The following is a 288,358-nucleotide window of genomic DNA, read 5'->3' on the forward strand; positions in this document are numbered from 1 at the left end:
GGCTCCTGCCAGGTATTAGGTGTACTAAATATAAAATTCACAATTTAATTGGACAGCAACAACAATGACAGCCACCATCATCATCATCATCATCATTACCCCATGGTGATGGTGATGATCATCACAACTACCGCCACCACCATCATCATCATCATTACCATCATCATCATCATCATTACCATCATCATCATCATTACCACCACCATCATCATATCACCATCATCATTAACACCAACATCATCACCATCGTCATCATCACCACCATCATTATCAGCATCATCAGCATCATCAGCATCATCAGCATCATCATTACCACCACCATCATCATCATCACCATCATCATCATCTGGCTGGATGTGATGAAAGTTTAGAACAAAATAGTTAGCAGCATAATCAATTCCTCCCCTCGCTCCCCTCAGTTAAACATCATTTTATATTGAAGAAACCATGTGATATCTTCTGTACAGATTGGCATGAACTACAAGAATCCTAAGTTCCCAATATGGGTGGTATGTAGTGAGAGCCATTTTAGTGTGATGTTCTCTACCAACAGAACATTGTCAGAAGAGTGGTGAGTTAATGAAATTGCAATAAAATGGTATTACTGTGTAGGACATGTTGAAAGAGCAAAGAGTACAGAATGGGATAAATGAAGGATTTGAAATAGGATGGATAAATAGTATGGGATGAAAAAATGTACTGGCATGAATGAGTGCAAAAGGATAAATGGGTAAATGAAAGAAATGGAATAAAAGTAATGAAAGGGATAAAATAGATAAATGCAATAGAATGGTTAAATGGGATAAAATAGATATATGCAACAGAATGGTTAAATGGAATAAAATAAATATATGCAACAGAATGGTTAAATGGAATAAAATAGATAAATGCAATAGAATGGTTAAATGGGATAAAATAGATATATGCAACAGAATGGTTAAATGGGATAAAATAGATAAATGCAACAGAATGGTTAAATGGGATAAAATAGATAAATGCAACAGAATGGTTAAATGGGATAAAATAGATAAATGCAACAGAATGGTTAAATGGGATAAAATAGATAAATGCAACAGAATGGTTAAATGGAATAAAATAGATAAATGCAACAGAATGGATAAATGGGATAAAATAGATAAATGCAACAGAATGGTTAAATGGAATAAAATAGATAAATGCAACAGAATGGTTAAATGGGATAAAATAGATAAATGCAACAGAATGGTTAAATGGGATAAAATAGATAAATGCAACAGAATGGTTAAATGGGATAAAATAGATAAATGCAACAGAATGGTTAAATGGGATAAAAATAAGAATGGGGCAGAATGAATAAATGGGATAAAATTATAAAAGGGGCAGGATGGATAAATGGGACAGAAGGGATGAATGAAACAGATTGAATAAAATGATAAATTTTGACATGAGTAGTTTGATTGTACTGTACATGAAAGATTCATACCTTAATGTTTTGTGTTTATCTCTAGGGACCAGAAGACAAGGTTTGATTTATATTATTACGATGGTTTATCAAGACAGGATGAAGAAATAAGACTAACTGTGGGTAGGTCAATATTATAGTCTAAGAGTATCTGTAATTATAATATATCTCTTTATTATGAAAGACTGGGGAAGGGGGCGACTTCGGGTAAGAGTATGGGGATCATACTCGTCATATGTTAATGGTGCCTTAAATTGGTATATCTTAGGGTACTGCACAAGAAAATCTATGTATATTTAACAACTCTGTATTGATATTACTCATAAAACAAGCATACATGACCATGTCAACAGTATTTTAAAATTAATTAAGGTGGCTGCCTACTTTTGAACGTTCGAATTGAGCCCACGATGAGCGCGCGCTCAAAAACTGCTGAAAAATCTACAAGATTTTATTGAAGAACCATACGCGTTTTGAGCTTCAACAGGGCAAAACCCTCAAATTTTGCACGGGACACGGATATTTTTTGATAGCTCATCCGAAAAAACTCCTAAAAATCTAGGTTATATCAACATTTTAGGAAAAGTTTAAATCAGGAACACGTGAAAAAATAGATTTTTGTAGGGATTTTTGTTCGACTTTATGAGATTTTTCAAGAGCACCGATACTACAAAATATGACAAATCAATGTATCTCTCTGTCTTTTTGTTGAAAATATCCATGTATTATTGTAGAAGGATTGACTAGCCTTCGTTCGTGCAATCATATAGTCTGCAAATAACTATTATCTTATGAATCTTAATTTTTTTCTAATCACTTCCGGTGGCGCAAGTTTTACTCCAAAAGCTCTTGCGTAGGCTCCCATTAAATGCTGATTATCTCGAAAACGAGCTCGGGACACCCTATTTTTCTTTCCAGATTTGGAATCAGCATTAAATTTCAATTCGGAAAATTGAAGTTTTAAAAAAAGCTTAAATCAATTTCTAAAAGTAGGCAGTCACCTTAAATTATTTATTTGTATTTGATCATTAATTAACAAAATTTGTCTAATTTCATTCTTTTACAGATACAAGCCAGGAATGTCCAGACTACCAGGATGGAGAACTAGTGCCTCCTTTGGAACATGTCATAAGAACAAGGTATGTACTCTACTATCCTGTATCCATGCCTTATACCACTCTTGATATCATCAGGAAAACATGCTTGTATCCAGTGTTAAAAATAATGGCTAGCAGTCACCAGTCATGATGACCAGCCAATTTTGATTTGCCTCACTCAGTCATATCTTGTTTCTGGCTTAACGTTGCTGATTAAAATGACCAGCACGGATTTGACTGTACAAGTACGATTCTGTTCAGACATTGTCCAATAACTGGCCATTATTCTTAACCCAGCTGTGTGTCAGTTGTATTCTTATATCATTTATTGACATGTGTCTTTTGTAGATGGAAGAAGGCAGTGATAAACTGGAATGGTACTGAGCCTATTCTATAAGAAGACTTGATTAGCTGTCCAAGAAGAAGCAAACTGACCATCTGTTGTAGGAGACATCATTGCATACTATCTTCAGTCAATGTGCTCTAGCATTTCTATCCCAGAGTGTTCTTAAGCACAGATGTGGCCATTATCTCCCTGGACGTGTTTCTTTGCTCAGGCGTAGCACTGATTAGCAATGCAAGCATAAAGCAAACACCAACACGATTAGATTCAAAATGTTTTCTATTTATTTTGACTTCTGCCTAGACAAGGACAAGGGGGGGATCAGGTGACTAGACACATAACTTCTGGAGTTGAAAATAATAAGAAAAAATAGGTTAAGACCTAAAAGGGACACTATGTGATGCCTTCTTTAAGTAACACACAGTAACCCCCTTGAATATGTTCCAATTGGTTTCTTCAACAGTGAAAATGAGCTTACTGTATTCTTATTTTTGTGTATGTAATACATAATATAGTACATTGCTAGTGAAAACTTGTGAAGTAGCCTTTAGAGATCTGGGTTTAATATACCCTTTTAAAATATGATTTCTGGTATTTAATATCACTAATACAGACATGATTGCCATTTTAGTTTGTTCATGACTTTGCAAGCCCCTTACTAGAAAACATTGTAAATTATTGAATCTTTATATGAAACTAAATGACTTTTCATAACATTAGTCATGACTTTGCAAGCCCCTTAAAAATATTAGCTAAAGAAAACAAAATTTAAAAGCTTTTTATTTAGAGCTTTACCAGTTCCCCAAGATTTCATATATAAAGTATCCTCATACATTGTATTTATTTTAAGAAGAAAAAAATATGAAAAATCTTAAAATATAGAAAGTCAAGGAAAATTTGAGTCAACGTGATTATGGTAACTTCTTTAAATACTGTTTGCCAGACAATATAGGAACACAAAAAATGAAAGTGAAAACTGTTAAAGTGCAGATTGGTTGGATGGCAATGCTGTTATTCTCTCCTGTAGTCCTTTCCAGGCTCTCTCTACCTGTTTTTGCGTGTACTCTGGTTCCCACAATGAACTCAATGCCACATGTGCATGACTAACTCTATCCTCATTGCTCATTTGTGCCCTAACTCTGTTGATAGCCTGTTGTTCATTCATCTTATCCCTTGATAACATGCGGTTTATTGCCTCACCCTCTGGCACAAAAGTGACCCATATTTCATCTACAACACTATCCCAACCAGCTTCTAACAAAACAGCAGCTTCTACTACACAAACTTGTGCCCCTTGGCTTGCAAAGATGCTTATCTTTTCTTCTACTAAATTCATAATCTCAGGCCAAACAATCTTATTCAGTTCACTCAGTTTATCTTTATCTGCAAAAACGATAGTGCCAAGAGCTTTTCTGTTAATTGTGCCATCATTCGCTAAGACCTCTTCTCCAAAAGATTCTACAATCTGGCCATAGGCTTTCTTTCCTGGGGCATAAGCAAGGTGGCCCAAAAGGTCACAATTAATCACTGCTGCTCCAAGTTTTTCAAGTCTTTTACTTATAGCTGATTTTCCACTGGCTATTCCCCCAGTAAGCCCTATAATATATGGCCTCTCTGAGCTTCTTTTCCTTGGAATACTCTTGACTGGCCTTAGTAGTTTACCAAGAAGTTTATGCCGCTCAATAGTAGAACTCATCTTTTCTGCGTCATCACTTTTACCAGGGGTAAACATGGCTGTTTCCTCTGTTACAATGTCAATGACATGTGCTTCTAAATCTTGAAGGCTGCTCTTTCGCCTTGCTTCATTTACAAATGCTATCCCTTTTTCTGTTTCTTTGCTTACAATGAGGCATTTCAGGTTAGGGTCTGTGCCTGCTGGCCCAATAGGGTCTGTCAGAGGAACAATGTTATGCTGCAGACCTGTGAAAAGAAAAACATTTATTAAAAAATCTCTTAGAACAGTGACATTGCTAGTCAAGGGGGAAACATCAGGGCTTGAAATAGAAATGTTTTTTAGCCTGCCATAGTAAAGGAGCATGGTAAAAGGAGGTCATTTCGGCAAATTTTGCATGCCATTTTATTATTCATTTGGCAGTGCATCCTTATTTTTGCCTGGCAAACCTGAAATTTGGCCATTGGCAGGCCGCTATTTTGCTAATCCTGTGAATATGGCAGGAAACTAAAAAAATGAAACGCATATGTGTGTTGGTAGGAAAATGGTACACTGCCCTCCTCAGCCCCTACGCTGTATGACAGACTCTACCACATCTCCGTAATTTGGCAAAATTTTTATTGTGTAGTACCAAAGAAAACAGTCTATGATAAGACAGCCTACAATGTAATCTCTCTATCGAGGGATCTGAACAGTACAAATGAGAACTGGGATTATTTGCTTATAGTAACCAAAAATTATATGGGATTTGAAGTACTGCGAATGGGAATTATGATTTTTGAAATATAGGTTATAAGCATATTTCTCAAAAATCCATCACTGGAACTAATATTCTGACAAGAATAAGCCTGAAGTGAGATGACGTTTTACCTCCGACTCTATACCATAATAGTTTTTAAAATTTTTTCATATTAAAATTTTTGATTCCTTAGAGAATACAGGAACAATAGTCATACTTAAAGAACCAAAGCAATGTGAAAAGGATTATGATCTAGAGACTGGGGTAAAACATCATCTTGCTTCAGGCTTATTAGGCTATGAAATTGGATATAGATCCTCTTTAGGGAACCCTGACATCTGTGTCAACAAATAGATCTATTTAGATTGGGAGTAATGTTTTCCCATTTCATACATTACCACATGTCATTCCCTAGAGTATCATTTCTTTGTTTAACAGTTGTGCATGAGAAGACACATGAATATGAATACAACTCAAACAAAGTATCTTATTCTCTAGAGAATGACATGTGGCCTGAAATGGGAAACATTGTTACCAAGGTAAAGAGGTGGATTCAAATTAAAAAGAAGCTTTATTGATACCTGGTCTGATATCTTCAATCAGTTCTTCAACGATCCTTTTTCTCTCTTCAAACGACTGAATAAGCTCCTTTAATACCTTTCTCTCAAGTAAAGGTCCATCGCTGAGCCCCACAGTGATCTTTCTCTCGCACAACAGACAAGCTACGCCAAGAAGTAACCTGTGGCCGTCGTGAATGCGATCAAATGTCCCTCCCAAAGCAACCTCATCATAGACCTTCAAGGAAGGAATACTAGCCAAATCGATTGAAGATTCTGAAGACAGCAAAGACAGGTCTTTATTCAAGTGCACAATCCTGGACTGGACTTCTGAGAGACCCCAAAAACGCTCATTAATCCAAGTCTTGATGTTATCCAACGTGTTATCTTCCTCACTGGACTCAGGAAAATCAACAACAAGAGTAATATCAGGCTGCTTGGACAATACTCTAGGTTTGGGCTGCCCCAGCTCTGGGAGAAGAACTTTGATGTCCACATTACCAAGACTACGGTGACTCCTTCCATAAACTTGAAGTAGAAGAGAGTAAGTAGTCGAGAGACAAGCCGCTTTGGAATTGAATAAATCAACGTATAATACATCCCTGATATCTTTAGACGCTACCTTGATAATCTGTGGTATAGAAGCCTTGATACATGAAGGATTGATTACTAAAAGTCCACATCGAAACATTTTTGAGGGCGTATTCAACCTTGGTTGATTCTGGGTTCTTAATAACACAAAATAACCAGGCGTTACTTTTTGAGGTAAAATCGTACGAGAAGGAATGAGCACCAGCCTGTCTGCTGACAATAATACTGCGGGCTCGTGGCCTTGATTATAGACTGTTAGATATTCAAGGGTAGGTCCACTTATCAAAATATTAAGAGGGCGTCTCTGTAACAGCGTGCCACTCGATCTGGGCTCGAAAAATAGATTTCTTTTATATTGCTATCATCGAAAGTACTATCTATCCTCACTACAAAATTGCAGTTAGAATTGTTCTAAATTCTTTTTTCCACCCGCTATGCGAATTTTTGTCCATCGACCCCAAATCAGTGAAAGACGCCGATTTTCGAGGTCGGCCGAGGGCTACTTTCAAAGTCTGTTTTCTCGGGTTTCTCTGCACATAAAAGCTATTTTTTTCTATCCAGAACTTTAGTCTAGTGTAACTTCTGCATAAAAACAGTAATAGTTTTTTTTGGAATGCGCGAATTCTGAAAAATAATCCTAACTGATCGAGACTACTGAAAGCGTGACGTGGAAAGCTAAGATTATGAGACCTCGAATATTGCAAATTTCTCATTTGTGGCACCTAACCCAGCCCTAAAATATCATTCAACCTTGAGATAAGAAGCTATTTTATAGATGTGTGCAATAAAATTTGCGGCACATTGCGTTTCTACGAAATAAGCTAAGTTTCAAATTGTTCTATTTTCAGTTATTTCCTTGCGTGACACGACAGGCCGTTGGGTCTGTGACGGCTACTTCTTTGCTCGTTATCCTCAATACCATTACCTAAAATATAATATGACGAATTAAACCTTAACTTTACAATATTTGTTCCATTATAAAAGATTTCAATGATCTACGGCTTCATTTAATAGTGTTTCTATAACCTGTTTTGAAGTTTCACCGCACAGTAATTTTTGTAATTTGAATATCTCGAGCTCCTCGGGAGGTCAATCGTTATTTGTTTATTTAATTATAGTAAAGAAATCCTCGCTTAGTAATATCTCGAAACATCCTAAAAAGATCCAAAAATGAGAAGTGTTCTTGTTGGTAGAGCTAAACATTTTCTTGTTTTTTTATAAGTTGTAGGTAATATATCATTGATATCTTTGTCACTAGTCATTTAACTTTCTCAACGTTTATTTCCTTTATGAATTATCCATCATTTCCTATTGTGAAAAGGTATTTCGTCCTTCCGATATTTTCGAACTCCATATACTATCATTTTTTCGAAAAAATACTTTGCAGTCTTGACTGTTCTTCGGCTGAGACGACGATTTTTGCAACAGGTGTAAACAAACGTATGAATTCATTTATAACTACAGAACGAGTGATTGTGAAAATTATGATCATATAGGGGCGGCGGTTCGGAAGTGGAGGTTGGGGGTACTGGCTCCTCCAATACTTTTTAAGATATAGATCTACTCTGTAGATATGCTTCAAATAAACCATTATTGTTATTATCATTATTACCATTATTCAATCAATCAATCAATGTATTGCTTATTTCTCTTAGAAAAACATTCAGCTCTCACTCTACCCAAGTAAGTTCAACTACTTTGAAGCCAAGCTATTATGGTTGCGTCTAAAGCATTCTTTCAAAATCTGTGATGGTTGATATTCCTGAAATCTTTTGTTCTTGTTGATGCTTTTATTGGACGGCCTTTTCTCTTGTTGTTGTTTTGCTGTATCATCATTATCATTATCATTATCATTATCATTATCATTATCATTATCATTATCGTTATCGTTATCATTATCATTATCATTATCATTATCATTATCATCATCATTATCATCAAAAGAATATTTGCGCCTGGTGAGCAAAATACAGGGAAACTATCATTATCATTATCATTATCATTATCATTATCATTATCATTATCATTATCATTATCGTTATCGTTATCATTATCATTATCATTATCATTATCATTATCATCATCATTATCATCAAAAGAATATTTGCGCCTGGTGAGCAAAATACAGGGAAACTATGAAAACGTGGTCACGTTTGCCGTTTGCGGGGAGAAAAAAAAGTCAATCTAAAACTCTCTAATGTTTAGCTTCCGCCATTGAAGGCTGAGATCTTGTTTCTTTGATATAGTAGTCGCATAGATCGTACGTGTCATAATGCACTAGTCAATTGAAACCCCGGCTAGCGGGGCACTGAACGGGGACGTGACGCGTTTTTGATGTACTTTTAAGAGCATGATTGCACCCGGGGTTCGGGGATTTAACGAATGGTTTTCTCAGCGGGGAATCGAGCGGGGATTTTAACGCTCGTTTGAATATGTCAGCCTGGAAACAAGAGGTCGGCCATCTTGAAAAATACCGAAGAAGGCGTTGTGATTCCAAGCACAGGCAGCCCGTAGCCTAGTACAGGACAGTATGTTCTACACAAAACACATGCTCAAAAAAACTTATAGCAGTTTCTACCTATACACTTTTACACTGAACTCCACTGATAAGAACCTTTCTTAAAATTGTAGCCTTATAGGTTCTTATTATCCTTTTTTCGCAGGGGTCGGGGGGAGGGGGTTTCAATTGACTAGTGAATAATGGGGTGTTGCAGGCCAATGCTATCCTCAATTTCTTGTAACAGATTTATACGTTCTGACTCTCGTATTACATCCTGAATGTCTTCCTCGTCTACCAAAGATCGTACATTTTCCTGAGGACTGGTCACGGTAATATCTCGTGCTGTGGATTTTTTTCGCGAAGTGGAAAGACGTGAAAAGAATCGTGCAATCTGGGTCTTCGATAGCCCGATTCTTCTCTTTCGAAGCGCCTTTCATTGTTCTCATTTCTCGCGCACCGCATTTCCGCGGCAACTTGTTCAGGGTCTGCTTTTCTACCAGTCCTCTCACCCAGGTCAAACTTTGCTGTCAAATACGACGGCACATTTTTCTGTAGAGCAGCTCCGGCTCTTGGTTTTAGAGCCCAGCCCATGCTAAGTGTTGAAGGTGTCTCTTGAAGAAGTGATATACTGTATAAGAAGCTTCGTCTGGTTCTCGGCGGAGCCCATCGTAAGTAGGTTTATTTCTCTCTGATAATTTCGCTCTTAGATATATATTCGTATTTGTAATTATGGTTATTTGTATTATATTAAAGATGTATATTTAATAAAAAAATTATGCATTCGTTATTTTGTTTTGTTTTATTTTATTTTATTTTATTTTATTTTATTTTATTTTATTTTTTTGCAAGAGTCTTCAATTTAGACGTCCTAGTCTAACTCACTAGTATTCAGTACAAAGACATAGATTCAGTATTCCAAGTACTACTAATATAAGTATAGAGTTGAGCAATGAAACAGTAAAAATAACGATGCTAACGCGGGCAAGTACATCCTTCACTTACAATAATATGAATAATATGTTACCTTCAACTAAAAAAACTAGAAATATTCAGCTCTACAAACAAGAACACTTCTCATTTTTGGATCTCTTTAGGATGTTTCGAGATATTACTAAGCGAGGATTTCTTTACTATAATTAAATAAACAAATAACGATTGACCTCCCGAGGAGCTCGAGATATTCAAATTACAAAAATTACTGTGCGGTGAAACTTCAAAACAGGTTATAGAAACACTATTAAATGAAGCCGTAGATCATTGAAATCTTTTATAATGGAACAAATATTGTAAAGTTAAGGTTTAATTCGTCATATTATATTTTAGGTAATGGTATTGAGGATAACGAGCAAAGAAGTAGCCGTCACAGACCCAACGGCCTGTCGTGTCACGCAAGGAAATAACTGAAAATAGAACAATTTGAAACTTAGCTTATTTCGTAGAAACGCAATGTGCCGCAAATTTTATTGCACACATCTATAAAATAGCTTCTTATCTCAAGGTTGAATGATATTTTAGGGCTGGGTTAGGTGCCACAAATGAGAAATTTGCAATATTCGAGGTCTCATAATCTTAGCTTTCCACGTCACGCTTTCAGTAGTCTCGATCAGTTAGGATTATTTTTCAGAATTCGCGCATTCCAAAAAAAACTATTACTGTTTTTATGCAGAAGTTACACTAGACTAAAGTTCTGGATAGAAAAAAATAGCTTTTATGTGCAGAGAAACCCGAGAAAACAGACTTTGAAAGTAGCCCTCGGCCGACCTCGAAAATCGGCGTCTTTCACTGATTTGGGGTCGATGGACAAAAATTCGCATAGCGGGTGGAAAAAAGAATTTAGAACAATTCTAACTGCAATTTTGTAGTGAGGATAGATAGTACTTTCGATGATAGCAATATAAAAGAAATCTATTTTTCGAGCCCAGATCGAGTGGCACGCTGTTACAGAGACGCCCTCTTAAAACTTAGTTTGTTGAGACACTTAAATCAAGGAGGGGAAATATTTGCACTTTTACCACAGGAATCCCATAATTTAGAAAATCAAACTTTTTGAAAAAGAAAGACAATGGATATGTTTTTTTCCCTCTCAAAATAACGCGATAGCTAGTGAGCTAAAAGCACATAGGTATTGTGGCTTTTAAAGTCCATTATAAAAAAATAAAAAAAATGCTCTAAATCTCGCGTTCTGATTGGTGGGGAGAGCGTGCTTTATGAGAACTCACAGCATACACGCGCACTTTCAGTTTCGTCATTCATGCAATTTGTACTTATAAAAGAATTAAAACAAATTGCTTGCTACGCGTCTTGCTTCTCCTAACACTTTCCTCGTGTTCTGTCAACCCCCGCGTGCTTTACAACTACACACAGCACGCGCGTGTGTTTTCTATTTCTTCAAGAAATGTTCAGCTCTAAGCAAGGGAGCACGACAAAAATAAATTTGTATATTGGTCTTCCTGTTGTATGAATGCGCATGCGGTTTCTTAAAATTATAGTTCGATTTCTTTTGCGCATTCTAATTTTTTAGTGCACAATATTCATGTTGGAATTTGAATAGAGGTTTTGCACCATCACGTGTCGGCAGCCATGTTTAGATGGCAGAAACAATCAGTCGTTTTACATGAAAAAGATTTCAATTCCCAAGAACAAAAGTAATTTTATTGTTCTACCATCTAACCACAGGCAGTCCAAACTGGATTATGGCGCCGTCCAGTGATGGTGCAAAACCTCCGATTGTTGGTATGGTTGAAGTTGTGCATTATTTACTTTACCGTCGGGATTCGTGAGAGTTAGACACTGATAGAGGGTAACTCTGAGTAAATGAGTCCGTTGTCTAGGAACATAGCGGTAATGGATCTAAAACGCTTGGGCGTAATGTTTTCCCATTTCAGACCACGTGTCATTCTCTTGAGAATGAGATACTTTGTTTGAGTAGTATCCATATTCATGTGTCTTTTCATGTGCAATCGTTAAACAAAGAACTGTTACTCTAGGGAGTGACACGTGGTCTGAAATGGAAAAACAGTGGATTAGGTCTATTAGACCTTTTGCATATAAGACACGTGTCCGTTGTACCAAGACGTCCCACTTATCAAGCACCGTGATAAGATAATGAGGGTTCTAAAAGCATCATTATCACCCTATGAATACATGCCATTGTTGATGAGCAATCTTACTATGCAAATTAACGGTTCCTTTAATTGGGTGAGGTGGGAGGGAATATTCTTCTTTTGTTTTGTTTTAATGGACGAATGAATGGAGGAAGAATAGTGATGAGTTGGCGACTGATTGATTGGATTCGTTTTTATTCCTTGTCACAACGAAAGTTTCAATAATGTTAATTCATTAGAAATCTTCGTCTTCTATTTTGTATAGTAAGGCGTTGAATTCGCACTCGAGCAGCAGCATTACGACGTTGTAAGTTCAGTATCGGTATTCTCATCCTTATCACGATTTCTTCAAATGTTTCTATAGTTTCCCCGGTTAGATACCAAAATTCAGTATTCGTGGCGAGTTTATAAGGACACTGTAATAATCTCTAATACCGTTCATTTCGGAACAAAAGACACCCAAACAATCCAGGACGTCAAGTGGATATTCATCACGGCCAAACCCTGAACGACTAGCATTGCTATGAAACACTGAAGCCATGCTAAAAATTTCAAAGGAAAAAACTGGGTATTGTTTATAATTCAGAATTTGGTATAATGTCAGAACAATCACTGGAATTTGACCAAAGAAAAAAAGGAAACGGTGGTGACTGTGGCCACTCAAACTTTCCAGTACAAGAAGGACACCAAAAAGTCGAAGATTGATAGCGTCCTGGGCATGCTTCCAGGCATGATGGACAGCGTCAAATCAGCCGCTGACGCCCATAAGTAAGCTGTCGCCAAGTGGCAAAATCTTTCAGATTCTGATTAAGGTATCAGTAGACCTTACTAGTTTCTATTTCCTCTCGGTAAAATTTTGGAATTTTATTCCATTTGGTAGCTTAAACTCCTGGTCATCTACATACTTAGGCAGGTTTCACGACTAGTCTTTTCATTTGAAACCACTGGTCTATTGATGAAGGTCTACTGATACCTTTATACATGTTTCATTTGTTTTTTCGTTTTTCTATTTTTAAGATTTCTTTTCGAACGATATTTTATAAATACAGTTAACTATACAAAGACACAATCGAGTGTAATTTAAATGAAATTGTATCATAAAGGAAGCTGAAATCGTGCTGGTATTGCGTAAGAAAAATTAAATGCAACAGAAATCCTGATATTTTGTTATTTATTTTGTTAATTAACTCGCGCTATTCACTAGTTTTCCTTCAGTGTTATAAAACGTTGCACTTAATTGCAATTTTGTCACGAGCAAAGTGTTTCACGAAAATCATTGGAAGAACTCTAACTATAGTCTGCTCAATGTTTGCAAACAAAAGCCCCATTTTGGCAGGGGGCAAATATAATACCACGAGGTTTTTTATAGCATTGGCGACCATTAGCATTTTATTCATCACAAAATGGAAAATGAAGAGACGAATTAACAATACTTAAGTTAAAGATTTACAAATACACGAAACTTTCCTTATCACAGGCACCCGATATTTTTTGTTTTGCTTTGCCCCTGGACGCCCCATAATGCATTGCGATTCAAGGTGATCGCCTTATCACAAAAATGCGGGTTGTAAATGGTATTTTGGTATCATTTCACATTCATCTTGCAAATTCATATCTCAATAACGTCTCTCGCGATTATATTATATTTGCCCCCTGCCAAAATGGGGCTTTTGTTTGCAAACATTGAGTAGACTATAGTTAGAGTTCTTCCAATGATTTTCGTGAAACACTTTGCTCGTGACAAAATTGCAATTAAGTGCAACGTTTTATAACACTGAAGGAAAACTAGTGAATAGCGCGAGTTAATTAACAAAATAAATAACAAAATATCAGGATTTCTGTTGCATTTAATTTTTCTTACGCAATACCAGCACGATTTCAGCTTCCTTTATGATACAATTTCATTTAAATTACACTCGATTGTGTCTTTGTATAGTTAACTGTATTTATAAAATATCGTTCGAAAAGAAATCTTAAAAATAGAAAAACGAAAAAACAAATGAAACATGTATAAAGGTATCAGTAGACCTTCATCAATAGACCAGTGGTTTCAAATGAAAAGACTAGTCGTGAAACCTGCCTAAGTATGTAGATGACCAGGAGTTTAAGCTACCAAATGGAATAAAATTCCAAAATTTTACCGAGAGGAAATAGAAACTAGTAAGGTCTACTGATACCTTAATCAGAATCTGAAAGATTTTGCCACTTGGCGACAGCTTACTTATGGGCGTCAGCGGCTGATTTGACGCTGTCCATCATGCCTGGAAGCATGCCCAGGACGCTATCAATCTTCGACTTTTTGGTGTCCTTCTTTTTCTTTTTTTTTTTTTGGGATAGCTTCTACAGGACAAAAATGACTACAGGTTATAAAACACATGTTTTTCAGCTTAAATAGTAACATTCTTTGACTTCGTAAGGCTGAAATGAGTCGCTGATAAACTAGAAGCAGAAAAATAATTAAAAAAAAAACAAAACAAAACAAAACAAAAAAAAAAAAAAAAAAAGAGAAAGAAAGGAAGGAAAGGATGAAAGGAAAGTAAAAGCACAATGCGAATTTCATATTATATGTATGGCATATAAAATAGCATTTTAAAAACAACTCAGCATACATTCAAAACCCACCTTGATCACCGACATCCAAGTCGTCCATTAACACTGCATCGATTTCTTTTCGTTTCTCTCTTTTGTTGGTTTCTTTAAGCCATTTTGATGCATCTATATCCTTTGAGTTTGTTTGTTTTGCTGGTTCATAGATATAGGACTTATCGGTGTCCCCTTCGTCATTATCTTCAGCACTTGAATTGTACACTTCCTCTAAATCCACACCTTTTGAAATGTTAGAGGTGGAAGGGGCAGAACTGGTAGCGGAACCGCACGAGTCTCGAGTTTCAGAAGTACTCTTCTTATCCTCCTTGTCGCTATATATTGTCAAAACGAAAAAAAAATAGCATGTACTTTGAAATATAATTTCGGTGAAAATGATCGTCTGGGTTTTCTGCAAAATGATATACTTACAACTTTTTAATTTTCCTTGAAATTCGTTTCAAAGCTGCTTCTCTTGACGGACCGCCTTTCGTGCCCACATTTGAATAGTAAAGCTTTGCAGCTTCTGGTAAGTGGAAGGCCATCATCTCCACGTATCTTAGAACTCTGCCTGGAAGCCGCCCAACATTCCCCACGGCTTGTTTGATAATTAGGAGCTCTTTATCTTCTATGGGGACTTTTGCTTTAGACGACAAGCGCTTCTTGTTGTTCTGAGTTGGTTGTTCGGTGCCTTTCTCTTTGTTTCCATCAGGTATAATAACTGGATGCCCAGTCATTGCTGCTTCAAGGAAGATATTTCTTTTGGGATCCATCGTGAAACAGTTTAACTCGTCTTTCTGTACGTGCTGGACAGCTGGATGCGAAGTATACGAGATTTTGCAATGCTTTTGGTGTTTTATTTATACTAAAAAGGTGTTACTCGGAATAACAGTTGATATGCAATATTCACCTCAACACAAATTTTTAAGCCAAAAATGTACAATGATCACACGTTACACAATGGTTTGGTTACGTTTATCAACAAGGTGATAGTAATATCCATGGTTGTGATGGATCAAAATTAATGCGCGTGATCATAGCAAGTTTTCATTATTTTTTGGATAGGCATTTATTCATGATTATTGAGATCACGATGTCCGCCTTGCATTTTGAGTCATTCAGTGTGAAAACCATTCATATTTAAATTTGTTCGGGTGCAAACAGCTTTTTGCGTTCTTGTACTGGAAAGTTTGAGTGATCACAGTCACCATTATTATTTATTTATCAAAGATATGCCACCACCGTTTCCTTTTTTCTTTGGTCAAATTCCAGTGATTGTTCTGACATTATGCCAAATTCTGAATTACAAATACTACCCAGTTTTTCCCTTTGAAATTTTTAGTCGTTCAGATTTTGGATGAATATCCACTTGACGTCCTGGATTGTTTGGGTGCGTCTTTGGTCCCGAAATGAACGGTGGTAGAGATTATTACAGTGTCCTTATAAACTCGCCAATAAAATTTTGGTATCTAACCGGAGAAACTATAGAAACATTTGAAGAAATCGTGATAAGAATGAGAATACCGATACTGAACTTGCAACGGCGTAATGCTGCTGCTCGAGTGCGAATTCAACGCCTAACTATACGAAACAGGATACTTCTTACTATGGTATGGCTAAGACGATACCCGCAGCTACAAACCCTCGCAAATATGTTTAGAGTAGACATTTGCTACGTAAGCAGAAACGTCAAAGATATTGCTCCATTAATGCTGGATGTGTTTGTCAACGAAATTAAGTGGCCAACTATAAATGAATGGCAAAGCTGGCAAAACCACTGGGAAAAGTTCCCAAGTTGTGTTGGAATAATTGAAGGCACTATACACGAGATATGGAGACCATCACGGCGACAATATCTGTTCTATCGTGGCGACAAGAAAAGACATTTTATGGCTAGTCATCTCATTGTTGCACCAGATGGCATGATAGTTCACTGTTCGGCAGCGTAAGTATGAATATTGTGCGTTGAGGCTATGATTAGTAAGCGAATAAAAAAAATTAATTTTTCACAACTGAATAATATGGCAGATATCGTAAATAAATCCCTAACACATTTCCGGGACCATTTAATTTTGTAATTATTTGTCTAACACAGATATCCTGGTCATTTGAACGACACCAATTGCTTTAATATGATGCCAAGTATTGGTCCACGGTGCGACCTTCCTTTGCCTGCTGGATGCCACATTCTGGCAGACCTTGGCTATCCACCCCATCCGGTTATAGTGAGGCCCAAAAAGAGGAATCAAGTTAGAGGAAATCCAAGACTGCAAAGAATAAACAGAGAACTCCGGAGGTGCAGAGTTAAAGTAGAACATGCCATTGGGTTTTTTAAAACCTATCGATGTATTTCGGGTCGTTGGAGACACAGGCGAGCATTTCTTTCCATCGTAATTCACCTGTGTGCGTGTTTGAGCAATAGAAGACGAAGATTTCTAATGAATTAACATTATTGAAACTTACGTTGACAAGGAATAAAAACAAATTAATCCAATCAATCAGTCGCCAACTCATCACTATTCTTCCTCCATTCATTCGTCCATTGAAAACAAAACGAAAGAAGAATATAATATTCCCTCCCACCTCACCCAAATAAAAGAACCGTTAATTGGTATAGTAAGACTGCTCATCAACAATGGCATGTATTCATAGGGTGATAATGATGCTTTTAGAACCCTCATTATCTTATCACGGTGCTTGATAAGTGGGACGTCTTGGTACAACGGACACGTGTCTTATATGCAAAAGGTCTATTCGGAACTCAGTCCATAAAGTATGTCCTCAAGGGTTCGTAGTTGTCATTATTTCTCAATTGACACGGTTTTCTTTGTTATTCATTAGTTACCTAATCTAAATTAACGAGGACAATCAACTCCCTTGAGTTTTCTGATATAATCCTTTTATGTTTGTTATGTAATACCTATTACCAATATTCTAGAATTGACGAAATTACGTACAACACTAAATATACGATATAGATTCGAAAGCCTCTTTTCAAAAAAAATTAACTCTAAATATTCCAATTTTAATTCGATTCTTTAAAGTATTTTTAAGTAATACAAGAGCTGAGTCTTATACTGACTGGCAGGCTATTCAACATTTTGGGAGCTCAAATAGAGAACTCCCTATAACATATGTTTTTTAGTGAAACATATGTTGACCATAGGTCACCCATACCTGAACAGAGCTGAATAGACCTTTCCCGAATTCGCTTGACTGATCACGAAACAATGGTTTCAAGTCGAGCTTGAACTTGATGAATAAAAGAATCAAGTTCAGTCTCGACTTCAAACCATTGTTTCGTGGTCAGTCAAGCGAATTCGGGATAGGTCTATTCAGTCGTACCATTCTGGGCCGAAGAGATTTTCACACCAATAGCGAAAAAGAAAAAATTATAAAGCCTTCTTCAACATAGAACTTAATCCTATCTTGAATTAATGAGAACAATTAACTCCCTTGAGATTACGTGACTTTCACTGATACATTATATGTATATATGTATTCACATAATTCGATGATTCAATATCAGTCATCCCTTAGCTTGCACTGACTGGGTTAACGATACGACCTCGAACTTCTTCTGGTAAGTTTATGTTATTTGTAAGAATAATTTTATTAAATCGTCTTTGGCTTTTGATGTTTTTCTGGGACATCGACTAGTTTCGGTTCGTAAAATTAGTTCTGGTTTGACTGAAAACATTCACTTTGAAATTAATATATTACGTAGGATCTTTGCTAATAACTTTCTCGATTCAACCTTTCACCCTTCGTTCGGGGTAGAGTTCAGCAATTATTCACTATTACAATCTATTTGCCATTACTTTTACTTATAAGCTAAATTAATAGAATTTTATGAAAATAATGGCGAGGATGTCTGAAATTCGAGGCATCATTTCTTCAAAGAATGTTCATCTAAACTGTGATGCACTCTATTCAATCACTAAACCAGTTTGTTTATCTCAGTAAAATCGGCACAGATTTGCCACTAAGAGACCTAATTTTGCCACCAAAGCTTGACTCAAAAAGTCGGCCAAATTCGGACTCAAATCTTGCTGAAAACTAGCTTGGCTTAATTATCGTGGTCTCAGCACAGTTATTCTGTCAAGGGAAGCAGTTCGTTCTTTGGGGATTGACGTAAACGTTTAAAGAACAGTTGTAGCACTCCCCCTTCTACTTCGTAAGAAAATCATGGCCTCCTTTGATAAAGTCAAGCTAGACCTATTGGGGTAATATTGGAGTAACTATTGAGGTTTGGGGCATACAAACCCAACCTCTTCCCCAATATATTTAAAAAGACACTTTCTCTAAAATGAGCCCGAGCGTTTTTCCCTCTCTGCTGTTTGAAATAAAGAACGCTATGAATGATTCTTCTCAACAAATAATTTATAAAGACGTAGTTACGTTGTTAGTAGTTGTTTGATAGAGAGGAATGATTCCCCTCTATTAACTATGTACGTATTATACGTACAAACATGTAAACCATTTGCATTCCTTAATAGACTACTGTATTGCAAAGTTGAAAGACGGTAACCTTCGAAAATCCCCAAATGAAATTCTGTATTACGAAACATAGACAGCAGAAAGAGAAAATACACCTAATTTTATTCGAATACCCGAGTGAGTTTTTAGGTCACACACTATATAAATCACAGAAATTTTCAAATGCGTTCGCATATGAGTTTTTGGTCTGCTTTATTTATTGAATACTCTAGTCCTGGAGATGCAATAGGCTTCGTTCATAATATATGGCAGGGGGAGGGGGCAGGGGGGGGGGGGGGGGGGGGGGGAGGTGAAATTGAGGGGGGATCGGGAAAATTTTGGTAGGAAAAAGGGGGGGATGGGCAAATTTTTATCAGAAAAATGGGGGGGGGGATGCACAATTTTTGGAAGAAGCTACAAGCCTTGCATTGCCTAGGGGGATTGTATTTTTTTGCATGACTAAAGGGGGGGGGGGGGGTATTAAGAATTATTCTGGACATTTCAAATTTTCACCTGCCCCCCTCTGCCATACATCATGAACGCAGCCTTTTAAAAACGGTGGGGGAAAACAATGCGAAAAGAACTTAATCCCACGAGGACAATAACTCGAGATTACTGAACAAAATTTATTCCATCTTTAAAAAAATAATTTCATATCACTTTCTTTATTCATAGAGGAGATTTTGCTGGCATCATTTTTGCTACCGACTTCGACTCTGGTGTAATAATGATGCATGGAAGAGTTACACTTGCTACATGTTCTCTCAACCAATGGGCTTTAGACTTCGAAGGAAATGTTAGAAGGATACTTGAAAGTATTCAAATATCTAAAGATCAAGGTGCTTCCTACAGACTAGGCCCAGAGCTTGAAATCTGTGGTTATGGCTGTGCAGATCACTTCTACGAGAGCGATACACTGATGCATTCGCTTCAAGGTCTTGCCCAGCTACTTAAGTCTCCCTTGACTCGAGGTATCATTTGTGATGTTGGGATGCCTTTAATGCATAAGAACGTACGTTATAATTGTAGAGTAATATTCCTCGATGGACAGATATTACTCATAAGGCCTAAAACTACGTTATGTAATGATGGGAATTACAGAGAAGGTAGATGGTTTACTCCATGGACAAAGGTATAAATATTATTCATTATTAATTGTTATCGATTAAAAAATCTTTGATTAGTTTGCACACTCTTAATGTGTTTTTCTAATGTAGCAAGAACAAGGAAATTCTAGCTATTAAGAAATACTTTTACCATTTTTTTATAGCTGCCGTATATGAGGATTCAGTTCTTCCCTGGCAGCACCCTTTTTGCAACTTTTTTTATATTATAATTTGTTTGCAAATAAAGTTATTATAAACAATTCCAACCTTCCAAATAAACTTATTCTTGCTTGCTTGTTTTTTTCTGATGAAATTAGGGTTTTTAGCATTAACGATGAATTCAAAAATTAAAATTAAGGATAGAACATTTTTCTTTAGGAATTTCCTTTTGGCTGATGATCGGAAAGAAAATATTAGCCAATAAAAATCAAGAAAATTTGCAAAATTGAGGGTGTCACTTTCCCTAGCTCTTGAAATTATTGATTTCCAGGCCATTAAACGAAAACTAAACTAAATGAAATAACGTTGCTAATGAGAGGTTGATAACATTAACGAAACGAAGTTGAGATTATTATTCCCGATATTCACTGGGCATGAGGTGAATAATTGTTTTAGTATAAATACATAGGTGATTCTTTCAAAAAAAGAGAAGAAAGAAGATAAAAGACACATTTTTCCTGGCAACAGCAACAAAGCGGCTGGCCGCCATTTTGGATTATCACTGGAGGTGATTATCGTGTGATAGTGTGAGTTTCTCGACCAATCAGCGCGCGAGATTTTCAATAATCACCTGTGTATTTATACTAAATATTTTTATTGCAATGGTGGACAGGTTTTTATTTTTCGCTGCTCATTTAGTCACAGGCGACACGAGTGAAAAACGTCTGCGCATGCTCTGAATCCGTATGCAAATTAGTTAAAACATAAGTAAATTTGACTTTCAAACATGACTGATAAATTGGACTTTTTCACAAAATGCCAAAACTTAGTGTCCATCCTTGAAACTTAAGACTAATTCTTTCATATTGTGTTTGTTAATACAGTATCTTGATCTGAAAAAAGTATACTCTCGAACATTTTTGTATACTTGGAGAAAACAAACATTTATTTTCTCACTCAAACTCTTCAAAATTCTTAGAAAACGTGCTGAAGGACACGCATGCGCAAACGTTTTCCCCTGGTGTCGTCACAGGCTTCATGACACCTCAGTTTTGCAGTGACGTCTTTTCTACGTCACTATTTCACATCATCTGGTTATATTTTGTAGAAACAAATTCGTGATGTTCCCCACTATTTTAGTGTTTAATTAAAGTTTCCTAATTTTTTTTATAGGTTAGAACAACTGAAGAGTTCAAAGTACCCAAAATAATCTCAGATATAACAGGACAGACTACTGTCCCCTTTGGCGATGGGGTGATCTCCACACCAGACACATGCATTGGGAGCGAGGTGTGCGAGGAGTTGTAAACATGTTGCCATGTCAATGGATGGAGTGGAGATTATAACCAATGGTAGTGGTAGTTACCATGAATTACGGAAGCTGAACAAGAGAGTGAAACTAGCGACAACTGCGACTCTTAAGGTAGAATAATGTATGAATCAGTGATCTTTAGTTTTTGTCCCAAAACTGATAATTCACCTTTTCGGCGCTAGCTTTGATTGTGTTACCAAAAAGTTTGGACATTGTTCTCGGATTTCCATACGAATTCACTAACTTCAAAGAGAAAATTTAGGTAGATTCCTTTAGTTAGCTATCTTAACAGCAGTAAGAAAAGCTTCAATCAAGCTAGAAAAATGATCATTTATTCGTATTTAGAGAACTAACTAAACATTAACCAAGTAAATAGTTCATTTAGAGTCAGTACATTTGTACGGAAATTCGAGAACAATGCCCGAACTTTTTGGTGACCATAACACAATCTAAAACAATTTATACCCCTTGACGGCTAGCGCCGAAAAGGTGAATTCTTAATTGATTTTCAAAAACCACGTTTATTTAGGTTTCAGAAAATGTATTCTTTTATGAATCATATTGGAAAGGCAATAAGAAATTCGCCTTGCGTGTTAAGTGACCTAAAAAAACTTATCTCTACAGTTTACCATCACAATTACAGCAGTGGCGCAACTCAACGAAATCACTACCTAATTCCAATTCAATCTGCAAATTATCCACACTGGTCGTACCATGACTTAGATCGACCAAGAGGTAGTCTGCGTTCAGCCGGTATAATTTCCTCGCAGACAGTTATTTCGAGGACATTATACCGCCTGAACACAGGCTACCCAGAGGGGACGATCTGTAAGTATTTGGCCCTTGTCCTCTAATAATTCTTTTAAGGACTAAAAACTTACTAATCAGTAGTATACCTCGTATTTTTCTCCATTCAGGGAGGTGGAATCTACATGTATTCTAATTTGCGTGGCTGTGATGCCGAGAGAGTATACTATGATGGTTGTCCGATGATAATAATCAATGGTGAAGTTGTTGCACAAGGAAAACAGTTCTCATTACAAGAAGTTGAAGTTGTGACAGCGACATTAGATTTAGAAGACGTGCGCACCTATCGTTCCTCTTCACTTACGTATAGCAGTGCGGCTGAATCATTGACGCCAAGCTTTCCACGCATCAAGACAGAATTCTGTGTAACCAAGGATGACAATCTTGCTATCCCAACCTCTCAACCAATCCAATTCCATTACCACACTATTGAAGAAGAAATCAGCCTTGGTCCTGCCTGTTGGTTATGGGACTATCTGAGGAGAAGTGGAAAAGCTGGCTTTTTCTTGCCTTTAAGTGGAGGTACTAATGCCTTTGAAATATTTTTTTAGTGGAAAGACGAAGATATTCGATAATACTCTGAGCAACAGATAATTTGAAATTGGAGTATTGTAATGCTTTGACATTTGCAGCTTTTATTGTTGATAAATACTTAATACATGTTATTAATAATCATGAATAATGTAATAAAGTTATCTGTATGGTTTTTGCAGGTATTGATAGTTCATCCACGTCTTGTATTGTTGCATCAATGTATCATTTGGTTTGTGAAGCCATAAAAAATGGTGACAAGAAAACGTTGGAGGAAGCAAGGAGGATTGTGCATGATAGGTGAGTAACCAGTTCTGCGCTAAAACTGTGAATTAATGAATACCGTAACTGATTTTTTTAAATGGGCCATGGATTAAACGAATGAATAGATTAATGAATAATAAAGGATTTAAATAATGAAATCGTGAATCAATGATTTATCAAAGAAGCGAATAAATGAAACAAAAATGTTTATAGAATGGATTGAGGCCCCGTCCACACGTATCCGGAAATTTCTTGATCCGCCCTGATGCACGCTAATGCCTAGTCCCTTTGATGGATAGTTCCTCTTATTGAGCATGCGCAAAATCGTGTTTACGTCAGCGTATTCGAAAACGTGCGGATACGACCGTCCTCACGTATCCGTATTCGGAGCGTATTCGAAAATTTCCGGATACGGATACAAAAATTTCCGGACACGTGTGGACCCAACCTGAGTGAACGATATTTTTGAATGAATGAACGAATGAGTGCATTGAAGTATGCATAAATGAGCAGTATGTTGAGTAAGTCATATTTTGCGCTATTTTCTTTCAGCAATTACACCCCGACAGATCCTAAAGAGTTTGCCAACAGAATATTCGTAACCTGTTACATGGGAACAGAGAATTCCTCAGCAGATACAAAGAACAGAGCAAGTAATCTGGCCAAGGATGTTGGCAGCTACCATTTAGGTATGGTATTCACTTGTTGTGAAACAGAAAAACCTTAATATCGAAACCTGAAACAACCTCTGGGCTATTCTAACTCAGGGCACGGCTAACTCACAGATCGAAACCTTGAAACAACCTCTGGGCTGATCTAAGTCAGGGCACGGCTAGTATAACAACACAGATCGAACCTTGGAAGAACTTCTGGGCTGAGCTAATTCAGGGCACGGCTAACTCACAGATCAAACCCTAAAACAACCTCTGGGTTGAGATAACTCAGGGCACGGCTAACTCACGGATCAAATTGGAATTAGCCATTTTGGGTTTTGCGGAGGGCGTAAAATCCTCAAGCCAAAGGGGATACAAAAACCCCTACACATATGTGATGGTGTTTCACTCACCCAGCTTCAAGGAAGGAACTCAATAAACTCTCTTAACATGTGATGCCGAGTCCAGAAATCTAACCTGAGACTTCAAAAGTTTAAGACGCGTGCACTACCACTACACCACCCTTGATGTTTCACGACACGTATTTAATAATACATATTTATATGGCGCAAATTCAAAATAGCGTTTTCAGATGCGCGTATTTATGCTTTCTCTGATTTTTTCTCATTCATTTTCAGACATCAACATAAATGCTATAGTTACTGCCGTCCTTGCTGTCTTCACCCTTATCACCTCGAAAATCCCAAAATTCAAAGTCCACGGAGGTACAGACAGAGAGAACCTGGCACTACAGAACGTCCAGGCCAGGTTGCGTATGGTCTTAGCGTATCTGTTTGCGCAGCTTATCATGTGGTCACGTGAGTTGGAAGGTAGTCTACTGGTTATAGGGTCGACAAATGTGAATGAGAGGTAAGCTTACTTGGAAGATAGAGTAAATTAAATATGCGGGCGTTCGTAAAGTGTCACGCAGCATCATCATCCTGGTATGACGACAAACATCCAACCAATCACATTGCAGAAGACCGCTGGTTATCTGAATGCTTTGTCACGCCACCGTTATGGTCACGCACGTCATGGCCATCCGTAGAATATGTACGTACCACGGCACGAGTGAAAAACGTCTGCGCATGCTCTGAATCCGTATGCAAATTAGTCAAAACATAAGTAAATTTGACTTTCAAACATGCCTGATAAATTGGACTTCACAAAATGTCAAAACTTAGTGTCCATGCTTGAAACTTAAGGCTAATTCTATCAAATTGTGTTTGTTAATACAGTATCTTGGTCTGACAAAAGTATACTCTCGAACTTTTTTGTATACTTGGAGAAAACAAACATTTATTTTCTCACTCAAACTCTTCAAAATTCTTAGAAAACGTGCTGAAGGGCACGCATGCGTAAGCGTTTTTCTCTGGTGTCCGTACCACGTAATGAAAAAACCATAAACTCCTACTACTTACCGGACACTAAATTTGCAATTTGTAATTATTATTCAGTTAAATTAATTATTTATTATTGTTATCATTTTATATTTATATCTTACACCACTTATTGGTATGATGTAGAACAAAAGAGAGAGTAAGAAGAGAAGAGGAAAAAGAAAGAGTTAAAAAAAGGATGTATGTGTGAGACAGAATAAAACCAAAAAGCAAACTAACCGACAACTACTTTTTTCCACTGCTAGCTTAACAGGTTACTTGACAAAGTACGACTGTTCCAGTGCCGACATCAATCCTATTGGAGGAATAACCAAGAACGACTTACGATTTTTCATAATCTACTGCGTGAAGAAGTTTAATTTTACCTCCTTGATAAATATCCTGAATGCTTCACCAACAGCTGAACTAGTACCTCTGGTAAACGGACGGACAAAACAAAATGATGAGGTAGGTACTAAAGCAGCTATTCAAAAGAAAAGTGTAGTTGCTAGCTGGTATCACTCCTCGTCAAACTATCCCCCAAATATTGAAAATTGTCGCTCGTGTGGACATCAACTCTGTATATATATTTGGTTAGCTTACCTCGTTAGTAAGTCAATATAGTCTTCTTTTTGATGATTCTTTCGCCATTTAAATCTTCAAATTGTGGAAAAAGATGAATCAAAACTTGCAGATATTTTGGCGATTTTTAAAAACACCTGATAGTGTCAACCATCTTGGATTAGCTTTGAAACTGGCATAACAAAGGTAACCCAAAATGTTGAAATACACAGGGATCCCGCGAGAACGACATAATCAGTTTGCTCCAAGAGACCAGTCTTGAAAGCTCTCAAATATTCAAAATCTATGTTCAGGAATCATAATTGGCTGGCATGCGCATTCTTGTTTTTGTGATTGGTCTAAAGCCATTTGAGCCGGTGTGTCACAAATTAGTACTCATGAAAAAAACCCTTTATGTTTGAAGGAGGATCTGGGCATGTCACATGAAGAACTCGCGGTCTTCATTAGGTACCGCAGCTTCATGCGTTGTGGACCTTACAGCATGTTCTGTAAGCTTGTACACATCTGGAAAGACAAGTACAGCCCCGAACACGTCGCTGACAAAGTGAAGCTGTTCTTTCGTTACTATTCCATCAACCGCCACAAGATGACAACGTTAACGCCTTGTTACCACGCAGAAGCTTACTCCCCGGATGACAATCGTTTTGACCATCGCCCTTTCCTCTACAATATCCAATGGTCCTGGCAATTCAGCGCCATTGATGAGCACTTGAAGAAACTACAACAAGTCGCACTTGCCGCCCAACGACCTCAACAACAGTATAACCATTGCAACAACGGGTACCTTCCAGAAATAGATTATTCTTCTTCCACAAAAATGAAGGCTGGTAAACCTGATTGTGAAATTAATAATAACTCACAAGATATGTTCGTGCAATAATTTCCGTTATGGAAACAGAGAGCACGTCATATATCCGTGAAATAATAACTAGCTATTTAGCACTCGGTATTTAGTGACGATCAACTGATTTAGCTATCAATCGAATTTGCTCACGCCATGCCGAACGAATACGCGTAGAGGTCACAAGGCAGTCCTATTGATGTATACCAAACGATAGAAAAACAGTTTTTGCAATGATAAGTATAGAGTTCAATTCCCGGAGGATAGAAAATACATTGTTTTTGGAACACCAATATGGCCACTGTGACTTTACGTGAAAACGCTTTATTTCCTTTTGTTCCCAATGTTTTGCCCCAGTAATATCCACTACTTTGTACAAAATAGTATCAAAATAGCTGGTTTTGTTTCACGAATATATACGGCGTGCAGTCTATTAAATGTACTTAAGAAAAACAGGTAGGAAGCTAGGAAAACTTGTGGATCAATACGTTATACTGAATACACTCGTTTCGCATTCGATGCATGCCTCTGTACCTTTTTAGTGAAGACCACAGACTCTAACCACTGACTTAGCCTCTTTTATGAGTCGGCTACTCACCATTTTCACATTCGATCCCCATAAAAAACATTTCGGTTTGGGGTAACCAGGGAGAAACACTGCACATATTATCCTAAAAAATGATCAGATAATGTCAACCTATGCTTTGAAATTTAAAGATGTTCTTAACGTAGGAAAATAACTCGATGGACAGATAATGAATATTTTACAGATAAGAATGTTTAATTTTATGACACTCTTTTGGACCGGTTACCCCCAGCAAGCAAAGTATTACGAAACTCTGGCGTTGTCCACCCTTGCTGTATGGCCCTCTGATGGTTTCTTAAAGGATTGATTGTGGGATAGGGATGGGATTTTAAAGGGTTTGGAAATGTGTGCACTGTACCTTGAAGGGGACACTGTGTCCTATTGTACAGCACTGGTCTGCCGCGGGCATCGAGACAATAGCCCATTCCGAGATATCATGCTTCGCTTGTCACACACAAAGGTTTCAGTAAGAGGCTACGTGTTAAATGAAATTAATATTCGATTTCCCTGTCTCGAATCGCTATGAAAACAGAGGTAAAAACGTGAAATAGTTATTAGACTTGTTGGTAGATGTTATTTGCATTATTTTCTTTTGTGTGTGTGTATTTGGCTGTTACACTTTAACGGGTAGTTTTTGCTTCGTACGTTTAGCTAGTATAATTTAAGTTTAGAATTATTACTTATGTCATTGCTGGTTATCAATCATTCCAAAGAGAATTACAGTCAAACTTAGAATACTCTGAACACCTAAAATATGTCTCAGGAATGTTAAACATCGTATATTCTGACCAATCACATGCGACAGTTAATTAGAAATGAATTCATTGTCGCGATTGGTCAGAACAACCAGTATTATTGATTATATATTTTGTGTGTTGCTCATAATTGATATATTTATATATTTTCCATATATTTTCATATATTCATATATTTCATTTATGTCTTTTCATTTAATTTAAAGGGCCCTTCTGTAAACGACGTAAGAATATCGGTATACTAGAAAAAGTTTTTTGTTTCATCACTACTTTCGTCACATGTTCCAAAAAAAAAAAAAAAAAAAAAAAACTTATAACAAAAAGATCTTCACAAATGGCGTCTTGGTATGCGATCTTTTAGATCTTGGTTGACACGAACTCGATCTTTAAAAAAAATTATGGGCCAACTTTGTGGAATATAAACGTAGAATGTAAACGTTTTTTCATTGTATATCGAATGTGCTAATAAAGATTTCTTCTGTTCTTTAGAGGTTTATATACCTTGTTTGAAGCAAAAGTGCTGCATTATTGTTCAATACATGACACTCACATCACGAAGGATCATTGGTTTCTTCTGTATGTCCCGCAAACATTGTCTTTGTTAGCTTCATTTTATTGCACTAGCGAAGGGAGGGTAATGGCACGGGGGGCACGTGTACACTAAAAGTTTGCTTTCAGTACCAGAATGTAATCATGATGCGGGATTCCTTCGGGAAAATGGCAAATCCTTTCCAATCCCCTTTAATCGAGACCTTGTTCTATTGTGTAATTTGATATCTTTTCTAATTTGTTTCTCACTATTGAATTACTCAAAGCCAAAGACCAATGAAGCAAAGATCACTATTAACAAGAAATAATGACGTAAGACGTTGCTATGACAACATCAAAACCCTTTTTATGCAATAAAAGTTTGTTTATTTAAAAAAAAATAACTCAGTAAACAAACGTTGAATTTTAAAAATCTGCTAAACTTAAAATTTTCTTATATACAATAAATCATCATTCAGTAAATCAGATTACCTTTACGATATTTACTCTGGAACAGGGTATGGTTGTCAGCGATTTTACTCTGGAGCAGGGTCAGGGTTCAGAGGGCTCAATCGGCACATCCCTACCCTAAATGGGCAAGAGTACCCCCCCCCCCTCCCCCCGGGAGAGTTAATAAATCAGTTGAAATGTTTATTTATTCTAGTGCATTTCTCATGTATATATATTTATTTTTTCCCATTAATATATTAATAATACTATTGTAAAAAGCATTTAGATTATATGATTATGCGCTTTTATAAAAATTAATATTAATATTTAATATTAAATAGACCATTTCACGGATCCCGTTACTCAACCTCAGCCTCGTCAGCGTGTAATATATTCTTTAGAAATTACCTACAACCTGTGAAATTTTTAAGTGTTTCACTTGTTCGTTGATGTGTAAATTCCTTTCATTACTGCGGACTGTAGTCAAATTTTAAAGAATAATTACACGCTGACGAGGCTGAGTAACGGGAACCGTGAAATGGATGGCCACGTCCCAAATAACACAAATTAACCAGGCGTTACTGTTCCCGTTGAAATTGTCCGAGGAGGAATAGTACTAATCTTTCAGCTGACAATAATCCGTGCGGGCTCGTAAGTTTTTTCCGGGTATTTTGAGCGGCCAAGTACTGTAAGAAACAGCTTTTCTATCTTCAAAAGCTGATTATATCATCAAATTCTTTATATCTAGAGGACATTTCTTGGTATTTATTAGAAGTGACCACTTCGTTGTATTTTAGAAAGCGATTTTGTTTTTGATGTTTTGATTTCATGATGCGTGGAAGAGTTACCCTTGCTACATGTTCTCTCAACCAATGGGCCTTAGACTTCGAAGGAAATGTTAGAAGGATACTTGAAAGTATTCAAATATCTAAAGATCGAGGTGCTTCCTACAGACTAGGCCCAGAGCTTGAAATCTGTGGTTATGGCTGTGCAGATCACTTCTACGAGAGCGATACACTGATGCATTCTCTTCAAGGTCTTGCCTACCTACTAAAGTCTCCCTTGACTCGAGGGATCATTTGTGATGTTGGGATACCTTTACTGCATAAGAATGTACGATATAATTGTAGAGTTATATTCCTCGATGGACAGATATTACTCATAAGGCCTAAAATGACGCTGTGTAATGATGGGAATTACAGAGAAGGTAGATGGTTTACTCCATGGACAAAGGTATAAATATTATTCATTATTAATTGCTTGTGATTAATCTTTAATTAATTCCAGGGCTGTCAACCCCCGAGATATTCAAATCTGGAGAATTGATAGGGAAGGGAAAGACGTCACAGCGCGTCAAAAAGCGCGCGAAAAGATGTCATTCGCTTTGTAACATTTGATTGGTTTATTTCTGACCAATCAGATTATTGCTTATATTACAATGGCCTGCTTGCAACAACAGTTTGTGAGGAATGTCTTGATTTTGTTAGCGATGTAAAATAACACAAACAACACAAAATAATTGGAATTTTATGGTTGTGAAAGTAGAGCCTCACAAGAAATGGTCAGCTTCAGCGATTAACCGGGAGATTTGAGACTCTAATCTGGAGACTGGGAGATACGGTCCAAAATCTGGAGACTCCCGGTTTATCCGGGAGAGTTGACAGCCCTATAATTCACACAATTGAAATGGCCTTGTTGCAAAAGCACAAAGAATTTCCTGGTAGTAAAACTGAAAACGTTTTCCATTTTTAAAATAAAAATAAATGAGGTTTTTTAGCATTCATGGTGGATTTAAGAATTCACAAATTAACAAATAAACAACTTCTTTTGGAAACAAATGTTGTGGTTTACTTCATCCTATATCTTAGCATATTTAAGGTTTTTTTCTTATTTTGCTATAGCAAAGAGTGATTGAAGAGTTCAAAGTACCCAAAATAATCTCAGAAATAACAGGACAGACTACTGTCCCCTTTGGCGATGGGGTAATCTCAACACCAGACACATGCATTGGAAGTGAGGTGTGCGAGGAGTTGTTCAGTGTTCATAGTAACCATGTTGCCATGGCAATGGAGTGGAGATTATAACCAATGGTAGTGGCAGTTACCATGAATTACGGAAGCTGAACAAGAGAGTGAAACTTGCAACAAGTGCGACATTTAAGGTATGGTAAGGTCGTACATTGTTAAATAAAGAGGAGGTCACATGGCAACTTGAGGCCTTGATATCAAGAATTTTAACCTTGGGGGGTGGGGGGAGGGCAAAAAGTACTTTTAAAAGAGGTCGCCCATTAGAAAACCATGTTTTAGGATCTGGGTGTCCAGCAAAGATCTTGGTCAGCAGTGTTTCCACGATTGAAATTACAGCCTGAATTTAGATTCAGATTCATTTTATTTGCACTCTTTTTTTAAGCAGTTAATTTTCAGTTCCTGGATTGAAAAATTAATGACTGAAAATAATTAGGAAGCTTTTTCTTTTATTCAAAAAGCTGCCTTGCCTTGTCCAGCTTCCCTGTTTGTGTTCTTAGGTGTCCATTTAACTTTCCACCGACATGCCAAGGGCCATGCCAGGTACCTATCATTCACCAGAACCCCATTCAAATAATCAAGGTTATTACCGTAAGGTACACCACCCTTGGTATATATATATCATATGCAAGACCTCGTATTACATGTAAATCTCCTTCTGCAAACCAAACCCACAGAATTCCAATTCAATTTATGTCCTGACTGTAATCAGCCCAAAGGTAAACAGTTTCAGGGTCTGATAAAATGCAGTTTGGCTTGGTTTAGGCTGAAAGTGGCTACATCTTATTCTCTACTTTCACATCCCCATAATCCTTTGTGTCTTTGGGGGGTAACCAGAGGGTAAAAACCCACTTATTTTGCTGAAGGCTGATTAGACAATGTTGACAATACCTTGTTTGGTATCCAAAAATAAAATTAAGAAGTAAAAAACGGAAAAAGATAGAAGCTTGAAGATGTTTTTAAGGTAAATTTTAAACATTTTTTCATAAGCCAATACATTTTCTGTAAAACCAAAACTCTTGATGATCTGTACGTGCAAAAATAACTTGGAATAAACTGATAATCAGTATTGTACAGATAAAAGCAGGTTTTGTATAAAATCAATTAAGAAACTTTTCAATTTGGGACAGTTTTTTGATCGGTTACCCCACCAAGACGCAAGGCATTATGAGGATGTGAAAGTAGAGAATAGTCAATTTTTTGCAGAAACTGGAGATAAGCATTTTAGATCTAGTGTTCCTACAGTAGTTCTGTAAACCATGGACTCTAAATTACTAAAGTATAGTTATCATATCACTTTCTAGAGTGGTGGTATCTACATGTATTCTAATTTGCGTGGCTGTGATGCCGAGAGAGTATACTATGATGGTTGTTCCATGATAGTAATCAATGGTGAAGTTGTTGCACAAGGAACACAGTTCTCATTACAAGAAGTTGAAGTTGTGACAGCAACATTAGATTTAGAAGATGTGCGCACTTATCGTTCCTCTTCTCCTACGTATGGCAAAGCAGCGGAATCATTGACGCCAAGCTTTCCACGCATCAAGACAGAATTCTGTGTAACTAAGGATGACAATCTTGCTATCCCAACCTCTCAACCAATCCAATTCCATTACCACACTGCTGAAGAAGAGATCAGCCTTGGTCCTGCCTGTTGGTTATGGGACTATCTGAGGAGAAGTGGACAAGCTGGCTTTTTCTTGCCTTTAAGTGGAGGTACTAATGCCTTTTATGTATTTGTTAATGTTAAAGTAGTGCATTGGGCTACCTGTGGGTCACAGTAGTTACAGGTAGACCAAGATCAAGAATAAACCCAGGCAACCAAGAATAGAAAACTAGAGTATTAATATGTTCATTATTCTTGGTTTTCATCTACGTCATCATTGCATTAAAATAAAGGTTTCATAATCTCGTAAAGCGGTCAAAACTACATATAATGGTCAACCTTCGAGGCTGTAAAGCATGTCATACCATGTGCTTGCTGTATGTCGGTATCGTATGTTTCCCACTCATGGAATAACCAATGGGAAACCACTTCAGTGTTACACTATGTCATACCACAGCTTGTATTGATAAACTATCTTTAATATATATTATTAATAATCATGATAATGTAATAAAGTTATCTGTATGGTTTTTGCAGGTATTGATAGTTCATCCACGTCTTGTATTGTTGCATCGATGTGTCATTTGGTTTGTGAAGCCATAAAAAATGGCGACAAGAAAACGTTGGAAGAAGCACAGAGGATTGTTCGTGATAGGTGAGTAAGAGGTACCGTGCTGGATGGATGGATGGATGGATGGATGAATGAGTGGAGGGAGAATGGAAGGATAGGAGAGAGGGATGGATGGATAGGAAACTGAATAAAATGAACATAGGAATGAACATAACAAGTGAGTTGATTGGCAATGAAGTAAATGAATAAATTAATTGATTTATACACCCATCAATGATTGACCTAATGAAGAACTGAAAAGTGAGTTAATGAGTGAATGATTGAATAAATGAATGGGCAAGAAAGAGAAGAGATAAATGAAATACAAAATAATAGGATCAAATGAATGAATTTTTGAATGTATAAATGAATTGATAAATGAATGAATGAATAAATGAATAAATGATAGTTGAATGAACCTTTGAATAAATGAATGAATATACAGCTATTTCAAAAAACATTGAAGGAGCACACAGCAAATGGCGATCAGTGATTGGTGATTGCACGACCGAAAGGCGCAGTGGGCATGCATCTTAACACAAATAATAAAAGCATTTTAAAAGGTTTTGTCGACTCTGTGAACACTAAATATCTTAAAAACAACAACTGTGTTATTGAGGAGAATAAGAAGCAGAAACACAAGTCATTCAAACTATTCTTGCATCTTGAAATGATCTATCAGTTATTGCCTATCACTTTATTACCTATCGCTGTGCACCCATTCAACCTTTTTTGAAATAACTATTTGGGAAAACAAGCAGTATGTAGTGAGTCATATTTTCCACCGTATTTCCTTTCAGCAATTACACCCCGACAGATCCTAAAGAGTTTGCCAACAGAATATTCGTAACCTGTTACATGGGAACAGAGAATTCCTCAGCAGAGACAAAGAAGAGAGCATGTAACCTAGCCCAGGAGATTGGCAGCTATCACTTGGGTATGTAGGACGACCTGTAGCATTCTTGGGAACAAGGTCCAAGCAACTTTGTAATAATTTGTTTTTGATAAATTTACTCATATTTTTATATTTTTCAATTTTTTTTAAGAATAACATTCCACTACTCCCATTATTCTTTCTTATTAATTTTTAGACATCAACATAGATTCTGTAGTAACTGCCGTTCTTGCTGTCTTCACTCTTATTACCTCGAAAATCCCAAAATTTAAGGTCAACGGAGGTTCGAACCAAGAGAACCTGGCACTACAGAATGTCCAGGCCAGATTACGGATGGTCTTAGCGTATCTGTTTGCACAGCTTATCATGTGGTCACGTGGTTTGCAGGGTAGTTTACTGGTACTGGGATCTGCAAATGTGGATGAGAGGTAAGCTTACTTTCAAGCAGATTTAATATGTCTGTGAAAATGTTTTGTCTCAGGCATGGTGTGGAATTAACATCATCCATCGCACCAATCACAGCATGCAATATCAATGGTCATCCAATCAAAATGCTCTCACGACACCATCACAGTCACTGCATGTCACAGAATGTCACACCACTCTGCAAGTTTTTCATGGTCATGCAAAAGCTGCTTTAATGATAGAATAGACCATTTTAAAATATGTATGATACTGGTGTCTTCCTTGATTACGGGCCCAGTTACTCAGGGCTAGCCTCATTTTGGCATCAGAATATTCATAAATACCAACAGTAAAGTAAATAATGCACAACTTCAACGACACCTACACTTTGAAATTCCACGGATCTTCACTGGAACGCATGAATATTCTACTTAAAATCGAGGCTAACCCTGAGAGCTTGAAACAGGGGAGAACTCAAAACTGGGGTGTAGACATGGCGTCGCAAGGTCACAGTATCACTATCAATAGCTCGTAACTGTGTGACTGTGCGCAAGATTCAGCCTAGGAATGATATGTGAATTGAAACGAAAATTTGAGAAAAAGAAGCAAAAGAGAACAAAAGAGAAAAAGAAAGGAGAGGAAAGGAAAAGAGGACGAAAAAATGAAAAGGAGGAACAAAAAGGGATAGGAAGGGAAGAAAGAGAAAGAGAAGAAAAAAGGAAAAGAAAAGAGGAAAGAGAAAAAGAAAGGAAAAGAAAAAATCACAAAAGAGAAAAAGGAGTGGAAGAAAAGCAATCAAGCTAACAAATAACTACTCTGTTTCGCTGTTAGCTTAAGAGGTTACTTCACAAAGTATGACTGTTCCAGTGCCGACATCAATCCTATTGGAGGAATAAGCAAGACAGACCTACGATCATTCATATTCTACTGCGTAGAGAAGTTTAATTTAAACTCCCTGATAACTATCCTTGGGGCACCCCCCACAGCCGAGCTAGAACCTCTGGTAGAAGGACAGATACGACAAACTGACGAGGTAGGTGGTAAGGTTTCTAATCTGTAGTAATTCTTCATATAAGTTCTAGCCTGCTACATTTGCCAGGTTAAAGTAGTTCATATATATTCATGTATATGGAGTGCTTAATTAGTCAATTTTCAGCCTGGAGATTCTTGATTTTTGTCATGCATCTAAACGTCTGATAGCATCACTGTGTCTTGATACACTTAGCTCTCAATTGGTCCAAAACTAATCTTACACATGATTGGCTGACTTGTGCTTTCTTGGTTTTTGATTGGGCGAAAGAGAAAACCATTAATGAGTCAGTTCTTCATATGGAAGTCCCATAGCTCATTATAAATTCCACCCTGATTGGCTTGAGAGGATGTCTCTCGTTAGCCAATGAGTCTTCCTATGTTATTCATGAAGAAATTCCTTGTGTTTGAAGGAGGATATGGGAATGACATACAAAGAACTCTCGGTCTTCGGCCGTTATCGAAGCTTCATGCGCTGTGGACCTTACAGCATGTTCTGTAAGCTGGTACACATCTGGAAAGACAAGTACAGCCCCGTACAAGTCGCTGAAAAAGTGAAGCTGTTCTTTCGTTACTATTCCATCAACCGCCACAAGATGACAACATTGACACCTGGTTACCACGCAGAAGCTTACTCCCCGGATGACAATCGTTTTGACCATCGCCCCTTTCTTTACAATATCCAATGGTCCTGGCAATTCAGCACCATTGATGACCACTTGAAGAGACTACGTGTAGCAGTACCCTCCCAACGACGTCAACAACAGTATCACCATGGTAACAACGTGTCAATTTCACAAACTGATGCCTCTTTATCCTCTGCTTATGTTTCTTCCACAAAAGTGAAGACTGAAAAACCTGATGGTGATTGTACGATGCAGCAACAAAGGCTCCATGTTAAAGCATACATGAAAAGAAATGCTAGAACCAGCAGCTTAGAGCTTCAGAATACAAGTTATGCAGCCCATTTTCCTGGGAAAAATGTTGGTGAATTGGAAGACAATTTGGTTGCTTCAACCTGTCCTCCATCATGTCCACCTGGTTGTCCTCCACCATGTCCTGCCCTCATTCGTATTAAACCAGAACCAGTGGAAGTTGAGTCGGAGTTGATTGAGATTCAGTACCCAAACCACAAGGATTGTATTTTCTCTTCATATTCTTGTGATATGAATCATCGAAGTGATTGTAGTCGGAGGAAGAGAGACATAACAGCGTTTCTCGACAGCTGTCAATCATCTGGTGACGTAAATGAAGAAATGAACAGGAAAAAATACTTACGTGTCTGCAATCAATGACAAAAGTGATGGATATTTTAGCCGCCATGTTGGTCAAATGATTTCTCACAAGTCTCTTTTAACTCTGGTTGGTTGAATTATTTCTCATATTAGTAAGTCTCTTTTAACTCTGTTATAATATCCGTGATGGCGGCCATGTCTTTTGTTATATCATCAATTATGGTGGCTATGTCTTTTGTTAGTTCATCCAACATGGTGGTCATGTCTTTTGTTATATCATTCAACATGGTGGCCATGTCTTTTGTTACGTCATCCAACATGGTGGCCATGTCTTTTCTTATATCATCCAACATGGTGGTCATGTCTTTTGTCATATCATCCAACATGGTGGCCATGTCTTTTGTTACATCATCCAACATGGTGGCCATGTCTTTTCTTATATCATCCAACATGGTGGCCATGTCTTTTGTTACATCATCCAACATGGTGGTCATGTCTTTTGTTACATCATCCAACATGGTGGTCATGTCTTTTGTTACATCATCCAACATGGTGGTCATGTCTTTTGTTATGTCAACCAACATGTTGATCATGTCTTTTGTTATATCATCCAACATGGTGACCATGTCTTTTGTTAGTTCATCCAACATGGTGGTCATGTCTTTTCTTACATCATCCAACATGGTGGCCATGTCTTTTGTTATGTCAACCAACATGGTGGCCATGTCTTTTGTTATATCATCAATCATGGTGGCCATGTCTTTTGTTATATCATTTAACATGGTGGTCATGTCTTTTGTTATGTCAACCAACATGTTGGCTATATCTTTTGTTGTACATCATTCAACATGGTGGCCATGTCTTTTGTTATGTCATCCAACATGGTGGCCATGTCTTTTGTTATATCATCCAACATGGTGGTCATGTCTTTTGTTACATCATCCAACATGGTGGCCATGTCTTTTGTTACATCATCCAACATGGTGACCATGTCTTTTGTTATATCATCCAACATGGTGGTCATGTCTTTTGTTATGTCAACCAACATGTTGGCTATATCTTTTGTTGTACATCATTCAACATGGTGGTCATGTCTTTTGTTACATCATCCAACATGGTGGTCATGTCTTTTGTTATGTCAACCAACATGTTGGCTATATCTTTTGTTGTATATCATTCAACATGGTGGTCATGTCTTTTGTTATGTCAACCAACATGTTGGCTATATCTTTTGTTGTATATCATTCAACATGGTGGTCATGTCTTTTGTTATGTCAACCAACATGTTGGCTATATCTTTTGTTGTACATCATTCAACATGGTGGTCATGTCTTTTGTTACATCATTCAACATGGTGGTCATGTCTTTTGTTATGTCAACCAACATGTTGGCTATATCTTTTGTTGTACATCATTCAACATGGTGGCCATGTCTTTTGTTACATCATCCAACATGGTGGTCATGTCTTTTGTTATGTCAACCAACATGTTGGCTATATCTTTTGTTGTACATCATTCAACATGGTGGCCATGTCTTTTGTTACATCATCCAACATGGTGGTCATGTCTTTTGTTATGTCAACCAACATGTTGGCTATATCTTGTTGTATATCATTCAACATGGCGACCATTATCCGATCAACCAACATTCGTTTTTTTTAACGGTATTCATAATAATAATAATGATAATAATAATAAACAAAAAACAAACGAACAAAAAACAAACAAACAAAAAAACAAAACAAAAACAAAAACAAAAAACAAAAAATTTAAAAAAACAACAAAAAAACAGCTTCATAAAACTAATGAGTGGGTATCCTGTAGAGCCGCTGCCCCGGCGCATGACTACACGCCTGATGATGAAACCAGCCAGATAGTGACTCTTTATCATTGATATTTGCAGCGTGAGAAAGAAGTGATTCCAAATAGCCATGTTAATTTATTTTATATTTATATTATTAATCTGTAAACACAATTTGAATAATATAGCAATATTCCATTTATGGACCAAACTCAGTGAGCACTTGTAAGGATGTTTGATCCGCATGTCAAAATAAACAAGAAGCAAGAAAAACAAGAAACTTTAATTTTGAGTGAAAATTAACATTCGCTATTGGCTTGAACTCGATTTTTATTTAATGCCATTTCTCTAATAGTCAAAATTATAAGCTGCAACTTCACCTTGCTACTAATATCAAGGTGCTCTTTATTAATTTCTGCTGGTTTTTTTTTTTTTGTTTTGTTTTTGTTTTTGTTTTTGACACAACTGCTTGACTTAAGGTGAAATGGTTACATGGCATCACAATCATGCGTCTATTTCGAACCAATCAATTGAGAACACGTCTGACTTCCCCTTACGCGACCTGTTATGTGAGTTCCACTGAAGCTTCGACTTCATGCCATTGAATGGGAGTTAAGGGAAGGTATGTTTTTTATTGGGGGGTGGGCGGGAAGGGCTGGCTAACTCGATTAGCTTTTCAGCTATTTTAGGTAGCTGTGCTCGTTTTTTTGCAATTTTTAAATTTATGTTTCATGGAATTCTTTCCTCCTTGAGTGCAAATAAACTATTGTGTTGTGTTGGCTGGGGACTTCAGAGAGGAGGGTTATCAGTAATAACTTGAACTTTTTGAAGGATCAAACTTATTAATTTCGAGAAAAGCGGTTTCCTTGCAGGGCCTTATCAACTATGAGGCAAGCTAGGCAGTTGCCTTGGTAAAATGTCACAAATACCCCTCGGAACTATGGCAATCACTTTTCCGAGGGTTACAATTTCAAAATTTTCCGGGGGTGCATTACTCTGAACCGCGCTAGTTGCTCCCGCCTTTGGCGCTCGTTTGCCTCGGTAACTGTAGTAACCTGGGTGCGAGTCTCGTGACTCAGAGCGCGGGAATCCTAGAGCAGCCATGTTGTTGAGTTGTTCAAGATTAAAGCACTGAATTGTACCGTACTCGAGTGCTACTTCATTAAAGTACCTAATGAGGGTCATGAATTTCTTACTGAATGAAAGGGGGAGGGCAACAACTTTTTTTAAGTTTATTTTTATTCCCCCCCCCCCTCCCCAAAAATAAAAAACGTACCTTCCCTAACTGAGGTTTCAAAACGATTTAAGAGCGACTGTCCAGAAATATCGAGCAAAATCGAAAATTTGTGGCCACAATCAAAAAAATAAAAGCCCTTCATTTTTGGTCTGTAGACACTGTTTGATGAGTTTATGAACGTACTGGGGTCGGTTTTTCGATCTACGTAAAAAATCCGGATTTTTTTGAAAAAAACGATTTCACCCCGTGTCGGTCTAAAAATTGCTCAAGAAACGGCTGCGAATTACGCTTTCAAAACCATTCTCGCTCCAAGAGTGAAAACCCAAGTTACAATCAAATTTGCAACTGAATTCAAGAAAAGGGGTGTTGAACAATTGTTCCAGGTGATTTTAGACGTTTTAAACTAAACTTTAGAAAAAATTGCATTCTTCCAGCACAGTTATTCACAGTCTCGATTTTACCTCACATTTATAAAAGCGATTTTCGCATGTGGCCATTCTCCAATTTTTACAAAACTCAAGCTGTACAATGTTCAAATAATAAAATAACACGAACTACAAAAATTAGTTTGGGTTTTTCCACAGGCCTTATGAAAACTTTATGCGAAGTTGGAAAAATTTGCCATGTAAATATGCAAATTAGCAGTTTGTTTACATCTCCACACCACAGATCACGGCCGCGAAAAAAGTCATCTAAAATAGTTTTTACAGCTTATTAATCCAAACATTAGCCTATCTAAGGACTATAAGCATGATTGGCCTTTGTTATTATTTTAAACGATTATTTGTTGAAGTTAAGCCTACACTTCCGGTGTTGAAGACACTCAGCTTGCTTGCCTCGGTGCGTAGTAAACTTAGTAATCATAAATGACTGTTAACATGCTCTATAAACGTTACTATTCCTCACTAGTGGTATCCAGCTTATCACATAGTATTTTCACATACTGAGTATGCTTGAAAGTTTGTATTACTTTGTAAATAAGCAGGGATCAAACCTGTCAAAGCGGATTATGTGAGCTGATGGCGTGACAAACGACAGTTTATATATATATACTTTAAAACGTTTTTTCTTTTTTCTCATAGTCTTATATCAGATTTACGCTTCCACGAAACCAGGCGAGTGTATCATACATTCGATCTATTGTACAGCCATGAAGCTAGTGGGGTAGGGTAGGGGGAATTGTATATCAGGCTACAACTGCACTCATTATACATGTAACCAATTTTAAACATGACTTCGATCAAGCAAGAAAACATATGACAGCTAAAAAAAACAAATCTTGATAATGAGTGATTCTCTTTAGTTTATGCAAAATCACAAGATGTTCAGGCAATAAAAAACGTACTGTACCAAACGACGTCACGTCCGGCTCCGCGCAAACTGTCGTTTTCAAAGCCAACATTTCAAAAACTTAGCCGCCATATTGAAATAGCTCTACAACAGGAAGCCCAACCAATGAAAAGTACCTCAATAATGGACACTTAGTGGATTTTCTAAAAAGTTTGCTCGAAGACAGGCCTTCATTTTTTGATACTCTCTAGATTTAGTTGACCTGGAATTACAGTGGAAAAATCACCGATTTAGAGTTTTTAGATATTCGACGATATATTTCGATCGAGTTTGTGACACACTGAGAACCACTGAGGGCGTACACATCATACTAACCACGATTATAAGCACCTTTGATTATATACAATATAGGAAGTGCGCTCTATAATTCATAAATCATTCTTACTACAGCGTTATATACTAGCCTATACCGGAGTAACTACGACACTCCTGTACCAGTGACTGACAGGGATAGCGATCGTGACCCTATACCGGAGTATCTACGAGATTTCTGTACCAGCGACAGGCATGATAGTGATCGTGACCCTATACCGGAGTATTTACGATATCACTGTGCTAGTAACTGGCAGAGATAGTATTGTGACCTTAAAGCAGAGTATCTACATCTTTGTACCATTGGCTGGCAGGTATACCTTCAAATCACATCGTCTAGTTTACTGACAGTTTTGGATGTGACCGTCATAATTCATACCAGGGTTGTTAAGGTACAGTGAAATGGTCAACTTGCTTTAAAACTGCCTTTGTAGTGCAGTCTATCGATCCATCGCTCTGGTTGTTCAGTTAGAGTGGTTTTTACAATGTCGTAGCCATCCAGTATTTCAGCATTGCCATAACAGTAAACTGCCAATAATTTATAAAATTAGGGCGGAGTATGCTCTAAAGTTGATAAGTCGGGACTACTCTAATAAGGCTAAAGCACTGGAGTCATGACTTCCCATGAATAAGAGCCAGAAATTTGTACCATTATTATTATATTAGGAGAACCAGAACCAGAATAATAACAGCGTTAACCAGCACTATGGGAACAATGTACTGTGCGTATCACCTAAAATGGACAGGAAAAACAACAAGTCAAATAAAGTAAAACATCAGTTTTTGTGGAGACCCAACACACTCTGCGGGTTCACAATGCCACTCGAGGCAGTGATTGATATTTGACTGAAGGACAGGCCTGGGGGGTTCTGATACCCAGTGATGAAAAGCAGAGAGAAAGGATAGACATATTGTACGCATTCAGAACGAGTACGTAAGAATTGTTTCCGTTTTTTTTATTTGTTACATCTTTGGATTTAAGGCAAATAGCGGTACAAGTTAGAGGGAGAGTGGGAATGAGACTATCCTTAGTCCCTACTCTGCTAATGCTAATTGACTACAGTTTGAGGATGAAATCAAGTTTTGACTGACTGCAAACGACCATGAATCATAAGATGTTCCATGAAACGACCACTGAAGGCCACCAAGAGACATTGTAAACTCATTCTCTTGTACTTACTTAAATTCAGACCAACAAAAGGAAAGAGATGACTTGAGATGCGTACCATTATACCCCATTTTGGTCTGCGACTCTGCAAGATAAAATAAAATGGATAACGTTTTTTTTTTTTTGTCTTTCTGTGGCCTTCATACGAATGGGTCACAAATCTCACATACCACCATAAGCCGTTCTGACAAAATAACCACTCTCAACAGACCGTTCTAGCTTTTTGCTGGATACAAACTTAGCCACACTTGCTTGTGTATAGTGTTGTGTATAGATTAGTGAATAAGGAATCTGTTCACCGCAGAAAGAAGTCAAGCCTAGGCCTGATACACACACAGAGAGCGCATAAAGATTACATAATCACGCGTAACAACGTTCAATATGTTATCAAGGTTTATTAATGATGGGACAGCAAAATCACGAACAATGATTGAAACTTTATGGAAATAGACTACTCCTTGAAGTTATTAGGCTATGTTACCTTTAACTGCAAAGGTTTCTTGATTATTTTGAAGTAAAGGAGACGAACAATCGCTACTCCTTCCCTCTTTCGACTCCGCCATATTGAATATTTACAAGAAAACCGCTGATCATTACACAGGTAACCCATTTCTGGCTGCTTTTGTGTTCTTTCTTGGGCTAAATTTTATCGATCGTTTTGCTCTTATTAATGCTATCATATTCTTAGCCTGCGTGAAGCCGGACTTTCCTCTCGTATACGGACTTAACAGCTAGTTACGTTCGTTTGCACGCAGGCTATCATATTCTCTTGATGCTATACCGCATCAGGTGATATTCTTTCTGAATTACAGAGCGAAAGAAGAAAGAACAAACGGACAGTGATAGAGAAAAAAAGAGGTGGCTGCGAAGAAAAAGGGTCTTGAAGGGGTAAAATAGGAGCTGGGACTCGCCTTTTTTGGGCTGGGAAAATGGGATTTTATGCACTGGGAATGGAATTCACAAAAAAATCAAAAATGGGAATAGAATTGAGATTTGAGCAAAACAGGCTGGGACCATGGGATTTCGTCAAGATGGATGCTGGTAATGGGATAAGGACCCTCTTCAGGACCCTCAAGCTAGAGACATAATGAATGATGCATGAGGCCTGATGTATTCACTTCTGCACTACTGACAGGAAATGGCCTCTTTGTCCTCATAGTGCAGTAATAGCAGGATCTAGTTCGGATTAAAATTCTGGTTGCGAATCTGAAATTTGCCTGGGTGAAATCCGATAGATCGCTATGATACCCCGTTGAATATTGTGGCGCAGTTTGCTGCACTCCATTCAGCTCAATAATCCAACGTAATCTAGGCAGTGGTCGTGGGAAGAAGATTCTAGGAGTATCAAGCCGCCGTCCCCGAACTAAAACTTCACCATCTAAATTCTACGGCCACAATATGGCCACTCGCCATCAACCCAACGTTTGTCCGAATCTCGGATCTTTGCTTGGGAACCCCTCATCCCTAGTGACTTTGTGTGTATCGCTTCGAAACGAGACTATAACTGCCTACGTAAGATGATAGTCAGTACAGGTACAGTGAGGCTTGACCCTGACAGCATAACCCGAGATGGCCATCAAAGAACATGTGTGAAGGACGCACAGAAGAAGTGCATTTGTGCCACGCTGACATGTTGATCTGATTTATCCATCGTAATTCTAGACAATCTTGGAACAATTTGCACTAGGGTCTTGGTCCACATTGTAATGCAAATTAGATTGGCTTAATCACCGTCTAATCTAAAGTATCGTGTACACCCTTAAATTAGCTCAAGGCGACAAGCAAGGACAAACTGAAACAGATCCAACACTTCTATCTGACCGTTAATATAACATAAAACAGGTATGTTGAAAAATAAAGTTAGCTGTCCACTTATACTTATATTAAGTGCCTATTTAATTTAGATTCGTAATATATTTATGAAGATACTGATATGATGTGACAAGGTTATAGTCTTGAAGTTAATGAGTTTTCCATAAGGGCTAGGTTTTAGGATTGATATTGAATTCACTTAACCACCAAGAAATCAGGCACCAATTCATTAACGATTTTGAGGAATTCACCAACAGAAATATTGACGTCATTCCAAGTTTGTTTCTTTGCTCGCTAACTTTTACTCGCGCGTTTTGATGAAACTTTTCTCTCCATCAGGAAAACCACTTAACTTTCTTTTAAATGCTCGATGAAAGCCGAATGACATCTACACTATAGTGTTTCTAAGTTTCTCTGGTTGAAGACGAACACAAGTGCTTGGTTTCGAGATGGCTTTTTGCTGTTCAATGGTCAGTGAGCCTGCCAGCGTAGGTAAGTAGTTTTACAATATATTTTTAGTGAATTATTTGACTCTTAAAAAAAAACACCATAGGCTTTATGATTCCAACATAAAATCCTTCCCTTCAGGGATCCCTGTTATCGCCAAGTGTGGCAGTCGCGCTTGTTCCACTTTCTACCAAATTCTTTTACCACACATAGAGCAAACTTAAAAACACGATTGTAATAATCCCGGCCATTTATATTAGTGCTTGTTTTCGCCTCAAAAACTTCATCTCATTTGTAAACATATAGATGGATTTTCTTGTCAATTTGTATTTGAATTGGTTCGCTAGAAGCTGCTTCCAGCAAACGTTTCATATCTGACTCATGAATGATCTGAAAGACAAAAACACTGATTTCCCCCATTTCAATCAGTATTTGCTCATTCAAATTTGATTTCAATAATTCGTAAAATTGTGTCAATTCTAATAGAAATGTTTGATTTTAATTCTGAAAAAGTTAAAAATTACAAGCATTTTTTAGACTTTTGAGCAAATATCTCTACAAACAAACTTAGATCTATCTCTCGACCGGCTTATCGGTGTTTTTCGTGTCAAACACTGACTAATTTTGTCCCCGGAACTCGTTTGACATAGTTTTCAGAGATTAAAAACAATCGGTACTATCGTTCCATGTGGGACTTACGTCAACTAACATGAACTTTATCATCAAACATCATTCAAGCTAATTCCTCAATGCTTAGAATCTGAAAGATCTCTTCTTTAAGTTCTTATCACTTCTTTGTCAAAGGATCTTCCAGATTAACTCCTAATTAACTAAATTTTTTATGTGGTCTTCTTTCCGGCTTTGAACAACTTTTTCTGATAAGTTTTAAAAATACTTTTTCTCTTAGATAAATTTTGAAGTATAATGATTCCAGGATTTATAACTTTTGACCTTCTTTTTCATTGTTCTTTTGTTCTGTTCAAAATCTTTCCTCCAAGTTACAGCACTGTTTTCTTCCTCTCTTCAACAATCCGATTGCGTACTTCACAATTTAGGCTCAGTCTCGGGTATCCAGATATTTTTTGAAAATGGATTTTTTCGTCTACACAAAGCGTTTTTGAATTGTTTTTGCACGTTCACACGTATCGAAATTTTTCGTTTTGAAGGCTAATCCAGTCACAAAGAAACATGGATTTTTCCGTCTTCAAAAATATCCGAATTCGAATTCCGGATAGAAAAATCCGATAGATGTTAGCCAATACAGTGACAGCCAAGACACATGAACAATAGTTTTGAAAGGGGTTTGGATAAAAGTTCTTTCCTTGTGTACATACGAAAAGACGTGAATTACAAGTTTTAGATAGCTCTATATCCGTGCATTTTAACGTGTCTATCATTCGGCCATCATTCAACTCTGGCAACAGAGCCAAGATCTTGTTGTTGAACTGGCAAAATGTTCATAAACTAAAAACTTCGATTAACTTGCCTGGTGATAACGGCTAGGAATTCGAATTTGTCGAATAGAGAGAATTCTTCAATGCAGAGAGTGAATAACAATAAAAAAATTTAAGCTTTTACAGAAAACGTGGGTGGACCAGCCACAAATACAACTGTCTATCGTGAACTTCAAGTAGAACCTCGACACAGAAGAAACTAAGTTGATTAGAACAAATTAAATGTTGACGTAAACCTCGGGATGAATTCATTATAGTCCAGAAAGTGCATGTTTGACAATACTGTATAACGTATTTTTCTAATATATCTTCAAATGGCAGGCGAAGGAAGATGATATATTGAATTAGGACTGTCCATACTGATATAGTGGGGTCAATAAAATACGGCTGCTTTAAATTAAACAGTTATGAGGCTATGAGGCACAAGGTCGTTAATGGTGATAACGAGAAGTGCACGTATCCGTTTGCAAATGATAAAAAAATCAGTGGCAGATATAGGGGGAGGGGGGGGGGGGTGGTATAAGGAAATGGTTATCCTTGTGAATCCAAGGACTGACTGACATTATTCAGTCAAGCGCAAATTCAAGCCTTACATCAAAATTTGTATGAAATGATTGTTTTGAATAGAATGAATTTTTCGCTTTTTTATAACCTACAGTGAACTTTTTTTTGTAAAATATTTGCGAAGTTGTATCTAATCCAAGAAGGATGAAATTGGAAACCCCTAAACCCGCTGGATTAACTATGAACTAAAAGAGTGGGAATTTCAACCAACAGAGCTCTTTTTACCTTGGGCTTGAGGTTTCCCATTTCAAACCACGTGTCATTCCCTAGAGTGTCATTTCTTTGTCTAATGGTTGCGCATGAGAAGACACATGAATAATGGATACGACTCAGACAAAGAATCTTATTCTCAAGACCACGTGTCATTCCCTAGAATATCATTTCTTTGTCTAATAGTTGCGCATGAGACGACAGTGAATATGGATACAACTCAAACAAAGAATCTTATTCTAGGGAAGCACTGGTGGCGTGCGCTGCTAATGCGCCGCCTCTCACCAATGCGGCCCTAGTTCGAGTCCTGCCGATCTCGATGTCGTATGTGAGTAGAGTTGTTTGTTGGCTCTCTCCTGTGCTTCGAGGGTTTTTCTCCGGGTTCTCCGGTTTTCCTCCCTCCTCAAAAATCAACTTCTAAATTCTAATTCGATCTTTGGGCTTTCACTTAGATTGTCCCACGCTGTAATACGACAGCGAAAAGCTTTGTAGATTCTCAAGAGAATGACACGTGGTCTGAAATGGGAAAACATTACCCTTATCGACCAATAATGACTCCCCTTTTTAGCAATAAAATGAAATGTAAATAATCGAAAAACTAACTGGGGAATTTAAATGCGGAAATAGAAAGGAAAAAACAGGGCCGTAGCCACTATGAGATAAGCGAGGCAGTTGCTTCGGTAAAATGTCACAAATGTCTCTCAAAACTCTGGAAATTGCATTTCCGAGATTCTCAATTTCCAAACTTTGACGATAATGTAATTATCGAGAATGCACAGTACAAATTAGGGGGCTCGGGGTACAAGATCGTCTCTTACGCAGCCGCTCAGATCGGTGACGAAACTAATAGCGGCTGCATAGGAGACTAGGCACGAGACTGATTATTGAAAAGAACAACTATTTTTGAAGATTGGAAACTAAAAATTACCTCTTCTACATATTTTGACGATAACCTTAGCAATAATATTCAGGTCTTCATTGGTCCATCTTTAGATCAGAATCGAGACACTGGGTTGAACATCTGCGCATGCGTCTGTTCTGGACGGGACGCGTACTTTTTCCCGCCAAAATTTAAATGAAATTGTTCAATTCACCTTTTTGGCGCTAGCTTGGATTGTGTTACGTTCACCAAAAAGTTCGGACATTGTTCTCGGATTTCCATACAAATTCACTGACTTTAAGGAGAAAATTTAGGTAGATTTCTTTAGCTAACTCTCTCAACAGCAGTAAGAAAAGCTTCAATCAAGCTAGAAAAAAGGATTTTTTACTTGTATTTAGAGAACTAACTAAACATTAACCAAGTAAATAGTTCATTTAAAGCAAGTACATTTGTACGGAAATTCGAGAACAATGTCCGAACACAATTCAAAGCAATTTATACCACGTTACGGCTTCGTGGAAAAGGCGAATTCAATGACCATCCAGACTGTTAAGAAAATTAAATTTAAAGTATCAAGAAAATTAATTTTCAAGGTTTTTAATCTCGTAATAAAAACAACGAAAAATGGTATTTATATTTCGTTGTAAATATAAAGCTTTTTTACTTTTTTTCGACTGAAAAACTCGGGCTGATTTGCGCATGTGCAATAGGGTGCCCGTATGCAGGATGTCTGGAAAGATGAGAATATGTGGACCGCGTAGCACTTATGAAATACATGAAGATATAGAAATATGGATAAGTTATAGTGCTTGGGAACGAGGTTATTCCGGGCGAAAGCCCTTGGAATTAAATTCGGAAAAATTAATTTCCGACCTCGCTGAAAATAATTTTTCCGAATTTAATTCAAAGGGCTTTCGCCCGGAATAACCTCGTTCCCAAGCACTATAACTTATCTATATTTCTATATCTTCATGGATGTCTGGAAAGTGGGGTTCGACTAATCGTCATATCCCTAAAATAGCTCATTATTCATCCAAAAAGAATGTAAACGCTTCAAGTGGCACAAGTAATTCACGAACAACACGATTCGTTACCCTTTAATACTCAATAATAAAATCAAGCAAGTTAGATAATACCTATTAATAGCTAGTACGATGTCAAATCATGCTTATCAGCGACGGGCAGTCTTACCTGTACACTCCCAGATCATTACTTTGTGATTTTAAAGCCATTAAAAACCATTTTTGCCTAAAACATTCCGTGCAATATTGCATGTTAATCTGCTGATCCGTAATCGTTTTTGTCTTTTAATCGAAATTAAAGCCAGTTTTGATGCCGTTAGATAAGATGCAGGTCAATATCAATGGGTGCATTATTTATATGCATTAGTTAGAGTTCTATATTCGAGCGTTATCGATAATATGCTATACTGTTGACATCCATTTACTTGCTTTCTCAGAGAACCTAGTTCTTTTTTGATATTCAGTATACAATAAGACTTCACTAGCCAAATGGAAATTTAGCCGGAAAGAGTGTTTATGGAATAAGCTCGTTTTTAAAAACCTATTCCTTTATTTCTTTCACTCATTTCCTTTTCCTTTATTATGAAATGTTCTTTGTGATAAAAACTCCATTAGGCTGTACTGAATACGTGATTATATCTTTGATGGTAGAAAAGAGGAAGGAAAGGAAGGACAAAAAAGGCGATAGCAAATCGATAGCAAAACACCTATACGGAAAAATAATACGCTTCAGGTTCCATTTCTGCTTGAATGAGTCTAACCCATGCACAGCTTCAGTTCCAGTTATGCATATGTTGTGACTTTACTATTGATTCTCATTAAGAAATACTCTAGCTAACCCTTCGGTAAGTTAGTCGAGGTAATCTTACTAATTCTGAATAAGCCAATGAGGACGGCTTTCATATTGACAATACACCCACAATAAGCTCAAGACAGGTGGCCATTCAGTTCAAAGAGTGAGTAGTAGAGCAACAATGAGTACAGAATAGACGGCTTGCATCGCTGTCTTCATTCAACTTCTAGTAAGCTTGGCGTTTCGTTGATGACTGTGGTTGTAGGTCAACGAGGAGTGAATTTATAAAATCTGGGTCAATGATACGAAAATTTTGCGGTGAGTATAATAAATCCATTACTCTAGATCTCAAACTAACCGGAAAGTTCAACTCGTTTATTTTTTAAATTATTGTTTCTATTATTTAAGCTTCTGTAATTGTTCTATTAAAATACAATAGTGAAGACAGTAGCGGTAATTTTTAATATTTGATAAAACATTGTTTTGATGAAAAGAATATAATCCATAGTCGACCGTAAAGCATCATTCGTCAACCAGCTCGTACATAGTCCGTTCGTAATCAAATCTTTTAATGTTTGTCTGACCATTAGAACTTCAGTCCATTAGCTAAAACAGCATTTATGTAAACACACTTATTTGAGGAAATATAGCCTAACGCTGGAGAAATAATAAACTAAGAAGAGAACAACTCTGCGTCCGTCAGAACTAGTACTCCTTGTAGTAAATTGTGTACTGTACGAATGTTAAGTGAAAATTAAAATCTTTCCCTATTTATAACATACTAAAATCAATGACATTCTCTAGATCCATTCTTACTAGGAAATGTTAAGTTATTGTTATATTTCTTAATAGAAATACTACAGAGCTACGAATTAGATTTTTTTATAGTATACGGCGTAAAGTTTACATATACTTCATTCTGCAAGATATATTTTTGACATATTTTCAATCATACCTCCTCCATATATAGTCCTACACCGTTCATTCTGCCTTGAATTAAAACATAATTTAAGAGAACTATGCAATATTTCCCCCCGTCTATTTTTTAAAAGAAATGAATAAAGCGGCATCAAAATGGACAGTGATTTGTGCGATAAAAAATCGCGCTAAGTTCATAACTGCTTTTTCCTCAGTTACTTGGTCTCCAAGCCGTAAGGTATATGTATTTAAAAATGGAAATTTTTATTTATCGTTCCTGATTAGGATATTCATGAAAAATAGAAAATATTATTGAAAGACTAAAAGAGATTATTTTATCGTTTTGTTTTTACACTTCCGCCAATCCACATGATAAGTCTCGGTCGCTGCTTTTCAATTTGAAGGATTTTGTTCTTCGCGATGTTGAAAAGTTAAAAATCATGTCATAATTTTTGAATTTAGCCTTACTGTGTATAAAATCATTCTGTTTCTATGGCAACATAGTTTCGGTTTATGGCTTTCTTCTGACTGATTAATATCCCATGGAAATTAGATCGTCGCTCACATCTTTATTCACAGTTTCCGTGTTCGGCATTGGTACCGTGTTATACAACACAAATTAGTCCAATTTTCTACGTTTTTTCTACAACTTGAGATGTGGAAGAAAATGCTCTACGGTAAGCAAGGTTATACTCATTATTACAGGGTATTTCTTTGGTAGTTTTCGTGTTTTTATTCGAGAAATTATTTTGTTTTGTATTTTGCCTTCATATTAAGAAACCTTTCGATCTTTTGAAATGACAATTTTGAAATGTCAATAATTCTTAAAGAGGAGAATTAGACCAAAATCGATGTAAGTTAGTCTTCCGTGTGTGTTTTTCATTCATTGAAATAGCTAAACTCTTGAAAATTGGACGAAAAATGGAAAAATTATTTGTCATTTGTTTGGAAACCTCTGCGATATTAATCACAAAGTCAGTTGCGAAAGTTGATGAAAATGGTCAAGATGTATTGACATGAATGTCACTCCACGTCTGCCTCCTCATCGTCTCTACGTTACCATAATATAAAAATCTATTTTCACCAACTGGTAGCTTCTTCTATAATGGCTTACTCATCATGTCCAAATGTACCTTAAATTCTTTTTTTTTTCCAAATTTGAAATAGAATTTTCGTTTTAGGGAATAGAAAAAATAGTCATACTTAATCCAAAATGATTTTCAGTTAAATTGCTATTCATTCATAAATTTTATTGAGTGTTAGTATTCAGTATTCTTTTAGACTAAAAATTCTTTTTTAAGCCGGCGTTTAAAAATATGGCGGTGACGTACAACACTCAAAATGCTATCGAATACCAAAAAGCAATATATTTTTAGCATAATTTTTGCAGAATCGCTAATTTTTGAAAATGCCTCCATAATAAGTTGTAGTTCAACACTCACAAAAATGGTCGATTTGGGAAAAGAAAGCAAAATGTTTTTAGCATAATTTGATGCAGGTTCGCTAATTTTTGAAATAGGTATTATAATATATTGTAGTTCGATAATCAGGTGATGCTTAAAAGCACAGCGCTGCAGGGCAGTATTGCTCAATCTACTTTAAACGTTCATGCTGGCATTTTTCATCTCTCCACGTCTCTACTTTACGTGCAATTTTAACCCTTTCTTCCTACGCGTCTGCTCTTTGCATGTTCTACTAACCACGTTTAAGTAGAATTAGAAATTCCTCCTTACCATCAGCACATACATACATGCATTTCACTTGATAATTTTCCGCCCTCACGATTCAAACGTTTCTCCTTCGTAATTAATTCCGAAAGGCATAAAGGCAATGAGTGGCAGCCTTGTTGGATGATGTCCACTTTATGTGGTCTATGCTCATTCCTAAGGTAATAAAAGTGGCAGAGCCATGTTGAATAATGTTTACTATAGGGGGTTTGTAATCATTCCTAAGCCGGGAATAAAAGTGGCAGCCATTTGGATGATTTTCACTATAGGTGGTTTGTAATCATTCCTAAGGGAATAAAAGTGGCAGCCATTTGGATGATTTTCACTATAGGTGGTTTGTAATCATTCCTAAGGGAATAAAAGTGGCGGCCATGTTGGATGATGTAATCATTCCTAAGGGAATAAAAGTGGCAGCCATTTGGAAGATTTTTACTATAGGTCGTTTGTAATCATTCCTAAGGAAATACATTGAAGTGGCAGCCATGTCACTAAAAGTGGCAGCCATGTTGGATGATGTTCACTATAGATGGTTTGTAATCATGCCTCAAAGGGAATAAAAGTGGCAGCCATGTTGGATGATATAAACATTACCGCCTTTTCCCCAACATGGCTGCCACTTTGATTACGAGCAATAAAACTTCCTGAAATATCTATAAAATACACTAGGCGACACTAGACCTCGTGTTAAATAATTTATCACCACTCACTACCTCACCATCCAACTGTTCTTAACCCTTCCTCTCTCTTTTTCAGTCATTGTTTAGCTAGCGCTGTCACACTTGTTCGCGTGTCGTTCTGACATCATGATTAATTGCTCTTTTCTTAGCAAAGGCATCTTGCTAAATTTATCACTCTTGCTTGTCATCTCCCATGTGTTTGTTTGTGTTAACCACGCGACCATAAGTATAATAATATTTGCTTTACTAATATTATATTGACAGTCATTAATATTATATCCTAGCACTAGACACTATGAAGAAAGAAAAATACTGAATATAAAAGAAAGGAAATCAAACCTCTTACACACTTTTGGTTGAGTGCATTTTACGTGAAATCTTTGGGTATAAAGCACTGAAATGGCTTTCCTTATATCCAATCAAAAAAAAAGTTTGTATGATTGATTGTAACATAATGAACCTCGCTCCTGTCATGTGGAATTGCTTGCGAACTGGTACTCCTCTTACTTATTATTACTTTTGGCGCGGTAAAATATTTATTATTAGTTTGTTGGACACTTATTTACTTAAACTTGCTGACTTCGGTTTTTGAGATTCATACACCATTAAGTTTCACTTTACAAGGCTTTTCTTTGCGTTGCAAAAAAAAAAGCTTCATTGATTGATGTCGTTTACGAGTAACACTGCACGAGTTCTTTCAAAGGCGTATACAACTTAGTTCAAATATCACTACATACAAGCGCTTTAGGTAGTGCTAACTAATAACTCTTGCTAATTAAAAGTCTTTGCGTTCGCAGTTTACAAATTAAAAGAGGCGAAGAAGAAAAGAATCGCTACTTTGAGGCCGTTATTAACGGATGGAATTGTCCCAGATCCCGCACCAAAAGGCGAAGAAGATGATGATACCGATAGTGGAATTAGCAGTCATGGCACAGCGTCTAATGGAAATGGTTCAATACCATCACCGGATCTCTCAAAAACTGAACTTGCAAGGCGACTCTCGAACGCTTCTTTGCGGGATCCCGTTCATTTAAAAGCAAAAGTGTTATGGGATTTCGAACCGCGGCTTCAAAATACAGAACTTCAAGTTTCGAAAGGAGAAATTGTACATCTACTCTACCGCGATAGCGACAAAGTACTTGCGATGAATTCTCTTGGAAAAAGGGGATTTATTCCTTTTAACTTCTGCTCGCTACCACATAAAAAGATAGACGCGAACTTGTCTAGAGAATCTGTGTGTATGCCTTCAAATCCAGCAAGAAAACAAAGAAAGCAGTCATGCGAGAATGCTTCTTTTAAGGAATTTTTAGATGATATGGACCTGTTGAACAAGAAGTCCTTCACCAGAAAACACGCTTTAAGCTCGAAATCTCACAATGATTTCAAACGTCTACAAACAAAAAGCTTCAGCGAAGAGGGTATTTTCGGAACTCAATCTTCTTCGAGCGACTCCGAGGATGAATCGTTTTATCGTCGGAAAACTTCGGGGATTCCCGACCACCAACACATGATATTTTGGAACCGGAAAGCTTTGGAGCGTTTCCGCCAACAGAAGAAAATGAATGTTTCTCATTTCCGAAAGTGTAATGATATGTACATGTTGGTTTTGTATAACTTTTTTGCTCAGGATGAAAATGACATTAATGTGTATAAAGGTGATATAGTACGAGTATTGAACCGAGATGATAGGGATTGGTGGTGGGTTGCTACACGTTCTGGCTGTGAAGGATTTGTACCATCTTCTTATCTAACGAGACGGTCTGTTGTGCCATCTTCAGGTAAGTTCGTCATTTGTGTCTACCGTGCTTATTTTTCTTGATCTTTTTTTTAAATTTACAACAAAAGGTTTCATGCACTATGATGGAAAGCCATGGTTTTATAACCCACTTTATAAGACAGACAATAGATTGAGACTTGAGATTGAAAAGTTGATTGGTTGTTGAGGAGGGAGGAAAAACCAGAGAACCAAACAACTCTGTTCACATACGACAACGAGCCCGGGACTCGACTGACCCGGGTCGCATTGTTGAGAGGCGGCGCACACCCGTACCCGCGCTTTCCTTTCATTCCCTTTAATCATCGGTAGGATTGCGAAATCGCATGGGTTTAATTTAAACTACAAAAAATGTTGATTAAATGTTCTGTGTTGTGTTGTAGGACCAAGTACTTCGTGCAGCGTGGAATCATCGAGTTCTACATCAGACGCAAGCAGCACTCAAGCAGTTCGTTTCCAGGACCCTCTCTGTACGTTTCATCGTTACGAGAAGGAGGAATGGGAAACCGATTCTGAAGTATCCGTAAGAAACACTGGTCGGTCGTTGGTCGGAATAGACGAACATAAGAGTATAGATCATAGCAGCAGCTCTAGATGGAGCACATGGTGCTGATATATGCGATCCGCGTCGTCCGGTCGGTCCATGGTCGGTCTGGTCGGTTGATAGTCGGTCTAGTCGGTGGAGGATCGGTCGGAATGGACGGACAAGAGAAAAATAATAACGCACCTGGTGCTGATATATGCCATGGTCGGTTTGGTCGGTTGTCGGTCTATCCTGATCCAATATAAGTAGAGCAAATATAAAAATAAGCAAGTCTTCGGCTATAAGATAATTCATATTCTCTTGGATAATTATAACTGTGTGCAGTGCTATCAATATCAATTTGAGTGTGAACGACATCCAATACGAACATATTTTAACAATGTATGTGTGAGTCATTCATCAACCTTAACCACTAGTATTATAAGAACAGTCTGATGGGTCATCCATATTATCATCGTTACCATAGCAACAAGAAATACAAGTATCTGTATCACGATACAGCATTATGATCACCCTCATCATCATCATCATCATCTTCACCACTACCAGTATCATCATCACCATCTTCACCACAGCTCACCACTAACAGCTAGATCCTCATCCTCATCATCCGTCATCATCAGATCCTCATCATCATCATCATCCTCTTCATCCTCTTTATCTTCATCATGTTCATCACTACCAGTATTATCATCATCAGATCCTCATCATCTTCATCTTCATCATCATCATCATCTTCATCATGTTCATCACTACCAGTATCATCATCATCATCAGATCCTCATCAATCATCACCAACATCATCTTTCATATCCTAAAGTGTATAATTAATAAGAATTATTTAAACGATATTAATAGAAGCTATTTATATTAAACAAGGATTTTTTATTTAAAGTCGTCTACGTGGCATAATATACAAACAGTCCCTGTATGGCATCCCTCGGTATCTGCAAATAGGGACTTTAAGATTTGCAAAATCTACGACGGCGACGTCAACCGGAAGTGTAAATAACTTCACTTTAGTGTCCGGGCTTCTTCAAAGTCTGTCTTTCTTGTGGATGAGTTGACTTTACTGACAATGTCTTGAATGAAATCTCCAATGAACATAACCCTAAAGAGAAGTTATTAACACTTCCGGTTGACGCCGCCGTCGTAGATTTTGCAAATCTTAAAGTCCCTAATATCGATCCAATGCAATTAGTCTCAGTCCCCTATTTTTAGTCCCGATTTGCATACTAGCTACAGTGTGCTATATTTTGTAATCCAAGACCTCTCCCCTCACCCCTCCTCCCTACACGCACACACTTTTTAGTTAGACTGTCCTGTAGGCCTTGCCTCTAGCTTTAGCCCATTGCCTATTCAGCTTTCGCCAATCATTTCGTCCAGCATGCGCAGAAATTGATATTTCACGACCACACACACACACACACACACACACACACACACACACACACACACACACACACACACACACACACACACACACACACACATCTCACCCATCTTGCATCCTTCCTTTCTTTTCTGCACACCAGTTTCCTCCTTGATTTAGCTCTTAACTTCTATTTTTTTAAGTTTGTTTTAGTTTATCTAATTTCCCCTCTTTATAAGTCTAGGGAAGCTCATGCTGATATCTATATACCACCTGTTTCTCCCGATGATGTTGTTAGAGAGTTAATTTTTCAGCTATTGGGGAAAAAACGCGTCTGAGCGGAAATTAAACCCCGCTCGGTGAGATCAATAATTTTATTGAAATGTCTTTTCTATTGTCATTTTAAAATAATGATTCCCCCAGGGAAAATAGTGAGTTGATCATGACGTGGGCGAAGAACGTAACTACAGTTTACCTGCTACTGCGAAACAACGGATACGATTTATTTAGCTTTATTTATAGAATGCTTTTAAAGTTTATACCACTAAAAATAGATGTTGAAAGCTACGGTTTACCTTCTATGGAGCCTCCAAATTTTATCGATATATCCTGAAATAATCTCTGGCATGGATTGATCAAAGGCTAACTCATTGCTCGAGGAATTAGAATTTAGCTTGTTGGGTTTTGTAGAGCAAGTTAGGAAAACCGGAGAATCCGAAGAAATCCCCTCCAATCATTTAAGAGAGAGATCGATAGAGAGAGACCCGACTAACTCTATTCACTTGTGATGCTGAGCCCATGAGTCAGTAGGGAGATTGAGATCAGATTCCGGGTTGAGTGGCGGTTAATTGAACTACCGTAACACTACGCCTTGATTATTCAAGAAGAAAAGTTGAATTAAACGACTGGTGTAGGCAGCTCAGTGGCAGTGCTGATATAGCATATAATTACAAAAACGTATACAAAATACTTAGTGCGGGAACTAAGGGGACTGTATATTTAGCCATTAAGAGGATGGGGAGGCAGGAGAGAAAGAAGAAATTAAACAGCTGAGACTGTAAAATAATAAATTTGAAAGAATAGGAGATAAGCATCGAATAAATACGAATTACGTACACTTGACTAGTTCTCAGCAAAGTCAAAACGGTAAGAAATTCAATTAGCCATTCCGAGGTCAAGGACGTTCATGGGCAAAAGAGCTCATCGCCAGATCTTTTTAAAATTATTCTGTACTGATGAAAGTAGTATCCCTTTTAACCTGATTTAGGAGTATCCCTTTTAACCTGATTTAGGAGTATCCCTTTTAACCTGATTTAGGAGTATCCCTTTTAACCTGATTTAGGAGTATCCCTTTTAACCTGATTTAGGAGTATCCCTTTTAACCTGATTTTGGAGTATCCCTTAACCTGATTTACGAATATTCCTTACTCGATGAGGAAAGGGCGTTACAATTGTCACTGTTTCAAAAAAAAAAAAAAAAATTTAGTCTTTACTGTTTAGCCCTTATGTAAAACATAGTTTATGCAATGTGCGAATAAATCATTATTCAAGATAATATGCTTTAAAAAAAATAGAAAATCGTATCTGGATGAGGTGAGGTTAGAACCCATTGAAAGAAATAAAAAAAAAATAAAATAAAATAAAATTAAATTAAAAAAAAATAAAATAAAATAAATAAATAAAAAATCGATTCCACTGTGCCATACCCCCGAGACATCCGCAGAGCTGGGGCGTCGTATGGACTTCGGACCTGACGGCGATTAAATCCTTCTGCCCTTGGGTATACGAATTACGCAAGAAAATGTTCTAGCCGAAGCATCAGGGGAGAGACCAGCCGGCCCCCAGACCATATCGGCTGATCCCTTGCATCTCTGCCACGCATGGAATCGGTTGAAAAAAATACTTTAAAAACTCTAGTCTATCTGGGGCATTGTTTTCACGGCTATTGTTATGCTGATTCACCTGGAACCGTGGTCAAGTGGGCAAAACTTGGGCTTCCATGACACTGAGCCAAGTCCAGTTGAGCGAAGTTAGTACCTGGATGGGTGAACCGAATCTTATGCCTACTTAAAACTCTTTCTGCGAGGTTTTTTTCCTGTAAGTTTAAATCGATTACAATTCGTTTTAGTTGGGAAATCGTCGAAAATTAAAAACGTATGTAGGGCTTCCACTTTTAATCCGTGCCCAGCAGTCTGTCAGTCATGAGCAACATTGCCAGTAAGTGTCAAAGTGCCAGAACCTACATAAACTAGCTTTTTATTTTTCTGTGGGGTGGTATTCATTTTATTTTTAGGAATACATTACATTTGATTGACACGTTGGCTTTCCCAAGCTTACCTCGCATTCAATTAATGCCGCTCTCCGTTCCGCCGCCATCTTACTTTTCTGGAAAAGCGCGGCAACGTTAGTAGTTATTGAGGGTCTAGTTCTAACCGAGGGTGCGGATGGGGTTTGACAGGTAACTGACAAATTAGCCTAAACATTTAGTAGTTATCTGACAAATATCCTAAAATTAGAAGATAACAATATCATGGTCAGCGCTTTTGAAAATATTAACAGCTAACTGACAACTGGCCTAAAAATGAGTAGTTAACTTAAATCGGGTACCCCCATCCAATACCCCCTTGCTCATACATGCAGATCGGGTACCCCCATCCAATACCCCCTTGCTCATACATGCAGATCGGGTACTCCCATCCAATACCCCCTTGCTCATACATGCAGATCGGGTACTCCCATACCCACCCCTTTGCTCATACAGTCGCTAAAGTGACGTCATCAGTAAATCGGCTCTTCATAAGAAAAAAAAATGCAATGTACATTGTAGCCGATAAACAATGATATTAAATGGATAGGAGTGTCTTTTTGCATATAGGTGCATTAAAATAATTTTTTCTGGGTTTGTTTCGCAGGTTCCGCCTTTTCACTTTTTGTCAAGTCTGCGACATGCTGCGAATTACTTGAACGCCCTGTTTAAAAAAGTTTAATTTAGCAACCGCTTATAGTTTTAGTTCACATTGGTTTTACGCGTCCTGACCCCGGGAAAAAGGGGGAGGGGGGGAAGGGGGTGCTCGCATATATTTTGTATACGGGTATGTGTAGCTGGATAGGGTATGGTTTTTGGCCTTGCTGTCTTACACAGGGTATACATTTTACAGGAAATTTTCTTAAACAGAATCTTTAATTTTGACACACAAGGTCGTAAGTTCCATATTTTTGTGTGTCTTGGATACTATTTTGTAAAAAATAAAAACGTACTAGCTTTGGCAACAAAGCGCCTCCATCATTATTCGGTCTTGGCAAAGTTTATCAGACCCTTGATGGCTTTGTTTTCTAAACTCCTATATTCACTGAGTGAGATGCGTGCCTATACAATTATAGCCAGGGTATAGTTTCTTTTCTTGAATAGGTTCAGGGTCTTTATACCTTTGGCGGCACATTCTTACTCGGGGTCGAGTACACCCCACCCCTCCGGGGGGTCCTGATAGCCTAAAACGTTATAATACATAATTATAGGTTCCGTATTAGCTTTTAACAAGTAAATACGAGTTAATATTCTCTTGCTTTTAAACATTTATTTGCCCTGATGAATATCAGTTTGCTACGATTTCACGAAGGACCTTGCTAGGGACGTTACCCGCTGTTTAAAAAACGGAAGTTAATTATTTTCCTTATTCTGACATCCAGGATATCCAGAGCTTTATTTTTACATACTTAACAATGCATTACCACGTCCTGGGGTTCCTAGTAATCGATTCTTGAGCTATTGTCAATTTTTTCTATTCAGTTAAGGGCTAAAATGTGAATTATTTTATCATCGTCTGAAAATAAATAAATCCCTCATTCCGTATTCAAAATAGAGCTAATTCCCTAGTATCATGTAGATCAAGGAAGCTTTTCAATGCAATTCTATTAAACTAACCGGGACAGAAGAATAACTATCAATAGCTGAGAAGAGCTATGTTAAAATTAGTAAATAACAGAGTGTCTAAAAGAGTGAAGTTCGAAAAAGAAGTAACTTTAAAACTATAGCAAAGACAAGTGAATTTTCCAAAAATATCGAAATTTTGTATGAAAACATTCAATTCGTTTGATGAAAACGTTTTAAATTTATGTCCTTCAAACTAAATATTGATACTAATTTTAGCACGCTCTTTTCAGATATGGGGATGCTTTTTCTGGTTTACTTATATAAAAGCACGTCTGGGAAAAGCTTATTGCCGAAGTTTCAAGTAGCTATAGCTTCTGTATTTTTGCGGCCGGGAGCATAACACCCCTCCCCTCCCCAATGAGTTTATATATAAGATCACGTGACTAGCCATGTTTGCTTGGATCACAGTGATTGCCCGACTTGAGCTGGAAAACAAACTCTAACAAGAGAGAAAAAAACGACCATGAAATCGTCTTTACCTGAATTTAAACACATCTAAATACTGTGGAATACATCATACGGCTGCCTAGGCCTACAAACGGCGACATTTTACAGGTAAATATGCCTTATTTTGGCTCCGTTTCGACTTGTTTGTCAACATTGAGTTTGTAGAAAAAGTGCTTATAAACCGCTTGGTCTTTTTATCATCTTCTGCTTTTTAAAAATCTGCCCGAGGCTCAGAAAATATCTTATTAATCGATATTAACTATCTCATTCTCGTCTGTTAAACCGAAATACGAAATTTACTAACGATTAAAATACGCTAAACTAAATCATCTTAAACTTGGACTCGAATCCAAAATTTGTTTTCCAGGTTTTGCTCATCTTTCTCTCCAAAAATTTAAACTTCATTTTAAAAAAGAAAGTTATTCTTTGCCAAGATAGTATTAAATATCAGACTCAAGCCTCCACGAATTGGAAATAAGTTTTTAAAAGCATATTAATATAGTTGGAGTCCCGTCGAGATTTGAACACAGTTTTCACTGAAAACATCATGAAATGTTTTCAAACTTTCCTCTAAAGTTTTCCCTAAAAAATTCACCATTGGGTTACAATATATTTAAAGTATTTCAAGGTATTATATAGTTATTCTTAATTTCATAAAGTGTTGGAAGTTAACTTATTTTTTTGGCGCGTTCTAGAATAAATTCTGATTATTTTTGGTCGTTAAATTTCATTCGCAGCTTGCGGTTTTGTGGTCTTAATAAAGGTTTTTATCCAAATTTATTTTACTACAGATTTTATAGACCATAATTCATCGCTTGTCCACGGCTTTTAGACCGTGAATCTCTACCAATATCGTCCTTATTCCATACTACCACAATTGGTAAACTTAATTTGTATATTTGACCAAAGATTCGTAAGTTTACTTAAAGGAATAAAAATCGATTCTGTTTACTTTCGTTCCCGCGTTTTTAAGCTCTTTTTCCAATAAAAATTATTCCTTCTAATCTACAACCAACGAACGGTCCTTAATTCATCTTCCTAAATGAGTGTCATAAAGTCAAATCGACTTGATAATTTCTGAAAAACCTCTTGAATACTTCGCAGATTTTACGACTCATTTGTTTTCACGAATCGGATACGTTTTTTCATGTCCTGAAGTAGAGCTTATATTTATAGACTTTTAACGAATTATACCAATAAATTTAATAACCACAGCTCGTATCATGAATATGTTTAACTTGAAGGTCTTTCTTAAATTTACATTTTGTCTATATATTTTGCTTAATTACCTATGTTTTCATTTGCAAAACCAAATTGGAAGGAATGTCAACAAACCAATATATACTTCAGGTTTCCCCTTAAAAATAATCTTAAATGCCCTACAAATGATGACCTCGATAATTTGAATGTCTATATAATTAAAACCCCAAAAAGTGTATTCATTTATTAGTTCAGTTCTTATAATCATGATTATACCTAGAAAATTCTTGTCTATTAAAACTATTTAAATATAAAAGCTACAAGTTTTGCTTGAATGGAAAACAGCATGGTCTCGTAAAGATTCTAAGATTCTTATCAGTTGGAATCCGATTTTTGATGTCACTATGTATTCTCATAGAGTGCATGTTAGGTGACCTACCGATCAAGGTATTTGTGTCAGTTATGTCAAAGATTTTCATTACTAACTTGGTTGGTATGGCACTTGTTTGTCATTTTGTAAGTAACCTTGAAGTAAGGTGTATTGTCGTTCGTGGGAACTAGGGATACTCTTTTGTTAACAATCTAACAGGGTGAGTCTTTTTATCTCTCGCTAAAAGTTAAAGAAAGTTAAAGAACCAGCATACCATGACATTATTCCAAATATTTCTTTTTATTTGTTTCTTGCCGTACTTTAGTACTTATTACTTATGAAATATCTCTAGATTGTTCTCAACAAGGTAGGAGCAACTAATATTTGACTATAAAATAATTACTTTAAGATAGGATGATCCAAAAACAAGTATTCTTGGGTATAGTTTCTTTCTTTTTTTGTACGTTCTATCGAATCAATACTATATGGTACTAGTTCTGTAGAGGATAGACATTCTTTATTTCAATATAGTTGTTTCCATGTTTTAGTCACTATTAAGAATATAAGCTTTAAACATTATCAGGCCAAGGCTATAGTAACTTGGAGGTTTAATTGAAATTTAGATTGATGGATTTTGAAGACCGATGAAAGCCAGCGATCCTTAAAAAATATCAAATGAAGGGAGAGACCTAACAAAATCTACTCATGCATGGTCAAAGAATCAAACCTGCAACCAACAGACAAGTGCATTCTTACAAGTGCATTCTTACCACTGCACCACCATTCAATACTACCCAACCCTTTATTACGTAGTTGTTAACTAGTTAGTCATTATATTCATCATAATTTGGTTACTGAACTTAGACTTATCCTTGTTTAGCTATGAGTACTGCTAAAAAGATGAAAATAAATTTTTTATTATGTTCAATGATAGGGGAAGTCTTTGCCAAGTCTCAATAGCCAGAGGCTAGTGTTTAAGTACATTATACAGAACACTCATATTCTGCCGCTACCTTTACTTGCAATACTTAAAGTGCATATGAACCCTTCGACAATACTTTCAGTACTGATTCTACATGAAGTAAATAGTTGAATGGTAAAATATTTCTTGATTTGAGTGATGCGTTTCTAAGTTATGAAGGTTTATACTTTCAATATGCTAATGAGCGTGACGTCTATTAAGGCTTAATTAAATATACAAAATCGAACTGGTTCATAGATACAGTATTTAAAAAGCATCATTATTTTACTCATGGTTTACATGAAAGCTATTTAAAATTTTTATTTTCAAAATGGCCAGCATTTAGTATTACTAGTTACAACAAAAACACTCAAATACCTTACCTGACGTCACCATCATTTACATATTGGAAGTATAAACCTTCATAACTTAGAGACGCATCACTTAAATCAAGAAATATTTTACCAATCAACTATTTACTTTATGCAGAACCAGTACTGAATGTATTGTCAAAGGGTTCATTTGCACTTTAAAACTCTCTTAACAATTCACTCATAATTTACAAACAATTCTTCCTGTTGTTAATGATTTAAACTAATAGAGGTATAAAAATATGCCCAAGCTCATTAGAATGAATGTATAGTATGCTTTTAGTTTATATTTATGTTGTAGTTAGTACATATTTGCGGCTTTCACGTTCAGACATGATTAATTAAATGTAAGATTACGGATAAAACGTGTAGTTGCAGCATGTTGTAATATTGCCCAAGAAACCCAAATTGGGCATGTCTGTGTATGAAATATTCATGTATGCAAGTATCAGAAGAGGGTGGCATGTGTGGGTGACATGGGTGGGGTAGTGGTTTTTGCTTGCCTCTCAACTTAAGAGGTCTGGTTTTGAGACCCGGCTCAGACGGCTCGGACTAGATCATACGTGAGTTGAGTTTAATTTGAAGGGTTCTCTCCCTTGCCACAAGGGTTTTTCTCCCTCCATAAAAAATCAATATATGAGCCGTGTGTTTTATAATTGTAAATATAGAATGTAGTGGTAGTGCTTAGTTTAAAGTTAACTGTTGTAAAAATAAAAGACACTATGTCATGTTCTGAAGTTATTATCAATAGTTTGAATCAATAATTTTAGTCAAAATTGACACTAGATATATTAGAAAGATTAGATATCCACATATCAGTAAGCTGACATTGTCCTGCATAATCTATTTATCAACATAATTATTATTATTCAAGTCATTATTTTATAATTATTATTGTGATTGACATTTTGTACAGATTTATTATTACTATATATATTCATGTTACAAATCTTAAAATTATTTTCATCAAATGGAAAGCGCCTTCAAGATTTACTTTATTGCACAGTACATGAATACAAAAAGCAATATTAATCCAATAGTGACAATACAAAAGTCAAGGATAAAAATTGTGGTATATGTTTAGCAACCAAATTAGCAGAAGCTTTTGAGTTGGCTGCTATTCTGTGTTTGAATTTAGAGCTGAGCTATAACTGTTTTAGTTTCCAATAACCTAATAAAAGATGTATACAGACAAGGTCTAAAGATAAATCATTAAACAATAAATCCACTAATGGGTTACTTCAATTGGTAATATCAATATCATTGCTCTTGGAGTCAATATTTTAGCTTACTGTCTACAGACTGACAACTTTGTTATATTAAATTCATTAAAAGCAATTGCTAATATTATATTCTAAGAATCACTGGAAAGTTTGACTTTCTGAAAATATTTTGCTTAGGGATGGACCATTAGATAGTTGATGGGGGAGGAGGTTCATGAAGTTGTATTTCACGTTCTTTATTTTTCAAGTATTCCTTGCACATATTTTTTTGCTTGATATTTTTTTCTGAAATGAGGGGCTGTAAATAGTTTTTTCAAGGGTGAAGTGCGTGCTTTCTCTATATTTTTATGCAACCCCGATCAATGTTTTTATCTAATGGCCCAGCAAATTATCTGATTATGGTATTTATATTGTTAGTAAGAATCTACTAATTAGGTGATTGTTATCTTTACTTTACCATTACTGTAAACTTCTGAAAGCTCCACCGAAAATAGGCCTCTTATCACCCAATATTGGGCAACATTAATGATTTATATTTTTATTGTATGTCTGATCCTTAATAAGACCAACGAAGCAGGGTTGAAACGTTAATCAAAGAAACAAGTGAACAAAATATCTTTTAAAAATATATTTTTGTTATTGGTGATCTGTGACGCAATTGCAGTACTTCATTACGGCCATTTATTCTCAATCATATGCACCCTCTAGCGATTGTTTCTGCTGCGAAGGTTTTGGTGGACGTCGATCACAAGGCGTTTCCATAACATTGTCGTAAAACACGAAGCTATAAGGCCACGTGCCTATAGAATGTCATGAAAACGCCTTGATTGACGTCCACCAAAAGCTTCTTCGTCGCGACAAAAACAAATGCTAGAGTGGTGTGTGTAATTTGGAATGGATGTAAGTTTTGAAATAATAGGAGAAGATTATGAACTGCCACAGAATCCTAGCACCAAGTTAACATTTTACAAATTACCAAGCCATTTATAATAGTCTAACCTAGAGAATTTTGCTCTGCTTCCATGCATTCTCCAGTCACTGACTCTTAACTCTTAATGAAAACCCTATATATAAAATATCTCTGTCAAGCAGTCAACTTCTTTTTATAGTAGCCAGTTGTCAAAGTCCCAAAGAGAGTTTTTGTTTTAATTATTTATACCTCTATAAGACGTATTAAAGTTCCAAGTGACTTGGTGCAACTTAGGGACGGACCATTAGATAGTTGATGGAGGGGGGGGGGGGGGGGGTGGGGGTTGTGTAAATCCCCCAAAAAACATCTAGCAAGTACTTAAACCTCAAAAAAAAAACGTGCAACTCTTCTGCTAGAAGAAAAATATCTAACTGTACACAAAAAAATAACATGCGAGAAGGGTTGAGCCAAAAAAATAAATATCATTGCAAGGTTTCTGCAACCCCCCCATCAATGGTTCATCCCTTACATTTGCAGCAGTAGATTCTTCAAGTTGGTAATTATTTATTTAGCTTTAGGAGGGATCAGTCATTAATGATTAAAGTTGACATATCTTGTGTACACATTCATTAAGATTTAATTAGTGCCTGGGTTACTTGGAAAACCTGAGATGTCAGATATTGCTGGTTTAGGTCCACAAATGACCTATTAGTAATTCTTGCCATTATACTACAGTTTCCATGATTCTGTGGTGCTCATGGTAGCCTCAGTTTTGTGTAGAATATTCGCATGTTCCATTAAATGTCCACGGAATTTCAAAATGACATGTATTGTTAAAGCTGTGCATTATTTACTTTAGCAACCTTGGTATTTGTGAAAATTAAAATGTTGATGCTGAAATCAGGTTTTAAATCCTGAGGAAATGAGGCTGTAATCAAGAAACACAGAAGAAACTAATTCAATAAAGGCTTAATTATTGAACCAATTCATCAAAGTTTTAATGTTCTAAACATAATTTTCTATTGTCCAAAAGCTGTAGAGTTCATCCTCTTCTGATTTGTACATTGTAGATATTAATTGAAGTATACAACTATTTCAACAACAAAAAAACGTCGGCCCAAGATGTGAAATGGGCTATCTGAGATTAAACAGGATTTTTTGCTTATTATGTTTTCTGGCTCAAAGACAAAAAAATCACATTTCTAAGTCCAATCTAAAAGGAAGCTACGTTGTTCTCCTGTGAATACATCACTATTTTTTGCAGGTTGTTACTAGGTTTCAGATTTCAGATCTCCGGCCAACAACATTTTTGAATTACGTGTATCTTATCTGACAGGTATTTAGACAGCTTTGCTAAAGGATCTAGAAAACCATTGAAGAAGATAACCTCATAAAGCTAAAGAAATCCTTAAAGTAAATAACTTATCAGTGTGGTGTCAATAAGAGCTTTAGCATGAGAGATGTACGTTGAAATGAAACACATACACGTTTATGTACTTATAATACACTCAACAAAATTACTGGTTTCTGATTGGACAGGAGGAGTACAATTAAATCCCAAATTAAGTTGCTCAATTTTGTTGAGTGTATTTTAAACAAAAAATTGTACAATCTTCTCATTCAATTCGGAATTTTAATATAGATACTTGTGATGTTTTTACACAATTTTATAACTGTTTGTAGTTTGTACAATTATAAATCTACTTTTAGTGCGGACCATATTTTCTAGACTCATGGAATTACTATGATTATACATTGTACTCACGATCTGCATTCTCATTGGTCAAGAACCTACAGATAATTCTACCAACAATGCATCAGCGAGTTTTCAGCAGTCAATAGTTTTAAATAGTTAAGACTGTTTTAGATAGTTAAAATTGTGGCCAGTTATTTGCAAAAATGACCCTGCATAAGTCAGTGGATGGCGGTTGTATGTAGGTTTTTTTTTAAATATTTTAAAGATGTATTTTTTCGAAACTCAAAGATAAAGTTAATTATAAAATTTTTTATCTTTGTATTAAAAGTTCATCTATTTGAATTATATATAATAAAACGATTAAATTGAATTCGCTTTTGATGATATACGGATATGTTATTGGCCTCAGCCTACCTCATTCAACAATTGTTTATATGTATAATTATTATTATTAACATATTTCGGAAAAATAGAAAATACAGTAAAAAATTATTTGATTTATCCTTACATTTTCTCAATACTATTTGTCAATAACAGTTTATTATTTAATATATTTTATTCAGGAATCTGAAATTTTAAAAATGCATTTTTATTCCTATTTTTTCCTCAGCAATGAATTGTTGCACAGTAATTTTACTTTTCTAAAGTCGTAATCTTATTTTTCTAAAGTGGGATATTTTCTCATTAATTTCTCCATCCATCCATCCATGCATGCATCCATCCATTTATTCTATCAATCATTTATTCATTCATTTATCATTTTATCAAACTCAAATTTTTGTTCATTCTGATATATGTGTCTTTATTCATTCGCTTTTTCGGTCATTTATTTATTTATTTAATATTCATTTTATTTAGTGGTCCTAGATGTAGTACCAGATGGCTGTAAGGGTCAAGAGTCGCCCGATACCTGGGATAGACCAGTTAGATGAATTCTGGAAGGAGTACAGAAGTATAGAAGAGAGTAGGACCCCTCAGCAGACAGAGGAGGACCATGAAGATAAAGAACCCCAAGGAGGTACATATATATTATTTTACCACCACCACTCCCCGTATGGGCTCTTCTGTGGGGTTCCCTCCACAGCCACTGCAACTACATTCTATATTTACAACATACAACACTCAACTCACATGATGATTTTTACGAAGGGAGTAAACCGGAGAACCCGGAGAAAACCCTCGTGGCAAGGGAGAGAACAACACATCAAACAAACTCAACTCACATATGATCCAGTCTGAGCCAGGGCTCAAACCCTGATGACAGCGGTGAGAGACGAGTGGCAAACCACTACAACAGCCATGCCACTTAGGTACTAAGCAAGTGTTGGGATACCTGTGGTGTCATGTCCACCATGCTGGTAGACTTAAATAAAACAGTTGGTCTTCATTCATAGATCAATCAGGGCCAAGGGTTTGTTAGTCATAGACCCTCGTCATGCGGCAGCCATGTTGGCCTTAACAATAGATTCTTGCCCATCTAGACTTGCATTGAAGCACCTCGGGATGAGTTGGAACGCGTAGAAACATGGCTGCTGCGTGATAAAGGTCTATTGGGTATTAATTAATTATTAATGAATATATAATTAATTGATAATTAATAATTCAATAAATAATTTCTTTATTATTATTTTTATTTATTTCTTAATATCATATATCAACAGGTATAATTCTGACTGCACATGCTATTGATATTGATATTTTCCCTCCCTTTCACCACTCAAGTATTAGAGGTGTTAAGAGGTTAATACTTCAACAAGGATATAATGTTCAATTATCCTCTCATCTGTTAAAGTAATTTTGTCTATTATGGACAAGAAGAGGCACAACCTCTCCCAGTGATACATGATCATGTGCAAACTTATACAAGCTCTAAATGGCTTGCGTTAAAACACCATAGTAGAGGATCTTTGTCTAATCTTGTCCTCAGTTCATATGTTCATGGATATAAAATATTGATAAGACTACTAGAGTATTGTGTTTCATTTATTCTAAGATTCTAAATACAGTTCTGTGTCCTTCAATGAATTCAGTTCACTCTCACAGTTTGGCAAGATCATTGCTTGAAGTTATATACTCTACATTGACTAACAATGAGACATTCGAAGTGCCTGTTCTTATGGCTGATTTAAGACTACACTCTTTAATCAAAGTGTAAAGTATGATCACATAGTATTGAGTGTTCAATGGAGGAACATCACTATTCAAGAAACTCTTACATGTGCATCCAGTCTTGTATATCATTGAAGCAGGATTTTGAATTGATGATCTGTATTCATGTAGTACATAAACCAGATCATGGTATGTACAAGCACTTTATTTATCTGTACATGTTTGTACAGATTTTGTCATATTGCTGATCATTCATTCTCTTTCTGGACTATTTGAAATGTAATGCAGTTTCTTAATCTGGTATCTCGTATAATATTAATACATAGCCCTTATAATCAAGATGATGTATTAAGAAAAATAATAATAATAATATCTTGTATTGTAGAGTGATGTTGCAATTAGATCTTAATAATAATAATCATGCCTTAAAATCTTACCTAAGACTTGCTACCTCATCAGAAATGATTACTGTATTGCACTTAGTTGAAGACTGGCCCAAAAATTTGAAATTTTAAAATCCCTATACTTTTCTTGATAATTTTTGAAGCAAAAATTACCTTATTTATGTATTTCTGCTCATAGGTTCACATTCTTTAGTATTTAAGCCTTTGAGTTTTGAAGTATATAATATGAGTGTTGAAATCCATCTGTGTTGACTTGCTTGTAATGTAAGAACTTGAAGACAGACAAATCACTAAGTGAAAACCATGGTGTTGTGATTGTAAATATGTAGTACTTGAACAGTTAATTAGTTTCTGGATGCTAAGGTTTGATATTACTGTATAAACATGGACTGATAGGGGTCTTTAGTCACATTATCAGCACATTACATCAATCCAATCAACTTCAAATTATTGGTGCTGTTTTGTACGATAATCCAATTGTTATGCTGTATTAGTACATTTGACCTTGACTGCTTGTAATTAATACTGTCTTTATACCATGTTTCATGTTTCTCACATGTTTACTTTGCTGGAAGTCATTTTCAAAATCAAAAAGTCAAGACAAGACAACAACTAGTTGAATATGTTAATTTTTTCCTTCAAGCAAATTTTTCTCCTGAGAAAAAAAACATTTTGAGACAAGAGTTGTTGATTTAAGATGATGAACACGAAATTTAATATAAAGGATTAAAGCAAGATTATGTGCAAATAGAAGTTTTCCATATTGTCGTGTTAATATTTTCGTATTGATAGTTGTTATTACATTATATATTTTTAAATTTGTAAATATTAGTAGTTTTATATTGAGGGCCACAAGTTTAATAGTGTAGTACACTATTTAGTGCCACCCTCAATTTAATTTAAAAATAAAGCCATTATTATTATCAGCAGTAAACATGTTTGAATGCTAATTAGGTAAGCTAGATAGGGTGTAATTTCGTAACCTACCAGCATGACAGGGGTAATAATACAATCACTTAAAACCAATTATAGAGGGGGAAAATATATATATATATAGCTATATCGTAAAATGTCTTATTTCTAATAATAGTTTCTAAATGTTTATCATATAGTGCTCTTTATTCTTATTCTTATTCTTATTCTTATTCTTATTCTTATTCTTATTCTTATTCTTATTCTTATTCTTATTCTTATTCTTATTCTTATTCTTATTCTTATTCTTACGAGAACCGGTACCTGTGAATTGTATGCTGAAATTTTTTCATTACCTTGAATTAAAACTAATAATTAATACTTTAGTAGTTTTATATTGAGGGCCACAAGTTTAATAGTGTAGTACACTATTTAGTGCCACCCTCAATTTAATTTAAAAATAAAGCCATTATTATTATCAGCAGTAAACATGTTTGAATGCTAATTAGGTAAGCTAGATAGGGTGTAATTTCGTAACCTACCAGCATGACAGGGGTAATAATACAATCACTTAAAACCAATTATAGAGGGGGAAAATATATGTATATATAGCTATATCGTAAAATGTCTTATTTCTAATAATAGTTTCTAAATGTTTATCATATAGTGCTCTTTATTCTTATTCTTATTCTTATTCTTATTCTTATTCTTATTCTTATTCTTATTCTTTTTCTTATTCTTATTCTTATTCTTATTCTTATTCTTATTCTTATTCTTATTCTTATTCTTATTCTTATTCTTATTCTTATTCTTATTCTTATTCTTATTCTTATTCTTATTCTTATTCTTATTCTTATTCTTATTCTTATTCTTATTCTTATTCTTATTCTTACGAGAACCGGTACCTGTGAATTGTATGCTGAAATTTTTTCATTACCTTGAATTAAAACTAATAACTTTGTTGTCTCACCCTTTAAATAATTTAATTTTCTTGCTATCATATACAATAATAATAATTAAATTAGAATAATTGCTGTACATAAGATTAAAAAAACAAGGAAATTGTTCAAACACTGTTGAGACGAAATTTCAGAAACTTTTTAGAATTTTGTCTTTCAGTTTCATTAAATTTATCTAACAGTAGATTGTTACTCACTATCCACTAGAGATTAAGAAAGGTTAAAGAGGGAAAACTTGTGAAGCATGATGTATTAATAAATATTAAATTTGTATTTTTCAGATTTATGTGAGCAAGAAGTCGAGTGGCTTAAAGAAGCAGGATTTGATGAACTTGTCAAAAAATACAGAGGTATAAAGACAAAGAATATATTGGATAATCAATCATAGATAAATATTGGAATGGTATACAGCTTGATGCTGAAGCTTTTGAGTTTCTCCCCTGGAAAGGCTGTTAGAGCTCTGTGTATTTATTAGTACATATATTATCCACTACATAAATGCAAATATTTGATTCAAAATGTTACCAGTGAAGAAAGAAATAATCAGGGTAATGGGAAATTTAAAAGAAGAAAACTAATAACAAACAGAAAAAGGTCTGATATTTGCTTACCTTTTTGAGCTTCCAAGTAGAAAATGAAAGAAGTCCTGCATCAGAAATGTAAGCCTCTATAAGCCAATATTGGGCTTCCTATGGCAAGCCTGTAACAATTACACAGGGAGCCCATCAAAGTCAGTCTGTATGTGTTATAGTTCTCATACTTTGCTTGCTTTTGACAACAGACAGTAAAGAGATAGACCCTGAAGATCTAGACGTCAAGGATATTACTTCATCCCTAACAAGGAAACAAGCAGAGGCAGTGAAAAGAAGAATCAACACCCTAAATGACAATACTAAGAAAAAACTGGGTATTTCTGTCAATGCAACGCCATTACATCCTTCAAAACATGCCGATGTTAGAACTATTTTCCCTGTTCAAACTAAAGGATTACCTAGTAATACAAGCCTTGGCTCAGAAACTGAGACAACTTCTGATACACAAACTGATTCTAGTTCAAATGTAATTTATGCCACGGCATCGCAAACCCCAGTACCTAATGCTAGACAGAATGCAAGCACCTCAGGGTCTTGGAGTCATGTGGGAAACAATATTCCAGCACTTCCTAGGCCTTTGTTACCACGAAGAGCTGTCAGTGAAGGCGTCAACTTAGTGAAACCAGGTATAGCAAGCGATCAGTCCTGCAACTATGGTATTGCTGGGAAATATTCCTCATTAGGTGATGATATTAATGGCGAGCATCAAACGAGAGAAAATAGAGACAAGGCTGGTAGACCTTTCCATCCTCATGCAGAACGGAGAGGGAGTGAGGAAATAAAAGTTCATTCAGGTATAAATAAACGCTAAAAATGCATGGCATAAATAATTAAATAAATAATGGTGTTTAGCAATGGCTTCTTTACAGAGTGGCTCATTGCATGCTGAAATCTGTTTGCAATTTAGAAGTTGGTTTTTGCAGAGGGAGAGGAACTGTAGTACCCAGAGAAAAACCCTCAAAGCCAGGAGTCTAAGCAAGTCTAGGTACTCGCATACTGAAATCGAACCTGGGTTATGAGATTTATAGATGGTGCATTATGAAAAACTCCCAGCTGATTTGAAAAAAAAAGCCACTTTTCTTCTTGAAATTGTGGACCAAATAAATAAAAATAATATTGCAAATAATTGCTGTATAAAAGTCGATGACATAATAGTTAACGAATTTTATAGTTTATTGCAATGACAGGCATGTTATTATTTTTTGCTGGTCAAGCTTCATGACGCCTTAAGTTTTGCAGTGATGTCATTTCTATGTCTGCCACTATTTCAGATTATGTCAAATTAATGTGTGGAATTCACGTAATTATTGTGTGTATAACAATTGATGGTGCTAGAATGGGTAATACATAAAATATATGTGTTTGAACCCTAAAATTGCTAAATACTATAAGTTAATATGCATGTGTTATGTACATAACATTTGATCCATCTTTGAACCTGAATGGTCTATTGAGTTATAGACTGTTTTCCTCTGTTGCATGTGCCATTTTCATGTTGAATTATTTACTTCTTCTTGGTTTATTGTCTTGTTTATTTATCTTCTTGGATGTACGCAACATTTCATGCAACAAATGTGAAGTTGAATTGCGCTCTACTCTTGCAAAATTGCACGCAACAATTTCATCCTGTGAACATGGCTGCAACATTACCTACGACATTTTGAAATTTCCAGCCAATCAGCTTGCACCAAATTTATAACTGCTGACCAAATATCTTAACATAGCAGGCTAACACAAGAAATGTTGGGTAATTTTCTTGCAATGTTGCATGCAGTGTTGTACCGTGTGTTAGCACCTTAAGTGTTGTAAGATCACTGGAGTGTCATAATAGCAGTATAATAGTGCAGTATTACACGGGTTGGATTTCTGGACCCTGTATCACATGGGAGTAGAGTTTGTTAGATCTCTACCTCTCTTAATTCTTTTAATTTAAGTGTCTTTTTTTAAGCTCTCAAGAGAAAGTCAAACTCCAGTTTCGATCTGTGAGTTGGTTGCGCCACTGATGTTGTTTTGGGGTATCTATAAAATACTCTTTATTACTCATCAGGTGTTCAGCAGGGTAAACTTCGTCATGGCTCTGTTTTCTACGTCACTGGTCTCTCCAAACAAGAGATGTTTAATGCCGCAGAGAAAACCAAAGAGTCGGTAGTTGATGATGTAGAAGACTCTAGACTTAATATCAAGGATTTGAGTGTGTCTACACCATCAACACCAGAGACAGAACAGGATACAATACATGAAAATGCCATAGATGTTCCTGATGTTAATCTTTCACCTAAGATTGTAAGTACCATATGTATAGTATCTAATGATTACCAGTATTGTGTAGTTCCAAAAATTATCCATACCCCCCTCAGGGAGGAATTTTTTTAAGACACCCCCCTACCCCCAGGAAATTCCAATTTTCTTCCATACAAACTCTGTAATTTTCGAAAATTCCAAATTCCTCTGTGGGGTGGGTATGGATGATTTCTGGAACTACACATTGCTCAGGCAGGGCTCAAAATAGAAAATTTTTTTAGCCTGCCATAGTAAAGGAGCATGGTAAAAGGAGGTCATTCCAGTAAATTTTGCATGTCATTTTATTATTCTTTGGGCAGTGCATCCTTATTTTCGCCAGGCAAACCTGAAATTTGTCCTGTCATTTGGCCACTGGCAGGTGGCTGTTTGGAGCCCTGTCAGTGCCCCAGATCCAGAATTAGTTTTAGAATGGCGTACACCTATGGTCAGGATGTTCATTTACTCAAGCATCAGTAGTGCATCAATAATGCAGTAGCTATCAGCTCATCTAAGGGAGGGTTGTAAGCAACCACTGCACCTTTAACATGTACCCCAGTTGCTATACTTTAGTTGTTAACCAATCAGAAGAAAGATAACTATATTGTTATTTATTCCATCATCTCATAGTTTAAGAATTGTTTTCTGTGTGCATGCGATTTTATCACGAATTTCTCACCTTAATTCTTTTGTTTAATTAAGAATTAAAGAAGGTTTAAACAAAAGATGGTGAGTAATTTGGGATAAAATCGCATTCACACTGAAAGCGATTCTTAAACTATGAACTGGCTTATTGCTAGGCTATTCCCCTCTCTCTCTAGTTTGTATAACTATTAAATGTCATTTCAGGTCCCTCATTGACTCTGCCAGCCGATTGGCAGGTTTTGAATAGCAACAAAGTTAGATCTAGTGTGATCAGTTTTTTTTGAAATAAAGCATTAATGCTATTTATTTTGAATAATTTTAGAATGGACAAGCAAATCCTCGTAAAGACAGATTTAAACTACCACAATTTCCAAAATTACTGGTGAGTATATTAATAATTTGAATAATTGTTGAAGATAAAGTAAGATTAGTAACTTAATTTAAATTTTGTTCCTCTATTTTGGAACACCTCCCTTCCCCCCTAACCCTACGAGAAGAAAGAGTACCCCACCCAAAACCATTAGGCTGCCATAAAACCATTGAGCTTGCTTTACCATATTTACTTGTTTAGTACCGCTGCACTTGGTATTCAATTTTTGCAGTGTTAATGCAGGGGTAGCACTTATTCAAGGGCAGCACTTAATTGAAAAAAAAAGTGTTTTCCATATACATAATGTGTAACCAATGATTTGATATAAAGTGAATACAATTAAAAATATGAAATACTATATTCACTTGCTTAAGTGCTGTGCGCTTATTGCATTTTGGGTCTCATGTGCAGCGTTAATTTGGGGGCAGCGCTTATTCAAGGGCAATGCTTATAAATTGTTTTGGACTCAGCGTGGCATTTAATTGGGGGCAGAGTGTAAACTAGTAAATACAGTCTTGGTTGTTTTTTTTTAGAATTTTACTCTAATGAAAGATGAGCTGGGTGTTACACAGATATCAGACTTCAGCAAGCAGGATATGGAGAAAGTTAGGTCACTTGCTCTGATTGAATTAACAGCTCTCTTTGATTCCCATTCACTTCCATTTCATAGAAGAAAACCTATCAAGAAAAAGGTCAAAGGTCAGCTGCATTACAATATCTAGATTTCTTTAATGATTGTGTAGTTCCAGAAAATATCCATACCCCCACCCCAGAGAAAATTTATAAAAGGGCCCTAACACCAGGAACGTTCAATTTTCTTCCTATTCTCTGCAATTTCGTTCTTTCTCTGATAACCCCCACCCCCCACTCCAAAATTTCCAATTTCCTCTTTGGGTGGGGTATTGATATTTTCTGGAATACACAATGAGGCGTACTTGTTTTATAACAAGAGTCTAACAGATTTCTACAGTCTTGAGCAGCAAGAGATTGAAATACAGTTTTGGTATATGGGCCAAAATATAATTTGCCCGTCATGTCATCAGAAAATGGCTGGCCAGAATTTTAACTTGTCTGACCAAATTTTTTTCTTGCCGGTTATTTTGACCAGTAAATTGTTAGTTGTGCTTCTAAACCTTGTTGTGGTGACCTGGAGGTCACAGGGACTAATTGAACTCTTTTGTAGCTATCTTTCTGTAATAAAATTTGTAAATATTTTTCTGACAGAAACTGGTATCTTTGGTGTACCGTTACAGTACATGCTACAGCATGATAGATCAAGGGGATATCATACTAGAATACCTATATTTTTAAAAGAGGTAGGTTTATGTAATACATCCAGTACATTCACTCAATGCTGGTAATGAAGACATGGTAATTTTGTAGTCACTAGGCAGTTGTCTATCCACTTCTGCCAGTATACCAACACTTTACTAATTAACCAATGCAAAGAATATTGTGAAAACCTTGCAAATTATCGTAACTTGTCTGGTCGTTTTGATCCATGTTGATTTGGTCCATCTATGCACATATTAAGGCTTAGTATTATGGAACAAAATGACCATTATCCCCTTCCAGTATACAACCATATATTGTTGTAATTTATCTTTGTTTAACTGGATCACTGACTAGTGCTCTGCTGTAGATACCAAGGTCTAGGCTTTGCAAGAACAAGGACTCTAAGACTTGAGGAATAAATGAATGAATTATTATCTTCTTAATATTCATGATATAATTTTAAATATTTTCACAGGTTATCTGCTACTTAGATAGATATGGTAAGGACTATTAATAGTTTTAAAGGTGTATAAAAGCTGTTTTTGTTTACTACCATTATCAATGGAGTACAACCTGTGAAGTTTGATGTCATGTTGATGACTCAAGGGCGGATCCAGAATTTTTTGAAGGGGGGGTCTCAGGGGTAAATTTCGTGGGCAAAGGAATCCCAGTCGCATTTTTACCACAGGAAGCCCATTTGACCTCAGGAATGACAGGGGGGTCGCGACCCCCGACCCTCCCCCTGGATCCACCCGTGTGACTAGCATTTCAATGACCGTCAATCAAAAAACTAATTTAAAAAAATATGATATCTTGAAGGGAGATTTTGGACTGAATTAAAGATTAAAGAGGATTAGAGGATGAATATATTAATTCAGTCAGTGTTTTATTTGATAGGTTTAAAAGAAGAAGGCATTCTTAGAGTTTCAGGCTCTACTACCAGAATAAAGGTTTGTTGTATAACAGCAGCAACAATAACACCTTGCTTAACTGTCTAGTAATAACCATGACAATAGTAACGACAAGAGCATCAACAGCACTTACTTCAACTGCACCAGTAGTAATTTCACAATGGTATCAAGACCAGCAACACTCACAACAACATCAACAACACCTACTTTAACTGCACCAGTAATAATGCCACAATGGTATCAACAACAGCAATATTAACAACAACAACAACAACACCTACTTCAACTGCACCAGTAATTAATAATGACGATAGTAACAATGATAACATAAACTGCAACATCGGGAGCAACAATATGATCATGATCAACAGCAACAACTTTGCATATATTATAATAATGGTATTGTTGACTCTTTGAATGTAACTGTGAGCTGTTTTTCATTATCCAGGCTTTAAAGGAAGAAATAGAGGAAACATTTAATGAAGGACATTTCAACTGGGAAGGACAAAGACCCCATGATATTGTATCACTACTAAAGACATTTCTAAGGTGAGCAGGAAATGAATTAGTTATCTTATATGGAGCAATGTGATTGGTTACCTTCAGAAGTAGTCAGAGTCGTGCCCAGTCAATAGGGTAAAGTTTTTATTGGAATTGAGGGGGGTGAAGGGTGGTGGGATGACATCTAAGGGGGGGGGGGGGGGGCAGCCCAAATGTTATAAGCTAAATAGACAATTTATAAAAATGTCCTGTTTAAGGGCCATGTAAAAATAATTCAGAAAAGTTCTTAAAAAATATTTTACAGAAACTATCAATATTCATCAAACTCTGAAATGTAGGGTGTATCTAAGGTCTGTATCTCAGTCTTATAGTCTGATTAATTAGAACTAATTTTCTATTTTTGTTGTTGACTTATGTTTTGCAGAGAACTACCTTTCCCTCTGTTGACACATGAATATCAACCAACTTTTGCATCTGTAGAGAGTAAGTGAACTGGATATAATGGACATAGTAATTATTATAGGTTTGTTGATCAGATTCCAATTTACAGGAGAAAAACCCTTGAAGCAAGAAAGAGAATCAACAAGCAACTTGTTTTACATATGACACCTAGTCTGGGAATCAAACCTGGGTTGCAGTTGTGAGAGGCGAGCATTCTCAGTTACTACTCCATGGGTAGCATGGGTATAGTTCATGTCTTTCACCACTGTGAGTCCAACGGGTCAGGTCGCTGGTTCGAGCCCTGTGGTCATCACATGTAAATTGAGTTTGTTTGATGTGTTGTTCTCTCCTATGCTACGAGGGTTTTCTCCAGGTTCTCCGGTTTCCTCCCTCCGTAAAAATCAACATGTGAGTTGAGTGTTGTGTGCATAGAATATTGAATGTAGTGGTAGTGCGTGTGAGCGAAAAGTATCCCCAATTAGTGTGAAAGCGCTAGAACGACTAGACACTTAAATAAAGATAATATATTTATTTTATTTTTGTTTATTTTATTATAATTGGTCCTAGTTAAATAATTAATGAATTGTTTGTTGGTAGGTATACCAGATAGAAAACAACAGCTGCAAGCATTAAATCTGTTAATCCTATTGTTACCGTCGGTACACAGAGACTGCCTTAGAGTGAGTGATTTAATAGCCTCTTATATTTTCCTTCCTTTCTGTCTTGATTCCTCACGTCATATGCTATAGTTTGACATGTCCTTATGCTGGGGTTCATTGATTGCATCTAAAAATTTAATTATTTTAAAATAGATGAAACCACTCAACATGAACCTAGTTTGGAATTGGATTCTAAGTACCTAGCCACTTTTCTTGTAAATGTAGCTTTGATATAGACCTAGTTGATGACCTTTGGCATAATGGTTTCCCATTTCATACCATGTGTCATTCTCTTGAGAATGAAAGGCTTTGTTTCAGATGTATCCATATTCATGTGTCTTCTCTTGTGTAACAGTTAAAGATAGAAATCATACTTTAGGGAATGACATGTGGTTGACAGGGCAGAAAAACGGTTTTTGGCCTTTCGCCATAAGGACAGCTTTAGGTATTTAAGCTCAATATTTTTTTGTAAACACGATCTTTTGGAGCCAAATAGCAAATATCAAATGCGACCAAAATTTATTGAATGCATATTCGAGATATAAAGCCGTGTACTTTGGGAGAGGTGATATTTTGATCAGCAGAAAAACTGACATTTTCGTGGTTTTACATTAAGTAGATTTACTCAAATTCGACAAAATTTTGTCACAAATTTCAAGCAGCAGTGAACAAATGAAACAATTAAAAATTTGGAGTATTAAACTCAGTTAAATAAAAAAATCATAAAGTAGCAGGCTTGTCGTTTTTCTGCCCTCTCCATGTGGTCTGAAATGGGAAAGCATTTTGCCATAAAGACGTATGTAACTGGTCAGTAGATTTACATTTTTCTTTAGTAAAATAATTGATATTGTTTTCCAACTATCTAGATATTGCTTTCGTTCCTGAAACAAGTAACTTTACATGAAGAATACAACAAGATGTCACCTAACAACGTGGCCATGATCATGGCGCCAAACCTGTTTCTCTTCAAGTCTCAGAATGATCTCCAAGAGATCAGAATGGCACAGGGAACTGTGAACATTGTCAGGATGCTTATCAAATATCAGAATATACTATGGACGGTATGATATGGTTGTTTCTTTCACTACCCATTACTCCCCCTTTTCTGTATATGTCAAGTTTTAGCAGCCAAAGGTTTTTTCAGTCTTAAACTGAAAAAGTTTAATAACGACCTTTTCTCGAATAAACATACACAGAAGGAAAACGATATGCAATTAAAAGTATAATAGTTTTGACTAAGCATCGAAGCAGTGAATAAGAAGTAAAATGCAAACCAAACGATTGTGCTCAATTCCGGCACTATGGTTTTTCTTCTGCTTCCATCCCTCCTTACTCGTGGCATCGATAGGACAAAATTCCCTTGGCTTTATGTTCTACAGGTAGCTTATAACGCTACTCTATTTAACAAAACACGAAAGAAATGCCTCCGTGCAAGAATCTGAATGCTCAAGCTTTTTTGAGAAGTGTGAAACACCATTGATTAAGAACATGATAGATTTTTTTTTAAACATTGTTGCTCTGGGCTCCCTGTGCCAGATTCCTGGTAATACATAAATAGTGCCTCATTTTATTTTGTCCAACCAGATTCCTGGTTTCATGGTGATGCAAGTACGTTACTTATATGAAGCTGAAGGAACCAAAAAAATAAAAGATACCAAAGCAGTAGGTTTCAAATTTATTAAAATTTATTACTAACATTGTTCATAATTTATCATAATTTATGAGATCTGAGGGAGGAAGTAGAGGGGGGACTTGGGAGGAGAGGGGGGACTTGGGAGGAGAGGGAGGACTTGGGAGGAGAGGGGGGACTTGGAAGGAGAAGGGGGACTTGGGAGGAGAGTAGTCAGGTGGCTAAGTGGTCAGATCTATACATAGCGGACAAAAGCACCAAAATTTGCATAAATGTAGATTAGAATATGGTAAGTAATATTAGGACCGGTGCCCATTTCAATCTCTTCAGGATTCCATATTAATTGGACGTTAATTTTCTGAAAAAAGTCAGTTATGGGCTCCCTGTGGTCAATATCTTAAAAATGTGGTTTTTGGCCGATATCCTTTTCAAAATTCATATTTTTGATTCCAAATAGCTAGTACTGTTTGCTATTATCATTTCCATTAATAAATATATTTCAAACATCGAAATAATGGCGAGTTTTCAAATAAATACTTATCAAGCTGGTACCCAGTTCTCAACTCGGTCATCCAAGATAATAGACAAAAAAATACCCATTTTCTTCTAAACGTATGGCGATTTTTACATATTTCCCCATTTTCAATACTTTTAAACTTCCATACCTATAGTTTATGCAATTGAATACTATCTTGTATGACGTATCTTCGATTCAAGGGAATCTCAAACAGATATTCCTAGCTTACACAAACGCCAAATTTCTTTCATTAATGTGTGTTACTCCCATTGCATTGACACTTGCAAAGAGGAGTGCAGTCTAGGCCAGCCTTCACACATTTACATCTGGGACACTGCTACTTCATGCACACTTGAGTAATTCCTGGCAAGCCGTTGACACCTCTGCAATGGTCATTTAAACAGGCGTCCACAAGTCGTCAATCTTGTACCAGCCAAATTGATAAGGAGAAGGAATATCCTGGTTGATTATGTCACTCGTCCAGATACCTTCCTGGAGGATAACTCTCTTAATATGCTGCAATGGTGCATTCTAGAGACAAAAACGTTGGCATTACATCGGTTATATTTCTCTTATCTGAGTAGTAGGAGTATTGCCTATTGCTCTGTTGTGTCTAAAAAACAGATCCATTCTCAAATCATTGATGGAGCTGAAGGGGCTCCACTTATCGTACATGACGACAGTCATTCTTTCAAGCTTATGGAAGTGCCTCCCCGGGGTACCCAAGCCTGCCAGGCAGACCATTTGCCTTTTCCACAGAATGCAGATGTAGTGTCGCAGCCGGTAATAGCGTAGAAATGCGTTATTCATTGAACACTGAAGATAACGTCACCACTCTTGTCAGAACTGTGGATACAGATGTCATGGTGATTCTTGTTGGGAAGTTCCATGACATGAAATCCGTCAATTTAGACGTGGATATCTGGGTAGCCCTTGGAATGGGAAGAAACTTCAAGTTCTTAGCATTAACAGGATTTGTGCTTCCCTTGGTGAACAGAAGTCGCGCTCCCTCCCTGTTTTCCACGCTATTACCGGCTGCGACACTACGTCTTCATTCTATGGAAGGCAAACGGTCTGCCTGGCAGGCTTGGGTACCCGCACTTGGGTACTTAATGTAACGACAATGTGACACCAACTTTGGAGTTCCTTGCTATACATCTATTTCAGCAGCTGACCTCAGATTCAATCCACTTCTATGAGCTTGAAAGAGTGACTGTCGTCATGTACGATAAGTCAAGCCCCTTGAGCTCCATCAATGTAAGAATGGATCTATTTTTTAGACACAACAGAGCAATTGGCAATATTACTACTACTCAGGTAAGACAATTTAAAATAATATAATTAGAAATATAACCGTTGTTAATGCCAACGTTTTTGTCTCTAGAATGCACTATTGCAGTATATTAAGAGAGCTTCAGTAAGTTATCCTCCAGGCAGGTATCTGGACGAGTGACATAAGCAACCAGGATATTCCTTCTCCTGATCAATTTGGCTGCCTATTTACTAAAGTGTGCATGAAGTAGCAGTGTCCCAGATGTAAATGTGTGAAGGCTGGCCTAGACTGCACTCCTCTTTGCAAGTGTCAATGCAATGGGAGTAACACACATTAATGAAAGAAATTTGGCGTTTGTGTAAGCTAGGAATATCTGTTTGAGATTCCCTTGAATCGGAGATACATGTCATACAAGATAGTATTCAATTGCATAAACTATAGGTATGGAAGTTTAAAAGTATTGAAAATGGGGAAATATGTAAAAATCGTCATACGTTTAGAAGAAAATGGGTATTTTTTTGTCTATTATCTTGGATGACCGAGTTGAGAACTGGGTACCAGCTTGATAAGTATTTATTTGAAAACTCGCCATTATTTCGATGTTTGAAATATATTTATTAATGGAAATGATAATAGCAAACAGTACTAGCTATTTGGAATCAAAAATATGAATTTTGAAAAGGATATCGGCCAAAAACCACATTTTTAAGATATTGACCACAGGGAGCCCATAACTGACTTTTTTCAGAAAATTAAAGTCCAATTAATATGGAATCCTGAAGAGATTGAAATGGGCACCGGTCCTAATATTACTTACCATATTCTAATCTACATTTATGCAAATTTTGGTGCTTTTGTCCGCTGTGTATAGATCTGACCAAAATTTTGCACTTAGCAACCTGACTAGAGGGGGGACTTGGGAGGAGGAGGGGGGGTTTGGGCTGTAGGAATTTTACTGTGCCAATGCCCTGTCGATCCCCTTATGCCAATGCCCTGTCAATCCACTTATGCCCCACACCAATCCTTCTTTCACCCAATAATACGATAAAGCTTGTTATTTTTTTACCATTTTAAAAGAATTAAAAAAGAAAAGAAAAAGGTTTTCACAAAGTGTAACAACCAATGGCAAAAAATAGGCAAGAAACAAAAAAAGATTGACTGTGTTTTGTTATTGTTAGGTGCGGAAGTTGATATCAAAAAAAGGGAAAGAAGCCAGTAGTAATTCACCTCAGAAGAAACACTCTATTACTGATGCAATTCCTGCAGATGTACTAGAGGTAATGAACCAGCAATGTTGCAAGTTTGGTTACTTTGTTGCTGTTATTGTTGTTGGATAGAATGAATGCAATTAAACCGTGAAATAAAATCAAACTAAATACTAACTAATAGTATCTATTTAATAACTAATAGTTGCTATCACTCAACCAGAACATTTATCATACAAAGACAAATACACAAAAGACCATTTGCATCTTTTGTTTAATAAATGTTCTGGTTAGTTGTCACTAAATAGATACTATTAGTTAGTATTTAGTTTGATTTAATTTCACAGTTTAATTGCATCCGCTCTATTGTTTCTATTGATTGTTTTGTTTTTTGTTGTTGCAGCTGTTGCTGCTGCATTTGTTGCTTCTGCTGCTTTTGTTGCTGCTGTTATTGCTCTTCTGCTGCTGCTGTTATTGTTGTTGTTGTTGTTGTTGTTGCTGTTGTTGCTGCTGTCGTTGTTGCTGCTTCTGCTGTTATTGTTGCTGCTTCTGCTGTTGTTGCTGTTGTTGTTGCTGCTGTTGTAGTTGTTGTTGTTGTCCATTCTCAATATATATTTTTTTGTATAGGCTGACCTAGCCAACAACATCATCAGAGTAAAAGCCCCAATGCTAAACAAGTTTGCCATGGTAATCCAACTGGTGAATGGAATGACTGCTGGTGATGTTGTTGACAAGTTCAAACGAAGACCCGAAGGCAGCAGTACAGTTCATTCTCGGCGGCAAGATCTGTCACATGAATATCGCAACTGTGTCAACCCTCAGGGCGAGAACAAGTTTGCACAGGATAATCATTACTTGTACGAAGTAGGAGGAAATATAGGTAAGAAAACTAAAGATATATTGCATTTATTTACCAGCTAGGAGGTCCAAATAGGGAAAAACTGTGGCTAAGTGGCTGAGGTCTTGAATATACGTTTTTTGACTTAATGTGTGTATGTTTATATTCCATGTTAAAGGGGAGCGAAGGCTGGACCACGACACTAACATGAAAGCTCTCTATAAAGTAAATCCTTCTGCTGAATGGATAATCAAACCCTTACAGGACAATAATGAAGACTAGATAACAACAACACTCTGGCAATAAATTCTGATCATTTGATTGCAAGTAGATGAATATCAAGTTACAGCTATTTCAAAAAGGGTTGCTGAAGGTTTTGTAGCATGTTTCATATCAAGCACAAGAGGTGTTATGGGCGATGTGAGTTCAATAAGTGTAAGGTCACAACAATAAGAAATTTCCTCAACTTTGTCTGCACCTTTGGTTATATAATTTCTTCTGTGCTAACATTATTAATTACATATGAATATCATACAATATCAATATTTACATGCAAAATGCAGGCAACATGCAATAAAACTTAATTGCATCAACCTTTTTTTACAAATATCTGTATTTAAATTGGTAGCAAGTTGTAGATATTATGCTGTAAGTTAGAATGATGCAGAAGTATAGTGGTATGGCCAAAGCACTGCTTGTATAGATGGATTCCATATTGCGATGAATGAAGTTGTCAAAAGTGTCACAGACAGCCATGAGCAAGACAATTTCAAGCAGTCGGTGTTTATCCTTACTTTTTGTCCAAAAGTACCTAAGCTGTTATGGCCAGCCAGGACATTTTTGACAGTGGTCATTGTATTTTGGAAACAAATTGTTGGTGCTTTGCTTGACTATAATAAAGTGTGTACTAAATCAAATCTAAAGTAGTAATATTATAATATTATCTTGTGATAGAATTTGTACAAAGATTTATCAAGAAATCTGTAATTTACTAAAATCTGACTAAAATTGCCCAACATAACATTGCATTATTTGTATTTTGAAAATAGTTATTTGTTATACTTATTTTTTTGTCTCAGACATAAAAATACATTCATTGGCACTAGCTGATTAGGTGTAGTGTCAGGTATTGTGTGTATAGTCCAGAGCTGATCTGACTTCTATCGGTGCAATATGTGCAGTAAACTTCAGGGCCCGGTTGTATGAAGGATTGGATAACGCTGATGGATAAATCTTACATAGTGGATAAATGTATCGGATAACAGCATTGACTTAATATCTAGAACATTGAATGTGGTGGTGTGCAAGTGAAAAGTGTCCCCAATTTGTGCAAAAGCACTAGACACTTGAATAAAGATATTTATTTTATTTTTCATGCGCTATCCAGGCTTCGCACCACTGGACCCAGGTTATATATCTTCTCATAATCACTGTTCACTCCACCATCTAAAAGGTTATAAGCCCATTAGTCCACGTCTGGTAATATGTCCCTGCATTTCAGCAATTTTCAATATTATATGAACGTCTTGGTAGTTACTAATAATTATAATCATAATAGCAATAACATTTCAACTGTTAAAAAAGTTTTCGGTAGTGTGCTAAAAATTGGTTTTGGGTGCCATTTTTCAACAAATCAGTCATTATCTTATTAATAGACCTCTCTTTACCTTCGTATGCCCATTTCAGACTTGACATTACCCTGAGAATGGTTCTTTAAATGAGAATGATAAAATATTATTTTACACATGAAAAAATGAACTCCCAATAGTTGCATCACATGGTCCAAGATGTGCACAGCAAACAAAGATAAAAAGGTCTATTTTGACTGGCACTGAAATGAGCACTGAAAAACTAAATCTTAATTTCCGCCTCTAGGCAAACAATTTGTGTACTATTGAAAATTAATATCCTGCAAAGACATTACCATTCTGCTCACATTTTGTGACTTTGAACTACACTTTTAATATTTTGAATTATTTTTGGAGATCCAAATACATTCATCATTATGAGATTGTGATTATTTAGCACCAGTAAAAATATTTTTCCAGTGGAAAAGAAAGAGTACCTCTAGAATTTGTGTATGTAAGCTTTGAAAGCTGATTAATTTTACCTAGATATAATTGTAAATGGTCATAAAGTCCGAGTACATATGTAGTATAAGTTCGGGCCCACCCCAAAAGATCACATGCATTTCTTTAGACAATACAAAGTTTACAAACTTAGTGTTTATGTTGTTAGTTTTGTTTACAGTTTTCAGTTGCTACATAGACTAGAGTGTAGAATAGATTGATTCCAATGTGATGGCAGATTGATCAAAAGTATTGTACAAGGCCATGAGAGAGACAAAAAGTTTTGTTTATTTTGATTTTGCCCAAAATTGCCTTGCTCTCATGGCTGCCCACAATTCACTGTTTTCATAATGGCTGACGAGTACACAAAAATGAGACCATGACCCAGTCATGTTGCAAGGTTGCACATTCAAAGTATAGGTAGATATTTTATAGCCACAGGAAAAATAAACCCGGATTCCCAAATTGGGAACACCAACGTTGGGATTTATTGTTGGGAATTTCCTTCTAATACCCAATAGAAAAACAAAATTCCCAACAAACTAACATTGGGAATCAGTGCCATGTTCCCAATTTCGTTCTCTCTGGGAACTGGATGGGAATTTGTTGGGAATTCAAGGAAATTCCCAGCAAATTCTCAATTTGGGATGCCGTTTTTTTTCCTGTGAGCACAAATTCACGTCAAAACAAAAGGTCAGACTCTAGACTTTTCTTCTATAAAGGCATTTTGATGTGCTTTTATATCTTTTACTGTGAACTTATGACTGGGTGAGCTCATTTTCGTACCCCGGTTGCCAGCCATTACGAGATGGGTGTACATGTATACCTTTGACAGCAAATATCACATCTCGGTAACTACTACATCATCCTTTATTTATATGTTCCTTATTTGTTCAGGAATCATTAACACAGACCAAAGGACAAAGACTTGCCTTGTATTTTTTTAGCTAGTTATCTCTTCTAGCCTTACAATGGTAATTCTTCATACTGATAATCATTAATAATCCATACATAGTAGATCTGATGTATTTCTCATTGTAAGATACTTATAATGTAAAAGATAATGTATAGAATTATGTGATATACAAGATTCTGCTATAGTAGCTCTTCTCTGATGATGATTGACAATATTTGTACATGTCAAATGTGTAATATAACAGATTGTATAAAATATTATACTTTCATATTTGTGAAAGTAAATACTTGATGAAAATAATAATAATCTTCTTGGTTTTACGAGATTGACCCCTCGCACTGAGTCCAAAACAAAACTGGTTTTTTTTGCATAAGAAAAGAGGGCCCATTTTTTTGTCCACCAGAAAATCAATACAAGAAAATCAAAGAAAGAAAAAATATATAAATAGATAAAAAAAAAAAAGCAAAAAAACGTTTTCTTATCCTTTATTGTAAAAGTTTCTTTGTTTGAGTCGACTGCATGTATGTACTGCGGTAGCCTCTACTCCGGCATCTCTCTGTTTTTCTCTCTCTCAGCTTGATGGAGAGTTATGCACTCTAGAAGAGAAGAGAAGCCCTCTAGAGTCTACTGTCAGCTATAGTCCTGATGGTTGATAGTATCAGGTGGAATAGATTCTCTCGAATGTCTGGCCTGTAACTGTAATCATCAAGAAATTTGTATTACAGGAGCCAAAATGGATGGATGGATGGGTGAGTGGATGGGTGGATGGATAAATGGAGGAATGGACAGATGGATGTAAGGGTGGATGGATGGATGGGTGGGTGTGTGGATGGGTGGGTGGGTGGGTGTGTGGATGGGTGGGTGGGTGTGTGGATGGATGGGTGGGTGTGTGGATGTATGGCCGGAGTGGATGGTTGGATGGATGGATGGGTAGATGGATGGATGGACAGATGGATGCAAGGGTGGGTGGATGGATGGGTGAGTGGATGGGTGGATGGATGGATGGGAAGATGGATGAATGGACAGATGGATGCAAGGGTGGGTGGATGGGTGAGATAGGTGGGATGGGAATAGTGGAAAGATTGTTTGAAAATTGGGGTCAGGTGTTAGATGAATGGCTGAAGCAATAGATGGGGGATCGGAAGGATGGATGGAATTCAGAGTAGATGGGTGGGAGTTACAGAGGATGAATGTGACATGAGGTTGATTTTTGGCATCCCATTTATTCTTTATGCTACTTTATCATTATTTTTTGAACAATCTACTGTAAAGGCATTGAGACCTCTGTTTAAATGCAATGAATAGGAAGGATGATGGAACAAATACAAGGATAGGATAAGTTGAATGGGATGGAAGGGATGGAAGGGTCGAATGGGATGGAATAAGTGGATGGATAAATTATACAAATTATGTAAATAAAATGAAATGAATCTCTTTGCCAAATTCATCACCTTTAATTGTTTCTTGAATCGAACTTTGTTCCACGCTGCCTTACACAGAGAAATAAGCTGAAAAACATCAACATTTTATAAGACAGTTCTGCGGGTATAGACCCATGCAAATTACATGACGTCAAAGCAGCTCGATCTGGGGGACAAAACAAAAAAATTCCAATCCCCTGAGAATTGGAACCTATTGCTTTGTCCCTCAGATTGAGCTGCATTTCAAAGTGGTGCAGTTTCACATGGTTGGTAAAAAATACAAAAGGTTACCTTTTGATCATAAAGCCCATCAGAAACAGCTTCAGCATATTGCCGTCTGGAGAGAGAAATAAATGAGATGATTGGCACCCAAAAAACAATGTTTACTACCCAAATATGAGGTAAGGTTGAGGTTAGGGTTAGGTTGGGGGGGGGGGGGGGGTGCAGTTGGGTTTTTGCAATTTGTAAGCAAAAACTTATATGACCCCTTCCCAACCTGAATTTTGTTTTTTGTTTACATGGCCCACTATTAAAACAGGATAATGTTTTAAAAATTTCTTATACACTTCCTATTTAGCTTATTATTTTTGGGGTTAGCCACCCTTAATTGCCATATTTTAAGATGTGGTACCTTCTTAAATCTGACCAGCCTGCTCATGCTCGTAAAAAGTAAAAGCTCCCTTGGTCCAAGGGTGTGGATTGAAGAATACTAGTGTAACTAGCTATTCCTGTGGAATGCATAATACCTGATGATGACAGAAGCTGACTTAAGGTGTCCCCTTTGAACCAGGCTCATAGCCAGGAACAGGTTGCACTGTGCTGTGAGGATTGGGTTCTTTAACTTGGATGCAATCACATACTGCTGTTTGGAAATGTCACCAGCTTTCTTAGACTGCAAAACCAAAATATCACAAGACACCTCCTTAGTCTTATGAATAAAGTTTTCCTATTTCAAATCATGTGCAATTCTCTTAACAAAAAGTATGATGTTTTGGTTTTCATAAACAACCATTGTATAGTCCAAGAAATTAGCCATACCCCTCCCCCTCCCCTCCCCCCCACAGAGGAATTTGGAATTTCTGAGGGGTGGGGGTAGGGGGTCCAAGAAACAACAAAAAGTACAGACATTATTGCATGGAAGAAAATTGAAATTTCTGGGAATGGGGGGAAGAGAGGTGGGTTTTAAAAAAATTCCTCTTTAGGGAATTTCTGGAAGAAAAATAATCTAGGTAATGACACAAATGGTATGAAATGGGAAAACTATAAATAATAGCCCATGCTAAAGATTGTTTATCCTTGCCATTAATTTATTGAACATAAAAAAGGTACATGGTCACAGACTATTTTGTCATCTTATGTACTGTAGGGTTAGGGTCTAAACCATTTACTCTTACATCTTATGTATGCTAATTAGAAATAAGGGGCCCTTCCCCCCTCCCCTCCCCATTTGGGTCGCTACGCAGGCTAAAGGAGTCTATTGATTTACTTACCGAAATAACACAATTTTCTCCCAGTGAAGAATAAGCACCTCCAAGTGTTGAGAGCCACGACATAATATCATTCAAGTGTGCAAATTCTACCAACAACGGCCAAAGTTTTTCTGACCTGAAATATGGAGCAGAGGAAAATAATTTGTGATTAACTACATGAGACTACCAACAAGTAGAAGGGTGGTGCAGCCTTATTGCACTTGCCTCTCACCTCTGGGGTCTGGAATACGTTGTAGGCATCACATTTTAGTAGAGTTAGGTCCCTCCATTGATTTGAGGGTTTTTCACTGAATTCTCTTCTCTCAAAACTTAATGAGCTAAATTTCATCCGTTCAATCTGTGAGTAAGCTATGCCCTGATACATGTAGATCGACCCAGAAGTTGTTTCAGGTTATTGATAAATTTGAAGGTTACATAATTTGCTAAAGAGTTAATAATATATAATAGTGTTAAAGCTTTGCTAAGCATGGGAAATCTCTAGCAACGATTTTCAATATTCTGCAAACTTGGTAGTTTCAGGGTAATCCACAATTGGCAGATCGAAGCCTGGGAGTGGATTAACAAACAATGAATGGTGAGATAAAACAAAGAACGCAGCTCACATGTAGAACAATACACATTGTTCATCATAATCAATGCTTTCTTTGTTTTTGTTATTTTGTCCAATCCCAAGCTTCGTTCTACCAGTGGACACCGACCCTATTACAAGCTGCATGGTGAAATTTGGTTTTTCCCTGCCGTCAATCAAAAATAATCAGTAGGTTTTATGTTTTTGACTGGTGTAAGTAAAAAAACAATTTTCACAACAAGTCGTTGAAAATGTCTGAGTTCACAGAATATCAAAAAAACAAAAAAAGACATGAGGCTGCTGTCCAGCCTTTCTAAACTTTAACTAAGTCTAAAACTTCAATTAGAAACATTTATAAATTCATTCATGGTGACTTACCATCGTATATCAGCAGTCATATTTAGAAACTTTAAAGGCATAACATGTATATAAGCGTTTGTCTTCAAACAGGTACATGTATGGACTGTATTTGCATTAACATTTAGTATGTGAAGGCTTAAATAATTATTATATACAATTTTGCTGCCTGATGTATCTAGAAAATACAAAGTGAAATGATCATTAGGGTTTTGACTGAATGTGTTAATAGGATATCATACTAATATGAGCTTCATTTTTTTCGTTAAAATAAGTAAATTATAAAGTGATTTTACTTTTACTTGGAAAGCCTTCCTTACCGACGATTTTTTCTTCAACTTTCCACTGTTTATAAAGCCATATCGTAAAATTCATTAAAAAAAATTTGGATTGGTTGAAGAGCTTCCATAAGATGGCTGCTAAGACTGGATCAACAAACAGAGAGATATCAACCGAGATTGTGTGGTTGTTATAACCACGCTTCTTTGGCAGATTATTGGCTGATTCTCTCACACAACATTTTATAGACCTATTACGAACTTCTGTCCCTCTAATCGTGGTTATTAGACGCATAGATTGTGCCATAATTACAGAGAAAAAAAATCTTACATATTCTTCAAATGACATTCAGAATAGAAAACCGTCAGGCGTTATTTACTATTTTCACATGGAGAATGGGTACGAACTAAAATGTATAACCTTCAAAAAATACTTCACAAGGACGTTACAAGAAAATTGCTTTAATTTATGTGCTAAAGTCGTCAGAAAGCACTATTTTCTAGTTTCAATCGAACGAGGCGGAAATTCGAGAGGAATTGAATACTTAATCTTATAAAGGAATCAATAAAAAACGTTTATTCCAGAAGATCTACACAAGTGTCAGGATGGCCGAGCGGTCTAAGGCGCCAGACTCAAGGTTATTCCTTCCCAAGTTGCTTGGGAGCGGGCGTTCTGGTCTCCGAATGGAGGCGTGGGTTCGAATCCCACTTCTGACACATCTTTTTTTCCTAAATTTTTTCTCTATTGACGGATATGTATAAACATTCTATGATGTTTTCTTTCTTTTTATAATCATATTCTTTGTTGTTAACAATATTTCTATTTTTTTTTTAATTTTCATATAATTTGTTAAAAAGTTATATAAATTATATTCTTATATATTGCATTTTTTTACACTAATCAGTTTATATGCTATCTCTATTTTTTTTTTTCTGGATTTACTCTTTTTGTCTATAAAATATTTTCTTTAATAATAAATTTTTCTCTTTTCTTGTTTTTCCTGGCCTTCTTTTTATATCAAAATCTTTAAATTTAGGTTTAACGGGGGAAAGAAGAAAAAATTAAAGATATTATATCTATATCTATATCTTAAAAAAAAAAAAAAAAAAAAAAAAAAAAGAAAAGAGAAATCTTTTGTCGCTAAGTATTTCTTTAGCCAACTAAAACCCCTAAAACAAAGATCCCTATACCCCAACATATAAATTTTGCCATCATCAGCATTTGAATTTTCAATATTATTTTTCATTTTTTAAGCAGGAAGCTGATCGTCTTTTGCATTTTATCACGTTCCACTCAAAAGCAGCAAACTTCGCTTCCTTGACGTTCGAAAGTCAATGATGTAATAAATCATTCGGTAATAATATGCCAGGTATAAATGTAATATATGAAGAAGGTCATATACATTAACCCAATAATATTGGCTAAGTCGCCAAGGAAACCGGCTGGCAAATATAGGCTGAATGTCACGTGACCATTTCACTAGACATACACCTCTATTTTTGCTAAAAATTTTCAGCAATTCTCAAAATAAAAGTAGGCAAAGTAATTAAGAAGTTTCAGTCGCAAACAAGTTCCAAGCCAATGATTTTGATAGAGCTCTCGAGATAGAGCTATACGTTGCCGGTCACCGACTCACTCATATATGAAGGTCAGGGCACTTAGTTTTATCCGGCATGCTTGTTACTTAAAAGACTCACTGAGACAAAGATACCACCTGATGTGTCTCGGATCCAGTCACAATTTTGGAAACAAAGAAAATGAGGAAGATGAAAAATAAAGATACGATGGACAACTAAGCAAGACAAAGTGAAATTTAGAAGTGTTTTACCTGCAGCTTGCGGAGACAAAAAAAAATCTTTGTAATCAGACTTACTTATTATGAGAGTGCTCTAAAATAACGATTAATGTTTGCAAATCTATAATATACTCATTTTACTATTTGCTTTACTATGACACTAACAGTGTTTATGGGGCTCCTGTGTTTTGTTTTTTTTTTTTTTGTTTTTTTTTAACACACGTGCCTTGTGCCCAGCGGCATCTGTCTGGTCCAATCAAAATGGGATATTCAATGGTGTCATAGTGACACGGCTGATACTAAAATATGATTGGAATTTTCTTCCTGTTTTCTAAGAAAGACCTTCAACAGACCTCAAGATCAAAAGAAAAGATAGCAAGCATTCGTTATACCTATTTTTTCACTCTCTAAATCAAGAAATATCATTTTTCTCAGCTATATACAGCAAACTCAATAATAATGAGTGTAAAAGTTATTTTTGAAAATCTATAAACGACGGCAAAAGAAGACTGTTTTTCATCAGCTATAAAACTACTCGATCAAGGAACTTGCGTGGTCAGGAGACGGTAAGACAAAAATATATAATTTATATTTTTATTGTTATATTCTGTTATCCTTTTTTTCGACGAAATACAGCGTACTGCGTACTGGCTGCGTGCATATTTATTGCTATACTGTGGATTGCATTCACTTTAAGATTTAATGTATATCATACTGAGTTTTATAAGCGAAAGCTGCCGCCCGGTCTTTTCATAGTTGGGAGTATCGAGTCATAGTGATACCTAATTATCCGTACGTGAAGAAAATATACTTATTCAGGCTTTTGCCAAAATAATGCTAATACGCTCTAATTTTAGAAATGAATCTTTAACTAGGAGTTTATATTGCTATTCTGTCAAGAATTCTGAAAGGGTGCTTAAATTTATGTTTATCTCTATATTTATTTATTTATTTTTCATTTTTTGGCGATGATACGGAAAAACTGCGTTGAAGTAGAAATGACTGCATGTCCGCCCTAATATTCTGACTCTTGTTGAAACGAAATAAAAGAATCAGCTGCAAAAACATGAGACTTTGCATGCACTGCACGTAAGGCGTCAATGCACTCGGATACTGATCAGGATCACTCACTAGTCTGGTCACGTGCTTTCGTGCTTTCAAAGTTGTTTTGTTCATTTTCACCAGTGAAATATCCACTACACTAATGTTTTTTTTCTTCTGCGCTTACCGATTTGGTCCGATGCCTACCCGTCAATTGGCTGTCAGAAATTACGCAACTATAATTTTCGTTCTTCACGTCGGCCTTTTAACGGAAGTCACACAATTTCGATTGTACTTAGACCCCATCTCTTCTGTTTATTCTAACGTGAGATATCATTAAGGTAGTGCAAACTATCAGAATCTTTTCAGAAACTCATATTCTATTTTGTTAACTCGCTTTTTCACTAGAACTGCAGGAGTCTAGGGGGTCACGCATTTTGGGTTCGGACACTGACGCCACAAAGGAAGTGTTTGAAATTTCTGGTACATTCGTCTGCCATATCCCCACCAACGCGCGCCCCTGCCCCATATATGAACATACAAATGCACTTCCATAAAATGTTTTAGTCTAAACATGAACTGATGATATATTTCGAGTTTTTAAGCGAGTCTCGGCTTGTTATCGTTAACGACACAAAATTCCACCAAACTGTAACGGACGAATAAGTGATTGCGAAAGAAAGCTTACATAGAGGGAATCAACCGGAACGTTCAGTGATCGTGCAAAATGAACATGTATAAGCTGCACGAACTGATTTCTTCGTTTAGACTTCCGTTTTCGCTGAACGGGTTTACCTCATGTGTTCGCTGTGAAATTCATAAAGAAGAAAAAGCCGCTGACCACAGACCAGGAAAAAAAATTATAAATGGCTCTGATAGAAAAGTTAAAGGTTTCGTGATACGTGCTCGTTACAGGGTTTACTAGTTATTGACTGGTAAACCAAGAAAAACGTACTAAGTCGGAATTAATGTTTTTCGAGGAAACCTATCTTAAATAGTTGACTAGTTTACTGCATTGTTCGATTCAGTCGTTGGAAGAAAGCAGTGTCATTCTCATAAATAATATGCTGAAATGGAATTCTTAACTGGTGGGAAAAAGAAAAAAAAGAAGGAAAAAAAAAAAAAGGTGGGAAATTAAAATTCTCGGAAACAAAGGATGAAAGAAAATGACAAAAAATGACACAAGAGTAATCTTGCTTAATTGTGCTTAATCATTTAGAGAAATAAGAAATGAAAAATGACCTTGTACTGTTCGGCTTTAGCGTATTAAATTAATACTTCCTCGTTACAGACAGCTAGATCCTGTTGGTAGGTGCTAGAACAATACAAGACAGGACTTGCAAAACGTTTGTACACTTGTATGAAAAAGGTACCGACGACCGATTAGGTTTGATTGACAGCAGCGAAAAGTCAAATTTCAGCTTGCAGCTCGCAGACACAGAGTTTGCATGTTTATGAAAACTGAAGTAACAAACTTGCAATAATTATAGACGTCAAACAATGATCACGTTCTCAGAGTAACATCAGAAGTGGTACCATTATATTGTGAAGAGCCTCGGAAGGAAAAGGAACACAATGGAATGATAGAATACTGAGCTTAGTAGTCTAAAATCTAAACATGTTTTTTCTTATACTCTTGTCCATATTACATTGCATGGGGTGTGGATGGGGGTACCCGATTAACAGTTAACTATACTACTGTTAAGTTAACTATGCTGTTAATTATTTTAAAAGTGCTGACCGTATAATGTTAACCAAAATAATGAATATCAGTTAACTGTTAACTACTAATTTTTAGGCCAATCGTTACCCCCATCCACACCCTCTTTCATTCCATTCCATTCCATACACCATCCTTCCTTCTTTCCTTCGATCCTTTTCTTCTATCCATTTTTTCTTTCGTCCATTCATTAGTTAATCGACGCGATATCTCTCATCCATTTCTCTGCCTCTCTGACGTTTTTCTTTCTTTCCTTTTCCCAGTTTATTATTTCATTTGTTCTTTTAAATCATAAGTATTTTCCTTCGCCAGTCTCTTTACTTATCTTAAGTTCGGTATATTAAGCCGTCTTTACTGAGATAATTGTTCATAAGGAATGCTTGCATAGAATATTCATAATATTGATCAGATTCACAAACAGTTTTTGTTGTACATCCTGGGTAGTCATGGATGCGCCCATGCAAAATATCATGATTTCCAACTTTGCGGGGTCAAGGTAACGTTAGAAATCTTTTTGTTCAATCATGTTTGTTTTTGACCAAATCTTTTTGTTCAATCAGGTTTGTTTTTGACCAACGTACGAAGCTTATGTACTACTTGCTTCCTGTAATTTGTATTAAAATTGTAAATAATTTACCATTCAATCTGCCTAGATTAGTTTTTACTATTTGCAACAAGTTGTTGGGTTTTTGTAAATTTATTTATTGTAATTGATAAAATAAAAACGTAAAGCGTAAAGTGACTGTATCGGTCAACTTACGAGTAGGCAAACGCATTAATTAGAGGTTTTGTAGGAGGGGGGTGGGGGTGGGGGTGGGGGTGGGGGGTGATCCCAACATGAATCTCAGTTAACGTAACTCCGTTAAAGACCTCTACCGCCTACGGCTTGCTACGGAACATCCTAAATACCGTATCTATATTAAGCTTCTAACCACTCCTATAAAAAATTGTAAAAAACGTGCGAGTTTATAAATCCTGCGCTAAATCAGGGTTTGGTTTTTTACATTTTTTAAACTGATGATGATTCACCTCAGCAAAAACCGGCGTCGAAATATAGGAGGTCTGTCTGCAGACATGATCACAAAGGGTTGCGGGAACTGTTGTGGTTTAATTTGGACAAAAAACACGATAGTGTTTTCATAAAGCAGACTTTGAATTATTAGTTTAGGAATGCCGACTTGTTTAACTCCGAGGTCAAACTATTGGATTATTTTTATTGATAGAGGCTTGGGACCATGCTATCAAATTATTGCAAATTATTATTGTCAATAGTTTACTTTCGTAAACCTCCGTGTTTCAGCTAAAATATACTTCCCCGAACTAAAGGAAACTGTAAATTCAGACTCCTGTAACGCGCAATAGCCGAAGATTTACGTTGGAGCCTAACGCTTTGTCGAGTGTTCGTGAAAAGTTCGGACGTCGAGTCACTGACTTCCTTGACGACGCATTTTGACGCATGCACTTTACTAGCAACTTCCAGTGATGTAATTCACTAAGGAGGGGGGTCGGGATCAAAAATGTCACGTTCAAAATATTACCCTATAAAGAACTCAATGTTCAAATATCCTTCAGAAATTTAAGGAATATTATCTAAGTACAAATGCACGGTTATTTTTTGTGTGAAAAAGTCTCATTTTAGGATCTTTTTCACTATAAAAAGTTGTTGTAACTAGCCCCCCTCCCTCCAATAAATTTTGTCGCAAGCGTGATAAAAGCAGCTATGACGTAAAGGGAAATTTTAGATATGTATATTATTGACCCCTTAAAATAAATATCGATGACATAAAGAAAGAACTTTAGTTATAGATAAGCTGTAACTTCCTGGTTGCGGACTATTAGTTTCAAGAAATGTAGGGATGAACAGCAAAGCATCGTATCTAACCGAAATCTTTTTTTCCTCGTCATCTAATTCTCAAAGATACAATTCAACATGGCGGATATTCGTGATATCGCCGTCGACCAAGACAAGAAAAAGGCCGTTTCTGATGCTATAGAGAGAATAAATCAGCTGTTTAATGTCCAAGTTTCTCTCAGTCCCACCGAAGCTGTTGGCTTTCAGTGGGTTCAGCTCAAAGGACGCATAGAAGACATTGAAAATGCGAAGGTTAGTAAGCTAAAAACCTATAATTTCCGTTGTTCTTCATGACCGTTCGTCGTTCCTCGTGCTCAAAATATCCCCGTAGTTTCAAATATGATTTGAATATAAACAGAAAAAAGCCGTTGGAAAGCTTATAACGTCCTGGAGAATTAATCTGTACAAAGAAACAATGCAATAGCGTCTAACTTCCGCTTCAATAGTGAGAAAAAACCCCTTCTGGTAGCTTCATCAATAACAACAAGTTTCGGAATTTATGTCTTCAATGCTAAAGCGATATTTTTTAGTCGAGTTTCCTCTTTCTCTGTTGCTGTTTAAACGCCGTAGAACATGCTTAGACCTAGCTCAACGAGCTTGTGTTAAAGTTGTGTATTTTCGAAAAATAGAGATGATTGCGAGGTTTTAAAGAGATTTTCATGGATTTTTTTAAAATAAGCTTATATTTTAAGATCTCACAACCGTGAGAATAAGTTTTTTTACGACTAAGGAGTGGTGTTTTACGTGGACTATGTCGAAGTGTTGATATATTTAGCTCTGAGATTCAAAATATTGTGAAAAATCTCAAGTTTATATCATCTCTTTTTACTATATTTTTCTTCTACAGAACTACATAAATTCACTCTGTAAGCCTGAGATAGAGGATGTCAAAGTCTCCATTCCAGAGGAGTACTTTGATGCAATTTCAGAGTACAGAAACCATGTAGAGAAAACCTCTGGAGCTGTTGTACTGTTTTCGTCACCAAAAGAGGCATGTATTCAGGGGAGTGAGATGTCAGTAGTTATTGCTACTTCTGCTATAGAAGAAAGAATTAATGAGCTCAGAGCTGGAGTAAATGGCCTTCCTCGTTTGATGAGCAGTGGTAGCATTTCTCCACAACAAAAACTTGAACAGGAAAAAGTTCAATCCACTCCAGTGCCTTATATTGATCCTTCATTGGAGGAATTTGCAATTAAGCTGGGGTATTCTAAGGAAGATATTCATCAAGTAGTTAAGAAACAGGGCAAGGAGGTTGATCAAAATACTTTATTAAGAGAACTTATTAAAGTATCATCACCTAGCTTATTACAGCGAGCTAAACCTGAGTATGCTGCACATCCAGGGCTTAGCAAACCTGTGTCACATAACAAAGATGAAGTGGTGGCACGTGGAACATCGAATAGGGCTGCTATACCACAATCAAGGAATGAAGAAATAGTGGCTCGTGGAGCAATGTGTCCACCTGGCCAGAGACCATTTCCAATGGAGTCTACTAGTTCACAGGGTGTATTCCTGCCCTTTGATAGACAGTATCTGAATGATAGACCAGAGGATGATACATTGATGTACCAACAAGTCATTGGCAATAGTTCAGCCACTGTTGACAGTAACTCAGATTTGAGGCACATTGTTATTGATGGAAGCAATGTTGCAATGAGGTAAGAAACAAAAAACAATACTACTCAAGATCTGGAAGATTCATTTAAGATTTTTTAGTTTTTTCTAGAAGAAGAAACTCAATAGGTTATGTAAGGGATACAAGCCATCACCTGATGCTTTAGTCATGTGGCAACTTATCATTCATCGAACTTCTTATTTTGCTGAGACAGGGTCATAGGTCTTATAAGATACTGTAGGTGTATTGTTTCAGGGCTATAGAATTTCAAAAAGCTCTTTTTCTAAAGCAAAAACTTCTTATAAAATGAATAACCAACAAAGAAGCATCCCTGAAATTTATATCTAGGTAATTCTAGAATCGTTTCTCTGAGTTTAAAGACGTTTTTATAACATTCAAAGCCCACAGATCTGTTTTGAAGAATTGGCTTTCATTTTGCTATGGAAGACAACTTGATCAAGGGTCATAGCTGTTTATTCATGCATTAGCCAATCAGAAGGCTTGTTCTATTTTGGGCTATATTTGACTTTGTATTGAACAATAGTAAATGATTGACAGTCACTTCCCTATGGACGGGAAGTGGTTCTAGAATTACGATTTCTTCTGTTCTCACACATCTTAAATTCAACACTTCCAAAAGGGTGGAATCTATAAAGAAGTACTTCAATAAATTCCCTTTTAGGAACATTTAAGAGAAAACAAAAAAAAAATCTCAAAAATCAATAAAATTCCAAAATTTTTGGCAGCTGTTGAAGCCTTGCATGACCAGTCAACAAACAGGAAGTTCAAATTTTTAATCTGTTTAATTTTTGCATACTTAATTCTGGCTCAAATTTTATTACACCTACCTGGGCTTTGTTAACTTTTATTCCATATGTATTCCTTTTGCCATAATAATAAAAAAGATTTTTTTTCTTTTTTTTTCAAATTGAATTAAGTTTTAGGTCCCTCATTATTTTTTCATTCCTTGGAAAAAACTGTTTCTTCTTATAAAGAGATTATATAAGCCAGATTTGATTTTTTTTTTTTTTTAATTTTTTTATAAAAAAAATATGGGCTGTAATTTATTTCTTCCCGAATAATATATTATGATCATGGTCTGTTTTCTTTCGCAGTTAAAAGTTTAAGTGCCGTGGACATAAACCATTTAAATAATTCCATTAATTAAAGTTATATATTAAGATGTTTTTTTCCCCTCTTAACAGTCATGGTAACCAGCAATACTTCTCTTGCATGGGAATCAAGATCTGTGTGGACTATTTTAAGAAAAGAGGACATAAAGAAATAACAGTATTTGTGCCTCAGTGGCGGAAAGAATATCCAAAACCTGATGCTCCGATAAAAAATCAGGAAATCCTTACTGAACTCGAAGCTGACCGACACCTTGTGTTTACCCCATCAAGAAGGGTTAATGGCCGGCGGATAGTTTGCTATGATGATAGATTCATCTTAAAACTTGCAAATGATACTGATGGTATTGTTGTATCAAATGATCACTTCAGAGACTTGTTCAATGAAAGCCCACAATGGCAAGAAGTCATTGAACAGAGGATCTTAATGTACTCTTTTGTCAATGACATTTTGATGGTACCCGATGACCCACTGGGTAGACATGGACCCAAGCTTGATGACTTCTTAAGAAAAGGTACTGCAACTCACAGAAGAGTTTGTCCTTATTTGAGAAGATGCACTTATGGACTACGATGTAAATACTATCACCCAGAGAGGGATCACTCTCGCAAGGGAGCAGAAGCCAGGACGTTTGCAAGACCAGAAGTCCCAAGACAAGACTATACAACGGAACAGTATCACCGCAGTATGAATGCAACTAGTAACTATCCTGCTCTGCCAGTAGCTCAACACAGTGGGAATAGAAGGTTCGTGGATGGACCAATTGACCGAGAAAGACATGTAAATTCAGCCAATATTGAAAGAAACGACTTTGATGGTGCAAGATCTGCTACTTTCCAACGTCTCTTGGCTGTGTTTCCAGAAGAAAGGCAGGAACTTATCCTACAAGTAATGAGGGACAACCCCCATGCTGACTTGAACTATTTAGCTGAACTCATTGTGACAAGAAGTAATTCTTAACTACATTCAATGGCCTTCAGAGCTTGAGGGTTCGATCCTCTAGGTCTCCCAAGTCTGTTTCGACTTCTCTAATCCGTGTAGCCTCAGCTTTGAATACTTTTAAGAAACAGAGCACTGATGGAGAGAGGGGGTAAAGTGCCCATCATCAGCTTCCATGGATAGCAGTTGAATATCAACTGAAGGAACTACTGACATTAAATATAGGTATTTTACTTTTTAATATAGAGTTTCCAAATTGGATTCCAAATCGTAGATTCTGTTGCTTGAATCTCACTTCAGAAGTTAGTGATGAGGTTTTACACAGGGCTTGTGGTGAAAGAGAAAGTCATCCTATATCCTTATTGGCCAGGTGCAAATGCCATTAATTAATCAGACGCAGGCAAGTAATTTAAGACAATGGTTGATAAGTGCCTAAAGATTTGAGCAACAGTTATCTACATGAGAGTTTTATAGAGGAACTGTTAGGTTCCTTGCTTCATAAGACTGTACAAACTTAACTGAATCTTCCAGTTAGCTTCGTTTTCTCTTTTGATCAACTCAAAGGTTGTTTCAGGGTTTGATAAAATGTGAAGAAGACTTTTAAGATTTTGCATTGAGAAAATGTACTGCCAGTCCAAATCAGTTTGAATCAGTATATATTTGATGACTCACAATGATTTTCCTAAGATGATGGTAAACCAATACATTGTCATCTACAGGAAAATCCATATTTACAAATGCCACAAATATATATGTAGATTGTTTACATTATTTTGAAAAAATCTAATGAAATATGTTCCACTGTGAAAATGACACAGGGAAAGATGAAAAAATATCTGGTTAAATACAAGACAAATTTAAATAGCATTTTATGTCATAATTTTATCTTTTGCTAGGGTAATGGTTGACATATGTACATGTACTGTATATACCATAATTGAAACTGTTTAGTTAACATTCAACTGACTCCTCTTAAAACTCCAGTGTAAGCAGAATTAGCCTCAAATCTAGGAGTTGCTTGTTTCATTATTCTAATTCCTGATTTTGTCTACCGACCTCAAGTGAGGCTGTACAACGTAATCACTAGAGTTTTAAGAGTCGTTAATCTTTTTTGAATGTGTGGTATTCGTTTTCTCCACACAAAACAAGTTTGTTAGAGTGGTTCTCATGTTTCTCTTGCCCTTGGCTTCTGTAACTCAAAAAAAATGTGAACTTGGCCGTTGTAAATGATGGATGGAAGCCAAAACAAAACACAAAAAAAACTGATGCCTTAAGTGTCAGGGCTGCTGAAACATGAAAAGGCCAATTCATACTAGATTAAGAATTAGAGTGTGAGTTTGATTGCACTCAAGATGTATACTTATTTTAAAAGTATTGTTACATGACGTTTCTCTCCGTGAGAGTAAAATTATATTAGACTTATTCTGCATTTGTATTAGCTATTGGGTTAAAAATGAGAATAAAAATTAAATTTTTAAGAACAATTATTTGTTAGTTTTTTGTCTCATTTTATTTATCCACTTTTTTTTAGAATCTTTGATATTTTTCTTGCTGATGTTAGGAAAGGGTATTCTGCAGTTTTCTCCAAAATAGATGACTGGGAGGAGTAAGGAGGGATAGAATGTGTGTGAAACTTAAGAAATGCATGCTGAAAAGTGCAATCTGAAAAGAGATGCTGATGGGGGAAAAAATTTGATTGAAACTTGGAATAAAGGCTATTATGCATCATCACGTAACCATGACACGAGGCAGGAACAATGGCATCTGATTTACATGAGAAAGAATTCAGTCTCGCAGTGGGAAAAGACTCTATTGTTGTGCCTGCTGTTATGGCTGCCATAACGTGATGGTACAAAAACTCTATAAGAGCAATAGAAAATACTGTATTTTATCTGTGAATGTGATCGATGAGGCTTCCTCTGGGTTCCCTGTGTTTTCCGTTTCCGCCGCTTGCGTGAGGAGTATTATTTAGAGCCGCTTGCGTGACGGCGCCTTGAGTGACAACCTTTAGAGCGGCTCTTGACGACACTAACAATCATGCTACAAAGATCTTTAGTTTCACATCTATCAGATATTTGTTTCATTTATTGTCCATCTCTGAAAAAAACTTCATAAAAATTGTTTTACATGTAGTGATAAATGTTCGTGACTGTCACGCTAGCTGCACTCGCAGCACGCTGCTCTTTCTAAAAGCGTACAGGCCTGAGGCAGCTCCACTAAGCAAATTACATAACATATTAGAACCTTGTTCTTAGTGTTTTTGAGAGTAAAAATTGCGATCTATAGCTCGATGGATTCCTACGCTACAAATAATGGTGGTGTTGGCAAAGACAGCAGTCTATATGACTTCGAGCCCGCCAAAAAACTCCGTGAGCTCGCTAAGATTAATGGCTTGGAAATGGCTTCCAAAGATTTTGCTTCTCTCATGGACGAACAAGATGAACTCCATGAGCTAAGGAAGGAGTTTTGTTATCCATTGAATAAGGAATCACCGCATGGTGAGTTTACAAGGTCTTTTAGTGTTTATTTGAGAAAGATTTAACCTAAATGAACTGCACTCACACCTTAGAAGTATTTGTTGGTACTCTCCCTTGATTCAAGGATTTACTCCAGTTTTCTCTTTTCTACAAAATCCAATGCCCCATGCGTGAGTATATAAAGCAATAATATTAATTTATTCGCACCTTTTGTATGTACTATGTTTAACAATACATAAAGAGTTACAATATTTGTCGGTCCTGTTTATAACATGGGAGAGAAGTAGCTTTCTTTTAGATATTCCTAGCAGTAGGATCTTCCTGCCTCGCGGGTGGGAAGATCCTAGCACCAGGGATAAAGTTTACACCTCTTTTGTCATGTATACTGAATGTATGGTTGAATTGATTCACCTGGTTCTTATTTCATCCTCCTATCATGTAGGCCTTGGCCATTGTGCCCTAACTTTGATAAGCCCAGAGGTTGTTTCAGGGTTTGAACAATACATTTTATATATGCACTCATAAATAAGCTCAATATACTAATAAGCCTTTTCATAGTTTAAGAATCGATTCCACCACTCATGCGATTTTATCCCGAATTTCTCACCTTTTGTTTAATTAAGAACAAAAGAAGGTTTAGACAAAAGAAGGTGAGGAATTTGGGATAAAGTCACATACGCAGTGGAATTGATTCTTAAACTATGAAAAGGCTTATTGAAAAAAATGAGTCAGGTTTGAGAAGGTCATATCATCGAAGCTAAGACCGAAAAGGATTTTGGGTACTCTGAAATGTGCATCATATTTGTATATAGACATGTAAAAATGCACAGTAGAGCAAAGTCGGTTGAACTAGATTAATAACATGCCAAAGTCATGATGCATAAAATGTGTACAGGAAGGGAAAACTGCAATACGCATGAAATTAGCATAATTGTTTGTCTTCCCTTGCTCCCCTTCGGTCTTAGCTTTGATATCGATGATATGACCTTTTTTTGAACCCGACAACATTTTTTCTATTGGGTGTATCTACTGAAGCCAATTCATGATTGTTTTCCAGTTGACCTATCCCTCGTAGATGGGAATGCAGAGTGTGTGTATTTCTGCGGCAATTCTCTTGGACTAATGCCAAAAGAATGCAGGAAGCTAGTCAAAGAACACTTGGATAAATGGGCTGCAATGTAAGTTTACCTAATTTAAGATTCAATAACTACAGACTATATGGGCTATGAAAATTTTGGCAAATGGACTGGGTGGAATTTTTCTGTGCATACTTGTAGTAGTTTATTTTCTTACACCAACTGCTATGGTAAGTTTGCAATGTCTTTTACATAGTTTTGACAACAAAATGTCTTTTTGGCTATTTTTAAGACCAATAAAAGTTTGCTGTTTGTAGTTGTAGTTGGGTATTATGACAGCAATGCATGCATTTACTACTATTGGTGACGCCCATCACTTCACACAAGGACGAAAGGACAAAAAATGTGGCTGCCATGAGCAAATATTTTGTCAAAGTCAATTATATGTGACATCACATGGACACCATGAATAAAGTTGTTACACAATTCTATTTCTTAGCTCCCATTTGTTTTGTTAATTTTATAATTGTTAATGTCCTAATTTCAGGGGGGTTTATGGTCATCATCTTGGAGACAGACCATGGAAGTCAATAGAAGAATATGCAACAGAAGAAACTGCTGAACTTGTTGGTGAGGAAACTAAGTATTGAATTTATCTCTCTTACTGTATCCATCAAATCATCCATCCTACCTATCCATCTATCCATCATCCATCCTATCCTATTAAATAGACATTCATCCATTATTCATCTATCTCATATTCATCCTAACCATCTCATTCATCCCATCCATCAATCATCCATCCTATCCTATTAAATAAATAAATATTCATCCATTATCCACCCATCTCATATCCATCCCATCCATCCATCCATCCATCCATCCGTCCGTCCGTCCAGTCCGTCCGTCCATCCATCCATCAGATTATCCATGCATTTCTCATTATTGTATCCATGTGATTGATTGATCCTTTTATATACATCAGGTGCGAAGCCAATCGAAGTGGTTGTAATGAACGCATTAACCGTCAATGTCAATCTTATGATGGTGCCTTTCTACAGACCAACAAGCACTCGTCACAAAATACTGATGGAGGGCAAGGCTTTTCCTTCTGATCAGGTTATTCTACTTAAATTATACAAAATCTATATTTTTAGGGTGAAAAAATGTAGTTTAAAAGTCAAGTGCTTATAGTACCTTAAATTGTGATTTAATATTTATTGTACACTATTGTCCATAGTCCAACTCTCTGAGGTCTCTGTGTAGTTGCTGAGTACCTGCAAATAAGTACTCTAATCTAAATGAAGGTCTCTTTGTACAATTTTGCAATCAATGTTATTTCAATAATTTAAGGAAGATGAAAACAAATTAAATCCAAAAATGAAATATTTTATTAAATAATGGGGTCAAGGCTAAATAACATAAGAGAACAGGAAACTCAAGCAAAAACATGGTACAATGTGAGTAATCGTGTTCCTATGTAATGCCCAGTTCGTAATTCCCTAGTTTGTCCTATGTACTATAGAAATATACTTTGAAGGGATGCAACTTTCTGTTAAATGCTTTAAAATGATTTGATTTGATTTGATTTTTTTTTTTTTTTTTTTGGTGGCAGTATGCTATCAAGTCCCAAGTAAATTTTCATGGTTACAAGCCACAAGAAAGCATCATCGAAGTGTTTCCAAGAAAGGTTAGTGAAGTTGCAACAATACTAATATTCTGCTGAGTTTGAAGTCTCAGCCTATGCCATAAGCAGATGTCAGTTTTACATTCTCCTACAGTATCTCCCACATACATGTTTCTGTGCAGGAATAAAAATTCACAGGCACCTAACATACAGTATCCCCTCTCCCTAGTAACGTTTGTGTTGCTCAGGAACTTCATTTCATTTGTACATGTAGTAAACTTAAAGCTTTAGCCAGCAAGTAAAAGAAAATACTTATTTCAATCTTTTGGAGAATCGTCTTGATCATCAGGGTATAATGAAAAAGGCATTACAAGTTAGACTATATTTATATCTTAAATTCACAATTTGAAATAATTAACTAAAATCACATGCTAAATAACATCTACGGACGATAATAAAATACCATAGTCTTAGATTTGATTAGTGTAGTACTGATCGAATTGAAATATATAGCATTGAATTTTTTTGAAGGGAGAAAAACTAGAAAACCTGGAGAAAAATCCTCAAAACACGGGAGAGCACTAAAATAAGAGTCCGACTTTTTTGTTCTTGCACAAATGAGGTTTTCTCAACTTAATTATGAAAACCAGTTTTTAATGTTCGCTGGGGCATGTTGCTGCTGATCTTTGTCCCAACTCTAAGTTATTTTAATTTTGTTGAATTTCACTGTTTTCTAAGGGAGAAGAAACTCTAAAAACAGAAGACATCCTCAAAGTCATTGAAGAACAAGGAGACTCCATTGCATTAGTTATGTTCTCAGGTATTGTGTGGACTCAAGTATGGCATAGCAGTAATACACTTGCAAGGCTCTCACCCCTGGGGTCTTAATGGCTCAATTACCAGACACTGCTTTAGCCAGAGTTTGGTCTGTGAATTAGTTGTTTCAAGTTTTGATCTGTGAGTAAGCCGTGCCCTGACTTAGATCAGCCCAGAGGTTGTTTCAGGGTTTGATCTGTAAGTTAGCTGTGCCCTGACTTAGATCACCCCAGAGGTTGTTTCAGGGTTCTATCTGTGAGTTAGCCATGCCCTGACTTAGATCAGCCCAGAGGTTGTTTCAGGGTTCTATCTATGAGTTAGTTATGCCCTGACTTAGATCAGCCTAGAGGTTGTTTCAGCATATGATCAAAGGATCAAAGAAGCATGTAATATAAAATACAGTAGTTTTTTTTAACAGACCTCTTACTTACTAGCATTGCTTATCAATGACTATTTGATTTGCTTACCAGGAGTTCAGTATTACACGGGACAGTTCTTTGATATGAAAACAATCACATCAGCAGCACAGAAGAAGGTATCTATTGCACTTTTGACTTACAGACTGACCAACCAACTGACTTTTTTTAATCTAACAAACGACTAACTTCTGAATATTTATTGTCAGTATATATACATATGTATAGTTGTTTATTGTATATACAGTGTTTACGTTTCCTTATTATTCAATTACTGTCAATACACCAATGCAGGCCCAACTAGCAATAAACTAATGTAATGACTAGGTCATTATCATTCAACTGACTGACTGACTGAATTTTTAAATGAATTAATATATTAATGAATGAATGAATGAATGCATAACTAAATGAACAAGTGGGCGAATGAACAAGTGAACTAGTGAACGAATGAACAAGGGAACAAATGATCAAGTGCACGAATGAACAAGAGAACGAATGAACAAGTGGATGAATGAACAAGTGGACGAATGAAAAAGTGGATGAATGAACAAGTGGACGAATGAACAAGAGAACAAATAAACAAGTGGATGAATGAACAAGAGAACAAGTGAATGAATGAACAAGTGGACGAATGAACAAGTGGATGAATGAACAAGTGGATGAATGAACAAGTGGACGAATGAACAAGTGGACGAATGAACAAGTGGACGAATGAACAAGTGGATGAATGAACAAGTGCACGAATGAACAAGAGAACGAATGAACAAGCAGATGAACGAATGGACGAACGAACAAACATGGATGGACAGACGAACTGTTTGAAAAAGCTTTAAAAGTGGATTTCAATGTGTTTTTTATTTATTTACAGGGTTGTGTTGTAGGCTGGGACTTAGCACATGCTGTTGGGAATGTTGAGCTCCATCTTCACGACTGGAATGTAGACTTTGCATGCTGGTGTAATTACAAGGTGAAACTAAAAAGTCAACATGTTATTCATAGTTATGACAATAGCAAACAAATCACCTATGAAGCAGTTTATGCAATGAAATTAATATCTTGTCTCACAAACGACCACACAGTATCTGTTTTAAAAGCACTACAAAGAATGGAAACAATTTATAATCAATTTTTGAGAGTTTTGAATTCTGAGATATTCTAGCTAATTTGTTAAGCTTGTGGGACATAGCAACGGTAACTATGGGGAGTCGGAATCATGAATCATATAGTTTTATCAGTTAGTGTAGCTATAATTTTTTATATTATTCTGTCAACTTTATTCCAAGCTCTGACATGTACCAAATTAAGGTTGGTGAATGTGTTAATGATCATGTTGTTGTTGCTGCTAACAATGAGAATGACGATGATGTCAGGGTGATCATCATAATACAAAGGATGACAATGACACAAAACAATAATTGTGAAACATGTTGCTGACATAGATGATGATGATGACAATGGCCATGATGATGATTGTGATGGGAAGAACTTGGATAATACTGTATTTTTTTCATTTCCATTATCCGTTAATTCTGATAATGGAAATGACCGTGGTATTGATGATCACAACCAATCATCTTCATTCATCAACACCACCATGTAAATGTTACTTACAAGTTTATCTACATTTATTCTCTACTAAAAAGTACCTCAACTCAGGCCCTGGTGCTATTTCTGGTGTTTTTGTACATGAAAGACATGCTTACAACTTTGATCTTCCAAGGTATGTGTTTTAAGAGTAATAGTATTAATACCTCTAAAGTGTGCTTTGGTTGGTTAGTATGCTGCCTGCTAAGCAAGAGGTCCATAGTTTGATGCTCTGTAACCTCAGACACTTGTTTTAAGGAGCAAGTGTGGCTTGGTTGTTTAGTGTGCTGCCTGCTAAGCAAGAGGTCCATAGTTTGATGCTCTGTAACCTCAGACACTTGTTTTAAGGAGCAAGTGTGGCTTGGTTGGTTAGTGTGCTGCCTGCTAAGCAAGAGGTCCATAGTTTGATGCTCTGTAACCTCAGACACTTGTTTTAAGGAGCAAGTGTGGCTTGGTTGGTTAGTGTGCTGCCTGCTAAGCAAGAGGTCCATAGTTTGATGCTCTGTAACCTCAGACACTTGTTTTAAGGAGCAAGTGTGGCTTGGTTGGTTAGTGTACTGCCTGCTAAGCAAGAGGTCCGTAGTTTGATCCTCAGTGACCTCACACACTTGTTTTAAAGGGGCACTTGGATGAAAACGCCCCGATTTTTGAAAGTCCGAATAACTGAAGTATTTGAGGATAATATGATTCAATTATAGTTATGGAAATCTGATTAGTGAAAATTTTAGCCTGGGAGCCACTTGCTATTGAGATATTTTGGGTTAAGAGCGAAAAGAACAATAGGGTTGAGTAAATGACGTCATTTACTCACAATTTCGATGCTGAATAAAATTGATAATTTTTCCCCGCCACTTTTGACTGTGAAGGAAACATGTTGCTTGGCTACCATCTGGGCCTTATAGATAAGTGTAAACAAGTTTCAAGTCATTTCCAATTTTTATTGATTTTCATCCAAGTGCGGCTTTTTTATTGATTTTCATCCAAGTGTGGCTTGGTTGGTTAGTGTGCTGCCTGCTAATCAAGAGGTCCGCAGTTTGATGCTCACCTCTAGTTGGCAATAAACATGATTTTTTACTGATATTTAATACGTTTTTTTGTAGGTTTTCTGGTTGGTGGGGAACTAATAAGGAAACAAGATTCCAAATGAATCCAGGTAACAATCACGTCAACAAATACTGCCTGCTATGAGCAAAACGTTTCATGAGTGCAAGGGTGGCGTAAACCAACGGGTTGGGTCGCAGACTCGTGCCCTGTGGATAATTTCCGAGATGCGCGAGCGCTTTCATAAATATCGCAGGCTCAGACATGTAATCGAGGCATTTTCGGGCCTTGGAAACCATAGGATTAAAGGAGATTTTTAAAACCCTTGGAGAAAAGATTTTGTCTGAAGTGAGCTATATATTTTTTCAAATATAGCTCCCCACCTAAAAGAAACTTTCCTCCATTAACATAATTTTCAAAGTTTTGTATGCGTTTTCGTTAGTTTCTCTTGCCCGAAAATAACCCTTTTTCGAATCTGAACGCAATATTTTTGACAGTGCTCGCACATCTTGCAAAAGATCTATCGAGTTTGTTTCTTTTGTTCCCTCATGTTACACGAGGGTTTTTCTCCGGGTTCTCCGGTTTTTCCTCCCTCCGTAATAATCACCTTTTGAGTTCAGTGTTGTGTGCGTAAATGTGAATAAATATATATAGCAAGGGGTCTAACAAGCATAAATTGTGTAATAATTTTCAGGTATAATATGACTCTTTTAATAGACAGGTTTCGGCGCTGATGATGGCAGTAGGACTGCCGAAACATGTCTATTAAAAGAGTCACACTATACCTGAATATATATAGCAAGATTTAAAATGAATTAAATAGATAAATAAACAAACAAACGAACAAACAAACAAACAAATTAATTAATGATATGTAAAGACATCAATACTAATTTTCATTTTTGGTCTCAGAAATCGAACCTATTCCAGGCGCTGAGGGCTTCCAGATTTCAAACCCTGCAGCCATGCAGACAGAACTACTTATTGGAAGTTTAAATGTAAGTAAAAACTAGGAATATAGTTCAATATTGTGCACAACTCTCCATCATTCATTCTGTTCGGTATTTTAATGCTGATTTCTCGAAAGCACGTGCGGAATCCTACAATTTGCCTTCATGACAAAATGAGTTTTTTTTGGACGTCAATCAAAGTGTTTCCATAACGTTGCCGTGAGCTTTCCCAGGAAGCATGTCCATGGAATCTCATGGGAACGCCTTGATTGACGTCCACCAATATCATCTTCGTCGCGAGGACGATTCCACGCGTTCTTATAAGAAGGACCAAAAAACTTCATAGGATGGTCATGAATTTCTTACTGAGTGACAAAGGGCTACGACCATTTTTAAAAAGTTTACTGCCAATCCCCCAACCCCCCCCCCCTCAATAAAAAATTACCTTCCCTCCCCCATAAAAACTTATCCCCCTGCCCCCCCCCCCCCCCCCCCCATAAAAACTTACCTTCCCTTATTATGTACATTTGGTAGTCTATGTTTGTATATGTTTAACACCTTTATTTATTTATTTATTTATTTAGTTAGTTAGTTAGTTAGTTAGTTATTTATTTATTTATTTATTTATTTATTTATTTATTTATTTAGTTATTTTAATAGACATTTCTTTTTATGTCTTGATCAGGTATTTAAGAAAACGTCGATAAAGCGTCTGAGGGCGAAAGGAGATCTCTTAACAGGTAATATGGATCTTACGATGAAAAATCTTTTCTTTAAATGAAGTAGATTTTTTTTCTTTGTGTTAACGCAAATAATCAGTGGAGCCTTTTCGATAATATTACGGCATGTCGTACCGTGAACGTGCTGTAAGTCAGTACCGTATGTTTCCCACTCATAAGATAACCATTCATATCGGAAACCATATCAATGTTACGGCATGTCGTACCGTGTACGTGCTGTAAGTCAGTACCGTATGTTTCCCACTCATACGATAACTATTCTTATGGGAAGCTATTTCAATATAACGGCATGTCGTACCGTGTACGTGCTGTAAGTCAGTACCGTATGTTTCCCTCTCATAAGATAACCATTCTTATGGGAAGCTATTTCAATGTTACGGCATGTCGTACCGTGTACGTGCTGTAAATCAGTACCGTATGTTTCCCACAGATAAGATAACCATTCTTAGGGGAAGCTATTTCAGCGTTATTCATGTCGTTTCCCACCTTTTTTTTAAAGCATACTTGGAAATACTTTTGCTTCACCGTTACCCTGCCCCTGAACTGAACGAGGACACCGATGACACCCCTGATAAAAAACAACAGTTAAGCCGACCTTATGTCAAGATTATCACCCCCGCTGACCCTAAAGACCGCGGCTGCCAGTTGTCGGTCAAATTTTCTTGTCCAGTTCAAAAAGTACACAAAGAATTGGAAAAAAGAGGAGTCGTGGTAAGTTGTAGCAGTTGTTGTTCAAAAGAGGCATCTATTTGTTCTATTGCAGTTTTAGTTTCTACTCTTCGTCCTTCATGTCAGAAGAAGAGAGTCAAAAGAACCCGAACACTGATCTTTTACTACTACCCTGGACTCCAGAGGTCCTATTTCACTTCCTGTGGCTGTAACAAGCGAGTGTGCCTCGCGACTACCTGTCCAAAAACACAAACACCGGAGTGGGAATACATAACCTATGGACCCCAACAGAGGGTACCTTTTAACGCGATAACGGAAGTCATCGCGTTTCTCTCTCTCTTTCTGATGGCAAACGCGCGTACCAATTACCGGAAGTCAACATTTACCGCCTTTTTCAGTTACGAAATAAGCTTGGCGGAAGTCAATGTTTCCATTATATTCATTATTCGAGATGAACACTATCGCAAATTAACTGGAAGTTAACCCGCACTTCATTTTTAGTTAGCAAATGCGAATCTTAACGGAAGTAATTTTCCCATGTTTATTGACGCACCTACCATTTTACTGGAAGTCGTTCTTTTCAATATTGTTAGCAGACGATAATCCTTCCCGCTCCTATTAAAGTGTCGTGATATGGACAAGAAGACTTTAGCAATACCTCTTAAAGATTATGCTTGAAAAAGATGTTTGTTGATTCTCCAGGTTGATACGAGGAACCCTGACGTGATGCGGATAGCTCCAGTACACATGTACAACTCGTTTACTGACGTACAGCGATTCATCGATCTGCTCGAACAAGCATTTAATGCTGTTAAATCATTGGATTCGTAGCGATGAAAACCGAGAGCAACCTTCTTATGAATAGAAAACGTACAGTAAACATATTGTCCGGATGGAAAACGCTGTTTAAAAATTTATTATTCTTGCCATCTAACATGGCTGCCGTCACGTGATGGTGCAGCATCTCTATTATTCTGATCATTACAAAGTCTATCCCAAGGAAGGGTTGATATTATATTTTTAACTGTGGACCGGTTCTTCTAAAAAATGTTCATTTACTTCTAAATAAAACTGTACTAATTTAAAACTAATAAAGTAATTTCGATTTTTAATGTATACATGCAAGAGACATCAATACTGATATATGAATCTTACTGTTATCTTTACTTGTAGCTTTATATATGGGATCCCCATATAGTGCGCACTTCAATGAGCAATGGAATAGTTACCTTCTCAGTTTCCTGTGCCATCTTGAACGGTAACCGTGCCTGTGCATTGAAGCGAGGACGGCGGTAACCATAGCATGATGGCGGAGGCAACTTTGAAGGAGATTAGTGGAAGGACTTGTCCGGCGTAGTGACAAAGGTGCATTCTGGTCTAGCTTGGGTACGAACATGACCCGATTGCACGTTGGTTGTCAAACTCAACAGCCGTGACTTGAGAATTCTTTTTGAAAATTTACTGTGATTTTCCATATTCTGCGAAATCCGACATTTCAACGGGGTGTTGTGAAATCGGTTTAACACTGTTGCCAGTCAAGAACAGGTACTGACTGATTATTTTTGATTGACGGCATTGAAAAACTAAATTTCAGAATATGGAAAACCGCAGTAAATGGATTTTTCCGAGTGAGCCTTTCAAGTCAGTTTCCTCAAGTGACTTCTAATCGCTATACGTAATTGGTTATTTTTTTAGCGGGAGATCAAAAGAAAGGCAGCCTCTTATGATAGCAATGCTTGAGTACAATACACTTTGAAGAAAAATCCCCACCCCTTCCCCCCCCTGTTCTTTCAACCTATGTTCCCCGCATCCCCCCTCCCCCCCCTGTAACGACAACACAAATATGTACGTTAATACCTATAGTTAAACCTTATTTTAAAGTAATGTACAAAAACGTATGATATATACATAGGTATGCCTGGAGTGCAAGAAAAGAAAAGAAAACGATAATCGTAATAAATAATCTGCTTTGAGCTACACACTCATATCTGGCGAAAGAATCCTCAAAGCAGATGTAGTCGTGTCCTACTCATATTCTTGAGGTCATGTGACGTCATAGCCGCTATGTTGGTTGACTACAACTTGTTAGGTCAGCCAACATGGCGTCGTTGAAATCAACTGAAACCGTTAAGGTGCTGACACACGGTGCAACATTGCATGCAACATGACTGTTGCAACGTGTGTCTACCCCAATCAGCTTGCACCAAATTTTTAACTGCTGACCAAATATCTTAATATAGCAGGCTGACACAAGCGATGTTGTGTGATTTTGTTGCAATGTGTGTCACCCCGAATCAAATTTGTTGCTTTCAATGTTGCGTGCAATGTTGCACCGTGTGTCAGCACCTTTACTAGCAAAGAAAACAGCACAAAAACATTTCCATATAGTAGGGCTATCCGTGACGTCATTATGATAATAAGGTGCAAGATTTTGTGTGGCTCAAAGCATTGTGGGAGTAAATCTGAGTGCATGAGATGCAGTAAGTCAAGTCAGCAGTCGTGGACGTAGTGGATTTAATAATCGATTCCTCGTCCACCTTAACTTTATCTAGTGCTAATTCCTCAAGAATGGCAGAGTTGTGTTGTAATACATGTACTGTTACTACCAGATGAATTACTGGGTTTCAATCAGCTGAAAAAAGTCTTCAAATCTCATCTGACTAGCTCCAAATGGTGGTCAAACACTGAAGGCCATGTGCTGTCAAACAGAAAGAACGCTATCGTTAAGTTGCGATTTAGCTGTTGAAATGGAGTCAGGAAATGACGTCAGTTGAAACCCAGCAATTTTTTCCTTCTCATTTCACCATGACAGGAAGTACTCGGTTGTTCCTTACAAGGTTGTCTTGAAGGCTCTCGGCGCTTGCAAACTGTTTCAGAGGTTTCTTGTCTGTGCTCGAGGCGACTGAATGGTCAACACCAGATTTTGAGGAGAAGTTTGTTCCTCTTGTGGTCTCCCAACGCTGTATTTTTCTTCTGAACGCGCTTTGGATTTCACCGTTTCTTAGCACATGCAAAATGAAGATCAGAAAACCCTGGAAAGACAAAAGAAAAAGGTTTTGCCAAATAGAACAAGCATGCAACACATATGGACACTTGGAAAGCTGAAGAAAAACGTTTGCGCGAGAACGTTTTGTGGAAGATTTATGCTGCGCGGTTTTGGTGGGAAAAAGATATTCCTCAAGATTGCTGATTGCAATTATAAAATATAATGCATGTGTACTTCTTTTTTTTACGACGTAAAGAATAAATTTTGGACTAAATTTTGAAACGACAGACATTTTCTGCTATCTTATGCTCTCAAATTGCACATCGAGGCATTTACTAGAACTACAGAAAGGCAAGTTATGGGCGTAAATCGAGATCTACGTCTGAAAATTTGTCCTCAAGGATTTAAATATCGGTAGACTCCCTTCTTGTTTTACATGGATGACACTTTCATAAATGCATGCTGTAAAGCTTCCCTTGAGTCAATCGATTTATTGGGCATAAGATCAGTTTATTTTGTTCACTCGGTGTATTTGAACTCATTAAACTTTTGGTGAAAAGCCAGGTGATTCCGTCTTGACAGCCCATCAAAAACCAGCCAATCATCGCGCAGGAAAAAATCTGATCTGGAGGTCCATCGAAAAAAACATGGCGGCCGAAGTCAGAAAAAATTACTCTGGATCTTTGTTTCCCTAGCTACTTCATGGACTAGCAATAAATTTAAAATTCTGCCCATTCTTATAACGAATACCTATGGGTCAAATGGTGTGTTGTGGTTTTAATTCTTTTATGAATTATCGTGAAATGATAGCTCTTTGTTCGCCGATAAACAACTGAAACTAGGACCGCCTGATCAACTACAACAATCCTTTGCGCACATTCACCGAGATCACATGCAACTACTTGATATAAATGTAACCGCTTGCCACTTCTTCAAAATGTTCTTATTATTTAGAAAGTTTATTTTCTGACCTGGAAGGAGTTTAGTATAGTGAAGATGTACTGAAAAGCAAGTCCCGCGTCTGTGACTGTCAGGAGACCGAACAACCACGTTAAACCAAGTAGAGGAAACAGTACTACACACGCCTTTGTACCTTGTCTGAATCAAGAGATCGATTAGAACAATAATATTAGCAGTGATCGGAGCGTAATTCCTTACATGGGTGCTTTGCTCTGAAATGCGCTGCCTTTCACTGCTGTGATGGTGGGTTTGATCTCTCATCCTCTCACTGCTGTGATGGTGGGTTTGATCTCTCATCCTCTCACTGCTGTGATGGTGGTTTTGATCTCTCGTCCTCTTTCATTGCGGAGCACATAATTCCACATTGCTCAATCTTTTTTCTTTCCTTTTTTTTTTTGTTTGTCTATTTTTAAAAATATATCACGCACTCTTTCACCAATTTGTAAAATCAAAGTATTTGTATTCTAGATTAAGTTCATGACTTACTTGAAAGATTTTGAGCCTGCTTCTGACTTCGACTTGTTTAGTCTTGTTAGCTCTCGTACAACACGAATGAGAACAAACATGTTGACCTACAAGAAAAACAGTGTTCTTGAATATGCGGGCCGTGGCCATTTCTTTTGCAATCTTTTCTTTTGTTATTTAGCAATACGTTATCCCAGGATACCGGACCGTGGTCCGAGATAGAATTTAGTACCGCACGTTCGCGTAGCCATTCAGAACTTGAGATTCTTAGGATACCGGATTGGGAAAAAGAAATACTCTTCTGTTACTTACAAAAATGATGATGAGCACCGGAGCCACGAATGTCCAAATCAAATCATTAGAAAACGAAACCCAGCAACTGAGAAGAAGAGAGAGAATCTTCATTTAGAGAGCATGATTGCCTTTATTTACATTAATAGGGGAGGGCAAGAGGAACCTTTGATGGGGGTACCCGATCTGTATGAGCAAGGGGATATTGGATGGGGTACCCGATCTGTATGAGCAAGGGGATATTGGATGGGGGTACCCGATCTGTATGAGCAAGGGGTATTGGATGGGGGTACCCGATCTGTATGAGCAAGGGGTATTGGATGGGGTTACCCGATCTGTATGAGCAAGAGGTATTGGATGGGGGTACCCGATCTGTATGAGCAAGGGGTATTGGATGGGGGTACCCGATCTGTATGAGCAAGGGGTATTGGATGGGGTTACCCGATCTGTATGAGCAAGGGGTATTGGATGGGGTTACCCGATCTGTATGAGCAAGGCGTATTGGATGGGGTTACCCGATCTGTATGAGCAAGGGGTATTGGATGGGGGTACCCGATTGTCAGTTAACTACTTATTCTTTTAAGCCAATTGTCAGATTACTGTTAAACCCCATGCATTCACACCTTCGAGGAAGTGTATTTGGTGTATTTTTCAACCCATCCAAAGTTGTGTCACCGAAGAAAACTAGATAGCGACACAAGTCTGTACTTACAAATTGTCGCGAGTGTAGCTGTTGATGCCATCTTCAAGGGTGGAGGCTATGATGAGAGAAACTGCCACAATAACTACCGGATAACCTGTTAACAAAAAAATAACATGATATCCTTAGGATTTTGCGTTAGGTCATTGGGAGTTCTCAAAAGAACCTTCCCAGTGGACTGGTCCAAGTCAGGGCTCAAAGATCGACTTGTTGGAATTCAGCGTCGGTGTTGGGTTTCGATGGGGTGACTGAAAACTGAAAAACCGGCAGTTAGGGCGAGACACTAATCGTGCAAAACTTCACATCAAATTGGGCTTATTACTGGCATCAAAGCCTGCGCGTTTCGTCGGCCAGCAGTGACAATATTGACGCAGGCTCTAAGAGAGCGGAGTGATTTTGGGAATGGAACGCAGCGGTCAATATGGATGCTCACCCCAGGCAAACAGGTAGTACAGCTTCATCTTGATGATGGTGTTGAAAACCTTGACAACCATGAGATAAAGGTAGACTCCTTCAAGCATCATCCAACCGAACGCCACGAGGTAGAAGAAGTGAATCATGACGGCAACAAATGTACAGACACCCTGGAAATGAAGTGTGTGGTCGTGATAAGTATACTCGCCCTTGATGCTCGCTCTAGTAGAGTGCATACGTCCATGTATCCGTGAAAAAGTTGTTGCCCACTGGGTAAAGTAACCAATCAAATGAGCGGTAGCTATAGCTGGAACCAATCAAATTTCCTTTCCTTTTTTCCCCCCCTATTTCATTGGCTCTTATTTTTGGTAAAGCAAAAATTTATAAAAGATATCCATCCACTGCTATTGAATGGGCGCTTTTCTTACCTGGTTTTCTGTAGCCGTGATACCAGACAGAAAGAAGATCTGAGCAACAGCAAGTGAAACAGCAAGGTTTACTCTGATCTGCGCCTGCTCGTGTTTCATGTTCCTGGAAAATAAATTTTTAAAAAAATCAATATTTTTATCAGTAAAATAAAGATCTTATTATCTTTGAGCAAAATGTTTTTCATTTCAGACCATGTGCCATTCTTGTCTCTAGAGAAGGCACATGAATATGGATACAACTCAAACAAAGATTTTTATTCGCAAGAGAATGACACTGACGTGGTCTGAAATGGGAAAACATTACTCCTAAATTAGTAACGTTCCAGTGAAAGAATAGGGAAGTTTACCTATGACTTTAAAAGAAATAAGTTCAGGGACGGTGACAGTATCCAAGCATTTTGATTGGTTCCAAGGAAAATTCAATACCGCGTGATCGTGCCGTTTACCAGCGTTTTAATTGGATAGCCAATGCTGATGTCATGCGATGTTATTGGTAGGCTTTCGCGTCCGTGTCTTGCCTTTTGACAGGCGTACCTATTGGCTGTATTTTATTTCATTTTCTCATCTTATTCTATTCTCGGATCCACGGTATCTGCCTTCTCCAATCTCCTTGTGTATAACATGGGAGAATCCCCCTCTCTTACCTTCATAAAGCGTTTTGTGATGGATTGGGATGGCAATAGGAAGCCCTAAAGCTAGACGTATAAAGAGTAAAAGATGGATTATCTCGTTATTTGCGATATATACTCACATGAGTAGTACATAGGCAAGTACAGTGAGTGCTTCGCCAAGAAGTGAGAAACTACAACCAATATACGTTATGTACTTCATGGCTAATCTGTACTCGCTATCCTGTTCGAACGATGCAAGAGTTTCATTGATTAGATCATTATATTGATATGCTATTTGTTATATAATTTTCCATGTTTAGGGACTTCGTTAGATTAGTAAATATCAATATATAGATGAACTGCTTCAACAACCTTTAAATCATAAACTTAATAACATTATATTGTACTAAATGATACTTATTCATTTCTCTCACGATTGAGGGTCATTTGTAGAGGAACGCGACGTTTCGACTGCAAACGGCTAGTCTTCATCGGGCGGTACGGAGACTCATCAACGAAACGTCCAATAGGAATACATGAACCGACCATCCACTCACGACGCAGATAACCCGACGAGCGGTATATGACAGACACACCATCCAGTCTACACCATCGCCTGATGAAGACTAGCAGTTTGCAGTCGAAACGTCGCGGTCCTCTACAAATGACCCTCAATCGTGAGAAAAACGAATAAGTATCATTTATTACTTTTCCACGACGAATAATATTTTTCATTCTATTATATTGTACCCTGATAATGGGCGCTCAGCCCGAAAGCTCAATTATCAAATTTATAATCTTAAGGTTGTTGAAGCAGTTCATCTATAATAAAAGAAACACTTGATATTTAATATTTTAAAAATTAATTAAAAATGTGTTTGAAAAAAATTGTGTCAGAAGTGGGATTCGAACCCACGCCTCCATTCGGAGACCAGAACGCCCGCTCCCAAGCAACTTGGGAAGGTATCTTGAGTCTGGCGCCTTAGACCGCTCGGCCATCCTGACACTAATTGGTGTTATATGAAACAACCAAAGAATGTAATATTTGGTTTACTATATACATGTATATGAAAAAAGGCCAGGGGCGTGCGGAGAACCACGAGAAAAAATCTATTGCCTTTGGTGTTATATTTTCCCATTTCAGACCATGTGTCATTCCCTAGAGCACTATTTCTTTGTTTAACAGTTGCGCATAAGAAGACACATGAATATGGATACAACTAAAACATAGGATCTTATTCTCAAGTGATGTATAATAAAATCAAGTGTCAAGTGTCAGGATGGCCGAGCGGTCTAAGGCGCCAGACTCAAGGTTATTCCTGCCCAAGTTGTTTGGGAGCGGGCGTTCTGGTCTCCGAATGGAGGCGTGGGTTCGAATCCCACTTCTGACACATATTTTTTGCTGTTTATATATGTTTGTTTTGCTTTTTTTAACAGGATTTAAAGAGTTTGTTTTCTCCTTTATATCGAGCTTGGAAGATATAAATACGATATCACCGGTTAAGCATAATAAATACAGAAACCAACCACTTCTCTTCGTCCTCTCTTGGTTTGACAGCCAGAACCATGGTCAAGACAACAGCTATTTTAAAGGCAGTTGATGAATATTTTGTTGCATGCTGCATACCAAGCTTGAAATGTATTGTGGATTATATATGAATGATGTTGCACAAGTAAAGATATGCCGGAAAAACGTGTAGACAACGTTTGGTAACATTTAATATTGTTGTTGTGACTTCTCGCTGTTTGCATTCACATTGCTCCCATAGTGCATTACGAGCTTGGTATGCAAAATGCAACACATCTTTCACCAATCTTTGCTTTTGAAATAGCCGTACGTAATTTCATTATTCTCTTTTGGTTGGAAACGATTATTTAGTATTCACCAAGTGTCAGGATGGCCGAGCGGTCTAAGGCGCCAGACTCAAGGTCATACCTTCCCAAGTTGCTTGGGAGCGGGCGTTCTGGTCTCCGAATGGAGGCGTGGGTTCGAATCCCACTTCTGACACACATATATTTTTATATGGATTTGTTTTCAGGCTTTTACATCACTTTGTTCATTTATTTTCTGCTGAGGTTCGACGACATCCCGTTCGAATCAAAGATCAATAAACAATGTTCGATATAAATGACTAGCAGTTAGTAGCTAAGACTGCATTATTGGGGAGTTCAATACAACCTGACTCAGGGGCGGCGGAAGCTAAAAATCTTTGGGGGTGGGGTGGGGTGGGGCACTGCAAAACTCTTTGGGGGGGGGGGGGGGGCATTGAAGATTATATTTAACGCTATGTGGTAATGACAATGTTTTGTTTGATGAACCAATATTTTTGGGGGGAGCCAGGCCCCCCAAAAAATTTGGTGGGGCCCCCCGGTTCCGCCGCCCCTATGACTTATAAACAAGATAAAAGTAAACTTAATTTAACACCATGTTTAAGCAGTACTAAAGCTCTGGACGTAAAACGGTCTTCGTCGGAGTTTTTACATCAACAACAACAGAAACAACAGCAACAACAACAGTAGCAACAACAACAACAACAGCAGCAGCAGTAGCAACAACAACAGCAGCAACAACAACAACAACGACTTTATCATAAATTTACAATGTATATTACTAAGAATAACACAGACATGTTGTCTACATAAAAGTTTACAAGAAATGATAGCATCCGATCCCATGTTTTGATTCCAAACCATAAAACACGGTAAAAACGTTCCCGGATTAATTGCACACATGCGCCCTGTTCCATTCATTTATTGCACAAGTAAAGAAAAAATTAACGGCCAATCAACCAATCAGAAAACAGAGTATTATATAAAGATGTGGTATTGAAGAGAAAATTAGAAAAGAAGCATACAACTTACAGTTTTTTGTTCATCAACTTGCATGAGTAAAGCGAAGCTTGTCATGTGATTACATGAACACACGGTTCGGTTGTTGTTGGATTCTTTAACAGTACAGCCAGACGAAGACCATGTACCATTGAATTGATTACTGAAAAGAATTTTGAACGAATGAATTAGCTTCTCTTATTCGTCTGTCATTTGTTTGTTTGTTCATCCCACCTCTTGAACCTGTCAAAGAATTCGATACATGGCTTATTTTTCTTAGGCCCCGTCCACACGTACCCGGAAATTTGGGTATTCGCAATTTTTTTTTTTTTTTTTTGCGGATACGGGTTGCGTCCACACTTGTCCGGAAGTCTTTGTATCCGTATCCGGAAATTTTCGAAAACGGTCTCCAGAGTGGAAATTTTCGAATACGCACCGAATACGGATACGTGTGGACGGTCGTTTCCGCAAATTTTCGAATACGCTGACGTAAACACGATTTTGCGCATGCCCAATAAGCATCAGGGCGGATCAAGAAATTTCCGGATACGTGTGGACATTGAAAACGATTCGAAAATGATTCGAATACGCTGCGTGTGGAAGCAAAGATTTTTGCGTATCCGAAAAAAAAAAAAAAAAAAAAAATTGCGGATACAAAAATTTGCGGACACGTGTGGACAGGGCCTTACTTCTTTTCACACTGAGAATCTCAGTTTCAAAGATTATTTTGGCTTAGTAAGAAAGGAGTTACAGTACTTACTCAACTTTAAACTTCCAGAAAACACATTTCGGTTTATAGCTGGATGGCTGCGACTATAGAATTGAAAACCAAGCGAATCAATAGACTTATAAAAAGAGCATTTGTGTAAGTGTCACTCTGCAAAAATCCTGCAATCGTTTTTCTTAAAAGAAAAATTATTATGTTTTTTACTTGTTTTTTACAATACTTATACAGGCTAGTTTAAATTCCTGATATAACATAATAATAAATTTACAGTAACATAAATATAATAGATATTACATAGACTGTATATATGAAAATATATAGCATTTCTTAAATTAAAAGCCCTATTTCCAAGAGAAACGTTGCATGTGCCAGTTGCATGTACCGTGTTTCTGATCCTATGAGCTTATGTTCATGATAATAAACCTCACATAAAGTATTTATTCACCAAGTGTCAGGATGGCCGAGCGGTCTAAGGCGCCAGACTCAAGGTCATACCTTCACAAGTTGCTTGGGAGCGAGTGTTCTGGTCTCCGATGGAGGCGTGGGTTCGAATCCCACTTCTGACACATATTTTATTCCTATTTCTTTATTATATGTTTGATTTGTTTTCAGGTTTTTAAAAAGTTTTTTTCTCCTTTTCCTTTTGGAAGATATAAACTGATGACAACTAAATGGTGAAATTCTTGTTACCATGTTGGTGTGTTCCAGGATAATCGTGACATTTTCTGGCAAAACACCCTCTGGTTTCGGGTCCAAAGTACTCGAGATGACGTCACTGATGAGAAGGTGCTTTTTGCTCGAGTCCTCGCTGACAGAACGAGAAAAATTGTTATCATATTGTTTGATAAAGTGTCATTAAACAAAAACATCGTCCAAGGCCAGGTAACAAGTATCAAAGCGTTGGCTTCTTGGCTGGGGTGCATGTTATTGATGGTTTTCACGGCGGCCATGTTGGAGGAACTTAACAAAAGAATTGTCAATGAATTCTTTTGTTTTATCCTCCAACATGGCCGCCGTGTCTTTTGTTATTTAATTCTCTTGGGAATGGTTGAAAACCATCAATTACATTCCTGTTGGATGTTTCTTCATAACGTGCATGTAATTTAGTAGATTGAGGTTGGTCATAACGACTAGCGGTCAGAGTGCATACGTCCATGTATCCGTGAAAAAGTTAACTAACAAAATTGTACAAATTTGTGCGAAGTTTTGTAGGTCTAAGATTTACTGAGGTCTGATGAACTTACTAATTTGTGCAAATTTATGCAATTCCTTACAAAGTTTTTAACGGATACACCTAAATGAAAAAACGTAGTCGGGTTCGAGAAGGTCATATCATCGAAGCTAAGACCGAAAAGGATTTTGGGTACTCCGAAATGTGTATTATATATGCATATAGACATGTAAAAATGCACAGTAGAGCAAAGTCGGTCGACCTAGATTAACATGCCAAAGCCATGATGCATAAAATGGAACAGGAAGGGAAAACTGCAATACGCATGAAATTAGCATAATTGTTTGTCTTCCCATGCTCCCCTTCGGTCTTAGCTTTGACGATATAACCTTTTTTTGAACCCAACAACGTTTTTTCATTTTGGTGCATATGGTATGCACTTTAGGAGTTCAAGACTGGGTTGCTGTTTTGAATACTGCAGAAGACGAATTAGGACGTAAGTCTTTGTGGAATAAAAATTTTCGGTTGAGGTACCCCCTCTTTCCTGAACATGCCCTGTTAGATCTGAATTGCCGATAACGAGTTTTTGGTGTAATTTTCTTTGTCCTAGATTTGTTTATAAAAGTGTTTTATAGCTTTTGTTTCACTCGTTTCATTCTAAGCATTTTCGTCATTGTTAGCCTAGTCCCATAGGAGTTTTTGTATGCCTTATAAACGCTCCTATGCAAATACTTAGTTAGTTGGTGCTCGCAGTTCGTCCCTTCATACACAAATGTAAGTTATTCGTTTCCCTTATTTCTTGTCGTTTTTGCAGTTTAAGTAATGTTTCGTAGTTTTTCCTATTTGTTATATCATATTTACTAAGTTATTTATCTATTCGTAGTCTTTATCTTACGCTATGCGTACGAGTTTAGAATAAAAACAATCAAGTATGGTGTACGCGACAGGTCACCAGGCCCAGAAGAGTTGTCCGAGAGACACTGGGTACTATTGCGATAGAACTAAGATAGTTAACACAGCACGTGAACTTTAGTTATGAAATTTAGTTATTAAGAGGAATATGGGAGATTGTTATTGAGTTTTTCTTTTGGATTCGATAGGGACACATTCGGTAAGTCTATTATAGTTTGTATTAGATCACACAGATTGATTCTAAGACTCTCTTTGATTGTATTTATAGTGAACCGCGCATCGATACACGACACATCGACGCATCAACACAGCATACTTTCGAGAATTTCTATCTTGTGGCATAATAACGACATGAGAGATAATGAATCTTCGTTTAATCTGATTAGGAAATAGATGTATGTATTGAATGCGAGTTTCATGAAGGACCCAATAAATATAGATTGATGAAAGCATAGTTAATATCGATGAAAGGCAAGAATATTTTCTACATTAGTTCACGAATTCGCCTAAGCAACGAGACATTATGGCAGACAGTGGAGACAATGTGGCACGACACAGGAAGCCCAGCGCACTTGCGAGTACGGAAGGCGCGAGAGGAGAAAAGGCTCTAGAGTTAAAAAGATCGAAATCTGGATATATTGGAAGACTTACTAAATATTACAATGAAGTTAGAGACATTATCGAACGTTCTGAGAACTATGTTGACATTGAACTTGTTTTGAGGATTAAAGATAAGATCTCAACGACATTTGATATCTTTGTGGAATGTCATACCGAATATCTTGAGTTTTTGAGAGAAGAAAAATCCCGAGATGAAGCTGTTAAGATTTATCGAGACCAGTGTCTAGTTAAGTGCGATGTCGAAGAGCAAATTGATTCCTGGATTTCTAATATGAGAGAGAGGAATTGGTCAGCTCCTGAGCCTACTCCATTTCTTATGAGGCCTGCTGATTCTGCAAGCCAAAGTGGATCGGATACTAGTTCGAAGAGAAGTGGTGGAAGTAGATTGAGCACAACCTCAAAATTAAAGATTAAAGCCGAAGCTAGACATGCAGTAGCCCTCCTTAAACTAAAACAACTCGAAGAAACACAGGTGTTACAAGATCAAATTGACGAAGTAGAATTAAAGATGAAATTAGAAGAAGCTATGAAGCTCAATAAAATGAAGCGAAAACAAGTTTTCCTTGAAGCACGACATGAAGCAGAACGAAGAAACACAGAATTACAAATTTACGAAAAATCTGAAATGCACGATGAAAATGTTGAATTGCACGACTTAGATTACGAAACGGCCGAGAAAACTGAATTGCATATTAAAGGAAAACGTGAAAAAACCGAATTGCATATTAAAGAAGACACTCGCGAGAAACCTGAATTGCATGATATGAGGAACACTGAACCGTATGAATCACAAAGGACTTATAATCTTCAAAACCGATATCCATTCCAGGATAATGAACCTAGTCATGATCATGAACTGATCTTCGTCACACCACCGAAACAAAGTACACCTAAAGAATCAACAAGAGTTGTTAGTAAAAATCCGTTCTCAACTAACCCGTTTATGTGTCCAGCAATGGAAACCAAGCAAGATATTACTATACCAATGGCTGAAACTGTAACGAAAGGTCACACAATTGCGGGAACGCCTTCGACTCCAACTGCTGAAGAATGGCTAGCTATGAATTCAACCAATTTACTTGAAAGTCACTGCTTCACCGATTTCTATCCGAATGTCGAAGATGATTCATCGAAAGATAATGAAGTGTACAATGAGATGATCAAACAACAGGAACGCATGGTATCTACGATGGCCAACGCTCTGATGTTACCCAAGCCGGAACTTTTTACGTTCGACGGCAATCCCCTGCATTATTGGAGATTTGTACGTAACTTTGAAAGAAACATTGAACAAAAGTCTACCGATGAAGGTGAAAGGTTAAATTATCTTTTACAATATTGCTCAGGCAAAGCAAGGGAAGTGGTAAGGAACTGTGTTGTTATGGAACCATCTATTGGCTATGCAACCGCGCGAAGGCTGCTGAAGGAGCGATTTGGAGAGCCGTACGTCATAGCCAGTGCATACATGGAACAGATTACTAAGGGACCTCCGTTGAGAGCGTCCGATCGCGAAGGTCTGCTAAACTTCGCAGACAAATTAAAGGATTGTGAACTGACGATTAAATCCATTGGCTATCTAGATGATTTAAATAGCGCAGATAATTTGAGACAAATAGCCGAACGCTTTCCCATCCATCTGAAGGCAAGATGGCTAGATTTGACTAGAGTAATCAGAAATGGTGGAGGAAAACCGAATATTGGCCAAATGTCAGAGTTCATTACAGAAAGGGCTATGGCGGCAAACGACCCAGTATTTGGCAACATTATGGACATTAAGGATCAAGTCAAGATCGAAAAACCGCGACAAAGACACAGACCAGCTCGGGTGAGCGCGCCTAGAGCTACCGCGTTAGCTACGCAAGCCGAAAAGCCGAAGGTTTCCGACATACCAAGCATTGCCTTTAACACTCTTAACAACAAACCACCTCAGACACAAACAACGAAATGTTGGCTTTGTGAAGGAACGCATGTGCTTGCAAGTTGTTGTGAATTCGAGAAGAAGACTCATGAGGACAGAGTAAAATTTGTTCGTGCTAAAGGACTGTGTGATAATTGCTATAAAAGAGGACATAAAGCTAGAGAGTGCTTCCAGAAAGGACAATGTAAAATCGAAGGATGTGAAGGAAAGCACCACACGTTATTGCACGCTCCAACCAACAACGCCCAAAAGGACAATGAAAAACCACCTGGAAGTAAGTCGAATTACGCCGTGAATTTAGATTCCAAAGGCGTGAGTAAACCCACTGGTGAAGGAAGGAAAGGTAAAGTCTGTCTACCCATTGTACCAGTTCGTATACGTGGTAAAGGGAGAAATACAACCGTTACTACGTATGCGCTCCTAGATAAAGGATCGGATACCTCACTATGTGAACAACGACTGTTAGAGCAGCTGAATGTTGATGGCGAAGAGCGAACCTTTTCCTTGACAACGATCGACAAAGTGAAAAGCCAAAAAAGAGGACGCATTGCTAGCTTGGAGGTAATGTCACTAGAGTCTGATGAAGTAATTGAAATACCAGCAGTTTGGTCCGTTGATAGACTATGCATTTCTACTGAAGGGGCACCAACGCAACAAGACCTTTACAAATGGTCACACCTAGATGGTATAACGGTGCCGGAGATTGACAGCTGCGAAGTGGCATTGCTAATCGGTAACGACACGCCCGAAGTATTCTGGGCGCTAGAAGAACGACGAGGGAATCGAAAGGAACCTTACGCCGTGAAGTCTTTACTCGGATGGACGATCATTGGTCCAGTTGACGACGCAACAAATAGAAACAGTCTGAATACATGTTTTATAACGCTACAAGATGACGAACTAAAGCAGCAAGTAGAAAGATTTTGGAAGACGGACTTTGGAGACCCGATACTAAGCATCAAGGAGTCGATGTCAGTAGAGGACAGAAGAGCTTTATCTATCATGGAAGAAAGTGCTGTTTTAGTCGGAGGTCACTACGAAGTTTCTCTTCCTTGGAAGCATGGTGAACCATGTATTCTGAACAACCGTCAGTTAGCTGAATCGAGATTAGAGTCGTTGAAAAGAAGATTTCTAAAGGACCCCGAAGTTCATCAGAGATACAAGGCTGTCATAGACGATCATCTTGACAAGGGTTATGCCCGTAGGATACCTGAAGAGAGCCAGAATCCCTCAGATCAAGCAGTGTGGTACCTACCTCACCATGCCGTCGTTAACCCTCGAAAACCAGAAAAGATGCGCGTAGTATTTGATTGCGCCGCGAAGTTTAAAGGAACTTCTTTGAACGATCAACTACTCCAAGGGCCAGATATGACAAATAATTTAGTGGGAGTTCTCACTCGATTTCGAGAGGGACCTGTTGCTTTAGCAGCAGATATTGAATCTATGTTCTTACAAGTGAGAGTTAACCCGAAGGATTGTGACATGTTGAGATTTTTATGGTGGCCAGACGGCGCCATTGACAAGCGACCCTCTGAGTTTCAGATGCTAGTACACTTATTCGGAGCAACTTCTTCTCCAAGCTGCGCAGGCTTTGCATTGAGGAAGACGGCTGATGACAATCGTGCCAAATTTAGTAAAGATGTCGTAAACTCTGTATACCGGAATTTTTACGTGGATGATTACCTGAAATCTACCAAAACTGTAGATGAAGCTAAACACTTAGCACTTGAGCTTAGCCAATTGTTAAAACAAGGCGGCTTCCGTTTAACAAAGTGGATGAGTAACAGTAAGGACGTTCTCGATACGATACCAGAGTCTGAGAGAGCTAAAACGGTCAAGAAATTGAACTTTGAAAGACTGCCAAATGAAAGAGCACTTGGTGTTCACTGGAAGGTAGAATTAGATCGTTTGGGACTAGAGATCGAAGTGAAAGAAAAGCCTCTAACAAGACGCGGGATACTATCAGTAATGAGTTCGGTCTACGACCCACTAGGTATTGTCTCTCCAGTTATGTTACCCGTAAAGGTACTGTTGCAAGATCTATGTAAACAAGATATTGGGTGGGACGATCCAATCCCAGTAGAAGAGATGATAAAATGGAAGAAATGGCTGGTCGAACTACCTCAACTTTCCAATGTATCTATACCACGTTGCCTAGAACCACCGGATCTGGGTGAAATCTTGTCAAGAGAGTTACATCATTTTGGCGACGCTTCCCAAACGGGTTATGGAGCAGTCTCGTATTTGAGGTCAGAGAACGCCAACGGAGAAATACACGTTTCTTTCTTGATTGGCAAGTCCCGGCTAGCACCAGTGAAAACAACTACGATACCTCGATTGGAGCTGTCTGCAGCTGTCCTTGCAGTAAAGTCCGATTGCATGCTGAGGGAGGAATTAGACTTACAAGTTCAAGACTCTTTCTTTTGGACGGATTCTACCACAGTACTACGTTACATTTCTAACGAGAAGAAAAGATTCACGACGTTTGTAGCCAACAGAATTGCAGTTATCCGTGAAGTCTCGAGTACTCAACAGTGGAAGTACGTGGATTCAAGGAGTAATCCAGCTGACGATGCCTCAAGAGGCTTAAGCGCAGACGAAATGAAGAATGACGTTAGATGGCTAAACGGACCGGAATTCCTGTGGCAGAAGAGAGAGCTATGGCCTATGTTACCCTTTAACTTAACCCAGATTGCCGACGATGACCCAGAGATAAAACGAGAGAAGCAAGTGAACTTGGTCCAAGTAACACAAGAAGATATTCTAAATACCATGTTTAAGGGTTTTTCTTCGTGGCAGCAGCTACGCATCGCTATTGCTTGGTTGATGAGATACAAATGTTTTCTAGTGAACGCTTATCGTTTAAGTCATGGACACAAAAACACCAGAGAATTAAGCTATGATAAGATCAACGTATCAGAGCTGAAAGCAGCCGAACGCGAGATTGTCAAGCACGTACAACGTCAATCCTTTCAGCGAGAGTTGGCTGTTCTTAAATTGCGTGGATGTAGCGAAGGTAATGCAGTAAAGAACGAACTCCATTCCAAAAGGAAAGTGGTTGAAAGATCTAGTCCTATATACAAGTTAGACCCACAACTACGAGATGATATGTTATGCGTTGGAGGACGTCTGAGTAATGCTCCCATTTCAGAAAGAGCCAAACACCCACCAATCCTGCCTAAAAATCATCATGTTTGCGACTTAATCATCCGTCACTATCACCAGATGTACGGCCATGCAGGCAAGGAACATGTGCTTTCACTCATAAGAAGGGCATTCTGGATCATAAATGCAAGAGTATCAGTACGAAGACTACTTGATCGTTGTTTTGATTGTCGCAGACGCAACGCACCCCCTTGTGAACAGATAATGGCTGACTTGCCCCAAGACAGACTGACACCTGACATGCCACCGTTTTCTTATGTTGGAGTAGATTTCTTTGGCCCTATACAAGTGAAAAGAGGACGTTCTGTTGTCAAACGATACGGCTGTCTGTTCACATGCTTGACCGTAAGAGCAGTTCACATTGAGATCACTCACACCTTGGAAACTTGTAGTTTCATCGATGCACTCTATCGTTTTATCAATCGAAGGGGCAAACCTTTACTAATCCGAAGCGACAATGGTTCCAATTTCAAGGGCGGAGAAAGAGAGTTAAGAGAGTCCATTCAAGAGTGGAACCAGCAAGCTGTACACAAGTTCCTGAGACAAAGAGACATCGAATGGATCTTCAATCCTCCAACGGCGAGTAATATGGGTGGCGTGTGGGAAAGACTTATTAGGTCGGTTAGACAAGTACTACGTGTGCTGCTGAAGGAACAGATAGTAGATGACGAAACGTTATTGACTGTTATGACCCACGTCGAAGCAATTCTTAATAGCCGACCGTTGACTCCTTGTAGCGACGACTCCAAGGATGAAGACCCCTTGACACCTAACCAAATACTACTTCTACGCAATGAAACATGTCTACCCCCTGGGGTATTTACAAAGGACGATGTCTTTGCAAGACGAAGATGGCGCCAAGCGCAATACTTAGCCGATCAATTTTGGAAACGTTGGGTAAAGGAGTATTTGCCAATGTTACAGGAGAGAGCAAAGTGGAACCGACCAAGACGAAATGTAGCTGCGGGAGATATTGTACTCGTAGTAGATCAGAATGTACCAAGAGGAAGTTGGCCCCTTGCGCGTGTTTTGGAAGTGCATACAGCTAAGGATGGCTACGTAAGATCAGCGAAAGTGAAGACGAAGACAAGTATTCTAACTCGTCCCATCAACAAGCTTTGTTTGTTGGAAGGCGTGGTCTGTGCCAACCAATAATGACTGATGTGAACATTATAGTCTGACTGCAGTATGAGTATAATTCAAGCTGTCGCGTTGAGTTTAAGATTAGATTGAAATGAGATACTTAAAGGTACGCTCATTTGGTGCCGGCGATGTACGCGACAGGTCACCAGGCCCAGAAGAGTTGTCCGAGAGACACTGGGTACTATTGCGATAGAACTAAGATAGTTAACACAGCACGTGAACTTTAGTTATGAAATTTAGTTATTAAGAGGAATATGGGAGATTGTTATTGAGTTTTTCTTTTGGATTCGATAGGGACACATTCGGTAAGTCTATTATAGTTTGTATTAGATCACACAGATTGATTCTAAGACTCTCTTTGATTGTATTTATAGTGAACCGCGCATCGATACACGACACATCGACGCATCAACACAGCATACTTTCGAGAATTTCTATCTTGTGGCATAATAACGACATGAGAGATAATGAATCTTCGTTTAATCTGATTAGGAAATAGATGTATGTATTGAATGCGAGTTTCATGAAGGACCCAATAAATATAGATTGATGAAAGCATAGTTAATATCGATGAAAGGCAAGAATATTTTCTACATATGGGACATGTAGTACCAACATGCCCCTTGTAACATTGTCTAGTGGTTTGAATTAAAATTAACGGGAAAATATTACTGGTTAGGCTAGGTGAGAATTGAAGTTGTTCTGTCTAGCAATGAGCAGAGCATATCTTACGTTAGAGTTGGTAACGTATCACTGACTCCCGTGAAGAGACTGCTGACCATTACGATACCGCTATCTGCAAGAAAGGGTTTCGATTTTTAAAAAAATTCTATATCACTATGACGTCACAGCCATTAAAAGTCCGTGGGATTTCAAAACACTTGTATTGTTTTAAGCTGCACATTCTTTACATTAAAGTTGACATTCAAAATGAAGATTTACTCTTAAGCGAGGCTAAGCCTGTGCAGATGAGTCTTAAAACCCCGGTATTAACGGAATGAGAAAAGGGACTATTGATAGCTCTGATATGTCTAGTTTTGCAACATTTCATAAACTTGAGGAAAAAGGGGCTAGCAAAATCAAATCTTCTACGAAAACATTTCAAAGCTTTTGAGCCTAGTTACCTTTGATCACATTAAACAAACTGGCTGGGAGCTCGATGATTGTTGCTTCACCTCTATTCAAGTCCTCGGGAAACTTGAGATTTTTCTGGGGCTTTGTAAAGACCTTTCGCATCTCGAGAACTACGCATTAAAAAATTACAAAATATTTTTATCAGAGAACTTAAATTTGAAATCAATGGAGCATAAATAATTCCTGATTTTCCTACCAAATCTTTCGTTGTTTCTTCTGATAGGATCTTTGTTGGTCTTATTGATATGCTGTTTGGCATATTCAATGCTAAACTTTTCAAGCTGTAAAGCTCCTTTCATAAAGTTGGATTTCTCATTTCCATTCTTCGTGCCTCGTTCAATGTTTTTCATCAATGTTGTTGTTAAGTTCATCGCGTTCTGAAGTGACGATATAAGTACATGTAGTAATTATTATGATTTGGACTAAAGGTGCTTTACTATATTTAGATGAAAGGAGGTGGGTCTGGAGGTATCTAAATTGGATCTATAGATGATATTAACGATCTTAAAAACCCCAATCTACACGCTATATTTCAATTCGATCTGTGAGTTAGCCATGCCCCGACTTAGATCAGCCCAGAGGTTGTTTCAGGGTTCAATCTGTGAGTTAGCCATACCCTGACTTAGATCAGCCCAGAGGTTGTTTCAGGGTTCAATCTGTGAGTTAGCCATACCCTGACTTAGATCAGCCCAGAGGTTGTTTCAGGGTTCAATCTGTGAGTTAGCCACGCCCTGACTTAGATCAGCCTAGAGGTTGTTTCAAAGTTTGATCTGTGAGTTAGTTGTGCCCTGACTTAGGCCTCGTACGTGCGTAAATCTATATAAATGGCGGGAAATGATTCAATTATTTTTCTTCCTTACATCTGATCATGTCTTACCTTTAGAGAATCTTTATTGTGCGGCTTCAAATCCTTCATTCCATTCACAAAAGATTCAACCTATGAGTAAAATCAAATAATTTACCATTTGTTGCGATTTCTTTTTTCTTTTTCTCTTAGAATAAACGAAGTATTATGATGATTATGGAATAAATAACGAAGTGGAAGATGAGCTACACATAGTTTTTTGTTGACATTCAGTTAACGTCTATTATACCTGTTTGTTTCCCTTGCCATTGCCTTTATTGCCACTGTTACCGTTATTGCCGTTGCCATTATTGCCGTTATTGCCATTATTTCCAATGTTGGTGGAAACACTGAATGGAGCATTAGTATTAGCTGTAAAGAATTTCATACGAAGTTGAAAAAATTAAAAAGGTTTATTTTATCACAATATCAACAATTAGGACAGTCAATCCTAGATCTGTCATTTATGGATCGTTCATAAATTATAGTCGATCGAGGGGGACAGGGGGAGCTATGTGGATTTTTTTTTTGAGGGGGGGAGGAGGGGGTTACCAATTTATCTGCCAAGAACGAATCATTCGCATTAAATGTATAAGCATGTAAAAGTTAAATATAATTTAACTTTTGACGCCGAATCACGCCAAATCACGTAACCAGAACAAGTTCTGGACATGACATAGTACTGATCGATCACGTGATTGATTGACACAAAAAGTCTTATACTGACCAATCGTATTAGCCATCCCGAGGTTAGGGAAAAAACTGGGTCGAGTTGACATTGCAGTGCATCCTGGGACTCTTTGCGGGGAAGAAATAGAAGCCATCTTGCAAATATTTTCCGTAAAACAGTCCCACAATATGCCGCAATATACCAACTCGACCCAGTTTTTAACTCAATTTCGAATTGGCTAATGAGCCCCTTGGCTTGATTTGATACCACATACCTGCTTTTAATGGGATCTGACACATATATTTCATAGTCGTACCACAGCGTTGTGCTTCTAGTTTCGTGGCTCGTGTCGCTGCCAGGCATCGTTTATCAAAATTAGGAGATTTCTGTTCACTCAAATTTGTGATTTGCGAGAAAGATTGTCGATTGGTAACCGGCAGATCATTATCCCACTTAAAGTTCGATATTTGTGCATCATACTTTATCCCAACCCAATACATCTTTTTACCGTGAACCTTATTCTCAAGAAAGGCTAGTTGTATTGTCTTAAGATTCGATGGGCTTGATGGACGCGCTAAACAAACGCCTTGAATTTGACAATCAGCTACAGCGTTTTCCCATGTTTTATGCGTACTAAAAACAGGTTTGTATACGTAACGGGCACTTTGATCATGGCAGCGGTCAACCGGAGTCCCTTGTGAACCTACACGAGTATAGAACATGACTTATAGTTAATATTATCTTAATAATACTAATTATCTAGTGCTGAGCCAGTGTAAGTAGAGTTGTCTAATGGTTTTTTGAGTTTTCAAAGGTTTTTTGCCAAGTTTTCTACCCCACCCCCCCCCCCCCCCCCATTGAGTTTTTGAGTGTGAGAGTAGTCTATTGACCATCTTTTCTATACTACAAGGGGTCCTCCAGTTTTCATTCGCAAATTATAATTCTAAATTGATTTCTTCTTCAATCTTTGAGTTTTCAGCTGGTTCGGAGCGCTGAGCCTTGCTCTGTTGTGATTGTCGATCCCACATTGTACATTTTACGTACGAGAACGAAATAAAGTAAGGATTTTTCAAACCCTTTCAAATCCTTTTTTCTTAGATATCGACCAATCTAAATTGAGCTACTAAAACTACAAAAAAGCTTTTATTTAAAAAACGTCTGCGCATGCTCTCAGAACGTATGCAAATTCGTCGAAATGTCTTTATGCTATTATTGTAAACATATGTAAAACATGCCTGATAAATGGACTGCACGAACTTAGTGCCAAAACTTAGTATCCATGCATGAAACTTTAGGCTAATTCTTTCATATTGTATTTGTTAATACAGTATTTTGAATTTTTTTGTATACTTGGAGAAAATTCACTAAAACTCTTCTAAATTCTTAGAAAACGTGCTGAAAATAACGCATGCGTAATACGTTTTTTCTACTCTAGTGTCCCTGCTTAGACGCAATTTTTTTGAGGGGAGTTGTCGATTGTTCGCGAGAACATTCTATATCGAAACAGCCGCTTATAATAATCTGATTGGCTGTGTTATAATAATCAATGACTCGAATCTGATTGGCTCTTTGAAGACAATTTTAATGAAATATGTCGCTCGTCTGAGGAAAATCGTGGGCACTAAGCACGTCTGCAAGAAAATCCAGCTGATAAAAGAAAAACAAGTTAGGTATTATTAAGAATCGACAAATTTTGCAAAACCGAGGTGTCTCTTTTTCTCTTGAAATTATGGATTTCCAATCCACCAAATAATAATAATAATAATAATAATGATGATAATAATAATAATAATAATAATAATAATAATAGTAATAATAATAATAATATTTAACGTTGCTAATACAACGAAGAACGAAATATATATATGTAAAATAATTAAATAAAACGTTTTACCGGAAAATGATCTTTTTCAATTTATCGTCATCTTGTTCGCGGTAAACTGAACAAAGGATAATAACATCTAAAATGTCGGGTCGGGTGTCAAGACCTCGTTAGGGGAAATTTATCTCATCCTGAGCTCAAATAAACTAAATACGTCATTTATCTGTAACTAGCTATGGCTATTGATTTAAAAGAATTAGGGAATATGTTATGGGGCGACCGATCTCGGTATGACCTCCGGGATCTTTATTTTACTCTCTGCTGTCTCTGTCTTCGCTGTGTATCGAACCAATTACATGAGCTCTGTTTATAATAATTCTGTGACAGGTGTAAGTCTCTAATCAATGTGATAATATCGCTGAATCATGATTGGCTAAAAGAAATAGTAAATTCCTGAGCGTGATATCTTAATAACGAGTAATACGAGTGAAAATCTTGGAATTAAACATAGCTTAAACTAAATTTAATATATGAATATATCGTAAATGTATAGAAGAGGCTACGAGGAATATTTCTATCATAAGATTCAAAAGAATAGTGCTAAAATAACTAAGCAAAGGGGTAGAAAGTGTGTAGGGCGTAACCAGAGGTATACATGCTAATGGGAGGAGCTAAGTAAGAGGTTTACTTGTGAATTCAAAGCATACCATTATCTAAACTTGTGCGTGATGGTAGCCTTACTGAAATCTTATATCGATATTTTTATATAGCTAATTGATTTTTTATCTTGTTTTCATACGATAAGAAATAGTAATTAGAAAACTGATGTCTAGCTTAGTCCGTAAAAGCATCAATTTTCTCTCTCATAACAATTAAATACTTATTCAAGAAAAAAGGATCCTGTTTAGAAGACGTTTTGTCGCTTACATTGGAGACGAGAAAACAGTTTCCTTGCCACATAATATGAAAGATGTCGTTACAACTACTCTATTTCCTAACAAACATGGCAGCGTGAATTCTTAAATACTAGCCCAAGGGACTGTAATTTATTCTTGGAAATTCTAGGAAAGTTAATAAATAGACCAAAAAAAAAAAAAAAAAAAAACAAAGGAAAAAGGAAAAATCGACATGATGTAATGAAAGAGTGAATTGAGGTAGAGTTAAACAAGAGCAAAACGGTAAACCCAAATGAAGTGAGAGAAAAACAAGAAATGATCAGGAAAGAGGGAACAAATAAAAAGAAAAATTGAAGAAGAAGTAGAAGAAGAAGAAGAAGAAATGGTTACTATTTGAAAGTAAAAGACGGACGGGTAGTTTCGTAGAAAAAGAAGAAAGATAAGAAAAAGAAAAAGAACGAAGAAGAGGAAGAAGAGGAAGAAAAGAAGAAGACGAAGAAGTCCATTCATTTCTCACTTCTTTCTTTATGTCAGTCCATACTAGTATTTTTCATATAGCCATTATTAGTTAATGAGTAACAAGTCATAATAGTTATCTTAATAATTCATTTTTCAGTCATAGCGACTGCGCTGCCTTCAGAACGTAACTTGTCATCGCGATCGCCTCAGTACAGTAGACACCAACATTTTTAGAATATTATATATCTTTCATCGTGTTACTGAAGCCATGAGTTGAAGCCGTTTGTCAAGAAAACAATAAAACGATGTCGAAATTCAAAAGGACGATCAAGATTTTTCTGTCTCTAAGGCTACAGCTATTCCAATTTAGTTTACTTTGTGGACCCGATGTGAGTTGTTACTTTAAACTACTGCACGTCAGGGAACGATTGACACAACAGAAACCATAGCCAGACCAAATATTCTCCAAGAATCAAAGGCCACACTAGAGCTGAACTAAGCTTTTAAATTAGCAGATGAATTAACTAGAGGATTCCTAATAGAAAAGAAACCAACCTTATACAAATACCCATAAGTATTTAAACATTACTTACTTCGTAGCAAGGTTACGAGAGCCAAAATTAACAGCGACATTTCTATTCTTCTCTTTGACACTGTAGAATTCGTGCGATTAAAACACACAAACAGGCCAGGCACTATTTTAGCTCAAGAAAATGAAATTTATCCTGACGTAAGTAGGTTAAACTGAGCGCATTAGCACGAACATCACAGGCCAAGTTTAATTTGTTTGACCAATTATCTTTCGACACTCTTAACGTGACGTCATATAGTCCCATGGCTTTAACTCGTGTCATCTTAAGGACCTTTATAAATTATCCTTTGTTTCATCGACAGCTGTGGCATCTCTAAGCTTTTCATATTGCTTTTTAGAGTGACATTTGCTTCGGCAATGTTTACGCTGCTAGGAATAGTTAATATTAATAATTTATAATTGTGGCGATAAAAACAAAAGGAACCAAAATTTAAAAAAAAATAAAAATAAAAAAAAGCGGGGGAAAAAAAACCCAACTAAATTTGGTTTCTTGGTGATTTAGAAAGTCTCTTACACACTTGAATCATTAAAAAAACAAGTACGATACTCATTTTCAGTTTTATTTTTATCCTCAGCTATCCCTAATGGTCTCTCTCTACCATTTCTAGCTAGCTCATCTACCGAAATGATAGAATAGTCTCGATAAATTAAAAAAATATTTATGTCTTGCTGCCCATCGATTGGGATGTTCTCTCTTAAAAAATATCAAGAATGGTTTTTTTCCCCTGTTTAACTGCACGACTTTCGTACTAATTAGCATATTGATGGGATCTAAGAAGTTGTTTATGACTAACAATTTTTTTCCTGTTTTGCATGATGTCGAGAATATAAGAATGGAACAAAGAAAAATAAAACTAGGAATAAAGAAAGACCCAGCGATATGAATGATAAAGAATTGATAACGTAGTAAAAGCGCATTGAGTTTGTCAAATGAAAATTAGTAGAAATGAGAACTTTGATCAAGGCAAGAATGGTTGATATTTAGAACCTGCACCGAGTTCTCGGCTGGTTGCTGGCAAGCGACTGTAAACAAAAGTACTTTTTGATTAGAATTTTCTCTAAAACGTCTGAACATTCAGTCTTAATTAAATCATTTAGGACTGATCGATTGCTGGATCTTCTATTGATGTTATTTCTTCATTAATAAGTTATGCAATTTTAGAAGCCAGTCACTATGCCAACGTTTCAGTTTACTGAGTATTTAAAAATATTGAACTAACCACGTACTGTGGATAGATTCGTCCGTCCGGAAGATAAAATAGATAGATAGATATCTTTATTCATACACGGACGGCTCAATCAGTAAAAATACAAAAATTTGAGAATGCAATACAATTGAGTATAACAAATAAGTAAAATAAATTCAAATAACTGCTTTACATGAGTGTCGTGTGAAGTTTAGTCCATATTTATGGAGAAATGGTTTTTACCGCCGGACTTGAATGCTCTTAGGGACTTGGCCGTTCTAAATTCAATTGGTAGGTCGTTCCATAAGGAGGCCCCTGAGTAACTAAAACGTTTTTGCAAAAAATTTGTTCGTGGCAAGGGGAGGGCAAGTTTTCCATCGCTGTCTCTCAAAGAATAATTATGAATGCTAGAACGATTTACAAACTTAGCATGAAGATAACCAGGAGCTAAGCTATGTACCGATTTGTAGACCATTGTAGCTAAACGCATTTGCCGTTGAGTATCAAGTTTTGGTTTCCAAAATGCTATCAGCATCAGAATCATAACTCGAGTGTGTGATGATACGAGCAGCACGATTCTGAAGCTTTTGGAGCTTGGTGGCCAAGGTTTTGCCACAGTTTCCCCAAACCTCATTACAATCATCGAAATGGGGTTGAATTAGAGACTTGTAAATAGTTATTAATATTTCAAAGGGAACAAAATCTCGGGCACGTTTTAAAACCCCAATACCGGAAGCAATTTTTTTGGAAAGCTCGCCAATTTGTTCCTTCCAAGAAAGATTTTGATCAATGACCACACCAAAGGCCTTAGTAGAAGATACCTGTTTGACAGGTGCGCCATTGATCACGAGTGCAGGCGAATTGGGAAGCAAACCCAACCTTTACCTAGAGCCTATTAGCATGAATTCGGTTTTAGATGCATTAAACGTAAGGTTATTTGTAGTAAGCCATTCACTAACATTAACTAAGTCAAGATTTGAGTAAGTGTCTAAAATATCAACATTGTCGCTGGCAAAGGTTAGGCTTGTGTCATCCGCATACATATGTGGTTGGGAAAACAATTAGGAAGATCGTCAATATATATAAGAAAAAGAAGGGGACCTAAGATTGTACCTGAGGAACGCCGCAACTAAGAGCAAGACAGTCCGAAAGAGAACCATTGACGGAACAACATTGGAGACGATAGTCAAGATTAAATTATTGAAGAAATTATAACGAGAGTCTTCTAGAAGTCCAAGTTTGATTAAACTATTTATTTCTTAGTGTAGCAACTTTTTTCTTCACTTCTACCTCAAGTGTAAACTGTACTGATGTGCATGGTTTTTGAATTCTAATCACCCCCATCACATCAATACCTTATAATATCCGATCTATTCTAATAATTATAACCGCGGCATGAATTAATAGTTTTTAAAATTCTTTCATATTAATTTTTGATTCCTTAGAGAATACAGGAACAATAGTCATAATTAAAGAACAAAAGCAGTGTGAAAAGGATTATAGTCTAGAGACGGGGGCAAAACGTCATCTCGCTTCAGGCTTATAACGTTCACACACTTATTTTAAGTGCTGAGCAGAATATTCTTGAGGTAGTTCAACTCATTTTCCTACGGTTTTCAATAATATTGATAACATGTTTGATTAAAGAAAAAGAAAAAGAATGAATGAACGAAAAAAGGAAAGAAAGAAAGAAAGAAAGGAAGAAAGGAAGAAAGAAAGAAAGAAAGATAAAGAATAAAGAAGAAAGAAGATAAAGAAAGGAAAAGAAGAAAGAAGAAAGAAAGAAAGAAAGAAAGAAAGAAAGAAAGAAAGAAAGAAAGAAAGAAAGAGGGAAAGAAAGAAAGAAAAAAAGAAAAAAATGAAGAAAGAAAGAAAGAAAAATTGCTATCCAAAAATGCATTAACCAAACAAAGAGGCAAAAAGGTATTTGCTTTTATTCCCAACGTTCTGCTCTAGTAATGTCCACTCTTCTGTGCATTAGAATAGCTGCAATTAGACGATCCATCTTGGCTTTGTTTCATGGATGTATTACGTGCACTATGAGTTCTTTACTGATTGGAAGCCATTATGGAATTTGATCAAGCTATCATGCATGGTAATAATATTATGCAAACCAAGGCACTCATTCACTGCATGACTCTGCTTGCATCAGGTAAGATTTTTTTGATATAAAGATAAAAAAAACTTTATTTACTCAATCGTATATCGAAACTCGAAATCTTATTCTATCCATGCACACGCATCCTCGGCAAAAAAATCAAACAAACTTCAAGATGCGTGAGATTTTGCAAGTGGTTTTTAATCAATTCTGTCGTCCAAAATAATTAGTATTACTGAGCTCGAACCAAGTTTAACGTTTTGAAAACTGTTTGCAGTACATCTAAGTCATGGAATGTCGATTCGTAGTGGAATTTCAGTTTTACGTAATAACAGCTTAGTAGTGAAATACGAGATTTGATGCTTTCGAGTATGAATTTCCGGACACTTAAATATTTTCCACATCTGCTTGTCGTCATCGGGATTCTTTTGAAGATCATTGATTCTAGCAAACATCACGGAAGGTCTTTCTACGTGTTTTGGGTCAAATATTGCAATTGTATATGTATCTTTATAATTATATTCGAAATTTTAATTTCACGTCCCGAAATCGTGGCCATCTTGGAGGTATTATTTGGTAACGCCATCAATATGGCTGTCAAGTTTAGAATAGTCTCCTTTGTAAAAAATTATTCAAATTTATCTAAATTTGAATGTTATGTAAATGTTTTTATGGTAAATAATATGTTTTTATGCTAAATATATTAATGAAGTAATATTTAAGGGAAGAAACAAAGTTGTTTGCCTGAACATTTTCTCTATATGACGAAAGAGAATACAAGATCCACTAACTTCAGTTCATTGACATCGTCGCTTGATGCAAAGTATTGGTTTCAGTTTAGGGGACTTTTCTCCCCTCTCTATGACCATTATTATCAAAGTGGCCTACATACCTCGATTCTTGTCCAGTTTTTTTTGTTTCGTATGTAGTTTGCGGCACCGACTTACCTTTATAGTTCAGTTTCCAACTTATGTCTTGCTTACTTTATGTAGGTCTATTTTGAAATATTTGTTGCGCGCTTTTAATAACTACAGCCAAAATGCAAATAGAGCGTTTTCCCTTGACGGCACAGCGGCCATGTTGGAGTACCAAAATGATACATTTTCTATCCTTCGGGGAATGTTTATGCAAAAAATGTGCAAGAAGTTTCTATTGTTTGGTACACCAATATGACCACCTTGTCACGTAAGGGAAAACGCTCTATAGGAAAACATCCAAAAGAATTATAAAAGCTTTGGGCTTCCCGTGGCATGTGACTGCGAATCTAGCGAACAGCAGTTGCTTCTGTTTTACAAATTGTTTTATGATTAACATTTTATGCTTACGCTTGAAATTTAGGTAAATTGTAATCTTTATATTTAATATTTATTCGAAACATATATTGTTTAAATAAAAAACTTTATCCATATGTCCATGGCACTGAAATGGATTTCCCTGCGAGCCAATTCGGCCAATCACAATGCCGCTTTAAGAGAACCATTTCGTAACCGCTTCAAAGGTCTGCTGTAGCTTTACTTTTATTGCTGGTTTGACATACTCTAGTTTTGATCTGGAACACTGTGCGGTATTCAATGAATTCCATGCAAAAAGGACTTTTAATTTATTCTCATTCATAAAAATTCACCTGTCAAACACAAAGCATTCAACCGAGGCTGCAATGCTTTATGTTTGACCAATGAACCGATCCATAGAAAGCGGTGAATAACAAATTAAAGACATGGCCGCCATGTTGGTTGACTGAATTCAATCAAAATGGTGATTCATTTAAACCAACAATACTTTTAAATGTTTGAGAGTTTGGTACGGTTATAAATGTAATATCAAAAAAAAAAAAAAAAAAAAAGCTTTTTTTTTTCTACTTACGTCGAATGTATGTTTCACAGAGAGGAGTGAGTTCTTTCTCGGTATAAATGCAAATAGTAGAAAACAGACTGCCAGTTTTATTCATGTAGAAACAGTTCCCTCCCGATATCTGAGCTTCCAATGTATTTTTCCATCCCAAAGTTCGTATCACTTCATTGTCAAGGTTTTGTCCTTTCATCCATGTAATCGAACCCTTACCATTCCTTTTTAATCCAATGGCGATTAAGATATTTTTCTTGATATTTTTAATGGTGGTCACCGCAGATTTTGCCTCTCTGGATGAGAGGAATACTGCAAGACTGGCGTTTATATTTGAACATCGATAATTAGCTTGTTTCCAAGAATGAACACCTCTTCCTTCAACGAGCGGAATAAAGATTTTAATTCTGTTTTCGTGAACTTGAACGGCACCTAAAACATCAGTTATCTTGTTTACAATATTATTACGGTTTATTGAATGCAGAATTCTTATATGTTATCAAAATGTCACTTTAATATTTTATATAGGGATTTAGCTTTATTAATATTTATTTTTAAAATGATTTATAGTTATCAGAACGGTTGTGTTGCAGCTGTTGTTGGTGTTATTTTTGCTATTGTTGTACTGCTGTTTATGCTGCTGCTGCTGTTGCTGTTGTTACTGTTGCTCCTGCTGTCGTTGTGGTAGTGCTGTTGCTGTTGTAGGTGTCGCTATTGTTGCTGTTGTTGTATTTGTTAATTACTGTTGTTGTTGTAGCTGCTGTTGTCGTTGTTGCTGTTGCTGCTGTTGCTGCTGCTGCTGCCGGCTGTTGTTGTTGTTGTTGTTAATTGTATTTGTTAATTACTGTTGTTGTTGTAGCTGTTGTTGCTGTTGCTGCTGCTGCCGGCCGTTGTTGTTGTTGTTGTATTTGTTAATTACTGTTGTTGTTGTAGCTGCTGCTGTCCTTGTAGTTGTTGCTGTTGTTGTACTGCTGTATTTGCTGCTGCCGATGCTGTTGTTACTGTTGCTACTGTTGTCGTTGCGGTCATGCTGCTGTTGTTGTAGGTGTCGCTATTGTTGCTGTTGTTTTTGTTTTGTTTTTCGATTTTTATCGTTGTTTTATGTTTTGTAATCAAATTTTATAAAATTTTAGCAGCCAACAAATAGAGTTTTAGTTACGAAAAATAAAATTCGTGATTTTTCAATTCTGACACTTCTTAAGAACGGACTCAATATACGGAGTGGCGCAAAATCTAGTCTTTATGGTCCTTATACAGCAAATCGCAGCTGCTCTTTTCCTTGCTAAATATAAAGCAAATTCATAAACATTTTTCACTGGCTGTAAAAAACTTACCCAAGAACAACGTAAATAGGAGAAAAGTCAAAAGCGTCAGTAGTTTAATGAAATCCATCTTGAATCTTTCTGCGTACCTGATGATGTCTGATAGTCAAACAATGAACCTAGAAAAAAAGATGTAGATAAGAAGACTGAATAGAAGTAGAAGAAGAAGAAGAAGAAGAAGAAGAAGAAGAAGAAGAAGAAGAAGAAGAAGAAGAAGAAGAAGAAGAAATGGTTACTTTTTGAAGACAAAAGACATGGTTTCCCTTCAGCTGGCTTTCCATGAAGCCGAAGTGAGCATTTGCAATTTTTGCGTATTGTAAATTAGACAGCTTCGAATGAAGAATGAAAAAAAAAAAAAAAAAAATGATAAAGGGTCGAGGTAACGACTTATAATGGTGGGCATCCAACAACAACAACAACAACAACAACAACAACAACAACAAAAAACAAACGAACGTACACTACCTCTATCGAAGAAACTGGAAAAGATTGGACGAAAGAACAGCAAAGATGAAGACGATGACGACGAAGACGATGAAAGAGATGATCGTTGTAACTTGTTTGTAACTATGTGCATGTAACTATGGAATAAAAGGATTGGTAACACTCGTGTAAAATGTATCTACAAGCTCTCTCCTATAAAATCACCTCTCAAGTCCTCATCAACGAAAGAGCTGGCTTAGCTCTAGGTAAAGAATCTCACTAGAAGTAATGAAGGATGAAGGATAACATGATGCTATACTACGTTGGCTGGTTTATTGGACTTAGCTGTTTGTCTTCCTGTACAAATATTGAATTATTATTAACAAGACTTTTACCCCGGGAAAGTTTGTATTTCCCCATCAACATCCGGACTAAAATAAGCGGATTTTAAACTTTCGAATTTTTCGATCTTAGACTTGACATTTTTGGCAATCAAAAAAAATTAATAAAAGATAATTTAAAAAAATGGTAGTTACGAGATAAGACTTTTAAAGTTACTGTCAGAAAAATCAAGAGAGCCAAGATATTTATGTTCTCTTGGAAGAGCTGATTATTATCATTTTTTTAAATAAGTGTGCTGCCACCAAAAGCAGACTTAATTTCATAGTAAAGAAACGAAGAAATAGAAAACGCACGCGCGTGCTGTGTGCAGTCATAAAGCACGCGGGGGTCGGCAGAACACGAGAGAAGTGTTAGTAGAAGTATGACGCGTAGCGGAGTGCTTCTCGACACTTCTTGACTGTTCTTCCACTCCTCAAGTTCTTTATAACTCCACACAGCACTACAAGCAAGCTTTTTATTTCTTTTATAAAATGTAAAGGGCGCGTGTGTGCTGTGTGCTCTCATAAAGCACGCTATCCCAACCAATCAGAATGCGAGATTTTTAACAATTATCTTAAAACATTCAGTTTCATTGCATATAAACTCTTTGAATTCTCGTTGGACTGATATTTTGATGTCCTTGATATTATGATTGCAAATTTAAGATGATTGAATTGTTATTCGAGTAGAAATTCATAATATCTTAGTTTAGGATTGTGAGGTATTGAAATTCGAAATATTCCAATTAATCTGTGTTATCATTTTATCGGTTTCTGAAATAAACTAAGAAAATAATTAGATTAAAAATAAAAAAGAGAAAAGAATAAAAAAAGAAAGAATGCAATTGAGCGATAATAATATTGAATGAAGTCAAAAGAAAAGAAATGAAATAAATTTCAAAGCGATAAATTCAAATCAAAAATAATTAAATAAAGGCTAAAGATGAGAAAAAACGAAAACAAAAGATAGTAAAGATGAAAAAGCATTATAAAAAAATGATAAAAATGTAAAATAGAAAAAAAAAATATTAAAAAAAAAAAAAAAAAAAAAAAGGAAAAAAAAATTATACTAAAGCTCTTAGAACTAATACCCCCAAAACGAACTCTATCTATAATTGCGAATTTTTGTCCGTATTAATGTTTGGAACAGCCTGGACACTTGCATTATGGCGTAATTTACTACTACTACTACTACTACTACCAGAATTCTTTAAACACTTTCATGTGTTCAGTTAATTGGCACCAATTTTCTTATTATTCTCTTTTGAGGGAACACTTTCGCCATCATTTTGGTAGTGCTAGTAAGATAACGCTGTCGTACAAACAGCCTATTGAGCAAGACCTTATAACCATTATCATGATTACAATAAGCTTGCGTAGACACAGAAACCTTTTAGCAATTCACGGCTCTTACTCCCCTTAGTTACCGTTGCTATGTCCCACAAAGTCAATAACTTTGCAAGATCGAATATCTTACAATTTTAATCTCTTATCGCGGAAAATTGATTCTAAATTGTTTTAATTGTTTACTGTCTCGTGAAAATATAATAAAATTGTCTCGTAATCCTTGTAGTACTCTCTAAAACAGATACGGAGTGACTGACTAGTTGTTTGTGGGACAACGTATAAGGGTGATTGTTTTGTTTGAATGTTGCTGTCCGTGCAGTTTACTGTTCACGCGCCTGTATAAATATACTAAAGCAAACTAACTGTGTCAATATGAAGTACAAATTCTGGTAGCCGGAAAATGTGTCGGGTTTAATGATGGATAAGACAAATAAAAAGGAAAACAAAAGAACAAATAAATGGTAAGAAATGATAACTAAAAATGAGAATGAAACGAGAAGAGAATACTAATTGGAATAAAGATGGAATTATTAATGAGAATAAGAATAGGAATCAAATTGATTGGTAATAACTAGTAAAAATATTGAGAATAAAAATTGGATGGATGAGAATAAGAATAAGAATTGAAATGGGAAATTAAAATGAGTATATAAATGGGAAGAAAAATGAGAATAAAAAAAAAAAAAAAAAAAAAAAAAAAAAAGATTAGTAGAAAAAAATTGGTCAAGATTTTTCGACAGCAAATATGATTAGGATAATTCGTTTATCTTTTGGAACCACTTAGCACCTCACGTCAGTCAGTACCGGCGGACGGACACCGAACTCAATTATTAGTTTTTGATTATATCAATAATGAATTGAAAACTATAAATTTTTCCATTTCTTTCAATGTATTTTACCAACGGTTTTTGAATAAAATTCGATATTTATAAAGTGAAACTTCCGTTGAACTATCAAAACGATTTCTGAAGACGTTAAAATACTGCTTTCGCTTGAATTGCGCCACGAAATTTTCTCCAATTAAATTTGTTATTTCGATGACGATGTCACGACCAATTAGCAAAAGTCATTGAATTTTCTTAAATGTTGAATAAATAAATGCAGAAAATTTAATTTCAAACTTGGTAATGAGGTCAAGGGAAATGATTTTAAAATCATAATGGCGTTGAAAAATCAATATCCAAGTAAAACAAAATGTAACTTCTTTTTAACACGTAATGATTTTTTTTTTTAAATCATTGGTTCTTTGATCATGTTGATAGTTTGCATTTCCTTCCTCACTGAATAACAACCACTAACTTATTTGTATCAATATAGGAAATAAGCGATTGATAATTAAAACCTGATCTAGAATTGGTGATACTAAAAATCGGTATGAAAGCTGTTTCTTTTAATCACATTACGATAAATGGTTAATTTGAATCAGCTCGAATGACGTCAAATTATCAAAAATATTTCTTCAATTTACTTTTGTTTATTCGTGAGTTGAATCTAAATCGCAATAGTTTACATCCAAAAGAAATAAAGAGAGAAGATAATTTGTTTATATATCACTTCAATGAATCATTTATAAATTAAGACTCTTGGATAAAAATTTTTAAAAAAATTGTACAAACCTGATTTCAATATCCTAGATGGTGCAAGTTATAAACTTCGAGTCTTTGAAACCTCGTACGTCTTCGAATTTTCTTTCCAGCGCCAAATTTTAGTCATGACCCTTCTCTCACATCCCTATAGAACCGAGAAAGTCGCATTAGAGATTAGTGTTCGCGTCTTTAAGCCATGAAATTTGCCTGTATTCACATACTACCTCGCTTGTTCTGACCCGTACTTGGAGCTCACTGTACACCAGTTCAACGGATTTCTTTCGGCAACCGACCCGAGGTCACGCCGGAAGTCTTCGTATCGTAAATGCGGATTCGATTTGGATATCGTATTTCTTCGAAATTATAAGTTAAATACTTTTGTATCTTAGGCCGTTAAAAAATACACTCACCATAATTTTCGAAATTATAAGTTAAATACTTTTGTATCTAGGCTGTTAAAAAATACACTCACCATAATTTTCGAAATCATAAGTTAAATACTTTTGTATCTTAGGCTGTTAAAAAGTACACTCACCATAATTTTCGAAATCATAAGTTAAATACTTTTGTATCTTAGGCCATTAAAAAATACACTCACCATAATTTCGAAAAGAAATTGCCAAATTTCCAAAAGAAATTGCCAAAAGAAATCCGTTGAACTGGTGTACAGTGAGCTCCAAGTACGGGTCAGAACAAGCGAGGTAGTATGTGAATACAGGCAAATTTCATGGCTTAAAGACGCGAACACTAATCTCTAATGCGACTTTCTCGGTTCTATAGGGATGTGAGAGAAGGGTCATGACTAAAATTTGGCGCTGGAAAGAAAATTCGAAGACGTACGAGGTTTCAAAGAGTCGTGATGGCTCGCTTTTGGATCCCGAGTTTCCAACCTTCTCTTATTTCTTACTGGTGGGGGAAAAAAATCCTTAAAACGGGCTAAATTCAAAAAATAACCACGCAGAGCGAAAGAAGTGCTATTTCTCAATGATAGGGTAAAATTTCGAGGCTTTATTTGACGTTTTGATGATTTTATTGAAATTTTTGATGATTCCCCATACATTTCCTTATAACAGGACACCACAGAAACCAAGCTTGGGCTACCTGTGGTTAAACAGGTTTGATATAAAGGTTTATTGCGTCATGATTACTTAGTCGGTACGAATGTGTTCTATTTATAGCCTCGATCTCGGTCCCAGTGCGTGCTTCTCCTATTTATGCGTGGTCTCTGAGAAACGAAACAGCGGTTGTGTTTAAAACCGCGGGTTCAACTACTTGTTATAAAAAATGCATGGAAAAAAATTTGCTACCTTAGTCGGTACGTAAGTGTGTCTTATTTATAGCTCAAGTATCGGCGACAGTGCCTATCCTATTTATGTATGCCGCTTCGATGTTAGAACTACAAACAAGTTCGATGTTATGGGTGGAATCGCGGGCTCACCTGCTTGATATGCAAAATACCTGTCATTTTTGCTACAGTTTTTTAATATTTCATTCTAATAAATCATTACCTAATATTTGGTTGTATTGTATGAAGAACTTTTAAAATGTTTTTCCCAAAATAATTTTCCCAGAAGATTTCGACCAATTTCCGTGTTAGATGCTAAACATTTTCAAGCGACCATAATTGTTTTCTTGGACAATTTTAGTTTATTTATAAACAGTAAATTTAGACTTTGAAGATCGAAAGACCGTGTTCTTACTCCAAACTACATTTAATATTTACAGCACAAGCTAAGGACACATTTTGATTGCTATGAAGGGAAGAAAACCCCAGAACTTGCCATCAAACGCAAGCGAACTGGATTTTTCACATCATTGCAGGACTTGATCTGTCGAGTTAACCGTGTCCTGAACACCTTATTCAGCCCAGAGCAAGGCTGTTTCAGGTTCTATATGTGAGTTAGACATGCCCTTACTTAGATCAGGGTTTGATCTATGAGTTAGCCATGCCCTGACTTTGATCAGCCAGAGGTTGTTTCAGGGTTCTATATGTGAGTTAGCCGTGCCCTGACTTTGATCAGCCAGAGGTTGTTTCAGGGTTCTATATGATGTGAGTTAGCCGTGCCCTGACTTTGATCAGCCAGAGGTTGTTTCAGGGTTCTATGATGTGAGTTAGCCGTGCCCTGACTTTGATCAGCCAGAGGTTGTTTCAGGGTTCTATATGTAAGTTAGCCGTGCCCTGACTTTGATCAGCCAGAGGTTGTTTCAGGGTTCTATATGTGAGTCAGCTGTGCCCTGACTTTGATCAGCCAGAGGTTGTTTTAGGGCTCGACCCAGCTGTGGGTCAGCAGTGATAATTTACTACATCTAGTCCTACAATTTTGATTCAATATCAACGTTTTCAATATCAATGATACTGGTAGTTGTTGTATTTTTTCTGTCTGAACAAGGCAAGTCGTCGCTGTTACTTGATATTTTATCTGGAAAACTCTATATCCCTTGAATCGTTTGAACAGATACTGTTCAACATGTCTTCATCTCTCTTCTCCTCACTACCCTTTGCGCTGAACGAGTCCCTTTCGTCATTACTAGCAATAAAACTGCTAAATGTTTGTCTTTTAGGGTCCGTTCGTTGTCTTGCAGATCGTTTATCAGTTAGTAAGGAGCGAATATTAGCCCTCGTTACGCGCAGTTTCAAATCCTTCCACGCAGCTTCTCGAAACTTTTTACTCATTCCTGTGTAGATCACCAGGTTAATTGCATGAGACACGGATAATAAAATATGTGAAAAGGATGTAGTACTTGGACTCTGGAGCCTGAATCCACGATAAACGTATTCACACAACATCAAAGGTAAATACAGAATAATCGCACTGGTCTTTGCGATGGCCGTTGACTTTAAAACTTTAATCTGTTTTTGTCTTCTTTTCTTGGAGCTGGAATTTCCGAAATTTTCTCCTGCGTCTTCGTCTTGTTTCTTTACGGTGTACTGAACACAGAACAGAGCTATGACCAAAGCTGCTAGCGCAAACCAGATAAATATATATAACACAATCGTACCAGCGTCTAAAGACTTCCCCCTTTCAAAAACCCAAGGGTTACGTCCTTGGTTAGTTAACGCCGTGAGGATTGCATTTCCTATCGCAACTCCCCAAATTGCCGCAAGCAATTTTTTGAAGTAAAACACAGGGATGCCAATCATTTGAGCCTCTCTGACAGAACAACATCGATCAACGCTAAGCAAAACATGACAGCTACAATCTACTAGTACCGTGAAGTTCAATGATATGTAATACGCCGTAGAACAAACTGGCGGCGGATGGATTCCAGAAACAAATAAGACAAACTGCATTGGTATGACAACGAAACATGCAATGAGATCCGAGGTGGCCAGATGGAGGAGGACGGTTGTGGTACTCTTGTTAAGTACGCTGCGTTTTCTAAGCAAATATACCGTGAAAGAGTTCATTAATATGCCAAATACAAGTGAAGCAGTGAGGATGATTCCATTTCCTATTCGTGAGATAGCACTCGGGTGGAATATACTTGGCTTTGTGGTGGTATGGTTAGTGTTCAGTGGCTTTGTTACTGATGGTTGAAATGAACCGAAGTAGTTGGATGATTCAGTCATCTTTACCTGAAAGAAATTGCAAAATTAGAAACTGTAGCTTTTTCAGTTGCGCCGGAATTGTTTATCCGATTACAACGGTAACGAAACAGGCCAATCGAGGGTCGTTGGAATGAAATAGACGCCGTCTTTGAAATATTTCCCAAAATTCACTGCAATGCCAACGTGAGCCTGTTTTTGTTTTACTCAACCTAGGGATGGCTAATTACTTACGTAAGTACATACGTAATTCGAATGGGACTTTTTCTTGGTTCATGAAGGATAGCTACTGAAGGTTACAACCAGGTCCTATTTTGTAGTTTATTCAAACTAATGAGGTAAGTTTATACTGCCTGGAATTAAAAATATCGATAAATTTTCGTAAGTTTTTACAGTCATCGTATAAAGTAACTTGTATTTGTCGTTGGTTTTATGTAGTTATGCCTGATTATTGACAAGATGTTTGTACATTATTGGGTTGTGAAAAAAAGTTTGAATTACCTGTGAGTCATTTACTTGCAATTTATGTGTGTTTTTTTTCTTCAGATTTCGAGGTGAAGTGACCAGAGTTTCGTCCTGGATGATCTTATTAGACCTTGAAGCTAGTTGAAAATGGCGCCGAATGAATATGATATATGATCATTAGAGGGATTTAAACAAATTATAGACTAAGTTCAAATTAGATTTAGTACAGCGAAAAATTTTTAATCACTGGTTTTAAAAATTTTACCCCTCGATATTGTTATGATGGTAATTGTCATACTGTTAATGACGTCATCTATTCAACACAAAATGAGAGCCCGTCGTATTAATTATTAACATTTTTAGAATTAGCTGTCAGAAAAAAACCGCCTCGTATAATATATCAGTATTTTAAAAAAACAACAAAAAAACAAAAAACAAACACAAACAAAAAAAAAAAAAAAAAAAAAGAAACATATCAAACAATTGTTGTCGTTCGCGGGCTTCCTGTGGTGACAAACCACGCTCCCCTCCCCTACACATTTCCAGTCCTTTTTCGGCCAAAACCAAGATGGCTATCTAGTTAGTGATGTTTTCACTCGATTTACTGTAAATTTGAGCAGTTTTGAGCCAGAAATTCGCCTATTTAGTGAAGAAAATTATATTCCAATTTCCAAATATGGTAAGTACATTCGTTATATGGTAAAAGAAACGTCTCGAGCGGAAGGACAACTTTTCTATGTGGAAAGTTTGATATGAAACAAAAACCCCTCGAAGAAAAACAACAACAGCAAAAATCAAATCATCAAAATCAAATCACATAAAACGCAAAGAAATTTCCTCATATTAAGATTACTGACTACTTGAGTATGTCATATAATTAGATCTTTCCGAAAGAGATATCTTAATGCAAAATTTATACTCTGATCCCAAATATGAAAAGAACAATAACTCGTTTATGCGCTTCGCGTGTTCACGAGTTAAAGAAATTGAAGACTAACTTTTTTCGAGTTCTCCATTCTTGTTATATTTAAAACGATGCTTCATTATTGTGATGCGTAAAAAATTTTTTATTATAGCATAATATACGCTATCAGTAGGGTACGACTACTAGCTGAATGAATTTGCATATTGGAATTTCAATTTTGAATAGAATTCCCCTGACGATCCCCGTACACGATACTATCCCCAAACTAAAGACTCGTGGCTAGAACCCTCAACCAATTAGCTGTGAAAAATCGGACGAATAGTCCCCTTCACAGTTCCCTGCGTCATCTTGAAAGGTAGCCGTGCCTTTGCATCGAAGCGAGATGAACGGTGAGCTTGCAATGATAGAGACGTGTGAATAATTGTCCAAGGTGTTAAAAAAGGTCTCTATCATTGCAAGCTCACCGTTCATCTCGCTTCGATGCAAAGGCACGGCTACCTTTCAAGATGGCGCAGGGAACTGTGAAAGGGACTATTCCGAACAGACGAACAGACGAACGGAAATTTTTATTACCATTTGTACGAAAAATTCCATTAAGCTGCAGAACTTTGCATCTTCATCGAATCGAAATCGGACCAATTTGAAAGTGAAAACGCTTCTGTCTTTTTGGCTATTTAGTCTAGAACAATCTCAACGAGCACGTGGGATGATGGGAAACCAAGTACTTGCGGTGTTTCAACAGATGAAAATAACAGTAATTTTTTTGATAATTTTATTGATTTCCTTCTTCTGATTGGTGTAGTACTCGGTTTCCCATCATGCTTTGTGCTCTAGATTCGTACTCGTGCACATTGTCTATTCAAACCAATGGCGAAAAGCTCTTAGAAAACCGTTATCTGGTTATATTTCTTTTTAGTTCGATTGCACGACATACTGTATGGCGGTTCGTTCAGCGTTAGAAACTACATAACCAAATAAGGGAGTGCCTAATTTAGATGCGATCAAAGCTTTTTTAAAACAAAGTGGTTTCGTCGAGCTCTGTGTTCTTGACGAGAAAGTAGTATAGGGAATGGGGGTTCCAGCGCAATCTCAACACGGGCAAGATCCGTGTCAAAAATCCACCTACGGACGACCCCCACTCCAAGTGTGGTTGAGGGCAACAGCGCACTTAAATATGTTAGTCTATATATGGAGTGCGAAGAATGTAAGAGAACTTTTAAGAAAGAAGCGGATTTGAAAAAGCATTTGAAAATGAAGACGAAGTGTATGAGCAGTTATGATTGTGGATGTGGTAAGAAGTTTGAGACTAAGGTTAAATTGTTTTGGCATTGTCAGGACTGTGAGTACGACTACGACGACCTAAAAAGTGCTTGGTATTAGGTATAAAATATTTCCTATTATATAGATGGAATCCCAAAGCAACTTCAGCACGGTGTCAATACCCGGTAACGGTGAGATTGACGTTAGACAGTTTTGGCGTCAGTCAGAAAGGAAGGTTAAAAGGACTCTCCGAAAAGGTATAGAAGAATTAGGAGCCCTGAAAGCGAGCATAATGGTAGAAGTAAGTTTGTCAAAAGACGAGGTAATGACGACAGCAATGTTGCGATCAAAGTCGTTAGTGATATTAGAATCCACGAATCTGGATAGGTCACTCAGTGAAGCCTTAGAAGCAATAATGGAGTCGCTGTCTAACTACACGAAAGAAGGATCGGGTTGGACAGTAGAGGAGGTTGAAGGAATAGAGATAAGTATAGCCAGGTACGTACCCATACGAGGGGGGAGTTACGTACCGCTACCAACGTGGGTAGAAAGGAAGAAGGCTATTGTAAACGTGAAGAATGAAGACAATCGATGCTTTATGTGGGCAATTAGGTCTGCACTGTATCCAGCAGAGAAGGATCCCTGTAGGACAAGTAAGTATCCCACAGATGATTTAGAGTGGGATGGTGTGGAATTTCCCATGCAGTTGATAGACATCCCCATATTTGAGGAAATAAACGATCTAGCAATTAACGTTTACGGAGTCAGAGAGCAGACGATAGTACCGTTAGTTCTGTCAAAAAGTAAAGGAGAGCGCGTACATTTATTCTACCACGGCGGACACTACTCATGGGTTAAACACATTAGCAGACTATTCTACAGACATACTAAGCACAAAGGCAAAAAGTACTTCTGCGACTGCTGCTTGCTGTCATTTACATCCTTAAATACCCTAAAGAAACACGATGAGATCTGCCGCGGAGTCGAAGAAGTGGCGCAACGGATCCAGATACCCACCAACAAAGAGCTTTCATACGCAGACCATCAAAAGCAGATGCAAGTGCCTTACGTGATATATGCAGACTTCGAAGCGTTGATAACTAAGGAAGAGCAGAAACGTGGTGCCACGAATAAGGTAGGATTACACGAGATCTGCTCCTTTGGTTACATAGTAGTCAGATCAGACGGTAAAGCAAACCCTCCTGGGATTTACCGAGGTAAGAACGCAGCTAATGAGTTTCTAGAAGCATTGCGAGAAGAGGAGGGGGAGATTAGAGAACAATTAAGACGTCCAAAGAAGATGGAATTTACCAAAGAGAACCAGGAGGCTTTTAACAAGGCAAAAAAATGCCACATTTGCCAACATACGCTTCTTCAGTTTGGAAGACGAGCCAAGAAAGCGTGGGATGAAGATGGAAAGTATCTAGGAGAAGCTCATTTTAAATGCGGGAAGTATGCTAAGAAAGGTGAGAAGCCGGGAAAGCCCTCCACGCACTGCATTCACTGCCACAAAGCATTTGTTGAGGATTTCTATGTGGATAAGGTTAGGGATCACTGCCACATCACGGGTAAATACAGAGGAGCGGCTCATTGGAAATGCAATATAAACTTCAAAGTAAATCCAGACATGGAGATTCCGGTGTTCTTTCACAACCTCCGCGGTTACGACTCCCATTTGCTACTACAAGGAACAGACGGCTCCGACGTCAAATGCATACCCAACAACAAAGAGCGCTACATGTCCGTAACTGTGGGTAAGCTAAAGTTCTTAGATTCGCAGCAGTTTATGGCGGACTCCTTAGCAAACCTCGTAAAGTATAACACCAACTTTCCCATTTCCAGTCAATATGGCGCGGAAAGGAAAGGAGTCTACCCATACGAATACATGGATTCCTGGGATCGATTCAAAGAGTCCCTACCACCCAAAGATCGCTTCTACAGCACCCTAAACGAGTCCGGTATAAAGGATGAGGAGTACCAGCATGCGTTAGACGTGTGGGAAAAGTACTCCTGTGAGAACATGGGGGACTACCACGACATCTACCTAAGGTCTGACGTAGTGCTGCTTGCAGATGTTTTCCAAAGCTTCAGAAAGATGGCTATGGAATATTACGGATTGGATCCCGCTAATTTCTACACGGCTCCTGGGCTCAGCTGGAGTGCTTTGTTAAAGAAGACAAATGCGCAGTTGGATCTCCTAACGGAGTACGACATGTATCGGTTTATGGAAGACGGTATTCGTGGCGGCGTATGCGGACCCAGCCGACGTTACGCCCGCGCAAACAACCCCTTAGTAGAGCACGACCCAGAGAAACCAACCACATACATTTACTACCTGCAGGATGCGAATAACCTTTATGGTTGAGCAATGTCACAGTACCTACCTGTGAGAGACTTCGAATGGGATCCAGTGAAGCCGATAGACTTCTACATGCAGGTAGGAAAGGAGGAAGACAAGGGTTACGTCTTAGGAGTGGATTTGGAGTACCCAGAGCGCCTGCACGACGAACACAATGAGTTCCCCTTAGCACCAGAAGCGATAGAGATACCATTTAAGCAGCTACGTCCGCTGCAAAAGCAAATGTGCCCTGGTTACAAACCGTACAGGAAACTAACTATGAACCTGATGGATAAGAAGAAGTATGTGGTACATTACCGCAACCTGCAGTTCTACGTGCGACACGGAATGCGCGTAGAGAAGATCCACAGAGTCCTAAAATTCACGCAGGAACCCTGGATGCGCCCCTACATTGACTTTAACACGCAAAAGCGTACCGCAGCGAAAAATGACTTCGAGAAAAACCTCTTCAAACTGATGAACAACAGCGTGTTCGGAAAGACAATGGAGAACATCCGCAAGCGCGTAAGCGTAAAAATAGTCAGCACCAAAGAGGAAGCAGAAGCATACGTGTCACAGCCAGGCTTCGTTAGATACGTAGAAATGCTGAACTTCTACGTGATTCACATGAAAAGGGCAAACCTCTTACTAAACAAGCCCGTTTACACAGGCTTTACGGTGCTGGATCTATCGAAGCTGCTTATGTACGAGTTCTACTACGATAAGCTTAAGCCAAAGTACGGAGACCGCTGTCGCCTCCTGTACACAGACACCGACTCCCTAATTCTAGAAGTGCAAACGGAAGACGTTTACAAAGACTGCCTCCCCGACATAGACGAGTACGACACCAGCGGTTACCCGAAGGAGCACTTCCTTTACTCTGCGAAGAATAAGAAGGTAATTGGGAAGATGAAAGACGAAATGTTAGGAAAACCCATAGTAGAGTACGTGGGTCTGAAACCAAAGATGTACAGCGTGCTAAAGTTAGACGGCGTAGAAAAGAAAGCTAAAGGCGTAAAAAAGTACGTGGTTAAGAAGGACATTACGCACGAGTCCTACCTCAACGTATTACGAACACGCAAGGAACAGCGGCATAAGATGAACAGCCTGCGCAGCTATGGTCATCAGATACATAACGTCACGCAGGAGAAGGTGTCACTGTCTGCATTTGACGGTAAGCGATGGATGTGTGATGACGGAGTGCATACGATAGCATTCGGACATCACACGATAAGCAGTTCTTCCATGACGAACCCACGTGTGGGGCCATCGTGAAGATAATACAAGATGGGCTGACCCTTCTTAGCTATTACGCTTCGGATCTGGTAAGTTTCCAAAGACCAATTAGGATCCGTAGCTCTTTTGGATCCTCCTTCTAATTCACCCGGTCCGTAGAGATATCGGACCGTGACATTACCTAATTTTTTTTCATGGGGGAAGACCGCCCTTGAACTTCTGACGTAGGACTTGTGTTCCACGTGTTTCTTTTTTATGGCATCCTTGGGTTTTATTCCCGTAGCCCTCGCCGCCTCGTTGTTCAAAGCCGCGACGACCTGGGGGAGCCTCTGAGTCCATTCCCTGTTGCGCTTGGAGGGATCTTCCAGCTCTTTCCAATACTGGTATCCAAAGAGACGCTCAGCCAGGGTTTTATTGAATCTTTCGACAATGCTCTGACCCCTGTGGTACTCAGCTTCGGCTCTTCTAATTTTAGTGCTGTGGTCTTTCAGGGTCTTGGTAACCACGCCCATGAACTCTGTCCCCGCATCCACTTGCAGCAGCTTAGGCCATTTCAAGACGCGCTTATAAATCCTACCTAGGGCTTCTGCGACTTCCCCAGAATCCTTGCTGGTTATGGGTTCGGCGTCCTTGTATCTGCTTGCGATATCGACTACGGTCAAAGCGTATCTATAGGTCTTTTTTCTCACCTTATCGTGCGGTAAGAAAAACAAATCCGCCTGATGAACTTCATTGGGGGCATTTACGGTAAAGCTGGGCCTGGGAATGTACTTGGGCACGGGAAGATAAACCTGCCAGAGGGTTTGTTTTCTTAGCCAGTTCTTGGCCGTTTCATCTGATACCCTGGCCGCGGTCGCGAGTTTCTTGATGGCCGACGCTCCTTTCCAATAGCCTTCAGGCCCATAGTAAATCCTTTTGAGTTTGTCCTCTACGCGGCCCATTATATAAATTTGATTCAAGCGAAGGATAGGACAAGATTGATCTTTCGCCCGTTGAAATCCACCGTCTTTCCGTCCACTTTAATGGTGATGTTTATGCTTTCTACCAAATTAGACAAGTCATAGCTTAAAGAAATGGGAGTGTATTCTACCAGATCGAATGGATTACCTTTGGGTAGGAACTTAGACATAAGAGAAGACTTTTCTCCATTGTTGTAACTATGGACTAAATCGCAATAGACTTCGTAAGAGGATGCGACTTTCCATTTCACGGGTATGGCTGTGTCGGTAATTGTTTTGCCCGAGGCACATAATAAAGATCCCAATGGGTCAGACTTTCCAAAAGTTACTGAATAGTTTGGCATATTATGTTTGAAGGTCATTTCGTGCGGCAATCCCGTGGTGAGAGTATGACCGTGTTTTGCTAATTCCTTGGCCAGTGTGATTGGCGTGTAATGTCCATCGGGTAGCATTACGCCTTGGTAATTGTTAGACCCCTTATGCACGGTGACCATGCCATTAATTAAATTATACCAAGAATTGTACAAAGAGCAACTAACCAGCCGAACCTTATGGGCTTTAATGGGGGGATTCAAATAAGTGGTAAGTTATTTTTATCGCTTTCCAAAAAGACGATCATATATTACAGGGGACAAGTCCCCTTCTAGTGATCTGAGCGCAGCTCAGAGCAGATACGCCAAAGCCGCGCCTCCTGCCAGCCCTGCAACTCCTACGAAGACCAGCTCATTGTCGTTTTGTTTCTTAGAAGGCTGGTAGTAATTCTTAAACTGAGGCTTTCTTAACCCCGTTAATGCCGCGGGGTGTGCTTGCGCATAAAGTTTGAAGGCGTAGTCTGTGTTTTCGAAGTTCTTATCCGCCTGCATCTTGTCTTGGTAATTCTTATCCAACCAATCCCTGTAAGCTTGTCTTTTTTCATTCCAAGCTGCAACGTCTCGCTGATATTTCTCCAGCGCTAAGTCGTGTCTCTTCCTTTCGGCGGCGCCGCTTTTGTCGCCTCTGACTAATCTATCCAAATATTGACCACCATAATTAGCTCCAGTGAATGCTAAGGCTGCAATAACTCCACCTGCGACCACGCTAGCCATTTATATGTTAGGCAGGTACTTTTCCTTCCGTAGGTAATCCTTTAGCATGATAGCCCCGCCTACGGCAGCGGTCATCTTAGCAAAATTAGCGAAGCTCTTGCTTGGGTCTTCAGTAAAGTCTTCTTTGAGCACTTTCTTACCTACCCAACCAATACCCGCAACGATGGAAGTAATGATAGCTGCTTCTTCAACAGTTTTCAATAACGCGGTCGACATTATATTACAAAGCGAGAAGGTTATTCCATTTCAGGGATCTTACTTTTTCTAACCTCCACAGGTGCGTGATATGTTGCGGCCTCCCACTTTACTTTTGGCTTCGTAGCCCGCCATTGTAAGTAGAGGCTGCCTGCTGCTATAGCAATTCCTATCGCGCCGATGACGTACCCAGGATTAATAAAGGATTCCTCTTCCTCCACCTTTTCTTCTTTTTTGGCTTTGTTCTTCCTGTTCATCTCCGCGAGCTTCTTTCCGGCAGCGACTCTGCCCGGAGATTTAGCCTTGGTAATCTTGGTATCTTCTACGGGTGGTTGTTCTTCGGTGCCACTCATCTTATATTAAGGGACTTGAAGGACTTGGCAATGACTTGACAACGACTTGACTAAGTACTTGAGGTGACTTGACAACGACTTGACTAAGTACTTGAGGCGACTTGATCAGGTACCTCAGCAAGTGCCGCCTGGAAGACCTTTTCGACTTCTCTGTCCTTCTTGAAGTCCTTCCAAGACACCAGTACCTCCTTCAAGTCGACGTGCTGAGCTACGTGAAGTGCCGCAGAGGCGACTGCCATTAACTTACCGCACTTCAAAGACAACCACCCACAGGTTATCTTAAGTTCTTGGGCGATAACATAGTCCTCGCTTATGTCCTTCCGCAGTTGCTCCACGTCGTCTATGGGCAGTGCAAGTCCAAGCAATTTGGTCGCAAGTCGGATAGCGGAGTCTGCTACGGCGTCCGTGGTCTTACTTGCAAGGGCAGCCTCGTACCTCTTATGGAACTTCTTAACCTCCTCTTCTGACAACTTATTAACCTGCTCATGGGTAAGTTCCTTGCCTATCATTTCTTTACACTTCCCAGAAGACACAAGAATGTTAAATTGTTCCTTGAGGTTACTTTCATCTAACTGCGTGGGGACTTCATCTAAGAGCTGCTCAATGTCCATATATCTTTATGGAATACGGAAACCTCAAAGAGAAGATCATCTTGGAATGTTGGTGCGTTTTTAGGTGCCGCATGTATTCATGCAACTGTTCCTTGGATATCTCACCGCCGTAGTCGCTTAAGATGGTTTCCAGATCAGACTTGCTCGGAGTATAAAATACGACAAGTGAACCTATGTTTTCCCTAAAAGGCTTAGAGACGCTGGTAAGCTGCTGCGAGAGCAACCAAACGCTAATATTGTCGTGTCTGCCGCTAAAGGCGAGCTTCACTAATTCGGAGGTGCGTCTTTTTACGTCGTCCCCGCAGGCGATGTCATCCAGTATGAGCAAGGTTTGCGTATCTTTAGGGAATTGCTTATGCCAGAACTTAAGATGGCTGGATAACTCGTTAGGATCCAGTATGTCCACAAAGAAGTCGTCGTCTTTCACTCCTATGCCCGTCCAGGTGCGGTTATTCACGTAGGTGGGGCATAATAGCACGATGTAGTCGAAGCGGTATCTAAAGGGTCCTAATAGCTGCTCCACGACGAACTGGGTCTTTCCGCAGCCGGTGGGTCCTACTATCAGAGCGTTACAAGGCATGTGATCTGGGTTCATTTATATATACGATGGACCCAGTGGACGCAGTAAGAAGGATTGCCACCGACGCAAAAGATAAAAGAGACACCATAGAAATGCAAAGGGAGGAGATCGATCGGCTGAAAGAGCGCGTGCAGGAATTGTACGATGAAATGTGCGGTCTGAAGCGCGCAGAACGGTTTGGTGCGCTGATAACTATGGCAACGTGGGCTAAGGAGTCCGTTAAGGACTTCATGCGATTTCCCCTGTAGAATGTTAACAATAAGGTTAAATCTTTGTTAAGGATGCCTGGAAACTATTTCAAAGAGTGTCTCAGAATGTTGACAATAAGGTTAAATCTTTGTTAAGGATGCCTGGAAACTATTTCAAAGAGTGTCTCAGAATGTTGACGATAAGGTTAAATCTTTGTTAAGACGTGCCCTTCAAAGGGGTTCTTATTTTTATTTATTATTATTAAATATCCTTAATTATTCTTAATAATAATAAATAAAAATAAGAATGGGATTTGAGACTCTTTGCACAAACCCTACTTTACTATTTTAAGCCGCCTACTAATCCTTACGGGCTTTCCACATATACTTAACAAAGATTTAACCTTATTGTCAACATTCTAAGACACTCTTTGAAATAGTTTCCAGGCATCCTTAACAAAGATTTAACCTAAACGTCAACATTCTGAGACACTCTTTGAAATAGTATCCGGGGCAAAAAGAGTCCATTAAGGACTTTATGCGGTATCCCATATAAGGGTTATTAAATCCTTATTATATATGGAGGGTGAGCGGTGTAACAAGGAGTTCAGCAGCAAGAAAATGTTAAAATACCACCTGGAAAAGAAGGTATGCGCTAAGAAGGCACGCGAAAGGCGTTGCAAGGAGTGTAATCGCCTCTTTAGCAGCGCGCAGATGTTGGATTACCACGTGGATAACCGCGTGTGCCTAAAGAACGTATGTGAGCGCTGCGAGGAGGACAAGAACGACGAATGGCATCGACATCGGTGCCGCGGCAATTACGACCTGCTAAGCGTGGCTTGCGAGGAGCACGGCGACGTTGCTGCACGATGTTGCCCAAAGGAAACCCAAAGGAAGTTAACGCGCCGGAAGAAGGAAATTGACCAGCGCTTTGCGGAGTTTGACTGCGTCGAAGGCGTAAGGTGGGAGGATAGAGAATATTGGGAGGCAACTTGTGAGCGCTGCGGCTGTCAAAGAAGTGACCAACATGTTTGGCAGTGCCTCTACGACGGCCAAGGCGGTTTCAAGGAGTACTTAGATCGCTTCGAAGCTTGGCATGCCGGCAATGAGGCGGCAAGGAAAGCCCGTAATGATTAGTAGGCGGCTTAAGATAGTAGGTAGGGTTTGCGCAAAGAGTCTCAAATCCCATTCTTATTTTTATTTATTATTATTAAGAATATTTAATAATAATAAATAAAAATAAAGACCCCTTTTAAGGGCGCTTGCATAATTCAATAATAATAAATAAAAATAAGGACCCCTTTTAAAGGTATATGCTAGCCTACGCAGCCGCCTTCTTAGGAGGATTCCTAATCGCCCTTTCAATATATGGACTGTATTACGTGCGAACTACCAGCTGATTGCATTACGACCCCCAAACCGCGTAAAAAATACACCTGCCTTCATTGTGGCAGTGCATTCCTTGAAGAATCCTTTGTGGGGCATTGGTGCTCCGCGGATCCTAAAGCGCAGCGGACGTTAGCAGACGCGCTTAACTACGAAGAGGAGATGGAGTGACCCTCCTTTCAATGTCGAACTCCCACCTCCCATTCTTCTTACCATGCGAGCGCAGATGGGTGAATTCCTCGCCCTGTATGACGTACCTGACCCTATCAGGCGCCCACAGGGAATACTCTATGCCGTCACTGTCTTTGAGGACCAGCCGCAAGCGGTTGATATCCTCGAAGACGACATAATGTTTTATTTCATACGCAATACCTTCTATTAGATCTCGCCAATGTATTTGCCGCAGGCTCATTATACCTATGGAATATCTTTAAGTGCGTTGCCAAAGTTTCCGAGGTCTTGAAGGCCTTACAGCACCACCTGCAAGGAATTCGTAGGCGCTCTGCATACTCCGTGATCTCCCTGCAAATGACGTCGTAGTCGCTGCTAATCATTACCTTATAACCGTTTTCTTCATACCTCTGTAAGAGTAGTTGCTGATCCTCAGATAACCTGCCGTTGCCTTTTGGAGTCTTTAACTCTATACAGAATCCGCGGTAATGTGTGTGCGCATTCAAGATCATTAAGTCGGGCTGGCCGCGTTGATATCCTTTCTGCCAGCACTTTATACGTTTGCCGTCCGAATCCTGCAGTTCGCCTAGACCAGGGGCTATGAGCATTTTGGGGTAAAACCTGCGGATGTAGTCCACTACCTTTTTATGCAGGTCAAACTCATTTTCTATTTTGAATACCAACTTGTTTGGACCATCAAACCGCTTCTCGACCTCGTACTTACCTGTTTTCCTAAGGGTGGGGAGTACTTCCTCGAATATCCAATCGCGGAATTCCAGCGCTTTAGGTAACTTCGAACTAAATATCAGTTCGTACAACCCAGGCTCTGAGATGAACACGGCATTTGGTTGTGTAGTAAAGGGGGAACGATTCGTTCCTCTTAACTCATCCAATCTTTTCTGGTACTTTTCAGAAACGTGATCTCTAATCGCCTTCCTGGTGTTTTCATATTCTAACGCCAGTGCCACTTCCTTTGCTTTGAAGTACAAAGTTTCGCCTTGCACTATGCATTGCAGTTTGGTTTCGTTGTTTTGAAATACACGAAGCATATTATACGTAAGGAATATTTTAATAGGCAACGCTCTTTAGCTGATTCATTTCCACGCTCAGTTGCGCGTCTGAGACTACGAAAACGTAGCAGTTTATTTTGTCGCCGTCGCCGGCATCGGTGTTCTTGGTGCGCTTGATCTCCAATGTTATGCCATCCTGCGTATTTACTAGACGTAAACCCTGGCCATGTAGGTCTTCGTCGTTAATGGTGCGCATGTCAATCCACAGCGCGTACTTATCATTAAAGAATTCCTCGGGGCTAATTTGGTCGCCAAACTTACGCTTTGCCTCCCTGTAGACGTCTTCAGGTTTTATTCCCTGGGAGTAAACCTTGTTTGGAACGCCGTTGATATTCACGCCGACGTTAGTAATGTTGGGGTTGTGAAAGGCTTCGGAGTTGCGCTTGCCGGCTTCGTAGGGTTTGGCAAACACCAGCATTAGCCCCGTAAGACGTCTTCGGGGGAGGTTAATGCTTTGGTTGATGACCTCATCCGTCTTATCCAAGAAGCTAAATGTCTTATACATCACTACGTGGTCGTAAAGGAATGCCTTTCCGGAGCTGTATTCCATGCCAGCGCTACGGGCCAGCTCTTCGCTGTACACCGTTTCGTACTGTAGCTCTAAGTTGGTAATAGAGTATGGGGTTGTTTTGGTAAGTGCAGTGGTCAGCCCACCAATGATGTTATTAGCATCTGCTAAAGTTACTTCAAACTGTAACTCGGATAACTGTCTTGGGTAATACACACCGTGATTCGTAATCACTTCAAAGTCCAACGGTATGACATACTTGCTACCATAGGCTGTCTTTATTCGCTTTGCGTCTGCCACTGCGGTTTCTCCGCTGCCGTCAGTAGGTTGCGTTTTCGTAGGTGTGCGGACCTTACGTAGAATGACACTACCAATTCCTTGTTCTATCCTTTGCGCGCGGTCAAAGGCTGTCAACCATAAGTCTTTGTACGTGGTATACAGATCGTACCTATTTAAGTCCAGCAAGGATTCCCCGGCGAACTTTACGCGCATCTTAGAAACAATGTTGCGACCCACGTTGTTAATGATAATCCTTTCATCTGTGGGGCTTGACTGTACCGCTAGGTCAAACCTTAAAGCCAAGGTGCCAGGAACTAAGACTAGGTTATCCGTTAGACGGGGCACGCCTACGTACAAGGTTTCTCCTGGCTTTGCGCTAGAAGGTGTGAATGTGACCCGGTGAAAGGTGCGTTCCGCTTTCAGCCCGCCAACCTGCTTAGGTAATACGTTGGGATTTAACTTTGAGCTTATCATATATAATGGAAGTAGAAGGAACGGATCCAGACTTCGATCCCACCACTGAGGAAGGTCAGGCTGACATTAACGACGGTGATGAAGAACCGCTGCTTCCCACCCAACAAGTCGACGATTCCCTAAGGGATAGGATTGCAAAGGCCTTAAGACATCCCAAAGCACGCGAGTACACGTTTCCGCGTGAGCACATAGAGCTTCAAAACATGGGCGAGCCGGAAGCAGCCGCGCGGGAGACCGTAGAGTGGGCAATGCAAGAGCTAACGCAGCGTTATTCCCATTTCGATGCTGACGACGTAAGGCTCACAGAACGCGGAAACAGAGTCCTCATAAGCGTTCAAGACCTAAGATTTCCTGACAAAGACCGCTGGACGAAACCACAACCCCTCTTTGATGAGAATGGTGACGTTAGGGGTGACGTCTCAAGATTAAAAGGCTTCCAGCGTGCCACTAGAAGCATGTTAGAAAGGTTGGAAACCCTGAATGAAAAGGTCGCGCTAGAAAAGCGCGTCGAGGGACTACAAGAAACGTTGGAAGAAAGGGAAGCAGATTATATGCGACAAAACCGACTACTCCTCGATGCTCAAAAGAGAGAACTTAACGATAAAAACCAAAGAATAATAGAAATGAGAGAACAAACAGACAAAGCCCTACGCGATAGGGACCAAGCCCAAAAGGCCTTCGAGCTCGCCCTGCAAGACCTAGACATAAGCAAGGAAGAAGCTAAGAACTTACGTACCACCATAGTCGGCTCTTTAGAGGAACGGCGGCAGTTGGTTGCCGAAATTAACACTAAGGAGGAACAAATCCGGCAAAGAGATCAGGCCATCGAAGACCTGGAGGGGCAAATAGAGCGGCAGCAAGAAGTAATCGAGGACCAAACTCGTACCGAGGAAGAAAGGGAAGCAGCTCAAAAGGAAGTAGATACGCTCGAAATACGCCTTGCGGAATTGCGGGCTCAAAAGGAAAACCTGGAAAAAGAGCTGGGGCTTACCACCAAGGAAAAGGTAAAAAGAGCTCTGGTGAAGTATGGTATTCCGCTGGCATTTGCGGTTGCTATTAGCACCGTAGTAGGAGTTATCCTATCCACGCTTAAGGCTACAGGCGCGGGCGTAAAGAAATTAGGCAATGGGCTGACGGACTTGGGAAAAAAGATGGCAGCCGGTCTTCCTGGGCTGCTGGGTTCGGTTGTTTCCTTGGCACTTAGGGCCGGCGGAGAACTGCTAAAGTTCGTGGGGAATAACATTTGGATCCTCGTAGTAGCTATTGGAGTGGTACTCCTGAAGAAGATGAAGGGTTAATCTTATCCTTATGTATTATGTCGGGCTTATGGTTGTCGGGTGTCCGAGGCGTTCTCGACTGGGGATAAGTAAAGATAGTATTCGCGCCGCTTTGATAATGCGGAACTAGTGGTATGGCGGTCATAGTAGAAATGGTCTTATGATTCCAAACAGCATCCGTTGGGGGATCTTTTGACGGGGCGGCATTTATCCGAAGGTAGGCAACGTCGTTGGGGAGAACTTGTAACTTCGCATATTGGCAATTGGCTATCATGTGAAAAGTTACCGGCGTTAAGTCTTCTACAGTCGGCGGTGGGGGTTCCGACGAGAAATGAGCTGGGTTCCTATTATTATCTTTTTTCTGTAGGGTAGTAATGGGCGGTCATTCTCATCAACGATCCTAAACCCGACATTACACGAATACCCCGTCGAAATGCTAATGGTACACATGATCAATCCCAGGCCCCCAACCTTCACCCACATTCCGGTGTCGTGCCAATGCTGTTCTAAGTAGTCCTTCTCCTCCAAAAAATGTAGAAACCAATCTTCCTTCGCGTGTGGGTTCATATATTTCAGGGAATAAATTCCCTTCTATAGACTCATTACCGTAAGAGTGCTAATGGTCTTGTGATTATAAACCGTATCTCTCTGATTTTCTATACTATTTATGCAAACGCTCCCGGTGTCATCTACGCGCATTTGCAGCTTTACCTTCCCATGGCAATCAGCAACCATGTGAAAAGTCCAAGTCGTAAGATTCTCAGCGCTATTCGTTGGCGGCTCTACGGAGAAATGCGCAGGCTCCCTGTTGTTTGTCTTCACGCGCATAGGCTGCAGTACGCCATTCTCATCCAGGAACCTAAAGCCCACGTTGGCGTGACTACTCGTGCCAATGCAAATAGTACAAAGGATTAACTTCTTTCCTGAGTAGTTCAAGTCTACAGACATCCCGGTGACATCAACCCAAGCCGCCTGGGTGTATTTTTTCTCGCCTGTGTAAGTCGTATAGACACAATCTACTCCAGCTACGTAGGGGTTATTCATCGCCATATATAATAGCTTAGACCAATGCTCGCAGCTACTAAGCCGGCTTTTAATAAGTCATGGTCATATTCCTCACGTATCGCAGGCAGGACCTTCTTTGATGGTTTCTTAACTGCGGGCAGCTTCGTTTCGTGTGACTTTTTTGGCTTCTCCACGAAGTGAGGAATGCTCTTAAGAGTGTCAGAGTTCACGTCATTCGCCCCAAACTTCATGTCTTTGGTTGCTCGCTGCAGTTTATTGTTGTATCCTACTACAGAACCAGTATTTATAGATAAATTACTGGGCATTAACCAACAACCCGGAGCTACTGCATAGTCCAACCTCGCCTTAGAAGTTTGTATAGCTAGTTGGTAACGCTGTACGCCCTTGCTAATGTCGCCCTCCAAGATCGAACTTTCGAATAAGATCAAGGCTTCGGCTCGCGTCTCTTCTGCGGCGCCGGTATTCCCCACTATGCTTGATCGGGTATTTACTTGGGCTCCAAGAATAGAATACACGTAAGCTTCTATGCTGCGGTTCAAACGGGCAAGGCCGGCTTTGGTTAGTCCTTTACCTTCTGGGGGTATGAAATTAAAGTATTGCTTCGTTTGCTCGTCGTTGGTAATCTTAATAATCAGTGGATTGGCCCCTGCATACTTACCACCCTCGTCTTTGAAGAAAGGCCCATCCCTGACTTCCTTAGTAGTTTTGGTCTTTGGTTCGAAGAAGGTGCTGCTGTCGTAGGTTTCTTTGTGATACCCAGTGTTCCATCGTAGATTCAATGCATGAACTTCCTTATCACTTAGCTCATGTCCACCAATCCCCCAATAAGCCCAAACGTGTCTTAGACCATTGTTAGCGCCCGTAGTGCATCGGAAATCCTTCCCTACAACACCAAACTCCTTACAAAGTCGGTCGTAAGCAGGAACGTCGTATTTATTATCTCTTGGATAAAACGTGGCATCTCCCGGCAGCGCAATAACACCCATTTCATGTAGTATTCTTCTAACCGTGAAGTGGAAGTGAAACATGAATATTGAATTCTTCATCAAGTTCGCGCTTACCCCACAGCCACTGGTGGCGCACCAAACTGCAAAGTTTAGTTGCTGCGGCCAATAACGCATGTTAGGACCGCTTAACCATTCATGAGATTCCTTAGCGGTGGTATGAACAATGGGCACGTTTTTGAAGATATCTCGCACCTTTAACGGAAAGGAATGGTTGTTAGAGATCCGCATGTTCAACGTTAGGTCCAAGCTTGGATGTTCATTAAATGGAACCGCGGGTATCGGATAAAGTACTGGTACCCAGCAATAATTCCTTTGACCAACGGGGTTCAACATATGTTGGCGTTGGCTTAGGCTTATGTTCAACATAACCAGAATTCTTCAGTTGATTGTCTATCTGATCAACCAGAGTAGGTTTCAAATCCTCATTACTGTACATCCTAGAACCGTTATAGTAAATCCCATCGGGTCTTCTTTCGAACTTAGTAGGGTCTGCATGTGGAAACATCTTCCTAAAGGCCCTCCAGTTCCAGTAATCCCGATTGTCATGATGTGGCTGCTCCTCTATGTTATTCCCAAAAGCGTCGTACATTAGTATATATAATGGATGTTATACCATCAGCACCTCCACTTTATCCTGATTTACCCAGGGAGGGACCTAACGAATTAAACGCTGAAAACTTCCGCTTGAATAAAGCAAATTTAATCTTGGCTTACTTAGAGGGGCAGGCAAAACACTATGAGGAGGTTAGGAAAAAGTATGCTAGAGCCCGAAGCACGCTACATAAAATCGCGATAACTTCCGGCTCCATGTCCGTGGCGTTAACAGGCACCGGCGTTGCTACCTCACTCACCGGACCTGGAATAGTCGTTGGCGTTCCTTTAGCCAGCGTTGGGGCCATTTGCGGCATCGTTTCCGCTGTTACGACAGGCATTATAAAGCAATTGTCCTGTAAGATATCCAAGCACGACACTCACATAGCCCTAGCAAAAGCAAAGGCTAACACCATCGCCGACTTGGTGTCTCAGGCTCTGCGGGACCGCCGCATAGACGACGCGGAGTTCTCTTTGATCCTCGCGGAGGAAAAGAAATACGGCGAATTAAAGTCGGGTAATAAAAAAACCATCGTGAAAGATCTTTCCGAGGAATCTCGCAAAAAGATCTACCAGGAGGCAAAAGAGGAGCTCCAAAGAAAGCTCGCTCAGTAGACATCTGCTTTGAAAAGAACGTAGGGGGATTTCATCTACACATTTCATCTTCTCGGAATCCATCCTAACAGGGGGTGGTTGGGGTCTATTTTGTAAAATATTTCGTAAATTACGTCAGGATAATAAGGAATATCCTTATCCAGCCGACAAAACATCCACTCGGCTCTGCTCATATCAGAAACCTCGGGAATAGACTTACCGGTAATTTCAGACAAAAGATAAGAGATGTCTTTGTAATATTTTCCTAGCTTTAATTTTTTCAACGCTTTCCGTAGACTTTGTGGGGTTGGCTCTTCTAAATGGTCTATGATTTTCTTCTTTACTTCGTTGTCTAAATATACCGGTCGATAACCTTGGATATGACTCATCCAGTCCCTAAAGTATTTTATTCTCTTATAAGGTGTTTTCTTACGGCCTCCATTGGCGTAATATTGCTCTCTGGTAGCATTTGGTACGGCATTACGAATATTCTTACCACATTCGTAACACTGTGCTGACGTGTCGTCTTCTATTTGCATTTTTTTACCACAACACCAAAAGGGTTCTGGCTTAGGTACGATAACTTTAGGTCTTAGACAAATTATGCAAAAGTCGTTAACGAACTTCTTACATTCTTCGCACTCCATATATAGACTAACATATTTAAGTGCGCTGTTGCCCTCAACCACACTTGGAGTGGGGGTCGTCCGTAGGTGGATTTTTGACACGGATCTTGCCCGTGTTGAGATTGCGCTGGAACCCCCATTCCCTATACTACTCGAGAATAATAAATATAAACACAAGTCATTGCCGCAATTATTGGATCTAGGAATGACCTATCTTCTATCGCTTAGCGCTAAATAATCGTTTATTGCTTGGGTATGGGGCAGAATTTGTTGTCATAAAGTAGGCAAATTCTATACAACCCAAAACGTGATGATAAATAGGAAAAGGGAAAAAGAATAGAATTTTTGCAGAAGGGATAATGAAACTATATAATGAAAAAAATTCATATAATGAAATTATAAAAAAGGAATGCCGGAAAACTTGTATTTGTGGAAAGGCAGAAAAAAGGTTTTTGGCCTTTCGCCATAAGGACAGCTTTACGTATTTAAGCTCAGTTTTGTAAACACGTACTTTTCGAGCCAAATAGTATAGCAAAATATCAAATGCAACCAAAATTTATTGAATGCGTATTTGAGGTATAAAACCGTGTACTTTGGGAGAGGTGATATTTTGGTCAGCAGAAAAACTCGACAATTTTCGTAAATACTAAGTAGATTTACCCTAAACTTAAGTTAAAATTTCGTCACAAGTTTCGAGCAGCCGCGTCACGAATGAAACGCTTAAACATTTGGAGTATTAAACTCAGTTAAATAAAAAAATCATCAAAGTAGCGGGCTTGTCGTTTTTCTGCCCTGTCGTATTTGTGTTGTTGTTGTTGTTGTTGTTCAAATCTTCAAAAAAAAAATCCTTTAAAAAAATGGAAGCGAACGGGATTAAAACTGAATCAATAACCGCTAAATACTATTATCATCTCTTATCTAAACCTATATTTATTCTCTTCATGAACTCCAAGAGCAATTAGCGAGGAGTTGAAACTTGAACACTTAAACCGTTTGAATTTGTTTACAAATTATTACATTTCCTGAACCTTCTATTTTTTCAAACCCTCTAAAATAAAGCACGGAGTTCAAAAAAAGACGCCTTGTGACCAAAAAAGTCTTATTTCCAATTGGCTGGCCGATAGAATGATTTAAAGTATGTATTTGTTCCTCACTGTAACAATATATTATGTTATATTATCATAAATGCATGGACAGTACCTTCTCTCAGCGAGTTATTTATCGTCTTGCATGAGCTTCTTCGGAATAAATGAAAGCACTTCATGCACGGAATGAATATGACAAACACGATTCTATTCCAGAATGTATAGTACCCATACCCAGTTCCCAATAGTTTCGGACAAACAATTAAAAAAAAAAAAAAAAAAAAAAAAAAAAAAGAGAAATAGCCAATCAGAAGATGACATGAAAACAACATACGCGGTATGTTGTGACGGTTTTTTGGTAGTTTTGGATATGGCTTGTGTGGGGGATAGATGGGGAACACCTACGTAAAAAAAATACATGTCATGTTTTTCGACTACCTTTATTCTTTAAAAAAGGCAGAAAGGAGGGAAAGAGGAAAGAACAAAAGGACGAAATAAGGAAGAAAAAAAGAAAGTAAAGAAGTGAGGGAGTAAAGGAGGGAGGGAGAGTGGGAGGGAGTGATCGAGTGAGGGAGGAAAGAAATGAGGGAGTAGAGGAAGGAGGAAGGAGGAAGGAGGAAGGAGGAAGGAAGGAACATTTATAAATATTCGGCACATATTTTTCTTTTAAGGTTTGTTATTTCTTTTAAATATACTTTTCTAACCAGAATTTTACAACCCTTTGATAAAAGGGTTAAAATAATTCACATAGTCATTTAAAAAAAATCAATTACGGTAGTAGGCACCGTCCTTTTGTTTTCTTTTTGTAGGAAATGGAAACAGATAATTTTAAGAGAGTCAATGTGTCAATTCTTAAAATTATCCACTTCCATTTCCTACAAAAAAATAAAAAAATAAAAAAATAAAAATAAATAAATAAATGGGGTTAGATACATACATGTATACATTCTTTATTTGTTCAAGCAAGTTAAAATTATGGCAGCAAATGCTGATTAAGCGTAAGGATTATCATAGCCACAGCTTGTTTGTATTTTGATCGCAATATTAATATTACTGACTAACACGATCCAAACTCATTCTAACACCTTTATTTACCTCCATCGGAAACACTAGTGTTGCTAATTAAGGTTGCTACTTATCTAGAGACAACATCACCGGATAACACAAACATTCTCTCCAGAATTCTTAATAAAAACACCAACAGCTTTTTATGATTATTTTTCAAGTTCTCTAGACTTGAACTCCATTTAATAATATTAGTATCAATGTTTCTCTTTAAATTGCTAACACTATGGTTACGTACAAAATATACAAAGAAAATTTAAAACATAATATGATTGTCACATAAATTTCATTTGGAAAAAAAATTACTATTTGTTCAAAAATATCCCCTTATTTAAACAAGTATAACTATTAGTCTATATTACCTTGCTTGAGCGAGCAGGCGTTTTTAGGTAATAGTCAGATTTTCGGGGAATGTAAAGCTTTGTATCAACAAGAATTGCACATATTAAAAACAGGTAGTGACTGGAGCCGTACCGTAATCGATTATATCGCTTCACTACTGAGTTCTGTACTGTGCCTGGATTGAGTTGCCGCATATGTGATGGTAATGTTATTTCGTGTTTCACAGTTCTCGTTCAAATACGTTTTTACTAGTAACATATTCAAGACAGATACAAAATCTATTTACGATCTTGAAAGCATGAAATTGACAAAGGAAAAAATCCCTTTACTTGGCACATCTAATTTACCAGAAAAGCGTTTTTAGGAATCAGTAAAAATCTCAGTTTATCTTGCTATCTAGATTAGACTAGATTAATATGTTACACCATATCTTATTAGTATACACCTATTTCAAAAAACGATGGTCATCGCCAAAGGTGATAAGCAATAGGCGAAAGAGATAGGTCATTCCAAGATACAAGAATAGCTGGAATGACTTGAATGTTTCTGCTTCTTATTCTCGTCAAGAACATGGACCTTAGTGTTGAGACTGATTCAGTGTTTTTTGTATTCAGCAAAACCATTTCCATGTCGCGTATCGCCTTTCTCGATGTCAACATGTTTTGAAATAGATGAATATAGAATAATATTTTATGATATCAAAGAATTATTCAGAACTCGAAAATGGAGGGAGATCTTGTAAAAGCCAAAGATTGAATTGCTATTAGGGAGGCGATTCTTTTTTTTTTTCATTTGTAATTTCTTTTTATAGATGGTTCATAACATCGGTTTTATCGCCTTATTTTACCTCGTGATATTCCTGTCTTCGTGCACCGACCCCCTGTCCGGCGCTTGTTCTACTTCAATTCCGGGGGTCTCCTTAAAAAACCATGTTATAAACACAGCCGTCGTCAAAGATGTATCCTCTTGTTACTATTACTGCAAGGACACCGATATTTGTCAAAGCCTGAACTACTTCTTCAAAGAAAGAAAATGTGAAGTGAATAACAGAACAGCGTTACTAAGGATGTCCCACATGATATACTCACCTGGTGCTATGTATTTTGAAAATCCTGATCGAGGTATTTCATAGAACGGAAAATTATTGTTGTTAAAAAAAAAAAAAAAAAAAAAAAAGAATGATCGTTGTTTAAGTTTTTTTTTGTGTGTGTGGAATCTCCGACTGCATTAGATTCGCAAGTCAATGAAGATTATAACACCCAAACATGTTTCATTTTGCCGAAACATTTGAATACTCGATATTGTAGTATAGGTTACTTTGCAAATTGATCAAAACAGTTTAATATCGATACTAATATATATATTTTATAATAATAGTTTATTAAATCACGTGGCGTCCAAGAACGCAGAGGTCGTTCAAAATACGAACATGCACAATTACTATTTCATTTGCCTATTGTTAGTTACTTTGATTAACACACATACACAAAAATATGTAATACTTTAATTATTTCTCTATCAATTAATTTACAAATTTTCTTCCAGTTCTACTTGGTACCAGTTTCCATCTTCCCGCGCTTTCTTGTGACGAGATTAAAAATGCCTCCAAGGGTACCCCTGAGAGTCGACATTATTGGATTACTGAAGACATTTCCACGGTCCCCACACTTGTCAAATGTAATTTCTCTACCCCTGGTAAGTAAGACTGAAAATGTAAAGTTCACGTGTTACAGTGGTTTTCGTATGAGTGTGAAACCATACGGCAAAAAGACATATTTAGCTTCGGCAGGCAGGCAGGCAGGCAGGCAGGCAGGCAGGCAGGCAGGCAGAAAAACGAAGAAAATAAAACATAAGAAAACAGGCCCAAGCATCGATAATAGCCTCAAATATACAGAAGACCTGTTTATTTAAAGATGGAATATAATATGCACTTCACAGTGGTATAACAAAATTACACTTTTATTCATGTCACAGCCTTTTACTGCTCCACGAAACCTTGTCAAAATGGTGCCACGTGCCTGGAGGGGAAGGATACCTATTACTGCAGCTGTAGTGCAGGATACACTGGACGAACCTGTGACACTCCTTTAGGTAGGATGCATTAGTACTATCTTTGAAGATTAAACTGAGACTAATCAGTTTAACGATCATTGATCGATAGGTCCTTGTGTCAGAAACCCTTGCTTGAATGGAGGTACGTGTAAAAACATTGACAAGAAAAGGTTCTACTGTTCATGCACACCCGCCTTTACTGGCAATCGCTGCGAGTCACCCTCACGTAAATGAAGATAAGGCGGTGACAACTATGTAATTGTCTAGTAATAGGCCCTTTGCAGCTAAGCAATCACGTGCTCATTAATTCACTGAGAGCAAATGAATGAACATTTTGATTCCCATGGGTGAAATATAATGGAGAGCAAACACTTTCTACAACCTGTTTCGAGAGATCGTAATAAAACTGCATTTCGTAACACACTGGATACACATGTTTTCATTCAGTTCTTTACAAGTAACTAAAAAGAATCACCAATTTAATATCTAAAAAAAAAAGTTTGCAGTCCAGTACAGACACGTGACCGTTAACTGCAAAGGGCCTATTATACACTATGTTCGATTTCCAAATCTTCAATCATATCCAAAAGCACACAACACTTAGGCATATGGCTTTTCTTCTTCGACCGTTGGTTAAATCAATCAAAGAAAAACATTTCTTATTGGTTATACTTAACATCATGATCCTTTTACCGTCACGTGACTGAAGCATCAAAGCGTTTCCATTACATTAACGGAAAACAAAATTTTTTAAAGGGCATTTGGTTATGGAATATCATGGCAACATCATGACTGACGTACATGAAAATACGCTTTTTTAGCGACCACTATTTGTACAATAGACCTTCCAAATTACCGCTGTGTTTCTTGATTACAGACTCATTTACTTAGGGTAAGCCTCATTTAAACGTCAGAATATTCATAAATAACGACGGTAATTAAAGTAAAGAACGGACAACTTCAATAATACAAACAATTTGAAATAGGCCCTTTGCAGCTCAATAATCACGTGCTGATTAATTCACTGAGAGCAAATGAATAAACATCTTGATTCCCATGGATGAAATATACTGGTGAGCAAACAAAATTTCTACAACCTGTTTTGAGAGATCGTAATAAAACTGCATTGCGTAATACACTGGTTACACATCGTTTCATTCAGTTCTTTACAAGTAGCTAAAAAGAATCACCAATTTAAAATAAGATTTAAAAAAATTGCTCACCAGGACAGAGACACGTGACCGTTAAGGGCCTCTTCCGCGGACCTTCACCTGGAACATGTACAAATTTCTGCACAAAATCAAGCCAGGGCTGGGCAACAGAGTATTCTAAACTGGAGCATATATTCTGTATGTGTTATTAAGAACCAATGTAAACAAATCAGTACATTGACCATTGCTCGGCTTTGTTGAGTATTTATTCAGCTATTAAGAGTTAGTCTTCTTTACTTCGAGTCTGTAACTAAGTGCGCATGCTCACAACGTACAACTGCATACCACAGCTAAGAACTTCATCATTATCTTATGGTTTGATTGCGTTTTTCTTTGTCAATTGTAACGTTTTTCATTTTCCTGAGGATTGCCGTGTAGGCCGAAAGCTCGGATCATATTTATTAAATTTATGGCTGATAAAACAAACTATTATGAATTCATCATTATTGTTATCTATGTCAACACTTTGACACTTAACTTCCGAATTCATTGCTAAGTAAAGCAAAAAGTATCAAAACACATGAAAAGGCCGTCATGAAACGACATAAAGTTCTTCATTACGTGGCCTGTTAAATTTCTTCAATACGGATAATGATCTTTGTATGTCTTTCATTTGTGTAATCGTGTTTTTCATCTTCAGAAAACAATTTGTGCGACGTAAAAGAGATTTTAATTAAATGCAGTGTAAAATTATAAGTTCGTTTTCGGTTTTTAAAAACTTTTGAAGGAGGGACCTGAACGGAGGGGAGAGGAGCTAATCCCATTTCCCATCCCCAATTTTGACTAAATCCCATAGTTCCATCCTATGTTTTGCTCAAATCTCATTCCGATTCCCATTTTTTGACTTTTTTGGGTTTGTGAATCCCATTTCTAGTGCATAAAATCCAATTTTCCCAGCCCAAAAAAGGTGAATCTCATCTCCTATTTTTACCCCTTCAGGACCCTGGAAAATCGAACCGGAAAAAGTAATTTAGAGGAAAAGAAAGGGGAAAAAAATCCACAATATTGCACTTTTTATATTAGATCTCTTTTCATCAACAAAATTTTACTTTTGTTTTCATAATTTTACTTTTTTTGAATTTTTTCCCAAATGTTTGAATTCTGAAGACGAAGGAAAAGATTATGTTTGAATACTTAATGAACTCAACTCTAAGACTGAAAGTAACATCGGAAGTAAAAAGAGCTAATTTTAATCTAAAGCGACTTAAAATCTCCAAATGATTGACTCAATGGAATGCATCAAAGGAAATCTCGACAGTTGGTGTAATGTTGACGACTAGATTATTTGAACCAAAGAAATATTAATTATCTTGGTGAGTTTTGCGTCGAACGCATCGAAAGATGGCATAAGAGCATAAACCATAGATTGCAGCTTAATTTTTCAAAATGGTTGTCCAAGAAAATCAGCCGAAGATAGCTTGAAGGATTTCAAAAAAGATCAAAACAACAATAACCCGACGATATGGTAAGTTTAAGGTAGACGATAAAATATGATCTTGCTGTGATTTTACTGCTAATAACATTAATTATAAATTAATATAGAGTCAAGCAGCAGTAAGGGGGACTCGCGGTCACCATTCGGAATACGCCGGGGATTACCTGCCCCCACGTAACGGCGGCCCCCTCGGGAATTATTCGAGCCAACTCTACGGACTTTTAGGCAAATATCCGATTTGACCACCTTACCCGTACCAAACCCGTAGGCAGTAAGGGGGACTCGCGGTCACCATTCGGAATCGCCCGGGAATTACCCGTGTTTACGCACTAGCGTCCCCCGCGGGAATTACCCGTGTTCTGTTATATGTTGCGCGAAGATTTCCTTACTGCTGCTATGTTTGCGAAGGTTAAAATATTTGTGTCGCAAACGGAGGATAAAATATTCCTTAGATATAGATGGACACCATCAAAAGCATTAGTAACAAGACTGTGCGCCGACTGCGAACTCAGGTGCTGGACCGCTTAGACGCCGACTTTGCCTTCACGACATTTATGGAGGGAGATACAGACGAGACGATGGACGAGGAAAGAGCAGAAAGAATAATTGGCTTGATGCCCGAAGGTAATTACCGCCTGGAGTTGACGTTTATAAAGTATTTAGACGGCGAGTGGATAATAGAAAATGGCAGGAATCCAATACGGGCGTCTGGCAAGAAGGACCTGTTCGTTTTAAACAAGGACACGCGCCCTGGGGCGCTGGTGGGCATCGACATGTTGTTCTACGAAGTTGCTTACCCGGTCACCGTGGTTATTTACGGTGCGTATGAAATTAAGAACCCGGACGTTAAGAAGCTCAAACCAATGCGGCATCCGGGTAACTGCGTGGGTAAGTTAGTTAGAGAGTTCTTCGAGGATTCCTCTAGGGGAGGTAAGCTTACGTTGAAGAGAAGAGAAGCCATCAGGAAATGGGAGCATGCTACTCGTAGGGCAGGAGCCACCATTGAAAACATCAAGAAGTTAGAGGTTGCTTTAGAAAGGCGCATACACGTGAAAGACATCACCGACGGCTTCATCTACTCCGGGACGCACACGTATGGGGGCCGGGGTGCGCCTATCGTAATTTACCAGCATAACGCACATGCGTGGAGGGAGTTAAGGTTCCCAAAGAAGAAGGAGACGCGCGTTTACAAGGAGTCGCCGCTTGCGGAACTAATGCACGAGAATTCTATTTGGTTAATGGATGCGGAGGGAAGTCAATTCATGACCCAAGACGGCACCTTGTATCGTCCTGAAGTGGAACAGCTGCGCATTCGAAGTGTCTGCGAGACTTTAGGAGAAGACTTCTCTGACGAAGTGCTTAGCAGTCGCAGTTTGGACTTCTTAGCCGCAAAGAAAAGAAACGGGTGGAAATCCACACCGGAGGAGTTCAAAGATATAGCTAAAGCTTGTGTAGAACACGGTCACGGTGGTCTGTGGAACATGGAGTACGATGAAGACGAATACGTGTCGCTGGATATGAAACATTGTTACCCTGCAAGCTTCAAAGGCCTAGGAGATTGTAAGGAATATTACGACCGTTACGGACATCCAGATTCACAGTTCTTTCGTGTTGCGTTGGATGGTCACTACGACGCCCCAGCAACGGGGTTTGTACGGTTGACCACCTGGAAATTAGCAGCGGGTCTGCACCCCATAATCTATGCGTGGTACGGAAAGCACCTGCAGGACAAAGAATGGATACCGGTGCCCCTATTGAAGTTCTTTGAAGAGCGCAAACTTTTAAAATACACAGCGCATGAAGCCATACTTTGTCACAGCGCCTTCACGCAATGGTTACCGGAGCATAACCCCACAGCGCGTGTGGTCATAGGTAAATTCACGCAGGGCGCTAAGGAGGGTGAAAAACATATGCAGCGACGCCTAATAACGGACGCCGGCGAGTTAAGCTTCCTCATAAAACGTGCGCATGACAAAGGAACGATGGTGTCTGTAGAGAAATGGGACTACCTTGTCGACGATAAACTACACGAATGGAATGCGCTGTGTTATTACCAGGACCATCGACCGCAGTATTACCATCTGCGTGCCAGCATGCTCGCATATGCGCACATTAACCTATTAGCGATGCTGTTAAGATTTGACAAAGAAGATATCCCCCGCGTAGCCACGGATTCCTTATACGTGAAACCGCACGTGTTGGAAAAGATGAAGGAATTCTACACTGCCGATGAACTTGCAGAAAGTGGCCAATGGCGCGTCAAAGATGAGGAGATAAGGTCTTGGAGGGCACGTGTAGAATATCACGGAGAACACACCCGTGGTTCCGTAACCCCCACTGCGGACCCCCTACCTTCAGTTGCCGACCCCATTTCCTACCAACGCTTCTCTTACCTCTACGGTACGGGAGGCAGCGGTAAGACGACGCGTGTGTTAGAACTCTTTCCTAAGATAAAGGTGCTAACGCCAACGCACCGTTTGGAAAGAGAACTCTGCGAAATGGGCCACGACGCGCAGACCTACCACAGCTTCTTTCGTTGGAATGGCCAAAAGTGGGTACCAGAAGCCATCCACGACATACCTCCGGTGATACTTTGGGATGAGATTTGCACCGTGCCCTTAGAAATCCTCAAAGAATTCGTAGAATTCCTCCGTGGAAAGTGTCAAGTAATATTCGCCGGAGATCCCTGCCAGCCTCCTCCAATATCCGGAGAAATGCCCCACGAATGGCTAAAGGGGTTCGTAGACCATGCGGAGGAAATTAACGCAGATTACCGCAGCAAGGATCAAGTAAGAAACCTGAAAGCGGAATTAAGGGGCCTTAGTGACGCCGACCAATGCAAAACGCTGCGCAAACGCGTACGAGCGAAGAAATACGAGGACTTCCTTTACACATGGCATCCAAAGGATCTGGTGCTGAGCAGCAAACGCGCAGCACAGTCTCGCATACAAAAGGATTTGTTAAATATACACCGAGAGCGCTTCCCTACGCATCCCGTACCTGTTTGCTACAAACCCCACGACACCCGCATGCAAAAAAGAGACGTCTGCGTACCCGGTACCAACATCCAACTGCAGAACGCAGTAACGCATGACAAAGCCTGGGTACCCATAGAAAAGGTGGAAAAGATAACCTCCCATCCAGATTGGCGCTTGGGTTATTGCATGACAGTCCACAGCGCGCAAGGGCTTACCATAAAAGAAACCTTATGGATCATAGACCAGCGGCTGTGTTGGAGCAACCTTATCTACACCGCCGTAAGTCGTGTGGAGTATGCCAAACAGTTAAAAAGAGCCTGGGGTTCGCAATTGCGCTACGATAAGACGCCAGAGGACGTAGCTAAAGAGAACATTGCTAAGAAACTCCTTCGCTACAAGCGGCACGACGAAGAAAAAGATATGACGTTCGACCTATGCGTGGACGACGTCTATAAGAAAGGGGCGCGGTGTGCCAAGTGTAACATACCTCTACTATGGAGGTTTGACCCAAATGACGATCAGCAGTTCTCCGTGGATCGCATAAATAATAAACGCGGGCATTGCAGAGGCAACGTAAGGCTGACATGCCTAGAGTGTAATCGGGCGCGTGGAGCAGCACTACTTTGAGTCTTTGGGGACTATGAGCAGCTCTTCCATGACAAATCCACGACTTGGGCCATTTAGGTAATACAACACGAAGGGCAACCCTTCCTTGGTGACGGACTTTGAAATCTCATACGTTTCCAAAGACCAGTTAGGATCCGTGGCTCTCTTACTGCCACCTTCGAGTTCCCCCGGCTGATAGAGGTATCTGACCACTATGTCGCGGGGTAGCTTTTTTTCCTTCAGTCCGACCGCCCTCGAACTTCTGACGTAGGACTTGTGTTCCACGTGTTTCTTTTTTATGGCATCCTTGGGTTTCATTCCCGTAGCCCTGGCCGCCTCGTTGTTCAAAGCCGCGACGACCTGGGGGAGCCTCTGAGTCCATTCCCTGTTGCGTTTGGAGGGATCTTCCAGCTCTTTCCAATACTGGTACCCAAAGAGGCGCTCGGCCAAGGTCTTGTTGAATCTTTCGACGATGCTCTGACCCCTGTGGTACTCTGCTTCGGCTCTCCTAATCTCAGTGTCGTGGTCTTTCAGGGTCTTAGTAACCACGCCCATGAACTCCGTTCCCGCATCCACTTGCAGCAGCTTAGGCCATTTCAAAACGCGCTTATAAATCCTACCTAGGGCTTCTGCGACTTCCCCAGAATCCTTGCTGGTTATGGGTTCGGCGTCCTTGTATCTGCTTGCGATATCAACTACGGTCAAAGCGTACCTATAGGTCTTTTTTCTCACCTTATCGTGCGGCAAGAAAAGCAAGTCCGCCTGATGAACTTCGTTGGGGGCATTTACGGTAAAGCTGGGTCTGGGAATGTACTTAGGCACGGGAAGATAGACCTGCCAGAGGGTTTGTTTTCTTAACCAGTTCTTAGCCGTTTCTTCTGATACCCTGGCCGCGGTCGCGAGTTTCTTAATAGCTGACGCTCCTTTCCAATAACCTTCGGGCCCATAGTAAATCCTTTTGAGTTTGTCCTCTACGCGGCCCATTATATGAATAGAATCGCGCTTCGCTTGATTCAAGCGAAGGATAGGACAAGATTGATCTTGCGTCCGTTGAAATCCACCGTCTCTCCGTCCACCTTAATGGTGATGTTTATGCTTTCTACCAAATTAGACAAGTCATAGCTCAAAGAAATGGAAGTGTATTCTACTGGGTCAAATGGATTACCTTTGGGCAGAAACTTGGACATAAGAGAAGACTTTTCTCCATTGTTGTAACTATGAACCAAGTCGCAATAGACTTCGTAAGAGGATGCGACTTTCCATTTCACAGGTATGGCTGTGTTGGTAATTTCCTTGCCTGAGACACCTAGTAAAGATCCTAATGCATCAGCTTTTCCTAGGGTTACCGAGAAATTGTTAGGAAGATTATGTTTAAAGGTCATTTCGTGCGGCAGCCCTGTGGTGAGAGTATAACCGCGCTTGGCGAGCTCCTTAGCAAGGGTGATTGGCGTGTAATGTCCATCGGGTAGCATTACGCTTTGATAATTGTTAGATCCCTTATGCACGGTGACCATACCATTGACTAAATTATACCAAGAATTGTACAAAGAGCAACTAACCAGCCTAACCTTATGGGCTTTGATGGGGGGGTTCAGATAAGTGGTAAAGTTATTCTTGTCGCTTTCCAAAAAGACGATCATTATATTCTAGGCGTCAAAGCGCCAAGCTTAGACTAAATACGTCAAAGCTACGCCTCCCGCCAGCCCTGCGACTCCTACAAAGACCAATTCATTGTCTTTTTGTTTCTTAGAAGGCTGATAGTAATTCTTGAACTGAGGCTTTCTTAACCCCGTTAATGCCGCGGGGTGCGCCTGCGCATAGAGCTTAAAGGCGTAGTCTGTGTTTTCGAAGTTCTTGTCTGCCTGCATTTTGTCTTGGTAGTTCTTATCCAACCAATCCCTGTAAGCTTGTCTTTTTTCATTCCAAGCTGCAACGTCTCGCTGATATTTCTCCAGCGCTAAGTCGTGTCTCTTCCTTTCGGCGGCCAAATCTCCGCTGCGATCACCCCTAACTAATCTATCCAAATATTGACCACCATAATTAGCTCCAGTGAATGCTAAGGCTGCAATAACTCCACCTGCGACCACGCTAGCCATATATATTAGAAAATCACACCGTAGGTAGGTACTTTTCCTTCCGTAGGTAATCCTTTACCATGATAGCCCCGCCAACGGCAGCGGTCATCTTAGCAAAATTAGCGAAGCTCTTGCTTGGGTCTTCAGTAAAGTCTTCTTTGAGCACTTTCTTACCTACCCAACCAATACCCGCAACGATGGAAGTAATGATAGCTGCTTCTTCAACAGTTTTCAATAACGCGGTTGACATTATATTACAAAGCGAGAAGGAAAATCTAGGTCGCCACGGCACGTGGTGATAAATTTACTCCATTTCAGGGATCTTACTTTTTCTAACAGCCGGTTCCACAGGTGCGCGATACGTTGGTGGTTCTACCTTTTTCGTTGCCCGCCATTGTAAGTAGAGGCTGCCTGCTGCTATAGCGACTCCTAACGCGCCAATGACGTATCCCGGATTAATAAAGGATTCCTCTTCTTTTTCCTCCACCTTTTCTTCTTTTTTGGCTTTGTTCTTCCTGTTCATCTCCGCGAGCTTCTTTCCGGCAGCGACTCTGCCCGGAGATTTAGCCTTGGTAATCTTGGTATCTTCTACGGGAGCCTTTTCTGGTTGTTCTTCGGTGCCACTCATCTTATATTAAGGGACTTGAAGGACTTGACAAGTAACTTGATGACGACTTGACAATGACTTGGCAATGACTTGACAACGACTTGACTAAGTACTTGAGGTGACTTGACAACGACTTGACTAAGTACTTGAGGTGACTTGACAACGACTTGACTAAGTACTTGAGGCGACTTGATCAGGTACCTCAGCAAGTGCTGCCTGGAAGACCTTTTCGACTTCTCTGTCCTTCTTGAAGTCCTTCCAAGATGTTCCGAAGGAACCTAGTACCTCCTTCAAGTCGACGTGCTGAGCTACGTGCAAAGCCGCAGAGGCGACTGCCATTAACTTACCGCACTTCAAAGACAACCACCCGCAGGTTATCTTAAGTTCTTGGGATATGACATAGTCATCTCTTATGTCCTTCTGGAGTTGCTCCACGTCGTCTATGGGCAGTGCAAGTCCGAGGAGCTTGGTGGCCAGCTTAATGGCTGAGTCTGCTACGGCGTCCGTGGTCTTACTTGCAAGGGCAGCCTCATACCTCTTATGGAACTTCTTAACCTCCTCTTCTGACAACTTATTAACTTGCTCATGGGTAAGTTCCTTACCTATCATTTCTTTGCACTTCCCCGAAGACACAAGGATGTTAAGTTGTTCCTTAAGGTTACTTTCATCTAACTGCGTGGGGACTTCATCTAAGAGCTGCTCAATGTCCATATATCTTTATGGAATACGGAAACCTCAAAGAGAAGATCATCTTGGAATGTTGGTGCGTTTTTAGGTGCCGCATGTATTCATGCAACTGTTCCTTGGATATCTCACCGCCGTAGTCGCTTAAGATGGTTTCCAGATCAGACTTGCTCGGAGTATAAAATACGACAAGTGAACCTATGTTTTCCCTAAAAGGCTTAGAGACGCTGGTAAGCTGCTGGGAAAGCAACCAAACGCTGATATTGTCATGCCTACCGCTGAAGGCGAGTTTAACGAGCTCGGAAGTGCGTCTTTTTACGTCGTCCCCACAGGCAATGTCATCCAATATGAGGAGCGTCTGCGTATCTTTAGGGAATTGTTTGTGCCAGAACTTCAAATGGCTGGATAACTCGTTAGGGTCTAAGATATCTACGAAGAAGTCGTCATCGTTCACTCCTATACCCGTCCAGGTGCGGTTGTTCACGTAGGTGGGGCAAAGCAGCACGATGTAGTCGAAGCGGTATCTAAAGGGTCCTAATAGCTGCTCCACGACGAATTGGGTCTTTCCGCAGCCGGTGGGTCCTACTATCAGAGCATTGCAGGGAATATGGTTCGGATCCATTATATATACGATGGACCCAGTGGACGCAGTAAGAAGGATTGCCGGCGACGCAAAAGATAAAAGAGACACCATAGAAATGCAAAGGGAGGAAATCGATCGGCTGCGGGAGCGCGTGCAGGAATTGTATGATGAAATGTGCGGTCTGAAGCGCGCGGAGAGGTTTGGTGCGCTGATAACTATGGCAACGTGGGCAAAAGAAAGCGTGCAGGACTTTATTAAGTATCCCTTATAAGGGTTAATAAATTCTTATTATATAATGAAGTGTAAGGATTGCGACAGGGAGTTCAGTAGCAAACAGGCTTTGCAATATCACCAAAAAAAGAAGGTATGTTTTAAAGAGGTGGATAACGTCACCACCTGTGGCACTTGCAGCCGGCAGTTTAGCAGTTAACAGGCGCTGCGATATCACGTGGAAGGAAGGGTGTGTTTGAAGTCTAAGGAAAGACGCTGTGCTGATTGCAATCGGCTCTTTAGCACGCCCCAAATGTTGCAATACCACCAAGAAAATAGGGTGTGTTTAAAGGATGTATGTGCGCGCTGCGATGAAGATCTCACGGACGCATGGCATCAACATAGATGTCGTGGTAATTATGATTTGGATGTCGTATGCGAGGAGCATGGTGATATCGCAGCGAGATGTTGCCCAGCGGAAACCATAAGGAAGTTAACTCTTCGTAAGAAAGAAATAGACCAACGCTTTACGGAGTTCGACCGCGCCGAAGGTACGCGCTGGGAGAACGCAGAGTATTGGAGTGCGCCCTGTGACGCGTGTGGCGGCTTAAGGAAAGGAGATGATCATATCTGGCAGTGGTTGTGCCCGCAGCATCGTCCCCGCGGTTTTAAGGAGTACTTGGATCGTTTTGATGATTGGCATGCTCAAAACATGGAGGTAAGGAAAGCCCGTAAGTAAAGTAGGGTTTGCGCAAAGAGTCTCAAAACACGCTCTTATATTTATTAATATTCTTTGATTGTTTATTAAGAATAAAAGAAGAAACATTAATAAATATAAGGACCCCTTTTGGAGAAGGTATGCAGAACTCAATAAGAAAAGAAGAAACATTAATAAAAATAAGGACCCCTTTTAAAGGTATATGCTAGCCTACGCAGCCGCCTTCTTAGGAGGATTCCTAATCACCCTTTCAATATATGGACTGTATTACTTGCGAACCACCTGCCGACTGCATTACGCCCCCAAAACCGCGTAAAAAATACACCTGCCTTCATTGCGACAGGGTATTCTCCGAAGGATCCTTTGTGGGGCATTGGTGCTCCGCGGATCCTAAAGCGCAGCGGACTTTAGCAGACGCGCTTAACTACAAAGAGGAGATGGAGTGACTCTTCTTTCAATGTTAAACTTCCATCGGCCATTTACCTTACCATAGCTGCGTAAGTGGGTGAATTCCTCGCCCTGAATTACGTACCGCACGCAATCCGGCGCCCAAAGGGAATATTCCTTGCCTTCTAAGTCTTTGAGGACTAACCGTAAACGGTCGATGTCTTCGAAGACGACGTAATTTTTTATTTCGTATGCTTTACCGCAAATCAGGTCACGCCAGTGTATTTGGTTGACGATCATTATATCTATGAAATATTCTAAGGTGCGTCTTTAGCGTCTCGGGGCTTTTAAAGCGTTTTATACACCATTTACAAGGAATGCGGATGCCGTCCACGTAGTTATCTATGGCACGACAGACAACGTCGTAATCGTCGGACACCATGGTTCGGAAATTATTCATGTCGTACTGCGAAATTAAGTTAGACTGGTCTGCGGACAGGACGCCGTTTCCCTTGGGGGTCTTTAATTCTATGCAAAAGCCATTAAACTCCTTATGGGCGTTGGAGATTAGTAGATCTGGCTGACCGCGTTTGTAACCTTTCTTCCAACATGTTATGCGCTTGCTGGTGGAGTCCTGTAGTTCGCCTAAGCCGGGGGTTAGGATGACGTGGGGGTGAAACCGGCGTATGTAATCGACGACTTTGAAATGCAGGTCAGATTCATTCTCTATTTTGAAGACTTTCTTATTCGGGGTGTCAAACCGCCTTTCTATTTCATACTTACCTGTCTTTCTCAACGCAGGCAGGACATCTTCCAAGACCCAATCCTGGAATGTCTCCGCCGTTGGCATCTTAGAGCTAAATATCAACTGATACGACCCAGATTCGGTTACGTACAGGGAATTAGGCTGTGAATACAGGGGGAGGCGATTCACCTCCACTCTAAGTTCGCTAAGCTTTACCTTATACTTTTCACGAACATGCACCTTAATTGCATCTTTTGGGCGTTCGTAACCCAACGCCAGCGCCACTTCCTTTGCTTTGAAGTATAGTTTATCGCCTTGCACTATGCATTGCAGTTTGGTTTCGTTGTTTTCGAATACGCGAAGCATCATATACCAACGATATTTTTTTATCAAAAGGATGAGCGAGTGGATCAATAGGCAACGCTCTTTAGCTGATTCATTTCTACGCTCAGTTGCGCATCAGACACGACGAAGACGTAGCAGTTTATTTTGTCGCCGTCGCCCGCGGAGGCATTCTTGGTGCGCTTGATCTCCAATGTTATGCCATCCTGCGTATTTACTAGACGTAAACCCTGGCCATGTAGGTCTTCGTCGTTAATGGTGCGCATGTCAATCCACAGCGCATACTTATCCTTAAAGAATTCCTCGGGGCTAATTTGGTCGCCAAACTTGCGCATGGCCTCTCTGTACACGTCTGCGGGCTTTATTCCCTGCGAGTAGACCTTGTTTGGAACGCCGTTTATGTTGACCCCTACGTTAGTAATGTTGGGGTTGTGAAAGGCTTCGGAGTTGCGCTTGCCGGCTTCGTAGGGTTTGGCAAACACCAGCATTAGCCCCGTAAGACTTCTTCGGGGGAGGTTAATGCTTTGGTTAATAACCTCATCCGTCTTATCCAGGAAGCTGAACGTCTTATACATCACTACGTGGTCGTAAAGGAATGCCTTTCCGGAGCTGTATTCCATGCCAGCGCTACGGGCCAGCTCTTCGCTGTACACCGTTTCGTACTGTAATTCTAAGTTGGTAATAGAGTATGGGGTTGTTGTGGTAAGTGCAGTGCTTAGCCCACCAATGATGTTATTAGCATCTGCTAAAGTTACTTCAAACTGTAGCTCGGATAACTGTCTTGGGTAATAGACACCGTGATTCGTAATCACTTCAAAGTCTAATGGTATGACATACTTGCTACCATAGGCGGTCTTTATTCGCTTTGCGTCTGCCACTGCGGTTTCTCCGCTGCCGTCAGTAGGTTGCGTTGTCGTAGGTGTGCGAACCTTACGTAGAATGACACTACCAATTCCTTGTTCTATCCTTTGCGCGCGGTCAAAGGCTGTCAACCATAAGTCTTTGTACGTGGTATACAGATCGTACCTATTTAAGTCCAGCAAGGATTCCCCGGCGAACTTTACGCGCATCTTAGAAACAATGTTGCGACCCACGTTGTTAACGATAATCCTTTCATCTGTGGGGTCAGACTGCACCGCTAGGTCGAACCTTAAAGCCAAGGTGCCAGGAACTAAGACTAGGTTATCCGTTAGGCGGGGCACGCCTACGTACAGGGTTTCTCCAGGCTTTGCGCTGCTGGGGGTAAAGGTGACCCGGTGAAAGGTGCGTTCTGCTTTCAGTCCGCCAACCTGCTTAGGTAATACGTTGGGATTTAACTTTGAGCTTATCATATATAATGGAAGTAGAAGGAACAGACCCCGACTTCGATCCCACCACTGAGGAAGGTCAGGCTGACATTAACGACGGTGATGAAGAACCGCTGCTTCCCACCCAACAAGTCGACGATTCCCTAAGGGATAGGATTGCAAAGGCCCTAAGACATCCCAAAGCACGCGAGTACACGTTTCCGCGTGAGCACATAGAGCTTCAAAACATGGGCGAGCGGGAAGCAGCCGCGCGGGAAACCGTAGAGTGGGCAACGCAAGAGCTAACGCAGCGCTATTCCCACTTTGACGTTGACGACGTAAGGCTCACAGAACGCGAAAACAAAGTCCTCATAAGCGTTCAAGACCTGAGATTTCCTGACAAAGACCGCTGGACGAAACCACAACCCCTCTTTGATGAGAATGGTGACGTTAGGGGTGACGTCTCAAGATTAAAAGGCTTCCAGCGTGCCACTAGGAGCATGTTAGAAAGGTTGGCAAACCCTGAATGAAAAGGTTGCGCTAGAAAAACGCGCTGAGGAGCTGCAAAAAACGTTAAAAGAAAGGGAGGTAGAATACGCAAAGCAAACTCAACTACTCGTCGATACCGAAAAAACGTTCGGTAACGAAAGAATGGTAGAAATGAGAAACCAGGTGGATCAGGCCCTGCGCGAAAGGGATAAAGCACAAAGGGACTTGGAGGAGGCTAAAGGCTCAGGCGCCTCAGCGGAAGCGCTGCGGGAAACGTTGGAAGAAAGGGAGGAGGAATACATGAAGCAAAACCAGCGGCTTGCCGACGCGCATAGGAGGGAGGTCGAATTTAAAAATCAAGAAATAAGGGAGCTGGTAGACCAAAGAACCCGAATTCGACGTGAAAGGAATCAAACTCAAAGGGCTCTTAACCTCGCCCTGCAGGAGTTGGATCTAATTAAAGACGATACCGATAACCTACAAACCACCATAGCTGGCTCTTTGGTGGAAAGGCGGCGGTTAATGGCTGAAATCAATACTAAGGAGGAACAAATCCGGCAAAGAGATCAGGCCATCGAAGACCTGGAGGGCCAAATAGAGCGGCAGCAAGAAGTAATTGCGGACCAAGCTCGCCCCGAGGAAGAAAGGGAAGCAGCTCAAAAGGAAGTAGATACGCTCGAAATACGCCTTGCGGAATTGCGGGCTCAAAAGGAAAACCTGGAAAAAGAGCTGGGGCTTACCACCAAGGAAAAGATAAAAAGAGCCCTTTTGAAGTATGGTATTCCGCTGGCATTCGCGGTCGCTATTTCGAGCGTAGTAGGAGTTATCCTTAGCACGCTTAAGGCTACGGGTGCAGGCGTAAAGAAATTAGGCAGTGGACTAACGGACTTAGGAAAAAAAATGGCAGCCGGTCTTCCTGGGCTGCTGGGTAGCGTCCTTAGCCTGGTACTTAGGACCGGCGGAGAACTGTTGAAGTTCGTGGGGAATAACATTTGGATCTTGGTCGTCGCTATTGGAGTGGTACTCCTGAAGAAGATGAGGGGTTAACCTTATCCTTGTGTATTACTGGTGGCTTATCGTCGTCAGGCGCACGAGGCGTCCTCGACTGGGGATAAGTAAAGATAGTATTCGCGCCGCCTTGATAATGCGGAACTAGCGGCAGCACACTCATGGTGCTAATGGGCTTATGATTTCAAGTAGCATCCGTTGGAGGATTTTTTGCCGGGGCGGCATTTATCCGAAGGTAGGCAACGTCGTTGGGAAGAACCTGAAGCTTCGCATATTGACAATTGGCTATCATGTGAAAAGTTACCGGCGTTAAGTCTTCTACAGTCGGCGGTGGGGGTTCCGACGAGAAATGAGCTGGGTTCCTATTATTATCTTTTTTTCTGTAGGGTAGTAATGGGCGGTCATTCTCATCAACGATCCTAAACCCGACATTACACGAATACCCCGTCGAAATGCTAATGGTGCACATGATCAATCCCAGGCCCCCAACCTTCACCCACAGCCCGGTGTCATGCCAATGCTGTTCTAAGTAGTCCTTCTCCTCCAAAAAATGTAGAAACCAATCTTCCTTCGCGTGTGGGTTCATATATCTAAAGGCTCACCACCGTAAGAGTGCTAATGGTCTTGTGATTATAAACCGTATCTCTCTGATTTTCTATGCTATTTATGCAAACGCTCCCGGTGTCATCTACGCGCATTTGCAGCTTTACCTTCCCATGGCAATCGGCGACCATGTGGAAAGTCCAAACCGATAGATTTTCGGCGCTGCCGGGGTTGGGCTCTACGGAGAAATGCGCAGGCTCCCTGTTGTTCGTCTTCGCGCGCATAGGCTGCAGTACGCCATTCTCATCCAGGAACCTAAAGCCGACGTTGGCATGGCTGCTCGTGCCAATGCAAATACTACAAAGGATTAACTTCTTTCCTGAGTAGTTCAAATTCACGGACATGCCCGTGACATCAACCCAAGATGCCTGGGTGTATTTTTTCTCGCCTGTGTAAGTCGTATAGACACAATCTACTCCAGCTACGTAGGGGTTGTTCATCGCCATATATAATAGCTCAGACCAACACCTGCGGCGGCTAAGCCGGCTTTTAGTAAGTTATGGTCATATTCCTCAGGTATCGCAGGCAGGACCTTCTTTTTGGGCTTCTTCTTTACGTTCTTTGGTGCGGGCTTTTCTACGTGCTCCTTCTTAGGCTTCTCCACGAAATGGGGGATGCTTCTAAGAGTGTCAGAGTTCACGTCATTCACCCCAAACTTCATATCCTTGGTTGCTCGCTGAAGTTTGTTGTTATAACCCACGACGGAATTGGCGTTAATAACCAAATTACTTGGCATTAACCAACAACCAGGTGACAAAGCGTAATCCAGTCGCACTTTAGACTGCTGCACTGCAAGTTGATATCTCTGCACCGACTTAGAAATCTCATTCTCGATAACAGCGCTTTCGAAGAGGACAAGGAATACTTGTTGCGTTTCCTGTGACGCACCGGAAGCATCTACGATGGGGCTGCGAGTGCTAACCTGGGCCCCTAGAATGCAGTAAACAAAGGCTTCGATGCTTCGATTAATCCTTGCTAGGTTTTTCAGTCCAATGCCCTTTGCGGTAAAGAAAGGCGCCCAAGGATACTTTTCTTTGCTTTCTATGTAGTAAATTAAATTACCCTTCGTTCCGCTGCCTCCTAAGTCCGAGAATTCGTAAGAGCTAGGATACCCCATGCCCGGCGTTTCTATGCTGGCACCAACATACGAAGCATAGGTGTAAGTCTCTCCTAAACCATGGGCGGTACCCTCTTTGTTACGAAAATCGGGGTTGGTAAGCTTAAACTCATTCCTTAATCGCTCCCATGCGACTTTGTCATATTTGTTATCCTTCGGGTTAAAGATAGTGTCACTAGGAAGCGGCGCTCCTAACTCAAACAATATCCTACGAATAGTAAAAGCAACATGAAATCGCAGGAAAGGAATATGGAACATATCCGAGGCTATACCACATCCTTTAGTAGCAGCCCAGACAGCAAAGTTTAACTGCTGTGGCCAATACCGCATGTTGGGACCTGATAACCATTCTCTGGATTCTTTCCCTGAGGTATGTTTCATGGCAGTTTCTCTAAAGATGTCTCTGACCTTTGTCTTGAAAGTCGTAGGACCCACGGGGATTTCTAAGGAGGTAACCATCTTAGCAAAGTCATTCGCTCCACCTTTGTTGTCGTAAAATGGGTAATTCTGGGTTGCCGGCAATAGATTCTCTGGAAAATTAGGTTGCCTTTCTTTATGCTCGGGTTTTGGTTGTAAAATCTTAGGATGCTTTGGCTCCAAGTCCGCATTGCTGTACATCCTAGAGCCGTTATAGTAAATACCATCGGGCCTTCTTTCGAACTTACTAGGGTCTGCATGCGGAAACGTCTTCCTAAATGCTCTCCAATTCCAGTAATCCCGGTTGTCGTGATGTGGCTGCTCCTGTATATCATTCCCAAAAGCGTCGTACATTAGTATATATAATGGATGTTATACCATCAGCACCTAAGTTGTACCCAGATGTTCCCTATACTACACCTAACGAACTAAACGCCGAAAACTTTCGTCTGAATAAAGCGAACTTAATCTTGGCTTACTTGGAAGGACAGACAAAACACTACGAAAAAGTTAGGAAGAAATACGTTAGAGCCCGGAGTACGCTACATAAGATTGCGATAACTTCAGGATCCATATCCGTTGTGTTGACGGGCTCCGGCGTTGCTACTTCGCTTACTGGACCGGGAATAATTGTTGGGGTTCCTTTGGCCGGCGTTGGGGCAGCTTGTGGTATTATTTCGGCTGTTGCCACGGGCATTATGAAACAGTTGTCAAGCAAAATATCCAAGCATGACACGACAATAGCTCTGTCAAGGGCTAAAGTAAATACAATTACCGATCTTGTCTCAAAGGCTTTGCGTGACAGAAAGATAGACGACGTAGAATTCTCGCTTATTCTGACCGAAGAGGAAAAGTACGAGAAATTAAAGTCGGACATAAGGAATAAAAAAACAGTCGTGAAAGATCTTTCCGAGGAATCTCGCAAAAAGATCTACCAGGAGGCAAAAGAAGAGCTTCAAAGAAAGCTTGCTCAGTAAATATCGTGACGGGATTTCGTTTACATATCGAACGACAGTCTGGAAATTACGCGTAGTCTTATGCCATAAGATTTATACCATAATACACGGCATGACCTTATTTAGTAAATTATTACGCGTAATATAAATTATTTAGCGAATTATTACGCGTAATATAAATTATTTGCATGACCTTATTTGGCGAATTATTACGCGTAATTTCTCATCTTATGCCATAAGATTCGCTATCTTCTTGGAATCCATCCTAATAGGGGGTGGTTGGGGTCTATTTTGTAAAATATTTCGTAAATTACGTCAGGGTAATAAGGAATATCCTTATCCAGACGACAAAACATCCACTCGGCTTTTGTCATATCAGAAACCTCAGGAATAGACTTACCGGTAATTTCAGACAAAAGATAGGGAATAGCTTTGTAATATTTCCCTAGCTTTAATTTTTTCAATGTCTTCCGCAGACTTTGCGGGGTTGGCTCTTCTAAATGGTCTATGATTTTCTTCTTTACTTCGTCGCTTAAATATACCGGATGTAAACCTTGGATATGACTCATCCAGTCCCTGAAGTATTTTATTCTCTTATATGGCGTTTTCTTACGACCTCCGTTGGCATAATACTGCTCTCTGGTAGCATTTGGTACGGCATTACGAATATTCTTACCACACTCGTAACACTGTGCTGACGTGTCATCTTCTATTTGCATTTTCTTACCACAACACCAGAAACCCCTGGGCTTGGGTATGTTAACTTTGGATCTTAGGCAAATTATACAGAAGTCATTGGTGAACTTTTTACATTCATGCATATATAAGACAAATATTCCCAACTTTCGCGCAACACATAACAGAACACGGGTAATTCCCGCGGGGGACGCTAGTGCGTAAACACGGGTAATTCCCGGGCAATTCCGAATGGTGATCGCGAGTCCCCCTTACTGCTGACCTCCGTTTGCGGTACAAAAATATCTGCCTACGGGTTTGGTACGGGTAAAGTGGACAAATCGGATATTTGCCTATGAGTCCGTAGAGTTGGCTCGAATAATTCCCGAGGGGGCCGCCGTTACGGGGGGGGCAGGTAATTCCCGGGCGATTCCGAATGGTGACCGCGAGTCCCCCTTACTGCTGCTAGTCAGTTTATTTAATATCTTTTATAGTATTTTGAATTTCTTTTCTTTTTCCACATTTTTTAAATCTTAAATTCAGTTGAGTAGTATTTTCTTTTAGTTAATTCTCATTATTTATGAAACAGATATTAGTCAAACTGAGGGTAGTCTCTTTTTTGCCATAGCATATTTCAAAATGGCGATCGACGGTATACCTTTTCGAGCCCATTTTTCTTCGCGTTCTTTCAAATTACGAGAATCCAGTTTTTATGTTTGATTTACTTATATAACTCTAACTTCGGATATACAACCGATATTCGAATAATATTTACTGCAATTCTCAGTATTTTGCGTGCTCGGTAGCTGTCAGTTGGAATTTGGTTTTTCTCTGTCGCCAGTTAAAAAATATAAGATGTACCGCGACTGATTAGTTGATGTATGGCAGTGAAAACCACTACACGACATTTGATTCACGACATGCCTTGCCATTGAAATGTCTGAGTTCGTAGAATATTGAGAATTGCAGTAATGGCTATTTGCATTATAGCGTCAAGTTTATATTTTGGCGCATTATGTTACAATCTTTCTTTTTGTTTCCTCGTTTCAGGAACTTACCACACCGTGCTATGCTGTTCTCAGACTTTATTTAATAGCGTATTTGGGTTCCTTGGCTCAAAGTTGCGAGAGGTCAATAAGTGGAATCTACCTCAAAGATCACGCGTATAAGTCAATGGTAACGAGGAATATATTTGATTGCTACTACGCATGCGCAGATGATGAACAGTGTCAAAGCCTGAATTACTATGGTTTGTCCAAGAAGTGTGAACTGAATAATCGAACAATGGTTTATCGACCGAAGCATGTTCACGTTCTATACGGAGCTCTGTACTTCAATAATCCCTTTAGGGGTAAGTCGGTCATCAGTCAGTCGGTCATCAGTCAGACGGTCAGTCGGTCGGTCAGTCAGTCGGTCAGTCGGTCAGTCGGTCAGTCGGTCAGTCGGTCAGTCGGTCAGTCGGTCAGTCGGTCAGTCAGTCGGTCAGTCAGTCGGTCAGTCAGTCGGTCAGTCAGTCGGTCAGTCAGTCGGTCAGTCAGTCAGTCAGTCGGTCGGTCAGTCAATCATTCAGTGGGTCAGTCAGTCAGTCAGTCGGTCGGTCGGTCGGTCAGTCAGTCAGTCAGTCAGTCAGTCAGTCAGTCAGTCAGTCGGTCGGTCAGTCAGTCGGTCAGTCGTTTAAATTTGTATCAGTCAGTCATTTTAATCTGTATCATCATTGCTATTCTAGTGACTATTGGATCTTCTAACACCGTTCCCGCTGTTTCCTGCTTGGAAATATACAACGCTAATCAAAATGTGGTCAGCGGTCGATATTGGCTCTTTGACCCGTGGTCATGGAAACCGCGACAAGCTTACTGTAACATGACGACTGGCGGTAAGAAGAAATAAAGATTTTATTATCGATTTTGGCATTTTTACAAACTCGTTAAGGCTTTTGTCTACGTAATAATAACAAAAGGTTAGATTTCAGCGGGTTTGTGTCGCACGGGTAAGAAGGTGAATTTTGGTTGGTCCAATAGTAACTGTTTGTTTCAATTGGTTGGTTAACAATTGTTTTTCTGTTTTAGTCCTTGAAGAGTGTGTAACATCTCCCCCACCCTGCCAGAATAACGCCACTTGTGAGTATCATGGAGGAGGATCATACCACTGTGTCTGTGTTCCTGGTTTCACTGGTCAACGTTGCGAAACCGGTAAGATACGTTTACCACTTGCTTATATCATCACTTCGGTTGCAAGACGCCGTAGTGCTGATATTCATTGGTCCATGTTTATAATAGTACACTTCCCTGCAGTTCCCAGAAAATTTGTGCGCCTCTTTCCCTGAGACTCTTTCGTACGATTTGTGACGTAATAAGATATCGGCATTTTCCGAGTTAAAATCGCTCATAGTATTCAGGTTACAAAGAAATTGAGTGCTCACGACTCCCTAGAGTACATATACTTTTAAGACCCTTTAAGACCCTTTAAGACCCTTTAAGACTCTAATTCTGGTTCGCTCTTGGTTTACCAAAATCAACTATATTTTGGTTTACCTTCATCGGTAATCATAATATTACAAAGTAATAGCATGACCTTTCGGGTGATTAGTGATTAAATGTTCCCTCAAGCCTCGGGAGGTTTAGTTGAAGTCCCTCCTCCTCTAGTCTCCCTCGCATCCGTTTTTAGTGTCGGTCGTCACGCAACGCTCCCTCCCCACAAACGGCTGCTTGCATTCGAACTACATTCCTTTCTCATTGTTTGGCCAATCACAAGACGGGTTACATATTTAGAGAACCATTCGCGGACTTTTGATCTGACCAATCACAGTGCATCTTTTATTTCGCATTCTCAACTCGTTCGTTCATAGAAGAAGTGTACATGTTTGGCCTCGTGTCTTCAAAGTTCGGTATTCCTGATCTAAATGTGCATCAGAAGTCGGCTATCAAAACTTTAGTCGAAGAGAAAAAAGATATTTTTGACAATCTTCCAACAGGGTTTGGCAAATCTCTAATTTATCAAGCTCTGCCTCTCGTATTTGACTACAAATATGCACTAGAGTCTGGTCACATCGTGGTTGTTGTGTCTCCTTTGATTGAGACCTTTAGATCCGACGACGAGTACGAGAACGAGTCCGAGTTAAAACTTTTAAAGACTGGCACTATCTCTTTGTAGTCTTGATCGTATTTGAAATAGATATGATTGAAACTTTAGATTGTAAAAAATCGGAAATCGACTACGATTTAGCGTTACTCGTACTCGTCGTCGTATCTAAAGGTCGCTAATAATACGTCTAATGGATGACCAAGTCTCAAAGTTACGTAGTTTAGGAGTTAGTGCTGTGAAGATAAGCTCACTAGAAGAGAAAGAACGATGTGAAGTCCAAAACGGCCAATATTCCGCACCGATTTCTTTCGAGGATGTTCTTTGGCAGCTCGATTGAAACTCATTATGTTTATACTTTCGGACACTGTGATTGGCTCAATAGGAAACAATACGCTCGACCTCATTGGTACGATCCAAACAATGAGAAAGGAATGTAGTTCGAATGCAAGCAGCCGTTTGTGGGGAGGGAGCGTTGCGTGACGACCGACACAAAAAACGGATGCAAGGGAGACTACTCCTCCTCCGGCGTCGGGACGGCGTCCCTCTGCTTCCGGGGACATTATTATAAGTTATACCATGGAACGAGGGAAATTAGTGATTAAATTTCCCCGAATAACCAGGGAAAATTTGTGGAATAAAACAAAAATAGAATCTAAAAACAAGTCGTGATTTTCAATTTATTTTATGACTGAGCATGCGCAGATTCGAGAACGCGACCCACAATGAAACTGTGCAGTAATATCATAAATAGGATACGTTGTAATCGATTGAGTTACAGGGGCATTGAGTTGTCCATGAGGGAGAAGAGACATTGTCTTCTAAATTTCCCTCATGCATAGAACACGAGGAAAATTTAGAAGACAATGAAGTCCTTTGTCCGCCTTTTTACTAAATTTCCCTACATTTAATATATGCGACAGGGAAATTTAGTAAAATACAAAGGATTTCTTTGTCTTCTAAATTTCCCTCATGTTCTATGCATGCGGGAAATTCAGGTTTGTAAAGCCCTCCGAAGACAAATGAATCCGAGGTGATCATGGTATTACAATAATTATCATGGTATTATAATAATTATCATAACAATATGCATTATTATTATCTTTCATGGTTTTATGACCTAGACATTGACGAATGCCTGAGTAACCCTTGTCAAAATAGCGGTGTTTGTAAAGACCTGTTGAATGGTTATGTGTGTGAATGTCCTGACTTGTTTACAGAGAAAAACTGTCAGCTAGCCAAAGGTATATTTAGATAATATAGCAGGAGTTCTGTTGTAGGACTTATAATACTAATCACTTTCACAGTTCCCTGCGCCAAGCGGAAAGGTAGCTAGCTGTGCCTTTGCATCGAAAATAAGGCGAACGGTGAGCTTGCAATGACAGAAACACTTTTTTAAAACACCTTGCACAATTATTCACATGTTACCTTTCAAGATGGCGCAGGGAACTGTGAAGGGGACATTCTTCGATTGCACGTTACGTCATCACGGCCATGTTGGTACCACAAAAGATTTCTCATTAGCATCCATTGTTAACGGTACCACAATGGCCGCCATGTTTTTGTCTTTTAACTCTCTTGGGAATGCTTGCAACCCATCAGTTGGACAATTTTAGCTTGGACAATTTTATACCAGCTGTTATTCTCTAGGTATTATTATTTTTGGTTTAAAGGTTGAGCAAATCAACACACAGTAAAACACGAATTTAGAATAACGTATCAATAGACCAATTTATCTTGCGCGCAATGTTTTCTTATTTCAGACCACGTGACATTCCCAAGAGTTTAATTTCTTTGTTTAACAAATTCGCCTGAAAAGACAAAAGAATCTGGATATAACTTAAATAAAAAATCCTATTTTCCAGGGAATATGTTCATTATATGTATTTTCTATGATTCTAATTAAGCACATTATTCTAACCTCCCGGCTGATCTGAGGGAAAATGTTAGCCAATCAGAATCAAGGAAATTTGCTAAACTGAGGTGTCACCTTTCCTCTTTAAATTATAGATATCCATGCCACCAAATTAAAAAAAAAACCGCTATTAATAAGAGGTTCATTTAATGACCGCAACACAATAACTAATGATTTTTATAATTTTTTGCAATGGTGAACAGGTTTTTATTTTTCACTGGTCATTTTTCACAGGCTTTATGTACACCTCAGTTATGCAATGACGTAATTTGTACGTCACGATCACAGATCAGCTGTTTCTTCATTACATGTTGGGTTTTTGAGGAGGGAGGAAAAACCGGTGAACCCGGAAAAAATCCTCGTGGCCGAAGGAGAGAACGGCACATCCAACAAACTCTATTCTCTTGTAGCGTCGATCCGCAGGAATCAAACCCGTAGCCCGAGCCTTAGTACGAACATTTATTTTAAATTCATTTTATTCTCATTTATTTTTTTATAGGAGCTGAATGCAAACACTACAAAAACCTGACCGACTTTAATCGTAATATCCGCTATCCTGATGTCCCATCGAGAAGTCTATGCGATAAACACTTACAACCGGGATGGTATCGATTCACCGGTAGGGCCGGGACTCGTATACTCGACTACCCGGTGATGGAAATGAAGTGTAGTACTAACACTCCCGGGTGGATGCATGGAAATAATCCAACTGTTTCTGACGGAATCGTTAAAAGAAAAGTTTGCTTTAGCTGGGGAGGTAATTCCTGTGAGGATTCGCACAACATACGAGTTAGAAATTGTGCATTATTTTACGTTTATGAATTAGTAAATACAAAGTATTGTGGGCGGTATTGTGGAATGGATTAAAGAAGAAAATCTTTGCAGCCGTCGACGCCTGGTGCCTTGAACATTTTCAATAGATCACCGTTTCGATATCTGAAAACTCTGACAATGTATAGTAGTTGCATGGCAGGTCATCCGTGGTTCATAAAATATACTATAAAAACAATGAGGATCCGATTTACTGCCATAAATGCAACCTGTATTATGCAGATATCATAAAAATAGAATAAACAGTAACACACAATTTAAGTAATCAGTAATAATTACTTCAAGTAATCAGTAATAATCGCGTGAATTAATCAATAATAATTACTTCAATAGTAATCAGTAATAATTACTTCAAGTAATCAATAATAACTACTTTAATTAATCAGTAATAATTACTTCAATAGTAATCAGTAATAATTACTTCAAGAGTAATCAGTAATCATTAATTCAAGTAATCATTAATGATTACGTCAATGAATGTATAATAATGACTTCAAGTAATCGACGATTTACAATGACTTCAAGTAATCAATAATAATTACTCCAAGTTTCTAGTAAGCATTTTTAATAAACGTCTGGAATATGATAAATTGGAATATATTTGGTTTAACAGTCTTATTGTGATGTGTCACGGCTTTCTGTCCACCGAGTCTTTGAAGTTTGATGATTTAACACCTCCATGATCGCCTGTAACAAAAGGAGTAAAACATTGTTTCTATAATTAGAAAAATCCTGGAACTTTGTCATTAAGTTTGCTTTAAGTTTTTCTTTCATGTGATGGAATATTTTTTTCTGGAACTTTAATTAAATTAGTTTTTCAAACTTGGACCAGTCTCTTGCTCGTCTTGTTTCCGGTGAATTTGCTAGATAAGCCATTTGCAGGAAATAATAATATGACTGTTACTGGATGGCAAAAAAATTAGGGCTTCCTTTATTTGAATATAATTTTGCTGGATTACTAATGTCATATCCAGAACCTTTTTCGAAATACTTTTTTCCCTTATAAGATATATGCTTTCAATTTAAAGAAACGAAGCATTTTAAAGGTTGCTTGCCATCCAGCAGAGCCTTTCCCAAGAAACCTTTGGCTGAATTGATTCGTTATCAAAGTGATATATCAGCACGTGACCGTTTAATGCAAATGACCTATTCAGGTTACGGTTTCTTCAGTGTGGAGTGTACGTGTGTGCCGTCGGATAATCCCCGATAATATGCAAACAAACAGACCACGCAATTTTTTTTCAATGAAATCCAAGGATAGGCTACATGTTCTATGAGAAATAATTGAAGTTAAGTTTTACTAGGAATTCACTGTTACTCCGATAATTACTATATGATATTGGGTTAAATCGGTACAAACCAAGTCTATGCGATCTGAAATATAGTTTACTTTTGTTGTTATGGCAACTTAACCTAAGAATGTTAGATACTGATGAAATAAAAGTTCCAAGTTATTTTAATTAACACTTCGAGGTGGTTTTCCATCAACTTCTCTCGACAAAGAAGAAGAAAGCTAGAAGATGTAGGGAGAAATTTATCAGTTTACACCGAGATTTTTGCATTTTTGATCAATCATCACTGGGGAGAAATAACGGAAGAAAAACCAAATTGAAAACAAAAAAAAAAACAAAAAAACCAAAAAAAAAAAAAAACCAGACTGATTCAACAAAAAAATATATATCACAAAATTAAGCGAAAACACAACAAATACATAGACAATTTTGCTTTAAATTTTAATGCATTTTTTAAACGACAAACAGAAAAGAGGCTGAAATCGATCCAGAAAAATGATTAACGTGTCAAAAGCGATGGCGAGAATATGATCTCTACCTTAATAAAACATAACATGTCTTGAGTTTTTGTTCTTTATATATTTTTATATGCATGAGAAATATCGTCTTATTTATTTAGCGAATATAACATATTCTAAATTACTAGGTTATTATTCAATTTATTTTGTCTTCCACAATGGTATATATATATACAGCTATTTGCAGAAATTATGGCCGCTTTCAATATATATACAAGTATATCAAAAGCATATCAAAAATTATGGGAAATCACCCCTTATATTTTTTTCGAGTTGTCTATCACTAGGGCTTTCTGAAAAAAATATCAAGAAAGATATCCCGCCCTGTCTGATATACCTTCGATATACTTGTATTTATGTTTGAAACGGCCATAATTTTTGCAAATGGCTGTATATATATATATATATACACTCGATTGCAGAAACATTGTAGTATACATTTATGCATTTATACAAATACCTAATGAGATGCATATTGCAATTTTACTTTTTTAATCCTCAAAACCAATTGAATTATAATCATCTGTAGGATATAAAACACGAGAATAAAATATTTTGACGTTCATTGAATGAAACAAATAATAAATAAAGCGAGTTTTCTGTTTTGCATATCATTAAATATGCTGAATAAATTAGGTATTTGTATAAATGTATACTACAACATTTCTGCAATCAAGTGTATATATATATATATATTCAGTATATTTAATGATATGCAAAACAGAAAACTTGCTTTATTTATTATTTGTTTCATTCAATGAACGTCAAAATATTTTATTCTTGTGTTTTATATCCTACAGATTATAAATCAATTGGTTTTGAGGGTTAAAAAAGTAAAATTGCAATATGCATCTCATTAGGTATTTGTATAAATGTATAAATGTATACTATTACGTTTCTGCAATCGAGTGTATATATATATATATATGTCAGCACCAATGTCTCCTGTCTTCTCTTTCGCAAACTAGTGCGTCGCGATGCAAGGCTTGGACGTTAGTTAACTTTAGTCTAAATAAATTTACAGAATGTTTCGACATAAATATATATATATATCATTAAATAAGCGCAACGAACTTGTATCTTCATGCCGCCACAGAAACAAAGCATTATTACGCAACAGCTAAACTACATCCACTAATTAATTATGTATATTTTTTCTATATAAATGATAGTAACGAATATTCTTATCATTAAATCCCCTGAAGAGTGAAGCAATTCACGAAACAGGCTTGTCGGGAAAAATGTTGTCTTGACTTTTTTTTCTCAAACAAATATATATATATATATATATATATACACACACACTTGATTGCAGAAAGGTGGTAGTATACATTTATATATATATATATGTCTAATGAGATGCAAGATATCAAATGAGATGCAGAACGTAAAAAAGACCAAATAAGTTACTTTTTAAGTTTTGCATCTCATTTGATATCTTGCATCTCATTAGACATATATATATAAATGTATACTACAACCTTTTTGCAATCAAGTGTGTGTGTGTATATATAACCACGGAGACGTTAGCTAAAAATACGAGTATATACAGCTGCCAATAACCATTTAATTACGGTATTTTTAACCACTATTGTGAGAAGTCATTTAAATGAGATTCGAAAGAAAAACGTTTCATGCTGAATTAGTAAATAAGAACTGGCAGCGCGCCCCAAAAACGGGAGTAAAAAATTATAAAAAAATTGAAGAAAGGCGTGAGATATTGGAGAAGTTTCAGTCAAAATATTCGGTAAGTTTTTTCAAAATTTGATTGAATATTTGAGAATTACAGTCAGGATCTATAATATACTTAAAAAGATTCGACTTCCTCAATTTTCACTGACCATTTTTCTTCAAAAATGTTAAGTCAGGGACAAACATTTTGAATCCATATGTCGTGTCAAATTGTTTCGGGGTAAACTCAATTCTATCATAAGGAATAAAACTAAAACTCATCAATACCCCGCCGTCCGCATTATATAAATATATCTAAAAGTTATAATAAATGGACTGCTTCGACAACCTTTTTTTTGTCATGGATTTGATGGCTGGGATGCATAAGAACCGAGCGAATTGACGATATCGTAGTGTTCGTGATGGATGGTATTCCTGTATGATGGATTCCAGGTATCCAGCAGATTGTCCATTCAAGATCTTATAAGTAATTAGGAGAATCTTATAGTTAATCCTTGCCTCTACTGGTAGCAAATGCAAATTCTTAAGCATACGTGTTATATGGTCAGAACTACGCGATCCTGAAACGTAGGATCTAAATCGATTTTGGCGCTGAAACTTGACAGAGAAGCAACGACCAAAATCTCATCCCAAAAACAATTTCTCAGTTCTTTGATATCTTGTCGTATCGTTTTATAAGATCTTGTTTTAAAATTTATGATAAAAAGTGGTAAAAATCACGTCAATCTTGGGGAAAAAATCGTCAATTTTGGGAAAAGATTTTTCCGCGACGACGCGTTTATCAAAAAGCGTTTTCATACATCATTGCCGGCAACAATGAAAACTGTTCATATTAGCTACTCGCAAGTATATGTCATATTGATTAATGCTCCCTAACTGCCCAGTCGTGTTAGCCAAGAAATGATAAATAACAAGTATAAATTTTTTTCGAATAAATGGTAAATATTTTTGAAATCCAAGTGAAAAGATTTTGATATTATCCGCCAAAGCCATAGGTTGAGATCTATACAATGTCATGCAAAAACTCATTTTTTGTGTATAACATTCGTCGCAGAAAAGACACAAATGGCCTCTTGTGTATTTGTCTTTTGTGTAGTGAATGTTCTGGTTGAGTGATAGCAACTATTGGTCACCGAATAGCGCTATTTGTCAGTATCAACTTTGCTTTTATTTCATGGTTTTACTGCATGTGTTCTATAAATTCAATGATCTATTTAACAATCGTTATACTCTGCGCTTGTAGCTTGAGCTAACTGAGATTTTTCCTTGATGCTTCAGTTGCGGAGGGGGACAAATTGTCGAGCGTCTTGATAAAAGTCGAGAAATCTTCAGGGAGTAATATATTAGACTATTCCCTAAGGGCATTCTCTCATCACCATTCACTCAAATTAATCCCTGCGTATCGTTCTGCACCTGTCTTGCCTGTTCTTTCTTTTCCATGGAAAAGGATAGAAAACAAGTTATTTTATAAAGATTCATTTATCCTCTTTTATTCTTTCGTTTACTTTCCAGACTTAATTCATAGAAATGTTTCTTCCTGGGCTGCACTTAGCTTACAGGGTTCGAATCAGTTTTCCCGTCTATCACTTTTCGCAATAAAATAATACCAAAACGTCTTCCGTGTCCTTCCCGTTGCTATTTACAACTAAGATCTTGGTTGGAGATTTCCCGATAACGTCATTGAGATTTGCATAAATATAGACTAGAATAGAAACTACTAAAATATTTATACACAAAAATGATTAAAGCTCTATGATTATTGATTAAATCGGTCCATAGAACTTAATTGATCTCCTTGGAGACGAACCACTCAGGTGATGATTAAGAAAACAAACGAAGCGGTATCCTCAGTATAGTTATCAGTTACATAAGTTTGCTTTATTTGTTTACTATAATGTCAACGACCTTGAACACGATTTCTTTCTAATCAAAAGAAGGTAGGTTAAGAGAAATATTTTTACTAGATTGTGTCAAAAACTTTCACTTCTTGCCGAGACAATATTTGGTTCAGTTCGAAACGACTTCGCGTTGTTAGAAACTATTGCAGGAAATATGATTATCCATCTCATTTACTGAACCTTAGATTTTGCAGAAAATTTGTCTTAATTTCCATTCCAAATAAATAACGGAGCTCAATCAATTTGTTTCAATCAGTACCTTAAAGTACTCGTGTTTTTGTACGTATTGTACGTATTTTCCGGGTAATTATAGGTGCTAAAAGTCATTCCAACGATTGAAGTCTTGTGTAAGGCACAACGGCAATTTTTTTTTTTTTTTTTTTTTTTTTAGTTGTAGCATAGCGGAGAAACGGTTGTTTTCTTGATTTAGCGCGGTTCTCAAAAGTTTGTTCATTATGTCCAATTAGAAGAAAGTATTGATAGGCATTTAAAGCGAATAAACTCGTTATTTATCAGTCATTCAATATTTTTATCTAATTTTCTTTTGGGTCTTTGTGTTTTGCTAAAGCAGGGCTTTTGCGTAAACTAAGCTTTTGATAGAAATTCAATGTTTTTTTTTTTTTCGTCATGCCGCCAATTGAATTTTTGCAAATTCTGCCACAAGCCGGCTTTAATTCTTTTGGCATGAGCCCACTTACTGTAGCGATACTTTTTGACGTTTAAAAACGTCAAATACTGACATACGTTATATATGCGTGTCCATCTTTTTTTAGATAAAGGAAGAACTGTTTTCTTATTTTAGTGGTTTTCAAAAGTTTGTTCATTATGTCCAAGAAGGCATACTTACTGGCATATTAATCATTAATTTGTTATCGAGGTAGTGACTCGTCCATTTTTAACTTTTTGCATAGATACCTAATCTAAACTTTAGCTGGTATATTAAGATTTTTATTAGCTAAAATATTGTGATTTTAATACGAGATTATTAGAAAAATAAATATAAATTTAATCTTTCATAAACGGCAAAGATTGTAATTCAAATTTTTAAATTACGATTTCCTAGATTTAAGGTGGCTAACTACTTTGGTAAATAATAAGCAGAGAATTGAAAATTCAAACTTTTTCACCTGAAATTTAATGCTAATTTCAAAAATCCAAAGAAAAATGGGGTGCCCCGAGCTTGTTTTTGAAATAATCGCTCCGGAATGACATGCGTTTGTACAATTTTGGAAGAAAAATAGCGGAAATCAAGCTCTGTAGCAAAAAGATCATAAAACCGAAACTAAGGAAGAAACATAAGTAAGTTATCGCTAAAAATTGAGCACAAAACAAACAGAATATGATTTTTTACATTGTTCTGATAAACAGAATTGTCTTAAACTTTGTAAAATACTGAATTGGATATTCCATGTTATTCTGGAAAATAACTAAAAAATCTAGAGTTCCGTGCAAAATTTGAGGGTTTTGCCCTCTTGAAGCTCAAAACGTGTATGGTTCTTTAATAAAATCGTAAAGATTATTCAGCGGTTTTTTAAACCTCTGAAAAAATATCTGGATTTTTTTCCATCAATAAAGTTTATATGTGTTACTTCTAATTTAGATGTTCATTAAGAAAGGTTTTCATCAGAAATATTATTAATCTTTTCTGAACTATGAAAATGGTAAAAAACAATAAGAATTAATTTGGACTAATTTTAATTTGAACTGACGATAGTCGGATGTATATCTATTTTCTAATATTGGTTTTTATCTGATCCAACTATTCAAATTAGTATAGGAAATCTCACGATCTAGAGTACAATTCGGAATTTATAGGTACGAGCGATGTTTTCAAAATTGGACGAGCCTTTAGGGGAGTCAAATTTGAGAACTTTTAAAACATCACGAGTATCTATGAATTCCGAATTGTACAGAAGATTGTGCGGTTTTTTGTTTATGATACACTCAACAAAATCGAGCAACTTATTGGGACTCTACAGAGTACAATTTTGGATTTAATTGTAGTCCTCTTGTCCAATCAGAGTCGAGTAATTTTGTTGAGTGTATTATAATAAGAGTACGGTAACGCAGGAAAAAGCCTGTATCGAGTACACATATCCTGCGATATAGGTTATTTTACACAATAGCGGGTTTGACAACTAGTTCCAAAAATATTTGTTTTGAAGCCTATGTGGGAAAACTTCAGCTCAGTTGGATAATAAATAGTTTATTAGACATTTTAGGGTGGAATAAGAGTAGACATTGTTTTCTCGAAAAAATATACGAAAAAATCATCCACCTGTATCATTTCCACCTTAAAATGTCTAATAAGATCTATTTGACAAGTGGAGTGCAACCACTTGACTCTGAAACACTCCAGATATAAATAACAATGAAACACCCGCCATGATTTAACATTATCCCCACGAATGTCCCTTAACGTTGAACAAAATAGAATATTGTTTTCATCTGACGTAAAGTGAAATAATGCCGCAATTAGGAAGACTTGCTAGTATTAGTTCAGTTCAAGATTTCAATACCAATTCGCGTTGTCAAAAGTTAGAATTAAGTACCTAGAACTGGACAATGAAATCCGTTAATCACCGGCTCCATTGATTTGTTGCCAATTCTGAAATACCCATTTTACGTATGAATATTGGGCCGCGGGCAGATCCGGAGAAAATATCTGTTCGATTGAACATGTCATCAGAACGAACGATTTATAGATACCGGACCGGAAAAAAAAGCTGATCATTCTTAAATTTTATCTTATCATCACCTCAGTATTAGCCAGACTAATGTGTTCTTAATTATGATCCTCTAATGCCTTCAAAAGCAACATATTTATTTTCACTTTCTTCAATACATTCAGGCCTCGTCCACACGTATCCGCAAATTTTTGTGTCAGCAAATTTATTTTTGCGGATAAGGGTTGCGTCCACACGTGCCCGGAAATTTTTGTGTCCGTATCCGCAAATTTTACGAAAACGGATACGTGTGGACGGTGAAAACGATTCGAATACGCTGCGTGTGGACGCAAACATTTTCGTATCCGAAAAAATAATATGCGGACACAAAAATTTCCGGATACGTGTGGACGGGGCCTCAGCCATTCCACTCTTCTCGAGTATAGCTACTCTGGATTCGCTGGATATTTTAGAAGCGTCGTTTGGGTCTTCTCTTCTGTAGGCTTTACACTTTCGACCAAGCGATGACCACTTCTGGCAATTCAAAAAGCTTTTCAGGAAATTTTGCCTCGTTCTTACATTTGGTAATTGCTGTCGATCGTCAAGAATGGTTTGCAAAATTACCATCTATAAATTAGCATCGTTACATCTTCATGAAATCGTTTATCAAGAAGTGTTATGGGCTAATGGGGTTTTTGTGAATGGACTAATCTCCCTCATTTGTGTTTTTAAACCAAAATTAATTTCGAATTCCGGCCCCGTCCACACGTATCCGGATATTTTTGTATCCGCAAATTATTTTTTGCGGATACGAAAATGTTTGCGTCCACACGCAGCGTATTCGAATCGTTTTCACCGTCCACACGTATCCGCTTTCGTAAAATTTGCGGACACGTGTGGACGCAACTCGTATACGCAAAAAAAAATTTGCGGGTACAAAAATTTCCGGATACGTGTGGACGAGGCCTCAACCATCTATAAAGTTGCCCATTGTTTTTATAAAAGTAAAACAAGTAAAAATTTAATTTCAAATTTCCTCAGAGCATGAAGTTATGAGCACTAGATCAAAAGCATCCTACAATTTATTCGAGTTTTGAATAAACAAAAAGCCAACTATATTTTATTATTTTTCCTCGGTGATCATAGTCAGTACAAAATGATAGCAAGGCGTCCTCGGAATATCAGTCTACAAATGTTCCCTCAGCTTCGGGAGCTTTAAAACTCCACTAAACCTTCCTTGGTTTCGACGATAACAATTGTGGCTGTAGTGGGTTCGAGTAGAGTAGAGTTTATATTTATTTCTGACTTGATCGGTCGAGAGTCTTTCTACGGATTCTTAGCTTTTCCTCCCTCCGCAAAATCTGACACGTGAGTTAGCCATGCTCTGACTTTGATCAGCCAAGAGGTTGTTTCAGGGTTTCATCTGTGAGTTAGCCATGCCCTGACTTAGATCAGCCCAGAGGTTGTTTTAGGGTTCTATCTGTGAGTTAGCCGTGCCCTGACTTAGATCAACCCAGAGGTTGTTTTATGGTTTGATCTGTGAGTTAGCCGTGCCCTGACTTAGATCAACCCAGAGGTTGTTTCAGGGTTTGATCTGTGAGTTAGCCATGCCCTGACTTAGATCAGCCCAGAGGTTGTTTCAGGGTTCAATCTGTGAGTTAGTCGTGCCCTGACTTAGATCAGCCCAATGAGTTGTTTCAGGGTTTGATCTGTGCCCGCCGTGCCCTGAATTAGCCTGACAATTTGAACGTTTTCAAAGTTTCTATTTTGATTTTTACCTTTAATGTTTATATAAATTGGGTTCCTTTGGACAAGACCATTATCAGTGAAAAACCGTTGAATGTATTATAGCGATTAATCAGTCGGTTTTAGCAACTGACGAAGGAAAGAGGCGTCATGAGCTTTTAAGGTAATAAAGTTAATGTATACACCTAATTGCAGGAACGTTGTCATATAAAATCATTATCATTTTTTAACAAAACAAGAGTAATAATTCATATGGTTTTATATGACAACATTCTTGCAATTAGGTGTTATATAAAAAAATATGGCAATATAACTTTCACGTAATCGTGTTATCGATCAAAATCGCATTTTAAAGTCTTTAGCAACCATGGTTGAAATAAATAAAGTGTTTTATTTAGTGTAAAGAGGTAACAGAAAGGATTTTTATATTTCTAAGCTGTCAGGGCTAAAAAGCTACTGGTCACGTGACAGTTATATCTTTATATTTGTATATTTCGATTCGTTGGACACAAGCATGTTGTGGCAAGAGAACTTCATTGAACATTGAAAGAAACATTTTGCAGGAAAGGGACATTATAGATAGATATACGTTAATACATTTAGGCTATGAACCTTTCGATATTCCCCTTTATTTGCTTATTCTTTTAATTTGTTCCTGATCTATTATTGCTTCGACTTAGTATTTAAGTTCTTTCCTTTGTAAATATTCAATCAGTGTCTTAAAACGACGCAAGGACACAGATGTAAGTTGCTTTTTTCTTGATTTTTCATTCGCTTTTGAGTTTTTCAACTTAAATTCGGAATTTTATAGTTTTTCTACCGCTTTGATCATAGCTATCGTATATAGAATAATTATTAAATTGAAACGAAAGTGAGTCTACAACGTTTGTTTTGGTAAGGGTTTGAACTCCGAAAAAAATATAAAAATATAAAAATATAAAAATATAAAAATATAAAAATATATACATATATATTTATATATACATACTTATCATATAACGGACATCGACCAGGGTGATAATATCAAAGCTAACTGCAGTGACTTGTCAAATATAATTGGTTCCTAATTAATAATGTGTTTGTCGGTTTTTAAAGTTAACTGATTTTCTTCTCGGGCAACTAGGCAAGATTCTTACATTCAGTTTCATCTCGAGAGAGAAAACGAAGTTCAAAGAAAAAAATGCTTTTATATCTATATTTATTTATAAGGTACACCTAAAGTGATAACTAGTAGACATATGTATATATTCTGAGTAATGGTTGATGCGCTATCGTTTGTTCAATATAAATTTGACGTTGTTTTTAAAGCAGCTGGCGCGGTGAATAATCGCGCCGCAATAATCGGGCAACGATGAAGAGTAAATTATAAAAAAAGATCAATGAAGGTAAGAGGAAAATGAAATGAGAATGATAAGAAGTACAAAATACTCAACATTAGGATTTATAACAAAGATATATTTTTTCTTCTTCTATGTTATTTTTGTGCGTGTATTTAGCGAAATGTTTACACCACAAGAATAACATTAACTCAGTTTTCCAAACCTACGAATTTTGATAAATGAAAATATATACACCTACTTGCAAGAACGTTGACATACGAAAATAGAACATTAGTAATTTAGCGAGAAAGGAATACATTAAAAGACAAAAGAAAAAGTTCAGCTTAAGTGATCTTCATTTGTCTTTTAAAATAATTCCTATCCCACTAAATCACCAATGTTCTATTTTCGTATGTCAACGTTCTTGCAGGTAGGTGTATATAAAAACATATATATATATATATATATATAAATAAATAAAAAAAAAAACTAAAAAAAAAACTTGAATAGTGTATTGTTTCTGTTAACGACGAATCGAAACTTTTCAGATATCTTTCGAGTTTAAGTGTATATTCTATGATACGACGCAGTTTAATTACACCTGTTTGCTTTCTATATGGCTTCTGCAAGTTGTTCAACCTTATTTGATATACATCTTTTCGTTTTAGTAATGTTATTTTACTTTTCATTAGCGATACTTGCAATAATTTACGATTGTGGTCCTTAAAGAAAATTTTCTATTTGTTATTTTGTTGTTTGTTATCTTTAAAATGATAACGTTTAATTTTGCAATAAGGTTTATATAGCTATTTCAAAAATTGTCTAGGGGGCGAACGGCGATAAGTAATAAACGATACGCGATCAGTGATAGAAGATAGGTCATTCCAATATGTAAGAATTGCTGCAAGGGCTTGTATTTCTTATTCTTGTCAATAACACAGGTGTTGTTGTTAAGATATTTAGTGATCACGTAGTCGACTAAAACAATTATAAAACGACTGATTATTCGTGTTTAGATGTAACGCTCAACGTTTTTTGAAATAGCTGTTTATCAAGAAAAAAAATTATATCCTTAGGAAAGCCGCGCCATTAACTGCCTGTTATCATTTTGTATGCCGCAGAACCATAATCTGTCAATCAACATTAATAGTGAAACAGTTAGTCTATTTCATTTCAATTCCCGCTTTCTTTTATGCCAAGATACACATATATTTAATCAATATTTTTATATTTTTTATTTCTAAATTGAAAAGGCATTGAAAACGAATCTTCAAAGCCTAGCATATACAAAAGCAAAGCATATATGCAGCTGAAATGCAAGAGCAACTTTTTGTGCAAGGAATATGTAATATTAATGACTTACCTTCTGTTTCCGCTATGAGCAAGAGTCACGAGCCAAACTAATTGAATTTTGAAACTATTGTTATTTTTTCAATTTCAATAGTGAATGATCGATTCGAATAATGAAATCAAGAATCCAAAAACAAAGTCATTAATAGTTAATTGATTTACTTGAAATCGTGTTTTTTTTTGTAGCCGGAGATTAGGTTCTTAGGGCAAAATTAAATTCTATTTTCTGCATTAGCCTTACACTGCCCTTATTAATGCGCTTCATAATTCAATTGCAGATTTTTCGTTACGAATAGTTCACCATGAATTTTTGGACCAAATTGTTTGTTGTTTGGAAGTTGGTCATTCTTCAACTCTCTCGAAAACTTCAGGCTTCCAAATGTCAAACTTCAATCAGTGGAATCGCACTTATTGACTACACATTTATGGTCCTTTACGACAAGAATATCCATACCTGCTACGTGGAATGCAAGAGGTACAAAGCATGCCAGAGCATTAACTACTTCAGAGCTGGTGGCTTGTGTCATTTAAATAACAGATCCATAACAACAAAACCCGAGAGACGGGTGGTGATGGCAGACTCTGTCTATTTTGAACATCCAGAGCCGAGTAAGTATGAACTTGGGGACCACCATTTGAAGTAGTCATTTGAGTCATTCGACCAATTCAAATGAAGGAATGTAGTTTTCTCTTTTATTTTAATTAAGACCTTGTATCGTGTTGCTCTAAAACTACTTTTCCATTGAATTAAGTTTCAAGCTAAAATTTCCTTTCTTAAATATATTTTGTATCATTATCGCTATTTTTCCATTTGATAACAGGCCTTTGCTGAATTCGCTTAAATACCCATGCTTACTTGAAACGATTGTTCCAAGTCAAAACTGGACTCGATGAGAGCTGATTTGGGAAAGGTCTATTTGCCTCAAAAGTGACCTTTGTTATTTCCAATTGTGATATTTTTGGGAGTATGAATGGCTTCCTGCCTTCCGGTTTTCCTCCCTCCTTTCAAACGAACCCTTACTATTCAAATTGGTTAGTGCTGTACTCCTGGCTCATACATGGACTGTATTTTTTTTTTTTAGCAGCCATAGGTTCCCACAAGGAGTCTCCTGCTGAATCTTGCATGGAGATCAAGAGAGTCGGAAGCATTGTGAACAGCGGATTTTATTGGCTCAAACATCCTCTGACCAATATAATTTCTCAAATATACTGCAACATGCTAACTGGAGGTGAGTAATGAATGATGTGCAATAAAAATTAGTGTTTTATGTTTTTTGAGGAAACCAGAGAACCCGTATAAATCCCTCCAAGCACAGGAGAGAACCAACAAGCGTGATGGCGGGCCCGGGGAGCAAACCCATTACCACAGCGAAAGCAGACATGCTTCCTAAATTCATGGCAATCCACAATAAAAATTGCGCCTTTATCTTTACATTTCCTTCTAGACTTATATCAAATTATTTTAAATCAAATTTGCTTTTTAGAAGCTGATGGTTGTTTCTCATCGCCCTGTAAAAACCAAGGTACATGTACGAACAAGAAACATGGCGACTACAACTGCTCTTGTACCGTCGCATTCACAGGGGCTAAGTGTGAATTACCCAGAGGTGAGTTATGATGAGTTATATTGATTACTGGAAGAAATTGGTAATGCTGTAAGTCAACACCGTATGTTTCCCTCTCATACAATAACCATTAGTATATAACCATTTCTATATTACGGCATGTCGTACCGTGTACGTACTGTAAGTCAGTACCGCACTTTTTTCAAACATACGATAACCATTTTTATGAAAAGCCATTTCCATATTACGGCATGTCACACCGTCTACGTTCTGTAAGGGATTTTTCTTGTTAATTAATTGTAAATGTACTAATCTCACTATCTAAAGAACATGAACGAATTGAATCTCCCGCCATGAGCCACTGCAGCCGTTGAGCGTCTAGGTTTAAGTATTTATAAACACGTATCGCCGTTAAAAAAATATTTTGATTTAAAATGGTTAGAGTTTATACTATGATAACTCTTATTTTGGATGCTTCTTAGAGACATGAAGAGTTCGTTAGGGTCCAATGCTTTACTTGTACTAAGTAAAATGCATAGCAGTATTTGTATTTCCGATTTATTTAAAGCTGAGCTGAGCCGTCTATATATTTAAAACAGTAAACAAATGATGTTAGCGCCGATATTAGCTCGCCATATTTTAACTTATGCACTAAAACATTCTTTTAAAGTGCTCACCAGTAAACATGCTTAATTCTTTCTAAGAAGAACGTTTTATTCACAGCAATTCAAGTAATGATATAAGATAATATAAAAAGCAATATATACTTGTATTGGGAGCGAGAACGTTTTAGTTTGATGACAACGACAAGAACAGTTGATTGTTGTTTTCAAAGGAGTTTGCAAGACGAATTTGCACCCGTAAAACTGAAACGAGGCCGTATGATGACGAAACAACTGGCATCGAGCTCAAAGCAATTCAAAGTGATCACGTGGTACATAATCCATACATCTCATTAGTTGAGAGGGTGGTAACGCCCACTTTGGGCCTACCCTCTTAATTTTTAGTAAAAAGAAAATGACAGAAAATGGGCTCCCTGTTTTCATGACGTTTTTGCGGTTTTTTATAATAAAATATAGCGGGCTCATTAGAAAGATAAAGATGGCGGTTAGAATCGAAGAAAACTATTTAATAAAGGAGGTCAAACGACGGTTTAATTCATGTTTATTCATCGAAGACTAACATACAATCAATAAAACACGGATAAACAATCCATAAATAATAATAATAATAATAATAATGATAATAATAATGATAATAATAATGATGATGATGATGATGATGGTGATGATGATGATTATGGTGATGATGATGATGAGATGATGATGATGATGATGTCGGTGGTGGGGATGATGATAATTAAAAATGATTGAAAGCCGGTTTAATAATTACGGGATCAAAAAGGCTGACGCGTGATAAGGTTCATATGTTTATCTGAAGTCGTATTCTTTTTTTTCTAAGACCAAACATGTGCTGTTTACTCCATCCTCAATGAAACAGATCGAAGTATCAATCAACCGATCACAGACCTTAAATGCGACAACAATTTGGTTACCAAATGGTATCGCTTTACGGGCTCAGCAGGTAGCCGCTTGCCCACATCTATTCCCTCGATAAAAAGATGCAATACAGATGCAACAGGATGGTTGAATGGAGCCCATCCCTCGGTCCAGGAAGGTGTGGTTAGCAGAACTGTGTGCTTTCACTGGAACAGTAAATCCTGCAATTGGAGTGTGGTCATTCGAGTTAAGAACTGTGGGTCGTATTTTGTGTACGAGCTGAAAAAGCCTCCAGTTTGTCAGTTGCGATATTGTGTCACAGTTTAAACTGTTTTCATAGAACTTTAAAAAGTTGATAAAAACTTTCAGTGAAAATACGCAGGTGATTATAGAAAATCTCGCGCGCTGATTGGTCAAGAAACTCACACTCACACGCAAAAATCCAAAATGGCGGCCAGCCGCTTTGTTTCTGTTACCGGGAAAAAATTCCTTTTATTTTCTTTTTTTCCCTTTTTTTTTTTTGAAAGAATCACCTGTGTATTTATATTAAAACAATTATTTGGGCTCAGGCTGAGTGATTATTGGGGAATATTTACCTCGCCGCTCGAAGACTCGCGTCTCGGTAAATATTCCCCGATAATCACTTCGCCTTGGGCGAATAATTGTTAAATACAGAGGTCTGATTTTGACGACAGATTTTCCTTAATGTTCCTGAGATACTGTTTTCGTCCTCCTTGCGATACTTCCTCTTTCTCACTCTTTCTTTCTCTCTCCCTGGCACCCTTCTTCTCTCTCTCTCTTTCTGTCCTCTCTTTCTGCCCTCCTTGCCACCCTTCCTCTCTCTCCCTCAGCTCTCCCTGCATCACTTCAGTCCCTCCTTCCTTCTTTTTCTTCTCCTACCTTATTTGATTAATTGAATGCTACAATTTATCAGCTAAATTGCAAAAAACGTTATTCTTCTAAAAGAATACACATCACAATATGAAGTTGTACTACACTATTAAATAGGGAAAGAGCATGTTAATAACTTATTTAAAAAAACGACCAAAGATATAATGATAGAAATCAATTAGAAGCAAGCACTTGAAGCGAGTCCTCGAGTTAGGTTTAGCCAACATCATAAGGAAACCTCATAAGCCAATAGAACGTACTAATGCTAATTCGTGATGGAATTCTTTCCTAAATATGGTATTTAAAATTAGCACGGATAAAAAAAAAAAAAAAAAAAAAAAAAAAAAGATTACAACGACTGCACATACTAGGAGTTCCTAGCAAATAATTCTTAATCTTATTATACACAAAAAAATATCATCTACAATTAAAAATGGACAAAAGTCGATAGGATGTAGTAGTTTGTCGATAACATTTCAAGTTAACGAAAACATTTACAAAAACTTACAAAATATGGTAGATAGTCTAAAATTGCAGTCATGAAATACATAATCATTCAAAAGTAGAGCTTTTCAAAGCTAATCTAGTATATACTATGGATACAGCTGTTAAAGCTGTTCAAGCAAGTGTTGTCACTTTTTCTGGGAACATTTGCTTGACATGACAGCACACTTAAAAGCTTCATTATGACTGATGAGAATAATTTTATACAGCATCTTAGGATTTCTTATTTGTGTGTGAAATACCAAAAAAGGGTCTTGAGAAATAAAACAAATACCAAAAAAGGGTTTTGAGAAATAAAACAAATGAGACATAAATGAAAATTTTGTATATAACTTATTTATTTCTAATAATCATAATATATAATGTCTGGGATAATTATGATAAACAATGTGTCAATAGCGCTTGTTCACGTCATCAGATTGAGGAAACTAAAGGTGCTGTTTTATTAGCTTTGAGGAGTTTGATTCTTCAGATTCAATCCATGTTAGTCTCATCCCTTATCAACTTAATCCATATGTTTCCATATGCACAAGTGATCCAATATTCTAAAGATTTTGACTTCATAACTTGATATAACTGGGATTGCACTCAAAAATCTCTGAAGTGCGGTTTATGTTCTTTGGTCTGTCGACTCGTCGATCATAATGTTGAGAAAATCAGATACTTAAAGAGGATAGTACCTACCCTCTTTCATATTCATCTGTTAGCACCTTTAATGAAACTTTGATTTAAGCCCATCTACGGATAGCGATTCCAAACTTCGGAGCAGAAGCAAAGTGAACATCAAACATGATGGTGAGTAAATACTCTACTTGTTATGATCACAATGTTTGGCTGGGTCGAAAACCACATCAGTAGAACAGAAGAACAGTCTAAACTTGCTGTTATACTATATTTTTTATATAAAAACCTTTTCTGCGGCAAGCAACAAAAAGGACTCCTTTTCATAACCATTTTATATCTATGGCGTATTTGGTAAATAAAGATATTTAAAAATCCTTTTTTTTAAAGTGTTGAGTAGTTGTAGCCGCTAATTCGCACTCTAATGGAGACACTTTTTCACTCACACACACTACCACTACATTCAATATTCTATACACACATAATGCTCAACTCACATGCTGAGGAAGAACCCTCGTATCATGGGAGAGAACAACACATCAAACAAACTCAATATCCACATATGGTGTCCGAAGAGCTCGAATCTGTGACCTGAACCTGTTGAAAGACGACGCGTTAGCAGATGGTGTGCGACACCGGTTCGCAAAGCATGATGGGTTTAAACATAGAATATGCTCATTTGCTTCTGACCGTCGTAGTGTACAGAGCTCCAGCTGCTTCTTCCTTAACTGAAAATTCACGGTATTTTTGGTAATATTTTCAAAAGTTAAAGATCTTGCAAATAACCCGATAACTCATAACTGGCTTGGGCTGTTGCTATAACTACTTCCCACTTTCAAGCGAAGAAGCAAAATATATATTTTTTGTTTAGTTTTACTTCAAACTTCACTCATCAGTAGAAAGGCCTATCTTTTCCATATCCTTGCAACAAGCTCTTAATTTTTAGCTTCGAAGAAATAGAGAGGCTTTTTCTTCAGCAATAGGAATTTGGGAAAATGCTTCAAGCCTCATTTTTTTGCGCGACATTCGGGAAAAAAAAAATGAGGGAATCTGATTGGACGATGAATGTCACGTGCACCGTGTCGCACACAACCTGACGCGTTAGCAAGCGTACCCCACCCATGCAACCCAAAATATTTTAGTCTTGTATAGCAACTACTGTACATGAGGTCTTGTTCTTGTTTATATTGTCACAGTATTGTGTCTATTGCCTCATCTCCAGTTGTTTGTAGTGATATTATCCTCATTGGTAACCATGGTTACAGTGACATCACAAGATCAGTCTTGTATAGCAACTATATGAGGTCTTGTTCTTGTTTATATTGTCACAGTATTGTGTCTATTCCCTCATCTCCAGTTGTTTCTAGTGATATTATCCTCATTGGTAACCATGGTTACAGTGACATCACAAGATAAGTCTTGTATATTAACTACACGAGGTCTTCTTGTTCATCCTGTTCCAGTATTGTGTCTATTCTTTCATTTCCAGTTATTTCTAGTGATATTGTCATCATTGGTAACCATGGTTACAGTGACATCACAAGATCAGTCTTGTATATCATCTACACGAGGTCTCGTTCTCGCTCATCACGTCTACATGTCCTTCAAGACTAGCGACCCTCTAAAGTGTTATCACGAGTGTACGTCAGACATCAAATGCCAAAGCATCAACTACTACCGAAACACTCAAATATGTGAAATGAATAACAGAACCGCTGGGCTGAAACCGCAGTATATACGTGTTGACCAGTCAGCGGTATACCTGGACAACCCCTACAAAAGTAAGTGAATAACAATACTTAGGCGTGCTGTTCAGCCTAGTTGTGATTTTTAATTTTTACGTTGAGTTCTTTTTACGAAGATGTTTTATGTTTCTCCCTGATTCAAGATACTCTTTTCAAGGTTAATCGGAAAAAGAAAAGAAATCAAGCTTCCGTTATCTAAATAACTCCCCCTCCCCTCCAACACCTTGAAATGATTCGTTAACAGAATGCTATGTCAGAACGTGACTGTTTGTTGGAAACGGCCTATTTTCATAACTGTTCATGTTAGCGACATCAGTATGGTATACTTATTAGCTTTTAAATTTTGCGCAAAAAACTACTCTACACCGTATATAACCTAAAATAATTGGATTTCATTGTTTTTGTGATGTCGGGAATTAAGCTCCTATTGGTTCTTCAAGTGCCGTCCCTGCTGAATCGTGCGATGAGATCAGAGATATCTACGGTTCTGTTAACAACAGCCTCACCTACTGGATAGCTGAACATGGAAAGCCTATGGAGATGCTTTGCTCCATGTCAGGCCTGCTAGGTAAAAAAACCTGCACACCTAAGTGTAATTAGTGAGACAAAGTTCCTAACTTGATTTTTCCTTACAGACCCAGATCTCGCCTGTACATTTTATACAAACATCACAAATGCAACCAGAAATGTTAAATATGGAAATCCTCCAAAAACTGACAAATGCGACAAAACTATAGCCTTGGGCTGGTATCGTTTGTGTGGGGAAGCCGGCGTTCGTATGCCCTTCAAGTGCCCTCCAAAACAGCAGTGCAACACAGACGCACCTGGCTGGTTAAGTGACCCGCACCCGACCATTGAAGAAGGGACGATCTCAAGAAAGGTGTGTTTTCATTGGCACAATAACTGTTGTCACTGGTCCAGATACATTAATGTGCGCAACTGTGGCGGGTTTTACATTTATCAGTTTCGTCCGACTCCAAGCTGTTATCTACGCTATTGCGGTGAAGACTAAACGAGAGTAACTGTAATTAACTTCTAAATAGTTTAGGCTCGTAGCCTTACGAGGTAATTTTAGGGACAAAAGAAAAAAAATATTTTTGAGATTTATCACTCAATTCAAAATGGTCATAGAATGTTAGCTATTGATTCTTACTTCCTTCCACCCTTCCCCACCCACCCCACCATATATTATTAATATATAATATAACATATATTAAAATATTTAAAAATAATATAACTCTTTTTAAAAAACACGCATTTTGATGAAATATTACAAACTCTTTTAGATCAAAATAGACATTAAAATTAAAAAGAAGAAAAAAGAAGAAAAAAGAAAAAAAAAAAAAAATCGCAACTACCGAGAAAAATATCTTATATTGCTCATACATATAATGAAGCTTACTGTCAAAAAACGTAAAATAAAATAGCATTGACATGAAATAGTTTTGTTAAGAAATTCATCACAGTAGGAAATGTCAATAAAAGATCAACGGACTAACTTTGTAAACAGCTTATGAAAGCAAAGGGGAGTAGATGAAGGAAGATAGCTGTTTGAGCCAAGTAATGTTGACATATCGGTGATTTTTAATTTTCAAGATGTTGTCATATAGAATTAGCAGAAATTAATTGTCAAGAATATTACCATTGTTAAATATTATTACAATATGGGCTACAAGGCTTGTATATCTCTGCTATATATAAATACTAGTAATTAAAGGAAGTTTAGTTGTACAGAATATGGGGCAAAAATGGAAGTATCGTTATTAATATTTGGGAGGTAATACGATGGTTAAGCGACATTGCCAAGCTGTGACAACTGATGTTCCGACGCAGTTTTTCCATTTTCATTAAAACGGATGCGAAATGTCAAAATATTTTCCCCTGATGTACGCTTGACTAAGCCAGAAGCTAAAGCAGGTGAAGTGGAACCGCCAACACAAAACATGACCTTAGAAATTAATAAACAAACTAGACGAGAATGTACACTTAACACATATGTGGAAAAGCTGGGAGTTAAAGGATTAGCCACCAACTTCATTAGTTTGATTAGTCATAATATGCTGTCGATGAAGGCAATGTGTCATTTTTTTGAAGTACAAAAAATTCGTTCTTTCTTTATCAAATCTTATGAAATCTTTTCCAATACTTTTTATCTCACAAACCATCGTGATCATTGATACGGAGAGTTGTTTTAATTACTTCTGGGGGAACTATTTGGTTACCTATCTGACAAAACGTCTCAACTATCTTGTCTCAACTTATCTCGGATACCAAGCCCCTTGTGACGTCCATGAATCACGTCTAAAAAGAATATATAGACTAAGTTAAAGTGTTCTTTTCAAACGTTTGGTTATTGAGGTGTGTTGAAGATCTAGGAACATGGCAAGTGTTAAAAATAATAGTATATTTGATATTGAATCAGAAGGCATGAGGGAGTTACGAGATCGCACATTGCTAACGATAGTCCTAGAGACAGGCATTTTACTTCTGATTGACGGAGTTTCGCTGATTGGAAACCTAGTGATATGCTGTGCAATGTTCAAGAACCCTCGTCTACATACGGTTACCAATCTATACATTCTCTCTCTGGCCATTACTGATATAATGATGGCATTGATTGTAATGCCTGCATCATTTGGTACCCTAGTGACTTCAAGATGGGCGTTTGGACCAGTTGTATGTAACATCCAAGGATTGGTTATTCTATCCTTAGCGTTTGTGTCGTCGCTTACGATAGGGTTGATGTCTTTGAACCGGTATTTCAGGGTTGTGCGGCCGAACACGTATCGTTTACTGTTCACGGTCAAGAAGTCTGTATCCATGATACTCATTGCTTGGGGAGTAGTTTTCCTTTTTGTACTTCTCCCTGTGGTCTGCGGCCAGGCGTTTTTCGTGTTTCGTCCCAAGAGATCAAGTTGCTTCATGAAGATAACTATCCCGTTAGCAAACAAGGCAGTCACTGCAAGTCATCTGGTTCTGTTTGTCATCCTTCCGATGATAACCGTGTTCTTTTCTTATTCCAAAGTATTCATAGCAGTCAGACGTCACTCTGCTCTAGTTGTGCCTTCATTACAAACTGCCAACGAATCCGGGGCAACAGGAATAACAGTTGAAGAAATCAAAATCACCAAGGTACTATTTGCAATTGTACTTGGGTTCTTAATCTGCTGGTGTCCGGTTCTCATTATTGAGTTTTTTAACACCTCTTTGCCTGATCCTTCATCCCTCGATCGTTGGGTCTACCTTTTGTGTAACTACCTCTGGTATACAAGTGCGGCTATTAATCCTATTATTTATGGAGCAATGAATAGACCGTTCAGAACTGAAGCTGTAAGAGTTCTTTCAAAGGCAAGCAGAGCTAGAAAACAAAGCCTTGCAGATGAACATGAAGTATAACTAAAGGCAGGTTTTTCTGACAATGATCATGATTGCTGCAACTAAGTTCACTCGACATGTACAATTGAACATTGAAATGACTTTAGTATTCTCTGCTGGTGAGAGTCATCAGTAGCGAAACTAGGAATGAAAGTGAACCATACTGACGACACTAAAGTACTTTTAATCCAAGCTACAAATTAAAATAGTTTAATGAACCTCACAAACTAAGAGATCACATAATAGAAAATAGATAAATAAACACACAGACACAGACACAGACACAGACACAGACACAGACACAGACACAGACACAGACACAGACAAAGACACAGACACAGACAAAGACACAGACACAGACAAAGACACAGACACCAGACAACAGACACAGACACAGACACAGACACAGACACAGACACAGACACAGACACAGACACAGACACAGACACAGACACAGACACAGACACAGACACAGACACAGACACAGACACAGACACAGACACAGACACAGACACAGACACAGACACAGACACAGCACACAGACACAGACACAGACACAGACACAGACACAGACACAGACACAGACACAGACACAGACACAGACACAGACACAGACACAGACACAGACACAGACACAGACACAGACACAGACACAGACACAGACACAGACACAGACACAGACACAGACACAGAACACAGACACAGACACAGACACAGACAACAGACACAGACACAGACACAGACACAGACACAGACACAGACACAGACACAGACACAGACACAGACACAGACACAGACACAGACACAGACACAGACACAGACACAGACACAGACACAGACACAGACACAGACACAGACACAGACACAGACACAGACACAGACACAGACACAGACACAGACACAGACACAGACACAGACACACACAGACACACACACACACACACGCACACAGACACACACACGCACACAAGACGTTTTTTACTTTTTAAAGCCTAGAGTATATCACCCAGCAATGACGGTTCAGGAAATTGAAAAAAAAAATAAAATAAAATAAAAATAAAAAAATTCAGAATTCAATAAATCAGAATTTATTGCTTGGAAATAAAACTTCAAAGATACGCCGTTCAAATTTGTCACTTCATGTTCTCTTTTTAATCACTTTTACTTTTGGTGACACGATTTATTGTTTAAAAAGAACAGCTCGTAGCGATTTTCTTCAGAATATATAATGAATTCGATGCCTATAGCTTGATTTACATAAGGGCGTGGATGGGTGGGCATAGGGCGTGGTTTGGGGTGAAGAGTGAGTGGGTGGATTAACAATCAATTAGGAATGTAAGTCATGTTGTCTATGTTCTCGTTAATGTTTCTCCCTTCATTGTTGCTATTGATCGATGCAAATTCAATTTTAAGTATAGAGTATAATTTTAAACGTTTTTAAATTTCAAAATGTGAATTGTAATTATTAGAATATTGAAATAAAAATAAGTTGATTAAAAAAACAAACAAACAAACACACAAACTGATAAGAATCACAATCACGAGGATGAAAATTATAAAAAATTACTTTTGAAGGTTTTTAAAATTCAAAATGTTAATTGTAATTATCAGCATTGAAATAAAAATAAGAATCATAATCATAATGAAAAGTCAGATAAAAATAAAATAGGATATATAGTTCTAAATATTTGTGTATTCCAAATAGAAACTAAAAAATAAAAATAAATAAGATAGAAATAAAAAACCTGCATGAAAATTACAAATCAATACAAAATAGACAAAATTCATTATGGTACGCGGTCCGTGTAACACTCCACAAAGAGCTTTTCAATTTAGTTGGCGTGAATTGGACATATGAAATTTGCCTGATTTTTGAATTTTCATTTTTTATGATCATGTCAAAATTCGAATATTATCTCATCAATGTCAATTTTCAATTTTCGAATTCAAAAATTAAAAATTAAAATAAATTTTTGAAATGACTTTTCGAAATTTTGATTTTGTACTCTGAAAACGAACTTTGGAAAAATATCCTGTAGACAGGGGGAGGTGAAGATTAGGCGGATTGAGGGTAGGTGGGTCCACTAACAACGACAATAATAATAAAAAAACCATAGAGGGAGGGGAGGCACCAAGGAGGGTGTTATGACAACATGTAAACCTTGAGAGAAAACCATGGAAGAATTTTCGACCAATTTGTACGATGATGAAAGCGGAAGTGGACCCACCTACCCTCAGTCCGCCTAATCTTCACCTCCCCCTGTCTACAGGATATTTTTCCAAAGTTCGTTTTCAGAGTACAAAATCAAAATTTCGAAAAGTCATTTTAAAAATTTATTTTAATTTTTGATTTTTGAATTCGAAAATTGAAAATTGACATTGATGAGATAATATTCGAATTTTGACATGATCATAAAAAATGAAAATTCAAAAATCAGGCAAATTTCATATGTCCAATTCACGCCAACTAAATTGAAAAGCTCTTTGTGGAGTGTTACACGGATCGGTACGCGGCCAAATTAAAAAAAAAAGAAAATGAAGAGCAAAATTATATTAATATTTGATATGGAGTCTCACAGGACAGGATTATGCCTCAATTTATAAATTTATCAGTACTATCAGAATAAAGGCACAGGAGTGAATAGACGAACGTCTGTTTGATTCCTACAGGGGTTTGAGACTTGATAATGAATTCAACTCCTTCAAAATACTAAACAAGTCAGAACAGTGCATAAGTTTGGAGTCGTCTGTATATTTTAGCGGTGTATATCATGAATTATATATAGTTTTGATAATATGTTGGTTAGGGAAGTTTGCCATCATTAGAACAGGAAGTTCTTCAGCTTTCCTTGTTTGCTATTTTGGAACTTGTAATGTAAAACTCTTCTGACTTTTAACACTTTTTGTAAAAACTTTGTTTATTTTTCGTGGGAAATCAAAGCCTGTGGTGTTAAGATAACTTGTGGTTGATTTAAAAATAAGATAAGAATATAAATTAAATAAAAAATAAGAATGAGAATGAAAATAAAAATGAAATTGATAATCAGGAATTTAAGTACGAAGTAGGATAGGATAGGATAGGATAGGATAGGATAGGATAGGATAGGATAGGATAGGATAGGATAGGATAGGATAGGATAGGATAGGATAGGGATACGGTATAGGATAGGATAGGATGTAGGATAGGATAGGATCGGATAGGATAGGATAGGATGGATAGGATATGGATAAGGATATGGATAGGATCGGATAGGATAGGATAGGATAGGGATAGGATTAGGATAGGGATAGGTATAGGGACTAGGATAGGGATAGGACTCGGGTCGGTCGGCTAGGACTAGGCTCGGCTGGTCGTCTTGGCTCGGTGGCTGGCTCGGCTGGCTGGCTGGGCTCGGCTGGCCTCGGCTGGTGCTGGGCTGGCTGGTCTGGTGGCTGTGGCTGCTGGGCTGGCTGGCTCGGCTCGGCTCGTCTGGCTCGGCTGGCCTCGGCTCGGCTCGGCTCGGCCGGCTCGGCTGGGCTCGGCTGCTGGCTGGCTCGGCTGGGCTGGCTCGGCTCGGCTCGGCTCGGCTCGGCTCGGCTGGCTGGGCTGGGCTGGTGGCTGGGCTTGGCTGGCTGGCTCGGCTAGGCTCGGCTGGCTCGCTCGCTCGGCCGGCTGGCTCGGCTGGCTCGGCTCGGCTGGGCTCGGCTGGCTCGGCTGGGCTCGGCTGGGCTCGGCTGGGTCGGCTCGGCTGGTGCTCGGCTGGCTCGGCTGGGCTCGGCTCGGCTCGGCTGGCTCGCTCGCTCGGCTGGGCTCGGCTGGCCTCGGCTGGGCTGGCTCGGCTCGGCTGCGGCTCGGCTCGCTGGCTCGGCTCGGTAGTGGATAGACTTATCTATCTGATATCGTGCTGAATTTCACCTCATGTATATATCAATTACATTTCATGATTGTCTTCAATAGAACAGTGACAAGAGAATAAGTTTCTTTACAATAATACGATCATGTCAAATCATTACGTAATTTACTGACACATCCAAAGACCATAAACAACAAATACCAATTAAAGTACAGCTGGATTAAATATTACAGTCAATCATCTATTCTTGATTTTACACCTAGACTCTCAAACCTTTTTGCTGCCGCGGACTTGATCGGAACTGAATACAAAGGCCTTGGATTAAGACAGTTTAATTTTAAACAAGTTATATTGGTTGATATAATGGAAGGGATTAAGTCGGCGAATAAGATTATTTCACACCAGATGTTAAGGCAAGGCGATGCTGTATTTAAGAAAAGACAAGGAAATAAATGTCTGTTTGGCTTTTGCTTGGAGTGGACGATATTTTTAGTCAAAAGTAAGATCACCTTACTAATCTTTTTCTACGCTGAAACATTAAAGGTAAAACTTCCTATCCTTTTCATTTATGATTTATTTCGCTCGCGAGTTTTGAGTCAGTTTATTTTTACAATTCAGTAGTTGAAATAAAAGCATGAGCAATAGAACCAGAACTCCGCTACCAAGAGACTTAACGGAACTCATGTCTAGAGGAAAGCTCCAAGTATTTCTGGAAGTTTCCATTCTTATTTTCATCGAGGTGGTCGCCATCTTTGGGAACTTGTCTGTGTTTTATGTCATCCACAGATCTCCAAGACTACGAAACCTCTTCGGTATGTACATGTTTTTTCTTGCTTTATCAGACCTTCTAATGGCGACGTTCATCATGCCTATTTCCCTGGATATTTTGATTACATCTCGGCAGAACTTCAACAACCGGATTTGCAAATTTCAAGGGTTTTTCATCCTTGTACTCGCCTGGTCGTCGCTACACATCATGGTCCTAATGGCTGTTAGTAGATACTTTCGTGTTGTTAAAAGATCTTTGTACCTACGGCTTTTTACAAAGCGGAGCTGTCTCATGATGGTTATTGCCGTCTTCGTCATAGCAGGTGTTTTTGTTCTTCTCCCAATATTGGCTGGTTTTGCCAAGTTTGAATTCTGGCCAGCAAGAGCAGCATGTTTCTTAACACTAAACACATCTTTTCCAGCCATTCGTAGAACATGTATTTCATTCTATATCTTAGTGTATACAATACTCCCCTTGGCTGTTATTGGATTTTGCTACTACAAAGTCCACACGGTCGTGTCCGCGCACAAAAAGGCCGTTTTCCCACAGAATGCCGGAGCGTTTTGTCCGTCAATAAGCGTGGATGAAATTCGAGTAACAAAAACTATATTTTCGGTAGTATTTGCCTTCATTCTTTGCTGGATACCATCGATTATCGTCGAAATGCTAAACTCCATTTATGGTTCTCGATCTCTTCCTCGATGGTCCTACATGATACATGTATATTTAGCTTACGTAAGCTGTGCAACCAACCCAATAATTTATGGCGTAACTAACAAAATCTTTCGTAAAATATTACGAAAATCGTTCGGGTGTCTTTTTCGCCAAGATATTTCGGTTATTCAAGCGCAAACGATAAATAATATGATTGATCAAAGAGAGGCTGTCATGATGCATGAACCTCGAAGGATTAATGTCAGAACTATTCGCGATGAGGAAACGCTATTTTAAGCCGCACGAATTGGATTAAATGTTGTACAAAGCCCTGGGACAGGAACTCGTGTCAGACGTAACCATGAACGTGATTTATGCGATGGGGAAGAAAGCCAGAGAACCTTGAGAAAACCTTAAAAACAAAGGAGAGAATCAACAATGAGAACTTGAAATACTATTTAATAAGGAATTAGCTTATTTAGTATGAAGGCCTGCAATGCAATGAATCGCTACGCACACGAGTCACTATCAAGGTTATCTGTCAGAAAATGACAAGCCGCTCGCCAGCCAATCAGAACGCACGGTTTTTAGGTTACCAGATTGCGAAAAAAATAATTTGATTTATCATGTTGCTATTTATAGAAAACATCTTAAGTGTTAATTGGTAAATGTTCCAAGCCGAACTGTAATGGATTGCATAATTCACAGAGTTTATTTTAATATTAAGAAAAGACGTCTTACAGATAGGAAGCACCAATTGAAAACATATTTCGGTTTAGACCATTTTTCTTTCATCTAGTGAGCTCTTCTGGTACTGTGCTCTTTATAATCACTGAACATTTTACTGTAATAACAAACGAAGTTTAGCTTGTCCACCATCTGACATTAGTTTTGGGTGTAAATACGTGATGTAACACTGCATCGGGTATGGCCGGATTATTAGAGTATTTATGCTGGAGTCTCAAAACATTCCCATTTGGTCGCAGGTGAGCCCTTAAAACCTATTCACAAGTAAAGTAGCCTTACAAAACGTTCTTTGGCGTAGAACATAAGAACTTATAGGGACACATTAAAAATAACCTGTTAATGAGAACCCATTGAGAAAACTGTCCAAAACGCTAAAATTAAACGGCTCCCAATGAAAATCATATTTAGTTCATGGAAACGTATTGTTATACTGTAGCAAATAAGATAGCTACTATAGCAAATAATGACAGAGCGATTTTTCTTATAAGGTATGAGAAGAGTGCATGAGACGAAAAAAATCAAGATCTAGATTAAGAGCTAATAAGGTAAAACGGTGAAATGAAGAAAGCATTGGTAAGAAAGAGAAAAGAAAGAAAGAAAGAAAGAAAGAAAGAAAGAAAGAAAAGAAAGAAAGAAAGAAAGAAAGAAAGAAAGAAAGAAAGAAAGAAAGAAAGAATATTAGAATAAAAGGAAATGGTAAGATGGTATAGTCTCGGTGAAATGACCCGACGATAGCCTCTTGCAGAAAGAACCCATAAATACACCATAAATATGAATATGACACAGATTAAACAATATCAATCAAACCGGTAACTCATTACAGGGCTCTGTCAAACGAGCCAACTTGGCTTGGACTTGTTTGTAATTTTTAAAGTTTTAAAACCGTTAGCAGGCTGCCTTAGTTGGTTGAGCATCGGACATTCGAGCGGGAGGTCGTGGTTCGAGTCCTGCCCTGAAAAATACTCATAGTCTCGAAAAAATCTAAGGAGAAAATGTTGCCATTGTATAATTACATCTTCAAATGGTTAAACCTTCAAGTGGTTCGAATGATCATCTTTAATTGAGGTTACGTATCTCCATACTTCTGTTCTTTTTATCTCAAGAACAAATATTTGCATTTAAAGAATTTTCGAGAATCCACACAAGACTAATTTACTACTCAGCATGACGTCCTATAGCTGTGTACGTCCAGTCTTTTGCAAAATATGAGCCTCTGTCTATAATAAGGGTAATGTACAAACTAGAAAGGGTATTGTCAAGCTTGAAATCGTCATATTATAGCTAGTGAGACAGAGGAAAGGATATAAAATGAAACATTTCCCCTCAAGATATTCTGTTTTCCCTTTTTAGCTTAGAATACTGCTACAGAGACAAGACTCAAGAAAGGCACCTTAATAATTCGTACGTGTCATGAAGAAAGGACCCGAATGAATTCATCCTTTCTCCATATGTAGAATTTCTTTCATGACTGGTCCAACACAGAACCAATAGATATATAACCAAATGTATTTTTCCATGGTCTCTAAGAATATTTCGTGCGCTTCTTAAATTAGCGGGGAATTGTCCCCGTTTGCTGTCTGCCCCCTGGTGTGTGGCGTATTGGTCCTTTTTCGGTTTTATTAATACAAAGCATTTGATCCTAAACTCAATCTTAGTGCACTTCAGTCATATGAGGAATCAGCTAAAAGTAATGAAACAATGCGCTGTAGGTAACCACTTGGTTTAAAATTTTTTTTTGCTTTACGCACGCCGATGCCTTAATTAGGCGAGTGAGGAATTGCTAATGCAATACGCGCAGCTGAAATGACGCATTCTGTCATTCATTGGTAGATCTACAAGAAGAGGTCGATAGAAAAGTTTGAATTTTCACAACGAGACTGACAAAGAACGAAAATTAAAGCGTGTTCATCAGTTGTGGGATGTTTTCCATGTATATACCGAAAAATTCAATATAGAAAAGGTTTGTGAATAATTTATTTCAATTGTTGATGTATTTTAAATTTCATTGCTAAGAAAATTGAATCGAAAACTGCTATCTTTTTATGACAGGAAACGGATCCAATTGATTTGATTCGTTTTTAACTTGTTTCTAGAACTTTAATGGCTATTATTTGATGTATTTGAAACCCGTCCTAGTTAGCAATAAAAGATAGCAAACTAGTTTAGTTGAGGCGCGCTATAGGCAATTCAACTAACTTATAGTTATAGATGCATTTTCGACCGATAAAAATAATAATGTAACTTACTGAAATTTATCAGCGGATAAACTGGATGTCAGATCTTACGAGCATTTCATTAGAGCAAAGATTTTGTTACGGATAGCTTCGTATTTTGTTTGATACCAACGGTTGTTGAAACAACCGTTAATGGATCGCGATGATACATATTTACTTTGTGTTATCAGCCTATTGAAGTATCTAAATAAGAATCGGCATTGAAACAACCTTACCTAGGCGGATCTAAGCCGGTCAGAGCACGATTATATATACCTTGAAACCTGAAACAACCTTTGGTTTGATCTAAGTCAGGGCACGGCTAACTCACAGATGGAACGCTGAAACAACCTCTGGGCTGATCAAAGTCAGGGTATGGCTAACTCACAGATTGAACGCTGAAACAACCTCTGGGCTGATCAAAGTCAGGGCATGGCTAACTCACAGATCGAACCCTGAAACGACCTCTGGACTGATCTAAGTTAGGGCACCGTTAACTCACTGATAGAACCCTGAAACAACCTCTGGGCTGATTTAAGTGAAGGCATGGCTAACTCACAGATCAAACCTTGAAACAACCTCTGGTCTGATCTAAGTCGGGGTAAGAACAGATCGAATTGGAAGTTAACGTGGTTCATCAGTACCGAGTCCTAGTATTTAGCATTATTGGTAGTGGGTATAGTGGTAGTTTTGGTAGTCAGTTACGACATTTCAGTTGATGGCAAAATACCCTTCATATTCTCAGTTTCTCAAGATAATGCTATAGCTAATTTATGCTGTTCAGGATCAAATAATACCCTCCGGCATTTGGCAGAAAGACGAAATGACTCCAGTTTATTCTGAGAATCTTTAGAGTTTGCAGCTGCTGCTTTAAAAAACAACTGACGCCGTTAAACGTACGTTAGCCTTCATAACCATTAATTGCTATGACAACTATAAACATGAACTAAAGGACATGTAATGTTATCCACTAAGAATACGACTTAAAAAACAACAAATTCACTTTTTGTGTCATCATATAAAAGCAAATTTATATTACATGGATTTTCTCTTCGAGTGTTAAGGTGATATCTTACGAGTGAGCGCAGCTAAAAATTAAGATATTCTCAACACTAGAAGATAAAATCCTTATTTTCAAGAGCCCATGTACGTAATATTCTGTTTGATATATGATATAACTATCGATGAATTACATTTTTAATACCATTTCTTTTGCATTCTGTTCTTTGCTAGAGCCAAGTTTCAGCCTTTTTTATGGAAATCACGAGAAAAAAACACATTATTTCATTTTCCATTTTTCAGTCATAATTCTTGGAATATGAATAAATTAGCAATCCCTACTTTAGAATTAACACAACGAAAATTCAAAAGGCAAAAACGTCCTGTTGAGATCAGTCTTTGTTATTGCAGACTTTTGATTGTTTGTAGTCAAAATTCAGCTTGTTTCTTCGATACAGTTCAACTTTCCTTGAATCGCTATATTTTTGTTTCTTTCCCAAGTTCATTCATTTTTTTCTCTTTTTTCCAGTTCATTTTGGATAAAATGGAAGAAGAAGAACAGAAGAATGTTGAACGTCTTTCTTCGCTGCTGCGTTCTCGATCTCCAACTACCATCTTTTTCGAGTCATTTTTCATTATTCTCATCGACCTTACAGCACTTGTTGGCAACGTCCTCGTTTGCTTCGTGTTCTACAAGAAACCCATGCTTCGTACCATCACAAATGTGTATATTGGTGCACTGGCTATATCCGATGTTCTTATATCGGTATTAGTGATGCCTTGTACAGCGATGATATTCATCAAAGGGGAATGGATATTTACAGACGTTGTTTGTCAATACCAAGGATTCGTTGTGCTGCTTCTTGCTTGGGCATCACTTCATATAATGACATTGACAGCCATAAATCGATATTATCGCGTCGTGCGGCCCAATGTCTACACAAAGTGGTTCAGCATCAAATCATCCATAGTGATGATCTGCAGCACCTTGGTGATCATCATCATCGTTATCGTAATCCCTATCGCAGGTGCATGGAGCCACTTTACGTTTCGCCCGGGCAAAGGGACATGTTTTATGACATTCAATAAAAGTTTCAAAACTACCAGAATGGTGTATATAGCTGGAGTGGTACTGTTTTACTCTGTATTACCGATGATAATAATATTCATATGTTACTATAAAGTACTAAAAACTGTCAAAAACCACACTACCGTCATTCACCCTTCATTTAAAAATCCTCTACAGAAGAGAGAACAAGCTCGTGCAACAAGCATGTCCGTTCGAGAGGTAAACGTGACTAGGACACTATTTTGTATGGTAGTTGGTTTCGTGGTCTGTTGGATCCCAGTTATTATCGTAGAGATGTTGAACTCATTTCTGGGAACGGCAAGTCTGCCAAGGGGAGCGTATCTTTGTTACCTGTATTTTGCGTACATCAGCAGTGCTCTCAATCCTATTATATACGGTGTGATGAATAAGACGTTCAGAAGGGAACTCTTTAGCGTTCTGCTGCTCAGAAAAACGGAAGTTTGCCTGTCCTGATTGATGGTTTGAAACCATTTCCAAGAGGGTCAAGAAAAAAAGACATGGAGTCCACGTTATTGGTATTAACAAGGGAGGCTGGTAAAACAATCAGTGTTAATACTAACAAGGCGGCGATGACATAACTTAAACTTGCAAATACTGTGACTATATAAGATAGAGAAAGCATCTTGTGGTAAAAAGAAAAAGAAGAAGAAGAAAAAGAAGAAGAAGAAGAAGAAGAAGAAGAAGAAGAAGAAGAAGAAGAAGAAGAAGAAGAAGAAGAAGAAGAAGTATATAGCTTAGTCTGGAATTCATCAGTCAAAAAAAGGCCTTCAAACTAAGATACGATGAATGCATTTTCCAAAATAATATGATGTACAAAGCAGTGCACTATGTTTAGTAAATCGCAAAAAAAATCCATATATCTTGCAATTATTAATAGTATCAATATAATTGATGAACAGCGGTGGGGATAGATCAATAACCTAGATCAAATCAAACTCAACTAGACAGATTGCAATGAGCCGATATATGCTATATTTTAATTTTAAGTTTTTTTGGCTGGAAGAGGATAAACTCCTGCGGAGAGCAAATGCATCCTTTGAAAAGTTATCCTAGGAACACCGATGCAACAAATGTGCTTTGATAAATTAATACACTCAAGCTAGATTAAAGTTATTTAACAGACTTACGCAGCTAACTGTCTTTGAACTGCTGTGCACCACATCCTGTTTAGACCTCTTTTAGCTTGGGCGTGATTCTCTCCCATTTCAGACCACATGTCTTTCCCTAGAATATCATTTCTTTGTTTACTGAATCCGCATGAGAAGATACATCAATATGGATAAATATGGATACAACGAAAGACAAAATATTATTATCTAGGGAACGTGGTCTGAAATAGAAAAAAAATATGTCAAAGTTAAATACAGTTCTCTATTCCTGGATGCTTTGCAGCGCAAAAGGTGGAAATTATCTCTTAAATTATTTCCTCGAATTTTTGTTTACTTATCTCCATGTCTAATTTATTGTTTTGGTGGACATTTGTATAGGAAAGAAATAAAGGCTCATTTTGCTAGCTGACATTCCAAAAATGATCCTTCTCCAGATCGGTCCTTTTTTCTGATCTGCTTGGAGAGAGAACGTCAACCAAATCTAGGTAAATGAAAAAAAAAAAAGAAAAAAAAAAAAAAAAAAAAAAAAAAAGAGGATTAAAAAAAACACGGGAAGCCCGTCTTTCTGCAAGTTTTACGATCCTACGCAATCAAGAATTCCGTGAGCTTTTAACTGTTCAAGCAACCTCGACGCATTATCTTGCTTCTACTTAATGGAGCCAAGCTATGAGTGCTTTCAAACTCAAAGGAGGTGTCAAGTAAGTTTTCGACTCACTCGAATCAATAGCTGCAGGATAGTTTAAGTGGACAAACTGCGCGCACGTGTCTTTTTGATGAGAGCGTTTCCGTCAGCAGTCTAGTTTATCTTTCCCTACCTACGTTGATAAAGGTATCTAGGAGGTTTCTAAATGATTCTCAAATAGTTATGTTAAATAAAAAAAGCAGCAGGACCGATGGACAGGTAATGGACTACCCGATGACTCTGATGGTTCTCTCATGCGTTTCGTGAAGTTTTTTTCCGGTTTTCCACTTTGTAAAAATCAATTTCTAGATTAATTCCTTTTTTTAGACAAGAGCCTCTGGCCATGGCACAAGAGATGGGAAAATTCATAGACGTAAAGAAAACAACATTCTTTCACTTCCATTCTAAGAGCGACGATTGTTATCTGGAGTGACTCTCTCCGTGAACTAATCAACCAGAGTTTCCTTAACACGTGACGTAGCTATAGATACTTAGTCTTGACTAAAAACGTGCTAAACAGATATAAGGAATAAGGTCAAAACATGGGGAGGGGAAGTGGGGGATTTGTAGTTATTAACTAGCAATATAAGTCGATGGCATTTTTTTTGAGCTTGTCCCGATTGCATTGGGATCATATGATCATTGACATTCAACGTATGTTATTGAATGGGGTGTGTATGTAACGGGTTCCAGGCGTCTTGAAGCCGAATATCTTTTTCTTAAGATTGTACTTGCGTTTCTGAATCAGTATTACAGCGAGACTAACAGAAATCGGCGATGGATAAAGAAACGTTTATGTTGCCGGATAACGCAGTCAATTCTAACTAAATATTTCGCTATTTGACTATTCTACTAACTTTAGCTGTTGTATCACAGCGTAGGACAATCACAACAGAGCTAGGCTCCAAACTAAGTGAAAGCCCAAAGATTGAATTAGAATTTAGAAGTTGATTTTTGAGGAGGGAGGAAAACCGGAGAACCCGGAGAAAAACCCTCGAAGCACAGGAGAGAACCCACAAACAACTCTACTCGACTCGGCAGGACCGTCGGGCCGCATTAACAGCGCACGCCACCCTTGTTTCCCACAAAGGGAAGCTATTAAAGGAAGCTTAATAATTTCTTAGTGCCATGGCCACTAAAATGAAATCATGGAAATGAATTTGTAAGTTTAAATAATGAAAAGCTTTTTGAATAACTTCTAATTTAATAGACTCTTGGGTAAGCCAAAAGAGGCAGATATTAAAAGATAGATATTATAAAAGAGAAAGAGAGATCGAGAAACTGACAAAGAAAGAAAGAGAAAGATGAAGAGGACGGAGAGCTCTGTAAAAATTGCGCGCGCTTCAAATGATGGAAGTATCTTGAAAGTAAATGGCAACGCCCATATTTCTATACCATTGAGGTATCGAAAAGGTTGAAGTATTCAGTGAATTTCAACGTATTCTTCATTTGCACGTTACGATCATCGCGGCCATGTTGGTATCATTTAACAAAAGATTTCTCATTAGCATCCATTGTTAACGGTACCACAATGGCCGCCATGTTTTTGTCTTTTAACTCTCTTGGGAATGCTTGCAACCCATCAATCTTTCAACTTATACCCAACATCTCAAATCGATCGATTTTTCCAGTGAACGAAGCATATAAGGGAAAGAAATAACCAACAAACAACTCTACCGACATACGATATCGAGCCCGACAACTCTACCGACATACGATATCGAGCCCGGCAGGTCTAAGGCTGGGCCGCATTGACGAGAGGCGAGTGCTCTCACCATTGCGACCACTAAAACATTAAACATTAAATATGAATATATGAAATGATATATATAAAAAAGCGTTGATAGTTGAGACAATTTGACTATGCAGCCGATAAAGACATCGATTATTCATAATGATAGTTTTAATATAAGACAATCGTGTAACTGTTTAAAGCAATAAAAAGCGGTGAACAGTCCAATAGTCTACAAACCACAATAACCGGATGTTCTTCTTTATCAACGTTTAATTCTCATATTGTGGTATAAAAAACATATGGCGAAGAAAGGAAACCACATCAGCCAAGGCGAGATGTCTTGCCTCTTAAAAGGTTTGGCGCGCGATTAAACAACTCGCACCGACTTTGCGGGCGTTTTGATCAGTCGGATTAGAACAGCTATTGGTAAAGTTAACTATATCTTGTGCCTTTAAAAGCATTTTAGACGACTCAATTAGGATATATAGGATTAGTTTCAAAATGAGCACGAAAACCAGTTAAAGCTTCGATATTTTGTCAATATCATGTCAAATATAATGACAAACTGGAATTAAGAGTACGGGATTAATGATGATATCTTTAAACATATCATGTATTGAAAGAATCACGCAACAATAGATTGTAAAAAAAAAGCTTGTAAATTTCAATTAAAATGTTTGTAAATAATTAAAAAAAATAAATAAATAAATAAAAAAACTACCCTGCAAACCAGCAACACAGGACATGTCAGTATTAACTTACAATTTCAACATATATTATAAGCGACGTCCAAGAGAATTATATTGAAAATAGAAATGGATATAGGTTACCTTTAATTTCAAGATTAACTGTAAATAAATCTAGGTTCGCTAAAAAAGCTAAGAAAGTTAGTTTAATTTATTTATTATCTTTTTGTGAGGAAAAATAACATTTTAAATAAATTTTCTTCGCAATAGAAATAATAATAATAATAATAAATAAATAAAAAAAAAAAAAAAAAGATTGGCCTGTGGATATCGTAATAAAATTAAAAAAATTAACCTTTTTTGGTAAAATATAATTTCAGTGGGCAGTGTGAGCATTGAGGATAGATATTTGACTGACTTTTGGTTGGCAATCCCTGTATTTCATAAAATAATTTTGAAATGCTCGTTTTAATTAAGCTGTTGATATGTAGTTTCTCAAACATTGCTGAAAAACACACGTATAATGTTTTCAAGGGAAAGACATGCAGATGGTTTGAAAGGAAAACGAAGCAATAGAGAGTTTTAGATTTACGTTCACGGCAAACGTCAAACGTCAGTTGACCAGTGAAAAAGTATTTTACATTACTGAAAAGGACTTGCAAAAGAATCCAAGTAGTAGAAAAACAAAAGAATATTTGTGTGTAGTGGGAAAGTTTGTAAAGGGTTAAGTAAGATACAGGAAAACGATGAAAACTTGGTCACGTTTGTTCTAAAACTCTCTAATAATAATTAATGCTCAACCGAAGGCACGTTATTCGAATGAAACTCCAACAGGGTTGTGGCCAGACCAACATGCTTACCGTACTTTTTGAAACTATGATTCTTGTAAATGCAATTTTATATAGAGTTTTGACTAGGACATTTTTTTGATGAGGCAAGCAAGACAACTGAACGACTACGGGCCCCGCAGGGGAACCGTTTTCACCAAAATAGGTTTAATTAATTATCCTTCCAAAAACTTTCAAAAATTTCCTGATCTCTTTGCTCTCTAAAGCCCCAGCCCTTCTACCCAATGAAAACGTACATTACCAAAGTAAAAACGTACAAAATTACCTGTAAGTGCAAAACTGATTTTAATGGCAATTCGATCCATCTTCGCAACTTATGTATTTTTTTTCTAATTTAAGTAGTTTCCTAAGTGAACGCTAGTTATTTGTCATAAAATATAGAAGTTACAATTAACAACAGATTTGTCATAAAATATAGAAGTTACAATTAACAACAGGTTTGTCATAAGATATAGAAGTTACAATTAACAACAGGTTTGTCATAAAATATAGAAGTTACAATTAACAACAGGTTTGTCATAAAATATAGAAGTTACAATTAACAACAGATTTGCCATAAAATATAGAAGTTACAATTAACAACAGATTTGTCATAAAATATAGAAGTTACAATTAACAACAGATTTGTCATAAAATATAGAAGTTACAATTAACAACAGATTTGTCATAAAATATAGAAGTTACAATTAACAACAGATTTGTCATAAAATATAGAAGTTACAATTAACAACAGATTTGTCATAAAATATAGAAGTTACAATTAACAACAGATTTGTCATAAAATATAGAAGTTACAATTAACAACAGGTTTGTCATAAAATATAGAAGTTACAATTAACAACAGATTTGTCATAAAATATAGAAGTTACAATTAACAACAGGTTTGTCATAAAATATAGAAGTTACAATTAACAACAGGTTTGTCATAAGATATAGAAGTTACAATTAACAACAGATTTGTCATAAAATATAGAAGTTACAATTAACAACAGATTTGTCATAAAATATAGAAGTTACAATTAACAACAGATTTGTCATAAGATATAGAAGTTACAATTAACAACAGGTTTGTCATAAGATATAGAAGTTACAATTAACAACAGATTTGTCATAAGATATAGAAGTTACAATTACAACAGGTTTCGAAACTTGATCTCGTCATCAGTCATGATCATAGTCAGGCGGAATAAGGCAACAGGCGTCGTAATTCTGCCTCAGTATATAGTGCTATACTATTTTAGGGATAGGGGATATCTTTGTGACGCCATGATGTTTCATCTCACTATTAACGGCGAAATAATTCAAGTTTCATTTCAATTTTTTATTCAATTTATTTCTCACAATGATTTACAATGAATGATAGTTACTCGATAAATCATTATTACATTGACATAAAAAAGATCACATTACAATACTTTAAATTATGCCATAGCATGAGCATATGAGCTCTAGCAATAAAACGTTTTCTCAAGGCTGCATGCACAGCCAACCTGACGGTCACAAAATATCTTGAAAAACGCAAATTCAGTAAAATCCAGAAGCCAATTTTACATTTAGAGGAGAATAATCAATTTTATGGATAGTTATCGAAAAAAAATTCATAGAAATGTATGATAATTCTCATCATAAAGCTCCTGTTCTGGTAGTGTGGCCCGTCAAGTTCCTTAAATGTGGATACGCGCGCAACCTTGAGAAAACTTAACAGTCTATTGAAAAAATTTTTCGTAATGGCAACTACAAGGTAATTCGGAAATCTATAATATTGGGTAGAAAGATGAAAGTAATCCATGGCCCCCTTCTTGCTGCGTCTTGTACGCAGTGCTCAAGATGATCAATGCTATGTCACTTTATATCTCTTTGTCATGCGTAGATACATTCAAAATGGAGGCCATTTTCGGCAATTGCTGGTTCTTGTGGTAGTACACTACTCATGTCAAAGTAAAGAAAGAATTGAACGAGAATATAAGTCAAATATACAATTATGCAATACATGCAATTGATGGCTTTCACTCAGCTGCTAAAAGTTTTTGAATCTCATTATCTGTTTTAAATGGTGGTCAAATACTGACCACCATGTGCTGTCAGCTAGAAAGAATTTTATTGAAGATTCAGATTCAGCTGATGAACATTCCGCACGAGACGAAATTACGTCACTAGTGCAACTCAGCAATACAGAACAACACACTAACTACAATACTGTATTCCACTTCGGTTCAAAGAAAACATTTGAATGTTAATTTCTTGTCCGTATTTAATTATCCTGGGAATGATTTAAAACTAGCAATGGAGATTTTTAAGATATTTTATTTTTATCATCGTTACATCGTAACATATAAATAGAGCATTGGAGATATCAAGAATATGTAAAGAAAAATAAAAAACGATTATACAAAATGCCTTTAAAAAGTTTAGTATTTGTACTTGTTTCACTTAACTCTGTACGTTTAGTATTTTGCATTCCAATCTAAAGATTTCCCATCTAAAGCTTTAGTCTTCTTCTCTTTGCTCTGTTCTTTCTTATTTTTCCTTGGAGAAAAAATAATTGGACAAGCAGAAATCTTGAAAAAATTCGCTAGAACCACAACACAGATTTGCTAATCCCAAAAAGTGTGAATTTTTACTATTTCTTTCATTGCTATAGTAACACAACTATATATGATCCATGATTATAATTTTTTTTTTCATGAATCAGAACTCTTGAAGAGCGGAAAGGGAGTTTCTCTCACAAAACATCAGCAGTTTCTAGTACAAAATCGGATTTAATTTCAACCCACAAGCTTAATTAACACTTTGATCCTTTATCCTTCTAAAGCATTGCCTTGTTGTGTCCTGGTTGATCCCTCAAAGCCTTACGCCACTACTCGGAAGGGCTTGAAATCCCTTCAAGGTGCATGTTTCACTCATGAGATTTAGTTCTAATGAAAAGCTATACTAATTCTATCGGTCATGTCTTTCGGCTACACGTGTGATATGTGAAATCTTGTTTGGTCTATAAAATAGAAATTCGGTAATATGGAAAAGAAATGTGAAACGTACAGGAAATCAACATTTTCCTATTTCATTTCTTTGTTTGAGTTCATGATCATTTGTTTTCTTATGACAACAAAATAAATCATTTTCATGTGTATAAGACGTATTAGCCATTCCCGAGGTTGTTGAAAAAACTGGGGCGAGTTGGCATTGCAGCAGTGCATTCTGGGACTTTTTTAGGGAACGCAGTTTAAAATTTAATGTCACGTGCAAACTCGACCAGTTTTGCTTTCAACCTCAGAATGGCTCATAGAAATTAAATTTGACCACATGGACAAAATAAGATAATGTGTCCTACCTTTATTCATACCGACTTACCGACGAGGTAATAATATTTATATATAGCGCTAGGTACCGTGACGTAATCCATCTAGACTCTGCTAACCAGCGATCGATTAGCTGATAAAACAACTTGGCACTAAAAAAAGTTTATCGGACAATTAATGGTTGACAATTAATTAACATCACAATGCTACTGTTTGTAAACATCAAATAGTGCTACAGGTTTTCCTCCCCCACGCAGAGAACAGAAGACCATGTTTAGTACACACTGCATTAACTGTTGCGGCGAACCATCATTCTAATGCACTGGTAATGCTAAAACTATATTCCCAGAAGTGAAAGTTCAGTCCTCTAAAACAGCAAGAACGTTCAAATACCATGAAAAACTTAACGTTGAATTTGAATCACTTTTTTATAATGAGGAAATGCATCAAATAGTCAAATTAGATTAGAAGATAGTCCACGACGTAGCAGATCTTGAAAAGGATTAGCTCTAGGTCCAGCTCAAAGTCCATTGTCTTCAATCTAACGTGCATAAAAGTCCAACTTTTGTTCTCCTTATATCATTATCATCATAATAGATAAACATGACCGATAGAGAAAAGATGTACGTTAATTTGGGTTTTAATGTGTGAGATGGGTTATCTCTCCCTGATGTCGATCTTGTCAGTGTGACACAAAGAAGGAGAGACCTTAGAAACACATCTGAAAAAATTAAAGAGATTTGACCAAACTCAATTGTCAATTTTTTGCAATTGCCCTCCACATTAACGTCATAATAACTAAACATGGCCGGGAGAGAAAAGATGTACGTTTTGCTTTTGAAGGTGCTTTATCTCTCCCTGATGTTATCTTGTCGTCAGTCTGGCATAACATACAGAAAGAGAGACCTTAGGGAGACATCGGAAAAAAGACATTTGTTCAAACTGTTACTAAGGGGAAGCTTTTGAATATAAAACAAGATAAAAATTTCAAATGTTGCCCAGACAAATTTGCAAGAAAGAAACATCGACTAAACTTATATACATAGCCTTAGAAATCAGAAAGTTGTTTTCCACTCAGTAAACCAACAGGTGCCTGGAATCATCAAAACAATAACTAACACAGAAAAATGCATCTTCCAGATAATCAGATTAGATTGGAAGATAGTGCAACAAATAACAGATAACGAAAACATACGCTAAAGGTCAGCAAAACATCGTTCTCTATACTCTAACAATCCAAGTTCAAGTTTAGTTCTCTAAGCTACGTCAAGAAATGCACACGTTTTTAGTGTTGATCATCACAGTGAATAAGCGATGTAAGCGAACGCTGTAAAGAAAGGCCTGATAAAATGATTTCAGGCTTCCCGTTCTAACATTATTACACCGCATTTCTATCCATTCAATTCACAGATGCACAGGTTCATTAAAAAAACATAAAAGTAGCTAGCCTAGCTGAAGGCAATACATCCACAGTGGCCAGACTCGAAAAGATAGTGTACAATGAACACGGTAGATAGTCCAAGAGATAAGCTGTGTGTATGACTTGGAAGGTGGTTTATCTTTTTCTTTTTCCCTGATGTTGCCCCCGGTCTAAAAAAAAAAACACCTTTATCTCGGTGACTTTGCAATACATCCACGGTGGCCAGATAATATACACTGTACATGGTAAATAGTCTAAGAGATTAGCTGTGCATGTGTATAAATTAATTGAAGGTGGTTTATCTCTTGCTTTTTCCCTGATGTTGCCCTCGGGCTATAAAAAACACAACAACATTATCTTGTGACTCTGCCATAATGAAATACTTTCTGAAATTAATTATAGTTATGAATAACGTTTCAGCTTCTGTGCATGTCTCTAGTCGGGGGGAGGAGAGGGGGTGGTGGCTTTCTTGAAGATTCTTGAACTCTTTCAACCAACAAAAGTACGGTCTCACGAAATAGAGGTAACAAAATAGTCGTCATTAATTTTTGAATTCTTCTGCCGATTTTATAATTATTAATTGATAAATATATGGCTACTTATGTGTGAAAACTAAACATTTTTAGATAAGGAATTCCTTTAATAAAGTCCATAACAAAAATGGTAAAGAACGACGATATGGAAGAATCAATAAAAGGTTTCCACGCATGCCCAGAACAAAACGATAGAAATGAAGGACCTCTTCTGATCTTTTAGGAATCAGAATATCTTGTAAGGGAAAACATTGCATTGCATTGTTTTATCCTTCAACGTTCCCTGCCCCCTTCCCCTCCCCCTTCTTACATACACACCCCGAAAATCTATCCAAAAATATCCAACTAAGTTTCTTCGATCGCATGTGTACTACTTTAACATTTGGAAGTATAGATTGTGCATTTCCAGATATTAACTTTGAATCTTTTAACGACATTAAACTTGGCTTCGATCTTTACTTATGCTGTTTACAAGAGCACAAATGATCCTTATATGACGTATAGATATCACATATGGGTACTTCCAGGAACTTGAGCACTTGTTCCAAGTAGTAGAGTAGCTTTCCTATCGATGAATCCGGTGTTCTTGTTGCAGTTTTAGATTTCTCAGTTAGATTTAAGTTTAACTAATTCGCAATTGCGAGCTTTTCTCGCGCCCGTTGAAGCCTCGTTTTGTTTTTCAATGAGTCAATGAGAAGGGACAGGAAAACTTTAACTCAGTGCAAACAAAATTAAAGATCTCCGATCCTAGAAATACGAGCGGAGGACTGGAGGTCGAGTAAAATGTAAGCCCAGTTGTCCTAGCTGAAGGAAAAAAACAAACAAACAAAAAACAAAACAAAAAACCAATAACACACAAAACCACTACAATTACAATTACAATTATTATAAAAAATGTATTAATTTATGATATTTTATCCCAAAAAGCACAGGGAGCCCAAGCTTGACTTCAGCAATATACCTCTTTCGACTGTTTTGTCTCATTTATAAAACCCTAGTTGTTATGATACTTTGACTGGCTTCAAAAAGCCTAGCATATGAGGAAGAAAACACGAGAGAAACATCTTATAACTGAATAAAATTCGGAACTTTACAAAGTGGGAAGAGATAGGATAAAAAATGGCCCGGAAAAGAATATTCTAGAATGTCTGATAAGTTTTATTAGCCTGAGCTATATATATACATTTTAATCTGTGGTTCCGGCAACATGTCATGAGACTCACCTATTATTATATGACATAAAATGAGAACTATAACAGGCCTATTTTACCTTTATCGATGAAAAATCTTGAGTTACGATCATGACAGGAAAACGCGAATGAAAGGGACGGGGGAATGGAAGAGGGGCAATAATTAAGGGCCGATTTGGCCTTAAATCACTGACATGCATTTAGGCTAAGATATAGGATGGTGTGTGTGTGGGGGGGGGGGGGGGCTTTATTCCGTTTTTTATATACATATAAAGTTTATGCATATGTGTGTGTGGTATATCATATATATCGTAATCTTAGGGAGATCAGAGATCAAAGGCGGATGATGTCATAATAATATGTTAAATAAACATTAAATAAAATCTCTTTGAAAAGTATTTTTATGGTTTATAAGAGTGGCTGTCCGTAACGGTCGAGAATGGCGGGACAGCGAAGGAATTTTCAAATTTCTCATATTTTGTCAGAAGACACCCTTTGGTAAGCTCTTTTAAAAAATCCAGTTTAAAACTTCAAGCGCTTTTTTATTTTGGCGAATTTTACGAAAATCTAAAACTCGACTTCCGGTTTGCTCTGGACCGGTGTGAACAGCCCAAAATATTACCCATATTTAAGAAGGCCTCACTCGTTCAAAAATACTCCTAACGATCTGATACTTTTTCAACATTTTAACTAACTATCAGACTCCAAAAGGGATAAATAATATTTTTGGGAAAATATTTTGTTCTCGCTTTTTGGGATTTTTTTTCGATGGCATTTCAAGCAGCTACGACGCGAAGCAAATTTTAGCCTAAGTTGAATGCCCTAAATCATCACCTGGTATATATTTTATTTTCACTAATACTATATGATCTGAAAGCTTGTTTATTGTACTTCTTTTCCTGAAAGTATTAGCCTTGGAACGCAAATACTTCCTCGCGATTAATCGACTCTTCTATGTAGCATACGGCGGTCTAATTTCGGATTCAGAATCAAAGCGCCTGCTTTATAAATACTCAAAAACTTTCTTGGATCACCCAGAATGAACATTTTAATCGTAAACAACATTAGTTTGATGACTGTAAACTATACTCCAGCTATATATTATTGACTTATACTTTTGTACTGGAATATTTTAGAGAGTAAGGACTTAAGCGTACGAATTCTAAGTTAGAAAAAAAACCTTTAGACCCCATCAAACGCAGGGTTTTTTTATTTTTCTCTTTTCTTTGTTTTTGTTGAATATACTTGCTCAAAATCCTCCCAAATTTCAATTAGTTCCACGTTATTCGTAGAAAAAACAAACTCATTTTTGTACTTTCTCAAAATTAATGGAATAAGTTAGAGGACATTATGATTGAATAAACAAACTGAATTAGTTGAGAAGCGTGGCACGTGAACGTCGATCACTTGTACCTTTCTTGAATTATATGAACTAAACAAACAACCTTTATGGTTTGTATTTTTTGTCTTTATCTCTTGTCAAAATTAATAATAACTAGTGACTAAAGTGCGTGCAGTTGCTTTCGTACTATTTCATTTAAGCCCCTTTCCCGATAACGTCACACATTTGATTCGCATCAACACTGCCTACTCTGTTTTTTATAAATCGTCCTTGTTTTAAGAGAAGTCAGTGGCTAACAAACCTGTTTCCTTTCTTATTCATTCGTCTAGAATGAACTGTTTGACAGGAACAATTGTATGGTTTCTATCAATTACGGCCGCAATCGTAAACTACATTCAAGGTATTTGGTGCTTTGCTCTTTTAGGGGAACAGGAACATGTAACTCTAGAGCCTCACAGAAAATCTGCAGCATTGTTACCTAGAGAGTTTTTAAGTCTGTCATTTTTCACCATTGGAACATATATCGTATTGGTCGTAAGTGACAGGGTGCTGTAGTTGGCAGGGCCGTAACCAGGGGGGGCACAGGGTGCACGTGCACCCCCACATAAAAGCTTAAGGTCCGCCGATTTTTTTATTCGATGTGCACCCTCCCTGTAAAAGTTCTGGTTACGGCCCTGGTTGGAAAGTCGAGATAGCTGCTTCTACAGTATTGTACTGGGAAAATTATCATCTTCCTCTATTGCGTTTGGGGAGATAGCAAGGTCTTCAGGGACGGTCTGGCCGAGTACTTGAAAAGACGCAAGCCGTCGGGACCTCGAGCACGTCTCATGACCTTTTCTACAAATTCTGGGTTTAACTTTCTTCCTAAGGTTTACTCAATGTTGAGCTTGTTGACCAAGTAGGTTCTCTGTTTTTTGATAAAGCGGTCAGACTTTTTATTTTCTTTGAGAGCCCAGCCTCTTCAGCAGATAAATCCGAGGTCCTCATATTACTAGACGAGAATTTTAGGGTCGGTAGAAACCCCAACCCCCTCTTCCAAGCTTTGTATTTGACGGCCTTAGCAAGATCAAATAGCGATTGTTTCTCAAGAGATTTCGACCATCTCTCAAGAGAAAAATGCTTTTCAAGAACAGAGAATCTTCGCACTCGCACGCAGCCGCCGCCAGAGCACCATACCTTCATTTAATTAAGAATGTAGTTTACTATTGCGGCTGTAATTGATAGAAACCATACAATTGTTCCTGTCAAAATGTTAAAAAAAAGAATAAGAAAAAGAAAAGAAAAAAAAACCGGCTGCTCAGCTCGACGATTAGCTTGCCTACTGAGCAGCTATTACCTGAATCTTGGCTATAAACATTAATGTTGTAAAGCATAATTTGATATATATATATATATATATATATTTTTTAAAATCAAACTCATAAATAATTCATGAGGAAAACACAATAGAAATCACGACCATGAAGGAGGTTTTATATCTGATATAGATTCGTCTTCATTTGCATAAACTTAAACTTGGATTTTCTTGGCCAGATTCACTTCAATTTTGAAAATTTTAGTGAAACACAAAGGAACTAACCTAGACGTTTGATAAGCAATCTACAGTATGAGTGGCCGTGTTGTATTCGATATACAATCACTCGGCTACGCCTCGTGTTTGTATATCGGATACAACACGGCCACTCATTCTGAAAAAAACGTCTGTCTGATGAGTGCGTAAGCACGAAACTCGGAGTTACAGTGAACATGTCTCGTCTTTAATCCAATCTTTACTATATATCTGTTGCTCTGCATCCCTACGCATCGAGCACTGTTTCACCAGTATAGACCACATTACATACTTTGTTATATATATATATATATATACAGCCATTTGCAAAAATTATGGCCGTTTCAAATATAAATACAACTATATCGAAAGTATATCAGACAGGGCGGGATATCATTCTTGATATTTTTTTCCAGAAAGCCCTAATGATAGACAACTTGAAAAATATATAGTGGAAGATATCCCATAATACTTGATATGCTTTCGATATACTCGTATATGTATTGGAAGCGGCCATAGTTTTTGCAAATGGCTGTATATATATATATATATATATATATATATATATATATATATAATATGTTATTATTATTGGTAAAAAGATACTTGTTGTTCCTGTCAAACAGTTTATTTTAGGCGAATGAATAGGAAAGGAAACAGGTTTGTTAGCCACTGACTTCTCTTAATGAAACAAGGACGATTTTTGGCTTTTTCATTTAGAATCAAGTTAAATCAATCAATTCTGAAACCCCATATAAAAACAAGCAAAAACAGCAACAAAAGAGAAGGGAAAAAAAGCAGAGTAGGCAGTGTTGATGCGGATCAAATGTGTGACGTTATCGGGAAAGGGGCTTAAATGAAATAGTACGAAAGCAACTGCACGCACTTTAGTCACTAGTTATTATTAATTTTGACAAGAGATAAAGACAAAAAATACAAACCATAAAGGTTGTTTGTTTAGTTCATATAATTCAAGAAAGGTACAAGTGATCGACGTTCACGTGCCACGCTTCTCAACTAATTCAGTTTGTTTATTCAATCATAATGTCCTCTAACTTATTCCATTAATTTTGAGAAAGTACGAAAATGAGTTTGTTTTTTCTACGAATAACGTGGAACTAATTGAAATTTGGGAGGATTTTGAGCAAGTATATTCAACAAAAACAAAGAAAAGAGAAAAATAAAAACCCTGCGTTTGATGGGGTCTAAAGGTTTTTTTTCTAACTTAGAATTCGTACGCTTAAGTCCTTACTCTCTAAAACATTCCAGTACAAAAGAATAAGTCAATAATATATAGCTGGAGTATAGTTTACAGTCATCAAACTAATGTTGTTTACGATTAAAATGTTCATTCTGGGTGATCCAAGAAAGTTTTTGAGTATTTATAAAGCAGGCGCTTTGATTCTGAATCCGAAATTAGACCGCCGTATGCTACATAGAAGAGTCGATTAATCGCGAGGACGTATTTGCGTTCCAAAGCTGATACTTTCAGGAAAAGAATTACAATAAACAAGCTTTCAGATCATATAGTTTTAGTGAAAATAAAATATATACCAGGTGATGATTTAGGGCATTCAACTTAGGCTAAAATTTGCTTCGCGTCGTAGCTGCTTGAAATGCCATCGAAAAAAAATCCCAAAAAGCGAGAAAAAAACATTTTCCCAAAAATATTATTTATCCCTTTTGGAGTCTGATAGTTAGTTAAAATGTTGAAAAAGTATCAGATCGATAGGAGTATTTTTGAACGAGTGAGGCCTTCTTAAATATGGGTAATATTTTGGGCTGTTCACACCGGTCCAGAGCGAACCGGAAGTCGAGTTTTAGATTTTCGTAAAATTCGCCAAAATAAAAAAGCGCTCGAAGTTTTAAACTGGATTTTTTAAAAGAGCTTACCAAAGGGTGTCTTCTGACAAAATATGAGAAATTTGAAAATTCCTTCGCTGTCCCGCCATTCTCGACCGTTACGGACAGCCACTCTTAAATACTATTTTTCAATGCATCTTTCTCATATTATGTACATCTACTTAACTATTTGATCAAAGTACAAATGAGAAGATGACCAAATCTTAATACTTGGTGCTTGAGCAAGTGAATTTCTATTAAGCTTGAGACGGAAATAACTGAAATATTATTCTTTGTGATAAAATAATCCAAAACGATGAAACGAAATATTGGTTTCCTTTCTTTCAGACGTCAAACCATAAAATCTACTGTCACATAAAGTTGCTATGGAAACGCTTTTATTCTTTTCAGCGATATCTTTGTCACAATATGATTTCCTTTTTGCGTGAAGCCGTGAGTTGAATGTTTCACGTGATAATTTGAGTCGAGAAAAGCGTGATTCGTGAAAAAGCTACCTAAAAAGCGTGCGAATTTGTGAGGATGAAACCGCTTGTAGAATAAACATCTAGCTTTTAAATTTGGCAGGACTACATGGAACGTTGATCGGATGAATAAGTGTTACTAACAGGATTACTTTACTTTTATTAAGTGGTATGTCTGATTCAGTTTTACCCGGTATAATGCGAAATGGATATCTTTAGTCTTGTTTTAGTTACTCATCACAAGAGGTATAAACTTCTCCAAAAAAGCTTTATTCAATAGCATTTTATTTGTAAGCCATTAAAAATATCTATTTATCTTTATATGTGCATATATCTATGCCTTGGTTGTCGTGTATACTGATTCACTCGATATTCCATTCTTGTTCTAGAGATTTGTTTCCCAAGATAAACTTTGTTATTAAATCCGATTATAAGATCAAAACAACCGGTTGGAGTTTTTGTCAAGAGCAGAAATATTTTAACGAGGGATAATCCCATTGACCAGTGAAAGACTTAAGACATAAGAAAGACAAATAAAGACCACAAAAGACAAATGAATCCTCATTTTGTTAAAGGGGATTTTACAGCAACTTCAAACATATGTACTCCTAAAGTCAGTTGGATTGGATTGGTTATAGATCATGTGACTAGTTGGAATACCACATGTTCTGAAAAAAAAACGTGTACAATGTCTTTACTTGAAGAAAAAGAAGAGAAAAAAAACAAAAAAAACAAACAAACAAACAAAAAACCACACACACAACAACAACAACAAAACTTAACTTATGAACTACAAAAATATTAATGTCTAAGGATTCTTTTTCTGTTACCACAGAAACACATGGCAACTCCCTAGCCAAGGAAGCCATAAACACATGAAAATTTTAGATAAAAGTTGTCGAATACCTTTTCTGTTTTCTATCAGCTGTGCTGATAAAAAGGATCGAGATAGATTGCCAATTACAAACACACGTGCCCTTCCAAGCCTTGGTATCGACACAGGCTGTTACTGGCACGATATTTATCTAAATACTATTGTTAAAAATGCTCTCACAAGGAGCTACTAGTGTCTCCCAAATGCAGCAGGAATATTTATTGCTGGAAAACGCCGCTAACCGTACCTAGACTGTGCAACAGCAGAAGGCGACGGAGCGCCATTTTTTGAAGTCCACAATCTGTCAGCGCATCCCTTTCCTGACCACATTACGTAGATAGGGAACACGAAAATGGATGATAAAGTAAACATTGTGTAAAAATAGCTAACAAGCACAAATGGAATCAAAAATTATAGAAAACAAAACAAAAACAAAAACAAAAACGAAAAACAACAACAAACAAACAAACAAACAAACAAAAACAAACAAACAAAACAAAAACAAAAAAAAAAACAAACAAAAAAAACAAAAACAAACAAACAAAAAAACAAAACAAAAAAAGCAAAAAAAAAAAAAAAAAACAAAACAAACCCAAAAACAGTATCAATAACAGAACTCACGCGAAAAATCGTGGGCAATTTATCACCACTAATGCCTGGCATTTGTCTAACAATAACTGAAATACATTGTTTTCTGATTATTTGACACAACATCTGCTTCCTAAATGCATTTTTCTTATATTAATTGATTTAATAACATTTTGAATGTTTTAATTTCAAGGTAGATTAGGGAAAAAGAGACAGGTTGCGTGACGTGAGAAGTGGTAGACGCTCTCCAGGAGATACGTACGATAGCTTATCTCTGATAACCTGACAAACAAGTAAGAACGTACGAAGTCCGCTTCGTTTACATCGCTGATAAAAGAGTCTACTAAGTACCGCAAACCACGTACTGCTGGTTGAGGGCTTTGTACGGACACCAAGCCAAGAAACAGTATTAGGTTAAATAGCTTTTTTCTAGGGAGAACACAATGTGTAAATAAACTATTTTTGCTGAGGGACCACTTCAGAGATCTGTTGCTTGGCGAAGAATACAATAACGGTTTTTACAAAGAAAGTGTATCAAAAAATCTTGCTATATCAGTGTCTTTACAATTGGAGTGAAAAGAATTACTTTTTGAAGATGATCTTGCCAAAAGGCGCTTGGAACTTGAAAGTATGTTTGGAAATTAAGCCAAACTACATGTATGGAATTGTCGAGCGTGTGTGGAGTTTTTTCATCAATAACAAATTGAATGCGAAATATGAAGAAGACTGTATTCGTTTCGTTTCTAATCCAGGCTTCAATTCCTTGAACCTGTAGATAAATGAACTATAAATCGCGTAAGGACCAAGCCAAAGAATTTGACATTACTGAATATAAGTAATCATACAAAAATATTTTTATCGAAGTATATTTCTTTACTTAATCGCAAAATAATCGTGTATCAAAAACGTGTTACCATTCCCAAGATCCGTCAAACTTATAGATTTTTGGTAGCAGTTTTGTAGATGAAATGCCACAATGACCATGTCAAAATTTTGACCTTTAAAGCAATACAGAACATATTTTTAATACGTGCTTTGTTTTAATCTTAACGATAAAACTCGAAATAAAGAAAATACTTTTACAGCTATGCCTTCGGTTGGACCAACCCGAAGCTTTTGTCTTGACACCGAATAATTCTGCCCTGCGGTAATTTACTTCACCTTTTTGCAAACCTTAATTTCTTACCAAAGACAAATTTCCTTTTATTTTTCTACCACTTTTTTTCGATTGCTTTTCGCTATGAATTTTGAGTGTTTCTTTTTTGAACAGACGTTCCACGTTTGCCGCCAAAAAGTATAATACTACGCAAGTAAATCCTCAAACCACGTGACACCCGACGATTTGGCTTTGTCTCCGAAAATATTTTCTGAAGATCAGTACAATGCTCCTTTAATTGTTATGGTTATGATCATGTTTCTGACATACAAATGTATTTTGAACTCCTTATAAGTAGTATGGTACCGCTCAAGGAATTCCTCAAACCATGTGACACCCGACATTTTGCTTTGTTTTCGAATATCCATTCGAAGGATGTTGGGATACTGCTTTCGATATTGTCACTCAGAGCACTATTGATTATAGGATTCAACGTGACTTGAAATCCCGCCAAGTAGTAAAGAAATAGCTTAGACCACGTGACTAGATAACTATGTCCCATCATTTAGCATATAATAACTAAAATGTCTAAAATGACTATCAAATACCTAAAGGTTAAACTTTCAATTTTTAGTTAAAAACAAACATGGCAGTCAATAACGACACTTCCTTTTTAAAGTAACGTAGGCTATTTTAAGAATCCTCGGCTGGGGAACATTTACAATTCTATTGTGAAGCTATGACGTCATGGAATTAGTCATTCATGTCGGAGTAAGTTTCTTACGAGATTAGCCGTTAAAAATCCCTGATCACAAGCTCTCAATGATCTTCGTTATCAATTTCCTGATATTTTGGTAATGCAAAAAGTATGAACCAGTCTTGAAAGAGAGTCGATTTCAGAGGCGTCTAGATGGCTTTGCGCGATGTTTATCATTACTTATCGTTAAAGAAAGATTTAAGAAGGAGTTCGATATTAATTTCTTTACAAACAACCTTCCTCCTCCTCCTTGAACTTCATGATCCACGAGATAGGACGTGAGATAATCCAACATAATACTGCGAAGGGAGCCTTAGGGTCAACACCATACTCACTAGATTATGTCGGTTAAATGTACGCCAAAGCAGATATTTTATAAATTTTTAAATATAGTTTTGTGGTGGTGAATATCTCTGAAACCTTAGAACGGCTTTGCGTAAACTGTTAATTGATGTTGGATCTGCAAAACAGCAAAGTAGGTTTCTTCAAAGAATGTAATAGATATCGCCCTTTGAAATGATAGAATACGTTAATAAGCCATCATTCAATTTATGCATATTTAATGATCCGCGCTTTAGGGCAAGAACACGGATTGAATTATTCATTGTATTTTTTTTTTTTCTTACTAAACTTCAATTATACATAGAAAATAAATCCAGACAAAAGAGCAGTGCAAAAAATCAAATCTTCTAGTAGTTGTAATCCAATTATCATTCATAATTGATCAATGTGTGTTTTCACGTTGGAATATTTTCATCATCTATGACGGTTAATAGAGGATAACTGTTCCCTAATGGACATACTAATAACCCAAACTTCTAAATATAGAACAGACCAATCAAATGAAAAGGGAGAGGAAAAGAGAGAGGATATTAGTTGTCACCACTATACGAACGTTATTCATCGACTAGGGAAAAGATGATATTTTCTGTGGAAGCCAGACGCGAATTTTTTTATTTAAAATAAGGTTTCTGTTATGAGTCAAGTCTCCGAGACAAGGAGAGAGTTGCACAAGTAATACTGATTCTTAACGCCTTCTATAAACAGAAAACATTGTTGAAACTGATAGAATATCATAATGTTGCATTTGTTTTTCGTTTTGTCCTTGAATGCAAACATCTATTTTTCATTATTTACATTAAGTGTAAGGGTACTTTTTCAATGCTTAGCATCTTTTGATAGGTTGAGTTGATCCAACCTAGACGAAACAGCCTTTCATTAAAAGCAAAGCAAACAACACATACTTTTTCTCAAAAAAGACAAGGGAGATTAGTATTTTTTTTTAAAAGCATAAGTAAAGGCAAAATCATCAGTAGCTGCTGATATATTGAGTTACAAAACGTTTGAAATGATAAAGGTGCCAAAAAGGTTTGGAACAATTTCTGGAATAGTAAATTGATGTTTGTTTATTTAATTTATTCTATTCCCCCTTTTTTCGAAGGATCTTCATTTGTCTATCTGTCAACACTCTTTCAAAGACTGACAAAAATTACGTCCAGAAGAAAAAGCGGAATGAAAGATTAACACACGCTAAACACGCAAGGAAATTTGCTAGAATGATGCTACATACACGGCTCCGAAGTCAAACACCGGAGATTTCACCTGCAATTATCTCGTAGTGATGTAACAGAAAATTTTGATTGGTTGCTGACCGAATAAGATTTTAATGAATAAGAACATTTGAGACGTGAATTAATATATACACTTATGCTTAATAAAGGCCTCATTTCAGTCTCGGCTCGTTCATTTGGTAGTTTGTGTTTTTGTGGATGGGTCAAGTGGCTTATTTACCGTGGCTCTTTCGGCGCTTTGAATTTCCCGAGATATTGAAATATCTAGATAAATGGATCTTGGTTTAGATGACCATTTAGTGAGCACCGATGTGGAAAAGACTTCAAGAAGCCTCGCTCGTCAATACTGATATAAACAGAGCAAGAGATTTTGAATCGTCAGTGGGTGAGCAGCTACCGCGGACGACAAACGAGAAAGTTGAACGCCGTTACCACTCGAGTTGAAACCAAACATTAATGCTGAAAAATCAGATGGCACTCGATAATCAGACCCTGGCCAATGGAGTTCTTCATTCGTCAACAAACAGGTCCTTGGTTGAACGTAATAACACATTACATGGCAACATGGATGATAGTTTTCGTGTCCCTCTATCGCTGATGTCTTGTGGTGTCGTGATAGGGAATTCTCTAGTCTGCGCTCTGTTTTGCAAGTTCCGTAAACTACGAACAATTACAAACTCGTTTGTAGTGAGTTTAGCTGTATCAGACAGCCTGGTGGCAGTTCTTTTTGTTCCATGTTTTCTTCTCGACGGCCATGTTCCATTTTTTGCTCTCATAGTGCCCTACATTATTGGCTATATTCTTTTTGCATATCTTTTTAATTTCTGTGGAGTTACTTACGACCGCTACCAAGCCATCGTGAAACCGCTTTCGTACAACTCCAGGATCACTCGCTCCGCGGTGAATAAGATTTTAACGCTAGTATGGACCATTCCCATGGCGTTGACTCTCATCCCAACAACTTGGGAAACTCAACCGACAAAGATTTTTACACTTGCAAAACGAAGCTACCAAGGATTTTTAATTTTGGTGGTGACAGCTTGTTCTGCAGGTATTTTGGTGGCATACTCCAAGATCTTTCAAGAAACACGTCGACAAGTTAAATGGATGGTCGCCGTGGGGGTTCCTCAAATCCCAGCGGCATTTGCCGAGAAAAACTCACTTCGAGGGGACAATTCAGGGATAAAACGAATGAATAAGTCACGGAAAATCTCCATGAACATTGCAGCTGAGGTCAAAGCCGCAAAAGTTTTTGCAGTTTTAATGATCACTTTCTCAGTATGTTGGCTTCCTCTCATTGTTATTAACATCATTGAAGCTCTTGGCTTCCAGAAAAGTGTTCCTGAAAAGTTAATTGTGGTCTCTCTTTACACCCTGGTAGGCAACTCTTTAATTGACCCATTTATATATTCGTTGTACAAAACTGATTTTCGAAGAGCATTCAGACGTTGGTTTGGTTGTAAAGGTGCTCAACACAGTGACCATGAATTCACTAGTAATTGCAGTAATTTATTTGGAAGGGATTCTTATCGGCCTCCCAAGCCCACTCAATCTCCTATCAAGAAAGGAAGCACTTTACCCGAACCGTTAAATCAATCTTTCAGCACGGAAACTTTTGTTTGACAGTAGCGAACTGAAATGAATTTAAATATGACATTTACGGTTCATAAAGTTACAAACCGCAGCCCTTTTAGACAAACTATATAACTGGCAGTGAGTTTAAAAACAAGTGCACAGTAGCCTATCTCGGGGACTGTATTTTTGAGCCTGTACTTGTTATAATGTTTAATATGAAGCAAAAGTATTTTGATGTAAAAACACAGAGCAAGAAAATAGCCTAGTAAAAGCTAGCCTGAAGAAACAACCTAAGAAAGTTTATATGTGGTTTTTGAATATGTTATCTTTGTGTTTTGGCGCAGTGTTTTCTTTAAATGACAGAACGAATGCTAATCAAATCTTCAAAGGCAATAACGATACGTTATTCAATATAAAAACAATGAACTTAACTAATATCGAATGACCTGAAAAATAACACAAATGGCGACAAGGAGAATTACGATTACAGAATATTTTTTATTTATAGGATGTAAACGTCGCGAAATTCGGTGGTATATCAATCTCACATTTCATGAAAGGGCTATAAACGCTCTCTTAGTAAGCTTGATATTTGGTTTCAAGCTTTATTGCCCACGTTTTAAATATTCTAATATCTATGAATTTTAGATGCGGCCTCTATAAGGGATGTTTGAAAGCAAAGGAAAGGTCAATAACTTAAACCATCAACTTTAATCAGTCGCTCGTCCAAAAATTAAAATTAAATTTAAAGAATATGACCGGTGTTAGCGAAGGAATAATAATAAAGGGGAAAAAAATTTAAATGCACCGAGGCAATAAAGCAAGAATAATATTTCAATAAATGTCTTTTACGAGACGGTACAAGATTAATAATAAGCTAACACGCTAAGGTAGAACATAACATATCTCTAAGATCTGTCATATTGTGCAAATATTGGAAAATCAACTCAACGTTTCGAAATCATTGCCCCAATAAAATAAAATATGCTGCTTTTTTCCCCATAAAACGGATTGAGAAAAAATGAAGACAAAATTGAAAAGAATGTGGTTGCATGGTGTACGGTAAAGTAAGAAAAAAAAAATAAAAAAGAAAAAAAAATAAAGATTACGAGTTTAAATCATACTATAAGTTGCATTTGATTTTTTAGGGTGTATGTGTGTCGTTTGAGATTTTGGAAATCTTTTCCATCCATCGTCTACCAACTTGCTGAAATAATCTCATTTCCACGTATGAGTTAATACATAGTTTTGCCACTCCAGTACACTTTAAAAAAGGATTTATACAGATTGAATCGTATGTGACAATTTGATCAACTTAGAGCAGAATTATTTCCAAATCTTCAATCAAACGATCTGACATTTTCATCGGGTGAGTGTCGCGAATACCGGAAAGCTTTTCTTTGCTTTCCATCAACTTTTGTGCAAATTTCGGAAACGTTTTTAATTTGACAGAGATCAAAATGTTTGAGATGTGACAGTTATAATTATTGCAAACTACTCTTTCTCTTGGCCCTCTAACCACAAGCGAAGACTCAACAGCTACTTCTTTTATTAACTCCATCCGATGCTCAAAGACATCAGCATTACAAAGGCCTTCTCGCTTGCACTAATTGTTAAAACCCGTTCTCTATGCTAAACATCAATCTTCTCCCATAACCGGTTTCATTTACTCTCATTGTCTGTTTGCTATCAAATACAATAAGTCGGTAGCGAAGCAGCTCAAGGCTTCACGCCTAGTTTAGAGTAATTTTCTGAAATATAATGAGATTTGTCAAAGGTTTTTGGAATCCCTTTACTTTTCATGATCATAAGAGTATCGCTCAAGGAAGCGCTGACTGATGTTCTTATGGATTTAACTGGTTTAAGCATCTCTTTTTTCCTAATCTAAAATCCTTTAAAACTCTAAGAAAGCACGCATATGAATTTTTCGTTTTGTTTGAAGAGAAACTGACTTACATTGATCCAAGGACGGAAAAAATAAATCCATATGATGATTTACAAGTAGCAGCAAAAATAGGATAAGCAAAGAAATGCGAAATTTAAATGATTTTTTAAAGATCGGAAGCGAAAGAGAAAAAGATAAATGCAAAAACAAAAGAATTGAAACAAGGATTTTCTAAGAATAAATTACAATTAATGCTTGTTTTATGATTGTTCAGTAATCTGATCGATAAATAAATCGAGGCCTGATATGACACTGTTCTGTTTGGCATTTAAATCATCATTTCACTCTGCGTTTTGGTTCCTTTTGTTAACTATTCATTAAAAAAAAACTGTTTTGTTCTTACTTAACATGAAAAAGATGTCTTGAACTTTCGCCTCTCTCTCTCTCTCTCTCTCTCTCTCTTTTTCGAGCCATCATCTTCACTGAACTTAAATATATGACATAACAAACTACAAAATACCAAACGAATAAATCACAAATTGATATACACCTACTTGCAAGAACGTTGTCATACGAAAATAGAACATTAGTGATTTAGTGGGATAGGAACTATGTATTCCTTTCTCACTAAATTACTAATGTTCTAATATCGTATGACAACGTTCTTGCAAGTAGGTGTATGTAAGCTTTGCATTCTTTTTTGAAATCGCCGGTATATATATGTATTTTCAGTTGTTTTTAAGCCTGTTACAAAATCTGTACGATAAAATGTATATATGATATATATTCATGCATTACTAACGTTAAACATTTTGCCGTTGAATAATATATATGTATTATACAACGGTACCATGGTGCCATGGTGAAAAGTCTCATTACGTATATCCTAGAACAACTTGGTAAACATTTTTTGTTGATTTACTATTGAAATCGCTATCCTTCGTATGTATACGAAGTTTTAGGGACTTGAAATTCCTAGTGATAGACAACTCGAAAAAATATCATGTAGGATTTCTCGTATTTTTTGATATGCTCTAGATATACTTGTATATATGTAGAAAAGGGTCAAAGTTTTTGCATATGGCTGTAATATAATCTACACTGAAAGAGAAAAAATTTCCGTTTACAACATATATATATGTCTATTGTTTTCGAGTTCAAAACAAGAGGTAAACAAAAGACATATATTATATGTGTTGCAAACGTAGAATTTTCTCTTTCATATGTTATATATTATATATAATATCAGGTATATATAATATAAATATTTATATACAATATAATCTATATATAATAAATATTCATGCTTTGCTAATGTTAAACATTTTGTGTTGAACAAGTTATTGTAATATGTATGTCAGTTTTACAACGGTACCGCAAAAACCCCTTTTGACCAGATCTCGAAGCCTATTTCCTCGCGATTTTCTATAATTACCAAGTCTGCATTGAATATTTCCCTTCTAGAAGATCGATGTCCAATTTAATTTCTCGAGTGTCTTTCAATCCTTATCAATAAGTAACTGCTCATAACGTGAGGTATACTTAAACCTGTTTAGATTATATTATAGCTTACTGCTGTCATGGAAAGAGAAAAAGGTCGCGTAGCGTCGGCTCCTGCTCTTTAATCTCCAGAGAAAACTCTATTTAAAACGATATGGGCTAATTCAATCACTGACGGATTCGTCTACGTTACGGAAGCATGCAGTATAGATATGCTGAACGACTTACACAAAGCAATAGAATGGCTTTGTATTTTGTAATAATGCCTGGGAAACATGGAGTTTTGAATTTAAAAAATGTATTATCACTTTTGAACCGATCGACTAATAATGCAATAGGCTGATAACTGTGATTAGGAATATTTGTTTCATTCATTACAGGAAGTTATTGCCAGGGTGAAGATCATAAAGCCGAGGAAGAAGTGTCAAAGAAAATAAATGAAAACTACGTACGTTTCCATTTATAACTGCTTGCTAAAAACTGACGATAGTGCCAATCACCATAGCAACCCGTTAATCAAAACTTTTGATATCTAGTCAGTCAACAGACGAACAAATTATTCACTATGGTAACTAATCAAGCAATGATTTAATTGCTGGATAAAAACCATGGAAATCAGTAAAGCGAAATAGATGGAAGTGACTAAATAAGGTAGTCAATTAGTTTCGCCACAGGAAAAAAAAAAAAGTATTCTAATAGTTTGAAAAAATAACCTAAATAACCTAATTCCTTTTTCACGCCCGGTTACTTTACTATCAAAGGAAACTAAACTCAATAGTAATAATTACAAGAAGGAAAAAAAAAAAAGGATCAAACCAACTACTTGCTAATAAGTGGTCGAGAAATGTTCTAAATGTATTCTAAATATAGTATATGATATTCTTGTTATATATATATATATATATATATACGCTTGATTGCAGAAAGGTTGTAGTATACATTTATACAGATACCTAATGAGATGCAAGATATCAAATGAGATGCAAAACTTAAAAAGTAACTTATTTGGTCTTATTTGTAACTTATGGCCATAAGTATTGCACAAAGTCAAGTTAAAAAAGTGCTTTCCACAAAATGTAGTAGATAAGCAATTGTATTTAAGCATGTTTTGAATTCTGCATCTCATTTGATATCTTGCATCTCATTAGGTATCTGTATAAATGCATACTACAACCTTTCTGCAATCAAGTGTATATATATACATATAACATAGCGGGTATCAAACTTTTATCCTGACAAATCGTGAATCGTGCTTTATTCCTTTGTTAATCTACTTATAAACCTACTGGGAATTTCAATATATTTTTTCCACTCATATTAATGTTTTTTCCATTACTCATATTACTTTGCTACTTGGGGGAAAAACACACTTGCTGAAGAATGATCAGACGATTCTGAAAATAGATATTTTTTTGAAGAACAAATAAACGCTCAGCACTTCTTCGTTAGTCGATATATACAGTAAAACAAAAACCAGCCAGGTACGAGGAGCATCTAATTGAATAAAACTTAATATGTTGTTGACAGCTTTTTGACCGGTTACACCTCCCCCTCAAGGTTATTGTATGATAACAGTTGAAAGTAATTTGTACGAAATAATAGTCAGTCTTTCTTGGTCTATCACTTTGTATAGAACTCTTTACTTTCACACCACTTCGTATCCATATTCACGTGTTTTTTCATGCGCAACTGTTAACCAAAGAAATAATACTCTATTAGGAAATGACATGTGGTCTGGAATGGGGAAAATATTAAAGCGATCTATTAGTATACGTAATTTGTCAGTATATAAACTCATGTGCGGCACCGGCATTAACTAATTGCAGGAATAAATTCCAATTGTCAATATGTCTGGCTTTTCCAGTCATGTTATGTCTAAAGAAAGAAAAAGGCAGTGTAGGAGTGAAATGGTTATCAAGAGGCTTTCAGCTGAAGAGGGTCTTTATAATGAGCTGAAAGGTGTAATTATTATATTTTCTTTTAAAAGGTAGTTGTTGACATGAAGTCATATATATAAATATATATATATATTCCTTAAATGGGGAAGAACGTGGAAGAGATACTGGCTTGTGTGAAGTGAAGTGTTTCGCTATACATATGCACTGGAAAAATAGTTAGCGCTACAAATAATGGTAGTTGCCACTTCCAACGTATTTCCATACCATGAAATTTAAAAAAATGAAATATTATGAATGTCAAGAAAGCGTGTGTCATTTTGCACGCGTGATTTCTATTGCATGGAAATATGATGGAAGTCACCACTTTTAACATATTCCATACCATGGAAGTCGGGAAATGATGGAAATATCATGGAAGTCTCTTTGATATTATATGAAAATACCTTGGAAGTCTTGGAAATCGCGTCTCAAAAAAAAACAAAACAAAACAAAAAAAATCCCCCAACCCCCTCGGTATACTAAATGAACTTTCCTTAAATGTATATAAAAAATAATATTGATAAAATGATTGTTCAGAGGGATGCGCCAATCCCAATTATACATGTGGTTTTCAGGGGGTTCCTCCAGAACTAAAAATAATAATAAACTACATAAAATGCAAAATACACAGTTAATAAGCTAAATATATTGTTAAGGCGCGATTACATGGAGCAATTGATCTTTGCAACTTGTCTCGCAACGGCGTTGCGACACAGCTGTTGCAACGGTGTCTACACGGTTCAACGGAGATGCAATCGTTGTCAAAAGTAGAAATGAATTCTACTTCTCACAACGATTGCTGCGATTTGTCTCGCAACATTTTTCAAATTGCGCTGTAGGTTACACGCTGCAACGCTCCATGCAACTTGCTTCGCAACGCCGTTGCGAGACAAGCTGCATAGAGAAAATTGCTCCGAGTAATAGCGCCTTTAAAATATTACAACAAAAACAAATAAAACAAAAATAAAATAAAACGAAAGATCAAACAAAGATCTAAGTTCGGATGAAAATAAGAAGGCGAAAAAAAGCACTCTTAATAAAAGGTGGGAATCGAACCCACGTCCACCGACTCAGTGATTGGATAATTAATACCAAAATACAGAAGAAAAAAATAGTGCCTTCATGCCATACCCCGAGACATCAGCTGGGTCATCGTATGGACTTCGGACATGACGGCGATTAAGGCCCTCTGCCCTTGGGTGTACGGATTACGCAGGATAGTGTTCTAGCCGAAGCATCAGGGGAGAGACTAGCCCGCCCCCAGACCATATCTACAGCTAATCCCTTGCACTCTGCCACGCACTGGCACGTTGATTTAAAGTGGAAAATAATCTAGTCTATCTGGTGCTTTGTCTTCCCAGAATGCTTTGGAAAGCCTGTGAGCAAAAGATAAGCATGCACCCATTTTCATGTATTCGATAGCATATTTCTTTCGAACTTTTTTTTTCGAACTTTTTTCTTAATAAAGTACTAAGTATCATCATTTTCGTTCCGCCTATTTTTGAATGCATTCTTATTCTAAAGATTCACGACTTTATTTAAAACTAGCAATTAACTCATTAACTCGTTGTATCGATTCAAGATGTATTTTTTATTCCTAAAGGGGAAGCGTCAGGCTATAGATGACAATGCCGTGCTAAAAAGGACTGCAATATCATTCCCATCACATGCAAGATAGATCTCTGAAAGTTTTTAATTCGCGTTTTAGAGAGAGTTTATCCATAGCACAGCACCCAAAGTTATTTCCAATATTGCCCATTGTTACTAGCTTCTCTGTAAGTCAGCTATTTGTGAGAAACAGTCATAGTTCAGAAGTTCATAGTTTAGGCAGATCTCAGATATTGCTTTCTATACGGAGCAAACAATTTTGAAGTATTGAAGAAAGACCTAAATGTACTTTTCTAGGGATTAGCAATGAGCTACCTTAAAGTATATTGGTATGATTGGCCATATAAGTGTTTAATAGGGCAATATAAACTGTGAGATCTGAAAAGCCTATAATGAGTTTTTAGTGTAGTTTTCTTTGTCTTAGGTTTGTTTATAAGTGTTCTATAGCTTTTGTTTCACTCGTTTCAGTCTAAGTATTTTCGTCATTGTTAGTCTTGTCCCTTAGGAGCTTTTGTACGCCTTAAATATACGCCCTTTATGTAAATACTTAGCTGGTGCTCGCAGTTCGTCCCTTCATACACAAATGTAAGTTATTCGTTTCCATATATTTCTTATCGTTTTGCAGTTTAATGTTTCGTAGGTTTTCCTATTTGTTAAAATCATATTTACTAAGTTATTTATCTATTTAATATATTTGTCTAGTCTTTACCGTACGCTAAGCGTATGACTTGGGAATAAAAATCAAGTATGGGACGCGCAGTGCCAACATAAACAGTGCACGTGAAGTTGGCAGTCATACAAATGAATGGAATAAGATAGGAAGCTTTAGAGAAAATACATCATTCCCTTGACAAAAAATTAGTGGGCATCAACTTTTCCCCATTGCTGACTACTGCAGTGAACTCCACAAAGCGAATTTATTTAAATTCTAGAATAGAGTTCTTAATATTGATAATCCGCGTAGGAAGAGTATATTCTTATATTTGTTTTGTATTGTTTTTTGATTGATTGTCTCTTTTGTTAGTTCGCTGGTTTTTTGTTTCCATTCAACAGCATATATATATATATATTGCTTACTTTGTTAATTTTTGCTTTTTTGTTTTAATCTGACTTGGATATCAAGGAAAAGACGAAATTCAGGATTTAAAAAATATAGTTTTCAGACATTACTTCCGATCTGGCAACCTTTGGACATTATAAAATCTCATAATCACCTTTGAAGCTGTAGTGATTATCGTCTCAGTGCTACTGATAACTAGTACTTTCAATTTCTATTCATTAAACCTGAAACAATCTCAAAGATCAAATTTTCATTTAACTGATTAGGTTTTGCCATTTTTCTTGATATTCTAAATATTTAGTTTGATTCCGAGTGAAACAACTGTTTTCTTGTATTGAAAAAATGGTTGTCAACGCGCCGTTGTATCTGCTGTCCAATGATATTGCAGCGATAAGAAATACGTGACAGACATTAGATGCGTTATAATTTGCGGTTTTAAACTCGGTTATCTCTCATCTTGAAGCTAGAAAGAGGAAGAAAGAGAGAGAACACGCCAACAAGGAACAGAAGTCGTAAATTTAATTATCAAGGTGAGTTTAATTTACTACTCTTTGAGGTGCAACCCGCGAAGCTTGATGTCTCGCTCGCCGAAAAGCATTTGAACGACAGCCAAAAATCAGCCTGAAAATCAATCTAAAATCTCCCTCAAGAAATGTTTGAAATATGTTGAAATATGCTAGTTGGTAAATGAGAAATCTCTTCAATCTTCTCTTGTCGCACTTCATGGTAGCAAACCTTAATATTTAGCCTCTTTTATATTTTGATGTTTTTTTTCTTCTTCTTTTGCGTTACATCGCAAAAATCTGAAGTTATTCTTTCAGTCCATGCGAAAGTGGCCTATGTGCAGATGAACGTACGTCCGGCTGCACGCAGGCTATGCCAAGTAGATCCACAATTATCCTTAATAAACAGAAAATCAATTCTGAAAATATCTCCCTCGATCCACGTGTTGGATCCATAGGTGCTAGCGCAAAATATATCCACTAAGTATCACGAAAGAAGAGATTCGTGTTGAATTGATGACCTTAAATTAACTGAAAAAGCTTTAGTTTATCAAGATCAGGTGTTAGCATAGTTAATTAAATTTCGATGCGTCAAAGATAGAGGGTAGACTTTCTATTCACTATTAACAATTAAAATGAAAAAGTATTGTATCCGAGGCCGAACTATCAATCAATATACATAATGTACATAATAAGCAGATGTATACTTAGTAAATAAACCTCCTATGGTGGCTGAGATATTGGCTGATAATGTCTGAGGATTGGAAATTATATGTGATATCTTTTCGAGGACATGCAGGAATATGTTTCATCCGAGGACATCATCAGCCGATATTCCATTGCGCCACAAGACGGAGCTTATTCCTTTTATAACCCAACTACCTTACTGGAATGCTAACTGATTTGTATGGCATTCCATGCAAAGTTTGCAGGATAAACAGTTTACAACAGTTTACAACAGTTGACAATAGATCCAATGAACACTTAACAAAATAAGAAAACATGGAATGGTTCCATGACTTATGAAACGCAGTTTTTAATGAACATATGATAATTGTTTTCATTCACCCAAAACCGTTCAAGACCAAATTAAATATTTAGGGAAAAGAAATTGAAAAACCAAGCAAAGACAAAAACATCGGCCATACTTTCCATACAGAAATTGGTTAAGTTATACTTCGAAATTTAATCTACAAGCAATGACGTACTTTTATGAATATATTTTCAATAAACAACACTATTCAAATGCGTATTTATTTATTTTTAATCTTAGAAACATACGATGCTTGTCTTTTATTCTATTCAATATTTATCAGCATATTTTTTTCTATTACCTTATTATTATAATAATTATTTAAGGTGATGTATGGGTGGGTATATTACTATTCTATTGCATTTTTGTTGCTGGTTTTTTTTTTTGTTGTTGTTGTTGCTGCTGCTGCTGATGTTGTTGTTGTTACTACTGTTGCTACTGTTGCTACTGTTGCTACTGTTGCTACTGTTGCTACTGTTGCTACTGTTGCTACTGTTGCTACTGTTGCTACTGTTGCTACTGTTGCTACTGTTGCTACTGTTGCTACTGTTGCTACTGTTGCTACTGTTGCTACTGTTGCTACTGTTGCTACTGTTGCTACTGTTGCTACTGTTGCTACTGTTGCTACTGTTGCTACTGTTGCTACTGTTGCTACTGTTGCTGCTACTGTTTCGGCTGTTGTAGCTACTGCTGTTGTTGTTGCTGCTGTTCGTTGCTGATGCTTTTGCTTTTGCTGTTGCTGTTGCTGTTGTTGTTGCTGTTGCTGTTGCTGTTGCTGTTGCTGTTGCTGTTGCTGTTGCTGTTGCTGTTGCTGTTGCTGTTGCTGTTGCCGTTGTTGTTGCCGTTGCTGTTGCTGTTGCTGTTGCTGTTGCTGTTGCCGTTGTTGTTGCCGTTGCTGTTGCTGTTGCTGTTGCTGTTGCTGTTGCTGTTGCTGTTGCTGTTGCTGTTGCTGTTGCTGTTGCTGTTGCTGTTGCTGTTGCTGTTGCTGTTGCTGTTGCTGTTGCTGTTGCTGTTGCTGTTGCTGTTGCTGTTGCTGTTGCTGTTGCTGTTGCTGTTGCTGTTGCTGTTGCTGTTGCTGTTGCTGTTGCTGTTGCTGTTGCTGTTGCTGTTGCTGTTGCTGTTGCTGTTGCTGTTGCTGTTGCTGTTGCTGTTGCTGTTGCTGTTGCTGTTGCTGTTGCTGTTGCTGTTGCTGTTGCTGTTGCTGTTGCTGTTGCTGTTGCTGTTGCTGTTGCTGTTGCTGTTGCTGTTGCTGTTGCTGTTGCTGTTGCTGTTGCTGTTGCTGTTGCTGTTGCTGTTGCTGTTGCTGTTGCTGTTGCTGTTGCTGTTGCTGTTGCTGTTGCTGTTGCTGTTGCTGTTGCTGTTGCTGTTGCTGTTGCTGTTGCTGTTGCTGTTGCTGTTGCTGTTGCTGTTGCTGTTGCTGAATAATAATAAACTTAAACCACCTACATGAAATTAAAGCTACACTCTTGTCATTCTTTTTTAAAGATGATCTACCAGATGGCGTTATCAAATCGTACTACAGCCCAGGTTGCCATAGCGACAAGTACGTTACTTCTGATAGGACTGATTGCTTTAGGAGGAAACCTACTTGTAGTAATCTCGATCTATCGTAACCCAATACTTCGTAAAATAACAAACTACTTTGTGTTTTCACTCGCCATGACAGACATAATGTATTATTTGTTCGGGCTGTCGTTTACATTAGTTTCTTTGGCAGAAGGACGGTGGATCTTTGGAACCGTAACATGCCATTTTCAATCTATATGGACACAGAGCCTCACTTATATATCAATGTACACAATATCCATCATGGCCATTAACCGCTTCGTTCGAGTCTGTAAATCTTCTAAATACAATTCCATGTTTAACCATACAACGTCCTTGGTAGTGATATGTCTAGTTTGGGTGTTGAGTTTTGGAATTGTTTCAATTGCCAGCGGTATTCCCAATTCATTATTTTACAGCAAGTTTGATCCCAGCCGAGCCATGTGCCATAATTTCTACAGCAGAGAGGACACAGTCATAAACATTTCCACTATCATTTTTATTGTAGCAAACATCGTATTTCAGATGTTTATCATAATATTTTGCTACTTTAACGTTTTCAAGACAATAAAAAAGCACACTAACTCTGTCGCTCCTTCATCCAACACGGGAGGACTAGGTACTAGCCCAAGAGAAATCAAGATCACGTGGACATTATTTGCGGTTTTATTGGGATATGTCTCGACATGGGTTCCTGTGTTGATCGTGATGCTCATATCAAATATAAGTCCCCATCATCTGTCACGTGAAACACAGATGATTGTAACATACGCAGGAACTGCCAGCAGTGCAATCAATCCGATTATATACGGTATAACGAACCCGTAATTTAGGCAGGAGTATTCTAAGATTATACGGTGTGAATAGGCCCTGGCGGTGAGTCACGGATCACGGCATGGTCACGGTATGAAAATGACAAAACTCTATCGATCACAGGAGCATTTCTAGATTATACGCTGTGAATAGACCATGTGATGAGTCACGCCACACTGCATGGTCACGCTATGAAAATGACAAAATTCTACCGAACACGGCCTAGAAATCAAGGAAAAATGTAATGCGTATAGTGTCGGCCTCTGCGGATTTTCGGTTTCGATTCGGGATATAACATTTGAGTTAAATGAATATGGACACGACGACTCAGGCAAACCATCTTTTTTTTCAAGAGCATGACAATTGATCTGAAATGGAAAACCATTAAAATCATTTTGTCCATTCATGCTTTGCGCGCCGAGTTCAACGCTCAGCAGGTTAGCAGAAAGTTACAGCATTCAGAATTCGATCGTAAAGGTAAAATATTGAAAAACAGATCGTTAACGTATTTATCATATGACCCGTATCTGTCCGGACGCGCGCTCTTAAAAAAACCTTTGGGAAAATGGCGTGAGCAGGGCCGTACGGCTTTGAGCGAGCAGGGCTGTACGAATCCGTATGGCCCTGCTCGAAACATGCGACCATATTGACATAATTTGCAACTTTTAAAATATCTTTTTATTCAGGGTCATATGATAAAATGCTTATTGACTGAGTTAGGTCGGGCCGTACGTGAAAATATTTGGCTCTCGGTCATTTGTACGTCATCACCTCAGCCAAATATTTTCCCGTACGGCCCTCTCACTTAGTAAATAAGTACACAGTATTTGATGAAAGAGGAAAATCTAACTAACGCGAACCTAACGAACATGGTGAGCTGTCCCTGTCTAAACTATCTCATGTATAGACTGTAAGGTACTACAAAATAGATTGCATATATATGAATGTATGTACAAGTAGATTAAAAAACGAAAAGTGGCAAAAGAAATAGGCTGCACGTATATAAATCACAACATTGTCAAGCTCACACATTTATTGCAAAAAATAACAGACTATTCAGGCTTAACATTCCGATTTTACATGAGAGAGAGAGAGAAATTTCAGTAATAAGAAACTTAGGGACTTACGTATTGATTCTGTAAGTAAACGAAGCAGAATTCTGTCCGAATTCAGAGTTTGCATTGCCATTTGTATCGTTAAAATCTTCGATCTTCAACTGCAGCTACAGTCATACAGACAGCCAACAGAATCAAACAGACGAGATATGGACATTTAGAAGCCATTTCAGCCCCACGCACAACTCAATTAATATAGCCGATCTTGGTATCAAAATGCGGGAAATTTATTCCAAGTATATATTCTGGCGGTAAAATCGAATTTGGGTCATGCGTATTCAAGTCATACACAGTTTTTCGCGACTTGGTTGACTCAAATGTAGGAACGCCTAGTTAAAAATGTCTCCAGTCAGCATTCAAAAATTAAAATTTCCCCCACCGAAATCAGATCACAATGAGTTCAAACCGTTAACGGTAAATGGTAAGATAGCACTTAACTCATTTGTGGAGGTAAATTGAGGTTATAATCTATTATTATTGTAAAATAGTCAAAACAGCCTCCAAAATGGTCGTGTTTTTGAGTAAAATACCGGAGGTCACAACACCGGAAATCGATACGTAGGCTTTTGTCCGCAGTGATTTATAATTTGAAACTTATAATTCCAGACTTAGTAGCCCCCCTACAGTTACTGGCTCATATTACTAACTCAGTGAAGGAGTCAAAAGGTCCGATCAAACTCAGAGGATCGAACTCTTGTTTTCCTATTTCTCTGTTATCTCTCGACACCAGTGAGCATTAACGTTCATTCCATTGCAAGTCCTGAGTCCCCGAGGAATGCAGAATACCATGGAAACCAAGCAAAGGCGACCTCGTTTTTCTTTCTTGACTGTGTTCCACATTCTCCATGTTTGTATTTCTATTGGCCTCGTAATCGTCGTCGTTCGTAACCAACTTGTCAACGAATCGAGGTTTGAGAAACTCGGGAGAAACGATTGCAAATGTCCCATCAGTGAGGAAACAAAAAGGAAAAATGAAGCGAATAAGTCACTTGACTCCATCACTGACGAGAATATTATTAAGTCCCATGATGTAACGACTGCTCATTCATTGGCTAGAAGGACATTAGACGAGCAATTGGTTTCTGGATACAAGGAAGAATCGTATAAAGCCGCAGCTAGTGCTGAACCATTCCTTGCCAACCAATCGAGCACCACCAGGATCATAGAAGAAGGCTCTTTAAATGATACCAGACCATCAACTGGTACGACGACTGAAATTCCCGTGTCGTCTACGACATTGGCTAAAGGATCTTTAAAAGGGAATCAAGAAAATAAGACAAAGTCTCCAGAGCCTAAGACCCTTAAAAACGTTTTGAGCAAAGAACGTTACCTAATTTCCTGCTTCAAAGAGTTAAAATATTTTATAGAGGTAATGTGTACGATTTTCAGCACACTTCATCTAAATATTAGAAAGACTCAAATTGTGAGTAAAATGCTCTTTATGAATTCTATTATTTTCTTTTGATCTTTAGAGTGATTAAGTTTAACCCGTGAAAAAATAGTACGCATAATACATAGTTAGTAGACTTTAGTAGACTATTGTGATTTGTTTTTATTTAGTTTAACGAAGTGTTAGCTACTAATAGTACAACTTTGTTTCACGAATTAAATATAATCGCTCTATCGAGTCATACTACTCTTCCCAGTAGACCGTTACACCCCCCGTTTTTTCAACCCATCCGGAGGAGCTTTTAAACCCTCCCGAGGCTGAGAAAAATTAATCGCGTGATCGCATTTTGTGTACCACGTGATGAGCTTTTGGATGTACCGCGTGATCAAAATTTGACAACGCCAAAAAAATTTGATCACGTGGTACATCCAAAAGCTCATCACGTGGTACACAAAATGCGATCACGCGATCAATTTTTCTCAGCCGCGGGAGGGTTTAAAAGCTCCTCCGGATGGGTTGAAAAAACGTGGGGTTTAACGGCCTACTGGGAAGAGTAGTAATGTAAGAGAAAAGAAAACCAGTCATATGCAACAGTTTCCAAGCAATTCAAGTATATATAAAAAAAATTGAACTTGAAATTTCAAAATTCTCTCAGTATATCATGTTTAGATAATTAAATACATACAAATTTTGTAAAAAATAAAGAAACCAACCCACCTCATGTCCCTTACATGACCTCACAATGTATGACCACCTGTATTGACAACGTTCTATTTTTTTCTTGTCAGAATCAATTTAAATCCGGTGAAGTAGACAAAAACATGGCAAAAGGATGCCAACGTTTGAGAGGTAAAGTGACACCTGACCAGATAACTTCCCTCAAGCCTGTTTTCTTAATTTCTGCTTGCAACCTTGTTCCAATGTGGTCACTTTGAGATAGCCAACCGTAATTTGAATAAATAAACTTTTCAGGTCCTAAAGGCGAGCCTGGTGAGAACGGCAAACAAGGAGAAAAAGGAGAAAAAGGAGCCTTAGGAGCAAAGGGATGTTCCGGGACTTCATTTGGTAGGAGCAAATATATTTGCACGTTTGAATATAATTTGACTTTATTTTGTTTTTTTTGTTTTTTTTTTGTTTTGATTTATACTTCGATATTTTACAAGGAAATACAGTAAAGTCACTGGCTGGGTATAACTGGAGTCCTGTATACATAAAATATAATTTGGTTTTTGTCTATGATATTTTGTTATTGTTGGTAGAAGCACCCCTATTAACCTCAACGAATCCAGCATCTTCACCCTCCACATGTTGATATCTCATAAACAATGTGGATGTCATCTGCCAGTACTGGTGCCAACGAATGTGCAATGCAATGTTTGCGTTAATATTGCTAGTCATAATAATAAGAATTTTTTCTAAATGCCATTGCATTGTGCTTTGTACTTACTTAATTTTTCCCAGCCTATCCTACTTTCGAACCAAGTCCTCGATACTTGGTGTTAAACGAAGGAGATCATGCTGTCCTGTCCTGTAACGCAACCGCCAGTCCCCCTGCACAGATCACGTGGCACCGTAACAACAGAGTGCTGTTTCAAAAAGGAAATAATGTAACCCAACGTTACATCATTGAGAATCGCAACATCCACATTAAGAAAGGTAGGCTGATTTTTTTGTGAATAGCGATACCAGACAATGCTATCTTATCGAACGTTTGCTGTTCTGAGCCATTTCTATCACATGTAGAAAACCTTAATTCTCTTTAAATAAAGATTTTACATTGTTTCCCAGCTTCTGCCAGACTCTATATGTGTCCCAGTGAAATCACACATCCAGTAACCCAAAGTACATTGGTTATTAAGCAGTCACGTGGTTCAGACTCAGGGACTTACGTCTGTAAGGCATATAATATGATGGGTGCTGTCTCATATGAAATACAAGTTCTCGTACGAGGTGAATTATACATTTACGAACTGAATTATATGACGCTTGTGAATAGAGCTGAGGTTTTCAAGTCTCTCCAAATGCGCACCAATCAAAGAAAAGCTATATAATATGAACATCAATATCGAACCCTGAAGCAACCTCTGGACTAGCTAAGTCAGGGCCCAACAAATTCACAGATCTAGACCGGAAGGGGCTGAAAAGAAACCAATTGAAACTTCAAATCTATAGAGAAACCAAACTCTACTCAAAAACCTACGTTTCGATTTATTTTAGTGTATGTTAGGTGTTCTGCTTACCCATCCTCCACCACAGTCGTAAAAGGTTATGACATACAGCTTAGTTGCCACGCCTCTGGTGTTCCTACTCCAGTGATCACGTGGTACAGGAAGGACGGAGGTCCTATGCCCAGTCAGTACAATATAAGTGGAGGAGATCTACATATTTATAAGATCAGTAAAGAAGAAGAAGGGACTTTTGTGTGTTTGGCAACAAATGTCCTCGGATCCAAGACAACTGAGGCTACAATTACCGTCAATGGTAAGGTTCTTAAAAAGGTGATGGCAATTATTTTACTTTGATAACGCGCGGGGAGTGGTTAAACGCTTATGTATAAAGCCATCCAAGGTTTGCCTTTACCCTCTCAGACTACCATTGCTCCTTATCGAAAAAGACATGGAGATTCTGAGTATCGAATCGTGGACCTCTAGCTATGAAGGCCGCGCACTAACCAATGGAGACAGACACCTGCTTTTGTGATGCTCTGAAATTTTAGTAAAGAAAAGAAGTCGAATTAATATTAAGTTTTGCGGCTTGTTCTTTTTCACAGTGTTCCCCAAGATAACGTCATTTCTAGATCAACCAATAACGATCAACGAAAGTCAGACCTTGGTCTTGCCATGTAACGCCACAGGGTTCCCGACCCCTGAGATTCGTTGGTCTAAAGTCAATGATTCATTACCAGAAGGTCGTTACTTGTACGACTTTCAGATGTTGAATATATCACGTGTTAAGTACGAGGATCGAGGAGAGTATGTATGTACTGTCAATAACACCGTAGGCACGACTGTCAATAAGGTTACAGTAATTGTTCAAGGTATTTATCCATGGAAATCTTATCCTCTTTTTTTGATGCTTTTTTCGATGCTTGTAGGGCCCCACAGAAAGTGATGTGAATAACATTATTATTTCAATTCATTTTTTCTGTTTTGTTTTTATTCGTTTTCCAGTTGGCCCTAAAATCACGAAAATACCTAACGCCAGAGAATATGGTTATCGTGGAAAATCCCATACTCTTTTGTTTGAGGTTTTTGCTTTTCCAGAAGCCAAAATAACTTGGAAAAAAACAAACCACAAGGATGTCAACGAGGGACGATTTCGACAGAGAAATGGCTCTCTTTTCATTGAGAATACCAAGTACGAAGACTCTGGTCGTTACCAGGCAACAGCCAGGAATATTCTCGGTGAAGTGAAAGTGACAACTTTACTGATAGTTAGAGATGCTGGTAAGAAATGAAGTTTTGTGTTTATGGTTTTCTTCACGGTATTTTTGTTTTAGGAAGGAAGAAGGAAAGAAAGGAAAGTGAAGAAGGAAGGAAGAAAGGAAGAAGATAAAAACGAATAAACGATGGAAAGAGTGACTGAGGTTGCGTTTACACGGTACCGGACAGATTTTTAACAGTTTTAACAGTTTAAAAGTTGCACGTTTAGGGATTCGTACTCCTAGCTGTGCAAATTTGAGGCCTAAAAATTCGAGGTCGAATTGTTCGGTACCGTGTGAACACCTGGCTTCTCCGGAAAGCTTTTGGTACGCCAAGCAGTAAACAGTATGCTTTAAGCAAAATGAGATAGATGGAAAATCACTAACATTATCATAGTGATCCGGTTCTGTGTAAACAGAACCTGACGTATTGTGATTGTGCTTACTACGAATTGTTTACTTTTCTAGTTCAAGCATTGATTATATCGAAAGAGTTTCGAAAGCGCATTTCGGTGAAAGAGGGAAGAAACCTAACCGAGATGTGCCATGCAGTAGGGGTACCAACACCTGAGATAGTTTGGACACTCAAGGATAACACGATAATATCTGAAACAACACTCAGTCTACCTCTGAATATCGTTAATGTTGGAAGTCAACATGCTGGACGTTATACCTGCACGGCTACAAATGCATTTGGGTCTGATCAGCGAACCCTTAATGTGACAATAATAGAAAGTAAGGACCCATTGCAAATATCTGCCGTTAAAACTTGACATTTGATTCATAATGTAATGTGTCTGTAATAGTCAGCCGGCTATAAATTAGTCATATTCAGCCGGTTATAAATGTATTTGCAACAAATAGTTTTAATTTGCGCCTTTTTTGATTTTTTAATTTTGTATTTAGGATGGGTTAAGGTAGAAGGACGTAGGGACTATTATAGCTACAGATACAAGTCTTACTCAACGACGAGCCGATCGACTGGGACACTATTCTCGTATAACTACCCGAGTAACTACCCAGGAAATTTCAAATACGACTGGAAGTTAACATCCAATGCTAAAATCAGTTTATATTTCACGAGCTTCGACACTGAATCTTGTTGTGACAGACTGAGAATATACAACGGCAATTCTACATCCAATCATCTCTTTGGTGAATTCAGCGGGAATGCTTTACCACCGAACATCACTAGTTCATCAAACGCACTGTACCTGCAATTCATCTCAGATCGTTCCAAACAAAAACCAGGATTTCTTGTTAACTACAAAGGTAGGTCGTTTATTAATATATTTTTTGCATTAAAAATAAAAGTCACAAGCTTGAAACAGAACTTTCACAAAAGTGTTATTTTACATTACTGACATCAATTCCCTGGTTTAAACCTTACGTTGCATAGCATGCATATCGGTAAAAAAAATTTATAACGTTCAACTTTTTCTGTTACAAAATTATTTTTTTGTTAATTTCGAAATTTCCAAAGAACTCGTTTTTGCAATCGGTAGCTGTGACTCACCCAGTTTTTGCAATAAACCCCGTGGGCTTAAAAATTGTCACCATCGACTTTCAGAGGGAAAAAATATTCGTTGTATAAACGCATAAACTCTGTGCTTAATTAAATTATCATCATTGACTTTAAAGGGGGATAACTATTACTTCATGTAAACTTAACATACCCCAACCCCCCCCCCCCCCCCCCCCGCCACCAAAAAACAAACAAACAAACAAACAAACAAAAACTATCTAGAATGTATTAATGCTATACTATACTAATGAACGTCGTTTGGAAAATTTTGTTTTGTAGCGGTCGATTAGGGAAGGCAAAGCAATAAGAAAGAGGTCTTCTGCTTGGCCACGTCACTAGCTCAACTACTGTTGGACTAACTATATAAAAAACATTAAATGTTGTGATTTGCCCTACCCGACCCTATATTGTTGTCACTCATTAGCTAGACTGAAAATTTTCCAATGCTAACTATGATTGTCTTACAAAAATAGATAATAAACGATGATCAATAAAAATACGAGCTCACAATATACAAGTTTGCTTTATTGGAACGCTTTCTGAGCACTACCATAACTTATGGGTAGAGTTTTCTTTTGTATCTTCTTCGATGCAATACGTTCAGGTAATTCTCCAGTTTTTCCTCCATCCAAAAGACCGTATACTGAATTATTATTCAAACTGTGAGTTAACCAAGCTCTAACTTGGATTTGAATCGGCCCAGCCCAGCCTTCTGCATGAGATGGCAAGCAGTGCGATGATCACAAGAGTTTGTGAACTATTGTAATGGTAGCCACGGTGTATAACAATATTTCGAGAAATGTTGTTGTACCATTTTCTTCAATCTCTTCGATTTTCTTGCTTCCGTGGTCAATATTGTAAAGTAATTGTTTGTCATACAAGTTGCATAATTTGTTGAGTTGATCAGTAATGTTATCTTTGATTATAGTTGTTGGTTTAGGTATTTGCAATAAATCATAGTGTAGCTGAAGATTAATATTGTTTTCCATGTTCCAAGGTATGTGGTGAAAGATTGTTATTGTTATCTCTAAGCGCTGAAGCTTCTCCACCAATGTAAGACTACGGTACCTAGGATCTCCAAGGCAGGGAAATATCTTTAACTTTTTATTGTAGGGCTTCTGTCGAATGCTTGTGCTACCAGTTACTCAGTACAACTCAGCCGTCTCACAATATAATTCTGATTCCTTTTAACTATTTCGAAGAGAGATGCTTTCCCAAACAAAACTCCTAATCACTTTGGTTTTTAACTATAATAATACCTAATACAAGTAACTTAGGACTTATTTCCGAGTTCAGGGAAGTCCACAATTCGCCTATCTTCTTACAGTGATTAAACACTCAACTTTTCCAATCTAGTGGTCCAGCATCTCCTTGACTACTAATGTGAATCATTATCGTAAATGTAAATTAAATTGTAAATTAAATTGTAATCTAAATGTAGCAAACAGTGGCATAACAGGTTGCTTCAGGGTTCGACAATCTGTGATTTAGCCGTGCCCTGACTTAGATCAGCCCAGATATTGTTTCAGGGTACGATCTGTGAGTTAGCCATGCCCTGACTTAGATCAACCCAGAGGTTGTTTTAGGGTTCAATCTGTGAGTTAGCCGTGCCCTGACTTAGATCAGTCCAGAGGCTGTTTCAGGGTTCGATTATAAAATTAAAGATTTCGTCTAATAAAAAATGTAGAAATGAAAACAGAATAAAAAGATATGGGAGACAGTACGGCGGGTCGAAAGCCTCGTAGAGTACAGGCATTCAAACGGACACATTCCCTAAGAATATGGAGACATGAACTAAGCGACACTATATCTGACGTCTATGAAGAACCTTCAAACAAGAAACGCAGCCCGACGGAATTGACGTCCGAGTTTCATTAGATTTCTAGCCAGGCTTTCGGGAATTTTATCTCATTCATACTGCCTGTGTTCTCTTGTTTCAGTTGAACCTAAGATTATTAAGATACCAAACGCCACAGAATTTGGTTATAGGGAGAGAACAAAGAGGCTCTCTTTTCACGTGTTTTCTTTTCCGAAGGCAAATGTTACGTGGAAAATGCCTTACTGGGATCAAATACGTGATGGACGATTTCGACATGAAAACGGAGACCTAATTATGGAGAATATCCAGTACACAGACTCTGGTCGTTACCAGGCAACAGCCAGGAATATTCTTGGTGAAGTGAAGGTGACGACATTCTTGTTAGTAAGAGATGCTGGTAGGTTTTGTAATCTTAAAGAGCTATGTCCATTCTGCCAAGTAGTTTAATTACTCTGCATTTTCCTTCCATCATTTTAAAGATCTTTAAACTCGCACACGCCGTTGTTTTCCTATCCGAGTTCTCGGACTCGTCCATCAATGCATTTGTTCAGTAATCTTATGCACTCATCCTTCATCCATCCATTTGTCCTTTCAAATTGTCTCCATCAACTAATATCAAGGCGATCATCCATTGGTCAATCCATCGGTCCATTCATCTTTCCATTCTTCATTCTATCATATGTTGACTATAATCCATTCATCCATTAACCCACACTATTAATTAATAATAATAATAATATTTATTTATATAGCGCTAAATCCACTAATTGCTCAGAGCGCTCACTAATAAAAAATAATACATAATTAACTAAGCTAAATAAAAATTATACTTATAGTCGTTCCCTTTCTAACAACCAAGCCCCCCAAAGAGGTTATGACCTTCAGCATCGGGCAAACCATTTCCTTAACATGTACTGCAATTGGTGTACCTAGTCCAAAAGTCACGTGGAGAAATTCTTCCGGCAGTATCCTTACATCCGGTATAACAGGACCAGACAGCAGCAGGACATTTAGTATTAATTATTTTACAACCAAAAAACGTGGACGCTACACATGTACAGCTGAGAATGAATTTGGATTAGCTGAAGCTCATGTCTACCTCATCATAAACTCAGGTCAGTAAATTAATATTCCTTCAAAAACTCATTTATTGATAATCCACAAGTCTTTGATACAGTTGGAGCAACCAAACGTGTCACGTACATGGACGTTTTTATCCTATAAAATCCTAACAAAATATGAAGAATACTAACGAGGACGAGTATATTAGAGATAAAGGTGCATTCTAGTTTAGATGAAGACTTATAGCCTCATCAAGGTCAGTCTCACGTACGATCACCGACGACCCACGAAATCTAGAATCTTTAACTTATGGGAGCCTTTTTTGGAATCAATGCGCATGGCAATGACGTGCAAACCCCATTGAGCATGGTTTTGGTGTAAACCTCTATCGATTTAAAGGTCTATGGTCTATTGGAAATTTCCTGTAAAGCAAAATCCGTTGTACTTTTTTTTCAAAAAAAAAAAAAAAAAAAAAAAATCTCATAATGAGTATTGGAAACAACAATTATTATAAAAAAACACTATGAATTACTGAGAGGTGGAAAAAGCTTTACGGAACTTTTCCACTAAAATGCTTTTTACGAAAAACATTATTTTTTCAATAGGTTTGTCCTCCTATTAGTTTGATTTGAATATAATGTAACGTTAACATATACGTATACGTATTTTTCTTTTATTTGTAGACATTAGACTGGCTGATCTTTCATCTAGTCCTTTCCAAGGACGTATTGAAGTGAACTCGGGAAGTGGTTGGGGGACTTTGTGCAACTATAACTGGAACATGAAACATGCACATATTGCATGTAAGCAGCTGGGCTTTAGAAATGCCTTATCAGCATTCACGAGAGCACGGGTCGGCCGAGCACCTGGGAAAGTATACCGCTTTATTTGTGGAGGAAGCGAAAAGAGGCTTCAAGAATGTTCTACCGGTCCTACATACACTAGTACATACAATTACAACTATAATTATAATTATGGCAGACGCCGAAAATACATCTGTACACAAAACGTAGATGCATACGTTAAGTGCAACTGAACGAAAGTTTTTTTAAGAAAGTATAATTTTCTCACTAAATCATTGGAACATAGCTGCAGATGAAACATAATATATCTATTAATAAGCATAGAGGCTTCGCACCTCTATGCGATGGCAGCCATGACAGGAGGCAGAAACAATTAAATCTGGTATAATTTACTGCAGTTTTCCATATTCTGCGAACTCGATAGTTGCGAGCTGCGCGCTGAAATTTGGTTTTCGCTGACATCAATCAATTTCACTATTTCATCAATCAATGGCAGTAATTTACAAAAATAATCAGTTGTTATGCCTCCTGCCATGGCTGCCATCGCATGATTGATCACTACACTCTTTGCATTCAAATCCTGTGTAAAAAAATTAAAATCAAAAAAATAAATTAAAATAAAAATAAAAATAACAGTAATAAGCATTATTAAAAATATCTTACTGGTAATCTAAAATACTTCGATTAAATTGCATAATTGGTGGGGCTGAAACATTTTTGCTCTTTATTGTATTGAATATTAGCCTTTCCACTAATTAACCCGCTTCTACTGCAGAATAATTGCTTGAAACGGCTATAAAATAAGATATAGAAATAAAAGTCACCCACCTAGCTACTAACTCTATCCTACCACGCTTGACGCGCGCTTGGAAGCCCATTTTTTTGGCTACCCACCCTTAATTTATGGCTTACGTAGAATAATATCCCAGCCCGAAAGCATCAGTAGATAGATCAGTCGCCGTCGAACCCCAGGCCGTACCTACGACTAATCCCTTGCTCAACGAACGCAGAGGCTATTTCAAGGTTATTTTTGAGCGGGGTGAGTAACTGGAGGGCGACCCAAACCTTATGCACACTTGACCTTTATCCTTTTGTTTTTCTGGAAAAAGAGATATAGAAGTTTGTTGTTTTTGCTTTTAGGTTAAAGGCTGCATAAGCAATGAATGCCTTGACCAGTCTCTGAGCGACAGATTGGTATCCATGCTCTGCTCTCGCTATGATTAATTTCTGCCAAGGTCAATTTTTCTACGGTATCTTAGGAATCACTCGTTTTACGATGTTATGCTTCATTCTATGGCGAAACAAGTTAAATTTTATTGACATGTTTCTTAAACGGAAAACCAGCATATGGCTCTTTTAGATTTGAGAAATATCAATGATGATGACTGGAGTTGCTTATGAATTGTTTCATGATGTATTGTATGTATCAAATGACCAGACATTAAGGTTACTGGAGACCTTCAGGGGTATGTTTCGTTTAAGACTCTCTCTTCGCAACACTTTAAATAAAACCCGATAAAACTATATATCGTTTTAAATGTCATATAATAAAGAAACATACCCCTGAAGTTTAAGCTTATTACTGGGTTGCCCGTTGCAAAGTCACAGTCTTCGAACTGCAGATTAACATCGTCTCCCATTCATTTCTGGTAATTTCTCTTCGGTATCTTGAGGCATTCTGCACCGTTTGCAACAAGTTTCATAGTTTAATTTATGGTTTTTGATTTAAAAAAATAAAACAGGCATAAGATTAAAATGAGAATAGATTGGTCTTCCAGTCAATTAAACTAAAGCTAACAAAATAAGACAGTGCTTTACTATGGAACAATCAAAAATCATTTTCCGATCGAATGGTGCGGTCTTACTGGGTATCTTAGGAATATTTCGTATTGCAATGTTATGCTTCAGCTTAAAATGAAACAATTTAAGTTGAATTTCTATTTACATGTTTCTTAAAAACTTTCAGATATCTTAGGAAAAACTGCATTATATGTCTCTTTTAGATTTGAGAAATTTAACCCTGATGATAAAAAGTATAATGAGCACCCAATTAAAACAAATGGAAAACTTCAGCTTGGTAAAGATTACGGCGAAAAAAAAGACGTTCTGTTGACATATTTTCTAAACATTTTCTAGTAACTTAGGAAAGCACTACTTTTTTGACACGGCGCTAGTTTTGATGGACTAGAACTAGGGGGACTAATTGAGTTTCTTCCCGTCAAAGCAACGGAAAACAATTTTAAAAAGTATCTAATTCTTCAGTTTTTTTTCTGCTGAAGGGGGGCTTCAGCCCCCTTTGCTCCCCCCGGATTTGCCCTTCATTATAAACATTCGAATGATTGGAATATGATTTCTCATGAGTTTATCAGGCTTAAAGCAAGTTGTATGGTTTTGTGAATAGTGCTGTTGATCAAAATATTGAAAAGGTACGTCATACTTAATGCCATTACTATAAGTAAGGTTGCCTCAAGCGTCCATAATTCATTTGGGTGAAGGTCCTTACTATGATATCAGCTATGGCAAGAATAGCTGCTATATTGCTTTTCGTATTTGCTGCTGGCGCTGTGAGCGGTAAGGCATCTCTCTTATCATGTAAAGGGGGAAATACCTACAAAACGAGATATCTATAGAGTGGTGAATAAGAAAGAAAACATTAATCTGCTTTTCCACAAGATTAAAATATGGCCATGTCTGTTAAAAACCTTGTTCGAAAACGTAAAGTTAAGAGTAATAACTTATAAAAATGCGCCTAAAAATAACTATTATATGTTTTTTTATGTCGATCTTATGGATTTCGCTTGAGCAATGTCACAGATCACAAGTGGCCCACTTAATGTATACTTCTTAAATGTCAACACAGAATATGTCAAACATAAAATATGATGCTAACATTTAAAAAAATCAGTGATCTTAATGTGAATTTTTCTTATTTTCTTTTATCGTTAAAGGGTTACAGCAAGGAAAAATACAGATCGGACGCTCAGCTGTCGATGGATTTTACTGTGACATAGTAACCTTCCCATCATCCTTCACTGGGAGTGATCCAATGAAAGTCTTTACATCATTAAGCCTGGGAACAAACTCGTCGCGTGTTCATGACGTAGGATTCACGTGGACCGAGTCTGTAACTACGAGTGGGTTTAGGGTGTGTGTGGTTGAGAGCGGGACTGGGTTCGAGGGGACTGTACGAGTGAACTGGGTTGCTTATCAAGTGACTGAATCAGGTGTGGCTGAAGGAAGTACCAGATTCAACGACTGGACGACAGGAACACAATGTAACCGAGTACCACTATCACAGGTTAGCTTAGTGATTTGTTTTTATAATGAATTGAATTGGTTCAATAAACTAAAACAACCTTAGGGCACAGCTAACTTACCGTTTGAACTGAAAGTTTGAGTATTGGCTTTTGGTTTTGTGTAGGAAGCCAAACAGGAAAATCCATAGAAAACCCCTTGAAGAAAAAAAAAGTCCTAACAAACTCTACTTACATGTCATGTCGAGTCAAGAAATCAAAACTAAAGCTCCAGATTGGGGAGAAAGCCACTGTCCGATACAACACCCGTGATTCACCTAGCTTAGAACGTCTTCAAACACTTATCCTTGATCATTAATTATATTCCAATACTACATGATTTGTGCATTCGAAGCTTCACCTTATTTAAACTATTTTAAATCAATCCAAAGGGGTTCACAAACAAGCCCAAAGTTTTCATCACAGCTCGTCACAACGTACTGAACAAAAGGCAAGATGCTGCTGCTGTTTGGGTAGAACACATCGCTAGAGATGAATTTACGATTTGTTTGAGAGAAGCAAGAACGTTTGATGGACGTCACAAGGATATTGAAGTGGTATGTTATTGCATCATGCTTTTTTAATTCCCTATTGTCTTATTTACTTCACCGCTTTTCTCCTTCCCGTCCCTTAAGTTGTTTATTATTATGCAAAGATGGGTTCTTCTTTTCTTCTTAGGTATGGATGGCTTTCACTGAGGTTCCACTCTCTTGGCCTCATAACGAGATCATTACTCTTCAATTTCCAAATTCTCTTCAACCGAGTGAAGAAGACAACGACGCATTTTGCCAGGTATTGTTAAGACAAAACTAAAAACGAGTGAGAGTGATAATTGTTGAAGAAAATAAAAATAAAAATAAAAAAAAATAAAAAAAAATAAAATACAGCCTTAAAACCTAATTCGCAATTGACAGCTTACACAGTGTGTCTTATAATTTTTCAGATCGTCAACTTTACCGATCCCTACTTTTCACCTCCATCGATTGTCCTCACTCCAAGTCATGAGTACGACAGCAGTAATGTGAACGCGGTGCCACCAGAACACAACTCCATTGTAGCCTGGAACGAGGTATTAATCAAATCTTAAATTCCAAAAATATCATAAATTACATCGCGTATATATATAAGATGAAATAAAAAAGAAGAAAGGAAACAACAAAATAAGAACGAAACAAGCAACAAGAGGTTAACAAAATAAAAGCAATTGAGAATAAGAAAAAATATAAGTATACCAAATCACTAAAGTATTCATAACAGTTATACGAAACCGTAGGTTTAATAGTTTTTAAGGTAAGAGCATAATGTAAATCATTTCAATTCTATATTAGGATAACAAACTAGCCCTCTGTGACTAAAAGATTCCCTCAGTGGCTTACATTGATGCTGTCTTGGAGTTTGACTATGGTTTTCGCGTCAAAATCTTCGCGAATACTCTCAGTTCAGAACTCTTGCTAAGAAATGCAGCAACAAGAAATGAAATACCACAACACCAACTAAGCTTTAAGTGCATATCAAATACATGATCAGGGTTAATAATGATTTATGGTAAATTTGTCATTTTCGCATAGGAAATAACGAGAACTTACTTTAGAGCTTGTGTGAAGGACTTGGTTGGATTGAATCGCAAGCATCATCCAGTGACTGTTGATTACTTGATATTTGGTGGTAAGCACTGCTTATCTTTTGCACTCATACATTGAAAAAGATATCTACCTTAACATAATCTTCAAATAATATGTTTAGACCTTGATCCATGCATCAACAAAACGTGTGAGTACTTTGGAATCTGCGAAGCATTGTCACCAGGTGTTGCCCAGTGTGTGTGTATTGCTGAATGCCCCACATATCAAGATCTTGTTTGTGCGACCAATGGACAGACATTTGACAACATGTGCATCATGAAGAGAGAGATATGTAGGACCAGAGAAAACTTCACCTACTATCACCCTGGAGGCTGCCAAGGTAACATTGATGTCATAAAAAACTTTTCTCAGAAAATATCTCTTTTATCTTATAAATATTTTTGGCATGTTTTTCAAAAGGATTTCCATTGGACAAAGGGAGACACTTTCTTCGTCAGCAAGACTTTCCATGGTCAGATACTCATTGCGAGATCGTGTCGCTCAAGCCCTACACTTTTTATCCCGACAAACCCTTACATATCCAACTGACGGTGAACTACGTCAATGCTTTACCGACGGCCAAGGTACACGAAGCTACAGTAACTTGGACAGAGAACGTGAATATGGACAATTTTACTGCGTGTATTTCCAGGACAGGTAGGAATGACAATCCGTCATATGACATGGAATCAGTTGATTGGATAGCCTATCAAGGAGCACCTATCGGTGGAGTTACTGGAAGGGAACGGTTCACGCGTTGGTGGACTGGTACGACATGTAGGACTATTTCGTTTCCTGGGGTATGTATCGTACTTTGGCATGAAATTAAAGTCAGTGGAACATTCAAAATATTTATTACCTATTTCCATATCAAATATTGAGTGTCGTATTTCCCTGTGTCTAATGTCTGCAAGGCAGCCTGGACCCACGAGTTAGCAGCGTCCAAGTATCCTTCCAAGTATTGTTCTTTTCTTTTCATCTTCAAAAAAATGTTCATGTCGAATTCGTTATCAAAAGATGGCCTTTTTGTTTGCCGCTTTTCCGCACAATCCAAATATAGAACTGATTATACCATATATGTAGTGAGCTTTCTCTACTCCAACTTCGACACTAACAATAGAGAAAAGCTTGATATGAACTAATAAGAACGATTGTTGACTGAGCCTTAATAAGAATGAATTGGATTAAAATGTTGCGTTTAATTCGTTTAGCTGTTCTAGCTTTTTTAGTAGTTTTTTACCCTTGAATTTTCTCATATATTTATTTTCCTTTTTTTTTTTTTTTCTTTTTGTAAATATATTAAGAGTGCAAATAAAGTTGTAGTTTTAGTTGTTGGAAGAGAAACTCATTTAAATGTTGCCAAATTATGTAGAGTAAATCAGACATTTTGATAAAATTAATATCACATACAGGGCAAGTTCTCTAGCTCTCCCACAGTGTTAGCTACACTACAACATGAAAGAAGAGGCTTGAAACATGATGCTGCGAGCGTTTGGATAGAGGATGTTAGTTCTTCGTCGATCAAAGTTTGTTTAAGAGAACTGCAGAACTTTGACGGCGTACATGAAGATATTAATGTGGTAAGCTAATTATCTGATGTGAGAAGGAAGTTTTGGATTAGTTGCGTGCAAAATGGAGTAAGTGTGCACTTAATAGCCTGTGGCTAACAAACTTGCAATCCTCCATCCATGATCGAATTGGAATCTGAAAACACTGATTTTTAGGAAAAGGAAGAAAGTATTGTAGCTAGAACCATATATGGCCAACTACCACGACAAAAATAGGCAGCGCAATATACAGCACGCATTATCCTTATTTCCCGAAAGCTGCAATTGCATTTCTTGAAACATATATAATTGTTGTTTTACGAAGGTTTTCACTAAAAAAGATATTAAAACCTTGCTTCTCTTCATATTTCAAACAG

General features: G+C 37.7%; 22 protein-coding genes, 1 long non-coding RNA gene and 5 other non-coding genes across 45 annotated transcripts in view; 23 read left to right on the plus strand and 5 right to left on the minus strand.

The window, feature by feature from the left end:
- Positions 1-3,506, plus strand: part of LOC116286484 (putative ubiquitin carboxyl-terminal hydrolase MINDY-4) — a 20,411-nt gene extending 16,905 nt beyond the window's left edge. For both annotated transcript variants that reach the window (XM_089029042.1, XM_089029043.1), the window contains exons 18-22: positions 1-12; positions 468-571; positions 1,488-1,564; positions 2,508-2,580; positions 2,887-3,506. The exon at positions 1-12 is cut by the window's left edge and continues 153 nt beyond it. In XM_089029042.1, coding sequence (XP_088885168.1) covers positions 1-12; positions 468-571; positions 1,488-1,564; positions 2,508-2,580; positions 2,887-2,935 — 315 coding nt within the window. In that variant the 3' untranslated portion in view covers positions 2,936-3,506. The remainder of the gene's footprint in view (positions 13-467; positions 572-1,487; positions 1,565-2,507; positions 2,581-2,886) is intronic.
- Positions 3,143-6,577, minus strand: LOC116286485 (bifunctional coenzyme A synthase). Its single transcript, XM_031693008.2, has 2 exons — positions 5,874-6,577; positions 3,143-4,801 (listed from the first exon to the last, which is right to left on the minus strand). The coding sequence occupies exons 1-2, from the start codon at positions 6,538-6,540 to the stop codon at positions 3,861-3,863; spliced, it is 1,608 nt and encodes a 535-aa protein (XP_031548868.1). The 5' UTR covers positions 6,541-6,577; the 3' UTR covers positions 3,143-3,860.
- Positions 6,578-19,808: 13,231 nt separating this feature from the next.
- On the plus strand, positions 19,809-26,779 carry LOC116286502 (glutamine-dependent NAD(+) synthetase-like). The gene is given in 9 exon segments (XM_031693031.2): positions 19,809-20,238; positions 21,545-21,675; positions 21,677-21,794; positions 22,601-23,012; positions 23,204-23,321; positions 23,838-23,974; positions 24,577-24,808; positions 25,584-25,785; positions 26,303-26,779. Coding segments are annotated over 9 exon segments (2,232 nt in total). The 5' UTR covers positions 19,809-19,833.
- Positions 26,780-29,713: 2,934 nt separating this feature from the next.
- LOC116286510 (glutamine-dependent NAD(+) synthetase) lies at positions 29,714-38,949 on the plus strand. Its single transcript, XM_031693043.2, is given in 9 exon segments — positions 29,714-30,292; positions 30,961-31,123; positions 31,126-31,220; positions 32,388-32,799; positions 33,227-33,344; positions 34,100-34,236; positions 34,391-34,622; positions 35,431-35,632; positions 36,042-38,949. Coding segments are annotated over 9 exon segments (2,646 nt in total). The 5' UTR covers positions 29,714-29,887; the 3' UTR covers positions 36,924-38,949.
- A 2,230-nt stretch (positions 38,950-41,179) lies between these two features.
- Positions 41,180-43,340, minus strand: LOC116286512 (uncharacterized). Its single transcript, XR_004195965.2, has 3 exons — positions 43,212-43,340; positions 42,743-42,815; positions 41,180-42,295 (listed from the first exon to the last, which is right to left on the minus strand). It is a non-coding gene; the product is annotated as an uncharacterized LOC116286512 (long non-coding RNA).
- Positions 43,341-44,602: 1,262 nt separating this feature from the next.
- On the plus strand, positions 44,603-56,446 carry LOC116286511 (uncharacterized). Of its 3 annotated transcripts, none has more exons than XM_031693044.2 (3): positions 44,603-45,034; positions 54,032-55,012; positions 55,392-56,446. In XM_031693044.2, exons 1-3 carry the CDS (start codon positions 44,992-44,994, stop codon positions 55,619-55,621), a joined length of 1,254 nt encoding a protein of 417 aa, XP_031548904.1. In that variant the 5' UTR covers positions 44,603-44,991; the 3' UTR covers positions 55,622-56,446. The 3 variants fall into 3 exon arrangements, with proteins under 3 accessions (XP_031548904.1, XP_031548906.1, XP_031548905.1); XM_031693046.2 differs by lacking the exon at positions 44,603-45,034 and adding an exon at positions 49,785-50,230; XM_031693045.2 differs by lacking the exon at positions 44,603-45,034 and adding an exon at positions 51,204-51,507.
- Positions 56,447-61,264: 4,818 nt separating this feature from the next.
- On the plus strand, positions 61,265-87,774 carry LOC116286469 (rho GTPase-activating protein 18). Of its 3 annotated transcripts, none has more exons than XM_031692990.1 (18): positions 61,265-61,410; positions 68,892-69,051; positions 72,699-72,767; positions 73,199-73,804; positions 75,058-75,293; positions 76,255-76,314; positions 76,836-77,001; positions 77,527-77,618; positions 78,053-78,077; positions 78,475-78,527; positions 78,937-79,037; positions 79,414-79,472; positions 80,028-80,110; positions 80,956-81,150; positions 81,674-81,751; positions 84,688-84,786; positions 85,342-85,594; positions 85,731-87,774. In XM_031692990.1, the coding sequence occupies exons 2-18, from the start codon at positions 68,913-68,915 to the stop codon at positions 85,832-85,834; spliced, it is 2,418 nt and encodes an 805-aa protein (XP_031548850.1). In that variant the 5' UTR covers positions 61,265-61,410; positions 68,892-68,912; the 3' UTR covers positions 85,835-87,774. The 3 variants fall into 3 exon arrangements, with proteins under 3 accessions (XP_031548850.1, XP_031548852.1, XP_031548851.1); XM_031692992.1 differs by having other exon boundaries at positions 73,199-73,636; XM_031692991.2 differs by lacking the exon at positions 61,265-61,410 and adding an exon at positions 62,939-63,092.
- A 699-nt stretch (positions 87,775-88,473) lies between these two features.
- LOC116286471 (uncharacterized) lies at positions 88,474-92,990 on the minus strand. Its single transcript, XM_031692993.2, has 7 exons — positions 92,694-92,990; positions 92,395-92,551; positions 91,449-91,563; positions 90,705-90,850; positions 90,250-90,295; positions 89,989-90,045; positions 88,474-89,233 (listed from the first exon to the last, which is right to left on the minus strand). The coding sequence occupies exons 1-7, from the start codon at positions 92,956-92,958 to the stop codon at positions 89,168-89,170; spliced, it is 852 nt and encodes a 283-aa protein (XP_031548853.1). The 5' UTR covers positions 92,959-92,990; the 3' UTR covers positions 88,474-89,167.
- Positions 92,991-93,251: 261 nt separating this feature from the next.
- Trnal-caa (transfer RNA leucine (anticodon CAA)) lies at positions 93,252-93,368 on the plus strand. Its single transcript has 2 exons — positions 93,252-93,289; positions 93,323-93,368. It is a non-coding gene; the product is annotated as a tRNA-Leu (tRNA).
- Positions 93,369-94,812: 1,444 nt separating this feature from the next.
- On the plus strand, positions 94,813-104,230 carry LOC116286475 (uncharacterized). Its single transcript, XM_031692998.1, has 4 exons — positions 94,813-95,013; positions 99,127-99,312; positions 99,908-100,719; positions 101,882-104,230. Exons 2-4 carry the CDS (start codon positions 99,139-99,141, stop codon positions 102,765-102,767), a joined length of 1,872 nt encoding a protein of 623 aa, XP_031548858.1. The 5' UTR covers positions 94,813-95,013; positions 99,127-99,138; the 3' UTR covers positions 102,768-104,230.
- Positions 104,231-104,367: 137 nt separating this feature from the next.
- LOC116286476 (kynureninase) lies at positions 104,368-115,261 on the plus strand. Its single transcript, XM_031692999.1, has 14 exons — positions 104,368-105,244; positions 106,281-106,401; positions 106,847-106,929; positions 107,285-107,418; positions 107,915-107,989; positions 108,665-108,746; positions 109,213-109,277; positions 110,030-110,128; positions 110,805-110,881; positions 111,846-111,898; positions 112,699-112,784; positions 113,422-113,476; positions 113,976-114,187; positions 114,848-115,261. Exons 1-14 carry the CDS (start codon positions 105,037-105,039, stop codon positions 114,974-114,976), a joined length of 1,479 nt encoding a protein of 492 aa, XP_031548859.1. The 5' UTR covers positions 104,368-105,036; the 3' UTR covers positions 114,977-115,261.
- Positions 115,262-115,989: 728 nt separating this feature from the next.
- Positions 115,990-150,369, minus strand: LOC116286474 (adhesion G protein-coupled receptor D1). 7 transcript variants are annotated; one of them, XM_089028888.1, is made up of 22 exons: positions 150,313-150,369; positions 150,119-150,233; positions 146,818-146,933; positions 146,365-146,471; positions 145,052-145,462; positions 136,409-136,837; positions 135,715-135,836; positions 135,498-135,557; positions 134,817-134,997; positions 134,611-134,730; positions 134,219-134,282; positions 125,247-125,364; positions 124,590-124,642; positions 123,863-123,992; positions 121,141-121,241; positions 120,390-120,492; positions 119,981-120,131; positions 119,560-119,644; positions 118,869-118,935; positions 118,578-118,663; positions 118,103-118,229; positions 115,990-117,177 (listed from the first exon to the last, which is right to left on the minus strand). In XM_089028888.1, exons 4-22 carry the CDS (start codon positions 146,420-146,422, stop codon positions 116,941-116,943), a joined length of 2,703 nt encoding a protein of 900 aa, XP_088885014.1. In that variant the 5' UTR covers positions 146,423-146,471; positions 146,818-146,933; positions 150,119-150,233; positions 150,313-150,369; the 3' UTR covers positions 115,990-116,940. The 7 variants fall into 7 exon arrangements, with proteins under 7 accessions (XP_088885014.1, XP_088885013.1, XP_088885015.1 ...); XM_089028887.1 differs by lacking the exon at positions 146,818-146,933; XM_089028889.1 differs by lacking the exons at positions 145,052-145,462; positions 146,818-146,933.
- Trnal-caa (transfer RNA leucine (anticodon CAA)) lies at positions 121,892-122,005 on the minus strand. The gene is made up of 2 exons: positions 121,968-122,005; positions 121,892-121,937 (listed from the first exon to the last, which is right to left on the minus strand). It is a non-coding gene; the product is annotated as a tRNA-Leu (tRNA).
- On the plus strand, positions 122,275-122,391 carry Trnal-caa (transfer RNA leucine (anticodon CAA)). Its single transcript has 2 exons — positions 122,275-122,312; positions 122,346-122,391. It is a non-coding gene; the product is annotated as a tRNA-Leu (tRNA).
- Trnal-caa (transfer RNA leucine (anticodon CAA)) lies at positions 122,892-123,008 on the plus strand. The gene is made up of 2 exons: positions 122,892-122,929; positions 122,963-123,008. It is a non-coding gene; the product is annotated as a tRNA-Leu (tRNA).
- On the plus strand, positions 125,007-125,122 carry Trnal-caa (transfer RNA leucine (anticodon CAA)). The gene is made up of 2 exons: positions 125,007-125,044; positions 125,078-125,122. It is a non-coding gene; the product is annotated as a tRNA-Leu (tRNA).
- LOC148911674 (uncharacterized) lies at positions 128,577-134,041 on the plus strand. The gene is made up of 2 exons (XM_089028886.1): positions 128,577-133,791; positions 133,861-134,041. Exon 1 carries the CDS (start codon positions 128,642-128,644, stop codon positions 133,496-133,498), a length of 4,857 nt encoding a protein of 1,618 aa, XP_088885012.1. The 5' UTR covers positions 128,577-128,641; the 3' UTR covers positions 133,499-133,791; positions 133,861-134,041.
- A 4,340-nt stretch (positions 150,370-154,709) lies between the features above and the next one.
- On the plus strand, positions 154,710-179,020 carry LOC116292870 (uncharacterized). Of its 3 annotated transcripts, none has more exons than XM_089028593.1 (6): positions 154,710-154,779; positions 176,143-176,452; positions 176,877-177,026; positions 177,306-177,422; positions 177,493-177,525; positions 178,610-179,020. In XM_089028593.1, exons 1-6 carry the CDS (start codon positions 154,777-154,779, stop codon positions 178,744-178,746), a joined length of 750 nt encoding a protein of 249 aa, XP_088884719.1. In that variant the 5' UTR covers positions 154,710-154,776; the 3' UTR covers positions 178,747-179,020. The 3 variants fall into 3 exon arrangements, with proteins under 3 accessions (XP_088884719.1, XP_031556083.1, XP_088884720.1); XM_031700223.1 differs by lacking the exon at positions 154,710-154,779 and adding an exon at positions 175,434-175,533; XM_089028594.1 differs by lacking the exon at positions 154,710-154,779 and adding an exon at positions 175,434-175,533 and having other exon boundaries at positions 177,493-178,738.
- A 26,784-nt stretch (positions 179,021-205,804) lies between these two features.
- LOC116293142 (pancreatic secretory granule membrane major glycoprotein GP2) lies at positions 205,805-218,902 on the plus strand. 2 transcript variants are annotated; one of them, XM_089028812.1, is made up of 5 exons: positions 205,805-205,896; positions 215,099-215,429; positions 215,903-216,049; positions 216,305-216,427; positions 217,847-218,902. In XM_089028812.1, exons 2-5 carry the CDS (start codon positions 215,123-215,125, stop codon positions 218,209-218,211), a joined length of 942 nt encoding a protein of 313 aa, XP_088884938.1. In that variant the 5' UTR covers positions 205,805-205,896; positions 215,099-215,122; the 3' UTR covers positions 218,212-218,902. The 2 variants fall into 2 exon arrangements, with proteins under 2 accessions (XP_088884938.1, XP_088884937.1); XM_089028811.1 differs by lacking the exon at positions 205,805-205,896 and adding an exon at positions 213,452-213,536.
- Positions 218,903-219,706: 804 nt separating this feature from the next.
- On the plus strand, positions 219,707-223,382 carry LOC116293141 (pancreatic secretory granule membrane major glycoprotein GP2). Of its 2 annotated transcripts, XM_031700534.2 has the most exons (4): positions 219,707-220,074; positions 221,390-221,681; positions 222,067-222,213; positions 222,281-223,382. In XM_031700534.2, exons 1-4 carry the CDS (start codon positions 220,069-220,071, stop codon positions 222,655-222,657), a joined length of 822 nt encoding a protein of 273 aa, XP_031556394.1. In that variant the 5' UTR covers positions 219,707-220,068; the 3' UTR covers positions 222,658-223,382. The 2 variants fall into 2 exon arrangements, with proteins under 2 accessions (XP_031556394.1, XP_031556395.1); XM_031700535.2 differs by lacking the exon at positions 222,067-222,213.
- A 609-nt stretch (positions 223,383-223,991) lies between these two features.
- Positions 223,992-225,347, plus strand: LOC116293140 (histamine H2 receptor-like). The gene has a single exon (XM_031700533.2). It carries the CDS (start codon positions 224,025-224,027, stop codon positions 225,039-225,041), a length of 1,017 nt encoding a protein of 338 aa, XP_031556393.1. The 5' UTR covers positions 223,992-224,024; the 3' UTR covers positions 225,042-225,347.
- Positions 225,348-229,148: 3,801 nt separating this feature from the next.
- LOC116293133 (melatonin receptor type 1B-B-like) lies at positions 229,149-231,573 on the plus strand. Its single transcript, XM_089028809.1, has 2 exons — positions 229,149-229,396; positions 229,475-231,573. The coding sequence occupies exon 2, from the start codon at positions 229,488-229,490 to the stop codon at positions 230,571-230,573; it is 1,086 nt and encodes a 361-aa protein (XP_088884935.1). The 5' UTR covers positions 229,149-229,396; positions 229,475-229,487; the 3' UTR covers positions 230,574-231,573.
- A 123-nt stretch (positions 231,574-231,696) lies between these two features.
- Positions 231,697-236,451, plus strand: LOC116293144 (G protein-coupled receptor 161B-like). Of its 2 annotated transcripts, none has more exons than XM_031700540.2 (2): positions 231,697-232,983; positions 234,765-236,451. In XM_031700540.2, exon 2 carries the CDS (start codon positions 234,780-234,782, stop codon positions 235,776-235,778), a length of 999 nt encoding a protein of 332 aa, XP_031556400.1. In that variant the 5' UTR covers positions 231,697-232,983; positions 234,765-234,779; the 3' UTR covers positions 235,779-236,451. The 2 variants fall into 2 exon arrangements, with proteins under 2 accessions (XP_031556400.1, XP_031556401.1); XM_031700541.2 differs by lacking the exon at positions 231,697-232,983 and adding an exon at positions 233,709-233,837.
- Positions 236,452-256,818: 20,367 nt separating this feature from the next.
- LOC116293143 (D(1) dopamine receptor) lies at positions 256,819-259,575 on the plus strand. The gene has a single exon (XM_031700538.2). It carries the CDS (start codon positions 257,382-257,384, stop codon positions 258,546-258,548), a length of 1,167 nt encoding a protein of 388 aa, XP_031556398.1. The 5' UTR covers positions 256,819-257,381; the 3' UTR covers positions 258,549-259,575.
- A 7,361-nt stretch (positions 259,576-266,936) lies between these two features.
- On the plus strand, positions 266,937-270,438 carry LOC116293131 (melatonin receptor type 1A-like). Its single transcript, XM_031700527.2, is given in 2 exon segments — positions 266,937-267,020; positions 269,512-270,438. A coding segment is annotated over 1 exon segment (927 nt). The 5' UTR covers positions 266,937-267,020.
- Positions 270,439-271,192: 754 nt separating this feature from the next.
- On the plus strand, positions 271,193-278,352 carry LOC148911675 (hemicentin-1-like). 2 transcript variants are annotated; one of them, XM_089028808.1, is made up of 11 exons: positions 271,193-271,256; positions 273,678-273,738; positions 273,862-273,954; positions 274,351-274,545; positions 274,678-274,839; positions 275,107-275,370; positions 275,660-275,926; positions 276,060-276,335; positions 276,779-277,045; positions 277,217-277,582; positions 278,115-278,352. In XM_089028808.1, the coding sequence occupies exons 1-11, from the start codon at positions 271,215-271,217 to the stop codon at positions 278,123-278,125; spliced, it is 2,004 nt and encodes a 667-aa protein (XP_088884934.1). In that variant the 5' UTR covers positions 271,193-271,214; the 3' UTR covers positions 278,126-278,352. The 2 variants fall into 2 exon arrangements, with proteins under 2 accessions (XP_088884934.1, XP_088884933.1); XM_089028807.1 differs by lacking the exon at positions 271,193-271,256 and adding an exon at positions 271,266-272,868.
- Positions 278,353-279,860: 1,508 nt separating this feature from the next.
- On the plus strand, positions 279,861-281,767 carry LOC148911676 (contactin-5-like). Its single transcript, XM_089028813.1, has 3 exons — positions 279,861-280,051; positions 280,491-280,769; positions 281,400-281,767. Exons 1-3 carry the CDS (start codon positions 279,889-279,891, stop codon positions 281,750-281,752), a joined length of 795 nt encoding a protein of 264 aa, XP_088884939.1. The 5' UTR covers positions 279,861-279,888; the 3' UTR covers positions 281,753-281,767.
- A 2,187-nt stretch (positions 281,768-283,954) lies between these two features.
- LOC116293137 (uncharacterized) overlaps positions 283,955-288,358 on the plus strand; it is a 15,201-nt gene continuing 10,797 nt past the window's right edge. The window contains exons 1-9 of the mRNA XM_089028724.1: positions 283,955-284,090; positions 284,468-284,817; positions 285,205-285,369; positions 285,491-285,604; positions 285,756-285,881; positions 286,381-286,477; positions 286,556-286,774; positions 286,855-287,234; positions 287,847-288,014. Coding sequence (XP_088884850.1) covers positions 284,024-284,090; positions 284,468-284,817; positions 285,205-285,369; positions 285,491-285,604; positions 285,756-285,881; positions 286,381-286,477; positions 286,556-286,774; positions 286,855-287,234; positions 287,847-288,014 — 1,686 coding nt within the window. The 5' untranslated portion in view covers positions 283,955-284,023. The remainder of the gene's footprint in view (positions 284,091-284,467; positions 284,818-285,204; positions 285,370-285,490; positions 285,605-285,755; positions 285,882-286,380; positions 286,478-286,555; positions 286,775-286,854; positions 287,235-287,846; positions 288,015-288,358) is intronic.

This window comes from Actinia tenebrosa, unplaced genomic scaffold (genome assembly GCF_029948245.1).
Source record: "Actinia tenebrosa isolate PJP-AT-01 unplaced genomic scaffold, QUT_ActTen_1.0 PGA_scaffold13__45_contigs__length_12533684, whole genome shotgun sequence".
NCBI classification, from domain to species: Eukaryota; Metazoa; Cnidaria; class Anthozoa; order Actiniaria; family Actiniidae; genus Actinia; species Actinia tenebrosa.

Bases quoted from the DNA above. Each gene is read 5' to 3' on its own strand.
- LOC116286469 (XM_031692990.1), top strand. From the start codon at position 68,913: ATGGCTGTAAGGGTCAAGAGTCGCCCGATACCTGGGATAGACCAGTTA. The intron at 78,078-78,474 runs GTAAGGACTATT...TTTATTTGATAG, and splicing joins CTGCTACTTAGATAGATATG to GTTTAAAAGAAGAAGGCATT. The intron at 79,038-79,413 runs GTGAGCAGGAAA...TATGTTTTGCAG, and splicing joins CTACTAAAGACATTTCTAAG to AGAACTACCTTTCCCTCTGT.
- LOC116286485 (XM_031693008.2), bottom strand. From the start codon at position 6,540: ATGTTTCGATGTGGACTTTTAGTAATCAATCCTTCATGTATCAAGGCT. The intron at 4,802-5,873 runs GTATCAATAAAG...TTCTTTTCACAG, and splicing joins GATTGAAGATATCAGACCAG to GTCTGCAGCATAACATTGTT.
- LOC148911676 (XM_089028813.1), top strand. From the start codon at position 279,889: ATGCCTTACTGGGATCAAATACGTGATGGACGATTTCGACATGAAAAC. The intron at 280,052-280,490 runs GTAGGTTTTGTA...TTATACTTATAG, and splicing joins CTTGTTAGTAAGAGATGCTG to TCGTTCCCTTTCTAACAACC. The intron at 280,770-281,399 runs GTCAGTAAATTA...TTTTATTTGTAG, and splicing joins CTACCTCATCATAAACTCAG to ACATTAGACTGGCTGATCTT.
- LOC116293133 (XM_089028809.1), top strand. From the start codon at position 229,488: ATGAGCAATAGAACCAGAACTCCGCTACCAAGAGACTTAACGGAACTC.
- LOC148911675 (XM_089028807.1), top strand. From the start codon at position 272,275: ATGCAGAATACCATGGAAACCAAGCAAAGGCGACCTCGTTTTTCTTTC. The intron at 274,546-274,677 runs GTAGGCTGATTT...ATTGTTTCCCAG, and splicing joins CAACATCCACATTAAGAAAG to CTTCTGCCAGACTCTATATG. The intron at 277,046-277,216 runs GTAAGGACCCAT...TTTTGTATTTAG, and splicing joins TAATGTGACAATAATAGAAA to GATGGGTTAAGGTAGAAGGA.
- LOC116293144 (XM_031700540.2), top strand. From the start codon at position 234,780: ATGGAAGAAGAAGAACAGAAGAATGTTGAACGTCTTTCTTCGCTGCTG.
- LOC116293140 (XM_031700533.2), top strand. From the start codon at position 224,025: ATGGCAAGTGTTAAAAATAATAGTATATTTGATATTGAATCAGAAGGC.
- LOC116286475 (XM_031692998.1), top strand. From the start codon at position 99,139: ATGGCGGATATTCGTGATATCGCCGTCGACCAAGACAAGAAAAAGGCC. The intron at 99,313-99,907 runs GTTAGTAAGCTA...TTTCTTCTACAG, and splicing joins AAGACATTGAAAATGCGAAG to AACTACATAAATTCACTCTG. The intron at 100,720-101,881 runs GTAAGAAACAAA...CCCTCTTAACAG, and splicing joins GGAAGCAATGTTGCAATGAG to TCATGGTAACCAGCAATACT.
- LOC116293143 (XM_031700538.2), top strand. From the start codon at position 257,382: ATGCTGAAAAATCAGATGGCACTCGATAATCAGACCCTGGCCAATGGA.
- LOC116286474 (XM_089028887.1), bottom strand. From the start codon at position 146,422: ATGGATTTCATTAAACTACTGACGCTTTTGACTTTTCTCCTATTTACG. The intron at 134,283-134,610 runs GTAACTAGGCTC...CCTTTCTTGCAG, and splicing joins TTTGTTTAATGTGATCAAAG to ATAGCGGTATCGTAATGGTC. The intron at 119,645-119,980 runs GTGAGCATCCAT...TTTTGTTAACAG, and splicing joins GTACTACCTGTTTGCCTGGG to GTTATCCGGTAGTTATTGTG.
- LOC116293142 (XM_089028812.1), top strand. From the start codon at position 215,123: ATGAATTTTTGGACCAAATTGTTTGTTGTTTGGAAGTTGGTCATTCTT. The intron at 216,050-216,304 runs GTGAGTAATGAA...TTTGCTTTTTAG, and splicing joins CTGCAACATGCTAACTGGAG to AAGCTGATGGTTGTTTCTCA. The intron at 216,428-217,846 runs GTGAGTTATGAT...TTTTTTTCTAAG, and splicing joins TAAGTGTGAATTACCCAGAG to ACCAAACATGTGCTGTTTAC.
- LOC148911674 (XM_089028886.1), top strand. From the start codon at position 128,642: ATGGAACCATCTATTGGCTATGCAACCGCGCGAAGGCTGCTGAAGGAG.
- LOC116293141 (XM_031700534.2), top strand. The intron at 221,682-222,066 runs GTAAGTGAATAA...TCGGGAATTAAG, and splicing joins CCTGGACAACCCCTACAAAA to CTCCTATTGGTTCTTCAAGT. The intron at 222,214-222,280 runs GTAAAAAAACCT...TTTTCCTTACAG, and splicing joins CTCCATGTCAGGCCTGCTAG to ACCCAGATCTCGCCTGTACA.
- LOC116286471 (XM_031692993.2), bottom strand. From the start codon at position 92,958: ATGGCACAATCTATGCGTCTAATAACCACGATTAGAGGGACAGAAGTT. The intron at 92,552-92,693 runs GTAAGGAAGGCT...TGTATTTTCTAG, and splicing joins AGTTGAAGAAAAAATCGTCG to ATACATCAGGCAGCAAAATT. The intron at 91,564-92,394 runs GTAAGTCACCAT...TCCATATTTCAG, and splicing joins ATGACTGCTGATATACGATG to GTCAGAAAAACTTTGGCCGT.
- LOC116286476 (XM_031692999.1), top strand. From the start codon at position 105,037: ATGGATTCCTACGCTACAAATAATGGTGGTGTTGGCAAAGACAGCAGT. The intron at 106,402-106,846 runs GTAAGTTTACCT...TCCTAATTTCAG, and splicing joins TTGGATAAATGGGCTGCAAT to GGGGGTTTATGGTCATCATC. The intron at 110,129-110,804 runs GTGAAACTAAAA...TCTACTAAAAAG, and splicing joins CATGCTGGTGTAATTACAAG to TACCTCAACTCAGGCCCTGG.
- LOC116286511 (XM_031693044.2), top strand. From the start codon at position 44,992: ATGGCTTTTTGCTGTTCAATGGTCAGTGAGCCTGCCAGCGTAG. The intron at 45,035-54,031 runs GTAAGTAGTTTT...TTGCGTTCGCAG, and splicing joins CAGTGAGCCTGCCAGCGTAG to TTTACAAATTAAAAGAGGCG. The intron at 55,013-55,391 runs GTAAGTTCGTCA...GTTGTGTTGTAG, and splicing joins GTCTGTTGTGCCATCTTCAG to GACCAAGTACTTCGTGCAGC.
- LOC116292870 (XM_089028593.1), top strand. The intron at 176,453-176,876 runs GTATTTCATAGA...ATTTTCTTCCAG, and splicing joins TTTTGAAAATCCTGATCGAG to TTCTACTTGGTACCAGTTTC. The intron at 177,526-178,609 runs GTACGTGTAAAA...ATTGCTCACCAG, and splicing joins AAACCCTTGCTTGAATGGAG to GACAGAGACACGTGACCGTT.